Below are 288358 nucleotides of genomic sequence, written 5' to 3'. Positions count from 1 at the left end.
GTCACTGTTCATATATGGACAGTGATGTCAGTGGCTACTCCTTCAGCGGAATCCCAGTTGCCGACTATGGCCGGGGATTCCGCTCGAGGAGGAGCACCTGATGTCAATGTCTATATATGGACAGTGACCACAGGGGTCTCCCCTAGGAGCGGAATCCTCAACCAGACCATCAGCAACGGGGATTCCGATCAAGGAATAGCCACGGACGTCACTGTCCATATATGACATCAAGTGACGTTAAGGACTTCCCCGAGCACAGCGCATAAAGTAGCTGATGGTTCCCTGCTTCAGAATTGGGTTCAACTGTATCTACGTCCTGAGGACGCAGATACAGTTGACATTGGGACATACCCCCGGCCACCTGGGACACCGCCCATAATATGGGACTGTCCCACAGAATCAGGGACGGTTGGGAGGTATGCCTGTAACATGGTGTTTTTAGCCGGTTAACATCTCATTTCGAGGCTTAGGGCTTATACATATATGGCATTACGTTGGCACGATTCTGTACTGCGGCACAGGAGTCCCTGCAGGTCTGTATTACAAAATCATAGGCAATTCATATGCAGCTATACGGTATCCTCATGCTGTACCCTATTTTCCTCTAGATGTTATGCGACAATTTTTTTATCATGGATTCCATATGAAAACACATCTCCGTACCGAAGTTTAAAATTAGTAGCAAACCGAGATTCAGTAAGGGCATCTTGATGTTCATAATACAGCTGTGTGCATGAGCCAGAGGCTTAACTTGAAGTATTTTGGGCCCCAATATATAATCTTCGACAGGGCCCTTTAACTATTATAATCATAATTTAAAGGAACTGGTTTTATGTAAAAGTAAGACCTTTTGGGCACCGTCAGTCTCCTAGGGCTAGTTCGGACCATAACTTTTGCACCTGCTTTAGTTACTCTCCTGGCTTTACTTACTCCCCTGGCAGGAGCCTTAAAATTGTAGATCAAAGAAAGCTTCAACCCTGTGCTCACCGTAGAGTTCAGGACAGTCGTGATGTCATGTGTGCACAGAGCCTGTACGGCAGTGTAAGGAGGCCATACAACTCCCAAGTATATAGCGTATGGCCTTTGTGTTCTGCCATAAAGACGCTGTCAGGTATAGACGTTCTGAGAAAAGCTACATACAAGCGCCATCCAATGGAGAATGAGAAAAAAAAATCTGTCAAATTCATACACAAACAGATGATTCGACAGAAATAAATGTGTTTATGCCTCAGGATATGGGGGCTCAGTAAAGGCCCTATACACTACATTGGGAGCCCTATTAAGGCTCTATACTTGCTCTTTAGCTTTGTCATTTGCCTCCTTTTCTTCTGTCTATGTTAATCTGTTGGGAATTTACTATTTTACTGTAAACTGGAGCAGCACTGGAAATGTATGAGTATCAATCACTTTAATTATAGATTTTCGCTTTTTTATATAACAAAAGTAAACAAAAATAAAACGAAGGTATTTAGAGCAAACTTGATGACAGGCATATCCATCGAATAGCAAAAATAGGCAATATCTTGGTTGGTTTGAGCCACACAGTAAATGTATGTAAAAAAAAGTTGGCCACGTCATTATCCCTGTATATTTCTCATTGAGAAGCAAAGATAAAGTATCAAATTCTAGATGGTAATAAGTCTAAAGAGTGCTGAGTAATATAGTATCCCTTTTACAAAGAAGTCAGAAATCAGTTACATGGATACAGTTTGAAAGCACAATGATACAAAGCAATGAAATTACAAAGGGATACCTGGATAGAGAGTCAGTACAGGCCGGACCCGGCAGAATGCCGTAGAGGGAGGCCACCATGATCAGGGATGTAGGCAGGGAAGGAGTTAGGAGGGGTGGTTAGGAGGTAGTGGGGGGCGGAGGTTAGTGGGGGCGAGGCTAGGATACTTAAGGGTGGCAGAGAGGAAGGACGCAGCCATTACACCTAGCAGCACAGGAAAGCTTGTCCTGTACTGCTTTAAAGCATGGATGCACTACTCACTCAGCTCCGGGCGGCAGTGGCAGAACGAGGCATGGCTTGGCTGGCGGAGGGGCTGGGGCTTTCCGGCCCGCTGTCGGCGGCTTCGAGATCGGCGGTGAGCGGACAAGGCGAGGAGCGAGTGGAGCCCTCTGGTCCGACGGCATGAACAGAGGAAGTGTCGGTGCTTGGATCCAGGGTGCAGGCGGTGACGTCATCTCCTCCCCGGCAGCGGTCCCCGGCGAGCCCGGAAGTCATGTCGCGAGCCAGGCGCAGGGTAAGGAGCTCCACGAGGTCTGAGAGGAATCCTGTAGGCCGGCCTGGCTTAGCGGAGGTGGGGGGGCAGGCGCACTTGCAGCGGGGACCACCCTCTGCCTCCGGACGACGGGATACAAGATTTGCGGTGGGCCGTGCTGGCAATGATCCAGTCGGGCGGCCCGCCTGTCCCCAAGATGATGCCACGGGTTCCAGGCGTGTGCCACGGTCGGTGGTGACACGGCGGGCAGGTGGGTGGCGACCTGCAGGCCGCAGGGTGGATGAGGCCCCCAAAAGACGGGCGGAAAGGCCCAGTCCATCTATGCTAGTCCGGAGCGCTTCCGTGGAGGGTCGTGGATGTCAGTCGTGTGGCGCTTGTCCTGGGCCGGCTGGTCAGGATGAAGTTGACGACTGGGAGTTCGGTGACCAAGAGGGAAATCTGGATGGATCCTTCACCCCGGCTGGTGGGGACACAGCACCTGCGAAGCCTGGTGAGTTGATGTCTCCTACGTTTTCATTGCCTGCTATATTTTGGTCCCCGGGGGTGGGGGGTGGGTGTTCACTTGTGCCTACGGGGTTGCCGGGGTGTAGCAGGGGGAGTCCAGGGAGTGCGGTTGGAGAGGGGGGGGAGAGATTCGCAAATTGTTGGGTTGTGTGCGTGAGCTTTTGGCGCGATGCAGAGGGGGGGGCATTGGGTTCCCCGTCCCCGGTTCCGGCATGGGTGGGGCCGTCAGTGGGGCCTGCAGTGGCGGATAGCATTCCATGTGGAGCTGGGGGGGGTGTCTAAGGAATCGGGTGTGGCAGTGTCGGTGCAGACGCAAAAGGATGGGGCGGTAGATGAGGTACGGTTGGATGATAAGGCGAAGGGCGAGGTCTATGTATGTTTTGAGGGCCCGTTGGGGGCGCATCTGAAGCCTGAAGTAAGGGAAAAAATATGGAGGGACGATTATGTTGACATTTTTTCGTTATTGCCGTTGGAGAAGTTTAATTTAGATAAAGGGAAATGGGTGGAAAGCAAAAAGGAGAAGGAAGAAAAACGTCGGTATCGCTTGATTCCTCAAACTTTTGTCAATTGGTTGCAGGCGTTTGCGATTTTAGCGAGCGTAATTGGACAGAAGACGCCTGAACATTGTTCCGGCCTCTTCTGTTATATGGATGCTATCTGGGAGGCTCATCGAGTTTACGGCGGGCAGACATGGCTGCGCTATGATGAGCAGTTCCGACAGCGGAAGGCTGTGCGACCCGACATTAGATGGGATAACAAAGATATTGGGTTATGGTTGCGGGTCATGGCTCCGGTGCGCTTTGACCAGTCCTTTCCTGGGGGTGGGGCCGGGTCAGCCGACCCCTCCTTGCCTTCTGGGGGGGGAGATCAGGTGGGGCGGGAGGAAAATCCGGGTTCTGCTGGAAGTTTAATGAGGGCCAGTGTAAGTTCGGACCGGGTTGCAAGTTTAAACATAGCTGTTCCTCCTGCGGTGGGATCTCTCAAGGGGCCGTTAAACGTTTTCGTAAAGGGAAAGGACGGGGGGCCGGGGGCGCTAGTCAAGGGCATGACGCCGGTGAAATGGGAAGAAATGGCGCCCTTTCTAAATAGATTCCCTGATAGGTCCAGGGCAGTTCTGTTATCAAATGGCGTATCCCTGCCCCTGCACATGAGGTGCCGTTTACCTTGCGTAATTTGCGTTCAGCGTTGCAGTATCCGGGTGTAGTTGGGGATAAGTTGTGGAAGGAGGTGGAATTGGGGCGTATGGCTGGTCCGTTTGAGTGTTGCCCATTACCGGATTTAGTGGTGTCGCCGCTGGGGGTGGTGCCCAAGAAGGAGCCGAATAAGTTTCAGCTCATACATCATTTATCTTACCCGCGGGGGCGATCGGTTAATGATGGGATTGCTCAGTTTGATGCGGCGGTTGCATGGGTGTGCCGTTATGGGGCGGGAGCTTTAATGGCGAAAACGGATATTGAGTCATCTTTTCGCCTCCTCCCTGTGCATCCTGATAACATACGGCTGTTAGGGTGTTATTGGGACGGGGCTTATTTTGTGGATCGCCGCCTCCCTATGGGGTGTTCGATTTCCTGTGCCTATTTTGAGGCTTTTAGTTCCTTCCTGGAGTGGGTGGTTTGCGATGTGGCGGGGGTCTCGTCGGTGATACATTACTTGGACGATTAACTGTGTTGGTCCGGCCGGTTCTTCGGTTTGTTCTACTTTGTTGAGCACGGAGTGGGTGGCAAAGAGGTTCGGTGTGCCTTTGGTCCAGGACAAAACAGAGGGGCCTAGCTCCTGCCTGGTCTTTTTAGGAATCACCATTGATTCTGTGAGGATGGAGTGTCAGCTCCCGGAGGATAAATTGGAGGGTTTGCGGGCGGAGGTGGATCGGGCCAGGCACTTGCGGAAGATCTCTTTGCGCGCATTGAAGTCCTTGTTGGGAAAGCTAAATTTTGCTTGTAGGATCATGCCCATGGATCGGATTTTTAGCAGGCGGCTGTCGGGAGCGACGGTCGGGGTGTCGGCCCTGCATCATTTTATTCGTCTGAATAAAGCGCTTAGGGCGGATTTGGCAGTTTGGTTTGAGTTTTTACATTGTTATAATGGGAAGTCATTGATCATGTCCCCAGTGGTGGATAGCGTAGAGGGGGAGTTGTTTACAGATGCTGCGGGGGGCGTGGGGTTTGGTGCTTACTGCAAGGGAAAGTGGTGCGTGGCTTGGTGGCCAGAGAAGTGGGTAGAGTTGGGTTTGGTGAAGAACCTTGCTTTCCTTGAGCTGTTTCCCATAGTGGTGGCGGTGGAAGTTTGGAGTGAGAGGTTTCGGGACAGCAAGGTCCGTCTCCATTGTGACAACTTGGGGGTGGTGGGGGCTATTAATAATGTGTCAGCTTCGTCCCCCCCGGTCGTTCGACACTTAGTTTTACGTTGCTTGTCGTTGAACACTTGGGTTGTGGTGGTTCATGTGCCGGGGGTCCAGAATGACATTGCAGGTTCTCTTTCCCGATTTCAGTGGGATCGTTTCCGGATGGTGGCTCCAGACGCGGAGGCAGAAGGGATCTCCTGCCCGGAGTGGCTGTGGGGGCTGGGTTATGAGCCGCAGGAGGATTGATTCAGGCCTCGCTTGCTTCGGGGACTTGGGCTGCTTATGATGCTACGTGGCGGGAGTGGGAAAGTTGTCTGGCGGTTCTGGATGGGGTAAGGACGGATAACGATCGGGTGGAGGCATTGTTGGTTTTTCTGAGACAGTTCTCTATTGCGGGCTGGTCGGCGTCCAAGGTTAATTGTTTTGTGGTAGCCCTGGCTTTTGATTTTAAGCTCCGGGGGTAAAAGGATGTTACGAAATGTTTTTTGGTCGGCTAGGCCCTGAAGGTGTAAAGGATCTGCCAGGCACAGATTCTTTATCAACGCCCATAGATAATCAGTCTGCACCTGCTTCTAGGTCTGTGAGACTGACTCCATCTTCCACCACTCAGGATGGCAGGCTTAGGAGTGGGAGAGCCTATCACAGCCTGGCCAGACGGAGCTAGCTCTCGCCCACTGTCTATTTATACCTGCCTTTCCTGTTCCTCCTTGCTTGTGAATCTTCTCTGTTGGCTTCCTGGCCCTGCTGCAGCTTCTTGTACTATTTGTCCCTGCTTCGTATTGACCGTGGCTTGTTCACTACTCCCCTGCTCTGCGTTTGGCACCTCGTACTCTCCTGGTTTGACTCGGCTCGTTTACTACTCTTGTTGCTCACGGTGTTGCCGTGGGCAACTGCCCCGTTTCCCTTAGGTTCTGTGTTCCCTTGTCTGTTTGTCTGTCGTGCACTTATTGAGTGTAGGTACCGTCGCCCAGTTATACCCCGTCGCCTAGGGCGGGTCGTTGCAAGTAGGCAGGGACTGAGTGGCGGGTAGATTAGGGCTCACTTGTCTGTTTCCCTACCCCCATATTTACATATTCACAAGCCAATATACCTAGTATACCCTGGTCCCTGACACTACTATGGACCCCCTTGAGACCCTGGCTCAGCAAATGCAGGGTCTCTCCCTACAGGTCCAGGCCCTGGCTCAGAGGGTCAACAGCCTGATGCTACCATTGAAGTGCCCCTCACCTCACCTCTTGAACCCCACCTCAAGTTGCCTGACCGGTTCTCAGGGGACCGGAAGAATTTTCTCTCCTTTTGGGAGAGTTGTAGGCTCTATTTTCGCTTAAAGCCCCACTCCTCAGGTTCTGAGAGCCAACGGGTGGGTATAATTATGTCCCGGCTCCTGGAGGGGCCCCAAGAATGGGCATTCTCCTTGGCTCCTGACGCCCCTGAACTTTCCTCCGTTGATCTTTTCTTTTCTGCTCTCGGACTCATTTATGACGAGACTCACAGGACTGCCTTTGCAGAGAGTCAGCTGGTGACCTTAAGTCAGGGTAAGAGACCTGTTGAGGAGTATTGTTCTGACTTTAGGAAGTGGTGCGTGCCAGTTTAGGTTGGGCCCGTCGAACGCCCTGAAAGACCTGCTAGTTAGCTACCCCTCTTCTGACTCCCTAGACCAGGTTATGGCTTTAGCGGTACGACTTGACCGACGTCTCAGGGAACGACGACTTGAACGTCTTGGTGTTTTCTCCTCTGACTCCCCCATGATGCCTCCTGAGGTTCCGTTGCTTCGTTCTTCCACGGAAGACTCGGAGGTACCTATGCAACGCGGGGCCTCCGTGTCCCCCCAACAACGTAGAGAGTTCTGCAGGAAGAATGGTCTCTGCTTATACTCTGGGGATGACAAGCATCAAGTGAACAACTGTCCTGGGCGTAAGAATAAGCAGCCGGAGGAACTTCCGCGCCTAAGTGATCATCGGGGAGGTCACTTGGGCGCACAGATATTTCCCGTAAATATGAAACTTAATAAAATCTTGCTTCTCTTTCAGGTCTCTTTTGGTGGTAGGTCTGCTACCGGCAGTGCCTTCATGGATTCAGGGTCTTCTGCTAATATCATGTCTGTGGAATTTGCTATGTCTCTAGCTATGCCTTTGATTGATTTGCCTAAACCTGTCCCGGTAGTGGGTATCGACTCCACTCCTCTTGCTAATGGTTATTTTACATAGCATACCCCTGTTTTTGAACTCCTTGTTGGCTCCATGCATTTGGAGCAGTGCTCTGTACTGTTAATGCAGGGATTATCGTCCGATTTGGTTTTAGGCCTTCCCTGGTTGCAGTTGCATAATCCCACGTTTGACTGGAATACTGGGGATTTTACCAAATGGGGTAATGAATGCTTGACGTCATGTTTTTCTCTTAATTCTATTTCTCCCCCTGAGGAGGTGAACACGCTACCTGAGTTTGTTCAGGACTTCGCTGATGTTTTCTCTAAGGAGGCCTCCGAAGTGTTACCCCCTCATAGAGAATACGATTGCGCTATCGAATTGGTACCAGGAGCTAAGCTCCCTAAGGGTAGGATATTTAATCTCTCTTGTACCGAACGTGAAGCCATGAGAGAATATATCCAGGAATGCCTGGCCAATGGTTACATTCGCCCCTCTACTTCTCCGGCAGGTGCTGGCTTCTTCTTCGTTGGGAAGAAGGATGGTGGTCTTAGGCCATGCATTGACTACCGAAACTTGAATAAGGTCACTGTGAGGAACCAGTATCCCCTTCCTTTGATTCCTGATCTCTTTAATCAGGTTCAGGGGGCCCAATGGTTCTCTAAGTTTGATCTACGAGGGGCTTATAACCTTATCCGCTTCAAAGAGGGGGATGAGTGGAAGACTGCGTTTAACACGCCCGAAGGTCATTTCGAATACCTCGTCATGCCCTTTGGGTTGTGCAATGCTCCCGCGGTCTTCCAAAATTTTATAAATGAGATCTTAAGAGACTACCTGGGGGTATTTCTTGTAGTGTACCTTGATGACATACTTGTGTTTTCCAAGGACTGGTCCTCCCACATTGAGCATGTCAGGAAGGTGCTCCAGGTCCTTCGGGAAAACAAACTGTTTGCGAAGACCGAAAAATGTGTGTTTGGGGTGCAGGAGATACCATTTTTGGGTCAAATCCTCACTCCTCATGAATTCCGCATGGACCCCGCCAAGGTCCAGGCTGTGGCGGAATGGGTCCAATCTGCCTCCCTGAAGGCGTTACAGTGCTTCCTGGGGTTCGCTAATTATTACAGGAGATTTATTGCTAACTTCTCGGTCATCGCTAAGCCTCTTACAGATCTCACTCTCAAAGGTGCTGATCTCCTCCACTGGTCTCCTGAGGCTGTCCAAGCTTTTGAGGTCCTTAAGAAGTGCTTTATCTCGGCCCCGGTGCTGGTTCAGCCCAACCAAATGGAGCCATTTATCGTGGAGGTTGATGCGTCCGAGGTGGGAGTGGGGGCTGTCTTGTCCCAGGGTACCAGGTCCCTCACCCATCTCCGTCCCTGTGCCTACTTCTCCAGGAAGTTTTCGCCCACTGAGAGTAACTATGATATTGGCAACCGCAAACTCTTAGCCATTAAATGGGCATTTGAAGAGTGGCGCCACTTCCTGGAGGGGGCTAGGCACCAGGTAACGGTCCTTACCGACCACAAGAATCTGGTTTTCCTAGAATCTGCCCAGAGGCTAAACCCGAGACAAGCTCGATGGGCGTTATTTTTTACTAGATTCAACTTTTTGGTTACCTATAGGGCTGGGTCTAAAAATATTAATGCTGATGCACTGTCGCGTAGCTTCATGGCCAGCCCTCCTTCGGAGGAAGATCCTGCTTGTATTTTGCCTCCAAGTATAATCATTTCCTCTATTGATTCTGATTTAGTCTCTGAGATTGCGGCTGATCAAGGTTCAGCTCCCGGGAACCTTCCTGAGAACAAGCTGTTTGTTCCCCTGCAATTCCGGCTAAGGTTACTTAGGGAAAATCATGACTCCGCACTATCTGGTCATCCAGGCATCCTGGGTACCAAGCACCTCATTGCCAGAAACTATTGGTGGCCTGGGTTGCCTAAAGACGTTAAGGCCTACGTCGCCGCTTGTGAAGTTTGTGCTAGGTCCAAGACTCCCAGTTCCCGACCAGCGGGCTTACTACGTTCTTTGCCCATTCCCCAGAGACCTTGGACCCATATCTCCATGGATTTCATCACCGATTTGCCTCCATCTCAAGGCAAGTCGGTGGTGTGGGTTGTAGTAGACCGCTTCAGTAAGATGTGCCACTTTGTGCCCCTCAAGAAACTACCCAATGCTAAGACGTTAGCTACCTTGTTTGTCAAACACATCCTCCGTCTCCATGGGGTCCCTGTCAATATTGTTTCTGACAGAGGGGTACAATTTGTTTCATTGTTTTGGAGAGCCTTCTGTAAAAAGTTGGAGATTGATCTGTCCTCCTCCTCTGCCTTCCATCCTGAAACTAATGGCCAAACTGAGAGGACTAATCAGTCTCTAGAACAATATTTAAGGTGTTTTATCTCTGACTGTCAATATGATTGGGTCTCATTCATTCCCCTCGCCGAATTTTCCCTTAATAACCGGGTCAGTAATACGTCAGGGGTCTCCCCCTTTTTCTGTAATTTTGGGTTTAATCCGCGGTTTTCCTCCGTTTCAATTGGTAGTTCCAACAATCCCGAGGTAGAAGTTGTTCATCGGGAACTGTGCACAGTCTGGGCCCAGGTTCAGAAGAACCTAGAGGCGTCCCAGAGCATACAAAAAACTCAGGCAGATAGAAGACGTTCTGCTAACCGCTTGTTTATGGTCGGGGATCTGGTGTGGCTATCATCAAAAAATTTGCGCCTGAAAGTCCTGTCCAAGAAGTTTGCTCCCCAATTTATAGGGCCGTACAAGGTCATTGAAGTCCTCAATCCTGTCTCCTTCCGACTAGAGTTGCCCCCATCTTTTCGAGTACACAACGTGTGTCATGCCTCCCTCCTTAAACTCTGCTCCCCGTCCTTGGCTCCCTCGAGGAAACCTCCTGTCCCCGTTCTCACCCCTGAGGGGGTAGAATTCGAGGTGGCTAAGATTGTGGACAGCAGGATGGTCCAAGGCTCCCTCCAGTACCTGGTCCATTGGAGAGGATACAGGCCTGAGGAGAGGACGTGGGTACCCGCCCGGGATGTTCACGCTGGGATATTGGTCAGGAGGTTCCACCTTCGTTTCCCCAATAAACCAGGTCCACTTAGAAAGGGTCCGGTGGCCCCTCATAAAAGGGGGGGTACTGTAAAGGATCTGCCAGGCACAGCTTCTTTATCAACGCCCATAGATAATCAGTCTGCACCTGCTTCTAGGTCTGTGAGACTGACTCCATCTTCCACCACTCAGGATGGCAGGCTTAGGAGTGGGAGAGCATATCACAGCCTGGCCAGACGGAGCTAGCTCCCGCCCTCTGTCTATTTATACCTGCCTTTCCTGTTCCTCCTTGCTTGTGAATCTTCTCTGTTGGTTTCCTGGCCCTGCTGCAGCTTCTTGTACTATTTGTCCCTGCTTCGTATTGACCCTGGCTTGCTGACTACTCTCCTGCTCTGCGTTTGGTACCTCGTGCTCTCCTGGTTTGACTCGGCTTGTTCACTACTCTCCTGCTCTGCGTTTGGCACCTCGTACTCTCCTGGTTTGACTCGGCTCGTTTACTACTCTTGTTGCTCAAGGTGTTGCCGTGGGCAACTGCCCCGTTTCCCTTAGGTTCTGTGTTCCCTTGTCTGTTTGTCTGTCGTGCACTTATTGAGTGTAGGGACCGTCGCCCAGTTGTACCCCATCCCCTAGGGCGGGTCGTTGCAAGTAGGCAGGGACTGAGTGGCGGGTAGATTAGGGCTCACTTGTCTGTTTCCCTACCCCCATCATTACAGAAGGGTTATAGGAAAGGGAGAATGTTGCCGGATCGTTGGTGCCCAGTGTCTTTTATGTTGTTGGAACAGTTGTGGGGGGTGTTGGGTGAAATTTATTTTTCTAGTTTCGAGGTGACCCTATATAGGGTGGCGTTCTCGTGGGCGTTTTTTGGGGCCCTGAGGGTCAGGGAGCTGGTGGCGCCCAGCACAAGGAGGCCTGGGGGGTCGAGGATGAAAGATGTGTTGTTGGCAGACAGCAGTGTGGAGTTCTGTATCCAGCGTTCTAAGACGGATCAAGGGGGTCGGGGTAAGAGAGTGGTGTTGGGGGTGGCCAAGGGGGCCAGGATGTGCCCGGTCGCATGCTTTGTGGGGTACAGAGAGGTTTCGCCGGTAATGAGGGGACAGTTGTTGTGTCACGAGGACGGGTCCTTTCTGTCCCGGTACCAGTTTACGTGGGTTTTTCGTAGGTGCCTGCGGCAGTTGGGATTAGAGGAGTCTTTGTTTTCCCCCATTCTTTTCGTATTGGGGCGGCGACGGAGGCAGTGTCATGGGGGTTGGGGGAGGAGTTGGTGAAGCGGATAGGTCGATGGGATTCCCGTTATTCCAATTGTACGTGCGCCCTCAGTTTTTATGATAATTTTGTGTAAAGTCTTAATCCCTCCTCCCTCCCTGTAGTTTCTTTTCCACCTCACTGTTCACTCACGTCCGTGCATAGCTTTGTTTTAATCGGTTTGGTTTTATTTTCCAGGTCCCACGGGCCGATTGGTGTGGATCGTCGGGCATTCGTACGTTCATTGGGGGGGCGGAGCGGGCTGATGTTCGTCCGGACGGGCGTCAGTTGGGTCTTCGGAGGGAGGAGGTAGTTGTGCGGTGGCTAGGGAGTAGAGGGATGGTGTGGAGTCGGATGTTGCCTGACGTGCATAGGTTTGCGCAGATGGACAGAGCCCCGGATGTCTTGGTTCTGCACGTCGGGGGTAATGATTTGGGTAGCCGTCCTTTCCGGGAATTGATTAGGGATATTAAATACGATTTACTCAGGTTGTGGTCAGGTTTCCCGGGGGTTAAGGTGGTGTGTTTAGCGATTGTCCCGCGTAAGGTTTGGCGGCACGGCAGGTCAGTGGCGCGTTAAAATAAAGCCCGGGTGAAGGTTAATCTTGCAGTTTCGGGTTTCGTGGTAAGGAACGAGGGGGGTCTTCGTGCGTCATTACGACTTCGAGGATGGTCTGGGTAATTATTGGCTAGGTGATGGTGTGCACCTGACGACCGTGGGGATTGACCTGTGGACTCTGCGCTTGCAGGAAGGAATCGAAAGGGCCCTCTTCTTGGGTGGGGGCTCGCATACTTAAAGGTGTCTAAGTATGTTTGTGTGGCGGATTGGGGGTCCTTGGAGTTGGTGGTAAATTACTGTGGGGGGGGGATTCATCGGGGGTATGGTCCCTCCCCAATTTATTATGGTTGGTAGTCTGGTCAATTTGGGCTGCTGCTGGGTGGTGTCCCGGGGAGTGGTTGAGGTTTAGGACAGCCAACTGCAGGTATAACGGTGCCCCTGAGCCAGTAGGGTGATGGCTGGGAGTAAAATACGATGCAGGTGGGCTGTTTGGTGACAGACTTTTGTAGCTCCTAGGACTCCTCTTCCATTGTTATCATTATTTGTAAATTGTTGTTCATTATGTTTGTTTGTAAATAAAATGGCTGCTGTGGCCAAATTTATCCAACCCAAGTGTCCGAGTTTTATTATAGGGATGGGGGGTTTGGTAAAGGATATTGCCAATAATGGGGGAAGGGGAGTGGGTGAAGTAACATGACCCCAGTAGGAGTGTACGCGCTCTACAGTTTCCTGATCAAGTACAGGCTGGACCCGGCAGAATGCCCTAATGGGAGGCCACCATGATCAGGGATGTAGGCAGGGAAGGAGTTAAGGGAGTTAGGAGAGGTGGTTAGGAGGTAGTGGGGGGGCGGAGGTTAGTGGGGGCGAGGCTAGGATACTTAAGGGTGGCAGAGAGGAAGGACGACGCCATTACACCCAGCAGCACAGGAAAGCTTGTCCCGCCCTCCCTCCCTAAATGTTTTTGTTCATCTGTGTATTGGCAATTTTGGTATTTCGCTTTGTTGCTCGTTGTTTTTGTTTTTTCCGCAGGTACCGGAGGATGCTGTTGAACGGTTTTGCAATGTCGCAACAGTTGGATGGCGGATTGGGGGTCCTTGGAGTTGGTGGTAAATTACTGTGTGGGGGGGATTCATCGGGGGTATGGTCCCTTCCCAATTTATTATGTTTGGTAGTCTGGTCAATTTGGGCTCCTGCTGGGTGGTGTCCCGGGGAGTGGTTGAGGTTTAGGACAGCCAACTGCAGGTATAACGGTGCCCCTGAGCCAGTAGGGTGACGGCTGGGAGTAAATTACGATGCAGGTGGGCTGTTTGGTGACGGACTTTTGTAGCTCCAAGAACTCCCCTTCCATTGTTATTATTATTTGTAAATGGTTGTTCATTATGTTTGTTTGTAAATAAAATGGCTGCTGTGGCCAAATTTATCCAACCCAAGTGTCCGAGTTTTATTATAGGGACGGGGGGGGTTGGTAAAGGGTATGGCCAATAATGGGGGAAGGGGAGTGGGTGAAGTAACATGACCCCGGTAGGAGTGTACGCACTCTACAGTCCCCTGATCATGAGTAAGAGTGAACCAGCCTCCTCGACGTGCGTTTCAGTGTGTATTCCTCAGGAGGAATACACTACTCACCAGCGCGTAGAGACTGTGCGCACACAACTATCGTGTATAGGCTAGGGTGGATTTACCTTGCTCCTACAAAAAATTGAACCAATACCGACTGAACCTTTAACGTGGGTTGACCTGGGGGTCGGCCACAGCTTTATTTACTATTTTGTTATCAATATTTTCACAATAAACAGATTACCGCTTATACCCATATGCCAGCCCGCCTAAGACAGGGCATATAGGTCCCTTCTTATATAACAAAATACCGCCTGCTGTGACATGAGCTTTAAAACGAATAAATTGCATCAAAACAACCACTTGACAAAATCCTTATTACAAACTTGGATACGATCAACAACATGACCAGTAAATGAGGTACGTTCCGTACAAATATATACACCGAGCCTCATGAACAACTTGTAAAATGTATACCCAAATTTATACTCTTCTTTTTTCTGTATTTAATTTTTTATTTTATTTTTTCTTATTCATTCTTTGTTTGTTCTCTTTTTTTCACATATCCGTACAAAACACATTTTTTTTTTTTACAACTTACACAGTAGGTTCAACAAACAACTAGGGAGGGCGGGTGGGACAAGTAACGGCCGGAAGAGGAAGATATCTGCCGGCCCCGGCTTATAAAGCCCCAGCAGGGGAGGGTGACCAAGACCGCCCACAATACCGCCCACAATACCGCCCGCTAACGCCCACTGGGGCGGGTGCATGTATCCATGTGAGGCCTAACCCCTCCCTACCTATCTCGGACGGGGGACGGGATCTGGCCCTAGCCCAAAATAGCCCTCTTTAACCCCTTCCCGTGCCACACAGTCATGGGCCCAGTGGCTAATAAGCCTGAGGGCCTCCAAGTTGTTCATTACTGTGTGTCTACCAGCTTATTGTTGTTTTCAGCTTTTCATATTTACCATTGTACTTTGTTTTAATTTTTAATAATAAAATTACATTTTCTCTCTCATTCATCCTAGTTCATAGTACTCAGTTTTGGTCGATTTCCAGTCTTGCATATTTATTTTGAGTATTGAACCATGTTATATATATATTAATCGTTTTCTAGCTTAGTTGCATTGAAAATAATGGTGTTCAGGATGAAGAGCATATTAATCAAGCACCCCAAAACTTTTACTGACACAATTTTTTCAGTAAGTGTAGGGAAAAGTCTGTGGCATGCAAGTTGCACACTGTATGACTAATTTACTAAAGATTTCTGACACTTTTCCCACAAACAATGAGCCCAATACCCTCATTCTGCGTGCTCCATGTTGAAGCATACAGCGCACACTACACTTTAATATCAGAGTGGCATACTTCTTGGGGATGCGGTAGTATTAGTACATATGCCTCATTGCTCAGAATGTGGGAGAATGGGAGGACATGCTACACAGTATTGCAGTCTATGCAGATTTTTCTTTCCTACGTGAAAAATTAAGTGTACGTAGATTGTAGGTCAATACTTTTCCAATTAGATAAGGGATGCATTGCGGTCATTTTATTAGTGTATCTTATATAGGGTCAGAAGGCTACTTAAAGTGGATGTCCACACTTTATCACTATTTTGTTTATCTATATAGGTAAAAAAAAAAAATCTATGCTGAATAATTTCTTAATATGCCTTTATAGTAGTAGAACCCCCATTTTTCTAATTCAAAACTCCAAATGCTCTGTGATCATGAGGTCAGACACTGATGTTGGAGGAGAGGGCCTGGCTCACAATCTACGTTCTAGTTCACCCCAAAGGTGTTGGGTGGGGTTGACGTCAGGGCTCTGTGCAGGCCAGTCAAGTTCTTCCACACTAAATTGACCCAAACATGTCTTTAACCCCTAGCGTCGAAGCCATTTTTTTTATTTTTCACTCCCCACCTTCTATAAGCCATAACTTTTTTATTTTTTAGTCAATGGAGTGGTGTGAAGGCTTGTTTTTTGTCAGAGGAGTTGTAGTTTCTATTGGCACCATTTAAAGTACCATATAATGTACTGGGAAACGAAAAACGAAAATCTAAATGGGGTGGAATTGGAAGAAAACTGTGATTCCCCCATTTTCCTTTGGGTTTCGATTTTACGTCTTTCACTGTGCACTGTGAAGTAAAAATGACAAATTTACTTTATTCTGCTGGTCAATACAATTATGGCAGTACCATATTTATATAGTTTTTTTTTATGTTTTACTCCTTTAACAAAAAAACTATTGGTTAGAAAAAAAAAAATTCCCCATATTCTGAAAGCCATAACGTTTAGAATTTTTCATCGATTGAACGGTGTGAGGGCTTATTTTTTGCAGCATGAGCTGTGGTTTTTATTGGTACCTACAACTTTTTGATTACTCTTTATTGATAATTTTTTTTAAATAAAAAGTTTCACTGGTAAGTTGACCAAAAACAGCGATTCTGGCCGTTTATATTATTTTCTGTTTACGGCTTTTACCGTGCACATTAAATAATGCTATATTGTAATAGTTCGGACTTTTACGGACGCAGAGATACCAATTTTGTTGTTTTTTTTTACATTACATAAAAGGCAAAATGGGAAGTTGTTTTTTTTTACTTTCAATTTTATTTATTTTTTTAAATGTTCACTACTAATATCTTTATTGAACTTTTTTATTTAACACATTCTATTAGTCCCCATATAGACAACCCCTGAAAAACAACCAATCGCAATATCCCTCCTCCACCAAAGTTTACAGTTGGCACAATATAGTCAGACAGGTAACGTTCTCATGGCATTCACCAAACCCAGTGTAATGGCCGGAAGGAGGTGAAGGGAAAGTGAGCCCTAATCTACCCACCGCCCTGTCCCTGCCTACTTGCAACGACTCGCCCTAGGCGACGAGGTACAACTGGGCGGCGGTCCCTACGCTGTCTAAGTGCACAGGAAAACAAACAGGGAACATGCAAGGGAAGGGGCAGTAGCCACGGAACGCCACGAGGAAACGGAGCGGCGAACGGACAGTCAGGACCAGGACGAAGTGAGTACACCCAAGCGGGCAAGGAGACAGAAGCAAGCCAGGGGCAAAGCAAAGCAGGTCAAGCAGAACTGCAGCAAGGCAGAAGCACGGCAGAAGCAGGCTGGAGCAAGCAGCAGTGGGGCCAGGAATCCAAAAGAATTACAAGCACTGAGGGAGAGAACAGGGCAGGTAATAAAGGACAGGGGGCGGAGCTAACTCCGACAGACCAGGCCGCGATAGGCTCTCCCACTCCTGAGCCTGCCACCCTGGTTGGTGGGAGATGGTGTCAGTCGAACAGGTCTGGCCTCAGGTGTGGATTGATTAATCCCAGGAGTATACCTAGATGAAGTACCTGGCAGATCCATAACACCCAGACTTGTCCATTAGACCGCCAGATAGAAAAGGGCAATTTGTCAGTCCACAGAACACTTTTCCACTCCCCCAGAGTCCAGTGGCGGTATGCTTTACACCACTCCATCCGACGCTTGGCATTGTGCTTGGTAATGTAAACTTGTGCGGATGTGAATGGCAGAGGAGGTTTGGAGCTCTGCAGTTATTTAGTGTCACAATCTGGGGATACGTGGACCCACTAGGCCGCACCGCCGGAGTGGATTAGCAGCTGGCCAAACAACAGTCTATAAAGTCTATGCAAAGTCCTTAGCACAAGAGTACCTGTAACAGTCCAGATAGCAACAGATGCTTTAGCAAAGGAACAAACACAGCACGGGATACAGGAAGCAGGATATGGGAATACTAGGAACAGGATACAACTAAGGGACCATTTGCTAAGACTAACATGGGAATACAACAACGCTCAGGCAAGGAGTGGAAGGGCAGGGCCCTTTTTATAATCCAGGGTGATCTGGGAATAATTGGTAACGGTTTGCATGTGTGTGGGAATGAGCGCGCAAACGCACCCTAGAGGACACTTCAGAGCATGAAGGCCAAGTGTGCTGGTGCCTCCGAGGAGGGAGACATTGGGAAGAAGACAGAGGTCTGCCGTGGGGACCTCCAGGAGGTGGGTGAAGGCGGCGGTCCGCGACTGTGGTCGTTACAAGTCAGCAGAGCGTTGGTGACTTTTAATAGACTATGCGCCTCAGCACTCGGCGACCCCGCTCTGTAACTTTACGTGGTCTGGCAACTCATGGCGGAGTAGCTATTGGTTCCTAAATGCTGCCACTTTACAATACGTTCACAAATGTTTGTAAAGGCAGACTTCCATCCGGTCATACTAGGCTACCAGCACTATCCAAAGCACCCCTGTTTTTGCAGCCGCTATGGCCTGAACTCGCTATGAAACAATAATGTGTTTCATGAGCTTCTCGGATAATTCTCAAATCCCCCCCAAGAAGTGACCCAGGCCATGATCGCCTCAACAAATTGGGTCATTTTTAAAGTTATACACACCAGGCCAATAGCTAACGAGTCTCTTATGAGCTTCAAGGGCAGTCTATCCTTTCGGCAATTTATCCCCTCCAAAAGAGCCCGATACGGTGTGAGACTTCATAAGGTGTGCGAAAGAACAAAGGGCTATACCTGTGTTTTTTTTTTCTATTTATGAGGGCAGGGACCGCCACCTTAATCCCCCAGGCTGCCCAGAGGATATTGGTATTAGTGGGAAAATCGTCTGGGAACTCATGGTGCCATTTCTACAGAAAGGGTACCATGTGTACACTTACAATTATTATACCAGTGTGCCCCTGTATAAGTCCCTCCATTCTGCAAGTAAAGGGGCCTGCGGAACGGTACATAGAAATAGAGCCGGCTTCCCTCAACAACTGTTGTCCAGGCGCTTAGAAAGGGGTACGTATCTCTCATTTGCAAGCATGGCCTCCATCAGGGCAGTACTGGCGGTACTGCTGTCAGGGGCCCAGCCATAAATTTGAAAAAAAGTGGGGCCCGCACTCCACTGCTGAAATTCATTTGCTCACAGCAGTGGGGCCCTTATGATTTCACTTTGGTGAAAGGAACAGGTCCCATCATGGAGCCGGGGCCCGTTCTTTACACCAAAGCAAAACCATAAGGGCCCGCTGTTCACATAGTGCCCGCCCCCCTTCTCCCCCTCCCCCTCACGAAGGCAGCGGGGGGTTTGAGTCCAGTGGAGGCGTCATGCAGCAGCAGCAGAAGACTTCTGACACAGTGGGTATGTAATGTCTGTGGTCTGTGTCAGGCTGCTGCTGCCCGGAGCCTCCTCACATGACATCCCCCCAATAAAAAGCAATGTCTTACCCATGTCTGTACTATACCCTCTCAGCAGTGCTTCATAGTCTTGTATCACTAGCAGCAGTTCTTACGTTGGCTCTTATCTCCTGTGCGGTGTAGCAGGTGGAGAAGAACGTTTATTGTCCCGTTACACAGCACAGGAGATGACAGCCGTGGTAGAGCTGCTGCTAATGATACAATGCGGTGCTTCAGTGTCAGGAGGATCATACAGACCTGGGTAAGACACTTGCTTTCTATGCGGGTGGGGTTTAGATGACAATGGGGGCATGGAGATGTTATTGGGTGGGGAAGGAAAAGATGGTGTAGTGGGAAGGAGGCATTATACTAGGGGAAAAGAGTGGATATCTGAAGGGAGGAGAGAAATTATACATGGGGAGGGGTAGAGGAAGGAGAGAGGATACCTGGGACGGGGGAGAGGTCTTAAAGGGGTTGTCCACTTTCTGAAAACCGATGACCTATGCACTGGATAGGTCATCAGTATATGATCGGTGCATGTCCAACATCTGGACCACGCATTGATCTGCAACTTCCTGTTTGGAACGGGATGCAGTAGTTGGAGCCGTTTGGTGGAACTGCAGCTCTGCTCCTATTCACTTGAATAGTGCAGCTCTGCTCCTATTCACTTGAATACTGCAGCTTGGCCACTATTCTTTGACTGGAGCCATCTGCTTCTGGCAACATCGTCTGTCGCCCGGAGGCAGCTGGAGTGCCAGATCGGTGTGGGGTCCAAGTGTCGGACACTTACCGATCATATACTGATGACCTATCAGGTGGATAGGTCATCAGTTTTAAAAAAGTGGAAAACCCCTTTAAAGGCTATGTACTAGGGATGTCACGATACCAGAATTTGGACTTCGATACCGATACTTCGTTTAGTATTGCGATTTCGATACCAATTTCGATACTTTGCCAACAGTAATAAAAAAAAAATTCTTCCGTTTTCTGATGTGAGGCGCGACGTGTGATGAATTTTGAACGCGCCTCACATTAATAGTAATTAATCCCATTATGTTTCTCAGTCATAATGGGTTAATGTGCGAGGTACATGATGGGGTTAATTACTATTAATGTGAGGCACATGGAGGTTAAATTCATCGCACCTCGCGCCTCACATTAATAAGTGAAAGAAAGCCGTGTTTATTTCATTTTTTTACAGCGTACACATCATAAATGATGCAAAAAAATTGTTGCGCGCGCCATTACTGAATGTGTATATTTTATGTATTGAGACTTATTTTAATGTTTATTGTAAAAAAGGTGAATGTGTATTTTTTTTTTCATTTTAACAATACTTTGTTTTTACTTTATTTTTAAACTTTAATGTACTGACATATATCAGATATGTGCAAGTACATTAACCTGTGGACGGATAGCACACAGGCAGTTGTTAGGACATACTTGGGTATGCCCTAACAGGAAATATGGTAAGACAGCCCTGGGGTCCGTCAATAGACCCTGGGCTGTCTGCCCATATATGGTATGGCCCTCGATCGCGTCACAGGAATTCCCTGTGACGCGATCCAGGGGCATCCCCCCTGCTCATTTTCTCCTGAATGCTGCAGTCAGCTGTGATCGCAGCATTCAGGGGAATAGCGGCGGAGATGAGAGGTTTCTCTGATCTCCGCCGTTATAGAGCGGGGCTGCGGCTGTGTAATACAGCCATTGCCCCGCTCCTGACAGGAAGTGCGCGCGCGGTCAGCATGAGGAGGTGCGGCCGGCGCTGCACTAATGAGCGGAGGTTCAGGCACTGGAGACAGAACATGGGGGTGTTTTGGAGTGCGCCCGCCATGTTCTGTCTCCAGTGCCGCAGATCATTAGTGCAGCGCTGGCCGCATCGCGTCATCCTGACCCCGCGAACTTATCATGACTCAGGAGCGGGGCTGTGGCTGAAGTACACAGCCGCAGCCGCGCTCCCATACATTCATGTATTACTATACTGAGCTGTGCGGCTGCGCAGCTCAGTATCGAAATACAGGAAATAGCGGTATCAAACCGTTTAGGGATGCACAGTATCGAAACAATATCGAAGTTTCGATGCACCGTGCATCCCTACTATGTACACCTCTGAGAAGGTTTTTCATTTTTTTTTTTATTAAATATGTTTAAGGGTATGTTCACACGGCCTTTCATCGGACGTTTTTCGGGGCTGTAAACGCCTGAAAAATCGGAAGCAGAACGCCTCCAAACATCTGCCCATTGATTTCAATGGGAAAACGGCGTTCTGTTCCGACGGAGTGGCGTTTTTTTATGCGTAAAAAAACGGCTGCGAAAACTAAGTCCAGGACACTCCTTGGGACGTTTTTGGAGCCGTTTTCCATAGACTATTGAAAAAAAGCTTCAAAAACGGCCGTAAAAACCGCCGTGAAAAAAAACGAAAATCGCGAGTGGCACAAAAAACTTCTGAAAATCAGGAGCTGTTTTCTCTTGAAAACAGCTCCGTATTTTGAGACGTTTTTTACTGTGCGTGTGAACATACCCTCAGTGTGTGTTATTCAACTTTGTAAATACTTTTTATTAAAAATTATTTTTACTTTTTGAGATTCAGCTGCTTTGTATCCTGTAGACAGAACAGATGTATCTTTTGCTAAGACCTGAATCCATCAGTCCCGCGGACCTGACTGGTTCATTGTCGGTGGGTCCTGCGTGTCTGACATCCAAATGTTATCAATCATATCTAAGTTATGAACAGAGACACACAAGACCTGCTGACACTGAACCCATCAGGTCCGCGGGACTGACGGATTCAGTTCTTAGAACAGCTGTATCTTTTGCTGTCTACAGGATACAAAGCAGCGGTATCTCAAAAAGTAAAAATTATTTTTAATAAAAAGTATTTACAAAGTAGAACCAAACAGACTGGTAAACTTTATTAAAAAGAACAAAAAACACATTCAAAGGTTTAAATAGCCTTCAAACATGAGGTGGGTAGTGGGATAATACCTAAGGGGGTGGAGAAGATATGATCCATATAATTTTTGTACTGTAAACTTATCTTTTATGACCCGGCCTCCCTCCCCACACAGCCGAGGCAAGTGTTTTTACCTTAACATAGCCCCTGTCAACTACTGTGTGCCACCTGCCCCCCCCCCCCAAAGCCCGTCAGCTACTGTGTGCCACCTGCCCCCCACAGAGCCGCTGTCGCCTACTATTTGCCACCTGCCCCCCACAAAGCCCCTGTCACCTACTGTGTGCCACCTGCCCCCCCCCCCACAAATCCCCTGTCAAGGTGTCTCCTCAATGCCCGCTCACCTACAGAGCCCCTTAATCCGTGTGCCCCCTGCTCATGCCACGTAGTGTCTACTCCCTGCTACTTGGCATCTCTCCCTTGCTACAGCCTTCTTCCCCTTACAGAGGCCATGTTACCACGCACCTCCCTGCCTCCACCACATAGCCACCTACTGTCACTCCTCGCTTACCATAGAGACCTAATCCCATGTAGTTATAAAGAGGCACCGATAGAATATTGGACATCTCCCCCACAGAGCCTCAGCAGATAATCCCCACCAATAAATGTTTTTTTTTATCAAATCCCATATCCACTAGATAGACCATAAAAGCCTGATTGCTAAACTGTGGCAGCAGGTAGGGGTCTGGTGGAAAGGTGTCAGACTTACTTAAGAGGTCTGAATTTTTTTTTGATTTGGGGGTCTGAAATTATTTAAAGGTCTGGTGTCTGAATTCATTTTGGCATGTGGTGTCTACACAGATGAGGTGTGTGCTGCGTGAGAAGAGAAGGCGAAAAACATCATCCAGGTATGCCGCAGCAGTGGGAGGTCTTAGGGACTGCAGCAGCCAGAACTACATCTTGTTGAGTGAATTTTTATGTATGTTGCCCCCCTGCCACCAGATTCTCTGCACACACACGGTTTCCATTTTTGCCCCCCCCCCCCACAGAGTCCTTGTCTCTTCCCTGTCCCCCACAGAGTCCCTGTCTCTTCCCTTTCCCACCACAGAGTCCCTGTCAGGTTGCCCCCCTGGCCACTTTCCCACTCATGCCACTTTCTGTTCTCCCAGAAATCCCCTCCTCCTTTCCCCACCGAGCCCGACACAGTCTCTACACCTTGCCCCCTGTTACTCACCAGCTGTCTCTGCCCTGCCCCTCCAAAGATACCCTACTAGTTTCACCGCTGCCCTCCCACCCCTTTACTTTGTGCCCGCCCCAATAGTGAGGGGTGGGGTCCAGACTCCTTGGCCCAGAAATTTTTGAAGGCGGCCCTGTTTGCAAGTAACCAGTTTCTTGCTGTCAAGTGGAGTGACAAAAAGGAGGTGTACATGCTCACCACTGTGCATGAGGACACCACAGTGGCAGTGAGAGAGGGGAGCTACCACTGGGAAATGGAAACCGGTCTGTATAGTTGACTATAATAAATTCATGGGAAGGGGGGGTGGTCGATTTATCTGACCAGGCCCTACAACTATACCTGGTCAAAAACGCAGAACTAGGGCCTGGTATAAAAAAGGCAGCAATCTACCTCATCCAGATGACTACATATAACAGCTATGTGCTCTACAAGACACAAGGAACGCTCAGTTTCCTGCAGTACCAGGAGAAAAATTTTGAGCACCTCCTGTTTGACTCTCCCACACCTGGAGAATCTTTTTAGAGTCAGAGGATGTCAAAAAGCTCACTGAGCGCCTCTTCCTTCACCCCGTCCTTGCCACTGAGAATAAATAATACCCCCAAAAGAGATGCCGGGTTTGCAGTAAAGATGGAAGGAAGAGGGATATCCGGTTTTACTGCCACATGTGCCCTTCAAATCCAGGCCTGTGAAACTTTCCTTAATTATTAATTTTATATATCATTTAGGGAACACCAAAAAGGGTGGGGTGGGGGGGGGGAATCCATATTAGCTTCAGCGGCTTGGTTTCAGATACGATCGGGTAGGGCAGAGGCAGTCCATTCACTGAGGCAACAGTCAAAGACGTCTCCAGAGGGACTGTGGGCAACTCGAGATGATCCACTAGGTCTTTTTGGATGAAGTTTGCCACGGACCCCGAGTCCAGTTAGGCAGAGAACCGGTGCGTCTTTTTGCCGGACACTATGGTCACGGGGATGGATAGTTTAGAAGAGAATTATTAAAGCGCAGTTCTGCCTAGGTTGTCTCCCAAACCAATCCTAGGCATTGGAGTTTTTTGGCTACTGGGGACACAAATGCACAACATGGCCTCCGAGGCCGCAATACAGACAAAGTCCCGAAGTACGTCTGCGTTGTTTCTCCTGGGCTGACAATTTGAGCCGGTCCACGTGCATAGGCTCCTCTGGTGGAACAACTGGTGAGGGCAACAGAGGTTGCTGGAAAGTAGGAGCCATCCTGGGGAATCTTCTCTCCCAATGAACCTCCTGGGATCGCTCCCGGATCCTCACGTCAATCCAGGTGGCAAGAAGAATGAGGTCATCCAGGTTAGGAGGCAGATCACAGGCTGCAAGCTCGTCTTTAATCTCGGAAGACAGTCCCTGCCAGAATATAGCCACCAAAGCCTCGTTGTTTTAGGACAACTCTGCCGCCAGGGTGCGGAACTGAATGTCGTACTCGCCCACGGAGGTGTCTCCCTGGCAAAGGGTCAGCAGAGATGCAGCTGCTGACGAGAATCGTCCAGGTTCCCCAAATACCATGCGAAAAGTCTGTAGGAAACACTGGAAGTCATGGGTCTCTGGTCCCTGACATTCCCAGATAGGATTAGCCCATGCTGGGGCCTTGCCAGTAAGGAGAGAGATGATGAAAGCGATCCTGGGGCCATCGGAATGGAATGCTCTGGCATGTAGACTAATGTGGATCTGGCAATGGTTCAGAAATCCCCTGAAGGTACTCGTGTCTCTGTTGTAGCGATGAGGTAGTGGCAGTGAGAATCGGGGGTCGGCACTGGTACTGACAGGAGGTGTAGCAGGAGGAACAGAAAGAGCAACAGGAACAGGTGCTGTGATGACAAAAGGTCTCGCAGGTCTGCCTGCATGGCTTGTGACGTTGTTATGGTCTTGAGTTGACCAGCGCGGTCCATGGCATGAGCGTACTGTCACAATCCGTGGGTATGTGGACCCACTAGGCCGCACCGCCGTAGCGGAGTAGCAGCTGGCCAAACAACACTCCTAGTACAAGAGTACCATAGATAGTCCAGACTGTATCGGAGGCTAGGCACAGATGAACCTGCAGGCAGATGACACCAGACGTGGTGTATAACAGCAGGCGTGACAGGTGGCACAACACGACTCCGACAATCTTAGGAACAAATATAGCACAGGATACAGGTAGCAGGGCACAACGGAAACAGGAACAGGATAACACTAAGGGACAATTTGCTAAGACTAACATGGGTAAACACAACAATGCTCAGGCAATGAGTGAAAGGGCAGAGCCCTTTTTATAGTCCAGGGTGATCATGGGCTAATTACAGATTTTACACGTGCGCATACTGGTCCTTTAATTCCGGGCGCGAGCGTGCACGCGTACCTTACAGGAACCAGCACAGTGATGCGTAAGTGAGAACCGGCGTCTCTCAGGAGGGAGATACCACCCAGCACTCACTCGCCAATGGCCGCGGACATAGCTAGGGGGGGGGACGGGACAGGCGAGGCATGTGCCCAGCGGCGCAACTATGAGGTAAGGTGGGGGGACACCAGGGCCGCATCGTCCATGCCTGCTGCCTCTCTGAAACCAGCCACCGCCACCCCCTCCTGCACTTTAATTGTACCTGCGTCCTTCAACGACGCGAGCGGCGTGATTACTTCTTTGTGCCACTTGCATCATTGAAAGACGCTGATTGACAGGGCAAATCATTCTGACCTGCCAATTAGAGCCTTTCATAGACGCAAGCGACGCGATGATATCATCGCAACACTTGCGTCGTTCAACCCCAGCAGACCTGCTCAGAAGAGAACAGGTCTGCATTGCCACTGGACGGTGCCTGAACGAGATTAAGTTGAGTATGTTAATAAAAAAACATTTTTTATCCTAATAAAAATGTGAGTGCCATTATCTAAAGGGGGGGGGCTATATGGGAAGCACTATAGGGGAGCTATATGTGAGCCACTATATACAGGGGTGGGCTATATGTGGAGCACTATCTACATTGGGAGCTATATGTGGGGCACTATATACAAGGGGAAATATATGTGGAGCACTATATGCAGGGGGCTATATTTGGGGTACTATCTACAGGGGTGGGCTATAAGTGGGGCACTATCTACAGGGGGCTATATGTAGGGCACTATCTACAGGGGGCTGATTGTGGGGCTCTATCTACCGGCGCTCTGTGGGGGTCACTATCTACAGGGAGATCTATGAGGGGCACTATCTACAGGGGGGATGGTGTGTGTGTGGGACACAGTGTATGGTGCTATTATATTTAGGAGCAAAGTGTCTGGCACCATGAGAACTTTATCTTTGTTTATAGGTGCAGAAATGTTTGAGAAGTGAGAAACTGAAGACATCTTAGCGGCAAACTGCAGAAATGGGCTGTAGACGGGAGAAGTTGACATAGAGGTCTGTACCGGATAGAGAATAAAAGAGAAAAAGAAAAACTAGAATCTAACATTACCTGCGAGTCACTTAATGTAAATGTTTATTCTGCCTCTAATCTATACTATAGCGAGATGATGGGTAGTATGATTTTTTTTTTGTGAAACAACATCTGCCAGCATATCCTTACCATTGTTCGGGCCATGCTGGGAGCTGTATACAATTTAGTGCAAACCTATATGGCAGGGGTTGCACTAAATTGAGCTGTATTTGTGCTGGTGTTGTATTTATGTATGGAGCTTTGTTCTGGTGTTGTATATATGTACTAGGCTTGGTTCTGGTATGGTGTGTGTGTGTGTGTGTGTGTGTGTGTGTGTGTGTGTGTGTGTGTGTGTGTGTGTGTGTGTGTGTGTGTATTGAGATTGGTTCTGGTGCTGTATATATTTATGGAGCTTTGTTCTGGTGCTATATTTATGTACTGAGCTTGGTTCTGGTGCCATATATGTAATGAGTGTGTCACGTTGCGTACATGGACCCACTGGGCCGTACCACCTTGACGGTATGGCAGCTGGCCAACAGGACACAGGTCACAGTCTATTGTTCGTATAGGTGTACCTGTGGTAGCTCAGACAATAGAAAGAAAGGCTCGGCTGGGGCTTAGGCAGCAGGCGGACAACAGGCGTGGTGAAGCAGGACAGGCGTAGTACTCCGTGCAGCACGACTCCATCTCAATACGGCACTTGACCAGGATAGCACAGGATACAGGAACGGGAAACACTGGGAACTGAAAAACACTTAGGAGACCATTTGCATAGGCAGACTAAGGTAACGACAACAAAGCTCAGGCAAGGCAGGAAGAGGCTGGACCCCTCTTATAGTCCAGGGGCTCATGGGCTAATTTTGTACTTTAATTCAGGTGCGCGCGCACCCTACGTGACCCTGGCAGGAGAAGCGGAAGTGAGTGCTGGCATCTCCTGAGGAGGAGATGGGGACCAGCACTCACAGATCCCTGGCTGCGCCCATCAGGAGGTGTGTGAGCCTGATGGCCCACAGCCATGGGCATGACAGTGTGTCACAATCCGTGGGTATGTGGACCCACTAGGCCACACCACCGCAGCGAAGCAGTAGCTGGCCAAACAGTACTAGTACAAGAGTACCTTTGATAGTACAGACAGCAATGGAGGCTTAGACACGGATGAACTTGAAGGCAGATGATGCCACACGTGGCAGATGATATCAGGCATGGCAGATGACACCAGACGTGGTTTGAGACAGCAGGTATAACAGATGGCACAACACGACTCCAACACTCTAAGGCTCAGGAACAAACACAGCACGAGACACAGGATACAGGTAGCAGGGCATGGGAACAGGATATGACTAAGGGACCATTTGCTAACACTAACATGGGTATACACAACAATGGTCAGTCAAGGAGTAAAAGGACAGAGCCTTTTTTATAGTGCAAGGTGATCATGGGCAAATTGGTGATTTTTTACATGTGCGCGCACTGGCCCTTTTAGGGCCGAGTGCGATCGCGCACACACCCTATGGGACACAGCAGAGCAGAAGTGAGAGCTTGCGTCTCATAGGAGAGAGATGTCGACTAGCACTCACAAGTCCATGGCCGCGGCCGTCGAGGGGTAAGTCAGAACGACGGTCCGAGGCTGTGGACGTTACAGTATCCCCCCTCTTACGCCCACTTTTCTTGGGACCAGAGCGAGAGAGGAATATCTCAATGAGGGTAGGAGCATTGAGGTTGTTTTCTGGCTCCCAGGACCTCTCCTCTTGACCACACCCACTCCAATCCACCAAATAAAAATTCATGGAGATGAAGTGGCCATGATTTGGTTAATCCTTTCGACTTGGCCATTAGACTGGGGATGGTAGGCTGAGGAAAAGTCCAATTTCACATCTAGGAGTTTACAGAGGGCTCTCCAGAATTTCGAGGTGAACTGAACCCCCCGATCAAACACGATATGAAGGGGCAAGCCATGCAAGCGGAAGAGGTGCTTGATGAAGAGATTAACCAGTCGAGAGGCAGAAGGTAGGCCGGTCAGCGGCATAAAATGTGCCATCTTCGAGAATCGGTCCACCACTACCCAGACCGTATTGCATCCTGCTGAGGAAGGAAGATCTGTGACAAAGTCCATTGCTATATGCTGCCTGGGAGCGTTGGGCACAGGCAGAGTTTGGAGTAGACCGGCAGGCTTGGAGTGAGCAACTTTGTTGGAAGCACACACAGTGCAGGAAGAGACAAAGTCCACAATATCTTTGGGCACCGTGGGCCACCAGAAATGACGACCAATCAGATCTTGAGTCTTACGAACACCCGCGTGCCCAGCCAACTTGGAGCTGTGTCCCCAGCGAAGGATTCTCTTCCTGTCTGCTAACCACACAACAGTCCTCCCCAGGGGGTTATCTCTCCAACCAATCCTAGGCACTGGAGTTTTTTGGCTTCTGGGGACACAAATGCACAACATGGCCTCCGAGGCCGCAATACAGACAAAGTCCGAAAGTGCATCTGCGTTGTTTCTCCTGGGCTGACAATTTGAGCCGGTCCACCTGCATAGGCTCCTCTGGTGGAACTGGTGAGGGCAGCAGGGATTGCTGGAAAGTAGGAGCCAGCCTAGGGAATCTTCTATCCCGATGAACCTCTTGGGATTGCTCCCGGATCCTCATGTCAATCCGGGTGGCTAGAAGAATGAGGTCTTCCAGGGTAGGTGGCAGATCACGAGCGGCAAGCTTGTCTTTAATTTTAGAAGACAGTCCCTGCCAGAATGTAGCCACCAAGGATTCATTGTTCCAGGACAGCTCTGCCACCAGGGTGCAGAACAGAATGGCGTACTCGCCCACGGAGGTGTCTCGCTGGCGAAGGGTCAGCAGAGATGCAGCTGCTGAAGGGACGAGGTCAGGTTCTTCAAATACCATGCGAAAAGTCTGTAGTAAACATTGGAAGTGACGGGTCCCTGGTCCCTTATGTTCCCAGATAGGGTTCGCACATGCTAGGACCTTGCCTGTAAGGAGAGAGACTATGAATGCGATCCTTGCGCCATCGGAAGGAAATTCTCAGGCATGTGCACTGGCTCAGAAATCCCCTGCAGGTCCTCCCGTCTCCATCGTAGCGAGGAAGTAGTGGCAGCGGGAATCGGGAGTCGGCCCTGAGAAAGCGTGTACGCACGTGAAACGGCCGTAGGCAATTCCACATCCTGACCGAGATCTTTTTGTAATAAATAAACTGTTTTGCCAGCTTCGGTGAGTGCCTCGATCATTCTTCTATAATATATTAAGCTGGTTGTGCTATACTTTCGATGAGCAACTCCATGGCAATTTACCTGCATTTATCCAAATAGAAAGAGAGACATTCTTCTACACTCCCATTCCGATTGTGCGGTTTTAGCAGTGCCAGCCTTTTTCCTTCTTCCCATTTCATTTCATTACCACATAAAGTGACACGTCCAATTTGAAAAATAAGGCTGTCAGGAAGGTCAAAACTGGCCGCAGCGGAAAGGGGTTAAATCAAAAGTGTGTTGGACTTTAAAAAGATGTGTACTTATCGTGGTACTGCTTTTGATACTTTCTTTAATTCAGGCAATCATCTTTGAGCTAGAGACAAAATAGAAGTCCCTTATTAGGATTAAAGAAAATGTAAAACACATTTGAAGCTTTTTTTATCAGGTTTATACAAACTTTGCAAATCATCTTGTAATGGCGGAAGGAGGTGAAGGGAACAAGTGAGCCCTAATCTACCCACCGCCCTGTCCCTGCCTACTTGCAACGACCCGCCCTAGGCGACGGGGTACAACTTGGCGGCGGTCCCTACGCTGACTAAGTGCAAGGGGATACAAACAGGGAACAAGCAAGGGAAGGGGCAGTAGCCCACGGAACACCGTGAGGGAACGGAGTGGTGAACGAGCAGTCAGGATCAGGATGTAATGAAGTATACAAATGCAGAGCACGGAGCAGGAAGCAAGCCGGGGGCAGAGCGAAGCAGGATAAGCGGGAACTGAAGCACGGCAGAAGCAGGCTGGAGCAAGGCAGCAGTGGGGCCAGGAAACCAGGAAGAATCACAAGCAATGAGGAAGAGAAAACGGCAGGTATAAATGGACAGGGGGCGGAGCTAACTCCGACTGACCAGGCCGCGATAGGCTCTCCCACTCCTGAGCCTGCCACCCTGTGGTGGAAGCAGGTGTCAGTCTAAGAGGTCTGGCCTCAGGTCTCGATTGATTAATCCTGGGAGTATCCACAGACGTAGTGCCTGGCAGATCCTTTACAGTACTCCCCCTTTTATGAGGGGCCACCGGACCCTTACTAAGAGGACCCGGTTTAGTGGGGAAGAGAAGGTGGAACCTCCTGACCAATACCCCAGCGTGAACATCTCGAGCAGGTACCCAAGTCCTCTCCTCCGGCCCGTATCCTCTCCAATGGACCAGGTACTGGAGGGAGCCCTGGATCATCCTACTGTCCACGATCTTGGCCACCTCGAATTCCACCCCCTCAGGGGTGAGAACGGGAACAGGAGGTTTCCTCGAGGGGGACCAGGACGGGGAGCAGCGTTTAAGGAGGGAGGCATGGAAGACGTCATGTATGCGAAAGGATGGGGGCAGCTCCAGACGGAAGGATACAGGGTTGAGGACTTCAATGACCTTATAAGGCCCAATAAATCGGGGAGCAAACTTCCTGGACGGGACCTTAAGGCGCAAGTTCCTAGACGACAACCACACCAGATCCCCGACGACAAACCGGGGGTTAGCAGAACGTCTTCTATGAGCCTGAATCTTTTGTACGCTCTGGGACGCCTCTAGGTTCTTCTGAACCTGGGCCCAGACTGTGCACAGTTCCCGATGAACGTCCTCTACCTCGGGATTATTGGAACAACCAGGAGAAACGGAGGAGAACCGTGGATTAAACCCGAAATTACAGAAAAACGGGGAGACCCCTGACGAGTTACTGACCCGGTTATTCAGGGAAAATTCGGCGAGGGGAAGGAATGAGACCCAATCAAATTGACAGTCAGAGATGAAACACCTTAAATATTGTTCCAGGGATTGATTAGTCCTTTCCGTTTGGCCATTAGTTTCGGGATGGAAGGCGGAGGAGAAGGACAGATCAATCTCCAACTTTTTACAAAAAGCTCTCCAAAATAAGGAAACAAATTGTACCCCTCTGTCAGAAACGATATTGACTGGGGCCCCATGGAGACGCAGAATGTGTTTAACAAACAAAGAAGCTAACGTCTTTGCGTTAGGTAGTTTCTTAAGGGGCACAAAGTGGCACATCTTGCTGAAGCGGTCTACTACCACCCACACCACCGACTTGCCCTGAGATGGAGGCAAATCGGTGATAAAATCCATGGAGATATGGGTCCAAGGTCTCTGGGGAATGGGCAAAGAACGTAGTAAGCCCGCAGGTCGGGACCTAGGGGTCTTGGACCTAGCACAAACCTCACAAGCGGCGACGTAAGCCCTAACGTCCTTAGGCAACCCAGGCCACCAATAGTTCCTGGTAATGAGGTGTTTGGTACCCAAGATGCCAGGATGACCAGATAGTGCGGAGTCATGGTTTTCCCTGAGTACCCTTAGCCGGTATTGCAGGGGGACAAACAGCTTGTCCCCAGGGAGGTAAAGAATAGCGCCCATCGAGCTTGTCTAGGATTAAGCCTCCGGGCAGATTCTAGGAAAACCAGATTCTTGTGGTCGGTAAGGACCGTTACCTGGTGTCTGGCCCCCTCCAGGAAGTGACGCCACTCTTCAAAAGCCCATTTAATGGCTAAAAGTTCGCGGTTGCCAATATCATAGTTACTCTCCGTGGGCGAAAACTTCCTAGAGAAGTAAGCACAGGGGCGGAGATGGGTGAGGGAGCTGGTACCCTGGGACAAGACGGCCCCCACTCCCACCTCGGACGCGTCAACCTCCACAATAAATGGCTCCCTTTGGTTGGGCTGAACCAGCACGGGGGCCGAGAAAAAGCACTTCTTGAGGGTCTCAAAAGCCTGGACGGCCTCAGGAGGCCAGTGGAGGACATCAGCACCCTTCGAGTGAGGTCCGTAAGAGGCTTAGCGACGACCGAGAAGTTGGCAATAAATCTCCTGTAATAGTTAGCGAACCCCAAAAAACACTGTAGCGCCTTCAGGGAGGCAGGTTGGACCCATTCCGCCACAGCCTGAACCTTGGCAGGGTCCATGCGGAATTCATGAGGAGTGAGGATTTGACCCAAAAATGGTATCTCCTGTACCCCAAACACACATTTTTCGGTTTTCGCAAACAGATTATTTTCCCGGAGGACCTGGAGGACCTTCCTGACATGCTACACGTGGGAGGACCAGTCCTTGGAAAACACCAGTATGTCATCAAGGTACACTACAAGGAAATTTCCCAGGTACTCTCTCAGAATTTCATTAATAAAATTCTGGAAGACAGCAGGGGCATTACACAACCCAAAGGGCATGACCAGGTATTCGAAATGACCTTCGGGCGTGTTGAACGCAGTCTTCCACTCATCCCCCTCTTTGATGCGGATAAGGTTATACGCCCCCCGTAGATCGAACTTAGAGAACCATTGGGCCCCCTGAACCTGATTAAAAAGATCCGGAATCAAAGGAAGGGGATACTGGTTCCTTACTGTGACCTTATTCAAGTTCCGATAGTCAATGCACGGCCTAAGACCACCATCCTTCTTCCCCACGAAGAAGAAGCCAGCACCTACAGGAGAAGTCGAGGGGCGAATGAAACCCTTGGCCAGGCATTCTTGGATATACTCCCTCATGGCTTCACGTTCAGGACATGAAAGATTAAATATCCTACCCTTAGGAAGCTTAGCACCTGGTACCAAATTGATGGCGCAATCGTAATCTCTATGAGGGGGCAACACCTCGGAGGCCTCCTTAGAAAAAACATCAGCGAAGTCCTCAACAAACTCAGGTAGCGTGTTTACCTCCTCACAGGGAGAAATAGAGTTAACCGAAAGACATGACGTCAGGCATTCACTACCCCATTTGGTGAGATCCCCAGTATTCCAATCAAATGTGGGATTATGCAGCTGCAACCAGGGAAGACCTAATACCAGATCGGACGATAATCCCTGCATCACCAGTACAGAGCACTGCTCCAAATGCATGGAGCCAACAAAGAGTTCAAAAACAGGAGTATGCTGCGTAAAATAACCATTAGCAAGAGGAGTGGAGTCGATACCCACTACCGGGACAGGATAAGGCAAATCAATAAAAGGCATTTTTAGAGACATAGCAAATTCCACAGACATGATATTAGCAGATGAGCCAGAATCCACGAAGGCACTGCCAGTGGCAGACCGGCCAGCAAACGAGACCTGAAAGGGAAGCAAAATTTTATTGCGTTTCATATTAACGGGAAATACCTGTGCGCCCAAGTGACCTCCCCGATGATCACTTAGGCGCGGAAGTTTTCCGGCTGCTTATTCTTGCGCCTGGGACAGGTGTTCAGTTGATGCTTGTCATCCCCACAATAGAAGCAGAGACCATTCTTCCTGCGGAACTCTCTACGTTGTCGAGGGGACATGGAGGCCCCGAGTTGCATAGGTACCTCCGAGTCTTCCGTGGAAGAGCGAGGAGACGGGACCTCGGGGGGGATCGCAGGGAAGTCAGAGGGGAAAACACTGAAACGTTCAAGCTAACGTTCCCTGAGACGTCGGTCAAGTCGTACTGCTAGGGCCATAACCTGGTCTAGGGAGTCAGACGAGGGGTAGCTAACAAGCAGATCCTTCAGGGCGTCAGATAATCCTAACCTAAACTGGCACCTTAGGGCCGGGTTGTTCCACCGAGAAGCTACGCACAACTTTCTAAAATCAGAACAGTATTCCTCAACAGGTCTCCTACCCTGACGTAAGGTCACCAGCTGACTCTCGGCTAAGGCAGTCCTGTCAGTCTCGTCGTAAATGAGTCCAAGGGCAGAGAATAAACGATCAACGGAGGAAAGTTCAGGGGCGTCAGGAGCCAAGGAGAAGGCCCACTCTTGGGGCCCTTCCTGGAGTCGGGATATAATGATTCCCACCCGCTGGTTCTCGGAACCTGAGGAGTGAGGTTTTAGACGGAAGTAAAGTCTGCAACTCTCCCGGAAGGAGAGAAAAGTCTTACGGTCCCCTGAGAACCGGTCAGGTAACTTGAGGTCAGGTTCTAGAGGTGAGGTGAGGGGTACTACTATGGCAGCGTCAGACTGGTTGACCCTCTGAGCCAGGGCCTGGACCAGTAGGGAGAGGCCCTGCATCTGCTGGGTCAGGGTCTCAAGGGGGTCCATGATAGCGTCAGCGTAGGAGAGATGGTAGACTAGGTATGGGCTTGTGATTATGTAATGGCGGAAGGAGGTGAAGGGAACAAGTGAGCCCTAATCTACCCACCGCCCTGTCCCTGCCTACTTGCAACGACCCGCCCTAATCGACGGGGTACAACTTGGCGGCGGTCCCTACGCTGACTAAGTGCAAGGGGATAAAAACAGGGAACAAGCAAGGGAAGGGGCAGTAGCCCACGGAACACCGTGAGGGAACGGAGTGGTGAACGAGCAGTCAGGATCAGAATGTAATGAAGTATACAAACGCAGAGCACGGAGCAGGAAGCAAGCCGGGGGCAGAGCGAAGCAGGATAAGCGGGAACTGAAGCACGGCAGAAGCAGGCTGGAGCAAGGCAGCAGTGGGGCCAGCAAACCAGGAAGAATCACAAGCAATGAGGAAGAGAAAACGGCAGGTATAAATGGACAGGGGGCGGAGCTAACTCCGACTGACCAGGCCGCGATAGGCTCTCCCACTCCTGAGCCTGCCACCCTGATTGGTGGGAGCAGGTGTCAGTCTAAGAGGTCTGGCCTCAGGTCTCGATTGATTAATCCTGGGAGTATCCACAGACGTAGTGCCTGGCAGATCCTTTACACATCTGCATACAATATATGTTAAAATTAAAAAAAAATCTATGCTTGCCTTTCAAATCCTCTATCGTTCCAAAACCAACGGTTCCCTGGTGTTTTCACATGTGAATGTAGTAGCCAATCGCTGGCCACAGCAGTGATGCATCAATATTACTGACATCACCATTGCAGCCAGTGGATTGGCTGCCTGGTGTCATATATTGAGACAACACGTCATCGAAGCAGCTTTGTAAACAGACCGGTGAGCAGGATTTTGGAGGATTTCTGAGATGAGTAAATCATATTTTTTTCTAACATATATCCAGCTGATGTGCATATTTTTAGAAGTCTTAACCCTTTCCCGACATTTGATGTAACTGTACATCATAGTCGCAAATTGCCGTTAGTATTTTACAGCTGGAACTCTACTGTAATTGTCGGGATCAGAGCTACTCTCTAGCTTCGATCCCAGCTGATTAAACCCTTCAATACCGTGGTCGATAACAACACCAACATCTAAATGGTTTGTAGCAAAAAAAAAAACAAAAAAAAAAACTGAGGAATTGCTGTTTATTCTCCTTGCCTCCGACCAAAAAAATTGAATAAAAAGTTAACAAGTCACATGTGCCCCAAAATTATACCAATAAAAACTACAGCTTGTCCCGCAAAAAACAACCCTCATACGGCTACATTTATTTAAAAAAAGTAATATATGGCTTAAGGCGGGATGAAAAAACATCCTGATGTGCATGCCAGAGGGGAACATTTCTTCTATTTCAAGAGGCTGTTGTCAAGGCCCTAATATTTGGTAACCAGGAACGGAAGGGCTTGGAACTTTTTCTTAAAAAGTATTTTACGTTTTTGAGATACAGCTGCTTTGTATCCTGTATACAGAGCAGCTGTATCCAGCGCTGAAACCTGTATCCGTCAGGTCCATGGGACTGACAGGTTCAGTGTCAGAGGGCAGGATCGAGCTGCAATCGATCACATCTAAGTTCATAACTTAGATGTGATCGATTACAGGTGGACTCGCAGGTCCCGCTGACAGTGACAGATTCAGGTCTCAGCGCAAAATACAGCTGCTCTGTATACAGGATACAAAAAAGCTGTATCTCAAAAAGTTAAAATTATTTTTAATAAAAAGTATTTTGAAAGTTGCACCAATCATACGGATTTTTAATATATAGGCCCCTCAAACCACTTCAGAACTGACTTTAGTCCAAAAGAATTCTATTTTGGAAATTACCTTGTACAGTAAAAAATAGTGTAGTACCGTGTTAGCCAGAGACAATATGAAATGTTAAATACTTTTGTGTCAAAAAAGACAAAAGTATAATAGGTATGATACCTTTATTGGCTAACCATAAAAGTTCTATATGCGGCTTTCAGAGCACAGAGGCCGCTTCTTCAGGCAGTTTACAAATGAATACTTCGAAAAATTGTAAACTGCCTGAAGAAGGGGCCTCTGTGCTCTGAAAGCCGCATATAGAACTTTTATGGTTAGCCAATAAAGGTATCATACCTATTATACTTTTGTCTTTTTTGACACAAAAGGAAATTACATTGAAAATTTGAAAAATTGCTGCTAAACTTATATGCCTTCTAACGTCCTAAAAAAATAAAAGGATGTTTGAAAACTGATAGCAATATAAGTAGACATATGGGAAATTCTAAATATTTCCAAACGAGTTTAAAGTCCATTACTATGCACCGTTCATTTACATCAACAAGTTAAGGCCTTATTTACACGAGCGTATTTCACGTCCGTGATACGTGCGTGAAAATCACGCACGTTGCACAGACCTATGCAAGTCAATGGGGCCATTCAGACAGTCCGTGTTTTTCACGCAGCGTGTGTCCGCTGCGTGAAACTCACTGCATGTCCTACACTTGAGCGTTTTTTGCGCATCAGGAACCCATTGAAATTATTGGGTGCGTGAAAATCACGGAAAGCACACGGACGCACATCCGTGTGCTGTGCGTGATTCGCGCAACAGTTGCTTAAGATATGATGGGAAAAAGAAAACCACCTCCTTCATTTCATTTTTTAAACTTCAAAACCGCGTGACATAAGGATGGCATACGCGTGAAAATAACGCAGACACGCACCAAACACTGATGGCACATGGACCTGCAATGCGCGCAAAACGCTGTGTTTTTTACGCGTGCAAAATGGACACGTTCGTGTGAATTAGGCCTAAGGGTTCGTTCACATCTGCGTCATGGTTTCCATTTGTCTCCGTTGTGCAAGGGTCCTGTCGTTTTGACAGACACAATACTGTAGTCGACTACGGTATTGCTTCAGTCAAAACGACGGAACCCTTGCACAACGGAGACAAATGGAAACTATTTGCACTAGATCCGTCACCATTGAAATCAATGTTGATGCAAACCTATAGTTTCCGTTTGTTTCAGTCCGGGTTTAGTTCTGACGGGAAGCTCAGACGGAACGCCTGAACGGAGAGCTGACGCAGATTTGAATGAAGCATAAGGTAACCATACACATTAGATCAATGTCTTATGTATAGGAGGGTAGCCCGACTGTCCTTCTATATATGCTCTCAGGAGACAGAAGGATCAGGTATGTTGGATTTGAAAATGCCCTATCGTTTGTTCAACCAGAAGATTAGCGCTGCCAGAGGGGTCCGACAAAGGCTAATCTACCACACCCTAGTGAAAAAAGTACACTCAGGCCCCATGCACACAAATGTAAAAACGCCCGTAGTCACGGGCCGTAATTGCGGCCCGTAATTACGGGCCCATAGACTTCTATTGGCCACAAGTACCTCCCCGTATGCTTACGGGAAGGTGCCCGGGCCGTTGAAAAATATAGAACATGTCCTATTTTAGGCCGTAATTACGGCACGGGCATGCCCATAGAAGTCTATGGGGCTCCCGTAATTACGGGTGACTACGTGTGTGCACCCGTAATTACGGGAGCATTGCTAGGCGACGTCAGTGGATAGTCACTGTCCAGGGTGCTAAGAGTTAACTGATCAACGTGTAAAAAAAAATAGAAGTTCATACTTACCTAGAACTCCCTGCTTCTTCCTCCAGTCCGACCTCCCGGGATGACGTTTCAGCCCATGTGACCGCTGCAGCCAATCACAGGCCAATCACAGGCTGCAGCGGTCACATGGACTGCCGCGTCATCCAGGGAGGTCGGGCTGGATGTCAAGAGGGGGACACGTCACCAAGGCAACGGCCGGGTAAGTATGAATTTGTTTTACTTTTACCTCGGAAACGGCTGCCCCTTCTCTCTATCCTGCACTGATAGAGAGAAGGGGCTGCCGATTAGTGCAGTGCAATTTTGCAGCGAAAACGTGCCCGTAAATACGGGTGGAATACTGGTGACACCGGACCCGTATTTACGGGCACGGGTCCGTAAATAGTGGTGCAATACGGGTCAAATACGTGTGACCAAGGACCCGTATTTACGCCAGTATTTACAGGAGGGAAAAAATACGTTTGTGTGCATGAGGCCTCAGGTGATCTGCACATGTGTGTTTATTGGGAGTCTGGAGAGATAGCTGCCCGACAAGTTCTCAGCTATTTTGTGTCTGAGGGTATGTTCATACATACGAAAAGAAGTGGCTGAAAATTATGGAGCTGTAAACAAGGGAAAACAGCCTTTGACTGCAAGGCGTTTTTGAAGCTGAAAATCAAGCGTTTTTTAATTTGAGACTTATTTTGAGGCTTTTTTTAGCTGTTTTTTTTAGGCATTTTTGAGGCATTTTTTTAGTGTCAGTGGGAAATCTGTTCTAAAACTGCAGCAAGAAATGACATGCTACTCTTTTTTTACAAGGCGTTTTTTTAATTAAGCAGCATAAAAGTACACCTTATGTAAACAGAACAGTGTATTTCCCATTAAAATCAATGGGAAACGGTTTGCAGGGTTATTTCAAGTGTAATATATTTGGAAGATAAAACGAGGCTTTTATGCTTCAAAATCAGCCTCAAAATAAGCAGTGTGAACATACCCTTAGAACTTGGCTTTGTAAACCTAATCCAGCTAACATATTTCCACACCTTTCATCCCTTCTGTTATTTCCTTTGATTATGTGATAGGGTAGGCCTGTGTTGGCTACTTCACTGTGGCTTTTAAAGCATACTGGGAGTAGTAGTTGCCAAACAGTTGGAGTTAATGGAAATGCATGCTTGTGAAATAGTGCAGTAATGGCTTTACAGGCTATTGAAACCTTTGGTTCTTTTATTATTTTTTGTAACGAAGTCTATGTCTTTGGGATACTATTCACTTTTGTAATATACTTTAATTAAATTAAAAATATGTATCCTCTGTAGATAGAAGCCGCAGAACGCAGATGTCAGCCAAATCTGTCAGTGAGCTCGTCTGACAGCGGCTCCTGTGCGCCTCTGACATTGCATTTAATCCTACGGGTATGTTCACACGGAGTGTTTTCAGGCGTATTTTGGGGAGTTTACGTCTCGAAAAATGGCAGAAAAAAAATCGAAGCAGTTTTTTTACGCCTCGTTTTCCAAAAACGGCACGTAGAAAGATTCCCACGAAAAAAGAAGTGCATGTCACTTCTTGAGCCGTTTTTGGAGCCGTATTTCTTAGACTCTATAGAAAAACAGCTCCAAAAACGGCTGTAAAAAAACGCAAGTTGCTAAAAAAAGTCTGAAAATCAGGAGCTGATTTCCCTTGAAGGGTGTGCACATACCCTAAGGCCGGATTCACACGAGCGTGTGCGTTTTGCGCACGCAAAAAATGCGGCATTTTGCGTGCGCAAAAGGCACTTAACAGCTCCGTGTGGCAGCCCCGTATGATGCGCGGCTGCGTGATTTTCGCGCAGGCGCCATCATTATGACACTCCGTTTGGATGTTTGTGGTGCTTTTCTGTTTACATTCATAGTTTGACAGCTGTTGCGCAAATCACGCTCGTCCCACGGAAGTGCTTCCATGTGGCATGCGTAATTTTCACGCACCCATTGACTTCAATGGGTGCGTGATGCGCGAAATATACACAAATAACGGACATGTCGTGAGTTTTTCGCAGCGGACTCACGCTGAGTAAAAATCACGCAACTGTCTGCACGGCCCACATAGACTAATATAGGTCCGTGCGACGAGCGTGAAAATCCCACGCGTTGCACGGACGTATATCCCGTTCATCTGAATAAGCTGGTAAAATCAAAGTTGATCAAATGAAACTGAACAAAATGTTTTAATTAAAGTTATTACAAAAGTGAATAGTATCCCAAAATACATACATTTTATAATTAAAAAAAAGGCACTAAAGATTTCCATTGCCTTTAAGCAAATATTACAGTGGAGCGCAGACATCCTTAAAGAGGCTCTGTCACCAGATTTTGCAACCCCTATCTGCTATTGCAGCAGATAGGCGCTGCAATGTAGATTACAGTAACGTTTTTATTTTAAAAAAACGAGCATTTTTGGCCAAGTTATGACCATTTTTGTAGTTATGCAAATGAGGCTTGCAAAAGTCCAAGTGGGTGTGTTTAAAAGTAAAAGTCCAAGTGGGTGTGTATTATGTGCGTACATCGGGGCGTTTTTAATACTTTCACTAGCTGGGCGCTCTGATGAGAAGTAACATCCTCTTCTCTTCAGAACGCCCAGCTTGTGACAGTGCAGATCTGTGACGTCACTCACAGGTCCTGCATCGTGACGGCCACATCGGCACCAGAGGCTACAGTTGATTCTGCAGCAGCATCAGCGTTTGCAGGTAAGAATCAACTGTAGCCTCTGCTGCCGATGTGGCCGTCACGATGCAGGACCTGTGAGTGACGTCACAGATCTGCACTGTCAGAAGCTGGGCGTTCTGAAGAGAAGAGGATGTTACTTCTCTTCACAGCGCCCAGCTAGTAAAAGTATTAAAAACGCCCCGATGTACGCACCTAATACACGCCCACTTGGACTTTTACTTTTAAACACACCCACTTGGACTTTTGCAAGCCTCATTTGCATAATTACAAAAATGGTCATAACTTGGCCAAAAATGCTCGTTTTTAAAAAATAAAAACGTTACTGTAATCTACATTGCAGCGCCTATCTGCTGCAATAGCAGATAGGGGTTGCAAAATCTGGTGACAGAGCCTCTTTAAAGAGGTCTTCCCATGAGGGACATTTATGACATATCCATAGGATATATTTTTCCGTAACTCCCGACCATGTAATCAGTAAGTGGCTGGGAGGCAGAGTGAGCACAAAAAGCTAGAACAGGGACCCTGTTCTAGAGATAGGTGCGGGTCACAGAAGTGGGATCCGCATCTATCTGACATTTATGACATATCCTGTGGATATGTCAAATGTGCCTCATGGGAAAACCCCTTTAAGTACACAGCAAGTCAAATATTTGCAGTAAGATTTGTGGAAAAAGCATATAAATTAGTTTAGATATGCAAGCACTTGAAGTGACCTGTGATGAAGTCCATATGAACAGTATTTATAAGATGACAACAAGTCACCAGCCAACATAATGGATACAATGTAATTTGTGGCATAGAATTTGTAAGAATTTAAAGAGGATCTGTCCCTAGTTTAGTAATTCCCTATCTCCTAACTAATCTAATATATGCTGTCACACTGATAATGCTATTGAAAATTGTGTACCAAAAAGTCATTATTTGAAAACTTATGAGCTTTTTTTCTAAATATGCAAATGAGGCTATACTAGACAAGTGGGTGTCAACAGCAGCTATTCTCCTGAGGTGGAGCCTCCTCACAGCCTCTGACCAGTGGCGTAACTACCGCGGTAGCAGCAGTAGCGGCTGCTACGGGGCCCGGGGCTTGAGGGGGCCCGGTGGCGCCGCTAGCAGCCGTTATGGCTACTACAGCGGTAGCGCCGCTACTGTGGGGCCCGCGCCAACGAGCCTTACACAGGCCCTCTCATGCCTGTAGGTGTCGCTAGCACCGGAGGGGGCCCCAGTGCTAGCGGCAGCCAAATACATGTATTAGCACTGAATGGCCGGGCATGTTCCGTGCCTGACCATCCAGTGCCTTACAATGACACTGATTGGCTAGTGGCGCGATGACATCATCGCGCCGCTTCCATGCTTGGAAGGTGCTGATTGGCGGGGCAAGTCATTCTGCCCCGCCAATCGGCGTCATTGGAGGACGCTCGTTCAGCTCCTGCAGACATGCTCAGAAGAGAGCATGTCTGCATCGCCAGTGAACAGCGTGGGAACCGGCGAATGTGAGTATGTCAAGTTTTTTTTTTTCCCCTCATAAAAATGTGAATGGCATTATCTATAGTGGGGGGGGGGTCATCTTTATGTGGGCTATTATATATAGGGGGTCTATATGTGGGGCAGTAGCTACAGGGGGGTCTATATGTGGGGCAGTAGCTACAGGGGGGTCTATATGTGGGGCAGTAGCTACAGGGGGGTCTATATGTGGGGTAGTAGCTACAGGGGGGTCTATATGTGGTTGTGTGGGCCATTATATACAGGGGGCTCTATATGTGGGCCATTATATACAGGGGGGTCTATATGTGGGGGTGGGGGCCACTATATACAGGGGGCTCTATATGTGGGCCATTATATACAGGGGGCTCTATATGTGGGCCACTATATACAGGTGGGGGTCTATATGTGGGCCACTATATACAGGGGGGTCTATATGTGGGCCACTATATACAGGGGGGTCTATATGTGGGACACTATATACAGGGGTGGGTTACCTGTGGGGCACTATATACAGGGGGGTCTATATGTGGGACACTATATACAGGGGTGGGTTACCTGTGGGGCACTAGCAACAGGGTGGCTATATGTAGTGCACAGTCTACAGGGGTGGGCTATATGTGGGACACTATATACAGGGGGAGCTATATGTGAGACACTATATACAGAGGTGGGCTATACGTGGAGCACTAACTATAGGGGAAGCTATATGTAGGGCAGCACGGTGGCTCAGTGGTTAGCACTATTGCCTTGCAGCTCTGGAGTCCATATGTGGGCACTATCTATAGGGGCTTCTATGTAGGTCACTATCTACAGGGGGCATGTTGTGTGTTTGTGACAGTTATATTTAGATGTGTTGAGAATTTTAACTTTGTTTATAGGAGCAGAAATGTTTTAAAAGTGAGAAGCTGAAGACATCTGAACGGAAAACTGCAGAAATGGGTCATGGCCGGGAGAAATCCATCATAGATGTCTGAACCGGAGGGAGAAGAAAAGAACTACAATCTGAGACGTCACCGGTGAGTCACTTAATGTAAATGTTTATTCTGCCTCTAATCAGTAATGTAGTCACTGTATGATCTGCAGCGAGATGATGGTGATAGGATTTTTTTTGTGAAACCGCATCTCCCAGCATATCCTTACCATTGTTCAGGCCATGCTGGGAGCTGTAGTTTTACGCCGTACAAACCTATACGCAGTGGCGTAACTACCGCTATAGCAGCCGTAGCGACTTCTACAGAGCCTGCAGCATGAGGGGGCCCGTGCCACCCGCCGGCACGGCCCCCTCCCATGGCCGCAGGCTCCGCTAGCAGCCGCTATAGCTGCTACAGCGCGACGCCACTGAAGGGGTTGTTCCTACATAAGACATGTATCCCCTATCCACAGGATAGGGGATACATGTGTGATCGCTGGCAGGGATGAGGAGAACAGGGGACCAAAAGTCCCCCCTAAGTTCTCCATGACAAACCTCAGACTTCCGGGGTCTGTGTCGGCAGCTCCGTAGAAATGAATGGAGCGCCGGTCGCGCTTGTGCGCATGCGTGACTAGCGCTCCTTTCATTTTTATTGAACTGCGCAGACGCCGGAAGTCCGAGGTTAGTCATGGAGAACTTCGGGGGACTTTCTGTCCCCCGTTCTCCTTATCGCTGCCAGCGATCACACATGTATCCCCTATCCTGTGGATAGGGGATGCATGTCTTTTGTAGGACAAACTATAGGCCGTTTTTTTTGGGGGGGGGGGGGCTATATGGCGTTATCTACAGAGGGGTTCTGTATGGCGTTATCTACAGGGGGGGCTGTATGGCGTTATCTACAGGGGGGGTCTGTATGGCGTTATCTACAGGGGGGCTGTATGGCGTTATCTGCAGGGGGCTGTGTATGGTGCTATCTATAGGGGGGCGCTGTGTGGTGGAATCTATAGGGAGGCACTATCTACAAGGGGGGGGGTTGTGTGATTCCCAGCAGAGGGGGGGCCCCAGTCAAAAGTTTGCTATGGGGCCCAGTCTTTCCTAGTTACGCCCCTGCCTCTGACGCTGTCCTATCAGCATGAAGCTGCTTCACACTGTGTGGGAGACTGAGGCTGGAAGGAAGGGAGATCACTTCAAACAGTCATATCTCAGGCTGTGGACCACCTACAACAGTGGTGATGAGATTCTAATCTTTACTATGGCTCCAGGATCGGAGTTCTAGCTGTGAAACAACCGGAGAGATCACCAGTTAAAAACAGTCGGGAATGGGAGCTGTGTATAGATCATGCTGTGTTGCTGGGCAGGGAAGGGAAGAGGGAGGAGCTGTATGATGATTGGACAGTGTCATACAGAAAACATTACACCGCCCAGAGTGAAAAGAAATTGTCACCTCCTATTTGGCAAGTATAGCCGAATTAGCATATTTAGAAAAATGCGCATAACTTTGCAAATAATAATCGTTTCTGAAGAAAAAAAAAACGCACTGTGGTTATCAGCATCATAGCACCTATTATATTAGTTAGGAGATAGGGAATTCATAAAAACTATTGACAGAGTCTCTTTAAGGGTATGTTCACACTGAGTTTTTTTGCAGGCATTTTGATCTGCCTGCACGCCGTTTGCCACGTATTTCACCTGCGGCCATTGAGCGCCGCAGGCAAAAAACACCACAAATACGCTTTCTCTGCCTCCCATTGATGTCAATAGGAGGTCAGACGTAAATGCCCGAAGATAGGGCATGTCGCTTCTTTTTCCTGCGAGATGGTTTTTCCACTCGCTGTAAAAAAAAGCCTCCTCGGACGTTTTTTGGCGCGTTTTCCGACGCGTCAAAAAAACTCTGTGTTATCTGGCCCTAACTAAAATCTATTTACAAAATAAAACTGTTCTTTTCTGTAGTAAATAAATACTGTGTACTTGTTATGTAAATATTATACACTTGCTATCATGGTTTTCTCATATTGGTCATTTATCACCTAGCCACAGGATAGGTGATAAATGTCTAATCGGTGGGGGTCCGACGGCTGGGACTCCACCTTTCCGAGAACGGGGATCCCGGAATGCTTTATGTGAATGGAGCAAGACTGCGCATGCTCGTCCACCACTCAATTCACTTTCTATGGGGCTGCCTGAGATAGCACTCGGCAAGAGAAGAAATTCCCTGCTACCTTTCCTGATATGATAACCCAGGAAACCATGTGTTTCCTCAGCCGCTAAGTTAAGGCTCTTTTACTCTCGTTGGTCATGTGGGAATCAAAAAGATCATACTAGTCTGTAGAACCTTTAGGTGGCCTCGTTTAGTCACCTACTGTAAATCACTCAGCGGTCCTGTTCAGTCTGTGCCCAGAACAAGTCTACCCATACCGGACCAGCTTCTCCAAACTCCACCAGTACCTTCAAAACCCATGGAGCACAGTTTCTATGGATTTTATCACGGATCTGCCAAATGTTCAAGGATTTACAGAGATTTTTGAAGTTGTTGATCGGTTCACGAAGATGGCTCATCTCATTTTTTTTTGAAGGGTCTCCAATCAGCTGTTTAAACTGCTGAGTTCCTCAACAGGGAAATTGTAAAATTATATTGTGTTCCTTTTAAGACCATCTTGGATCACGGAGTTCAGTTCAAGGCCCGATTCCAGAAAGCTTTTTGCTAAGCTCTGTGAATCAATCTATCCCTGTCCAAAGCATTTCATCCACAAACCAATGGACAGAATGAAAGAACAAACCAAACTCTGGAAAAATATCTCCGTAACCTGACTACACAGGTCTTGTTCAAATTATGCAAAATTACTGCCACTTGCTATTGTTGCTAAAAATTATCACTGGCAACAGCCTCCCAGTGTTATTATCGGTTAGGCTAGTGATTGACCAGCCCGGGGGTAACACTACATACACATAAACAACAACGCTATACCTTGTACATAAATAGTATTGCTGTAATGATAGGGGTAGGGAAACGGACAAGTGAGCCTTAATCTACCCGCCACTCTGTCCCTGCCTACTTGCAACGACCCACCCTAGGCGACGGGGTACAACTGGGCGGCGGTCCCTACGCTCAGTAAGTGCACGAGACAAACATACAAGGGAATATAAAGCAAAGGGAAAGGGGCAGTTGCCCACGGCAACACCGTGAGCAACAGAGTGGTGAACGAGCCAAGTCAAACCAGGAGAGCACGAGGTACCAAACGCAGAGCAGAAGAGTAGTCAGAAAGCCAGGGTCAGTATGGAGCAGGATCAAATAGTAGGAGCTGTAGCTGGGCCAGGAAACCACACGGAAAGAATCACAAACAAGGAGGAACAGGAAAGGCTGGTATAAATAGACAGGGCGGGAGCTAGCTGAGTCTGGCCAGGCTGCGATAGGCTCTCCTACTCCTAAGCCTGCCAGCCTGAGTGGTGGAAGCTGGAGTCAGTCTCAGAGAGATAGACTCAGGTGAAGCCTGATTACCTCTGGAAGTTAACCCCGAAGCTGTGCCTGGCAGATCCCTTACAGTACCCCCCCCCCGGACCCTTTCTAAGTGGACCTGGTTTACTGGGGAAACGAAGGTGGAACTTCCTGACCAATACCCCAGCGTGAACATCCCGGGCGGGTACCCAAGTCCTCTCCTCAGGCCCGTATCCTCTCCAATGGACCAGGTACTGGAGGGAGCCTTGGACCATCTTGCTGTCCACAATCTTGGCCACCTCGAATTCCACCCCCTCAGGGGTGAGAATGGGAACAGGAGGTTTCCTCGAGGGAGCCAAGGACGGGGAGCAGCGTTTAAGGAGGGAGGCATGAAACACGTCGTGTATACGAAAAGATGGGGGTAACTCCAGCCGGAAGGAGACAGGATTGAGGACTTCAATGACCTTATACGGCCCAATAAACCGGGGAGCAAACTTCTTGGACGGGACCTTAAGACGCAAGTTCCTAGACGATAACCACACCAGATCCCCGACCATAAACAAGGGGTTAGCAGAACGTTTTCTATCAGCCTGAGTTTTTTGTACGCTCTGGGACGCCTCTAGGTTCTTCTGAACCTGGGCCCAGACTGTGCACAGTTCCCGATGAACGACCTCTACCTCGGGATTGTTGGAACTACCAGGTGAAACGGAGGAGAACCGTGGATTAAACCCAAAATTACAGAAAAAGGGGGAGACCCCTGACGAGTTACTGACCCGGTTATTAAGGGAAAATTCAGCGAGGGGAATGAATGAGACCCAATCATATTGACAGTCAGAGATAAAACACCTTAAATATTGTTCTAGAGATTGATTAGTCTTCTCAGTTTGGCCATTGGTTTCAGGATGGAAAGCAGAGGAGAAGGACAGATCAATCTCGAACTTCTTACAGAAGGCTCTCCAAAACAAAGAAACAAATTGTACCCCTCTGTCCGAAACAATATTGACAGGGACCCCATGGAGACGGAGAATGTGTTTGACAAACAAGGTAGCTAACGTCTTGGCGTTGGGTAGTTTCTTGAGGGGCACAAAGTGGCACATCTTACTGAAGCGGTCTACTACCACCCACACCACCGACTTGCCTTGGGATGGAGGCAAATCGGTGCTAAAATCCATGGAGATATGTGTCCAAGGTCTCTGGGGAATGGGCAACGAACGTAGTAAGCCCGCTGGTCGGGACCTGGGAGTCTTGGACCTAGCACAAACCTCACAAGCGGCGACGTAGGCCTTAACGTCTTTAGGCAACCCAGGCCACCAATAGTTTCTGGCAATGAGGTGTTTGGTACCCAGGATGCCTGGATGACCAGATAGTGCGGAGTCATGATTTTCCCTAAGTACCCTTAGCCGGTATTGCAGGGGAACAAACAGCTTGTCCTCAGGAAGGTTCCCGGGAGCTGAACCTTGATCAGCTGCAATTTCAGAGACTAAATCAGAATCAATAGAAGAAATGATTATACCAGGAGGCAAAATACAAGCAGGATCTTCCTCCGAAGGAGGGCTGGCCATGAAGCTACGCGACAGTGCATCGGCCTTAATATTTTTAGACCCATCCCTATAGGTAACCAAAAAGTTGAATCTGGTAAAAAATAGCGCCCATCGAGCTTGTCTCGGGTTTAGCCTCCGGGCAGATTCTAGGAAAACCAGATTCTTGTGGTCGGTAAGGACCGTTACCTGGTGCCTAGCCCCCTCCAGGAAGTGGCGCCACTCTTCAAATGCCCATTTAATGGCTAAGAGTTCGCGGTTGCCAATATCATAGTTACTCTCAGTGGGCGAAAACTTCCTGGAGAAGTAGGCACATGGGCGGAGATGGGTGAGGGACCTGGTACCCTGGGACAAGACAGCCCCCACTCCCACCTCGGATGCGTCAACTTCCACGATAAATGGCTCCATTTGGTTGGGCTGAACCAGCACCGGGGCCGAGATAAAGCACTTCGTAAGGACCTCAAAAGCCTGGACAGCCTCTTGAGACCAGTGGAGGAGATCAGCACCTTTGCGAGTGAGGTCCGTAAGAGGCTTAGCGATGACAGAGAAGTTAGCAATGAATCTCCTGTAATAATTAGCGAACCCCAAAAAACACTGTAACGCCTTCAGGGAGGCAGGTTGGACCCATTCCGCCACAGCCTGAACCTTGGCGGGGTCCATGCGGAATTCATGAGGAGTGAGGATTTGACCCCAAAATGGTATCTCCTGTACCCCAAACACACATTTTTCGTTTTTTGCAAACAGTTTGTTTTCCCGAAGGACCTGGAGCACCTTCCTGACATGCTCAATGTGGGAGGGCCAGTCCTTGGAAAACACCAGTATGTCATCAAGGTACACTAAAAGAAATATCCCCAGGTAATCTCTCAAAATCTCATTTATGAAATTCTGGAAGATCGCCGGCGCATTACACAACCCAAAGGGCATGACGAGGTATTCGAAATGACCTTCGGGCGTGTTAAACGCAGTCTTCCACTCATCCCCCTCTTTGATTCGGATAAGGTTATACGCCCCCCGTAGATCAAACTTAGAGAACCATTGGGCCCCCTGAACCTTATTAAAGAGATCAGGAATCAAAGGAAGGGGATACTGGTTCCTTACAGTGACCTTATTCAGGTTACGGTAGTCAATGCATGGCCTAAGACCACCATCCTTCTTCCCTACGAAGAAGAAGCCAGCACCTACCGGAGAAGTAGAGGGGCGAATGTAACCCTTGTCCAGGCATTCCTGGATATACTCTCTCATGGCTTCACGTTCGGGACAAGAAAGATTAAATATCCTACCCTTAGGAAGCTTAGCTCCTGGTACCAATTCGATAGCGCAATCGTATTCTCTATGAGGAGGTAACACTTCGGAGGCCTCCTTAGAGAAAACATCAGCGAAGTCCCGAACAAACTCAGGTAGCGTGTTCACCTCCTCAGGGGGAGAAATAGAATTAACAGAAAAACATGGCGTCAAACATTCATTACCCCATTTGGTAAGCTCCCCAGTATTCCAGTCAAACGTGGGATTATGCAACTGCAACCAGGGAAGGCCTAAAACCAAATCGGACGATAATCCCTGCATCAACAGTACAGAGCACTGCTCCAAATGCATGGAGCCAACAAGGAGTTCAAAAACAGGGGTATGCTGTGTAAAATAACCATTAGCAAGAGGAGTGGAGTCGATACCCACTACCGGGACAGGTTTAGGCAAATCAATCAAAGGCATAGCAAGAGACATAGCAAATTCCACAGACATGATATTAGCAGAAGACCCTGAATCCACGAAGGCACTGCCGGTAGCAGACCTACCACCAAAAGAGACCTGAAAGGGAAGCAAGATCTTATTACGTTTCATATTTACGGGAAATACCTGTGCGCCCAAGTGACCTCCCCGTTGATCACTTAGGCGCGGAAGTTCTCCGGCTGTATTCTTACGCTTAGGACAGTTGTTCACTTGATGCTTGTCATCCCCACAGTAGAAGCAGAGACCATTCTTCCTGCGGAAATCTCTGCGTTGTTGGGGGGACACGAAGGCCCCGAGTTGCATAGGTATCTCTGAGTCTTCCGGGGAAGAACGAAGCAACGGAACCTCGGGAGGCATCATGGGGGAGTTGGAGGAGAAAACACATAAACGTTCGCGTTGTCGTTCCCTGAGACGTCGGTCAAGTCGTACCGCTAAAGCCATAACCTGGTCTAGGGAGTCAGAAGAGGGATAGCCAACTAGCAGGTCTTTCAGGGCATTCGACAGACCCAACCTAAACTGGCACTTTAAGGCAGGGTCATTCCACCGAGAAGCTACGCACCACTTCCTAAAGTCAGAACAATACTCCTCAACAGGTCTCTTACCCTGACGTAAGGTCAACAGCTGACTCTCGGCAAAGGCAGTCTTGTCAGTCTCGTCATAAATGAGTCCGAGAGCAGAAAAGAAAAGATCAACGGAGGAAAGTTCAGTGGCGTCAGGAGCCAAGGAGAAGGCCCATTCTTGGGGCCCGTCCTGGAGCCGGGACATAATTATACCCACTCGCTGGCTCTCAGAACCTGAGGAGTGGGGCTTTAAGCGAAAGTAAAGCCTGCAACTCTCCCGAAAGGAGAGAAAAGCCCTTCGGTCCCCTGAGAACCGGTCGGGCAACTTGAGGTGGGGTTCAGGAGTTGAGGTGAGGGGAACTACGAAGGTAGCATCAGGCTGGTTGACCTTCTGAGCCAGGGCCTGGACCTGTAGGGAGAGACCCTGCATTTGCTGAGCCAGGGTCTCAAGGGGGTCCATAGTAGTGTCAGGGACCAGGGTAGACTAGGTATATGGGCTTGTGATTATGTAATGATAGGGGTAGGGAAACGGACAAGTGAGCCCTAATCTACCCGCCACTCTGTCCCTGCCTACTTGCAACGACCCGCCCTAGGCGACGGGGTACAACTGGGCGGCGGTCCCTACGCTCAGTAAGTGCACGAGACAAACATACAAGGGAATATAAAGCAAAGGGAAAGGGGCAGTTGCCCACGGCAACACCGTGAGCAGCAGAGTGGTGAACGAGCCAAGTCAAACCAGGAGAGCACGAGGTACCAAACGCAGAGCAGAAGACTAGTCAGAAAGCCAGGGTCAGTATGGAGCAGGATCAAATAGTAGGAGCTGTAGCTGGGCCAGGAAACCACACGGAAAGAATCACAAACAAGGAGGAACAGGAAAGGCAGGTATAAATAGACAGAGGGCGGGAGCTAGCTGAGTCTGGACAGGCTGCGATAGGCTCTCCCACTCCTAAGCCTGCCAGCCTGAGTGGTGGAAGCTGGAGTCAGTCTTAGAGAGATAGACTCAGGTGAAGCCTGATTACCTCTGGAAGTTAACCCCGAAGCTGTGCCTGGCAGATCCTTTACAATTGCTGTACCGTACACATAAATAACACCGCTATACTGTATACGTAAATAACATCTCTATATCATACACATAAATAACAGCTCTATATCATACACATGAATAAGAGCACTATACCAAACTATACTATTTATATACATAAATGGTACTGCTATACTGTGAGCATAAATATCACTACTATACATACACAAAAAAACACCACAATACCATACACATAAATAATAACGGTATAACATACACATAAATAGTACTCCAAAAACACAGAAAAGGCCATACTTACTAAGTGGGTAGGTGAAAACTCGTTCCCAGCAGGACGCAGACAGGTCGAAAATGCTTCAGAAGGAGAATGCATTAAATAGTGATAGCCAATCCCACTAGTCTTGAGGGGAGTGGCAAACTAAGTGCTCAAACTAAGTACCAAACACTAGCACATCACTAGAACTGGGGACCCTTGACGTTGGGTTGTGAGCTTTGCGTATTTTGGCCAAAATAACAACTAATACCCCATGTTTCATGGATATTTTTACTATATATACTTTTTTTAGGACGCAGCCAGGTCTTATAATACTGAGAGAGCTTGACGTGCTAGTGTTTGGTTTGGCATGCAGAGCAGCCTGCCTTAGCTCACAGTATGGGCGTTACAAATAGGCTGTGATACGGCAAGATATAATATGCCTGTAGCGCCCATGGCCGCGGGCCGTCGGGTTTACTCACCTCCCGACGCCCGCAGCCATGGATCTGTGAGCGCTGGCCTCCGTCTCCCTCCTAGGAGATGCCAGCGCTCACATCCGCTCCGTTCGGCTGGGTCCCGTAGGGTGCGCGCGCACGCTCGCGCCCGGCCTTAAAGGGCCAGCACACGGAATTAGGAAGTCGTCATCACTATCAACTGCCTCGATTTCCTAGTCTATAAGAAGGCCCCTGGCCTTCTAATCCTTGCCTGAGCGTTGTTAGTCTTTCCCAGTCTGTCTCGCAAATGCTCCCTTAGTGTCTCCCGTTCCAGCTGTTACCCGTGCCCTGTTACCGTTCCCGTATTCCGTATTGTTCCTGTGCATACCAGCGTTCAAGTGTCATCCGCCACGACAAGTGTCATCTGCCACATCAAGTGCCATCTGCCACATCAAGTGCCATCTGCCACATCAAGTGCCATCTGCCACGTCAAGTGCCATCTGCCACACCAAGTGTCATCTGCCACGTCAAGTGTTTATCCCTTCATCGGATACTGCCCGCCACGTTTGGCGCCACTTGCCGCACCTGCCTCCATCCGTGCTGAAGCCACAGCCACCGCCCGGACTATTTCAGGTACCCAAGCATTACTGTCTGCCATTTACTTCCGCATAGACTGTGACCTGGTCAGCTGCCTCCCCGCTACGGCGGAGCGGCCTAGTGGGTCCACATACTCTGTGCCCGTGACAGTACGCTCAGGCCATGGAACCCGCTGGCCAGCCCAAGACCCCAGTACAGAAGATTCAGACAGAGATGCAGGACCTACGCACACGTCAGGATCAACTCCTTGAGGCGGTGAATTCTATCCTGGTCCGCCTGGATCTACTCGCTTTTCCACCCCCGGTTCTTCCTCCTGAAGCTGTCGCCGTGCCACTGCCTGTTGCTCCCCCTGTTTGTTCTGGATCCTCAGTTCCTCTGCCTCTTCCTCCTCGCTACAACGGTGATCCCAGAGCATGTAGAGGATTTCTCAATCAATGCACGGTGCATTTTAGGCTACGGCCTCATCTCTTCCCCTCCGAGGAGGCCAAAGTGGCATTTATTATCTCCCTCCTCGCTGGCAAGGCCCTCGCATGGGCGAACCCAATCTTGGAGCAACAAGGACCTGTATCCTCGGACCTAGCCTTGTTCCTGCAGTCCTTTCGTGCCGTGTTCGAGGAGCCGGGTCGAACATCCTCTGCCGCAGCCACTCTGTTGACCCTCAAGCAAGAAGGCTCCACAGTAGGGGAGTATTCGATCTCCTTCCGTACCCTAGCAGCCGAGCTGGCATGGAACAATGAGGCACTGGTGGCGACCTTCTGGCAGGGACTGTCCTCTCACATCAAGGACGAACTGGCAGCCCGCGACCTTCCTTCTACCTTGGATGCCCTCATCCTGTTAGCCACCCGGGTTGATATGAGAATCCAGGAGCGCTCTCAAGAGGTTCGTCAGGAGAGCCAGGCCCACAGACCAGCACCCTCTGCCCAGAGACCACTATTGTCCACTCCTAGTGCGCTACCTGAGGAACCCATGCAGGTAGACAGAGTCCGGTTATCTGAACAGGAGAAGCAGCGCAGACGCTCCTCTGGACTTTGTATGTATTGTGGCCTCAAGGGTCATTTTGTGCGCCAATGCCCACAGAAACCGGGAAACTCCAGTACCTAGGGTTGGTCAGAGAGGCAACTCTAGGTGGAACGTCTCCAAACATTAAAACCTCTTCCAAATTATCGATACCTGTGGCCATCGTCACCGGAGAAACATCACATCCTTCCTCCACCTATCTTGACTCTGGAGCGGATGCTAATTTTATCCACAAGGATCTAGTGGATCCGTTTCAACTACCCACAGTCAGTCTGGAGAAACCCCTGGCAGTTGCCTCTGTGAATGGTCTACCGTTGCCTGATCCGATCATGCTCATCACAGAGCCGTTGACATTACGGGTCGGAGCTCTTCACTCAGAACAGATCACCTTCCTGGTACTACCCAAGGCTATCAATCCTATCCTGCTGGGTCTGCCATGGCTCCGTCTACACGCCCCGACACTCGACTGGAGTACTGGAGAGGTTCTTCAATGGGGTTCCAGATGCCATAGCCATTGACTGTCACAAGTCTGTCATGTTGTGCCCCCTCTGCCTCAGTCACTCTCCGATCTACCTTCTCAGTATGCCAGTTTTGCGGATGTCTTCTGCAAACGAGAGGCTGAGACGTTGCCTCCACATCGTAATTATGACTGTCCCATTGAACTGGTTCCCAATGCTTCTCTTCCCCGTGGACGAGTATATCCTCTCTCCTTGCCAGAGACTTTATCGATGTCAGCCTATATCAAGGAGAACTTGGAGAGGGGTTTTATTCGAAACCTCCCGACGCCCGCAGCCATGGATCTGTGAGCGCTGGCCTCCGTCTCCCAACTAAGAGATGCCAGCGCTCACTTCTGCTCCGTTCGGCTGGGTCCCGTAGGGTGCGCGCGCACGCTCGCGCCCGGCCTTAAAGGGCCAGCGCGCGCAATTAGGAAGTCGTCATCACTATCAACTGCCACGATTTCCTGGTCTATAAGAAGGCCCCTGGCCTTCTAATCCTTGCCTGAGCGTTGTTAGTCTTTCCCAGTCTGTCTCGCAAATGGTCCCTTAGTGTCTCCCGTTCCAGCTATTACCCGTGCCCTGTTACCGTTCCCGTATTCCGTATTGTTCCTGTGCCTACCAGCGTTCAAGTGTCATCCGCCACGACAAGTGTCATCTGCCACGTCAAGTGTCATCTGCCACATCAAGTGCCATCTGCCACGTCAAGTGCCATCTGCCACGTCAAGTGTCTTCTGCCACGTCAAGTGTCATCTGCCACGTCAAGTGTCTACCGCTTCATCGGATACTGCCCGCCACGTTTGGCGCCACTTGCCGCACCTGCCTCCATCCGTGCTGAAGCCACAGCCACCGCCCGGACTATTTCAGGTACCCAAGCATTACTGTCTGCCATTTACTTCTGCATAGACTGTGACATGGTCAGCTGCCTTCCCGCTACGGCGGAGCGGCCTAGTGGGTCCACATACCCTGTGCCCGTGACAATGCCTGACGAATGGCACATTATCCCTCCATGTATTACATGTAGTACTGACACCCCATGTACTATTCACAGCACTGACCCCCATTCATCACATTTATTTATTTTTTATTACATTAACACACACAATTTTGACACTTCTATACCATACACATTTATTTTATACCATACATTCACACCCTTGCACTACACTAATACTGACACCCATTTATCGCACACTTGTGAGCACTTAGTTCGCCCCTCCCCTCAAGACTAGTGGGAGGGGCTATCACTATTTACTGCATTCTCCTTCGGAAGAATTTTTGACCTGTCTGCGTCCTGCTGGGAACGGGTTTTCACCCACCCACTTAGTAACTATGGCCTTTTCTGTGGTTTTGAAGTATGGCCCACTTAGTAAGGCCTTATTCACATGGGAACGTGTCTGTTTTGCGCGCATAAAAAACGCAGCGTTTTTCCTGTGTTGCAGTTCCGTGTGACTTCCGTGTACGGTGCGTGTCCGCGTTTTTAGGCACGTATGTCATCTGTATGTCACGCGTTTTTTACGTCAGCAAAAACAACTGAATGAGGTGTTTTTCTTTTTCTCATCATTTCTTTAGCAACTGTTGCGTGAAAAACACATGGCACACGGATAGACTTCAATGGGTGTGTGATACGCAAAAACTGCACAAGTACAGAGCATGCAGTGAGTTTCAAGCAGCGGACACATTCTGCGTGAAAAACACAGTGTCTGAATCGCCCCATTGAATTGCATAGGTCCGTGTGACATGCGTTTTTTCAACGCGCGTAACACGGATGTGAAATACGCTCGTGTAAATAAGGCCTAAGTATGGACTTTTCTGTATTTTTGAAGCTTATCTATGTCCCATTTTTTCTGCTGGTGTACATAAATAGTACTGCTATACTGTACACATAATTAAAACTGCTATAACATGCACATAAATAACACTGCTATACTGTACATACAAACAGTACCACTATACTGTGCACATAAATAACACCGCTATCATAACTAAAACTGCTATAACATATACACACTCATATATCACAACATGTACACACCTTTTCTGCAAATAGTTTGAACATCTGTCTTGCAGGCAGTTTGGTTAATTAGATGGGGCCATTATCTCCCTGCCCCAGCACAGCAGTGGAGGGCAAGCCATAACTGTCAGAAAAAAGGCATCTAGCAGGGGTGAGCAGAAAACAGGACTAAGGGTATGTTCACACTGCCTATTTTCGGCCATTTTTTTGGCCATAAACGCCCGAAAAATCGGAAGAACGCCTCCAAACATCTGCCCATTGATTTCAATGGGAAAAACTGTGTTCTGTTCCGACGGGCTGTTTTTTACCCGGCTGTTATGAAAAACGACCACGTAAAAAAACGGCTGCGAAAAAGAAGTGCATGTCACTTCTTGGGACGTTTTTGGAGCCGTTTTTAATTGACTATTGAAAACCGCCCCAAAAAAGGCCGTAAAAAACGCAGCGAAAATCGCGAGTGGCTTAAAAAACCTCTGAAAATCAGGAGCTGTTTCCCCTTGAAAACAGCTCCATATTTTCAGACGTTTTTAGTCTAGTGTGTGAACATACCCTTTGGCTGGGTTCACACGAGCAAGTTACATCCGTAAAGGACAGAACGTATTTCGGCCGCAAGTCCCGGACCGAACACACTGCAGGGAGCTGGGCTCCTAGCATCATACTTATGTACGACGCTAGGAGTCCCTGCCTCTCCGTGGAACTACTGTCCCGTACTGAAAACATGATTACAGTACGGGACAGTTGTCCTGCAGCGAGGCAGGGACTCCTAGCATCGTACATAACTATGATGCTAGGAGCCCGGCTCCCTGCAGTGTGTTCGGTCCGGGACTTGCGGCCGAAATACGTTCCGTCCATTACGGACGTAACATGGTTGTGTGAACCCAGCCTTAGAGTCTTCTGGATTCTTCCTGAATTATCTACCCATGGGTCTGCACAATCACTCCCCTTGTCCCTCCCAACTTCTATCTATAATCTGGATGTGGTCTTGCAGGTAAGGAGGATTTATGGAGCGAGTTTACCCATGTACACCTACGCAGCTGTCGGGGAGGAACCTAAGGGTATGTGCACACACACTAATTACGTCCGTAATTGACGGACGTATTTCGGCCGCAAGTACCGGACCGAACACAGTGCAGGGAGCCGGGCTCCTAGCATCATACTTATGTACGATGCTAGGAGTCCCTGCCTCGCTGCAGGACAACTGTCCCGTACTGTAATCATGTTTTCAGTACGGGACAGTTGTCCTGCAGCGAGGCAGGGATTCCTGGCATCGTACATAAGTATGATGCTAGGAGCCCGGCTCCCTGAACTGTGTTCCGTCCGGTACTTGTGGCCGAAATACGTCCGTCAATTACGGACGTAATTAGTGTGTGTGCACATACCCTAAGGCTTCATGCCCACTTCAGTCTTTTCCTTCAGGGTGCTATCCGTTTTTGTCACTGATTGCACCCTGAACCCATTCATTTCAATGGGCCCATGCACACTTCAGTTATTTAAACGGATCCGTTGTTCCGTTCCGTCAAAAGTAGAGCATGTCCTACTTTGGTCAGTGATTCAGTGACCGTGTGGCCCATAGAAGTTAATGGGTCAGTCAAAAAAACGGATGGCACACGGAAGGCTTCCGTGTGCCGTCCGTTTTTGACAGATCCGTTACCAAAGCAACGGCTGGGTGAGCCAAAGTTCACAGACTCACAGACTACAGTACACATTCATTCCTGAAGATGGATGTGGAGAGACTCATAGCATTGGTGCATGATCACCCAGAACTGTGGTATTCATAGGCAGAATGCTACCACGACCGCTATAAAAAGGACGCCACTTGGGAGGAACTTGCCAAGGAGATTTGGACGCACAGATGGCAGCAGGGAACTAGTGCCCAGCGTCACAAAATAAATAAATAAATGCATACATTTTACTCCAAAAATCCCCAAAAAAACAAAGCAAGCCAAGCAGAGTAATCTAAAACTGTTCTCTATGCTCTGAAAGCTACAGAAAACAGCACCAAAAACTTCTTCTAACCTTGAAAAATGGGTGTTTCCTGGGACATGTGACAAGTTCAAATGAAGTTTACCTTCCGTCTTATAAACGGAAAAACATAAGCCAAATGGAAGCACAACGTCCGTGTAAAACGGAAACACGGAACGGAAACGGAGTGCACACGGAAACCACACGGAAACAAAAACGGACGCACGGATTCGTCCAAAACGGCCGATAAAACGGTGATGGAAGTGTGCATGATGCCTAAGGAAAGGAAGCAGGGAAAAGAGCAGGAAGGACGCAGAGGAGGACAAGAGGGAAACCTGCTTAAAGTATCCACTACCCACACCTTACACCCCCCATTCCTACACAGCCCTCATAGAAACGCTCCTGACTGTGCCTTAAAGAGGCTCTGTCACCAGATTTTGCAACCCCTATCTGCTATTGCAGCAGATAGGCGCTGCAATGTAGATTACAGTAACGTTTTTATTTTTAAAAAACGAGCATTTTTGGCCAAGTTATGACCATTTTCGTATTTATGCAAATGAGGCTTGCAAAAGTACAACTGGGCGTGTTGAAAAGTAAAAGTACAACTGGGCGTGTATTATGTGCGTACATCGGGGCGTGTTCACTACTTTTACTAGCTGGGCGTTCTGATGAGAAGTATCATCCACTTCTCTTCAGAACGCCCAGCTTCTGGCAGTGCAGATCTGTGACGTCACTCACAGGTCCTGCATCGTGTCGGACACATCGGCACCAGAGGCTACAGTTGATTCTGCAGCAGCATCAGAATTTGCAGGTAAGTAGCTACATCGACTTACCTGCAAACGCCGATGCTGCTGCAGAATCATCTGTAGCCTCTGGTGCCGATGTGTCCTCGCTCGTCTGACACGATGCAGGACCTGTGAGTGACGTCACAGCGTGATCTCTGGAGAACACGGCTGTGTCTGCACTGCCAGAAGCTGGGCGTTGTGAAGAGAAGTGGATGACACTTCTATACACAACGCCCAGCTAGTAAAAGTAGTAAACACGCCCCGATGTACGCACATAATACACGCCCAGTTGTACTTTTACTTTTCAACACGCCCACTTGTACTTTTGCAAGCCTCATTTGCATAAATACGAAAATGGTCATAACTTGGCCAAAAATGCTAGTTTTTAAAAAATAAAAACGTTACTGTAATCTACATTGCAGCGCCTATCTGCTGCAATAGCAGATAGGGGTTGAAAAATCTGGTGACAGAGCCTCTTTAAGTGGCACCCTTCCCTGACAGCAAAAATTAAACAGATATGTCATATGGGATCGGTAACAGAGCACTCCTGCTGCACAGACATTTACCCTCTGTGCCAATCTCATGTGACAGAGAGCACTACAGGAATATACCTCCCAAAATTTTACTTCCCATAAATTTTTAAACCTTGGCCAAGTGTGCAGGAACACCACAGAACCTCCAAGAAATTTTGGGGCACATTTGCCTAAGCCTTGTCACCTTTAAGGACTGTTTTGTGAGACAATAATTTTACTGTGAGTGGCGGGCTGATGGTCATTTTACTGTGAGTGGCGGGCTGATGGTCATTTTACTGTGAGTGGCGGGCTGATGGTCATATTACTGTGAGTGGCGAGCTGATGGTCATTTTACTGTGAGTGGCGGGCTGATGGTCATTTTACTGTGAGTGGCGGGCTGATGGTCATATTACTGTGAGTGGCGAGCTGATGGTCATTTTACTGTGAGTGGCGAGCTGATGGTCATTTTACTGTGAGTGGCGAGCTGATGGTCATTTTGCTGTGAGTGGCGAGCTGATGGTCATTTTACTGTGAGTGGCGGGCTGATGGTCATTTTACTGTGAGTGGCGGGCTGATGGTCATTTTACTGTGAGTGGCGGGCTGATGGTCATTTTACTGTGAGTGGCGGGCTGATGGTCATTTTACTGTGAGTGGCGGGCTGATGGTCATTTTACTGTGAGTGGCGAGCTGATGGTCATTTTACTGTGAGTGGCGAGCTGATGGTCATTTTGATTGAGATTCAATAATGAAATAAGAGGCAGAAAATACCTGCGCCGCACGTTTGGAGCTTTTCTGCCTGTGTCTTTTGCATTAGCTTCAACGGCTTAAAAAAAAAAAACGCAAAAAAGAAAAGTCAAACAACGCTGTTAATTCCTGAAGGAATTTTGAGGCAGATTTTTTTTTGGCTTACAAAAAACGCTGTGTGAACATACCCTACGAGTGTAGTGCTTGTTTTTAGCCATTTTCTGTCTTTCTCAAAACAATTTTTGGTAGGGGTGCCCTGAGGAAATTTTATTTTTCCAGTGCTGCGTCGAGTCCGAAAAGGTTGGGAAACTCTGTACTAGGCTAGAGGATCACCCCAACCGACGCAAGGATCCTGTTGTGTAGCAGCCCAGTTTGTCATGGGAACGAGGCCTAGGCGAGTACAATTTTTGGTTTGGTTTGGGGGCACTGTCTACAAGGGGGAGGTGCGGGGGCTGTATGGCACGATCTACAAGGAGGAGGTGGGGGATTATGGCACTGTCTACAGGAAGGCTGTATGTCAAAATCTACAGGGGGGGGGCACAAGACTGTGTGGTTGGCCACTAAGCGGACATTATACTGTGTAGGGGTACTACAGGGCGCATAATATTGTGGGCACAATTAGAGATCAAAATACTGTGTCTTTGAAGGGGTTGTAATATATTATATTATTATTATACTGTATGGGGGCACTAAAGTGGCATTTTGGGTGGGGCGCCAAAAGATAATTTCGCACGGGGCGCCATCTATCCTAAGGCCGGCCCTGGGTGCAACTGTAGAAACAATGAAATGCAACCATTTGTGATCATTGCATCATGGTCACATTGAATTGACCGTTTACTTATACTCAATATACAGTGTGACATATGACAACGCCAGTGCTCTAGTAACAGTGCCATTAACAAGTTAACAATACTGGGAATCATCGAAAAATACATGAGAAATATTAGGAGGAAAATTTTCCTTAATAGAAATAAACTACAGCGCAAAACAATAGTAGTTAAAGGACAAGTGACTCCTTCCTGGTGGTTTAGTGTTCCAGAAACTGATGTTTTACACATAGAAGGTGAAATGCTCATGTATAATTTATCAGATGTGTAACCTCAGCAGCACTCCGACTGATCTCAAGCCAATTCAAAGAATGTCCCTTGTCTTAAATGACACCTGTAAGGCCGTCCTTTCACTTTTTCCATGTCATACTCTAAAAGAAGCTCCGTAAATGATTCTGAGAGAATGTATCCCATATATAATCCACTGCTACTACATTATGGAATAATAATACTAATACTCCTCTTCTGACTCAAAGCAAAGATTGATGTATACCGTGAAAAGACCACTTTGCTTCGAGAATGGTTAGGGTATGTTCACACGCTGAGAGGCAGTTACGTGTGAAAAGACAGACTGTTAACAGCTGCCTCGTTTCACACGTAAAAGCTCCTCCTCGTAATTTACGAGGCGTCTGAGACGCTCGTAAACCTTGAGCCGTGCTTCATTGTATTCAATGAAGAACGGCTCAAATTACGTGGCAAAGAAGTGCCCTGCACTTCTTTGCCGAGGCAGTAAATTTACGGGTCGTCGTTTGACAGCTGTCAAACGACGACTCGTAAATAACAGGTCGTCTGCACAGTACGTCGGCAAACCCATTCAAATGAATGGGCAGATGTTTGCCGACGTATTGTAGCCATATTTTCAGACGTAAAACGAGGCATAATACGCCTCGTATACGTCTGAAATTTGGCCGTGTGAACATACCCTTAGGGTATGTTCACACGGCGGGGGTCCGTAACGGCTGAAATTACGGGGATGTTTCAGCCTGAAAACATCCCCGTAATTTCAGCCGTACCGGCATGTGCAGGCGCTTGAACGCCGCGTCAATTACGGCCGTAATTAGCGCTGCTATTCATTGGAGTCAATGAATAGCGTCTCCAATTACGGCCAAAGAAGTGACAGGTCACTTCTTTGACGCGGGCGTCTATTTGCGCGCCGTCATTTGACAGCGGCGCGTAAATATACGCCTCGTGTGAACAGACAAACGTCTGCCCATTGCTTTCAATGGGCAGATGTTTGTCAGCGCTATTGAGGCGCTATTTTCAGACGTAATTCGGGGGAAAAACGCCATAATTACGTCCGTAAATAGGCCGTGTGAACATACCCTTACACTGCTAAAAAGAAATATGGGTACCCTGTTTTTGTTTTCTGACCTTTTGAAAACCCCCAGTATAAGGCTATTGGCAAGGCATCGCAGATTCCCCCACATTTGACAGATGGATCAGCACCAGACACCACGAGAGAACATGATGGACCCCATTACAAGTCAATGGTGTCTGTCGGCCACAGGTGGTATCCGTCGTACAACTGTGTCCGGATTTCCCCCATAATTGGAAATTAGGTTGCAGATGTGAACAGGGCCTAAGCTGTATATCGCTAAAAAGATAAAAAAAATGACATATCTTTGAAATCCCCTACCGCTCCAATACTGAAGTTTCTGTGGTCCCCGCTGGACTGTTTACTAGGCTGCAGCAATTATGTGCTGTACTCCATGCAGTCCTGTGGCAGCCAATCACTGGTGGTAGCGGTGAGGTCTGTATGGATGATAGCGGGGGAAATATACTAATATACTGAGGGTTTTGGAAAGGTATTTTATTATATATTAATTTTTGCACATACACTAGTATATGATTATTTTAAAGGGAAGCTGTCAAGTTGAACATGCAGGCTGATATGTGGGCAGCATATTATAGAGCTGGGGGAGCTGAGAAAATTGATATATAGTTTTGTGGGAAAAGTTTATTCCTAATTCATTTAAATCCCTGCCCATTCCGGGCTTAGGAGTCCAGTGGGTGGAGTCACTCACTGATTGACAGCTATTTTTGTATGCACTCTCATACAGGGAAGGTTGTCTATCACTGAGTAGGACCACCTGGGGGGGGGGGGGTGGTCCTCTGTTCAGGATCCTTATCCCTTGGCCAGAGTGGAGGGCATACACCAAAGAGGAGGAACACACTATGTAACTAATTTATTGTCAAGGTATAGGTCTGCCTCGCTGCCTTGGAACATACTCAGATACTAATAAATATATTTTTATATTCATATTTGTATTATGTAACAGTATTTTTGTTATTACTGTAGGTTTGGGCTACACCGCAACATCAGTTACTCATCGACATGTAAGATATATTGTTTCGCATGCTCTCTTGTAGGTTATTATATCAATAATACAACAGTTTGGCTTGAACATCTGGAATCAACTGGCGGCTTTTTCTGCAGCAGCACTGACAGCTACATTATCTATGTAGCTAAGACTTAGACTGCTTACTAAGTTTAAAACAAATTTTGCATAAATCAATAGTACAAGCTAATTTTAAGAAACTTTGTAATATATCTCATTAGGGAAAACTGTCTCTTTCTCCACTTATCAGTCTGTCACCCCCTCATAACTGTTTACTCACTCTGAATTTACTGCTTTTTCCGGAGCAGAGTAAGAGAGGGGCAGAGAGACACAGACTATTCTGCAGCTTTTGGTGAGAGTTCTCTCACCCCAGTGCTGGATTCTCAGCTACACTGCTCATTAATGCTGTTTGATCTCCTCCATGTTACTGAAGCATCTAGGCAAGAATATGGCTCCACATAAAGGAATCCTACGGCTTTGTACTACGATACTGTAGCGACTCTATGTGCCGCCAAACAGGCTCCGTTTATATGGCTTTGCAATGTGCATGATGCCTTAGGCCAGATGATGACTTTAGTTACTGATGTGGGGTGGTCTCCTCCCCAACCTATCAGAATCCAGCTTTCATTTTTCTAGTGCAGGTTAGAAGATGAAGTAAGTAATCTGATTGGCTGCTATGGTTCCTTCCAGTTTTTTGCCTAAACTAGTTTTCATAAATGAGGACCTGTATGGCAATAATGGTGCAACATTTCCATTGATTTCTCTACAGAAGTTGCTTGCGATAAATCACCGAAAAGTTGTGACATTTGATATTTTTTGCAAAAGTGACACTTTTTGTTTTGTTTTTTCAATTATTTTTTTTTAATCATTGCAGGCCAAAGAGCCGAGCATATTATATTAGCCGGTCCCAGAACATGTCACTGTCGTCTGTCGAGATGAAAAAGTGAGGCACAATAGACTAATAAATAATGCCTGTAAAGTCCGCACTCTGCCTGTCACTGGCGCTACCTCCGCTGTGTGACTGCTACTGACCGCGATTCAGAAACAGGGCGCCCCCAACCTCGACCAATACAGGGGTGACCTATCATGAGACAGCATTGCTTTATGGCTTTATTGCTTTATGGCTCACATCTACGTCTCACATGAAAAAAAATTATTATATTATGTCCATTATTCTTCCTTTATATCGCGACAGAGCGCCTCAACCCAGCTTCTTCATTCATTTCTTCACTGCCGGTGACGTCTCCTCCCCCTTTCTGTTGAATGGTACATTCCTAGCAGGGAGCGGGCGGCCAGACTGCTCTGTCTTCAGTAGTGCTCGGAGCAGCCGGGAGGAGGACGAGTTCCGTGGCGCTGTCTGGCGGAGCCGGGGTAGTAGGCTACGCCTGTAAATAAATAGGTAACGACATTTGTGACACGAAGAATCGCCCTGAGCGGGGCTGGAGGAGGTAAATACTGATGGACTGCGGAGGGTTCGCTGTGCCGGATGCCCTGGAGCCGTGAAGTGACAGTGGCCACATCCAGATCAACGGCCCTGCTCATCTGGTACTAAGACCCCCCCCCCATTTCCCATTTGAGATCATGTGTATTCATTCATACGGCGGTGCTCCTGTCTCCCATTCACACTTCCCCTGCACAGACATAACTATTTCCCACCCAATGTGACGGATTGCGATAATCATTGCGTCTCTGGTAACCCGTAGATCGGATACAGTCCATTCAAATCAATAGGAGGAATTATCTGGCTTTGCCTCCTTTGATTGATCGCTAATTATTTTCTTGACGTGATCGATAATTTACGTTGATCCTACAAGAATGTGATGGCGTGTCTGTGACATCGCTTTAGTCGTTATTACGCTTAATTGTTTATATTATCCCAAAAAATGTATTGCCATGGCTAGTCCATCGCCAAAATTCTTCACCCAATTCTCTATATACCAGATCATTTATAGTCGTGGTCAGATTTACTAATGGCCCATCTCAAATTGCAGACCTGCTCATTAACCCTATCATTGACCCCCCCCCCCAGCATTTCCTGATGTCCCACTCCAACCAGCCCTTTAAATCCCGCTCAGTCCAGTGTTCCTGTAGTCCCATTTCACCGGTGCCCCTCTCGCCATCACCTCACTCATCTTCACTTCTCCTTCAGTCACTTTCTGGTGTGACATTTCCTCCTCCCTTTTTATTGATACTCCTGTAATTATGTTGTTTTTCCATTGCATGTTTTTTTCTATCCTATTAAACTTCTCGTCCTTCCTATACTGACTCTTCTCCGTCCTTCCTATACTGACTCTTCTCCGTCCTTCCTATACTGACTCTTCTCCGTCCTTCCTATACTGACTCTTCTCCGTCCTTCCTATACTGACTCTTCTCCGTCCTTCCTATACTGACTCTTCTCCGTCCTTCCTATACTGACTCTTCTCCGTCCTTCCTATACTGACTCTTCTCCGTCCTTCCTATACTGACTCTTCTCCGTCCTTCCTATACTGACTCTTCTCCGTCCTTCCTATACTGACTCTTCTCGTCCTTCCTATACTGACTCTTCTCGTCTTCTGTGCTCAGCCCTTCTTTCTATTCATTCAGGTGTGATCCTTATTCTTCATACGACATCAGAAGATCTTGCTACATATTTATGTGATGTAGCCGTCTTGTTATAGTTACATAATTTGTTTTGGTGTTTTGTGTTTTTTTTCAGATAACATTTTGAGTGTCGCAAAGACTGAGGGGCATCATGTCCACTGTCCAGACCACCGTGGCTGACTTACGCTCTAGGGCGGGGGGTGAGTACTGTATGAAGGATTATCTTACTTGCTGTATACTTATTGCCTTTTACTGTTGGTCTAAATGACTACAACGTCACAGCTCAAAGCCTTTCATCCTGTAATCTACAAAACTAGATGTACAGATGACAAACACAGCTCAGTTGCACCATAAGGGCCTGTCCACACGTGGCGGGATTGCTGTGCATTTTCCGTCCGGTATGGAAAATACACAGCTGAATACAGTAGCAGCAAAGGGGGTGAGATTTAACAAATCTTACCCACACGCTGCGGAAAACTTCCGACCAGAAATTCACCTGCGATGCGGAAAGTGGACTGAACTGCTGCGTTTTTCAGAGGAGATGTCACCATCTCACATCATTGAGAAAAACGCAGCAAAATCGGCACCATTTTCTGCAGTAAAAAAACGCAGAAAATGGTGCGGTTTTTCCACAGCGGAATCTCCGCTACTTTCTGTGGAATTGCTGCAAAAATTTCCTGCAGCAATTCTGTTATGTGGACAAACCCTAAGTGAAACTACCAATATGTCATGTTGACTGTGCCAAGTGACAAACTCCACCTTGCTGCACCTGTGACCCCCCCCCCCCCCAAGAGCCCTGCTGCAACTGGTGTCATCAAATACAGCAGAGCTGAAAGTGTTAATTTGCACAGTGATACCACCATGATGTATTGGTGGTTTCCCATAAGATTGCAGGTAAACCTTATGCATGCGTCAGTTATCACAAAGCACTTCTATGACCAAATCAGCTCTGCTACATATGGGGATGTCTATTGAGAGTTACTTGAGCTGAATACTATTATGGGAAGATGTAATGTGACGTGCGTGCTCTGTTATGTCACTGCCGGAGACGGCTATAGGGTGATGTATTGATGGCTATTTGCTTCATTATACTAGACCCTGTATTCCAGTTGCTGTTCGTGTAGTGATCATGTGTATGTCGTTCGTAGGTCACTAGAAATTGCTTCCTATGGTGTTAATGATTTATTCCTATGACGCCTCAGATTCCTGTGTCATAGTGAATCCAGGGCTGGCGCTCCTTATCTCTCTGCCGGCTGACTCCACATCACTGATTGGTATTTGATACTGCAGTGTATCACGTCTTGGCTGCGCTTATAACACGGCTTGATATAATAAGGGGAGGGTTTTTTCTTAAGATCCTGTGAGGGTTTTCTGTAGGTATAAACAGCGCTACGATAACGCCACTTGTGGAGATTTATCAAAACTAGTGCAGGGAACAGCGGAGCAGTTGTCCGGAGCAACCAATCAGATTCCAGCTCTTATTTTTTAGGGCCTTCGCATAATAAAAGCTGTAATGGGATTGGCTGCTATGTGTAGCTGCTTCATTAGTTTTCATAAGTCTCCCCAATTGTTACAATTCTATACTGAAGAGCTGATCTCCAGTACAAAGGCGGAGAGGAGAGTTGTGCTTGTAGTTAAAGCGACGGGGTAGGGATTTCTCTAACCTCCCTCTCATGGAGCAGCCTCTATGGACGAGCCACTTGTAACAATTCACCAACCGGCAACAGCGTTCTCTCCACCAAAGTTTGAACAGCACCACTCTTGTTCATGGGCTGTGTCTGGTATTGCAGCTCATTTTTTTTAAGTGAATGAAGCTGAACTGCAGTGCTAGACCTGTGCAGGACATGTTGGGAAGTGTGAGCAGTACTTTACTTATTTATATCAAACCATAGACCCCCAGTAAGCCGCACGTGACACGAGGCTCTGCTGGTACAGGGACCTCTACAGGCCAAGAGTTTGTGGGTTTTTATTTCCACTTCTGTAGCACTATAAGAACTCTAGCCGATGCTTAATCACTGAGGCAGAGATACTCTCCCGCTGTGCCCCCAACTGGCACATTCATGTGGTACTTAGAAACATGGGGTCTGTATAGTGCGCGCCCTACTTAATCTTATAATGACCAGCCTCTTTTGGCCCTTAATGACCAAGCAATTTTTTTCAGTTTTTTCATTGTTTGATTCATAAAGTCATAACTTTTTTTATTTTTCAGTGGCACTATTTTGTTGAAACTTTAGTTTATTAACGTTTTTTTTGGTGGTGGGGGGGGGGCGAGGATGGGGTAGAAATTAAACAGCAATTTTGCCATTTATTTTGCGGTTTAAATTTACGCCGTTGACTGTATGGTGTAAATAATGTGTTCCTTTTATTCTATCGGTTCGTATAATTATGGCATTTCCACATGTATAGGTTTTTTTCGCGTTTTACTACTTTTACACAAAAAACAACTTTTTTTTATTTAAAAGAAAGTAATTCATTTTTGCAATGCAGCATTTCAAGAGTCATAACTTATATTTTTTTATTTTTCCGTCGCTGTAGCCATATGAGGGCTTGTCCTTTGCGAGACGAGATGTCGTTTTCATTGGTACCGATTTGGGGCACATGGGAGCTTTTTATAAACTTTTTTTTTTTTTTTTAAGTAAGAGATGGGGAAAGAAAAACAATTCCACAGTTTGTTTTTTGCGGTGTTCACCTTGTGCTTTAAATAACATGTTAACTTTATTGTTCGGGTTGTTATGATCGTGACGATAACGTATTTTTTTATTTTTTATACACACTCTGACAAAATATAACCACTTTTTATGGAAATGTTTTTTTTTCACTGCGCACTGTTTTTTTTTTTTTGTTTTTTTTTACAATTCTAATTCACATTAATTCTTTTTCTTAGTCCCACTAGTGGACTTCACTATGTGATCTTTTGATCGCTTATATGATGTCTGGCATGGCCTAATAGGCATATGGCCTAGGGGCCTTTACTAGGCGATCGCATTCGCAGGCCACCGATCAGTGACAGGGGGAGCCCCCTCCCTCTGTAAACCTCTTATATGCCATGGTCACTTGACCGCAGCATCTAAGGGGTTAAACGTCTCAAATGTCACGACTGTTAGATTAACCCCTAGGTCCCTGTACTTTCAATGGCTCATGTCTGAGTATTTGGAGTATAATGCAGAGCAAGGTCCAGTTCACTTACAAACACAAAGATGACAAATGTTATTGGAACTGTGATTCTAATTGTGAACATCTTTATTATCATGTGTTCTATACGGCCAGTCCATGCCAACCTGGAGCGTAGGCGTGAGTCTACCGAGGCCTCGGAAAATGGATGCAGGTGGTTTGGATCAGTGAGTGAACTACATTGGAGGGATAATATAGGAGACGGTGTGCTTCCTCTGGACTCAGGTCGCCACTGTCTCTTCCTCTGGACTCGGGTCGCCACTGTCTCTTCCTCTGGACTCGGGTCGCCACTGTCTCTTCCTCTGGACTCGGGTCGCCACTGTCGCTTCCTCTGGACTCGGGTCGCCACTGTCGCTTCCTCTGGACTCGGGTCGCCACTGTCGCTTCCTCTGGACTCGGGTCGCCACTGTCGCTTCCTCTGGACTCGGGTCGCCACTGTCGCTTCCTCTGGACTCGGGTCGCCACTGTCGCTTCCTCTGGACTCGGGTCGCCACTGTCGCTTCCTCTGGACTCGGGTCGCCACTGTCGCTTCCTCTGGACTCGGGTCGCCACTGTCGCTTCCTCTGGACTCGGGTCGCCACTGTCGCTTCCTCTGGACTCGGGTCGCCACTGTCGCTTCCTCTGGACTCGGGTCGCCACTGTCGCTTCCTCTGGACTCGGGTCGCCACTGTCGCTTCCTCTGGACTCGGGTCGCCACTGTCGCTTCCTCTGGACTCGGGTCGCCACTGTCGCTTCCTCTGGACTCGGGTCGCCACTGTCGCTTCCTCTGGACTCGGGTCGCCACTGTCGCTTCCTCTGGACTCGGGTCGCCACTGTCGCTTCCTCTGGACTCGGGTCGCCACTGTCGCTTCCTCTGGACTCGGGTCGCCACTGTCGCTTCCTCTGGACTCGGGTCGCCACTGTCGCTTCCTCTGGACTCGGGTCGCCACTGTCGCTTCCTCTGGACTCGGGTCGCCACTGTCGCTTCCTCTGGACTCGGGTCGCCACTGTCGCTTCCTCTGGACTCGGGTCGCCACTGTCGCTTCCTCTGGACTCGGGTCGCCACTGTCGCTTCCTCTGGACTCGGGTCGCCACTGTCGCTTCCTCTGGACTCGGGTCGCCACTGTCGCTTCCTCTGGACTCGGGTCGCCACTGTCGCTTCCTCTGGACTCGGGTCGCCACTGTCGCTTCCTCTGGACTCGGGTCGCCACTGTCGCTTCCTCTGGACTCGGGTCGCCACTGTCGCTTCCTCTGGACTCGGGTCGCCACTGTCGCTTCCTCTGGACTCGGGTCGCCACTGTCGCTTCCTCTGGACTCGGGTCGCCACTGTCGCTTCCTCTGGACTCGGGTCGCCACTGTCGCTTCCTCTGGACTCGGGTCGCCACTGTCGCTTCCTCTGGACTCGGGTCGCCACTGTCGCTTCCTCTGGACTCGGGTCGCCACTGTCGCTTCCTCTGGACTCGGGTCGCCACTGTCGCTTCCTCTGGACTCGGGTCGCCACTGTCGCTTCCTCTGGACTCGGGTCGCCACTGTCGCTTCCTCTGGACTCGGGTCGCCACTGTCGCTTCCTCTGGACTCGGGTCGCCACTGTCGCTTCCTCTGGACTCGGGTCGCCACTGTCGCTTCCTCTGGACTCGGGTCGCCACTGTCGCTTCCTCTGGACTCGGGTCGCCACTGTCGCTTCCTCTGGACTCGGGTCGCCACTGTCGCTTCCTCTGGACTCGGGTCGCCACTGTCGCTTCCTCTGGACTCGGGTCGCCACTGTCGCTTCCTCTGGACTCGGGTCGCCACTGTCGCTTCCTCTGGACTCGGGTCGCCACTGTCGCTTCCTCTGGACTCGGGTCGCCACTGTCGCTTCCTCTGGACTCGGGTCGCCACTGTCGCTTCCTCTGGACTCGGGTCGCCACTGTCGCTTCCTCTGGACTCGGGTCGCCACTGTCGCTTCCTCTGGACTCGGGTCGCCACTGTCGCTTCCTCTGGACTCGGGTCGCCACTGTCGCTTCCTCTGGACTCGGGTCGCCACTGTCGCTTCCTTTACACAGCTTGATGATTGCAGACTGGAAAATAATAGTATTATATAGATGCCGCGCTTTACATGAGGAGATGCTGCCGCCAGTGCTGTGGGAGTATTAAACCATGGTAGACAGATGCAGGAAAGGTTATGCCATCTACTCCATAATGTCCATACCCTGCAGCGTCGTATAATAATAATTTATCTCTGCTCATGCTGGATATTATGAAGAAAAAATAGTTCTAGGTGCTAAGTCGCACCAATTATATAAGTGCTCCAGTTACACGTTCTCTGGCACATGACAAGCTGAGGTGTTAAAGTGTTAAAAATAAAATTCTCAGCATGATTGGAAATTTAAAGGCGTATTTTGCTGAATGCAAATGAAAAGAGATTTAGAAGAGTGGTACATGTTCCCAGTGATAAGACTCTCTTTATTTCTTGGCATGATCCCTACATATTGCTTTATGTATATTTGTTACAGTATTCATCAGCATATTGGGCAGAACATTTTCATGGCATTTCGTTGTCCCTGTCTGACACTATACTTTCGCCTATTAGCAATGACTATTTAGCTTTTCCTTACTACCAATCAACTGCAGAAAAATATACACTTCCATCCGTAGGGATTATGGCAAAAGTGTAACTTTTCATATGGTGATAAACCCATTCTGCCAAGTGTATGGTCTGGTAAGGCCTAGCTGTGCCATGCAGTGTAACTGGCAGTCAATAGTTAGGCGGTAGTAGTCATTGTTGGGCATCTTGACTCCATAGCCTCTGGTCTTTACCTATTACTATTGCAGTTTCAGGTAAGGTGACACGACATCTCCCGCTAGTCATGGTAAAACCATGGGATGACCACTTTGCAACGTCCATAATTTCCTATGGAAAAAAGTGACCGTAATAGGAATTCCAACATGGCTCTTTTTTCCCTATAAGAAAACATCCAAATCATGGTGTGGTTGTAGTAATTTTGCACTTTTGTTGCGCTAAGACACCATGTCGCTGAGGTGCCACTGGGAGATTTTTGAGAAGTAGTTCTGTGGCAATCTAAGATCTTCTCTGTTCTCTAGAGACCTTGGTGTAGTGTCCTTATAATGAGGTTTATGTGGTATGGTGCTAACTCTGAGTTCAGACTTTTAGCCTGGAATGAGCAAACGCCTTTGTCCTTAAAAAGCCAGTGGGTAAAATAAGTTTCAAGATCTAACTTCTTTTCTACCCTAAGGAGAGGGATGTTACACTGTATGTTGTGCAAGCGATCCAAAGATCGCTAGTTCAAGTGCCCTAGGGGGCTAAAGAAAACCGTAAAATAAAGTTGTGTTTTTTTTTCAATATACAAGAAAATATTAAAAGTTAAAAAAAAACTTTTCCCCATTTTCTTTAAAAGTCATTGTAAAAAATAAAAAACAGACAGATAATTGGTATTGCCGTGTCCTTTAACCCCTTAACGCTCCTTGACGTACTATTACGTCATGGTAAGTGCCCTGTTCGCGCTCCATGACGGAATAGTACGTCTCGGGAGTAACGGCCGTTTCGGCCGTCCTCCCGACACATACAGGAGCTGTGACAGCTGCTGTCTCGTACAGCAGCTGTCACAGCTCCTACAGCGGGGACCGATCGCTGTGTCCCCGCTGATTAACCCCTGAAAAGCCGTGTTCAATAGCGATCACGGCTTTTTAGGGGTTAAGCTGCCATCGCCGGCCTGCTACACGATAGCGGCCGGCGATGGTGACTATGGCAACCGGACACCAAACAATGGCGTCCGGCTATGCCATAGACGGAAGCCTAGTGGGTCCTGACAATGAATTCCTCAAGGGGTCTAGTTTCCAAAATGGGGTCACTTTTGGGGGGTTTCCACTGTTTTGGCACCACAAGACCTCTTCAAACCGGACATGGTGCCTAATAAAAAGGAGGGCTCAAAATCCACTAGGTGCTCCTTTGCTTCGGAGGCCGGCGCTTCAGTCCATTACCGCACTAGGGCCACATGTGGGATATTTCTCTAAACTGCAGAATCTGGGCAATAAGTATTAAGTTGCGTTTCTCTGATAAAACCTTTTGTGTTATAAAAAAAAAATGGTATAAAAAGGATTTTCTGACAAAAAAAAAAGTAGATTTCACCTCTACTTTGCTCAAAATTCCTGTGAAACACCTAAAGGGTTCATAAACTTTCTAAATGCTGTTGTGAATACTTTGAGGGGTCTAGTTTCTAAAATGGGGTGTTTGATTGGGGTTTCTAATATATAGGCCCCTCAAAGCAACTTCAGAACTGAACTTGAACCTAAAAAAATAAATAAATGAGGCAATACTTCGCTCCTTACATTATACTGATAAAAAGCCGTGCCCATCCCGAGATGACCCCAGGTTTGACCGTTTGTATAAATGTAAACCCCTATTAGACCGTTTCAGTGCCCGGTTTTCCCAAGCATACACCCCCGAGACGTGTATTTCTATTGATGAGTCCCTGGTACATTTTAAAGGGAGGGTTCAATTCCGCCAGTACCTGCCGGGTAAGAGGGCAAGGTATGGCGTAAAGATGTATAAGCTGCGAGAGCATCAGGGTATACATACAAATTTAGGATATATGAAGGGAAGGACACCAGTATTCAGCCCCCAGAATGCCCCCCCCCCTTACTGGGAGTTAATGCAAAAATTGTGTGGGATTTGGTGCACCCACTGCTGGACCAGGGTTACCACCTCTACCTGGATAATTTTTATACCAGCGTCCCACTCTTCAACTGCCTCGCTTCCAGAAGTCCTGCGGCATGCGGCACTGCTAGAAGAAATCTGAGAGGCCTCCCTAAGACTCTGTAGGGCAAACGCTCAGAAGGGGTGAGAGCAGGGCACAATCCAGCAGCAACATATTGTGTGTCAAGTACAAGGACAAGAGAGATGTCACACCAGTACCCATGTACCTGTACGAGGTACCAGTACAGAGACCCCCAAACCAGACTGCATCCTGGACTACTATAGGTACATGAGAGGGGTGGACTTGTCAGATCAAGCCCTGAAGCCCTACAGCGCTATGCGGTGTGGTATAAGAAGCTGGCCGGGCACATCATACAGATGGCATTGTACAACGCGTACGTGCTACATCGATGTACAGGCCAGATGGGAATTTTCCTGGAATTTCAAGAGGTGGTTATCAAGAAACTAATTTTTATGGACCAAGAAGGGGGGGGGGCACCCAGTACTTCTGGAGGCGAGGCCACACGCATCGTACCAGAGCAACACTTTCCAGGAGAAGTTCCCCAAACTGGCAAGAAAGAAAAAAGTCAAAAGAGGTACAAAGTCTGCTATAAGAGGGGGATAAGGAAGGACACAATATATCAATGTGACACGTGTCCCGAAAAACTAAGGCTCCGTATGAAAGAGTGCTTCAAAATTTATCATACATCTCATGATTTTTAATCTACCCCAGTTTTACTTGCCCTGATGCACCCGGCACAGCTTATCCCCCCTCGTCTTTCCCCTCTGAGCCCTGCTGCGTGCCTAGGCAGCGGATTACAGCCACATGTAGGGTATTGACATACCCGTGAGAACCCACATTACAGTTTATGGGGTGTATGTCTCCGGTCAAAATGCTCACTACACCTCTAGATGAATGCCTCAAGGTTGTAGTTTTTAAAACGGGGTCACTTCTTGGGGGTTTCAACTGTACTGGTACCTCAGGGGCTACTGCATACATGACTTTGCACCAAAAAATCCCCAGTAGGCCAAATGGTGGTCCTTTCCTTCTGAGCCCTCTCATGGGCCCAAACGGCAGTTTATCAACACAAATGGGGTACTGCCGCACTCAGGACAAATTGGGCAACAGAATGGGGTATTTTATTTCTTGTGAAAATTAGCAATTTTGAGCTAAAACTACATATTATTGTGAAATTATTTTTTTTAAAATTCCCAGCCCAATTCAAATAAGTTCTGTGAAGAAACTATGGGGTCTAAATAGTCACATTACCCATAAATGAATTGTTTGAAGGGTGTAGTTTCCAAAATGGGGTTACTTCTGGTGGGTTTCCATTGCTTTGATACCTCTGGGACTCTGCAAATGCGACATGGCACCCGAAAACCAATCCAGCAAAATCTGGACTCCAACAAACACATAGCGCTCCTTTCCTTCTGAGCCCTCCCATGGGCCCAAACGGCAGTTTATCGCCACAAATGGGGTATTGCCGCACTCAGGACAAATTGGGCAACAAAATGGGGTATTTTGTTCCCTGTGAAAATAGAAAATTTTGATCATAAATTACATCTTATTGGAAAAAAATTCATTTTTTTAATTTCACAGCCCAATTAAAATAGGTGCTGTGAAAAATCTGTGTGGTCAAAATGATAACAGCCATAAATTAATTCCTTGAGGTGTGTAGTTTCCAAAATAGGGTCACTTTTGGGGGATTCCTACTGATTTGGCACCTCAACACCTCTTCAAACCTGGAATGCTGCCTAAAATATATTCTAATAAAAAAGGGGCCTCAAAATGCACTAGGTCCTTCTTTGCTTCTGGGGCTTGAGTTTTAGTCCACGAGCGCAGTAGGGCCACATGTGGGACATTTCTAAAAACTGCAGAATCTGGACAATACATATTTAGTAGTGTTTCTCTGGTAAAACCTTCCGTGTTACACAAAAAAAAAATTGAATAAAATTGAAATTCAGCAAGAAAAATGAAAATTGCAAATTTCACCTCCACTTTGCTTTAATTCCTGTGAAATGCCTGAAGGGTTAAAAAACTTTCTAAATGCTGTTTTGAATACTTTGAGGGGTCTAGTTTTTAAAATGGGGTGTTTTATCATGGTTTCTAATACATAGGCCCCTCAAAGCCACTTCAGAACTCAAGAGGTACCTTAAAAAAAAGGCTTTTGAAATTTTCTTAAAAAAAAGAGAAATTACTGTTTATGTTCTAAGCCTTGTAACGTCCAAGAAAAATAAAATAATGTTCAAAAAACGATGCCAATCTAAAGTAGACATATGGGAAATGTGAACTAGTAACTATTTTGGGTGGTATAACCGTCTGTTTTACAAGCAGATGCATTTAAATTCTGAAAAATGCTATTTTTTTTATAACTTTTCCCTAAATTTTGCAATATTTCAACAATAAACACTGAATATATCGTCCAAATTTTACCACTAACATAAAGCCCAATGTGTCACGAGAAAACAATCTCAGAATCGCTTGGATAGGTTTAAGCATTCCAACGTTATTACCACATAAAGTGAAATATGTCAGATTTGAAAAATGGGCTCTGAGCCTTAAGGCCAAAACAAGGCTGCGTCCTTAAGGGGTTAAAATTCTGAACTATTAGAAAATAACATTATTTAACTCGTTCGATGAACACCTTGAAAATAAAAGGGCCAGAACTGCTTTTTTTGGTCACTTCGTCTAACCCAAAAAACGGAATAAAAAGTGATCAAAAAGTCGTATGTGGCAAAATGGTTTCAATAAAAAACTATATCTCACCCCGCAAAAAATAAGCCCTCCTACCGCTCCATCAACTGAGAACTAAAAAAAAAGTTACGGCTCTCAGAATATGGCAACACAACAATTTTTTCTTAATAAAATATTTCTATTATGTAAAAGTAGTAAAACGTGAAAATAACGATATAAATTTGGTATTGCCATAATCGTAATGACCCACAGAATAAAGTTGAAGGTAAATAAGCACGATTCAGAGATAGATATTATTTTGAATGGAAATGAAAATATATTTGAATCCAAAGTCATGTGTTTAGCTGTGATGATACATTTATCTTTATGTGTTTGTTTTGTCTAGAGTCCATGGAGTATTCCGGTCAGGTTTCTTTTTCTGCTCAGGTAAGCCATGGGCTGAATAGCAGAGACCATCCGTGGAGGATTGGCGTCTGACGGCACCTGTGCGACATTTCGTTTGAGCGCCTCCTTTCTCAATCATTGCTTGACGCCAATCCTTCACGTGTGGTCTCTGCTATTCGGCCCAGGATTTATTGGAGCAGAAAAAGAAACCTGACCGGAATATTCTATGGACTCTAGCTGTGATGATACGTTTATCTACATATGTTCATTTTCACGTTTTGTCTAAACAACGTGACTTTGGAAACAAAAATATATTTGCTTCCATTCAAAAGAATATCTAAGGCTATGTTCACACTGAGTTTTTTTGCAGGCGGAATTTCTGCCTCAAAATTTCGTTTGGAAGTTTGAGGCAGATTTTCCTCTCCCTGCACGCCGATTTTCGCTGCATTTTTCGCCCGCGGCCATTGAGCGCCGCGGGCATAAAATGCAGCGAAATACGCTTTCTCTGCCTCCCATTGAAGTCAAAGGAAGGTCGGAGGCGTTAACGCCCGAAGATAGGACATGTCCCTTCTTTCTCCCGCGAGACGGTTTTACCGCTCGCGGGAGAAAACCGCCCCCGCCTCCCATTGAAATCAATGGGAGGTATTTTAGGGCCGTTTGTCACTATTTTTGTGCCGCAGTTTCCGCATCAAAACTCGTCAAAAAACTGTGTGAGAACATAGCCTAACTCTGATTCGTGCTTATTTACCTTCAATGCTATATCCAAGAGATTAAAAGCATCTCCTATCTGCACGAATACACCCACACGCTAGATAAAATTAAGGTCGACATTTTTTAAACCTGAACCGCAAAATAAAGTTAACGTCCTTTATACCGCAGGGTAAACGCTGTAAAAAAACAACCAAAAACAATGTGGACGTTGCTATTTTTTTTTTTTATTTCCCCTTCCGAAATAATTTTTCTATATTTCACCGTACATGGTATGCTATGTGGGGGGCAGTGTGCCTAGAAATTGATGATATATGGTAAATTAAAGGCTATGTAAGCCTTTTGAATGGAGTTTTTTTTTTTTTTTTTATTCTAAAAAGGACAGTTGGTGTGATGGGTGCAACTTTATAAATAGTCTTTATTAAATTATTTTTATTTTTTGAGATACAGCTGCTCTGTATTCTCTACACACACAGCAGCTGTAGCGTTCGCTATGACTTGAATCCGTCAGTCTTGCAGACCTGATTGGTTCAGTGTCGGTGGGTCTCTGACACGCAGGATCCACCTGTGATCGATCACATCTAAGTTATGATCTTAGATGTGATGGATAACACGTAGGACCCGCTATCACTGAAGCCGTCAGTCCATTGACCTGACGGGAGCATAATTTTGCGAACGATACAGCTGCTCTTTATACAGGATACAATAGAAGCTGTATATCAAAAAGTAAAAATTATTTTTAATAAAAACTATAAAGTTGCACCAATCACACTGACCTTTTTATAATTAAAAAAAAAAATACCATTCAAAGGTTTGCATAGCTTTATAAACGGTGCCATCCAAAAATTACAAAAAAAAGAAAAAAAAGTTATGGCTCCTGAAAAGTGAAAAGGGAAAAACAAAAATGAAAAAATGGCCTGGTCATTAAAGGGTTACAGAAAGATCTGTGCATGGAAAACTTTTCACACTGGATCTGTTGGGAATGAGCAGTGTGAATTTTGTTTTACGGGAAACTGTTTTATGATATGAAGGCTTTTTCTGCTGCTGCTGCCTCTATTATCTGTGGAAACATTGATGTCCCTTGATGGGTGCCGCACTGTGGGTGCTGATTAGTTTACCAGCTCCCTGGCAGAATACATGCTTTCAGTTGCAGGGTGCAGAGCCAGGTTAGTCAGTTGGCACCAATGAGTGGTTTCTTAATGTAACAGCCTTCGCTTTCCGAGCTAAAGACCGGTGTCGTAACTTTATCTCCCGGATTTCACTGAACGCAATTACTGCTGTGTCATAATAGATTTATTAGTTCTATTACAGGACTGTAATTACGAGGCCTAGCACTATTGACAAAGGTGAGCGATGTAACTCCAGTCCTGTAATGGCGTTCATTGACGGCAGGAGGGAGCTTTATGTTTTGTTCTTTTTGCTGTAGCTATAGTTTGATATCTGAAGGATGTTGTGGATGGTGCATGTCTGCTGTGTGTTTGTGTTTTCATATCTTAATGGTATTGACCGCTGATAGTTCGTACCAGGATACAGCTGCGATCATACCCCTGATGTAAACAAACACCCCCAATACCACGCTGTGCCGTTTCTATTTCGGGATGTTTTTCAGGAAGTGATCAGTCTATTTAAGGAAAAGGCTAATTCTGATGTCTGGTTACTGTCTGATGTTGAGATTCAGTGTGTGGGATGATGTTTGCTTTCATCTATCGCACAATTAGTTCTCTGTAACACATTCCTGTATAGTAGTCGATTTTGAACTCCTATGGTACCTTCTACTAGAACAGGCCCTTACGTGGGATCACGGCCGCCATCGAGCTCAACCAAACGAGAAACACAAATAACCACCATAGATAAAGGCCACAGTGTTTATTATGGTTTACAACTTTAATAAATGTATTCACCGATATAAATAAGAACAATAACCAACATATATATATATATATATATATATATATATATATATATATATATATATATATATATATACTCGTAAGCACAAGCATAGAAGTCCATATATAACGTGACCAACGATATAAATCAAACCTTGTCTGGAGACCACCCAAAAATGAACAAGGGATCAGAGGGTGGGGCTGCTCAGTGTAGGTGTCTGGCTGTCTTTAGACCACTGGACACCCGCTTTAGCCGACACAGGACACCCATAACAAGCTTATGTCAGAGCCCCGTGAAAAGCGTGTTGGCGGTCGTTAAGGTGTTACGGTGGGGGCCGCACTTTAGATGCATTACACAGACAAACCATTGATTTGAATGGGCACTGTGTTATGCTTAATTTCCCCTGTGGTGGTGCTGCAGGGAAATTGAACACTTAGGCCTCATGCACATGAACGTAAATACGCCCGTAATTATGGGCCCATAGACTTCTATTGGCCACGGGTGCCTTCCCGTATGCTTACGGGAAGATGCCCGTGCCATTGAAAAATATGGAACATGTCCTATTTCAGGCCGTAATTACGGCACGGGCAGGCCCATAGAAGTCCGTAAGTACGGGTGGAATACTGGTGACACCGGACCCGTATTTACGGGCATGGCTCCGTAAATACTGGTGGAATACGTGTGACAAAGGACCTGTATTTACGGGAGGAAAAAAATACGTTTGTGTGCATGAGGCCTTACTGCCAGGTTACCCACAGATAATCGCTGGGCGTACCAGCAGGGGGGCATTTGGTAACCAGCTATTTGTCAAGGGACCCTTCTAACAAGTAGTTATTGTCCAAAGCTGAGACCTCATTTTGAGAGAGCTTTGGTGATCGTAATCCGTCATGCAGTGGGTCTGGCGCTTCTGTTCTTCGTGTTGCACAAATGATTAAAATTATATTACTAACCCGACGCCTTGCACTTAAGCTGTGTTGCAGATTGTCATGTTTGCCGGGCAGAATAGCGCAGAATGCAGTGGTATTTTGTTTGCCAAAATGACGGAAACTTGACAGAACCCATTCTGCACTTCAGTGTTTCTGTCGTACAAATGAGCTAGAATTTAAATACTTCCCCACAACGTGTTTTGTTGGGCGCCATTGGTTTCCGCCATGTGACATAGTCAACAAATTTCCATTTTACTGTTGTACGAATTAATACGAATAAGACACTTCACCCATTGAGCGGCTGCACTCATGCTGTGTTGCAATGCTTGGGGCATGCAGGGATGGCTCCGTATGGACACTTATAGACGTGGCTCTACTATACTGTCTATTTCATATCCCTGCGGTTTCTGCTGAGTAGTGTGAAAAAGGGGAAGGGACAGAGTCAGCAATGTTCTGCATAGGGAAGTTTGCCCTTGTCAATGTGTTTTTAGAGTGATCCTAAAAAAGACAATCAAAACATTTGCCTTCTCATTAAGCCCATCATCTTTCAAAACCGTATTTGATGTGTAAAAGCTCCAGTCTAGTGTGAATGTCAGATCCACTTAAAGTACTTCTCACACATAATACATGTAAATCTATGCGAACTTGCATCAATTTGCAGCTGGAATGTAGGACACGATATGACACAAATTTAAATTAAACTATTGAACTTGTCATTGATATGGATCACGGCGAGGAATCCTTTGCTCCCGTTTTTACACTCCGTCGTCTTTTTCAATCTTGATATGTTTCAATAGTTTGATATATTCTAAAAAGTTCCTGTTTCTTGTTAGTGGGCGACCCCTTCCTCCGCCTCACCAGTATAACCAGTTTATTCTTGTTATGTTAGTTCTTTGTGTGTTTGGCATTGCTGAAAAGCGTCTCGACTCGAATTGGTTTCAGATTATGAAGGTGGAATGAAAAACCTTTTGGAAAGGTAAAACCAGTCCAAAATTCTGGAGTGAAGGTTTAAAGGACATTTCCTTCTATAATCCATGTATTTCTAGTCCATATATGTCCTTGCCTTATCTTCTGTCAACTTGTTAAAAATTTGATTTAGGTGTTAGGCTATCTGTTGGGTGACCGCCAACATGACCTAGCGGTTGTCCCTGCGTAACTAGACAGACCATGCTCTAAATAACAACCCTAGTGACCAGTTGGCTTCCAGCTTTCCCAGAACACGATATAACAACTCAAGGACGTTACAAGGGTCTTACTCAGAGCAGAAATGTTACATTTAGTCATGGATTTCGTGGTGGATTTCACCCTTGGCATTGCATTGGGTAAAATATGTGGCAAATCTGAAACAAACCTGCAACCAATAAGGCAGCATGCTCTGAAGTCAACACAGTTGTTTTTGCATGTTTGAATGGGTGATGTAAAAGTGACGTCATACTGTCACAGAATTTAGTGCGGAATACATATTGTCGAGGGCTCCAAGTGCCAAATAAAATGGTTGGAAGATCAACCCAAAATCATAATTTTGCTCCTTTTTTTTCTAATTTTTTAAAACTTTTGGGTTGATTTCACCGCTCTAGACACTTTTAAAAAAACTGCGTGTGCGTAGCAGAAGAGGGCGTGGCCACCCATGGCCCGACACATTTACTTTATTTTACACCAGAGACTGGCGGAAATCTATGCCAGCTCCTGGCTGGAGTAGATTTAATTCTGGAGAGCACAGACAGTCGACGATGCGACAAATGTATTATTAACAGTGTGCCTTGATCAAGCTTGATTCTTATTAACCCTTTCCGACCTATGACAAAAATGAACGTCCTGGTCGGGTGCTAGTTCCTGCACCAGGACGTTCATTTTCGTCAGTATTTCAAACTCACTCTGTGTAAACACAGAGTGACAGCTGACAGCTGTCCTAGACAGCTGATCAGTTTGGTCAGGCGTCGAGGGACCAATCATGACGGTCCCGGCCCCACGATCGCTATGATTGGTCAGTTACTGACCAATCCTAGTACTAAACGTAGTGGGGTAGGAGGAAAAGCCGGCTCTGATCAGTCCTGTCAGTGGTGTTGAGGAGATCAGAGCTGTGCTGCTTGATCCCCCTGTCATCGTCTAAAAGTTAAAAAAGCAGAGAAATTTAACCCCTTCACTGCCTCCCCAATGTCCATGACCCCACCATTCCCCTTATCCACCCCTGTTTTATATATTTTTTTGTTTGTCAAAAAATTATTTTATAATTGTTTAGTGTTATAGGTAGCGTTAGGGATCTGGTGTTTGCGTTAGATAAGTGTAGCATTAATAAGGTACGTAGTTCATGGTTTGTCGTTACACATTCCGTAGTGTGTGTTGAAATTATATATATATATATATATATATATATATATATATATATATATATATATATAATTTGGATCTAAAATAATGGCTCGCCGGACATTTACAGCAGTGTAGGCGTATGCGATGATGTGTTCTGATACAGACACTGCAAGCGAAAGTGAGGAGCGTTTTTTAATTGTCATCCTCATCATCTAGTAGCGACCGTGATGAGCCCCAAGTACAGCGGAGCAGGCCTAGTGCAAGTCAGCCCAGTACTAGTGCAGTACAAGTCAGTACAAGTGCTAGTGACCCTGATTTGCAGTCCGCCGCCACATTTATTCCCCAAATTCCTGATTTCATACATGCCACAGGAATTAACCTCAACACCAAAGGATATAGCGAGGGAGATTTTTTTAAAAAAAATCTTCTTTACAGAAGATTTAATTCATCGAATACTAATTCAAACAAATTTATATGCCAACAACTTTATTTCAACTCACCCCAATTAATTTCATGCCAGGGAAAACAACTGGAACCCAGTTGACAAAGCAGAAATGCTTAAATATTGGGGACTAGTATTGAACATGGGCCTTGTAAAAAAGCCAACTATAAGATCGTACTGGTCGACGGATGTCCTGTACAATATGCCCCTGTATTGTGCAGTGATGACGCGCAAGCGTTTTGAGGCCATAATGAGATTTATCCATTAGTGACAATACACAATCCCCCCCCCCCCCCCCCAGCAAGTGACCCCAGCCATGATCGGCTATTTAAAATTAGGACTCTCTTAGTGCATTTCAAGTTTAAATTTGTAGAGGCATATACCCCTGATAAAAATGTTGCTGTGGATGAATCCCTGGTTTTATTTAAAGGGAGGCTAAAATATCGGCTGTATATACCCACTAAGAGGGCTAAACATGGCATGAAGGTATATAAAATTTGTGAGAGCAGCACTGGTTTTACCCATCGTTTTAGGGTATACGAGGGAAAGGACACCCAGCTCAACCGCCCAGAATGCCCACCCATGCTTAATACAAGTGGCAGACTTGTTTGGGACCTAATTCACCCACTGTTGGACAAGGGTCATCACTTGTATATAGATAATTTTTTATACGAGTGTGCCCTTGTTCCAATGTCTATTGGCCAGAAAAACTGTAGCCTGTGGCACAATTAGATGGACCCAAAAAACCCTTTGTAAGAAAAACGTAATGGTTGTTAAATACCCGGTCAAAAAAGACGTCTTTATGTTCACATCGATCCATGCAGATGAAAGCAGCCCTGCTCCTGTGCGTGGGAGGAATGCCACCATTTCTAAACCCCTCTGCATACAGCAGTATAATAAGAACATGGGAGGGGTGGACAATGCCGAACAAATGCTGCAGCCCTATAGCGCAGTAAGGAAGTCAAGGGTCTGGTACAAGAAATTGGCAAAACATCTGGTACAAACGGCACTTTATAATTCTTTTATTATTTTTCGGAAGGCAGGCAACAACGGACCTTACCTGAACTAACAGGAAAAAGTCATAAAAAAACTTTTCGGAAACCAGGGTGGGGATGCCAGGGCTACAACTTCAAGTGAGGCCAGCAGGGTGATTCCGGGACACCATTTCCCTTCCCAAGTGCCCCCAACCGCTAAAAAGACACGTCCCCAAAAGAGGTGCCGTGTGTGTTTTTAAAAATGGTATTAGGAAAGACACGGGCTACTCATGTGAGTCCTGCCCAGACAAACCAGGGCGGTGCATACGCGAGTGTTTCCGGATATATTATTCCTCATTAGATTACTAATTTTTTTTGCAGATTTTATTTGCACTCCTGTTTTGTCCCTTCAGACGTTTCCATTATTTGATTTTCTGAACCTTTTCTGTGTGATCAAAATACTCACTACACCCCTAGTTTTCTAAATGGGGTCGTTTATGGGGAGTTTCTATAGTTCTGGTAGCTCAAATCCTCTCCAAATGTACAGTGGGGCCTAAAACATTTTCAGGCAAAATATGTGTCCTGAAAGTCTCCTGTGGCTCACTTCCTTTCGGGCCCTGCCGTGTGTCCAGGCAACGCATAATGGGCCACAATGGGGGTATTTTTGAAAACCGGAGAAACAGGGTGATAGATTTTGGGGAGTGTTTCTTTTATTCTCATGTTCGCTTTAAAAGAAATGTCTTTTAAAATGACACATTTGTGGAAAAATTTTAATTTATATATTTTTTTACGCCTGCTTTGCATGAATTCTTACAAAAAAGCTGTGCAGTCAAAATACTTACAACACCCCTTAATAAATACCTTAAGGGGTGTAGTTTTCAAAATGGGGTCACTTGTGGGGGTTTTTATCATTCGAACATCTATTAGCCTCTGAAAACCTGGCTTGGTGCAGGAAAACAAAATGTACTTACAAATGTAATAATAATTTTATAAATTTTGAAGTCTAAATTGCGCAAAAATTATTTTTTTTTTTCAAAAGTGCGGCCAAAATAGAGTAAAGAGATGGAAATAAATATTTAATAAAAAAAATGTACATATGTGACATACTGCAGTTAAAAATAGGAAAAAAAAATTATTTCTACAAAATTTCTTCAATTTTTCTATTTTTTAATTTACGCAGATCGTATCAGTCTACTTTTACCACTAAAATAAAGTACAACATGTGACGAAAAAACAATGTCAGAATTACTTGGATATTCAAAACTTTCGCAGTTATTCTCTGATAAATTCTGACATGCCAGATTTGACAAATATATCTCCCTCTTAGATTTAAAACATAATATCCTGGCTGCCGCCAGTCAGTCCACAGCCTAGTGTGGACGCTGCCGCCAGTCAGTCCACAGCCTAGTGTGGACGCTGCCGCCAGTCAGTCCACAGCCTAGTGTGGACGCTGCCGCCAGTCAGTCCACAGCCTAGTGTGGACGCTGCCGCCAGTCAGTCCACAGCCTAGTGTGGACGCTGCCGCCAGTCAGTCCACAGTCTAGTATTTGCCACGTAATATGAATTGTGATTTGGCGACCGAATTTATCATTTGACTCCTAAATTTGTAAACTGGACACCAGAGGCTGACGTGTGAATGTGGCTTTAGGTTCTGTTCACAATTGCGTCCATTCTTCTTCTTCTTCAGGTTTCCCTTGATTTTTTTATTTTTTTTTGTTCCTGTAAAAAAAAACAAAAAAAAACAGGATCATAACTGGTCATATAAGATCTTCTGATGAATTATAAATGATCCATCTAATCTGCCTTGGATCCTATAAAAACAGAACACATGATATCATCTGTTTCTGCAGGAGCCGTGACAGGTTCATTATGAAGAGTTATGTAATTTATCTCATTAACTTTTAATGGGTGTCTCATTTTTCCTTTTTTTTTGTCCTGGATAGAATAGCGCTGCATGGTGTGAACAGAGTCTAACATTCAAACATGTCCAGAGGATACCACGCTTGCATGATTATGTGATAACTACTCCACATTGTTCTAATTGGACAATAGGACTTTAGTGTGCTAGCGGGCAGTGCCGTCATCAGAGGTGTTTATATAGCATGGTCCCAGAATCAATGTACTGATTAAACTGTCAGAAAAGATGTTCACGTGCCGCACCAGATTCCGCCATAGTATAATGGAGGTCTTTGTCTTATTGTAAAGCATTACAAGCGCCCCATTGTATTCACCCTCTAACAGTTTTTTCTGATTGCATATGTCAAGGTATATTCACACGTGGCAGACTTGTTGCAGAGATTTCTGTCACTGTCCCATACGTCTGAATGTTATTGGGAGAAATCCATTCACATGCTGAAAAAACGACCCCGTTCACATGTATGATATACGTTTAAACGCGTAAACCTAGCCTTCCTGTTTAACTCTTCTCACTGCATCCCCAATAAGTCACGGTACTGCAGAGGAAGAGGCCACGTTTGTAGCCACTGACAGATGAGGGTCCTGAAAGAGGGACCCCCTTCTATTAATGCTTAAAGCGTAACTAAACGTTCAATCAACTTTTTATTTTCTAGCAGCATGTGTAATATAAATATGTTTTGTAATATACTTTATTAATGAATTTGGGCTCCTTTTTGTGTTTTATATGTGATTTTAAATGGCCACACTGACACTTTTCTACCACATTTTATTTCTTGTATTTCTCCTGTTGCTAGCAGAAATCCGTACACTGTTTGAATGTATCGGTGTACGGACTCTGGTGCCTGTGAGTACAGGTGGGTGGTGGCCCCATCCTGACGTCAGGAAGGTTTCTCTGCCTCTATGTACTATACAGTTCTCTATAGAGTAACTGGCAGCAGCAGAGCGCAGGGAGGGGAATGACCGCTCTGCTGCTGTCCGGACTATAGTATGTGTGAGAGGCGCTTCTGTAGCAGAAGCGCAGGTCTGGCTCCCTGTCCCCTCTTCCCCCTGTCCACTGTACTGTAACTGGCAGGGAGGAGAATGACCGCTCTGCTGCTGTCCGGTCTATTGTATTTTATGAGAGGCGCTTCCATAGCAGAAGCGCTGCGCAGGTCTGGCGCCCCCACCCTGTCCACTGTACTGTAACTGGCAGGGAGGAGAATGACAGCTCTGCTGCTGTCCGGTCTATGGTATGTGTGAGTGGCGCTTCTCTAGCAGAAGCGCAGGTCTAGCGGCGGCTCCCTCGCTAGACCTGCACTTCTGCTACAGAAGCGACTCTTACATATGCCATAGACCGGACAGCAGCAGAGCTGTCATTCTCCTCCCTGCCGGTTACAGTACAGTGGACAGGGTGGGGGCGCCAGACCTGCGCAGCGCTTCTGCTATGGAATCGCCTCTCATAAAATACTATAGTCCGGACAGCAGCAGAGCTATCATTCTCCTCCCAGCTCTCTGCTGCTGCCGGTTATAGTACTGTGGACAGGGGGAAGAGGGGACAGGGGAGCCGCCGCTAGACCTTGCGCTTCTGCTATTGAAGCGCCTCTCACACATACAATAGTCCGGACAGCAGCAGATCTGTCATTCTCCTCCCTGCACTCTGCTGCTGCCGGTTATAGTACTGTGGACAGGGGGAAGAGGGGACAGGTAGGCGGCGCCTGACCTGCGCTTCTTCTCAAAGACCAGTGCGCGCCTTTACAGCTCGTGCGCCTGCGGTAAAGAACCTGCACACCTATGAGGTTACAATATTTCAAATTGCACTGCTATACTCCTTCCAAATAGCCACAGTTCAAAGTATACAATTGGTTTATTCAGACAACTTCAAAACGGTGCAACGTTTCAATCCCACATTTCTCGAGAAAGATCCCAATGTGGGATTGAAACGTTGCACCTTTTTGCAGTTGTGAACATGTCCTATCTTTTCCAAGGATCATGGACGGGACTCATGCAGCACACAATGTTGTGTGCATTAGGGCTAAGGCTACCTCCACACATAGTGTATTTAGATGTGGAGAATCCATAGGTATACACACTGAAATCTGTGCATAAAATCTGCATGTGTCAATAGCCCCATTGATTTGCATGGGTCAGTGTGCTGTCTGTTATTTAAACGGACAGCACACGCACTTAAAATATGCTCGCCCGAATAAGGCCTAAGCGGAGATTTACATGTGCTACATACTGCGTCCCATAGTGGAACATTCGGTTGCAGCTGCTTTGGACAGCGGTTGTGGATAAATCTAGTCTTTAAGAGAAGAAACAGCTGCTGTGGCTCTTTTGACGTGAGCTCTATCCATCATTCCTGTATAAACGCCTAGTTAGAACTCCATTATATCATTTGTGTGTTTACATTTTATCATCGTCCTTTCTGATCCATCTACTGATGACTAACGACGCGTCTGCAGCACTTAATGTCAATAAGAGCATATTCACATGCGGTAGATTTGTTGCAGAAATTTCTGCCACTGTCCCATTCATCTGAACGGGGCTCTCAGAAATCCATACTCGAGCTGCATAAAAAAAAACAACAAAAAAACTGTTTTATTGAACCTGAGTTTCAGTCCAGAAATTTCTTCAACAAATCTGCCACGTGTAAATTTACCTTCCAGATCGAGGTACATATGTTCCAATTGCAGCCTGCGTTTATTGCACTGCTGGTTTTCAGTCGCAGTTCATAAAATGACGGTAGGGCCAGGATCACACACGCAGTATTGATGCATTTTTTTTAGATCCGTTTTACAAGCCGAAGTTAGAAGTGGATCTAAAAGGAAGAAAAAGGCATAAAAGGAAGACGGAGGCATCTCCTTTCTTTTGTCTCCACTCCTGAGTTTGGCTTAAGCAACGGAGTCAAAAACTGCATCAAAACTGTGTGTGTAATCACGGCCTAAGTAGAAATTTAGACTTGGTAAGAATCAATGGAAACTTGGATAAGGATACCGCATGGAAAAGAGTAAATGGAGATCTGGATACGCAAACGGCCGAAAAATCAGAAGCAGACCGCCTCTAAACATCTGCCCATTCATTTCATTTGGAAAAACGGAGTTCTGTCCTGTAAAAAAAAACGCCTGCGAAAAAGAACTGCATGTCACTTCTTGATCTATTTTTGGAGCAGGTTTTCATTGACTCTATAGAAAAAACGTTCCAAAACAGCCGTGGAAAAACGCGAGTGGTTTAAAAAAACGTCTGAAAATCAGGAGGTGTTTTCAGACTTTTTGTGTGTGCACATACCCTAAAATGTGCATGTCTAACTGCTCTCAATATGTGCATATCTCTCGAGTCGTTGCCTGCTTCACCTCTAATGCACTGATGACATGGGCCCACATGATCAAATAAGGCCTTGATCACACAGTGCAGTTTTAGCTTGCATTTTTTGATCTGAAACCAGAAAAGCTTCATTTACACGACAGTGAAAAACGACCGTGTGACGAACGTTTTTTGAATGGCCGTCATACGGGCGTTTTCAGAACAATGGGTGTACTCATGTGGCTGTTTTTTTTTTTTTTTTTAACAGCCCGTGAATATTGGCCGTCAAAAAATAGTACATGTCCTATTGCCAGATGGACCCCATTGAAATCAATGGATCAGTTTTTAACGGCCGTCAATACATGTAACAACCATTAAAAACGGATCGGTGACATTAGGATTCAAGAGGCAAGGGAGCTATTGGTTCCCTTGCTGGCTATCGGCTGCGGCACGATAACGCTGAATGCCCTACACGCTCACCGATGCAGCGCTGTCCTCTTCAAGTGTGGTCTCTAGTCTTCACGGGTTCTGCAAAGGCGACGTGATGACATCATCGCACCGCCTTTGCAGATCCCGTGAAGACGAAACCACACCTGAAGAAGACTGCGCTGCATCGGTGAATGTGTAGGGCTGTGTGGCATCATTTACAATGGGGTCTGTGCGCGCCATCCTCTACAGGGGGGTGGGGGGGCTGTGCGCGCCATCCTCTACAGGGGGGGTGGGGGGGGCTGTGCGCGCCATCCTCTACAGGGGGGTGGGGGGGCTGTGCGCGCCATCCTCTACAGGGGGGGTGGGGGGGGCTGTGCGCGCCATCCTCTACAGGGGGGTGGGCTGTGCGTGCCATCCTCTACAGGGGGGTGGGTGTGGGCTGTGCGCGCCATCCTCTACAGGGGGGTGGGGGGGGGGGCTGTGCGCCCCATCCTCTACAGGGAGGTGGGGGGGGGCTGTGCGCCCCATCCTCTACAGGGGGGGGGCTGTGCGCCCCATCCTCTACAGGGAGGTGGGGGGGGGGCTGTGCGCGCCATCCTCTACAGGGGGGCGGGGGGTGGGCTGTGCGCGCCATCCTCTACAGGGAGGTGGGGGGGGGGCTGTGCGCGCCATCCTCTACAGGGGGGCGGGGGTGGGCTGTGCGCGCCATCCTCTACAGGGGGGCGGGGGGGGGCTGTGCGCGCCATCCTCTACAGGGGGGTGGGGGGGGGCTGTGCGCGCCATCCTCTACAAGGGGGGCTGAAAATAGTGTCTAGGTGAACATGGCCGTTGAAAAAAAAAAATGTAAATTACATTTTTTTGCCCCACCGTTAAAAACGGACAGACGGACTGGAAATGGATGGAGACACTGATGCAAAACGGCCATGAAAAACTGACAGTTGATCCGTTTTTAATGGCCATTTTTTCCCACTGTCGTGTGAATGTAGCCGAAGTCCTTCCTTTCTATATTTCTTCTGTTTAGGTTCCATTCTTGGTTTTGGCTTTAAAAAAATAGCTTCAAAATCTGCAGCAAATCTGCACTGTATGAACAGGGCCATATAGGAATGGAGATGTTGCAGCTTTTAATGCACTGCACTATGTCCTTGTTCACATATGGGCCAGCATGGGCATTCACACCTTTCTATTCTCTCTTAGCAAATAATGGATGCGGTACCGTTAGAGGAACAGTAGCATTTGCCTGCTGCTGGATCCTGCTTAGATGATATCCTGATTCCTCATTCATGCTTTTTATTGAGCTTTATGTGTTATATGTGTTTATGAATCATTTGCAGAAGGTCAGGTGACTTTTTCGGAGGAGACGACCTGGCCTGTTGCGTTTTCTATTTAGACAGAGCAATTGCGTGGGTTGTTGTCAGCAAGACATGAACGGCTGTTTGCTTCTCCGCCTGCGTTCATTTAGATTGAGTAATGCAAACACAAGCTGTGTGCCTACAGACCAAAACGCGTAAAGCCAAACAAATGCAGCCTATTAAACCCACCTTAAAGGTAACATTCTGAGATTGTGTTCACAGCTTTAATCGATAAGCAAATACACAGTAAAGCAGGCACCTGCTTGACTTGCTGGGTAACAACAATAGTAATAATAATAACCATCGCATATAACGGATAATACTCTGGTAACACATTGGGGCAGTTTTGTGGCACACCTCAAACGTCAATGATTGAGGCATAGGACATAGAGCATTGCAGCGGTAACATACAAGTCTATCAGGTGTGAACATTTCAATCCCATGTACCTAATGGCTTATTCAGACGAACGGGATATACGTCCGTGCAACGCGCGTGATTTTCACACGCGTTGCATGGACCTATATTAGTCTATGGGGCCGTGCGGACATGTGCGTGATTTTTCCTCAGCGTGAGTCCGCTGAAAAAAAGTCACGACATGTCCGTTCTTTGGGCGTATTTCGCGCATCACGCACCCAATGAAGTCAATGGGTGCGTGAAAACCACGCATGCCACACGGAAGCACTTCCGTGCGACCAGCGTGACTCGCGCAACAGCTGTGAAAAGGATGAATGAAAACAGAAAAGCACCACGTGCTTTTCTGTTTACAAACATCCAAACGGAGTGTCATAATGATGGCGGCCGCGCGAAAAGCACGCAGCCGCGCATCATACGGGGCTGTCACACGGAGCTGTCAAGTGCCTTTTTGAGCGCGCAAAACGCCGCGTGTTTTGCGCGTGAAAAACGCACACGCTCGTGTGAATCCGGCCTTCGAAAGTGAAATGCACTTACTACACATTTTACAATGCCATTTGTGCGCTGTTTCGCCATGTAGAAAAAATGTTCTAAGACCGTTTATGTACGGGAACAAGTCTATGCCTCTGTAAGCCACACCCACAAACAGAGCAGTCTGGCAAGGAAAAAAAAGTGCTGTCCATATGTTATTTGTTATACATCTTCTACCTAGGAATAGTGTCTGCAACCAGACACTAATGTATGATTAACCCCAGAGCTCCTGGTAGATAAATGATGCATCATTTCAGGTTTGCAGATCACGTATGCAGGTCTTCATTTTGCATAGTTTAAGCCGGCTATAGGCCTTTGTTTAATACCGGACAAGAGGTATGATTTTACATAGAAGATTCTTTACTGGAAGAGCACTATAGAATTCTCTGCCAATTCATGTTACGATGGTTAAAGGTGTTGTACGAGATCGTGTGAGTGTGTGTGTCGCCTAAAAAAAAAATCATCCAACTGATTTTAATACAAGGAAAACACAACACGAGTAAACACAAAATGCAGCTTTTAAGTGATAATTCCATTCATTAACACCTTTAGGACGCAGCCTGTTTTGGCCTTCAGGACGCAGCCAATTTTTTCAAATCTGACATGTTTCACTTTATGTGGTAATAACTTCGGAATGCTTTTACCTATCCAAGCGATTCTGAGATTTTCTCGTGACACATTGGACTTTATGTTACTGGCAAAATATGCTCGATACATTAAAGAGGCTCTGTCACCAGATTTTGCAACCCCTATCTGCTGTTGCAGCAGATAGGCGCTGCAATGTAGATTACAGTAACTTTTTTATTTTTAAAAAACAAGCATTTTTGGCCAAGTTATGACCATTTTTGTATTTATGCAAATGAGGCTTGCAAAAGTCCAACTGGGCGTGTTGAAAAGTAAAAGTACAACTGGGCGTGTATTGTGTTCGTTACATCGGGGCGTGTTTACTACTTTTACTAGCTGGGCGTTGTGTATAGAAGTATCATCCACTTCTCTTCACAACGCCCAGCTTCTGGCAGTGCAGACACAGCCGTGTTCTCAAGAGATCACGCTGTGATGTCACTCACAGGTCCTGCATCGTGTCAGACGAGCGAGGACACATCGGCACCAGAGGCTACAGTTGATTCTGCAGCAGCATCCACGTTTGCAGGTAAGTCGATGTAGCTACTTACCTGCAAACGCTGATGCTGCTGCAGAATCAACTGTAGCCTCTGGTGCCGATGTGTCCTCGCTCGTCCGACACGATGCAGGACCTGTGAGTGACGTCACAGATCTGCTCTGCCAGAAGCTGGGCGTTCTGAAGAGAAGTGGATGATACTTCTATACACAACGCCCAGCTAGTAAAAGTAGTAAACACGCCCCGATGTACGCACATAATACACGCCCAGTTGTACTTTTACTTTTCAACACGCCCAGTTGTACTTTTGCAAGCCTCATTTGCATAAATACAAAAATGGCCATAACTTGGCCAAAAATGCTCGTTTTTTAAATATAAAAACGTTACTGTAATCTACATTGCAGCGCCTATCTGCTGCAATAGCAGATAGGGGTTGCAAAATCTGGTGACAGAGCCTCTTTAAGTATTTAATTGTGAAAAACACCAAACTTTAGGGAAAAATGTGCATTTTTCCAAATTTATATGTATATGCTTGTAAGACAGGCAGTTTATACCACACAAAATTGTTGCTAATTAACATCCCCCATATGTCTACTTTAGATTGACATAGTTTCCTAAACTTCCTTTTATTTTTCTATGACGTCACAAGGCTTAGAACTTTAGCAGCAATTTCTCACATTTTCAAGAAAATTTCAAAAGGCTATTTTTACAGGGGCCAGTTCAGTTGTGAAGCGGATTTTAGGGCCTTATATATTAGAAACCCCCGATAAGTCACCCTATTTTAAAAACTTTACCCCTCAAAGTATTCAAAACAGCATTTAGAAAGTTTCTTAACCCTTTAGACGTTTCACAGGAATTAAGGCAAAGTGGATGTAAAATTTTCACATTTCTTCTTTTTTTTTTGTTGCAGAAATTCATTTTTCATCAATTTTTTTTGTAACACAAAGTTTTACCAGAGAAACGCAACTCAATATCTGTTGCCCAGATTCCGCAGTTTTTAGAAATACCCCACATGTGGCCCTAGTGCACTTATTGACTGAAGCACCGGCCTCAGAAACAAAGGAGCACCTAGAGGATTTTGGGGCCTCCTTTTTATTAGAAAATACTTTCCCAGAAAGCCGATGTATGGGCTCATAGACTTTCTATTGAGCCTGTACACCACTATATTGATTTCCGGAAAGAGTCAAACAGAAACCAAGCGGCTCAGCGCTCGCACGAGCACTTTTGCCGCTTCATTTTAGCGATTGGTTGGGGTCTCAGTGCTCGGACTGTTGAATGTTTAGTTACCCTTTAAGTCAGGACTTTGCCTCGGCCACTCCAAAAACCCTAATTTTGTGGGTTTTTTTTGAGCCGTTCAGGGGTGGACTTGCTTGTGTTCTTCAGATCATTGTCCTGCTGCATAACTCAACTGTGTTTTGAGCTTTAGGTCATGAACTGACGGGCCGACATTATGGACTTTCTGATAGATAACAGAATTCATGGTTCCATAAATTATGACAAGTAGTCCAAGCCCTCCAGAAACAAAGCTGCCCCAGACCATCATACCACATATTTGACTGTTGGTATGATGTTTTTATGGTGGAATGCAGCGTTGGCTTTACCCCAGATGTAACGAGATCATGTCTTCAAAAACGTTCAATCTTTGACTCCTCAGTCCACAGAATGTTATCCCTAAAGTCTTCGAGGTCATCTAGATGTATTTTGGCATATGTGAGATGAGCCTTTTTAGTTATTTTTGGTCAGCAATGGTTTGCTCCTTACAACTCTCCCATGGATACCATTATTGCCCAGTGTTTTTCTTATTGTGAAATCATGTACATTGACCTTAAAGAGGCTCTGTCACCAGATTTTGCAACCCCTATCTGCTATTGCAGCAGATAGGCGCTGCAATGTAGATTACAGTAACGTTTTTATTTTTAAAAAACGAGCATTTTTGGCCAAGTTATGACCATTTTTGTATTTATGCAAATGAGGCTTGCAAAAGTACAACTTGGCGTGTTGAAAAGTAAAAGTCCAAGTGGGCGTGTATTATGTGCGTACATCGGGGCGTGTTTACTACTTTTACTAGCTGGGCGTTGTGTATAGAAGTATCATCCACTTCTCTTCGTTAACACCCAGCTTCTGGCAGTGCAGACACAGCCGTGTTCTCGAGAGATCACGCTGTGACGTCACTTCCCCAGGTCCTGCATCGTGTCAGACGAGCGAGGACACATCGGCACCAGAGGCTACAGATGATTCTGCAGCAGCATCGGCGTTTGCAGGTAAGTCGATGTAGCTACTTACCTGCAAACGCTGATGCTGCTGCAGAATCAACTGTAGCCTCTGGTGGCGATGTGTCCTCGCTCGTCTGACACGATGCAGGACCTGGGGAAGTGACGTCACAGCGTGATCTGCCAGAAGCTGGGCGTTCTGAAGAGAAGTGGATGATACTTCTCGTCAGAGCGCCCAGCTAGTAAAAGAAGTCAAAACGCCCCGATGTACGCACATAATACACGCCCACTTGTACTTTTACTTTTCAACACGACCAGTTGTACATTTGCAAGCCTCATTTGCATAAATACAAAAATGGTCATAACTTGGCCAAAAATGCTCGTTTTTTTAAAAATAAAAACGTTACTGTAATCTACATTGCAGCGCCGATCTGCTGCAATAGCAGATAGGGGTTGCAAAATCTGGTGACAGAGCCCCTTTAAGTGAGGGCTGCAGTTCTTTAGATGTTTGACTTGGTTCTTTTGTGACCACTTGGATGAGTCGTCTATGCGCTCTTCGTGAAGTTTTGGTAGGCCGGCCGCTACTGGGAAGGTTAACCACTGTTCCATGTTTTCCTCATTATTTTATTTTTATTTTTATTAGTACTGGTTCTTAGACTCCTTCCACATCACGTTTACTGCACCATGTTTGATGAATGTGCCGGAAAAAGCAACCGACGTACACTTTCAACGCAGGCTGTGACGGATTCCCAAACTGTGGCATCAGTCATTATTGCCTATAATGGTCTTCGTTAAATAAATATGTAGTGAACTGGGGTCATGGGAGTTCATGACGTATCTGTTAAACGTATACCATAATAGTCAATGTGTGACTGGTGTCCCTATTAGGCATTCGTTTAACGCATCCCTCACCCATAGAATAAAATGTTATCAGTTTAACTTATACGTCATGAAAATGTATTAAAAATCCCATGATGTACACGTTAAATTGATAACTGTATGGCATACGTCACCTATAGGTTCCCTTGTTTAACAACCCCATATATTTTGCAGCATACATTTTACAGGATTACGTTGTATGGAATAGCATAGTCTACCATTCTTTTCCATAGTTAAAAAAAATGTGTGTATATATGTGTGTGTGTGTGTGTGTGTGTGTGTGTGTGTATGTGTGTATATATATATATATATATATATATATATACACACATTATTCAGTACAACGAGGCTAAAAGGACACTCTTTTTGTCCCTGCCGAACTAATGGAGCCCTATGTACACGTTTAGCATGTGTGGCCAGAGCTTTCCTGACGTACCTGCTAAACGTGAATGAACGTGATGTGAAGGGGGTTTTATACTCCTGTATACAAAAAGTCTCCATACATCTCCTTTAGGAAAGCAGAGTTTGTCATTTGTCACAACCTATGAGAATATATTTTATTACCTGTAGCTAAATCTATGATTATGTAGGTTCTTGGGGAAGTGTTATACAGTGAAGGAAATAAGTATTTGATCCCTTGCTGATTTTGTAAGTTTGCCCACTGTCAAAGACATGAACAGTCTAGAATTTTTAGGATAGGTTAATTTTACCAGTGAGAGATAGATAGATTATATTTAAAAAAAAAACTGAAAATCACATTGTCAAAATTATATATATTTATTTGCATTGTGCACAGAGAAATAAGTATTTGATCCCTTTGGCAAACAAGACTTAATACTTGGTGGCAAAACCCTTGTTGGCAAGCACAGCAGTCAGACGTTTTTTGTAGTTGATGATGAGGTTTGCACACATGTTAGATGGAATTTTGGCCCACTCCTCTTTGCAGATCATCTGTAAATCATTAAGATTTCGAGGCTGTCGCTTGGCAACTCGGATCTTCAGCTCCCTCCATAAGTTGTCGATGGGATTAAGGTCTGGAGACTGGCTAGCCACTCCATGACCTTAATGTGCTTCTTTTTGAGCCACTCCTTTGTTGCCTTGGCTGCATGTTTCGGGTCATTGTCGTGCTGGAAGACCCAGCCATGAGCCATATTTAATGTCCTGGTGGAGGGAAGAAGGTTGTCACTCAGGATTTGACGGTACATGGCTACATCCATTCTCCCATTGATGCGGTGAAGTAGTCCTGTGCCCTTAGCAGAGAAACACCCCCAAAACATAATGTTTCCACTTCCATGCTTGACAGTGGGGACGGTGTTCTTTGGGTCATAGGCAGCATTTCTCTTCCTCCAAACACAGCGAGTTGAGTTAATGCCAAAGAGCACAATTTTAGTCTCATCTGACCACAGCACCTTCTCCCAATCACTCTCAGAATCATCCAGATGTTCATTTGCAAACTTCAGACGGGCCTGTACATGTGCCTTCTTGAGCAGGGGGACCTTGCGGGCACTGCAGGATTTTAATCCATTACGGCGTATGTGTTACCAATGGTTTTCTTGGTGACTGTTGTCCCAGCTGCCTTGAGATCATTAACAAGTTCCCCCCGTGTAGTTTTCGGCTGAGCTCTCACCTTCCTCAGGATCAAGGATACCCCACGAGGTGAGATTTTGCATGGAGCCCCAGATCGATGTCGATTGACAGTCATTTTGTATGTCTTCCATTTTCTTACTATTGCACCAACAGTTGTCTCCTTCTCACCCAGCGTCTTACTTATGGTTTTATAGCCCATTCCAGCCTTGTGCAGGTCTATGATCTTGTCCCTGATATCCTTAGAAAGCTCTTTGGTCTTGCCCATGTTGTAGAGGTTAGAGTCAGACTGATTAATTGAGTCTGTGGACAGGAGTCTTTTATACAGGTGACCATGTAAGACAGCTGTCTATAATGCAGGCACCAAGTTGATTTGGAGCGTGTAACTGGTCTGGAGGAGGCTGAACTCTTAATGGTTGGTAGGGGATCAAATACTTATTTCTCTGTGCACAATGCAAATAAATATATATAATTTTGACAATGTGATTTTCAGTTTTTTTTTAAATATAATCTATCTCTCACTGGTAAAATTAACCTAGCCTAAAAATTCTAGACTGTTCATGACTTTGACAGTGGGCAAACGTACAAAATCAGCAAGGGATCAAATACTTATTTCCTTCACTGTATATGGAAAATGACAGACCGAAACGCTGCGTGAATGGTTGGGTGATATCTATTTTATGTTTTGCCATGAATGGGAACATCTTGTCAATTATTTTTTTCTGGAAAAGGGTAATACGAGCAGACCTGGACACTTTTTGTGGTGACTGTGAAAAGCGCTGTAACGATGTCACTTTCCCTTCTACTAGGCTATGAAAAGACAGACGACGCTTCTGAAAAGACCTCACTCGCTGATCAAGAAGAAACCAGAACTATTTTTATCAACCAGCCTCAGCTTATAAAATTCTGCAACAACCGTGTCAGGTAAAGAGCCCTGTGCTTCGTTATAAGACCTGCGGTAAAGAGCCATGTGCTTCGTTATAAGACCTGCGGTAAAGAGCCGTGTGCTTCGTTATAAGACCTGCGGTAAAGAGCCGTGTGCTTCATTATAAGACCTGCTGTAAAGAGCCGTGTGCTTCATTATAAGACCTGCGGTAAAGAGCCGTGTGCTTCATTATAAGACCTGCGGTAAAGAGCCGTGTGCTTCATTATAAGACCTGCTGTAAAGAGCCGTGTGCTTCATTATAAGACCTGCGGTAAAGAGCCGTGTGCTTCATTATAAGACCTGCGGTAAAGAGCCCTGTGCTTCATTATAAGACCTGCGGTAAAGAGCCCTGTGCTTCATTATAAGACCTGCGGTAAAGAGCCGTGTGCTTCATTATAAGACCTGCGGTAAAGAGCCGTGTGCTTCATTATAAGACCTGCGGTAAAGAGCCGTGTGCTTCATTATAAGACCTGCGGTAAAGAGCCGTGTGCTTCATTATAAGACCTGCGGTAAAGAGCCCTGTGCTTCATTATAAGACCTGCGGTAAAGAGCCCTGTGCTTCATTATAAGACCTGCTGTAAAGAGCCGTGTGCTTCATTATAAGACCTGCGGTAAAGAGCCGTGTGCTTCATTATAAGACCTGCTAATATGCACTGGGGTGGCTCATCTCAAGCACCTCCGCTTTCTCCGGGTAGTCTTTGTGGGAAGGACTAGCTTTGTAAGGGTATGTTAACACGTACAAAAAGAGGTGGCTGAGGGGCAACCGCTTCTGATTTCAAGGCGTTTTTGAAGCTAAAAATAAAGTTTCTTTTAATTCGACGCTTATGTAGTTTTTTGAAGTGTCAATGGAAAATCCACTCCAAAACCGCCTCAAGAAGTGACATGCTACTTCTTTTTACAGGTGTTTTTTTTTTTTTTTTTTTAAATTCAACAGTGTAAAAATACACCTTATGTGAACAGCACCGTATACTTCCCATTGAATTCAATTGGAAGCTGTTTGCAGGCTTATTTCAATTTTATTTTGCTGCGTAAAACAGGCTTTTCTGCTCCAAGCAATCTGAAAATAAGCTGTATAAAAGAAATACATTTAGTGTTTGCAACTTCTGGATGGTTTCCAAAAATGTTCCCACTCTCTCTGACTACAATGAAAATGGTGAGGGATCGAAATACAAAGTATGTTGAAGTGCAGAACTATTCTTTAAATAAGACTTAAAGGGGTTGTCGGACTATAAGAATAGAAACGAACGGCAGGAAATGTGATAAAATAACAAACCAAACATTACCCACCTGTTAACTTCCCTGCCGCTTCAGCGTCGATGCGCCAAGGTCCACGCTGGTCTTTGTTTACGTTTCGTTCAGCCGTGACGTACATCCATGTGACCGCTGCAGCCAATCACTGGCCTCAGCGGTGATGCTAGCATGTACAGCATATGATACCAATAATTGGCTTCCGCAGTCATGTGGATGTACGGCCTGCTATCGCTGCAGGAAAATAAACCATGACCGGCAGGAACTACTGGAGCAGCGGGGGATTTAACAGGTAAGTAATCGGATACTTTTATTTATACTTTTGGACAGCTCCTTTAAGCTTTATTTACAAGAAACCCGGCAAGCCCCTTTTGAAGTCAAGATCACATGTGAGTTCTGCGTTTTTCATCTCTGGATTATAGTATCGTACTTTAAATATTAATTGTGAGATCGTGTTTAAGGGCCCAGATTGGAGTAATTCTCACTAAAATGAGTTTCTATATAATGTTCCATTAATTCCATGTATAATGCTTTGCGGTTTCCTCTTAAAAACACTTAATCTACAGCCTGGAAAGATATAATCTCCAATCCACTCCGTGAGGCAGTAAGGGGTTATTCACACCGGTTCGTTGCAGAAATTTCTGTGACTAATAATCTGTCCCACACATCTGAATGGGGTTGTTTCTGCAGCATTTGCATTGATTTTTTTAATTAACTCTCTATTTAGATGTATGGCAAATTTGCCTTGTGTGAACGTAGTCTAAGGGTATCGCCTAACTCCAATGTCCTACCCAAAATTCTGTGATCCACTGATGTGAAACATATGGAGATTTGTATCCAGTACTTAAAGGCTATGTATACCTTTCACCATTTGAAAACTATTTTTTAGATGAATGTGTCCATCAGTGTGATTGGTGCAACTTTGTAATTACATTTCATTAAAAATGATTTGTACTTTTTCAGATACTTCTGCTTTGTATTCTGTGTACAGAGCAGCTGTATCATGCACGAAGTCCTGAATCCTTTGGGACTGACTATTCCGTTCCAGTGGGTTCTACGTATCTCTGACACGTTATTGAGCTGTTATCGATCACATCTAAGTTCAGAACTTGGATGTGATCGATAACCGGTGGATCCTGCGTCGCGGTCACTGAACCAGTCAGTCCCGCTGACCTGACAGATACAGCTGCTCTGTATATAGGATACAAAGCAGTAGTATCCTTTAAGATACAGCTGCTTTGTATCCTGTATACAGACCAGCTATAGTTCGCTAAGAACTGAATCAGTCAGGTCTGCGGGACCGACGGGTTCAGTGAAAGCGGGATCCACCTTTTAATCTATCACATTTAAGTTATGCCCTTAGACGTGATCAATAACAGCTCAATCCTGCGTGTCAGAGACACGCAAGACCCACTGACCTGACTAATACAGGATTCAGTGCAAGATACAGCTGCTCTGTATACAGAATACAAAGCGGCTGTGTCTCCAAAAGTAAAAATAATTTAATAAAATATAATTACAAAGTTGCACCAAATACACTAATGCACATTTTTTATAAATTAAAAAAAATATATATTTTTCAAAGGTGTAGATAACCTTTAATTTAGGTGCCTGCTAGTCTACTTTCATTTACCTTATTGGATTATGGGTTTGACATGTTCTCTCCAATAGTGGCTTACAATATCGATACACCTGTTAAAGAAGGTTTGACATGAGTTGAATCAAATTACCGCTTTTATTGCTATTAATAAAGAAATATCATGTTCAGTCTAATCTTTCCCCCCCCCCCCTCCCTCATTGTTTGCATAGGTGACAAGGTCCCTGAGCATGGTACTGTGGTTTAGGCAGTGTGAGTGACAGAGCTGCCCCTCAAGTTACACTACTGTGCATGTGCTTAAGGCAGTTAGATCACTATGTTGGTTGCACCACTACTGAGGTGCCTGAAGTTTTCATATACTTAGGACTCATGCACACATCAGAGGCTGGGTTCACAGCTGCGTCGGTGCATTCCGTTGTTCTGCTCCGTCAGAGGAGTAGAACAAGGGAATGCCGGAAGCAATGGTTCTGTTGCACTACGGACACCATCAGGCGGCCGACGGAACCCATTGACTAAAAGCATGTTGCACTGTTGTCTCTGGTAATCTCGGTCAGATCTGCAACGGAGGCCCCTAACAGAGCCTCCAACGCAAATGTGAACAAGGCCAGAGCTGTGCTCATGGAGCCTGTATGGCAGTGCACAGAGGACGTACGGCTCCCTAGTACGTTGCCTCATGGTCTCCGCATGCTGCCATACAGGCGCCGTCGGGTTCCGTTTGGACAGAGATCTTTTCCTCTAGATGCAATGCTTCTACGGGAGAATACGTCAGTATATCTAGAATTCAGAATATATAGAGAATAGAGCATGCAATGATTTGTATGACTTTGGAAAAAACATCAGTTTGGTAGCAGAGGTAATGGGGGTACAGAGGCCCCCCTACACTTGTATGGGTCGCCGGATTATGACTCCATCCAACTTTGAGGGTGTACGGAGCCGTAATAAGACTGTGCATGAGTCCTAAAGTGTACCTCTAGTTAAGAATAAAAGAAGAAATATATAAATTAGATGTCTAATTCACCACTAAAGAGATTACAGCACGGATCTTCAGAATTTTCCAAGGGGAGGTCAATGCTGTAGAAAGAAGAATCGGATGATGACGTAAGCGTCAAAATTAACATGTATAACAAGTCCTGACTGCTTCCTTTTTTCCTCCACGAGTGGCAGAACATTTTAATTTAGTGATCTTCATGGTTGCTGTGTTATTACAGGGGTTAGCTCCTTGTAGACAGGCTGATAAATCACGTTCTAGAATCTGAGCGGTGTTTTTCTACTGTGCGCCCTGTGAAATGCCATTAATAATGGGAAGATAAAATATCTGCATTGACGCTGAAAATCTCCTGTTTTCTCCTGTGTTTTCCAGCACTGCAAAATACAACCCCTTCACATTTCTGCCAAGATTTCTCTACTCTCAGTTCAGAAGAGCAGCCAACTCGTTTTTCCTGTTCATTGCCTTGCTCCAGGTAACCTGCATGATGTTAACCTCTCAACTGAATGCATTTTACGTTCCTGTCTGCTGTATTGGCTCTTATGACTTTACTTTGATGCTGCACGTTGAAGACTGTTAAAATAAAAAGTCACCACTAAGTAAAAGTCATTGTGTTGTCCTCTTCTGTGCAGTTGTTTCGTGGGTATACCGCCACCACAGCGGTTGTTTGTATTGGAGCAGAACATTTTATATATATATATATATATATATATATATATATATATATATATATATATATATATATATATATATATATATAATATTTTTTTTTTTTTTTTTTTAATTTAGTCCTTTAATGACTGTCTACTGTCTTTTGATGGCGGGCGGAGCAGGTCCCGAGTCCTCAGCAACATCTTTCGGTGTCGCGGCAGAGGAGGCTTAGGGTATGTCCACACGCAAACTCAAAAACGTTTGAAAATATGGAGCCGTTTTCAAGGGAAAACAGCTCCTGATTTTCAGTCGTTTTTTAAAGCCACTTGCGTTTTTCACAAAAACGTCCCAAGAAGTGACCTGCACTTTTTCGCGGCGTTTTTTTACGCGGCCATTTTTCAAAATGGCCCGTCGGAACAGATCGGAACCGTGCTTCCGATTTTTCAGACATTTACGGCCCTAAAAATGGCCATTTGAACCCTAATACTGTGAGCGCTCCTTTTCCAAGGACGAGCTTTTACTAACCACTCCTGTTCTTAGAGAAGCCTTTTGAGTACGCCTGGGATAAGAGAAACCTCCGATCCTGGCTGTTAAACTCTACGATCGCTTCACCAGGTTTCCAGGTGATGCAATTGGAGACTAGTTTACCTCTCTGCAGTCAGCCTTGGGATCCAGGACCCCTGTTCTGTTTGCGTCTTGTACGGGTACACTTAGTGTTGCTCTAACAGCAGCCTGTGTCATAGTAACAGAAGATAATGTACTAGCATACAGGAGTATGCTAATAGATTTTAAGTATTAAAAAAATATATAAAATAGTTTTTCCCTTTTTATGGGATTAAAAAAAGAAATAATAAAAAAAAATTATTTAAAAAAAAGTAGGCAAAAAGAAATAAATTTTAAAAAAGTTTTTTTTATTTTAGTGTAAAATACATTTGTGTGAAAAACCTACACATATTAGGTATCGACGCAACTAATAACCTGAGGAATTAATTTACCAGGTTATTCAGTGTAAAACGTAAACCGTGTAAAAAATACACAAAATAAAAACAATGCCGAAAATACATATATATTTTTTTTCTCCGAACCAAACAAATATAGCAGCTTTGGCAGGGAAAAAGTATAGTCAGTGATCATGTAGTCAAAAAAGGAAATCACAGAGAAATCGGCTGATCAAAAAAATTACATAGTAAAACGTAGCCTTTAATAAATTGGGATAAAAAAGGGAAAATTATTTATCTCATAATAATAATAAGAGTGAGGGGGGAGTTTTTTTATTTTGTTCATTGAGTTGAGAGAACAAGAAAAACAACTGACCCTGGTATACCCTATCGGGTCACTTTTCCTTGTCAGAGTGACTCCCCTACCCAAGGGAGGACTCCAACCTACAAGCTGTACCCTAGATACCCCATTAATGGCCTAGCCAATTCTTTATAGTGGATATCCGGTACAGGGGGACCTAGAGAGGCAAGTGCACAACATTCACGTCGAAAAACAAATTATATAACTTACACAGTCATTTATATGTACCTCTAAACTAGGTTGAAAAAAATAGTTTCTCCTGCAAAAAACACAGCCTCATACAGCCACGTAAATGGAAAAAATTAAAAAGTTATAAATGCTGAAAAATCAAACCGATTAGATGGTAATTTGTGGCCCTTTCAAGACTGGTCAATAATGGGTTAAAAGAGCAATTACCTTCCAGGGTGCTGTATATGGGGGATACACAGGGTTTTAAATACTTTACATATGATCACATGGTAAAAACAAGCAAGTAAAGAAGGAGAGAGGGCGCTGCCCACAAAAGAGACTGAGGGTAGAAGCTGCTTAGGCCCCATGCACACGACCGTGCCCACAATCACGGCCCGCAAAATGCGAAAGAACGGACATGTTCCATAATTCCCGGAACATTTCCACGGCACTGACACCCTTCCGTAGTGCTACGGAAAGGTGTCAGTGTTCAATGAAAGTGAATGGCTGTTTTTGCGGACCGCAATTGCGGTCCGCAAAAACGGAGGTTTTTTACGGTCGTGTGCATGGGGCCTTATACAGTAGTTGTGTACTGGTGACCCGGTTATTGCAGGTTTTCTGAGGGGGGTTTTCAGGTTGATTTTGAATGGTGGGAGAAAGTCTGATGTGTTTGGGTAGAGAGGAGCAGAAGGTTTTTCGAGGACTGGAGATTAATGATCTATGGAGGGTTGTTGGCTCGTTGGGCAATGGGGAGCCGGTGAAGGGACGAGTAGAGAAACCAGGGGATAGGTGGATTAGGCAGGCAGCGGAGTGGAGGATGGATTAGAGGGGTGCAAGAATGGGGTTATCACTGCAAAATAAGGCAGATTCTCTATTCCGGATACCAGGAAAGCTCCATCATAACCCATGCAGTAGCTGTATTGATAATTATGTTGGTTGTTACTTGAGCAGAATGCACAGTCAGATGTGTCGCACCCATATTATCACTGCCTGGCTAGAATTCAGTAAGCTGTTGGGTCTGCATGTAGCATTCAGGCTGCTAAAGGAACATTAAACGTGAAGTCTACATTTAATGTTGAAACCTACTATCCTCTGTTATCAGGCATTTTAATGCTGGGGTGAGGCTGACTAGAGTTTTTACAAACCTCTACTGGACATATAGGTGTGTGCGATATTAGCAGATCTTTTAAAAAGTTTTACTTGTATAGCTCGTGTACTTTAGGTTTAGTGCTCATAAGACCGCCCCTTTTTAAAGTTGAACTGTCGATCAGGTGAACACCATGAGTCTAACCTCCGGCGATCAGTGGTTATCACAGGGGGAAAGCTGTGGCCGACTATACGTGAAATTGTAGTATTCAAGTAAATGGATGAATCGGGTCCGCCACTGCTGGAGCCACTGTTACATAGTGGCTCTCCATTCTCTCAGAGGGAGAGGGGGTCAGAAGTGTGAGCGAAGGACCCCCCCCCCCCCTATGACATCCATACAGGAAGGTGCTATCCTTATTAGATAACACCTTTTACACCAGGATCTCGCGCACACACACGCACACGCACACGCACACGCACACACACACACACACACCGTTTTGATGCAATTTTTGACTGGTTTTTGAGCCAAACACAGAAGTGGATACAAAAGAAAGATGTATTAGTCTTTTTTCTTTTATACCTTTCCTTTCTGTTGGAACCACTTCTGGCTTTGACACAAAAAAACTGAGCCAAAAACTGCACCAAAACTGTGTGTGATCCTGGCCTTAAAGGGGTTGTCCACCCACGGGCAACTGATCTATCCACAGGATAGCTCATCAGTATATGATCGGTGCGGGTCCGACACCCGGACCCCGTACTGATCAGCTGCTTCGGCTGCCTCCGGGCATCGGATGTCCATTCTGGAAGCAGATGGCTCCGGTCACTGAATCGAAGCAGAGTTGCAGTTCTGCAACACGGATGCTATGCAGTAGTCTGATCCATATGCTTCCGGCTCCAACTACTTCATACCCTTCATAACTTCTGGCAGCTGATCGGTGCGGGGTCCGGGTGTCGGACCCGCACCGATCATAGTATGTTGACCTGTGGATAGGTCATCGGTTGTCTGTGGGTGGACAACCCCTTTAAGAAAGTTTTATTGCTCTTTTGTGGTTTGTGTTTCTTTTATTTGAACCACAGAGGCTGATGATTAGTGTTTAATGTCAATAAATTATAGTCCAGCCATTGAAATCTAATGCAAAGCTTTCATTGTTTTCTTTCCATGATATCCTTGGCACGAGGTCCCAGTATTTGTTTTATTTCCTGTTGCACGGATGGCTGTGTTTCGCCAAATGAATGAACTAAACAGGTTTACCTGCACTGCTTCTATCCTGCTGTACCGTAGGTGGCACTAAAGAGGGTTTTTCTTCCTACTGTATGAGTGCTTTTTATCGCTGTTGCTAGTCCCGTAGACCTACAAATGACATTACTTCTCCACTCATTTAGTAAAAACTTCAGCTCCTGAATGTTCATATTCTTTTTAGTTCCACAGTATTTTAGACATTGCTGCTTGTAAGTTACAGTCATTGTCTGACATTTTGGAGGTTGAGAAATGCCATTGGTTATCCAGTCGCAATCTACATTCAAGTTTACCACAAGCGCCGCTCTTTCCCCTCACTCCATTGCTGTTCATGTTGCTCTTAAATCGTACCCTGTGACTTTTCTACATACTTGGATTAGAACACAAAGGTAAAATCCACATGACAGCCCACATACATCCAGGGAGAGCATCCAACCCATCTAGAACACCCCCCACCTTTCCATTATAATAAGAAAACACTGTTTTCTATCCTTGTGCAGAATTGTGAGTGTGTTAAATGTTCTGTGGTGGATAAAACCACATCTACATAGCAGAGGGCACAGGCAGGTAGCATTGAGCATTGCCATCTGACAGCCGTATTTTGATATTTTTGTTATGCTCTCCCTACACCGAAACTTTTTTTTGTTTTTATTTGTGTTCGATCCACAGAAAGCTAAAACAAATTAACTGAATGCTCTAAATCAGACTTGCCAACTTTTATAAACGACTTTCAGTGAAACTTGTACTTTATTCCTCTAAGCCACGCCCATTTATCCAAATCACGCCTCTTTTTTTCAAGCCACACCCCTTTACAAGGCATGCTATCCTGAGTTTCAGGCTGACACACTGTTCAACATTATAAATGTGCCCTGTATTTCCTTATTCCTATAAATAAGTCATTAGTCAGGTGCCTATAGCAGCCAATCAGATCACAGCTATAATTTTTTAGGGCAGTAATAGGTGAAATCTGCTTGTTATGGGCAACTGCTTCCCTTTCTATTACAGACATCAGACCAGGTCCCCTAAATCTAAATAAATACAGACCCCAGATTGGAACCTCTAAATAAAGACTGCATACCAGACTATCCCATATACAGACCCCAGACCATACTACCACCCATAATACAGATTCCCATATACAGATTCCAACCTCTCCCAGGCCAGGTCGTTGTTTACGGTGACACCCGGGAGTACATAGTGTTCTGTAAGGCCGGGTTCCCACGTAGCGTAAACGCAATGGAATTGTATGGAAATTCCGCAGCATTTACAGTAGCAGCAAAGTGGGTGAGATTTAGTAAATCTCATGCCCACGGAAAAAACAACGCAGCATAAACCTTAATAGAAAAATGCTGGTAAATCTGTCACAGAAATCCGCACTAAATAATGTGTTTTTTCTGCTCATATTTAGTGTTAAACATTAGTTATTGCAAAGTATATGTGCACCTGCAGATTTCCAGCAGTTTTTACTGCATTTCCGCCACGTAAAAACCGTAACGTCAATGGAGAGCAGAAATTCCGCAACAGATTTGTCTATTGGCAAAACACGCATCTCCGCACAGAACGTGCCGCATAAATTGACATGTTGCGAAATTGAAAAACACACCGCAGAACACTTTCTGCACGACTTTTGTGCTTTTTTTTTTTTTTTCCCGCAGCGTGGGCATGAGATCTTCTAAATCTCATTTCAGTTAGCTGCTACTGTAAATGGTGCGGAATTCCCGCACAGAATGCCATTGCGGTGGTTTCGCAGCGCTTACGCTACGTGGAAACCCAGCCTTAGTGGGGGAAAAGGAGGGGTAGCAGAGTGAGACACACGCACACGCTGCAGCTTCCTGGTAAGTGTTGTCTCACTGCTCAGTACTGCTGTATAATGTCCTCCATGCTGCAGCGTGTGTATGTGTGTGTGTGTGTGTGTGTGTGTGTGTGTGTGTATATATATATATATCAATGTGTGTGTGTAAAGGCCAAATGTAGTGGGGTTTTTTTCCCTCTTGTACACACACGTGACAGCTTTTTCTGAAGTTAGGTACGCTTTAAATGGTTTTCATTATAATGCCAGAATTTGTAGCACAGGGTATAGAAAGATGTGGTGCCAAGACTGGTGTGGAGGGAACCTATGGTATGAAAATGAGGTTATTAAAATGATCGCTCCCACTAGTGGAAAAGCATCTTGATTTTGGGATTTGGGATGGATTTGCTAGACTTCCGATACATATGGTTTCAAGAAGTCAGTGCTGCACTTGAGTCTTTTACTAGCTATACTGCTGGCTTGCTCCACTGCAGAGTCTTGGTTTCCATATGATGAGCGCCATGGCACAACTGTAAACGCTAATTGAAATAAACGTCTCTATAATTTCAGCTTTTATCTGTGCCATGAACCAGAAGCATTTGGGTGAAATGGAATGATTTGGGCTCTGGCCAATGCTGTACTTGATTTTCAGGGCCTAATGTACTTTAGCTTATTTGAACAAGCCCCCAGTATTATTTATTATTTTATTTTTCCTACTGTCTTTTTTGCATGTATTCGATTAATTATCTTGATACAGATTTGCTGAGTTTGGGCACTAATCCTGTATCTGCCAGAGACACTATGGGAACATTTTGCTGTGAGCTGTCCAGCTGCTGAATTTCCCTTTACTGTGAATAGTAAAACACCTAGTTTTGATCGACTTAATTCCGGATGACTCAATTTTTACATTCTTGAAATGGAATGCCGTATTCTATCTGGTTAATGAATGGGACGGTCCGTATGGTTTGTGCACCTTGTATGTTTGTTTAGGCTGCTCTGTCTGCACAGTAGAGATTATTTTTGGACATATTTCACATCCAGCCTGCATGGATAAACATATGGTAACAATCACAGCTCCACCAGACTGAATCCCCAAAAGCTATGCTTAAAGAAGCACTACCAGAATTTATTTTTTTCCCCCGCCCCTACCCCGTTTGTAATTGTGATGGCACAATCAATAATTCGGTTAACAAGCTTACGGAGTGCTTCATTCATGTGTTTTTATCCGTCATCGTATTTACTAAAACATACATGTCAGGAGAGGTGACTATAGAATATGCCATAATCTCTTGATGAACATCTAGAAAATTTCATGTTTAGACAGGGTAGCAATTCCTGAAGAGTGTCTGTCTCTTTAAAGAAGTTGTATGGGCATGGAATGTTTTTTCATACAGATGATCTATCCACAGGATAAGTCCTCAGTATATGATCGGTGGGGGTCCGACACCTAAACCCCGCATCGATCAGCTGTGCCGGCTGCTTCCGGGCACCGGATGTTTTGTATTGTTCAGTGCCGGAAGCAGATGTCTTCGTACACTGCATAGCGGCCGTGCTGCAGAACTGCAACCCTGCTTCTATTTACTAGCAGTACCTGCTATGCGGTGACTGGTGCCATCTGCTTCTAGAATGGACATCTGTTGCCCTGAGGCAACCAGAGCAGCTGATCGATGTGGTGTCTGGTTGTCGAACCCCCCCACGATCATATACTGATGTCCCGTGCCTGGACAAGCTATTTAAGACTTGTATCAGATGCCTTAAAGAAGCACTCCAGCTATTTATTTTATTTTTTTTTCCTTTCAACATCTCATTCTAACTCACCAGCAATATTCTAGCCGTGTCATTTGTTTCTTCCCCGCTCAGTTGCATGCAGTTTTTATCCCTTTCATTATGGGAAGCTGGGTCATGTGAACTTAGTCTGACCATCAAATTTCACCATACACTCGTGTGTAGACTGCAGGTAATTTCTCCTGTGTAGATGACTTCATGTGAACTAGAGGATTGCATAATCTCTTATCAAAACCTCCTGGCAGCTCTGAGAGCTGTTGTCCTACCTTCATCCTCCTTGTTTCTCTGTATGTCTAACCATACTGTTAGTGCTGCTGAAGAGAGCATTTCTGCCCTGTCTATGGGACCAGAAGTGCAGTGATATAATATGTGAGGCCGTACAACGATTAGCTGCAAAGTTCTAAAACTCCCTGAGTCACACTGCCTGTCTAGAATATCTGTGTACTGTGCACAGAATCCAGTGTATTTCGATGAGATGCTGCTCCTCCCGGTCTCCTGCTTGTTAGAGCTGACAGAAAAATCTACTAGCAGTAGGTGGAGGAGAACAGTGTGAAGCTGCATCACATGGATACACTGAGACTTCGCAGTTAGGATACATAAATTCTATGTCACTGATCACACTGCACGTAGGACTCAGTGTGATGAGACTCCGCCCCCTCTGTCACTGCAAAGCTCGAGGCATAATTGGGAAGGTTTCAAAATCGACATACGAACCAATAAACAGAGCGCCCAACAGATATATAAATTATATCTTTATTACGATGTACATCCAAATAACAATCGTATCAAACAGTTAAAAAGGTGAGAGAGCAAACGGGACAAGATGGAAAAATTATCCAAAGACACAAAAACAGTACACCTCCATATCCAGAACTATGACCAAATCCTAATTAATATATTTTCAGGTAGAAAAAAAAGCAGCACTTCGTAGTGAAATGGTGGGTGCTATGTGGTCCTGACCTCGATCCAAACGTCCCTATAGATATATGCAAAAATGATCGCAGCACTCCAAAGGTTGATTTCAAATAAAGATGTGGTTTATTATTCCATGTCCAATAGCTTACGCTTTAATCTTCTCACAGGACCTTTCTCAAGAGATATATATATATATATATCCGCAAAAAAGGCAGCAGCACTCACCCAGGCAAGGAGTCCTTTTATAAACGGGTGCCAGCAAGTAGTCCCGATCTTATCTTGATCATTGGAGTGCTGGAGGATTTATTTTTTGGATATATATGTATGTATGTATGTTTATGTATATGTATATATATATATATATATATATATGTGTGTATTAGGATTTGGTCGTATACATACATACATACATACATACATACATATAAATATGTCACTGATATCAGTTCTAACATATCTGGACAAAAGTAATATGGCAGCGAAATATGCATACAACAAATTGTTCATATACATCAGACAACAGTCACACCAATGACCTGGGATACCAGGCTGAGTGTATATAGAATGTTAGTTATATAATATAAAATGTATACATAAAATACACCAAAAATACAAGGTGCTAATGGATGCACATGACCATCCATAAAGGTATCATATCAATGTGCTAAAGTATAAGAAAAAATAAATGATGACCCAAGTACACTATCTAGAACCCATACTATCTATACACCATAAAAAAATGTGCACCCAGTCTGTGATACCAAGTCAAAGGTGTGCTGAGTTGAATGATAATAGGAACAAAGAGCACAGTGTAATCCCTAAGCACATTGTTCAGGTGTAGCTAGGGTAAAGCGAGAGATAAAGTACATATCAGAATCTCATAACTGTACTGGAAAGCTGAATGCATACTGTTAGGCATGGTGGAGAAGTCTAAGGAGGGAAAATGGAGGATGTACACAGATGTTGGCTGGTGGTCCCTGACGAGGCCACAGGCATAACGCGCGTCGACCGTGTTTCTGTGTATCAACCAAAACCGGTATACATAAAAAATTGCTGGAGTGCTTTTTTAATAACACTATGTACAGCCATAAGCCCCAACATCCTAAAGTCCTTATTGGGAGGCAGTATGTAAAACAATACATCCCTCTAATCTGATGGACCAGGAGACTGAGAGGTGTAACTTAAAGATTTTTAACTGGGGCCCTGGAGCTTCAACAGGGCCCTAAATCTAAATGTGCCATTTATAATACTGGTGTTTTCCCATGTGTCCCTTGGGCTCCCTCATGCAATAGTTGTGACTGCTACCCCTGCTCCCCTTACAGCTATGTCCCTGACCGGCTCCATTACTTCTTTTGTGAGAACCAGCCGGGTGATCCTTCACGTTCAGTCATCCAAGGGATGCGCTGTTTTATATACAGCGCACACTTCTTTATGCCTTCCGGATCAGGACTTCAGTTGTGCTTTTGCTCGCCTAGTGTTATTAGAGCATGTAATAAAGAGGTCTGTCTCCATGGCAGATTCTCTTTAATAAGTAGATAAAATCAGAAAGTCTACATGGACAGTGCCATTTGGCATTATTTTATTGATCAGTTGATGTCCAGTCCAGGCAGCACATGGTTATAACATAGACCATTTTCTTGTAAAATCTTGAAAATCACACTGCTTTAAAGGGGTTGTCCGGGAATAAATTTTATTTAAATTTTAACTTAATTAGTCATATTTAAAAACCTTTCTAATATAGTGTCCACTTACCTGTGCCAGCGTTCTCCTGTTCTGATCTGCCGTCATGTGACCGCACCAAGGGTTAATTTTTCATTTCCTGTGAGGTACCTGGCGGATGTTTCATGAGCTCTTCAGAGCTCCACCTCCTGTGGTCCCGCCGCCTGTAGATGTAGTTGATGACGCGCCGTGTCTTTACACAGCAGCAAGTGCTGGCTGAGCAAAGACACGGAGCGTCATCAATCTTAGTACACGCCCCTCCTATCTCGTCATCCACGCCTCCTCAGCCTTCTTCACACTCGTAGTTCCCGCACTGCCTGGCCGTCTTGTCTTTTCCTTAACACATCTTGTCCTCCACGCTCCCTCCTCCTCCTATGGACAATATCCTATCGCTTAGCCTAATTACTGTTTGCAACATCCTGTGAAGAATATAGGGGCGTGGCAGATGCAGTAGGGGATCATGGGTATGGTGGGTTACAAGACAGGAAACAGCCAGGACCGGAAGCAAAGGATGTAAATAAACAGAAACCGCAACAGTGACAATGGAGATCGAACAGAAACTGGTTAGAAGTTTAATAGGGGGTATTAGGGAAGGCAAACCAAGGCTGGGGGACACTTTTTAGAATTAATTTTTTTCCTGGACAACCCTTTTAAGTGATTATATCCTTTCTTGATTGCATAGTCCATTAAAATGCAATTACAGGATCTACTGCCACGGGAACTGTAAATGTTTTCCCTTCAGTCTTAGAAATGAATAAAATAGACATTCTTCAAGCTGCTTGCAAATAGCTTTTCATGCTGTTTTAAATGCTTCACACCACCGCTTATAGTATGACTTGCATTGACTAAACAGATATTTTGAGTGTCCAGATGCAAAACACAACAAAAACACTAAGTGACAAATCCAGCATTGTCTTGGAGTGGTCTAATAAGCATAGTCCAAACTAATCTGCACCACCTTGCAATAAGTAGGAAATCTCTTACCTCTTCTTTGTAGTAGTCCTTTTCTTCCGTATACTCCAATCCCAGAAAACGACACGGTCTCTGGGCTCCATAGCTATGGACACCTTTTTAACATTGAAAGAAATAATTTTTTTGTGTTTTAATAATTACCTGAAGTTGAAAAAAAAATAATTTTTCACGCTAAGATCACCATTCCTTCATTTATTTTCAGACTCCCTGATGTTCAGTTTGCAACCTGCCACTAGTTTCAGTCTTTTCTCATATCAACATATCACTCTGTTATAAAAGGTTCATGTGAGTGCTGTTTCCAGGATGATGCTGCATTCACTAGCTCTCATGTATAAGCACAGCTTTATTCCTGTTCTGCCTTCTTCTACAGCCCATGAAGGATCTCTTCTCCCTTGTGCCCACACACACTGAGAAGTGTGTGATTTATTTTTTTCCCCCTCCCTCCGACTGCAAAGTGTGAGTTTACACAGATACAGCCGGTGTGATTCACGCCCTACTTAGAGTGAAGGTAGGGAAGAGAGCACACAGTTACTGAAAGACTTAGTGATCTTCGATGCTCCCCTCCTTCTGCACACTCTGATCTTCCCTGTACAGCCTCCTTTCCCTCCCTGCTGCAATCTCTAACACTGCGAGAAGAGGGAGTGAAGAAATAGTAGATAAAATTCCGGAGCAGTGTGCTGTCGGATTTATGTCCGAAACCGCAGGACAACCAGTTAGCTGAAAGAGTTTCACAGACTCTACAGTAGAAAAATTGTAGGGAAATTTTAATAAACTTTTTAAAAAGTTAACTTTAATTTTGTAAATTACAAGCAAATAAACAATAACCCCCCCCCCCCCCAAAAAAAATGTACATAGCCTTTAGGGGGGGCCTTTCCTTTAGATAATGCAATGTTCTGTTGAGCCATCTTCTATGCTCAGTTGTGATAGAGACAGAGTTAATCAACTTTGACTTGATCAGAACTGAGCTTAGAAGATTGCTGGTCTTTGGCTAAGAACGGGATTCTACAGCTTCTATGTATTGTGATACATAGAAGCTGCAGAAGTGAAATGGTGAATTAATTTTTTTAATAAGCGTAAATTACAAAAGTTTTTTTCTCTCAAACAAAGCATTTTATAGAATAGAAAACAAAAGCTGTCAATAGCCTTTAAATGGGTTGTCCGGGATCACCAAAAAACGGGCAAAGGGGGAGAAATGACATCAAATAATAAAAGCATACCTTACCTGTTAATTTCCGCTCCATTGTTACTGTACTGCACCTGACCTCTGCAGCCACTTCTGAGGCCAGTGATTGCCTGCAGCGGTCAAGTGCTTCAACGTGACTTCATCGCTGCAGCTCAGTAAACAGAGGCTGATGGCAAACACCATAGTGGTAGCGCTGGAGCAATGATGGATTTAACAGGGAAGTTAAGCTTAATATTTGATGGCTTTTCAACCACTTTGTCCATTTTTTTGTCTATCCCAGACGAGCCATTTAAATATCTTAGAATACCAGAATTTTTGAAATTCGTATTGCCAGCTATGCAGGGTAATGTAAAAAAATCAGTTTCTCAAAATATACTAGGGTTTCCAATAATAAGCCTGGCAAATGCCATATCAGGAGGCTAAACTGGGCAGTGGCCACACAATGGTTGTCAATGGTAACCTAAATTTAACAAAGAATAAACCTGGCAGCCAGAGGGGGTAGGACACCTAGGTAATAGCTGAGGTTAAATAACCATATATTATAAAGAGTTAATATGCAGCAGCAGTGAATTAAATCAAATATGAATCCAGTGACTAGAATATTGCTTTAACTCATGTATTGTGTTTGTGTTTTTCAGCAAATTCCTGATGTTTCTCCAACTGGTCGATATACAACTTTGGTTCCACTGTTATTTATTTTAGCTGTTGCTGCTGTCAAGGAAATCATTGAAGATGTGGTAAGTATTAAATCATTTCTGTACTTGATGGCTGGAGTTGGAATGTATTCTTGTTATACTATCTTATGATGGTGGTTTTAACTTTTCTGGATTAACGCTACAGGATAATAGGGTGAACTAGATTGGTGTAAATATATTTTTTTTTTATTTTTTTTCTTCTGCCTTGCTAACTATATTACTCTACATTACAAAGGCACATTTTATACTCTTTTCCTTAATCTCATCTAAAGCAGTGTTCTCCATCTAGTGGTTCTCAAGCCTCTTGCTGAATGTGGAGATTAAAGGGATTGTCCAGACACTGGGCGATTATTCATACTGATGACCTATCCACAGGTCATAAGTGTATGATTGGTGGGGTTCCGACACCTAGACCCCGAACCGATCAGCTATTCCGGCTGCCTCCAGGTACTGGATTTTTTTGCAGTGTCCAGTGCTGGAAGCAGATGGCTTCATACGCTGCTTAACGGCCGTTCACTTGTATAGGAGCAGAGCTGCAGTACTGTAGCATCGCCACTGCACTGTGACTGGAGCCATCTGCTTTCTGGGCAGCTGATCGATGCAGCTGATCGATGCAGAGTCTGGGTGTTCACTCCCCACGATCATATACTGATGATCTATCCTGTAGATAGGTAATCCGTATGAAAAATCGTCCAGTGCCCTGACAACCCCTTTAATATAGCAGGGCTCTCCATAATGAGTTTGCTGCGGGACACTGAACACACAATGTATTTAAGCTCCAGGGACTGTTGTCCCTTCTCCCCCCCCCCCCCCCCCCCATATGCAGGAAATCCCAGGTCCTTATTGGCAAATACAGAAGGGGCACAGCTACATTTTACATAAAGCATTACCATCTCTGTGTTGGTCAATCAAGTGTGTGCCATGGGTTGGGTGAGCAACCTTTCTCTTCCTTTCCCCCACCCCATGGCTGGTATAAATGTACACCAATTTTGTGGGGAAAAAAATGGTGCACATACTTAGTAAACATAGTCCCTCAGTGGTCTCAGGAGAAACTGGGTAGAGCTCAACGATACATATCCTCTTCTACAAGGAGCCTTTTTTTCATAACGGTCAAAGTGTCTAAGACACAATACATTTGGCGCATGCCACATACTTCACCTTTTTGGAGCAATTTGTGACGGAGTTTGCTTAGTAAATATTCACTCAGAACAAACATTGAATCTCCCAATTACCGCTATTCTACCATGGTCTTCTCGACCAGATTCTACAAGTGACTCCCCCACAACATTACACGTAGTGTCCGTATATAAATAGGTTTGAGTTTCTGGCCTGAACCTGATTTTTAGGAGTCCCGTTGTTGTCTTATAGAGGATCTGTCCAGTTTTTATTCTGCCCTCAGACAGTGTGACAGATGTGCTGTTTTCGGCGGTCTGTTACTTAGTCAGTCATGTTCAGTCGTTCTGGAGAATTTACATGTTTCATTTGGGCCCTCGTCAGGTGCTGCATCACTTCAGTCCAATGATATTCATGCTCCTCCAGCCGCGGATTGACACATTTCTTCCTATTCACAGTAATCAGGAAATTGGCGGGGTAGTGTGCATATCATTAGACTCAAGTGCCGCAGAGCTAGACAAGCGCCACAGATATAACATGTAAATTCTCCAAAACTACTGAACATTACTAAGTGACAGGTTGCTGAAATAGCGTGTCTGTCACTATTTTATGCTGCCTTCAGACAGGGCAGCATAACAACCTGCCAGATGAATTCAGAGCAGTGTTCTCTCTGATTTTATTGTTAAAAATTGTACTTTATAACTTCACGTAATGAATTAAACTTGGGTAGCCGCAGCAGAAAAATAATTCTTTTGGGAATCACATCTTTTTCTGCCAGGTAGACGAGAACCTGCTTGGGCGTCCAGGAGGAGATCTTTGTCTTCTTGTGAATGTTCCCCTAAGACTGCTCTTGCACTGTCGTACTGATTTATTAATGTACTCTTTTGTCTTTTATTTGATTATTATACTGATAAATTTGCCAGACTAGGTAAATGGCAATACTACTTTAAAAAAAAAAAGGATTAAAATGAAAGGCCTGTGACCGTTTGTAAATTTCCTTATATCGTATGTTTATTGTCCTCCTCCTTGGTGGATGTTTTTATTATATATATATATATATATATATATATATATATATATAGTGCATATATAATATATTTTTTCTAATATTGCCTATACTGTTAAACACACCATTGCTATTGATTTTTAGCTGTGATGTCCTTTAAAAGAGGGGACCCAGTCCTGGTTGGCCCCATCTCATTTGCTGCTGGATAGCAAGAACCTGTGCAGGACTCCCGGTGGGCATTGACCCGGTTTGATCTTGGCTACTGGGTCTCGTATCACGCCCAGTTGGACATAACGAAAAAAAAAACGCCTAGTTGTCCATGTCAATGCTCATTTGCATATATATAAAATAGCTCATAACTTGGCCAAAAATTAACGTTTAAAAAAAAAAAAAAGTTACTGTTATCTACATTGCAGCGCCGATCACATTCAATAGGAGATAGGGGTTTGAGAATCTGGTGACAGAGCTTCTTTAATGTGCTTCTTTTTGAGCCACTCCTTTGTTGCCTTGGCTGTATGTTTCGGGTCATTGTCGTGCTGGAAGACCCAGCCACGAGCCATTTTTAATGTCCTGGTGGAGGGAAGGAGGTTGTCACTCAGGATTTGACGGTACATGGCTCCATCCATTCTCCCATTGATGCGGTGAAATAGTCCTGTGCCCTTAGCAGAGAAACACCCCCAAAACATAATGTTTCCACCTCCATGCTTGACAGTGTGGACGGTGTTCTTTGGGTCATAGGCAGCATTTCTCTTCCTCCAAACACGGCGAGTTGAGTTAATGCCAAAGAGCTCAATTTTAGTCTCATCTGACCACAGCACCTTCTCCCAATCACTCTCAGAATCATCCAGATGTTCATTTGCAAACTTCAGACGGGCCTGTACATGTGCCTTCTTGAGCAGGGGGACCTTGCGGGCACTGCAGGATTTTAATCCATTACGGCGTAATGTGTTACCAATGGTTTTCTTGGTGACTGTGGTCCCAGCTGCCTTGAGATCATTAACAAGTTCCCCCCGTGTAGTTTTCGGCTGAACTCTCACCTTCCTCAGGATCAAGGATATCCCACGAGGTGAGATTTTGCATGGAGCCCCAGATCGATGTCGATTGACAGTCATTTTGTATGTCTTCCATTTTCTTACTATTGCATCAACAGTTGTCTCCTTCTCACCCAGTGTCTTACTTATGGTTTTGTAGCCCATTCCAGCCTTGTGCAGGTCTATGATCTTGTCCCTGACATCCTTAGAAAGCTCTTTGGTCTTGCCCATGTTGTAGAGGTTGGAGTCAGACTGATTAATTGAGTCTGTGGACAGGAGTCTTTTATACAGGTGACCATGTAAGACAGCTGTCTTTAATGCAGGCACCAAGTTGATTTGGGGCGTGTAACTGGTCTGGAGGAGCCTGAACTCTTAATGGTTGGTAGGGGATCAAATACTTATTTCTCTGTGCCCAATGCAAATAAATATATATAATTTTGACTACGTGATTTTTTTTCTTTTTTTTTTTTTATATATAATCTCTCTCACTGGTAAAATTAACCTAGCCTAAAAATTCTAGACTGTTCATGTCTTTGACAGTGGGCAAATTTACAAAATCAGCAAGGGATCAAATACTTATTTCCTTCACTGTATAAGTTCTAACTAGTTTGCTGAGAACACCACTTGGGGACCATATCTTAACCACTTGAGTACCCAGCTCATTTTGGCCTTGAGGACCAGACCCATTTTTTCAGATCTGACGTGTCACTTTGTGGTAATAACTCTGGAATGCTTTTACCTATCCAATTGATTCTGAGATTGTTTTCTCGTGACATATTGTACTTTAGGTTAGTGCAAAAATGTGGTCGATAAATTCATTGCTTATTTGTGAAAAACACCAAAATTTAGAGAAAATATGAAGAAATTATGATTTTTCCAATTTTAAATGTATCTGCTTGTAAAACGGATAGTAATACCACACAAAATAGTTACTAGCTAACATTTCCCATATGTCTACTTTATGTTTGCATCGTTTTTTGAACATCCTTTTATTTTTCTAGGACGTTACAAGACTTAGAACTTTAGCAGAAATTTCTCATATTTTTAAGAAAATTTCAAAAAGCTATTTTTTCAGGGACGAGTTCAGTTCTGAAGTGGTTTTGAGTGCCCTATATATTAGAAACCCCCATAAAACACCCCATTTTGAAAACTGCACCCCTCAAAGTATCCAAAACAGCATTCAGAAAGTGTTTCAACCCTTTAGGCGTTTTAAAGGAATTGAAGGAAAGTAGAGCTGAAATTTTCAAATTTCATTTTTTTACAAAATTCATATGTAATAAAAAAAATTCTATACCACAGAAGGTTTTACCTGAGAAACGCAACTCAATATTTATTGCCCAGATTCTGCAGTTTTTAGAAATATCCCACATGTGGCCCTAGTGCGCTAATGGACTGAAACATAGGCCTCCGAAGCAAAGGAGCACCTCTTGGATTTTGGGGCCTCCTTTTTTCAGAATATATTTTAGGCACCATGTCAGGTTTGAAGAGGTCTTGTGGTGCCAAAACAGTGGAAACCCCCAAAAGTGACCCCCATTTTTTAAACTACACCCCTCAGGGAATTTATCTAGGGGTATAGTTAGCATTTTGACCCCACAGGTATTTTGCTACATTTTCTGGAATTAGTCTGTGAAAATGAAAATCTACTTTTTTTCTGGAAAAACTTAATTTCTAATTTTTGCAAGAAATAAAGGAGAGAAAGCACCCCAACATTTGTAAAGCAATTTCTCCCGATTACGGAAATACCCCATATGTGGTAATAAACTGCTGTTTGGACCCACAGCAGGGCTCAGAAGGGAAGGACCCCCATTTGGATTTTGGAGCTCTGATTTTACTGGAATGGTTTTCGGTGCCGTGTCACGTTTGCAACGCCCTGGAGGGACCTAAACAGTGGAATCCCCCCAAAAGTGACCCCATTTTGGAAACTATACCACTCAAGGAATTTTTCTAGTGGTATAGTTAGCATTTTGACCCCACAGGTTTTTTGCTGAATTTATTGGAATTGGTCTGTGAAGATGAAAAGAGACTTTTTTTTGGGAAAAAAACCCAGAATTTTCTAATTTTTATAAGGAATAAAGGAGAAAAAGCACCTCAACATTTGTAAAGCAATTTCTCCTGATTACGGTAATACCCCATATGTGGTAATAAACTGCTGTTTGGACCCACGGCAGGGCTCCGAGGGGGCGGAGCACCATTTGGATTTTGCAGCTCAGATTTTGCTGAATTGGTTTCTGGGGGCCATGTCGAATTTGCAGAGTCCCTGAAGTGCCAGTACAGTAGAAATTCCCCAGATGTGATCCCAGTTTGGAGACTATACCCCTGAAAGAATTAAATTAGAGGTGTAGTGAGCATTTTGAGCCCTCAGGTGTTTTATAGGTTTTATTAGAATTGGTCCGTGAAAATGAAAAAAAATTTTTTTTTCCAATAACCTGTAGATTTAGATCAGAATTTTTCATTTCCACAAGGAATACAGGAGAAAAGACACCCCAAAATGTGTTACACAATTTCTCCTGAGTACGGAAATACCCCATATGTGGTTGTAAACGGCTATTTGGACATACGGCAAGGGTCTAAACGGAAAAAGTGCAATTTCGTTTTTGGAGTGGAGATTTTACAAAATTTGTTTTTGACGCCATGTTGCATTGCGGTGAGGTACCAGTACAGTGAAAACTCCCGAGAAGTGACCCCATTTAGGAAACTACACCCCTCAAGGAATTAATCTAGAAGTGTAGTGAGCATTTTGACCACCAAAGGTTTTGCAGAAATTAGTGCACAGTGGATGTTGCAGATTGAAAATTGAAATTTTCCACAGATATTCTATTTCAGTGCCCAATGTGTTGTGCCCAGCTTGTACCACTGGAGACATACGCCCCATAAATTGTTAAGCGGTTCTCCAGAGTACGGTAATACCCCATATGTGGTCATAAACTTCTGTTTGGGCACACTGCCAGGCCCAGAAGGAGCGCCATTTGGCTTTTGGTGCGCAGATTTTGCTTGGTAGTAGTTTTGTTTAGTGTTTTACTGGTGTTTCAGTTTATAATGTGGGGGCATATGTAAGCTGGGCAGAGTACATCAGGGTATATGTAAGCTGGGCGGAGTGCATCAGGGTATATGTAAACTGGGCGGAGTACATCAGGGTATATGTAATATGTGAGGGGTACATCAGGGTGTATGTAAGCTATGTGGAGTACATCAGGGTATATGTAATATGTGCGGGTACATCAGGGTATATGTAAGCTGTGCGGAGTACATCAGGGTATAGGTAAGCTGGGCGGAGTGTAACAGGTAATAGGATGATGTAATAATGGGGAAAATGAATAATAAAATGATCCATGGATAGTGACGTACGCTTTGAACCAATCCTTCATGCACAGGCCGGATTATTGGGTGCAGGAGTCGCACTTCTAAAGGGCGTCCATGGTATTGTACAAAACATCCGCACTCCAGTATTGCCTAATCTTTGACTTCTTCACTAGCCCCATATGTAGCACAGACCCCAAAATGTCATAGTTTCCACTGCATTTACAGGGTCTACCAGTGGGGGCTGCAAATGATGACGTGGGGATTTAGGTGAAGAACTGCTGCACATATAAATTAGTCTGGGCCGTCGTTTTGCATTATTGCGTTCCAAGAGTCATAACTTTTTATTTTTCTGTTGACGAGCTATGTGAGTGCTTGATTTTCATGGGACGAGCTGTCATTTTTATTAGTATCATTTTGGGGTACATGCGATAATTTGATCAGTTTTTATTCCATTTGTCGACTGAGCTTTGTGAGGGCTTTTTTTTTGCGTGACACACTGTAGTTTTTATTGGTACCATGTTTGGCTACGCGCGACTTTGATCACTTTTTATTCCATTTTTTTGGAAACAACGTGACCAAAAAAGGAAATTCTGCCATTGTTTTTTATGGTATTTTTTTTTACGGTGTTCACCGTGCGGGATAAATAATATGATATTTTTTTAGGTCAGGCCAATACGAACGCGGCGATACCTATTATGTCTAGTTTTTGTCTTTTTTTTCATTTTTTTTCTAATTATAAAGGGCTTGATCAGGGAAACAAGGCGATTATTGTTTTTATTACGTAAAACTTTTATTTATTTATTTATCTAAAACTTTTTTTGTACTTTTTTTTTCACTTTTTATTTTACACATACTAGGGGACTGGCAGATCTGATCTTCTGATCCCCTGCACAATACACTGCACTACTTCTGTATGTACTGATGTAGTGCAGTGTATTGTAACGGTCACTTTACAACTGACAGTTGAGCCTATTACGTCCTGCCTTGGGCAGGACCTAATAGGCTCCTGTACCTGGCAACCAGGAAGCCGTTGCTAGGCTTCCTGGTTGCCATTGCAACCATCAGAACCCCACGATTTTTCACGGGGGGGGGGGCAATGGGGTGCAGAGGGAGCCCCCTCCCTCTGTATCAATCACTTAAATGCCGCTGTCGCTATTGACAGCGGCATTTAAGGGGTTAAACTACAGCGATCGGAGAGGACAGTGATCGCTGTAGTTGCAGTGAGATGTCGGCTGTATATTACAGCCGACATCCGATGAAGATGGAGCGAGCACAGCTCCTGTGCCCGCTTCATCCTCAGGGCGTTACTATACGCCCATTTTCGGGAAGGGGTTAATAAAAATAGTGGTTTTTTTTACACCGCTTTCTCTGATCTCCTCACGGATCTCACAGAAATGAGATCAGAGAAAGTGACAGGAGCTTTCTCCTGCAGACGACGTCACAGACGGCTGTGATTGGTCAGTCTTCAGAGACTGACCAATCACAGCAATCGCCGGCATTGGGGACTGCTAATTGGTCCCCAGGCCGGTAGCAGAGACGGTTAGCTGTCAATGACAGCTGCCACCGCTGTTATGTCACTATGTGATTTCACATAGTGACAGTTTATTCCTTCTCCGCAATAGTACGGCGAAGGTACGCTGCAATGAGCGGCCAGCGACGTACTATTGCGGCGAAGGTACGTATTAAGTAATCAGAGCACATCTAATGCTGTCACTTCAGCTTTATTTACTACAACGAATACAGTCCTCTTTAGGTAAAATGTATCATTTTTCCTTTCCATAGTGCAGAAATATTCTACAATTGCAGTGACGTTGAAGTGCGGCGTTCTCAAAATAATGCTTGCCAGGCTTTTGTTTTTTATATATGTTCTATGCCAATATTCTTTAATGCCTTTTATGTTAGTTGTATACTGTCTGCAACGATTAAACTCCATGTATATCTATTGTGTAAGTGGACTCTTTTTCTGTTTTTTGTTTTTTTTGTTTGCATACATGCCAGCTCTATAAACATTATTACAGTAGGTAGGAGAGGATGGAGCTATGTTATTCTAGTACTTTTCCTGAATGCTTACTCAAACCAAATTGCACAATTAACCAGTAACCTAATCTTGACTGCAAACGGTGACATCCGTATGCTGCAGCTTAACATCCGGTGCAATGCTGGCCTGCAGATTGTATTTTAAGGTTAAGATGACACGTAGCGGAATTTTTGCGTGATTTTTCCATTGAATTAATTGGAGAAGAATAAATCTGCAATCAAATCCTATCGTTGCAGATTTTGCCGCGAATCCTCAGCAAAATCTACAAGTGCAAATAAGTGTTATATATGTATATATTTTTTTTAACTTCTCTGCACTTGCAGATTTTGCTGAGGATTTGCATCATATATATGCAAATGAGCAGCACTCAATGTCCAGAATCCACCATGTGAATGGGTACAAGCGGGTAATCCTGATCCACGGATTATAAGTATAAAGAGAAGAAATCCCACAGCACACCAGAGTAATCCAAAAGAGTGGTTTATTCAGCCAACACGACCGCAACGTTTCTGTCCTGCTATGGGACCTTTTTCAAGCGCATATATAAGTTTCAAATAAAAACATTCTACTCCTCTCCCCTGTTGCAATGCTTCGCTAGTCCTCTGACGGTCATTGTACACCCGGCCTACAGCGATGTCGTGTACAGAGACCGGCTGCGGACCATGGAAGCGTTGCCATGAGTGTGCCAGGGCTGGTGGGTATATGTGTCCCAGGAGACCTCTGTTTGGTCTCCTCGCTGCAGTGCTGGTACATGTGAAATGGTGGAGGGGACTTGGGCTGCTCCGCTCCATTGCACAGTCTGACATCTGTACTCGGACTTAATGTTTTAGTATATTGATTACATTTTTCGCTCTTTCATTTCTTGATTGTTCCTTCAAGATACGTAGGCATCAGCAAGGCAGGCTGTGGTCCTATAGCGTCTGACATTTACAGTAATCGATATTACATACATCATTTTATTGATTTTCTCGCGCTGCATGGTACCCAATGTAATGCTGTGTTTGTCATTGCTGTACATTTCATGGACGTTTCTTTATTGCCGGATCAATACTTACATGTAAACGTATAATGTGCCTAGCACTGGTCATTATCAGCGGTTGGGTTTGTGAAGCTTCTATTCAGTCGTATTCCCCTACTGTGGTGTGAATACTGTTCTGAATTACTTAGATTCTTCCTACACGCTCCTCACATAATCGATATATGATGAGAGCGGCTGTGTTCTGCTGCCTGGCTTGTTCGTTTGTGCGTGTGCATAACACCGTTTATTTAGTAGATGACCTTTCGATTGATGTATGGATTTTTGTGCAACATCCCTTTGATCTTTTTTTTTTTAAACTTGTTTTTATTGAAAAGTGAGTTTGTTTTATCACATTATGAAGTATAAAAAAACAAATGTAAAGGACAACAGCGTCCCAATCAATACAACTAAGCACTCGCAGGTGCTGTACAAATCTCAACAATATTGCCATCCCGTTTACTTCACTACTCAAAAGAGGCATAATAAAAATTCACAGATAGTACATCCATTCACTTTACATTTTCACAACTGTATAATGTCCATACAATATGTTTATATGTAAGAGGTCCGGGAGATCCACTACGTTATCCGTCTCATCCCTACCTGCCTATCGTCTCCTCCCTCCCCTCCTCGCATCCACTGCCATCTCTAGTTCCCTCGGGGTGTACGTTGTCTCAGTGCTGTTGCACCATATGTCCCATATCTTATGGAAGTTGTCCGGCCGATCTCTATGTTTAAAAATGATACGTTCATATGATATCGTGGAATTAACCATCTGCTTCCATACTGCAACCTTAGGAGGTCGGCGATCCATCCATCTCATAGAAATGCCTTTGCGGGCCAAGAAAAGGGTCTCCTGCAGAAATATTTTGGTATGACGGGACCATATGTCTTCCTCCAGTATTCCAAATAGACACAATTCTGGAGTCCCTTCAACAGGAAAAGGTAGCATTAAGTTGAGGAAACCGATAATCTCTGACCAGTAAGAGCGGAGGTGTGGGCACATCCATACCATATGCCAGAAGTCAGCTGGGGCATGTGAACATTTTGGGCAAGCCGGTTCTGGTATGTATTTCATTTGAAATAGGCGCTGAGGCGTCAGATACGCCTGATGGATATAGTACAGCTGGATGAGCTTATTATTAGCAGCAGGTGACACATGTAAGTGTGATTGTAGTAGGTCTTCAATGGTGTCCTCTGTCAAAGAAGGGATTAGTTGAGACCACCTGGAAATAATCGGCAGCGGAGTCGCATTAGCCTTCTGTTCAATCAAGTGAGCGTAAATGGTAGAGATCAGACCTCTGGGGCCCTGTGACCGGACCACCCCGATGAGTGGGTAGGAGGAGATGGGTTGACGCTGTCTCGGAAACTGCTCAGCAAGGAGGTGACGCATCTGCAGATATCTGAAGAAATGTTGCCGAGGAAGCCAAAATTTTTCTTGCATTTGTTCGAAAGACAGAAGGATATTATTTTCATAGACGTCTCCGAGCACTGTGACACCTGCATCCATCCAGTATGCGGCATCTGGGAACTTTACGAAGGATTCCAACACCGTGTTATGCCACAGAGGAGTTTCCGCGGGGATGTCTGAAGAACTCGAGATAGTCATAGCCACTTTCCAGACTTCCCTTGCCACTCGACAGACAGGCAGTAAAGAGGATCTTGGCACTTCCTGATGGAACAGCACCGGCCACAATGACTTATGTGCAGAATAGTCCAGTAACATACCCTCAAGGCCCGGGGGGCGTTTGGCTTGCGTCCAGGTGCCTAGGTATTTGAGTTGGCCGGCCAGATAGTATAGATAAATGTCCGGGAGAGCAATACCAGCCATCTCCTTCGGTCTTTGTAACTTCTGTAAGGCCAGTTTTGACCTAGACCTTCCCCATATAAAGGAAATGATGAGAGACTCCAGTTGCCGGAAGAAGGACTTTGGTATAGGAGTGAATATATGTTGTAGAATATAAAGACTCTTAGGAAGTATCACCATTTTAATCAGATTAATTCGTCCCATGACCGACAATGGGAGGGCCGCCCATATCTTAAACTTTTCTCTGGCAATGGATAATAGAGGATACACATTGAGTTGTAGGGAGAGTGCCGCCTTTCTGGTAATGAGTATACCCAGGTATTTAAATTGGTCAACTACAGCAAGTCCTTCTCTCGTGGAGCCCGCCAACTGCGTTTCCCCAGGCTGTAAAAACAAGATGGTCGATTTGGACCAGTTAATGCGAAGTCAAGAGTAATCTCCAAAGGTGTTGATAAGATGCATCATTCTCGGGAGGGAAGACTGTATCTGCGAAACAAATAACCTAATATCATCTGCGTACAGTGCAATACGGTCCTCACCCGTCTTGTGTGGGACCCCTTTTACTTCCGGGTCTGATCTGATGAGTATTGCCAATGGTTCCATTGCCAGTGCAAAGAGCAGGGGTGACAGGGGGCAACCCTGCCTAGTTCCCCTACCTAGGTCAAAGGAGGTAGATGCGAGGCCATTCAGCGCTATATTAGCCCTGGGATACTTGTAAATTATCTGTATCCATGACAAAAATGCAGGGCCAAATCCAAAACTAAACAGAACACTAGCTAAGTAGGTCCATTCCACAGAGTCAAAAGCCTTAGCGGCATCCAAGGAGGCCAGGGCCCAGTCATTTTTGTTACGCTCGCCTATCTGCGCCACCGTCTGGACTCTCCTCAGGTTATCAGACGTACTCCTCCCAGGGATGAACCCAGATTGATCCGGGTGAATAATATCAGAGATGACGAAGTTTAGTCTAAGTGCCAGTACTTTAGTCAGCAGTTTGTAATCTGTGTTGAGTAGAGATATGGGCCTGTAAGATCCGCAATCCATTGGTGTTTTATCCGGCTTCAGAAGTAGAATTATAGTCGCATCATACATTGAGGCTGGCAGAGTTACTTTTCCAAAGGAGGCATTCAGTATTTCTAGTAATTGTGGTAGGAGTTGCTACTGATATTTAGTGTATACCTCCAGGGGGAGTCCATCAGGGCCCGAGGCTTTGCCCTTTGCCATGGTGGTCAAAGCTTCCGATAGTTCAGGTAGCGTAATAGGGGCTTCCATAAACTCCCTCTGCGACTCCGTTAATTGTGGAATATCCATGTCCAACAGGTAATCCCTGATGTTCTGTGGAGACACCTGTATTTTAGATTCGTAGAGTTCTTTGTAGAATTCAGCGAAACGAGACATAATCCGCTCATTGTCGTGTACCACTTCCCCTGTCACGGAGTGAATACGCAATATTGCTGGCGAGGTCGAATTACTATGAATCATGTGTGCCAGCAGACTGCTGGATTGATTACCTAGTTCACAGTATTTCTGGTTGGAGAAGAATATGCGACGCTTCGTTTTTTCCTGAAGGAGATGAACATATTCCCTGCCTCTCTGTAGCCACGTCTGTTGGTTTAACGGAGTGTGGTCCTCTATAAATGCGGCTTCCAAAGTTGTACATTCAGCTGCCAGCAGCTGTTCCACCCCAGAGGCCTGCCTTTTGTGGTAGGAGATCGAGGACTGCAAACACCCACGCAGGTATGCTTTCAGTGCATCCCATAAGGCTGAGTGGTTGTCAAAGGGAAGATTTTCTGCAAAGAACACTGTCAATTGATCCGGGATGCGGTCCTGATCCCCAAATACTTTAAGCCAGAATGGATGAACCTTCCTAGGCCCTCTATATAGGTGATGGGGTCGTAGATTGAGCTTTACTATTATAGGCGAGTGATCTGACATTGCTCTGGGTAAATGAGAGAGAACTTCTAGCATGCCGTAAGTTTTGGCGTTACTACACTCATAATCAATCCTGGATAGCGAGTTTCTCCCAGGTGTGAAGCATGTGTATTTGCGGCCATTGGGATAGCGCTGTCTCCACATATCTATCCAACCCATCTCCCCCAAGAATCCAGCCAGCGGAGTAGACCCGGGTAGATGCCCAGGGACAGGTCCAGGATAAAACTTGTCTGTGGAGGGATCTAGAAGAAGGTTGAAGTCTCCCATACATATCAATCACCCCAGCTGCCGGAAATTGGGATGCAAATTTAGCCGCCTCATATAACACATTCATGGAGGCCGGAGGAGGAAGATAAAGCCCAATCAGTACGAACTGCTGACCTTCAATCCATGCGTGCACGAAAATTGACCTGCCCTCCTTGTCCGTCTGCACCACACCCGGTTCCCATCTGAGTGATCTATGTATCAAAATGGAAACCCCTCTGGAATATGTACTGTGTGTAGAGTGTGCCGACCACTGAATCCATGTTCTATTTAAGCAGCTGGCGGTAGATTGTATAAGATGTGTTTCTTGAAGGCATATTATCTGCGGACCTTGCTGCCGGATAAATGAAAAAGTCATGTTCCTCTTATGGGAGTCTCCCAGACCCCTCACATTCACAGAAAGAATAGATAATGTCATAATACTTCAATTGCTAAGAATATACCAGTAAGAGAACAATGATAAATGCTTTCAGTTGAGATATGGAGCAAAACAGTCAGGTTATCAGCAATAACAAATATAGAACAACCAATGCTATGCACTGATTGCTACGCTTTTTTATTATCACAAAAGTGATAATTGAGGCAAAACGGGGGATCACCTATATATCAGATGACTAATACAGGTGAGCAAGAACAAAGGAAAAAGAAGAAAGCACAATTGAGATAAAAGGAACCGGCATTGTGATTCCCAATTTCGCGGGTAATTGTCCGCTAACTACAAACATTGCATACTGTTTTTCTAGAAAAGATAAGCCAGCTTCCACCCGCCCATTATGCAAATTATCAACTTAACTTGAGAGGTCATGTGTACAGAGAGTAATACCCTTTATAGTCATCTGCCTTACAGCGCCCATTACATCAATATAATAATAAACAACGGTATTACTACATGTTCTGCAATTCTTCTCTCAGAACTTTGCATATAAGAAATTACAAGAATGATATAAGGCAAAACTTGCATGAGAACACCATTTCAGGATAAGATAGACTAATACTCATCTGGACATCCAAAACGAGATCCCGTGCAGGAAGGCAGGTGTAACAAAGTGTTCACGGTGAACAGTTCCATATATTGTTGCAGTCTCCAGTTCTATCTTTGAGGAGAGCGTCCCAGGGAAGACAACCATTCATCCGCTTCCAACGGTGTGTTGAAGAAAACCGTCTTGTCTTGGTGTATAACTCGCAATCGCGCTGGAAACGCCATTGAATAAAGAATTTGATGATCTCGCAACCGTTTCTTGACTTGTACAAATGAAGCCCTCGTTTTCTGTAAAGCCGCAGAAAAATCCGGAAAGAGCAGGATAGTGGTATTCTGGAATCGGATTTCTCCATGCGTACGGGCAGCTTGCAGGATAGCGTCCTGGTCCCGACTGCTGAGCAAGCGTGCTAGCAGGGGTCTCGGTGGGGCGCCAGGCGGCGGTGGTCTGCCAGGTACACAATGCGCCCTTTCAATGGTATAAGACGGCGATAATACAGCATTCGGTAGAATTTCTTTAAACCAGGTTTCAATAAAGGAACTGGGGTCTCTGCCTTCACAGCGCTCTGGGAGCCCAAGGATCCGTATATTATTGCGTCTCAGGCGATTTTCCAAGTCGTCTGCTCGCTGTAGCCATTGAGTAGCCACTCTATCTAGCTGTGCCAGCTTCCCTGTCTGTGGCGCCACTTTATCTTCTAGCCCAGAAATGCGGTCCTCCGTCTCCCTCACCCGGTCCCTTAAGTTCTGCAGGTCCTGTCTGAGGAGACCCACATCCGACTTTACTTCAGCGATCTTTCCTGTCAGGGAAGAGGTGGAGAGCTGTATAGCGTCCAGGAGCCTGGTTGATACCTGTGCCAGCGTTCGTTTTGGCTCAGGGGCAGGCTGAGCCTCTGGTTGTGCGCTCTCTGGTGGGGGAGGCGGCAAGGAGGAAGAGGCGTCGGCGCCATCTTGAGGAGCAGCGCGGGCAAACTCCTTCAACTTCTCTGCAGCCATGGAATGCCGTGTACGATTCATGTTACACTCTCTATGTCGGCGAGGTCATCTTCTGGCTCTGTGAGGAATTGTAGCGGTATGTCAGCAGGATAAATGTAGGGAAATCGGGGCCGAAAGCGGAGCTCCTAAATCATGCGACCGGTCCTGTCGGCAGTTGTCCACGCCCCCATCCCTTTGATCTTTGAATGGCCAGAGATGCTTCGCATTTACGAGTGAAGAAATCCTCAGTTGCTTATTGATTATTTGGAGAATTGTGTGTATGTATTGTATGGCAGTTTGTAATGATCTGAAATAAACTTGGAAGGGGCTCTAAACCACACACCTTTTTTTTTTTTTTTTTTAATCCGATTTTTATCTATTGTCTTTCCAAAAGATAACGCACGGAACCATTTACTTCCCACTCCTCTTGATCTCCGGTGCCACTGCCCTGGTTCCTGAAGCTGGCCACCGTCAAGACTTGTGCAATGTTGCACACAACATACCAACGCTGGCCGGCATCAGGGCCCGGTGTGCAGTGGGGCCTGGAGGGGTAGAGGACCCAGAAGCGGTAAGTAAGCTCTGGGGTCTGAACTTAATTAGGGGTCTATTGAGTGGTCGCTGAGTGCTGAATCGTGTGGCATGTAAAAATCACCTATTATGTTGCATCATTTACTATAGAGCTCCAAACTGCCTCTGGATGTTCCATCCGCAAAGGAGTGGTGCATCAGCGGCTTCATGTAATGGTTTCCATGGTTGCAGCTGCACAAAAGCCTATGATCATTATGTGCAATTCAAAGTGTCGTGGGAGTGGTGTAAAGCATGCCACCAAACTCTAGGTTTGGTGGATGCCAGGAGAATGCTACCTACCAGAATCCATAGTGCCTACTGTACAATTTAATTGAGGTATAATATAATATAGGCATAATGGTCTGGTGCTGTTTTTCAGGGTTTTGGCCCCTTATTTCCAGTGAAGAGTAATGTTAATGCCACAGCATACCAAGACATAGTCGACAATTGTATGCTTCCATCTTTGTGGCAATGACTGTACCCCTGTGCACAGAGCGAGGTCCATAAATACATGGCTTGACAAATTTTGTGTGGAGGAACTTGAGTGGTACAGAGCCCTGACCTAAACCACATCCAACATCTTTGGGATCAATTGTAAGGCTATAATGGCTTCAACAGGGGGCACAACCCCATATTAACACCCATGGTTATGGAATGGAGAGTCCAACAAATTCATACGTGTGATGGGCAGATGACCACATATGCTATCCAGCTTAAAGTATGTGTATGTGATACTATTATCCATGCCTTGGTTGCAGCTCAAATAAAAGTAGTTACAGTATGCTTGTGTTTGCGTTACCACTGTTCAATTCACTATCCATGAGGTGGGGGGGGGCATTCTTGACTTTGTTTATAGGGTCCTATGGATTATAGTTATGCCGATTGTTGTGTTCTATGACATTTTAAATAATACAGTCCACAGCTCATTCCAGTTTTAATTACTGCTTCAGTTTGTTCAGGCGACAATATTGATACTTCACCCCCCATCTAATGTATAGATCATAACGTCATAAGGCAGCTTCTGCCATGCACCAATATGCTTCGAAGGTAGTCCTGTAGTTTACAGATTTATTGCCCGTACATATTGCATTACATGGCTGTAGTTGTAACCCTTGATGCAAAAAATAATGCTTTATTATCAGGTCTTTGCGTGCATCATTTTTACTAGTATCATCAATATTAATAATGTTTTTGTTTTGTTACAGAAACGGCACAAAGCTGACAATTTTGTGAACAAGAAAATTACACAAGGTAAAGTAACGGTTCTGTAGTATTTGCCTCCATTCAGTTGGATCAATTCTGCATAGTTACATAGTTTGTACGGTTGAAAAAAGACACATGTCCATCAAGTTCACCCAAGGGATGGGAAAAGGGAAGGTAAAAATTGTACCCGGGTTATGGGGCCGGTCTTGTGACCAGATCATGACGTACGTACTTTAGCTGGTTTCATTTTCAAGAGAAGAATTTCCTGGCATACAGCATGAGTATGTTTTTATGAAGACGCAATGTTCCCTGAAGCTTACTAAGGGTATCCTAATCCAACCTCATCCTCCCTGTACACAAACACAGCCGCTTCCTTCATAGAAATAGAGGAGTTGTTAATGAGATTTACAGAAAAACTGCTGTATTCTGGTGTCATTTACTACACGGTAATCTTTGGATTATCAGATAAATGTTTGCTCTAGTGTTTTACGGTCATATTGGCATGTTCACTTTAGGGGTACCTCCTTTCCTGCGATTCAGTTTTGCCAACGTTTCAGGACTTTTGGTCCGTTCCATACTTTCAATACACAGATGCTAGTATTGTTGGCGTAGCTGACATGCTAGGTGTCACTATAGTTTATATACTTTGTTGTTGCAGTACGTTGGTAACCATGGTAACTGACTACAAGCCAGCTCTGTGTAGTCTGATCCTGCAGTCATACTCCCTTCCGTTTGTCTTCTACTTCTTGCTAATATATTTTTTTATTAGGTTTGCAGGAAGTACGGAACAGATAGAGGGTACAAATGCAGGATCAGACTACACGGGGTTTGTTTATAGCCTGTTGCCATGAAGATACATAGGTCTGCATTTGAGCTGTATACCCTATGCTTAAATGCTATGTACACCTTGGTAACCATAGGAAAATGTAATTAAGACTATATGCAAAGTTGTTTCATTTCTTAATGTTAAAAAAAAAATAGCTTTATTGAGGAATGAAACATGTGAAAGTGTACCTCGCGTACAACTAAAAACCACAGTGCTCACAGGTTAATGACAAAAATTAAGTCCAAAATACAGATGAAGTCTTAATATATCCTGTTCCACCTAATATATGATAATGACTTAATAAAAACAAAACAAACCATAATATAAATTCTGGCATTGTGTTGGGATAAAGTCATAGTTCGCATTGAGCATAACAACTGCGAGCGGTGATGTACAGCATTTCCCCCATACTTTCCAGAACTTCTGAGGGCAACCGTGTTTTTTAAATACAATATTTTTGTATGTTATAACATTAGTCACGTTTTCCATTGGGGCACGGAGGGTGGTCTGTCTCCCATCAATTTCAACGCAACTGATTTCCTCCCCAGTGAAAGGGTGCCTCGTAAAAAAAAAATATATGAATGTGTAGGTGAACGTAGCTATTAACCCCTAGACATACAAAATACGTATATCTACGTTCCAGCTGCTGATGCCCCAATGGATTAGCCTATCCTCCTGTAGTGAGGGGAGCGGAAATAATTAGGTCCCTGTCACAAAAAATGGCTAAGCTCAAAGTAAGCGCTGTGTTTAGCACTTGGACCCAAATGCAGGGCCCCTTCCTTCCGTTGTTTTCATGGCCGTGATGTTGCAATGACTTAATGGGCCTCTAAACTGTCACATAGGGGAGAGTACGGTCTGTGTCCTCCCATCATTCCGCTGTATGCAAATCACTGCTATTGGTGGTCTAGTGACCAGCAGGCATTAGATCACTATTATCTGTGATCTGCATGCAGAGAAATGGTGGGATAACACACATCATCTTATCCCAGCTTCCTCCATCCCCAGTGGGAAAAAAGTTCAAAAAAAGCAATAAAAACTATTCTACAAACCATAAAAAAATAATCCTATGAAAAAAAGCATAAATCTAACTCCTCCCCCAACCCACCTAACCCACCAGGGACCATCCTCTGTGACATGGACGTATTTTGCATGGACGTCATAGACCCATTTAATAATGTGTCCATATTACATGATATATGAAAATCACAAAAATTACCTGTCCCTTCGTATTGTCTCCCTAGCCCCACCTATCTGCTCTTATAGCTACATTTCATCTCTTTGCACACGTGCTTTGCACCCATTATCTATCCTGCGTACTATCTAAAGGCTAAAAGCCTGCTAGAAAAAAATGGAAACCTTTATGCTCGGTCGTGATAGAAATGATATACTGTAGGTTAGGCAAAGCACACATTTGTATCGTTCTATACGAGAGAGTGGGGAATATTTTGTGGCATAAATTTGTCTGTTTTTAACTAATCTTAAATTACAAAAGAAATTATGTTTCATTTTTTAGTTGTGTTTCTGGTATTCTATTAATGACCCATCTGGTCCTCAAGAAAGAAGAAAAAAAAAAGTGTGTGTGTGTGTGTGTGTGTGTGTGTGTGTGTGTGTGTGTGTGTGTACTCTTTAAAATCTGTCATTACAAAATAATTCTTTTTTTGCTCTGGCCATTAAGGCCAAATGTTTATGGCTACTATGCCTATATGGAGAACACCAGAAGAGCAGAGCCAACCAACCTACAATCCCCAAAAATAGTAATAAATAGATAAATGTTAATAATATATCATGTCTGGAAGGGAAAATAGAAAGGAGGGGGGGGGGCAGGGCTTACAAGCCCATCATAAGCATGGTGGTAGCGGTGAAGATACCCTCTTAATGCAATATTAACCTAAGAGACGGCGTCTGACACACCGAAAGTTGATTAAAAGATGAAAATTTTATTGAAACAAATAACGAAAGACACATTAAAAGTTAGAGATGATTGCCACAGTGTGAGAAGATACCAGACAATGATGCGTGCAAATTTAGAGCACAGGAAATGAAAAAAAGATGACACTATATAAGTATTGGAAGGGCAAAAGTGGACCACAAATAAGTGACACATTTTGATCATAACTAAATGCAAGGGTTCAGGCACAGCAACCAAATACACCCATATAAAAAAAAGTACACTGATGGGTGTATATATTGAGACAACAAGGGAGGCAAATAAAGCCTAAATATAAATGGCTCAAAAATAGAGCACCTTACCCATGTCCGAGTCCACACTGTCTGGCATCAGCCCCAAATGTTTATGGCTGCATGATGGTCCGTGTAGCTAATGTGCATCCTATTTGGGATGTGCGATTGAGGCCACACTTTGATTTGACTTGGTTTAATACATAGACCGTTTACCCTGTAAAATTAAATGATATTCTTATATTGTCAAACTCACTTTTACTGATCTAAATTGTTGCTCATTTATATTTAGTAGTTACTTATTACCCATTATTTCTAAAACTTTAAAGTATTTTGCAGTACCGTATAGAGAATTGATTCACTTAATGCACATCAGTCCCGTTCACAAGTGGGGGTTCACAATCTGTATCCCAGACGATACTACATACTAGGGCCAATTTCAAGAAAGACAAATTAACCCATCAGTATCCTTTTGAAATGTGGGAAAACCTAGCTAAACATGGAGAAAACACAGACTCCATACAGGAGTTGACCTGAGTCAGATTTAAACTTCTAGCCCCAGTGCGAACTAGGACCAGCAATCTATTGGGCCACTGTACCATTCACTATTAGGGTATGTTCACACGTCTTAACAAATTACGTCTGAAATTACGGAGCTGTTTTCAGGCGAAAAAAACTCCTCAATTTCAGAACTTTTTGCAAGTACTCGCGTTTTTTGCGGCATCCGTTACGGACGTAATTTGAGCTGTTTTTCAATGGAGTCAATGAAAAACTGCTCCAAAAACGTCCAAAGAAGTGTCCTGCACTTCTTTGATGCGGGAGTCTTTTTACGCGCCATCTTTTGACATCGACGCGTAAAATTACACCTCGTGTGAACAGAACATCGTAAAACCCATGGCAAGCAATGGGCAGATGTTTGCAGGCGTAATGGAGCCGTCTTTTCAGGCGTAATTCGAGGCGTAAAACGTCCGAATTACGTCTGAAAATAGGCCGTGTGAACATACGCTTAAGTGTTTTTTTTGTTTTTTTTCCCTTAGATTGTGTAAAATGTGACAATTCCTGTTTGGATTATAAGGTGGGGTTTATTTCTGGGAGCTATTTTCTTATGTCATATACTTGTGCGCTGTAACTAAATACCTGGCATTAGCTCCGTATATACCGGTTGAGTTTTATTTCTCCTCACTGCTGTTTGTCCATTTTCTGAGGATTTTGGATTTATCTTTTCAGTATTACGGAATGGAGCCTGGGAAATTGTACACTGGCAAAAGGTTTGTTTCTATTATTTTGATTATTCTAATACTGTATGTGCTACCTATTTCTATAAGGGTTCAATGTCTTTTTATTGAGCGACTTAAAACTATGACTGAAGAACACAAGGAGAACATATTTGTAGCACTGGAAATGTATTGTATGAAGAATAGAAAATGTACTGTATTTTTATAGCCCTTTCAGAATGATAGCAAGGCAGTATAATCATTGTATAAGGGATTTTCACTTGCAAGCAGCTTTGCAATTAGGTTATTTTGGTACAGCAGCACTACAAAGCAAACTGCCTAACCCGACTGTACCTGACACTACATATTGCAGTAACACAGACAATAAATTGTGTTGCACTTTGTAGCTTAAAAAATGTAATGAGATGTGACTGCAAGAGTAGCCCGTCCACAACTTTGTGTGGAATAATCTGCGGCAGTGGCGGGCTTCCATTGTTGCTGCTCCATTCCTTGCGGTAATTGCTATTGCAGGAAGACTTCCAGTTTGGGATATACGCAACAGGTGACATCATGCAGAGCAAGCGAGTCCCGCGAGAAGAGCTGTGGTTTTTTTGTAGTATTATGCACTTAGATTTTCTTGAATAAATATCGGTTTTCTGATCGCTTTAAAAAGACGGCTCTCAAAGTGAATGTATTACCAAAGCTTAGTGGTGGATGGAACTTTTTCATGACATGATGACCACGTCTATAAAAAGTCCCACCAGATGCTGCTAAATATCGTATACTGGTATATTTTACTGTGATAACCTACAAGATGCAATGAACTATCAGTATAACCCTTTTTATTGATGCAGAGAAGCTGGCTTTATGAGGTCTTGTTCTTCTCGAATGTCATGTTAGCAATGTTTATGCTCTTGCGTAGTTGGAGAGCATACAATGCTATGTTTTTTTTTGGGGGTTTTTTTGTTTGTTTTTTTACCTGTGGTAAAAAAATATCACAACCTAAATAGACTACCAATCCTTTTTATCTAATTAACGCCAGTGTCTAACAGGAACGTACGTGTATGACTGTGAGAAGGTTTTGAAGAACACTTTATTAGGCCTCATGCACACGGCCGTGCACGTAAGCACGACCTACGATTGCGGGCATGGCCGACCGTTTCTGCCCGTACAAAGTATGGGAACACGGCCCGCGAAATACGAAAAAAAAGGACATGCTCCGTAATTCCCGGCACGGTACTACGGCAGATTTTTTTAGGGTTGTGTGTGTGCATGGGGCCTTTGTATCTCTACTTGATATCTAAGTCTATGCACTCTCATCTTAGTCCTGACATTGGTGTTCTTTTCATTAAAAGGACATATCTTCAGCTGCCTTAGATGAGAGCATACACCGAGAGCGGAGTACAAAAACATTTTAACAATATCATCTTGGTTTGCTCATGTGCTATAATGAATATATATGAAGCCATATATAACAAACTTCCCATGTATCTCCATGTTAATTTCCCCTAAACTTCATTGTTGGAGAATTGTTCACTGCTAAATTCTGTTGATGTGTGACCGATTTGCTTTTATTCCATTTTCCTTATAACCTTTCTACACTAAAAAAAAAGTTCTTTCTGGAGCCTTCACACCCTGTGTTATTCCGCTGTCTTTTTGATTAGAGAAAGTCAACCTAGTTCTGGAGACGGAGTTTGTTTTTTGCGGTGATCTTGGCACAATGTTTAATGCCTACTTCCAGAACTAAATTTTAGGGTGTTGCTTATTGTGTCCACATATGAATAGAGTTGCATTTTGAGGTTACCCTTTTTGCCCGTAGGTCTTGGTGATGCTGGTGCATTTAGAGCAATAGATAAAGCCTTCTTCATACTTCGATGTCCAACTGACTAATTCATTTGGTATGTAGAAGAATTGTGATGTCTCGATGCTCCGGTTTAGGGGCTGTATAGTGGACTCGCATAGCGCAGACTTGCTTAACTCTTTAGAGTCTTGCCGTTTTGATTCGTCCATTTATTTATGTAAAATGTGTGCCTATGCACTGATATGCATTTGGATCATTCATGGTGGAAAGCTGGAAACAATTTAACACATTTTACTTGTTTAAATGGAACCAGTTACAAATTCCATATTAGGAAAATGTATACAAACTATTGACATATATAGATCTGGGTGGCTACTAGTAAATTCTTTGCGGTGACCTGGCCTTGCTGTCCAACATTCGGAAGCCAGGGGTTCACGTTGTTTTTCAATGGCATCTGGGATGTATCCAAGACTGTGTGCCACAGTAGGATGGTAGGTCTGTATTTTGTCGGTGATTTGAGGCGCATTTCTGGAATCGATCCCATATTCCAGGAAATGCAGAGAATCTTGTAAATTAAAAGAATTCATTATGAGGGTGTGTTATAATGGTACAGTAACAGAGAGATTACTGTATGAATGGTTTGTTGTTCGTTTGCTATAATGGAAGTGCCAAGAGACACATTGAGCAAGAGGACGGATGGTAATGCAGTTATATTAATGGTAACATAGATAAATCTTTAATGTGTTCTTCTGAGTTCACTAACTGGAAATAATTGATATTCATTAAGACGGAGTATTGTAGCCTCTTACTTGCTTTCGCTGCTTCGTTTCACTTCTTTTTTTGTCTTTTTTTTAACAGAGAACAGCAGTGCTTATGAATAAATAACACTGAAAACGTCATTTGTTTCAGAGTTAATTAATACGTCTTGTATATTGACACTCTGATATATACACAACGCACACATCCTGCTCTCCCCGTATACTTGCTGGCATATGAATGGATTATCTATGTTTTAAAACCTTTTACAAGGATACTTTTTCATATAGTTAAATGTTTAGAGAGATTGAAGCAGAGAGATCATGACATCATTTCTCACTTAACGGAATAAAACAAATTGCAGTAGGAGGGAAGTAAAAAAAATAACAAAAACTAATAACATTTAGCCTTGAAACCAGAAAATTTCTGGCATGGAACAATCACTGTAAATTAGGGAAAATAGTAAACGGTATGCAGTTAAAGGAAATTAAGGGATGTTCTATAGGATTACCAGATTCCTCTTAAAGGGGTTGTCTGGTTTTAAAAACCCATTTTCATACAACCTATAAAGGAATTCTGAGTAAATAGAGGGTGTCCATCATTAGGGACCTCCATCGATTCACTGGGCTAGAGAGGACTCAAAGTGTTTCTCTCTGGAAGACCTGGCATATCCATTGATTTCAGTGGGCACCATGTAATACTACATTTGCCGTGTTGTGACTTTGCAGAGGAAATTCGACCTTCGCTCAATTACAAGACACCACCCATTCAAAAGGGGCTCAGTTTCTGATCTAATTCAACCCTAAGTGAAAATATTCCTGCATGTTGGTATCAGAGTGGTTCTAAAGCGAAGGTTATGTCCACATGGATTGGATTTGCTGCGCAAATTCTGCAGGAAAGGACTACACTTTCCTCCCCTGTTGCTCCCGTATCAACGCATCCCTGTTCTACCGTCTGGTCTCCGTACACCCAGCCGAACGCTAAAACCTGTGATTGGCTGCAGCCGTCATGTGACCAGCGGTCTAGTCTTTTAACCAAGAAAGAATGTTTCAAGAGTAACTAATGGCGGCTATTGCGTGCTGGTATGTCAAACTTTCCTTACAGAAGATTGTTAATTTTTCCCCGCATACCATTAGCTCATGATCATTCCGTACACTATATAAAAAAAAAAAAGTGTGGGGGGAGTTGTCCTCACCCTATTGCCCCCCCCCCTGTATATTCCAGGCCTCTCGTGATGTATTACGCTTCTTACCTCTACTCATAAGACACTAACCCTATGCTTTCTACTGCTTGCAGTTTCATACCATTGATTGATTCCTCTTTAAAGTGGACTTTTATTCATAAATAATGGATCAAGTTCTATAATAATATAACTTTACTGTTTGGAGTTTAGATTCCTTCTAGTCTGACAGCTGTTGCCTTGCATGATAACCAGTATCCTGAAGAGTTGGCAGAGGTCAAACTCTCTATTCTGCAGATGACATCGGTAGAACATGCTGCAGTGACCACTGTGAACTCAGTATGCACTGCAACACGTCCTTACAAAGAAAGATGGTCGCAAAGGACGTAAAGCTCCGCGCTCCCTTAAGGATCATACAGTATACTAGATGCTAATTTCATAGCCAAATGACCAGAACGAACTGTGTATTTATAGTCTTTGTCTCTTGTACTAAGACTGTTTATTAGCTGAACATTATTATTTTTGTACTGGCAACTTCTAAAAACAATTTCCTGCATTGCAAACTGATTGTTCTAATTACTTCTATTATAACATCTATTTCTGTATTGGATCTTTACTTACATCCGCTTAATCTGCCTGTCCTTGTCTGTACCTCCATAGGCAATATAGAGGTACCTTCCTTTATTGCCTCCGGAGTTTATCTACAATTGCCTGCTTTGACTATGTGACCTATATTATCACCTCCACGAGGCCTTTCAACTAGTTTTCCACTTTTACACCCCTTGTTCCTATATCTGTGCATAACAAGGCAGGTTTGCTGTTCAGGAGTCCGGTAAGACTGGGTGGGGACCTATTCGTAATGGCTTCCTTATCGGTCAAGACTTTCCCAGACCCAGAGATATAATAATGAAAGAAAAACTAATAAATCTGAATATAGATTTTAACATTGTTAGCTTAGAGGACCACTAAAATGGTTTCACTATTTTTCTTTGACTAGATTATGCCTTAAATCTAAAACAAAGTGCTCCTTCCGATGTCTGATACACGGTGAGAAGATCACATTTTTGGGGATGTGACCTCAGACCGTTACCTATTGTAGATGGGGTTTACTGCCTTAAAACTTTCTGAGTAAAAAATGTTGCGCATAGGCGCCGATAGAAACCTGACAGACACTTTTTTCTCTGTTTATACCAGAACCAATGACTGATGGATTTAAACGGATACTGACAGACTTTATTGACTTTAATGCGGCCCGGTGGGGTTCCACTATTTTTGTTGTAGGCTGTCCTTTTACTAGCTTTCAAAAATCCCAAAATTGCAGATGCAAACCCAAACAGAGGCTCCAAACGCGTGTGAGCGTGTCAATCTGTCATGATTGCTGTAAACAGAAGCCATGATTCTAGTGTGAACAGAGCCATTTATTGCATGGTAAATATTGAAGGAGAACAAAGGAAGAAAGTAGGACTGAGCGGCAGTACTGGACATCATTTATAGAGCGGTGCTGTTTCTGGGGACTTTTTTTAATTTGTTTATTAATCTCCTACAACCGTATTAATGGATGTAAAGCTGTTATTTGCATAGTTCATCGTTCATTTACTAATAGAAAAAGTGTACATGGGCATGCGTTTTGTTTGTCTTGGAGACCGTTTTGAAACATGAGGCCTAATGTGTATCACAAACTGGAAGCACATACACTGCTCTTTCAATCAACTTTATTAACATGAGCATGAATTTAAAGAGGCTCTGTCACCACATTATAAGTGCGCTATTTCCTACATAAGGAGATGGGCGCTATAATGTAGGTGACATTAATGCTTTTTATTTAAAAAAACAATCTATTTTCACAACGTTAGGAGCGATTTTGGTTTATGCTAATGAGTTGCTTAATGCCCAAGTGGGCGTATTTTTACTTTCGACCAAGTGGGCGTTGTACAGAGGAGTGTATGACGCTGACCAATCGGCATCATGCACTCCTCTCCATTCATTTAGACAGCAGAATCGCGTTCTTACTAGAACATGATCTGCAGCCACATACACAGCGATTCTGCTTGATTAACGTTACTGCAGTGTCCTGATAATGAATACACATGACCATCCAGCCTGGATGTCATGTGTATTCAGAATCCTGACACTTCTGAATCTTTTCTGTGAGATTTCCAGCACGGGAAACTAAATCTCGCGAGATTACGGAGATAAACGAGATTTAGTTTCCCGTGCTGGAAATCTCACAGAAAAGATTCAGACGTGTCAGGATTCTGAGTACACATGACGTCCAGGCTGGATTGTCATGTGTATTCATTATCAGGACACTGGATTAACGTTAATCAGGCAGAATCGCTGTGTATGTGGCGGCAGATCATGTTCTAGTAAGAACGCGATTCTGCTGTGTAAATGAATGGAGAGGAGTGCATGATGCCGATTGGTCAGCGTCATACACTCCTCTGTACAATGCCCACTTGGTCGAAAGTAAAAATACGCCCACTTGGGCATTAAGAAAGCTCATTAGCATAAACCAAAATCGCTCCTAACGTTGTGAAAATAGATTGTTTTTTTAAATAAAAAGCATTACTGTGACCTACATTACAGCGCCCATCTCCTTATGTAGGAGATAGGGCACTTATAATGTGGTGACAGACCCTCCTTAAGGTATTGGTTTTCAAGATTTTTTTTTCTCGCAAATAGATTCTGTAATCTCAGTGTGTTCATTGGTTTATATAAATGAGAGAATCTGACCAAGTTAAAGCCATTTTCCTGCACACTTTCTAGTCACTATGACTTTTCTATTCTTATAACACTGACTGACCTTTTTTCCTATATCCCCCCCCCCCCCCCCCCCATCAAGCAATCGGGATAAAAACTGCTCAGTCTTTGTAAAATGATCAGTTCTTTGCTGACAGAATCCCATCAAAAAGGCAACGCTGCTCTGCGACTGGAACAAGGCGATGGCGCTTAGTCACATTGAAAAAAATCCCTTCCTCAATAATGCATCAGTGTTCAGCCTTCCGCAGAACATCATAGCCTGAGGACAGGGGGACGTAATTGAGTTTTGTAACTTGAATAGATGCACAGTTTTCTCTCCTTTAAATAAAAAGCTTGCTGCTTTATTATTCTACTTGGGAGACTTGGTCTTGAAGCTTATGCTAGATAACGGTGGGGCGCTCATAAATGAGCTTTTCGAGACCTCTGCAATGTTTTAACTTTTTGTATAAAATTAGAATAAAACATCAACTAAAGTTCATATAAGTATATAGTAGCTTTTCCGTAAGCAATTCATTCAGCCCGATAGAAGAAATCCCATATCGTTTCAGATTTGTCACACGGAACAATAAAATATTACACAAAGTGAACCTGAATAAACCATTAACTGTGTTTGATTTATGACTTTCTTAGATTAAGGGTTTTAGTTTTTGCCAGAAACTGCGCTATGCCTGTGCGTGGTCTTTGTCTAGTATTGTATTTTAGCTCTCTTTATTTCATCGGGGATAAGCTGCAATACCAGGCATAACCCATGTACAGACGTGGCGCTGTTTCTGGGAAAAGAATATCAGACCCTTATTCCAAATCCTGGACATTGCATTTAAGAATTTTCAGGTGATTCGATATTCCATAGCTTAAAACTGGCCCATAGACCTCAGGTTTAAGCCGTCTGATCCGTTGGATCCACCTACAATATGAGGTATGTGGGAGCTGGTAGACCATTCCAGGATGCCTGATGAAATGTAACTGGGCAGATTTAACTTTTTTCTTTCCAATCCTATTGTCTTCCTAAAGCGCCATTGAGTCGATGTTCATTTCCACTGAAATGTCATGCATGATCAGCTCGACTAATAGAGGAATGCGAATCTTTTTGTCTAATAGGAAATGTTGTCATTATAGACTATGCATTTTGTATGACAAATTTGTAATAGTGGAGAAGGCGGAAAGGCTTTTTAATGGATTATAGAATTTTTCATGGTTTCAAAAAACTTTCATAGTTATATAGAGCATTTCCTCTAAAACATTATATACAAAAATAAATAATTTGAGTTTTCCTCTTCTGTAAAGATGTCCTACGTTTTGTAGGTGTACTGGGCTAAACAGCACATCTCAGTAGTTGAGTGATAAAGGCACATGGAATGTATCACTGAATAACTAAACGGGTTTGCCATTCGGAAACTGGAAAAGCTGGACATCAAACTATGTGGGAGCTGTAAGATTGAGTTCATACAGTAGCGGCAGCAGAAATAATCATCAAGACAACCCTTTCCGTATGCCCTTTTATGACGTCATGGAGGACCACTTGGGACCCCCCTAGTAGCAAGAGGGTGAAGCTGCTGTAAACAACGGCTGTCACTCTGGCGGACCACCGATGCACCGGTCCACTGATGTAATATATGGACAGCCATTCATTTGAATTTCAACTTCCCTGCCAATAACCGCAGATCGCCAGTGGGTTATAGAACCGGACCCGCTGTGATTAGCCGAAAGCCAGGCTGGCTTCAATATAACCAGTGGTTGTCCTGATGAAGACAACCCTTTTTGAGCTTTCCCATATGTGATCTTTTTAGAATCCAATCATGGTTTTGATATTAAAAAAACAAAAAACAAAATCCAGCCTAATGGTTGAACCATATTGGTAGACACTTAACTTTTTTTGAAACCGATATACCCAAGATATGTATGCCTGACTGGACTTGAGACAAGTTGAAGAGGTTGCCTGGTTTCAGCAAATTAATGTTATTGTTGGTACAATAAAAAATGTTGTAAGTTTTTACAATATGCTTTCTGTATTAACCCGTTAGTGACTGGCCCATCGTGTTTTTACGCCGGTCACTAACGGGCCTTATTCCGATGCCATAGACTTTTTACGTCGCGGCATCGGAATAAGTAAACAGAGCAGGGAGCTGTCAAATCTCCCTGCTCTCAGCTGCTAGAGGTAGCTGAGGGCTGGGAGCGTCCCTGCTCTGCCGTGTGAGATCGATATTAGTATCGATCTCACCTGTTTAACCCCTCAGATGCGGTGCTCAATAGCGAGCACCGCATCTGAGTGGTTTTGGAGAGAGGGAGGGAGCTCCCTCTCTCTCCCACCGACACCCGGCGATACGATCGCCGAGTGTCTGTGTCTCTAATGGCAGCCGGGGGCCTAATAAAGGCCCCCAAGTCTGCCTGTAATGAATGCCTGCTAGATCATGCCGGAGGCATGACCTAGCAGATGCCTTTCCGTTTTAAACGGACAGGCATAATACACTGCAATACAAAAGTATTGCAGTGTATTATAATAGCGATCGCAGAATCGCATATTAAAGTCCCCAAGTGGGACTAGTAAAAAAGTAAAAAAAAAAGTTTAATAAAGTTAATAAAAAAAAAAATGAAAAACCCACTTTTTCCCCTTACAAACTGCTTTACTATTAAAAAACCAAACTAAAGTAAAAAAGTTACACATATTTGGTATCGCCGCGGCCGTAACGACCCCGACTATAAAGCTATTACATTACTTAACCCGCACGGTGAACGCCGTAAAAAATGAAATGAAAAACGGCAGAAAAATTGCTGTTTTCTGTGAATCCTGACTTAAAAAAAATGTGATTAAAAAGTGATCAAAAAGTCGCATCTACTCCAAAATGGTACCAATAAAAACTACAAGTCTTCCCGCAAAAAAAAAAAGCCCTCATACAACTGCATCGGCGAAAAAATAAAAACGTTACGGCTCTTCAAATATGGAGACACAAAAACAAATAATTTTGAAAAAAAAGCGTTTTTACTGTCTAAAAGTAGTAAAACATACAAAAACTATACAAATTTGGTATCGTTGCAATCGTAACAACCCGCTGAATAAAGTTATTGTTATTTTTACTACACGGTAAACGGCGTCGATTTAGGACGCAAAAAAGTGGCGAAATTTCAGATTTTTTTCTATTCCCCCCCCCCCCAAAAAAAGTTAATAAAAGTTAATCAATAAATAATATGTATCTCAAAATGGTGCTATTAAAAAATACAACTTGTCCCGCAAAAAACAAGACCTTATACAGCTATGTCGACGCAAAAATAAAAGCGTTATAGGTCTTGGAATGCGACGATTGAAAAACGTAAAAAATAGCTTGGTCACTAAGGTCCAAAATAGGCTGGTCATTAAGGGGTTAATTCCTCATGGTTTTCAAGATCTCTGCTTATTCAGTAGGTATATTCATTCATTGTTTACTTCCAGTGGATAAAATTCTGTGCATGGTCATGTGGTGGACACACAGGTGCAGGGATCGTTACAGTAACAGTTTGTATATCAGAGCTTTGTCTTGTAACCAGCACTTGTGTGTCCATCACATGACCATGGACAGTATTTTATCCACTGGAAGTAAACAATGAATGTGCCTACTGAATAACAACAAGTAGAGATCTTGAAAATCTTAAGGAATAAATGCAGAAAGTATATTGGAAAATTGTATAACGTTTAATTATACAAAAAATAACTTTCAATTTCTGAAACCGGACAACCGCTTTAGGGATTGACATTTACAGATTGTTTTTCTTGGGGGGGGGGGGGGGGGTCTTTAAAAAAAAAAAAATATATGTAAAAAATTTTGATACAATGTCATATTATCCTGTTACATAAAACATATATAAACGTACAGCTGCACGTCAGATAGTTTATCTCTGAATTATTAGCACACAATGCATATTGCTTTATGGTTCAATGCAATAAACTCTGCTCGACCTGCTTATGCCAGTGCTTTTCACTGTTTATTAGGATGCATGTATTTTTTAGGAATATATAATGCTCTTGCTATTAACATGAATTTACAGGTTATTAACCGGTTGCCAGTTTCTTTCAGGTAAATGTTGGCGATATAATTAAAATAAATGGCACAGAGTATATACCCGCTGACATTATACTTCTCTCTTCAAGGTAGAGATGCCTACTGTTGCTAACCCTTTGAAGTCTGGTTTCTCTACTCGTAGTAATGGAGGCCAAAACAAAGGAAATAAGGATAAACTCAGTGTGGCGTGGACAAGTACTCATTAAAAAATACAATTCTAGAAGAAGAAAATAAAGATTAAATAAAAAGTTCTCCTATTGGTTTAATTCTTGCCACCGCACTGTTACAATGCCAGTTATCCAAGGTGTTTGTCATTATTTCCTTGTAATGGTAATTCCTCTCATAAACTGATGTGTTTTCAAAATCTGCTTCATAACTGGGTTAAGGTACGTGTATTCATTGTGGCCTGTTATCTGCGCACATGTAGCAGCCATATTAGCCAAATCAATATTCAGCTTATCATATAATCAAATTAACATCGAAATTCTGTAAGATTCTGACCATCTGGCACTTGTGTAACCACCAAAAATGCCTCTCCATTGGTAGTTGTTCAGCATGGATGTCAGACCCAAAACACAGGGTCTGAAGAGAACAGAATATGGGAAAGTATGTAAATAAAGAAATACTTAAAGGGATTGTCCAGGATTAGGACAGTCTTTTTTTTTTTTTTGTACCACGCCCGTCGTGCCACGCCTCTCCTGCCACGCCCCTCCTGCCACGCCCTCCTAGTGTTTCAGAACTTCACAAGTAAAGAAATTCCCTTTAAAAAAATATATCTATTTCTTCCTTTTGTCAGTGGCATCCATTGCACCTTTGCGTTTTATCATTGAGACCCAGTTAGAAACAGAAGATGGAAACATCAATTTTCATTTTATTAATATATAAATTTTATACCTAATCTTTCAATTCCTGTCTTTGTTGGTGTCTGTCTCCTTTATGTCTTCCATCGTCTCTCCATTCTGATTATGTCCATACTGGGACACATAGGTGGCTATAGGGGAGATAGTGAAAGTGACCAATGGGGAGCATCTCCCAGCTGATCTCATCAGTCTATCATCAAGGTCAGAGAACCGCCGGAGACAACCTTGTGCAAGGGGGTCCTCTTATATTTATCCATCCTGTAAACAAAAAAGATACATTACCGAGAACAATTTATATAATGTGTTCCCTGCTTCCTGTAATGAAAATTAGCAATTTATTGTCTATTAAAAAAAAAATTGCTATTTTTTCAAAATGGGGATGTTTTATTCCTCTGATATCATCTCCCAAACCAAGAATACCTACTTCTAATCCCAACTGAATATATATGCTCCTGTGCGACGATGATAATAAAAAAAATATTCAATATTTTTTTATTTTTACAAAAAAAAAAACAACAAACCCATTTATATGAAAACCAAACTGATGAATTCCAAAAATGTCAGTACAGAACCTAGAGGATCCCTTGCACAGATCCGATAACTGCATTATAACGTGTAGCATGTTCGCAGTTCAGCCTGGCACTTGGCACTGCATGTATGTAAGGCGTAGGGACTTGGCTTTCACTAATCCGCACCCGTGGGTATTTGCCGTTTTGTCTTTTTTTCCATTATGTCTTGCATTTGATGTGCTTGCACGTTTAACATTACTTTGCTAATTTGTATAATAAAAGAAAATTGGAGTTTTTTTTTGGGCATGAACCCTTATGTTTTAGGCGGCATGCAGCTAGCACACGTCATGCTCTTTTGGAATGCACGGTCAATACATGTTAGTTGTAATCTGCTTAGAATTCCCTACTACCTGCTTTATTTTAGGCTCCCTATGCACTATAGAATATGTTCACATGCGGCAAATTTGTTGAAGGGATTTCTGCAACTAAAAATCATCTCCCATTATCTGAATGGGGTTGTTTCTGTAGCATGTGCATTTATTTCTGCAAGCCCTATTCAGATAATGGGGACAGTTGCAGAAATATTTTAAACAAATCTGCCGTGTGTGAATATGCCCTTAGGATGAGTCACCCAAATATCTGTAATATGATGAAATAGTTAACCTTTTTAAGCTGCATTTAGGTGGCCGCTTTTACATGACGTATTGGTGCGATAAATTGTAGTAAGAATGAGACCATTTTGGAGCCACTTAAAATTTTATTTGGGGGAACTGCATTGTCAGCCATTCTGTATCTATTACTCGACCTGTTACGAGCTGAAGCAATATGGGAATGTCCCTGTGGCTGTCCTACAAGTGTAATAAACACATGTGTATGGTGACTATGGTAAGACCAGCTCCATAAAGCGCATTATGGCTCAGTGCAGGAGATGTATATTTAGTGCAAAGGGAGCGATCCAATCCTGTCCTTGGCTCTAAATATACGGCCTGTGCATGAAGCCATAATGAAGTTGTGGAAATCCGGCCGAATAGGTGCAAGAGAATTGCTGATGACACAATTGATTTATTTTTAAAGTGCCACGAAGGTGGATACCGATATCTCACCCAAGGAATTAGTGTTACCCACATTCATTTGTATATTGGGCACCTACCTTTTAGCTTGTCAACATTTATCTTTTTTTCCCCCTTTTATTAAATTTTTGTCAGTAATGCTGAAAACTCTTACAGAAATCCATTAAGGCAAATCTGTTTCAGCGCTTTCTGAAGTTTAGCTTATGGCCGTCTAAGCTTTTCTTTTGTCTTCTGATGCATTTTGTAAATTAGTGCTTTTTCATCTGCAATTTGCGGGAAGTGGGTTCTACTTTTAAGTAAAAAACAAAAAGGAAACTTTTTTTTAATTTTTTTTTAGCCGTGTTTTGCTCTTTATATATATTTTTATTCTATCCCAGTGAGCCACAAGCCATGTGCTACATTGAGACCTCGAACCTTGATGGGGAGACTAATCTAAAGATCCGCCAGGTATGTGATAATGATTGATAATTCTCTTTACAACAGATGAAAAATATCAAGTTAAACCTAGATTGAACACAAAATCTAAGGTTGAAAAATTATAAATCCAGATAGGGATGTCTTCCAGTTCACTGGTCTAAGTAGGTAGGGTGTGTTAAAATACACGGGGAACTATCATGATCTTGGACTTAATCGAATCAAGCTGGTATACGCAAAATACATTTTTATCAATGTGATTGAAGAAAAGCCAATTAAGGGTTATTTACTTGAACACACCATAACATTATGATTGATGGGTGTCCTACCACTGGAACCCCTACTGATTCTAATAAAATGAAGGGGAAGAAGCCATTTAGGCTTTTTTGATGCGAAATGGCGCTCCCAGCAACTCACTGTGTAGGAACTGCTACACTGCTCCATTCAAGTGAATGGGGCTGCGTTTAATTTCCTTCCATGGCGGTGCACCCAGACAACAAAAAGAGCTTTGATGGAGCATTATTACTAAACTAGCCCTGCGGCCCTTTATACTGAGGATCGTTGTAGGTGTCAGCAGTTTGATCAATTGTAATAGTGGGAATACCCCTTCAAGGGGTTTTCTGGTTGAGAAAATGAAAGCCCAAAATGTTCTAAAAAAAAATTCTCTATATACTTACCCGAAAAACACAACCGAGTGAATGGTGAGGGATTCTAAGACCAGTTCCCATGCACACAAATATTCGAGTACACCCCCCCTCCCCACCCCATTGATTCTGCTAATAATTGACAGGTCTTGCAAAGGACAGGACTTTGATTGTGGATCGCAGTGCCCCATAACTGTGGTCTGCACAATCTGGGGACTCTCGGGGACTGACGAAGAACATGTATTACAGAGTTTCTGCGCGTCGCATGCTCCTAGCTATGAACTTTATTAACACAAAATATAGAACTACTTTTAGAGGACATGTTTGTGGTCTCATACTTTTTTTTATAACACCCATATTTCCTTTTTATTGTTTCCAGGGTCTTTCCCTGACAGCAGACATGAAGGACATTGACACCTTGATGAGCTTATCTGGGAGAATCGAATGTGAAAGCCCCAACCGGCATCTGTATGATTTCAATGGAAACATCAGGCTTGATGGCCAAGGGTACGTATCCTGTCACTTGTGGTCATTATTAACTCTTTCTATATTGTTAAAATGTAAAGAGAATTGTAGAAGGCATTGTATTTAAAACAGTTTTTTATTAACCTTCTGCTGTTAACAAGTTAAAATGTATTATGAACCTCAAAACCACATTATGAATAAGGTTTGATTGGATTTTATTAGATATAGAAAACACTGTACATTAAGTGACTGTAATCTAAAAAGTCCTATAAATAAGTTCTATGTAACACAGTTCACTGTTTGCAGAGATCATATCTGTAAAGTAGTACAATAGTGTTTGATGGTGTACATTAGTTATGCAGTTAGGTTGCTGGTCAAATATCCTTATCCTATGAATACAATTTTTCCCTGGTCATGTGATGAACACACAGGCACTCTTACCTGGCCTCCCTGTGCCCGATATGAATGGAGTGGTACTGTGCATGTTCGACCACCGCGCCATTCATTTTCTATGGGGCTGCCGGAGATAGCCGAGCTTTATCTCTGGAGCCTCTGTTGAATGCTCTTGTAACCGGTGTGGAAACTAGAATATTTCAGGATTTTGTTCTATGTGGGTCGTCACAAAAAAACCCCCCAAACATTTAAAAATAAATAAAACCTGATCTTAATAATACCTAATTTTATACTGATACATTACCTAATATAGAAAACTTTCCTGGCTATTTTTGCTATGCCATGTAGATGGTAGGGTTATTTGCTGTAAACCACATGAATCCATGTATTTTATTGCCTTGTGTCAATAGTCTGCACCTATCCGGCCCCAACTGCCTAAAATGTCCTTCTGCTCGATCTAAACTAGCCACTAAGTTTGTGTGTATATATGTATGTGTATAGATATGGCAAATATAAATAATTTATTTTTCATGAGGATATAAGGGCTGTTTGCGTAAAACTATATAACTGCCCCCTTTATATTTTAATGGGGTTGGCATTGTTGTCTACACAGGTCATGACACAAAGCTTGTGCAGGTGATCCATTCTTATCCTGGGCTTCTTTATAGGTTAAGTCAAACATGCATGCTTACCGGTTTGTCAGTTATTTCCAAAGATTAATTTCAAATTAAAATGAAATGTTTTTCAGTCTGTGATGTCATGTTGGTGACATGAATAAGTCATTATTATTTAGACAAGATATAGGTCAGGGCTTCTCAACGTTTTTCTACTAACGACTCACCTTCCAGAATATGGTGATGCCTGGACCTCACCTAGGGATAAAGTCCATGTCCAAATTTTGATGGTAAGCTAGAAAACGCGGCTTATGTTCACCTCTGTGAAAACTGTCCCCCCCTTGCTTCGCCTCATCAACGTCTGGGGGGGGGGGGGGGGGAGGCGCCTCACCAGGAAGGCCCGCCTCACAGTTTGAGACGCACTGAAAAAGACTATGCTGAAGACTTACTAATGTCCAATGCTAGGAATAGACCATAAATGTGTGATCGTTGGGCGCACAACCCCCGGGACCCCAGCAATCAGACGAACAATCAAGTGAATGAGGCTACGCTGCAACAGTATTTACAGACGCACGTGTCTGGATAAACAGCGAATGGATCCTCTTCCTTATGCATTTTTTTGGGCAATCCTGTGGGTCGAACACCTACTGATCTTTGTTGGCGATCCTGTGTACCGGACACCCAATGATCTTATTAGTTGATCCGATGGGTTAGATGCTTACTGATCGTTATTGGTGATCCTGTGGGTCAGAAACACACTGATCTTTGACCCACAGAATCACCAACAAGGCCCCAACTGCCAGAAATGTCCTACTGTTCATTCTAAACTGGCCACTAAGTTTGTGTGTATGTATGTGTATAGATATGGCAAGTATACTGTAAAGGATTTGCCTGACACAGCTTCTGTGTTGACGCCCGTGGTTAATCAGTCTGCACCTGCTCCTAGGTCTGATAGTGTCTCTATCTGCTACCACTCAGGCTGGTAGGCTCAGGAGTGGGAGAACCTATCACAGCCTGGCCAGACGGTTCTAACTCCTGCCCTCGGTCTATGTATACCTTCATTTCCTGCTTGTCTTTGCCTGTGATTCTTTCCTGTTTCCTGGCTCTGCTGCTCCTGCTATTATTATTGACCTTGCTTCATTTTGACCATTTTCTGACTACGCTCCTGCTCTGCGTTTGGTACCTCGTACACTCCTGGTTTGACTCGGCTCGTTCACTACTCCTGTTGCTCGCGGTGTTGCCGTTGGAAACTGCTCACTTTCCCTTAGCTTCTGTGTACCCTGGTCTGTTTGTCTGTCGTACACATATTGAGCGTAGGGACCGTCACCCAGTTGTACGCCGTCGCCTATGACGGGCCGTGCAAGTAGGCAGGGACTGAGTGGCGGGTAGATTAGGGTTCACCTCTCTGTCTCCCTACCTCGTCATTCCATAATCACAGGCCCATATACCTTTTCTACCCTGGTCCCTGACACTACTATGGACCCCCTTGAGACCCTGGCTCAGCAAATGCAGGGCCTCTCCCTACAGGTCCAAGCCCTGGCTCAGAGGGGCAACCAGCGTGATGCTACCCTGGTAGTGCCCCCGACCTCACCTCTTGAACCCCACCTCAAGTTGCCTGACCGGTTCTCAGGGGACTGGAAGACTTTTTTTTCTCCTTTCGGGAGAGTTGTAGGCTCTATTTCCGACTAAGGCCCAACTCCTCAGGTTCTGAGGGCCAGCGAGTGGGTATAATTATGTCCCGGCTCCTGACGTCCCTGAACTTTCCTCTGTTGATCTTTTTTTTTTTTTCTGCTCTCGGGTACATATATGACAAGACTGACAAGACTGCCTTTGCCGAGTGTCAGCTGGTGACGTTACGTCAGGGTAAGAGACCCGTTGAGGAGTACTGTTCTGACTTTAGGAAGTGGTGTGTAGCTTCTCGGTGGAATGACCCTGCCTTGAGGTGCCAGCTTAGGTTGGGTCTGTCGAACGCTCTGAAAGACCTGTTCGTTAGCTATCCCTCTTCAGATTCTCTAGATCAGGTTATGGCTTTAGCGGTACGTCTTGACCAACGTCTCAGGGAACGACGACTTGAACGTTTTTGTGCTTTCTCCTCTGGCTCCCCCATGATGGCTCCCGAGGTTCCGTTGCTTCGTTCTTCCACGGAAAACTCTGCTGAACCAATGCAACTCGGGGCCTCCGTGTCTCCCCAACAACGTAGAGCGCTCCGCAGGAAGAATGGTCTCTGCTTCTACTGTGGGGATCACCAGCATCAAGTGAACAACTGTCCTAGGCGTAAGAATAAGCAGCCGGAAGAACTTCCGCGCCTAAGTGACCATCGGGGAGGTCACTTTGGCGCACAGGTATTTCCCATAAATATGAAACCTAATAAGATCTTGCTTCCCTTTCAGGTCTCTTTTGAGGGTACGTCTGCTACCGGCAGTGCCTTCGTGGATTCAGGGTCTTCTGCTAATATTATGTCTGTGGAATTTGCTATGTCTCTAGCTATGCCATTGATTGATTTGCCTAAACCTGTCCCGGTAGTGGGTATCGATTCCACTCCACTTGCTAACGGTTATTTTACGCAGCATACCCCTGTTTTTTAACTCCTTGTTGGCTCCATGCATTTGGAGCAGTGCCCTGTACTGGTGATGCAGGGATTATCGTCCGATTTGGTTTTAGGCCTTAACTGGTTGCAGATGCGTAATCCCACGTTTAACTGGAATACTGGGGATCTTACCAAATGGGGTAATGAATGCATGACGTCATGTTTTTCTGTTAATTCTATTTCTCTCCCTGAGGAGGTGAACACTCTACCTGAGTTTATTCAGGACTTCGCTGATGTTGTTTTTTCTAAAAAGGCCTCCAAAGTGTTAACCCCTCAGACAATACGATTGCGCTATCGATTTGGTACCAGGAGTTAAGCTTCCTAAGGGTAGGATATTTAATCTCTCTTGTCCCGAACGTGAAGCCATGAGAGAGTATATCCAGGATTGCCTGGCCAAGGGTTACATTCGCCCCTCTACTTCTCCTGTAGATGGTGGTCTTAGGCCGTGCATCGATTACCGAAACTTGAATAAGGTCACTGTGAGGAACCAGTATCCCCTTCCTTTGATTCCTGATCTCTTCAATCAGGTTCAGGGGGCCCAATGGTTCTCTAAGTTTGATCTTCGGGGGTCTTATAACCTTATCCGCATCAGAGAGGGGGATGAGTGGAAGACTGCGTTTAACACGCCCAAAGGTCATTTCGAATACCTCGTCATGCCCTTTGGTTTGTGTAATGCTCCCGCGGTCTTCCAGAATTTCATAAATGAGATTTTAAGAGACTACCTGGGGGTATTTCTTGTAGTGTACCTTGATGACATACTTGTGTTTTCCAAGGACTGGTCCTCCCACATTGAGCATGTCAGGAAGGTGCTCCAGGCCCTTCGGGAAAACAAACTCTTTGCTAAAACCGAAAAATGTGTGTTTGGTGTGCAGGAAATACCATTTTTGGGTCAAATCCTCACTCCTAATGAATTCCGCATGAACCCTGCCAAGGTTCAGGCTGTGGCTGAATGGGTCCAACCTGCCTCCCTGAAGGCGTTACAGTGCTTCCTGGGGTTTGCTAATTATTACAGGAGATTTATTGCTAACTTCTCGGTCATCGCTAAGCCTCTTACGGATCTTACTCGCAAAGGTGCTGATCTCCTCCACTGGCCTCCAGAGGCGGTCCAGGCTTTTGAGGTCCTTAAGAAGTGCTTTATCTCGGCCCCAGTGCTGATTCAGCCTAACCAAATGGAGCCATTCATCGTGGAGGTTGACGCCTCCGAGGTGGGAGTAGGGGGCTGTCTTGTCCTAGGGTACCAGGTCCCTCACCCATCTCCGTCCCTGTGCCTACTACTCCAGTAAGTTCTCGCCCACTGAGCGTAACTATGACATTGGCAACCGCAAACTCTTAGCCATTAAATGGGCATTTGAAGTGTGGCGCCACTTCCTGGAGGGGGCTAGGCACCAGGTAACGGTCCTTACCGACCACAAGAAACTGGTTTTCCTAGAATCTGCCCGGAGGCTAAACCCGAGACAAGCTCGATGGGCGTTATTTTTTACTAGATTCAACTTTTTGGTCACCTATAGGGCTGGGTCTAAAAATATTAAAGCTGATGCACTGTCTCGTAGCTTCATGGCCAGCCCTCCTTTGGAGGAAGATCCTGCTTGTGTTTTGCCCCCAGGTATAATCATTTCCTCTGATTCTGACTTAGTCTCCGAAATTGCGGCTGATCAAGGTTCAGCTCCCGGGAACCTTCCTGAGAACAAACTGTTTGTTCCCCTGCAATTCCGGCTAAGGGTACTCAGGGAAAATCATGACTCTGCACTATCTGGCCATCCAGGCATCCTGGGTACCAAGCAACTCATTGCCAGAAACTATTGGTGGCCTGAGTTGCCTAAAGACGTTCAGGCCTACGTCGCCGCTTGTAAAATTTGTGCTAGGTCCGAGACTCCCAGGTCCTGACCAGCGGGCTTACTATGTTCTTTGCCCATTCCTCAGAGACCTTGGACCCATATCTCCATGGATTTTATCACTGATCTGCCTCTATCCCAAGGCAAGACGGTGGTGTGGGTTGCAGTAGACCGCTTCAGTAAGATGTGCCACTTTGTGCCCCTCAAACTACCCAATGCTAAGACGTTAGCTACCTTGTTTGTCAAACACATCCTGCGTCTCCATGGGGTTCCTGTCAATATTGTTTCTGACAGAGGGGTACAATTTGTTTCATTGTTTTGGAGAGCTTTCTGTAAAAAGTTTGAGATTGATCTGTCCTTCTCCTTGGCCTTCCATCCTGAAATTAATGGCCAAACCGAGAGGACTAATCAGTCTCTAGAACAATATTTAAGGTGTTTTATCTCTGACTGTCAATATGATTAGGTCTCCTTCATTTTCCCTTGCCGAATTTTCCCTTTAATAACCGGGTCAGTAACTCGTCAGGGGTCTTCCCCTTTTTCTGTAATTTTGGGTTTAATCCACGGTTCTCTTCCGTTTCACCTGGTGGTTCCAACAATCCCGAGTTAGATGTCGTTCATCGGGAACTGTGCACAGTCTGGGCCCAGGTTCAGAAGAACCTATAGGCGTCCCAGAGCATACAAAAGACTCAGGCAGATAGAAGACGTTCTGCTAACCCCTTGTTTATGGTCGGGGATCTGGTGTGGCTGTCTTCAAAAAAATTTGCGCCTTAAAGTCCCGTCCAAAAAATTTGCTCCCCGGTATATAGGGCCGTACAAGGTTATTGAGGTCCTTAACCCTGTCTCCTTCCGACTGGAGTTACCCCCGTCTTTTCGAATACACGACGTGTTTCATGCCTCCCTCCTGAAACGCTGCTCCCCGTCCTTGGCTACCTCGAGGAAACCTCCGGTCCCTCTTCTCACCCCTGAAGGGGTAGAATTCGAGGTGGCCAAGATTGTGGACAGCAGGATGGTCCAAGGCTCCCTCCAGTACCTTTTCCATTGGAGAGGATACGGGCCTGAGGAGAGGACTTGGGTACCCGCCCGGGATGTTCACGCTGGGGTATTGCTCAGAAGGTTCCATCTTCGGTTTCCCAATAAGCCAGGTCTACCTAGAAAGTGTCCAGTGGCCCCTCATAAAAGGGGGGGTACTGTAATGGATTTGCCTGACACAGCTTCTGTGTCGACGCCCGTGGTTAATCAGTCTGCACCTACTCCTAGGTCTGATAGAGTGACTTGATCTGCTACCACTCAGGCTGGTAGGCTCAGGAGTGGGAGAACCTATCACAGCCTGGCCAGACGGTTCTAGCTCCCGCCCTCGGTCTGTGTATACCTTCATTTCCTGCTTGTCTTTGCCTGTGATTCTTTCCGGTTTCCTGGCTCTGCTGCTCCTGCTATTATTATTGACCTTGCTTCATTTTGACCCTGGCTTTTCTGACTACGCTCCTGCTCTGCGTTTGGTACCTCATACACTCCTGGTTTGACTCGGCTTGTTCACTACTCCTGTTGCTCACGGTGTTGCTGTGGGCAACTGCCCCATTTCCCTTAGCTTCTCTGTACCCTGGTCTGTTTGTCTGTCGTACACATATTGAGCGTAGGGACCGTCGCCCAGTTGTTCGCCGTCGCCTAGGACGGGCCGTGCAAGTAGGCAGGGACTGAGTGGCGGGTAGATTAGGGCTCACCGGTCTGTCTCCCCACCCCGTCATTACATATACATAACGTATTTCGCATGAGGATAGAAGGGCTGTTTGCATAGAACTATAGAACTGCAACCTTTATATTTTAAAGGGGTTGCGATGTGTTAGCGATATTGTTTCTTATATGATTGGAACAGTTGGTCGATCATCTGAAGAAATTAATTGTTCGTTTTTCAAAAGTGCAACATAATGAAGGGATTACTCATGTTTCGTTTTCCAAAGGTCAGGAGACTTCAGTACTTTCCAAGGTAGATATGGATGATCACTCATCCAACAATCTATTAATAATGTATTGACATTGTCTAATGAGGCTGTGTGTAGATCATGAGGCATTTGGGAAATAGAAAGCAAGCTCTGTTGACATATTGATTTGCAAGTCTTTGTTGGCACTGTTTTCTCCACATGACCTCTAGTGGTGTTACGGAGAAGAACATTCCTGATCCTTTAGTTGCTACGTCCTTGGAAGCTCACTTCGTGTAAATTTTTTTGTACAAAGTCCCTTAGAACGCTTAATTGCGGTTTGAAGATTCTATACAGAATTTGTCCAAGAATTAGATTTTATCATTGGCGTTGTTCCCATTAGCAGTTGAATCAATCCAAATGAAGAATATTTAGTTTCCACCATGGTTACCCTATGTGTTCTTCAACAAGCTTTAGCCTGCCATTTATATATAGTATAATTCCTGCTTATATGGGGTCTGTTTTCTGCATGCGCTATAAAAATATGGCGGTATTCATAGCACCATATGTACTACACTAGTGCAGAATTCGAATACACTCGTGTATATGAGCTCTCAATCATGTTCTTGAACGTCTTTCTTAATAATGAAATTCTCCTTTCCTTTTCCTTCCGGAGATACTCTTCCTGCAACCTACACACTGTGGAATTTTTCTGCACAGAAATTGACCTACGGTGCCGATTTTAAAATCTGCAGCATGTTGTTTTTTGTTTGCAAATTTTCTGTGAATATTACCCCTTTCAATGAGAGGGATGAAATTTGGAGCAGAATCCAGATTTGCGGCAGATTTCTGCACCTACCCTAAAGCCATATCGCCATCTCTCTTCTACTATACATTAAATTAATGATATTCTACTAGCTCAGCTGCACAGAACAAGTGAATGTAATGTGCTGTATAAGATCTGCAGTATACATAGTCTGTCTCTACAAGCCTCAGGCCCAGTCCTATTTGTGGCTCATTATTGTGAGAGAGTGTTAAAGGGGAGGCGTAATAGCGGGATTCACTGGTTAGTGGCACCCACTATTACTACCGCCTTTATAATTAGGGTCACTAGGGTTATGCCTAGTTCCCCTACCTTTTCCTTATACTAACGTCGATCTAATTGTTTTAGCGGCTACTCAAGGGAATAAGACCGTATAGTAAATAAAGGTAATATTTATTAACATACAGTAATCACTCTCATATGTATAATACAGTAACTAATCACCGTACAGTATAAACACGGTATCAAGATATTATACCGCCACCCACTTACATAAACATACACAGAATACAGTTACGTTACAACACAATAAACATAAGTTACTTGTGATTCTCACACGCTCTCTATCTCTATCCCACTCCCTCCTAATATAACTTTCCCTATACACTAAGGGTTAATACGGGATAAGGAGGAACAAGGGGAATGGGTTACTGTGTAAAACAGACAGCAAGGGTTAACTCAGGGACTCTGGGACAGCAAGGGTTAACTCAGGGACTTTGGGACAGCAGGGGTTAACTCAGGGACTCTGGGACAGCAAGGGTTAACTCAGGGACTCTGGGACAGCAAGGGTTAACTCAGGGACTCTGGGACAGCAAGGGTTAACTCAGGGACTCTGGGACAGCAAGGGTTAACTCAGGGACTCTGGGACAGCAAGGGTTAACTCAGGGACTCTGGGACAGCAAGGGTTAACTCAGGGACTCTGGGACAGCAAGGGTTAACTCAGGGACAGTAATCAGGGAGATCAAGGGGTTAACTCAGGGAAGCAAGGGTTAACTCTGGGACAGTAGGGAAGCAAGGGTTAACTCTGGGACAGTAGGGACTCAGGAAGAGCAAGGGGTTAACTCAGGGAAGCAAGGGTTAACTCAGGGACAGTACTCAGGGAGATCAAGGGGTTAACTCAGGGAAGCAAGGGTTACAGCAGGAGGAGACAGGGAGAGACAGGGTTAAGTGTAGCTGCTGCTACACTTGATACTTAGCGTGACTTTGTGGAGCAGCAGAGACAGCAGCAGGAACCCAGGTCTTTGGAGGAGAGAGAGAGGTGAGCCGTCGATGGTTGGTGAAGGCAGCTCACAGCTGATCTTCTTCAGCTTCGGCTCCTGAGCGTACCGATGCAGGGCTATTTAACCCTGTCGGTACGCTTGCAGCGGGGAGTGTGGCGCTTGCCCCAGGCTAGCATGGGTCGGCATGGTGATAATGTATCACCAGCCGACTCATGAGAGCCCGCACGAGACAGTCCGTGCGCGCGGGAGACTTGAAATGGAGACAGGGGATAACTATCCCTTGTCTCCATGGTTTCCTAACAAAGCAGGGACATGCTAATTGTCCTGCTTTGCTTCCAACCGTATTCATGACTAGGGCTGTTGTTACAGCCCTGGCTCATGATACATTATATGTACTATACATACACATATATATTATATATATATATATGTGTATGTATATATACACATATACACACACTGTATACATACATACTATATATATACATATATATATATATACACATATATATATATATATACACACACATATATGGACACTTCCCTTTACAATCCCCCTGTTTTCGGGGACTCGACAATGCAATTTGGGGAAGTGTTTGTGGGGTTCTATTCACCCCCTCAACCTCCCCGGTTACTGGCAATGGTCTGAGATGGAAGGAAGTATACTATTAGACCTAGATATTCGACATCAGCTATCTCCTCAAGGACACCTTCCCGCCAGTCCTCTGACTATGGAGTCTAGTGTCCAAAGAAACGAAACCTCAAAGTTCACAGAATGAAGATGAAATTAAATCTCCTAGTCCATAGAACGAAGTTGAGATAAAACTCATAGTCCATAGAACGAAGCCTCGAAGCTCATCAGACGAAGTTGAAATGAAACCTTCATAGTCCATAGAACGAAGAAACCTTCATAGTCCATAGAACGAAGAAACCTTCATAGTCCATAGAACGAAGCCTCGAAGCTCATCAGACGAAGTTGCCTCGAAGCTCATCAGACGAAGTTGAAATGAAACCTTCATAGTCCATAGAACGAAGCCTCGAAGCTCATCAGACGAAGTTGAAATGAAACCTTCATAGTCCATAGAACGAAGAAACCTTCATAGTCCATAGAACGAAGCCTCGAAGCTCATCAAACGAACAAAGCTCATTTGAAAATCTCAAAGTCCATGAACCGCAGATTTCTTGTTCTTTCTTGCTTGGAGTTTCTTCCTCTTAAGTGGCGTCAGCAGGTCTTTCCAGTGGCCGATCCAATTTTAGCATGCCGACCCGTGTAAGGCTACTTGTGCCCTCATATGGTCAGCCTTGGAATGGCTTAGTCCGCCTTTCAACAACCTTTTGTACGTGATCCATTACTTTTCCAACTTTTCCCAGCATCTTGATTGAAGACGAAACAATCTTTGTGGGCCGATATCCAGGTCTTCATCATGGCAGGTTATCATCCCCGAGGAGGAGGTGAGGTCTTGGTACCCAGGAATCTACTGTGGGGTGGAGCATCGCCTTCCATTTCCCCTCTGACATTCAATCCATCATCATATTGACCATACCAGTTCTCAGGTTGAGGTGGCAAATACCTACAAGGGTGTGTGAATACCTTACCTGTCCCTAAGGTTACCTACACACTACCCAATCATACAAACAAAGTGAAAAATAACCAAACATACAAAAATATTACCCCACCAACCATAGGTATATGTACATATAGAGATTCATGCTCAAACAGCATCTCATACTACTCCTTCATAAACACGTGCAAGGTACACATGCAAATGGGGTGACAACAGGCTGTAAATATATGCCCGCCTACACGTACACACACTCGCTGTGGGACGGGCACGTCCTCACTGAGTATGCCTATGTTGCGGACACATATCAACACCTAGAATGTCTATATGTACACCTTGAAAATTTTGTACGACCCATTGATTAAGATTTACACTTTACAAATATATATATACACATACAATAATAAACAATTCTGGGTCGCAGGACTGTATCACTATGTCCTTAGACCCCGTCTACGAATGTATTCGTGGCTTTCTGCTTGACCTCGTTGTATTTGCTCAACCAGTCCTTTCATTCTTCGGTACACGCAGAACAGTCCAACGTACATAATCGCCACAAGAGTGAGAAGGATTATCACTGGGTGGATGAGCAAGTTGAAGAAGGAAGTGGCCTTGAGACTATATCCGAACAAGCTCTCCCTCCAAGACACTTCCGCGTCCGCGTCAAGGTTGTTCACAATTCCTGTGATCTTTTTAGAGTCATGTTCCAACTGAATAGTGGCTTGGTGTTGGGAATCTTTCAGTTTCTCCACGATATCCTCTTCCTCATTGAAGTCTAGCAGGAGATTTCTTAGTTCGATGCCAAACCCAAGAGGAATCGTCTGGAGTCTCACAGGGGTGTCTGGACGGATGTCGAGCCTTTTTTCAGGTGTCACCGGAGTTCTTCCCTTTTGATCCGCCACATCAACGCCTAATACGGGATTAAGGGTACAGTATGCTCCGGGGAGGAGTATGCCTCTTCCAGAGCAGTTAGTCGCGTGGCATTCTGCATTAGATACCAGCACCAATATCCTTGACCCATGTCTTGAGGAGGGCATTGGAATAGCCTTCATATCACAGGACCCCTCGGTATCCCAACACGGGTGTAGGTCAGGATATCCGAGGGGAGCTGTGGATGAAGCACTGTTTTTGTGGTTCCTCACAATTCTGAGGTTTGTAGAACTATATCCCTGTCTTACCAAACCCATTATCTTAAAATCAAGATATGGGTGTAATGCCAGGGTTACCTCCCCCTGTCCAAAGTTTCCTAACTCCAGTTAAACACAGAAGAATCAGCCATACTGTTATTCGCTGTATTTAATTGCACTCGCATTAGGCCTCAGATGAAGTTGTGTTACCTGTCTGAACCCCCCCAGGTCTAGGTGCACAGAATAACATAAAACACTACACCGTGAACTTATGTTACCTGTTCGCACCGCCCAACCTGAGTTCACAGTATAATAACAACTTCAACGTTATCCTAATAGAGAGCAATTAAAACATTGGGCACAAATACACCACTATCCAATGGTTGATTCTCCAGTTGTTTTCCTGGAGTGGTTTTCTAATTATGCATTATAAATACAGGCAACACCCATATAGTATAAATACATATTACTGATAACCAGGGATATACCACAAAAGAATATGTGAAAGAACCACAAAATAAAAACACAAATGAAAACAAACGGACAACTGGGGACAAACACAACAGACCATAAACAACCATTACAGACGTAACACCAGACTGAACATGCAATTTATGGCCAACTTCCTAAACTCCTCCCTAGTTGTGGTTGGTCATTTAGACCCTTAAGTACGTGGCGGAGCACATAAGGCTGTAAGGAGGCTCTTGTGCAGCCATTTTGTCTAAATCCACGTTTTGTTCTGACGTGGCCATTTTCTATTGCCATTTCACTGGGCTTTCCATGGTTGCTTATGCCGTGGCAGTTCCTTGCAATATGTCCCATCTGACCACATTTAAAGCATTTAACAGGACCACATTTCTTAGTACTCAAAGACTCGCAGTACTTCGCAATGTGGCCTGATCTGGCACATGCAAAACATTTAACAGTACATGCTCTGCTGGACTTAGGGCAGTCAGCAGTGCATGATCTCTTAAAGTTCTGCATTGCCAGGGATGCACTTCTAAATATCGTACGCTTACATCTGCGTAACACTTTCGTAACAATGTTACCTTCAGGTTTCTGGATGGGATCATGATTTGTGACATCTGATCCATCACTCTTACTACTCCCCCCTTTTTGCCCTGTAGAGGGCAAACTTACAGCGGAATCAGGCCTTGAAAAAGACAAGGCCGGTAACATTTTTGAGAAATCTTTTATGATGTTTTGCATACTGGCAACCAATTGTGACCTAGCAGCAAGCTCATCATTCAACTTGGCAATGATCGCATCCGTAGATGCTGCCTTAACCTTAAACGCATTGATCACAGCATAAGACCCAGTCAGCCGTGCATCAATATCATCACCACGATTTCTCAAATCTATCACCTGCGATTCCAGCATGCAAATTTGCTGATCTCTACATTGGGCATTCTCTGCCAGTTGTGTCTGCAAATCACAAACCTGCTTCACATTGTTGACGCAACAATGGCAGTGAAGATTTGGGGAATCACTCTTCATTTCTGAGTGATCAGGTTTCCACGTCTCCTCATACACACAGATAAGTTTAGCGAGCATGTGGAGACGTTTGGAGGTTTTGTTAAGAACACTCCTCTTGCTAATACACAACTTATCATGTGTATAAGCCTCGTCCAGCAGAGTGGACCACAGCATTCCTGCTGACTTGTATGTCGTGGGTGTTACTGGATTAAATTTACTGTTTTTGGCGAGGTGTTTAAGTGTGGAGAAGTCCATACTCACTGTTCCAGAAGTCATCTCCGTCTGCGTTGTCCTCCTTGTCACCCGCTGTTTTGAAAAAGGTCCTTTTCTTCCGGAACGCCTTTTCCCGATCAGCTGGACTTCACCGGAAGAACACCGACGTTGATACTTCTGCAAACTCTTTTGTATAAGTTGCTCGCCCGACGATTCGTCGCCATAGAGCAGCACGCCGCAAAGTAAAATAAAAGACGTTAATACCTCAGAAAATAAAAACAAAAAAAAATAGGTTCGCTGATCAATTATATCCTGTATCAAGCCTTAAATAAAATTGTGTTACTCATCTGAACTTCAAAAAGGTCTAGGCGCACAGTATAACCCAACACTACACCGTGTATGTACGTTACCTGTCCACGCCTCGCCGCCTATCTGCAGTTCACGTTTTAACACAACTTTATTGTACAAAAGACAGAAATAAATTGAAAGCAGTATGGGCTGGCTCGCCAATGTTAAAGGGGCTATATATAAAATATATATACATATATATACATATACATATATATATACACATATAGCCTCCTACCTGGCTCGCCAATGTTAAAGGGGGTGGAGTAGCAGAGGCAGCAGCAGGAACCCAGGTCTCAGGAGCCGAGCTCAGGAGCCGAGCTCAGGAGCCGAAGCTGAAGAAGATCAGCTGAGAGCTGCCTGCCTGCCTCACACACACATCATCGACGGCTCAACTCTCTCTCTCTCTCTCCTCCAAAGACCTGTGTTCCTGCTGCTGCCTCTGCTGCTCCACAAAGTCACGCTAAGTATCAAGTGTAGCAGCAGCTACACTTAACCCTGTCTCTCCTGGCTGGCACGCCAATGTTAAAGGGGAGGCGTAATAGCGGGATTCACTGGTTAGTGGCACCCACTATTACTACCGCCTTTATAATTAGGGTCACTAGGGTTATGCCTAGTTCCCCTACCTTTTCCTTATACTAACGTCGATCTAATTGCTTTAGCGGCTACTCAAGGGAATAAGACCGTATAGTAAATAAAGGTAATATTTATTAACATACAGTAATCACTCTCATATGTATAATACAGTAACTAATCACCGTACAGTATAAACACGGTATCAAGATATTATACCGCCACCCACTTACATAAACATACACAGAATACAGTTACGTTACAACACAATAAACATAAGTTACTTGTGATTCTCACACGCTCTCTATCTCTATCCCACTCCCTCCTAATATAACTTTCCCTATACACTAAGGGTTAATACGGGATAAGGAGGAACAAGGGGAATGGGTTACTGTGTAAAACAGACAGCAAGGGTTAACTCAGGGACTCTGGGACAGCAAGGGTTAACTCAGGGACTTTGGGACAGCAGGGGTTAACTCAGGGACTCTGGGACAGCAAGGGTTAACTCAGGGACTCTGGGACAGCAAGGGTTAACTCAGGGACTCTGGGACAGCAAGGGTTAACTCAGGGACTCTGGGACAGCAAGGGTTAACTCAGGGACTCTGGGACAGCAAGTGTTAACTCAGGGACAGTAATCAGGGAGATCAAGGGGTTAACTCAGGGAAGCAAGGGTTAACTCTGGGATAGTAGGGAAGCAAGGGTTAACTCTGGGACAGTAGGGACTCAGGAAGAGCAAGGGGTTAACTCAGGGAAGCAAGGGTTAACTCAGGGACAGTACTCAGGGAGATCAAGGGGTTAACTCAGGGAAGCAAGGGTTACAGCAGGAGGAGACAGGGAGAGACAGGGTTAAGTGTAGCTGCTGCTACACTTGATACTTAGCGTGACTTTGTGGAGCAGCAGAGACAGCAGCAGGAACCCAGGTCTTTGGAGGAGAGAGAGAGGTGAGCCGTCGATGGTTGGTGAAGGCAGCTCACAGCTGATCTTCTTCAGCTTCGGCTCCTGAGCTCGGCTCCTGAGCGTACCGATGCAGGGCTATTTAACCCTGTCGGTACGCTTGCAGCGGGGAGTGTGGCGCTTGCCCCAGGCTAGCATGGGTCGGCATGGTGATAATGTATCACCAGCCGACTCATGAGAGCCCGCACGAGACAGTCCGTGCGCGCGGGAGACTTGAAATGGAGACAGGGGATAACTATCCCTTGTCTCCATGGTTTCCTAACAAAGCAGGGACATGCTAATTGTCCTGCTTTGCTTCCAACCGTATTCATGACTAGGGCTGTTGTTACAGCCCTGGCTCATGATACATTATATGTACTATACATACACATATATATTATATATATATGTGTATGTATATATACACATATACACACACTGTATACATACATACTATATATATACATATATATATATATATACATATATATATATATATATATATATATATATATATATACACATATATATATATATACACACACATATATGGACACTTCCCTTTACAGAGAGCATGTGCAATTGGGACAATACTGGTTTTAAAGTCTCATTTTCTGCTTTCCTCACTGATGACAGGTATGCATGTACACAGCGTCCTCCCTGGAAATACTGTTATCGGTGTAAAAGCAACATTTCTACAAGTTGACAGCACTTGATGTATGAGGACTTTGTTATAACCATGTTTGTCTTATGTCTTCTAGCACTGTCCCATTAGGTCCAGACCAAATTCTTCTGAGAGGAGCACAGCTGAGGAACACTCAGTGGGTTCATGGCATTGTTGTCTACACAGGTCATGACACAAAGCTTGTTCAGGTGATCCATTTTATCTTCGGCTTCGGTATAGGTTACAGGGCAACAATTTTGACTACCAACATTTGAACCAAGTCAAACATGCATTCTTACTGGATTGTCAGTTATTTCCAAAATGGAATTGAAAATTGAAAAAATAGATTGTCATGTATGTGGCTAGCTTTATAGTGACATAAACAATTCATTATTATTTAGACAAGATATAGTTCAGTGCTTCTCAACCTTTTTCTACTGGCGACTATCCTTTCAAAACATGGTGATGCCTTGGCCTCACCTAGGAATAAAATCCATGTCCAAATTTTGATGGTAAACTAGAAAAAGCAGCTTATGATCACCTCGGTGAGGCGAAGCAGGGAGAAAGATTGCACAAACTCCTGGGGGGTGCCTCACCAGGAAGGCCCACCTCAGTTTGAGAAGCACTGAAAAAGACCGTGCTGAAGACTTACTAATGTCTAATGCTAGGTTTAACCTCAGGATAGACCAAAAATGTGTGATAGTTTGGGCGCACAACCCCCGAGACCCCAGTAATTAGCCGAACAATAAAGTGAATATGGCTAAGCTGCAGCAGTATTTACAGACACACATCTCTGGATAAACAGCGAAGGGATCCTCTTCCTTATGTTTGTGCGCAATCCTGTGGGTCAAGCACCTGCCTATCTTTAACCCACAGGATCGCCAGCAAAGGTTGGTGGATGTCTGACCCAGAGGATCCCCAACAACGATCAGTAAGCGTCTAACCCATCAGATCACCTAATAAGATCATTGGATGTCTGACTCACAGGATCGCCAACAGACACCCAATGATCTTATTAGGTGATCCGATGGGTCAGATGCTTACTGAACTTTATTGGTGATCCTGTGGGTCAGACGCTCACTGATCTTTGATGGTGATTCTGTGGGTCACACACTTACTAATCTATGTTGGTGATCTTATAGGTCAGACACTCCCTGATCACGCATTGATCATACATTCCCAGAAAACCCCTTTAAATAATAATTGATATATCAGTAGTAGAGATTTATTAAAATTTTTGGCAACTGCTCTACTTTTGCTTTTGCTACTTGACTTTGACAAATTCCCCCAGTGTCTCTTGTGTGATATATAAGTTACCTATGTAATCCTGTAATATATAATGTATTTAAATACAGTATGGTAACTTACATCTGTTTGTATTTCATCTTTTTGCAACATAGTTTATAATTTATTTTACATTATTGTAGAATTCAACCAGGCCTCCGCTGAAGTTATCCAACGTGGAACGCATAACCAACATGCAGATTCTGCTTCTGTTTGGAACGCTTATCACAATCTCCTTAGTCTGCTCTATTGGGTCTTCAATATGGAACTCCAAGCATGGAGACAGAGACTGGTATCTCAATCTTAATTGTAAGAGCAAAAATAATAAAAACTCTGAATTTAAATTTAGCTGCAAATAAAAAGCTGCGGTCATGAGCAAACCTGTTGACTAGAGAACATGAGCTTCAATAGACCTAGTTACACCTTTAAGCATACCTACTAATTCTGCAGCCCAGTATTGTGCGTCAGTGGCTTCTGACGTCTGCAGCCACTATTTTACTATATGTAACAAGCAACGTGACTACTTGCTCAGACTACTGGGGGGTTACTACACCCCATCCCCACTTCAGGATCATCTCCTCCGCATATTTCATTCCCCTGCAGTCCAAGCAAGAGGCTGTGTGGATGTTTTTTTTAAGGCTATGTTTATATCACGATTTGTCCATCTTCTTTGGGTTCCCATGTTTTACTTTAACCAAATAAAGCTTATTGGATAATTACAAAATTGACATTGCAAATCAACACGAAAAGCATTGACGAGTGAAATGAAAGACCAGTATAAAAGATTTAAATAAGAAGGCAAACATTATTGCATGGTACATAGCATAATAGCAAATAGTCTTTCCAAAGCTTATAATAAAAACACCATGATAATATAAAGTGCAATGAAATCGCATGCATTAAACAAATGGTCATAAGAAAAGGTAAAAAAAATATTACGTAATATAATTCGACAATATGTTGTATAAAAAAAACTATAAAGTAGTAATAAGAAAAAAGAACTAAAGCTATTCAGCCTGGGACCAAAGCGATGATATCACTGGATGTTTTTTTATTTTTGAACAGTAAAAATCGGACACCAACAAAACGTGATGTAAACTGGGCCGAATATACCTTATTTAGAAGTGGCAACAGATTCTGGGCAATGATAAAATGGGCTCAGAATCCAAAGTAGAAATTTGTAGAGAATCCAAAGTGGGTTCAGTATGGGGGCTCTAGGAAGAGTTAACAACGTTCGCTGTAAGAACACTTCTGTGTACTGTTGGGCAGATTGTTTTGTATGAAAAGCATGACACTTGTCTGGAAGCAAAAGTAACATATTCCTTTATCTGTGATCACTGAACAGATGGTGGAGCCAGCAACTTCGGGCTGAATTTTTTAACATTTATCATTCTCTTCAACAATCTCATACCCATCAGTTTGCTGGTGACTTTGGAGGTGGTGAAATTTATACAAGCATACTTCATTAACTGGGTAAGTCCTATTACAGCGGTGGTGGATTTAGACCCGCATTACATACAAGAATAAAGAGGTAAAGCATTAATATAAGAATAAAAGCGAAAATAATTTATTACCGATCATCTTAGGTAGGTGGTAGAGAAAAATAGAAAATGAGGCAGCACAAACAATTCGGTGAAAAATAGTGATCCTGTTTATTCCACAACCTACGTTTCAACTCAGTATGAGCCTTTCTCAAGCATAACGCTCATGCTGAGTTGAAATGTTGCTTGTGGAATAAACAGGATCACTATTTTTCACTGACTTGGTTGTGCTGCCTCATTTTCTATTTTTCTCTACATTGAAGGGTCATTGGACTGTGACCCAAGAGGCGTGCACCCATCTGATCCGTCTGTCCAGTGCTGCTGCTTGTTCTTTTTCTATTGTGGGTAGGTGATAAATGTTAGATTGGTGGGAGTCCGATTGCTAAAACGACAGACCTGCTCCCCTTCTTCCCCTGGAATGCACGAACGCATCAAGCAGGAGATTGAGCATTGAGCATGCGTGCTGCTGCTCTATTGAAAGTCTATTAGAGTGACAGAAGAAGCGAATTGCAGTTTTAAAGTAATCAAAACCATAATGGCGGAGGCATTGCACATAATCATCCTAAGTGGGCATGTGCAAAAAGGAGCAATTTCTAAATTGTATTTCTTAACTCTAAATGACCATGTTGGATTATCACTTTTTCCTGCAGACATGTCTGCCCTTTTAGGCTATGTTCACATAGAGTATTTTGGGGGAGGAATATCTGCCTCAAAATTCCGTTTGGAACTTTGAGGCAGATTTTCCGCTCACTGCACGCCTATTTTCGTGGCGATTTTCGCGCCGTTTTTCGCCCGCGGCCATTGAGCGCCGCGGGCATAAAACAGCGAGAAGTACGCTTTCTCTGCCTCCCATTGAAGTCAATGGGAGGTCAGAGGCTGAAGCGCCCGAAGATTGGGCATGTCGCTTCTTTTTCCCGCGAGGCAGTTTTACTGCTCGCGGGAAAAAGACGCCGACGCCTCCCATTGAAATCAATGGGAGGCGTTCTCGGGCCGTTTTTGCCGAGTTTTGCAACGCGGTTTCCGCGTCAAAAAACTCGGCAAAATACTCCGTGTGAACATAGCGTTACACTGCAAACTTGTGACACCAATTTTAGAGCTTATTGTATATATATATTTTTTTCGTTTAATACTACAAATACTACGGAGTTTCCAGTGTTTTTACTTTTTTCTATTTATATTCTGCATAGCTATACAGAGATCAATTACTGTCTCCTATGGGGCTACACCACAACACATACATACATACATACATACATACATACATACATACATACATACATACATACATACATACATACATACACATACACACACCGCAATACACATAGGAAATCTGAGTACCCAGGGAAAACGCACGCAAACATGGGGAGAACACAAAAAACATGCAGATGTTGCCCGTAATCTGATTCGGAACCAATGCTGCAGGGCTACAGTCCTTCAATCTGAGCCATGACTTGATATAAGAGAATGTTAACCTTGCATATGCAACTCCAGTTCACGCGAGGTGATAAACTTATCTGTGTACACAGGATAAACGTAACCTTTCTGATACAGTTCAGATGTTGTGTGAGGGTCTTGCAGCTTTCATACTGTGACAAATATCTATTGTATGACCTTCATACCATTTTTCTTAATGTCTTCTTCTTTGTTTAGCCTTTGGTGGTTTTCTGCATTATGCAGTCAATGTTTCCTAACTTCATTACTCGATCTCCATTTTTCCCTCCAACAAGTGTAAACCCTGAATATTTTCTAAATTTGAATGTCATCTTTTTTTTTTTTCCTCTTGCTTTAGGATATGGACATGCACTATGAACCAACAGATACCTCAGCCATGGCCAGAACATCAAACCTGAATGAGGAATTAGGGCAGGTGCGTTTTTCCACTCTTCCACCTTCTGAGTGCGTGAAGTTGTCCTTTATTGCATATTATTTTTATTAATTTTTTACTTTTTTTTTTTTTCAGGTTAAATATATATTTTCAGACAAAACCGGGACTCTGACCTGCAATGTCATGCAATTCAAAAAGTGCAGTATAGCGGGAATTGCCTATGGGTAAGTCTAGGGAAACACCACATTGACAAGGGGAATGGTGACACCCAGCTGTCTATTTATTCATACATTTCCAGGAGGAATAACAGAGCAGCGGTGCAGAGCTCGAAGATGCTCCAGAAATGTTGTTCTATGTGGAATTCAAATATTTACTAAAACTGATTCGTCAGGGGATCTGACAAGTCTGCTTTAAACCGACAGTATACATTATTGGAAATACAGTAGGATTTTCTCATTGGTAACAACTTACTATAAATATTCAATACATTTATCATGGTCACTCCCATGTTAATATTTTAGCATTTTCTGACCATATTTATTTGAGCCTATACGGTACAGTCTGCAGTATGTATTGATATATTAATACAGTAACATGGATCCCGTCCAATGATATATCAACGGTTTAGGTTGTTTTTTACGCTCCATCTGTAGCCTAAGTGAGCAGCGAGCATGAAATTAAATGGTGGAATAGCAGTGTGTGTGTGTGTTCGTGTGTGTGTGTGTGTGTGTGTGTGTGTGTGTGACACTAGTGGCAGCTGTGCGATCTTATGGACTAACTCTCTTCATACTACTGCTCAGTCAGTTTAATTCCCCAGAACTCTGCTTTTTCTCTTTCCTTCTTGTGCAGTCACTGTCCAGAGCCAGAGGACAATAGGTATTGTGAAGATGACTGGTAAGCGGGACAGGTTTCCTTTTCCTCCTTTTGCATGCGCAGTGCATTGTGTTTGTTCTCGCATTTTGAATGAGTTTTATGAGTCTTTTATATAGTGAATGCTGTTCTTTGCTGCCAGATGCAATGCTGAAGCGCTATAATAATTGTAGTCAACAGGGAGGAACTTTATATTCATGTATATATTATATCGACCTAGATAGTAATACGTCTATAATCACTGTTTGAAACATTTGTGTGAATATTTTTTTATTTTGCACGTTTCTTAAAAACTCCTGAGCTTGCTGTGCAAATTAAAGATACAATGTAAGTGATTTTATAACATCTGGTCCTTGTGGGGTTCTTCAGAGTATAATTATCCCTGAGCCAACTTCAGGGACTCTCTAGTGTATGAGTCCAATCTGTTTCGTTACCTCCTCTGTGCTTTTCACAGCATATTTACATCACCGATGCATTTGTAGAAAACATTACATGGTATTGGTGATAGTAACATCTACAGTGTGAACCTACGGGCTGTAAAATCTACTAGTACTGTTAAAGAGAACCTTTCACCTGCCCATACATGTGCAGCCGAGTGCAACATGTAATGGGCAGGGCTGTACAAGTGCTGGGGCACTTTAAATTTTTTTTCCTATCCTCCTCTGTTATTTAGATATAAGTGCCGTTATGTTTGGCACCTGATATTTAAATAACCCCCTGAACTGTGGGGCTTGTAATTGGCAAGGGGGCATGTAACATCGCTGTGGCACAGTCCAATCAGCTACAGACTGTCATAACATGAGCTGGAGAGAGGAGAGCTCTTCTGTTCCATGGCGGCGGGAGTATCTTCGGCATTGGAGCTGTGCGTGCGCGCATGCACGCTCTCACTCTTCAGCTCTCGGCAGACAACAACCAGACTGATCTCTCGCGAGAGATCAGTCTTGTTCAGCATGTCTGCCAAGAGCTAAAGAGTGAGAGCGTGCACGCTGTCATAGCTCCGAGCTGCGCGTGCTCGCTCGCACACACTCCCACATTGCCAAGCTGCGCATGCGCGTGCACGCTCTCCTCTCTCTAGATCTTGCTGTGTAACGCTGTCCGTATCTGATTGGATAGTGTCACAGCGATGTTACACGCCCCATTGAACGTTCAGGGGGTTATTTTAAATATCGGGTGCTAAATATAACGGCACCGATCTCTAAATAACAGAGGAAGATCGGAAAAAAATGTAAAGTGCCCCAGCGTTTGTACAGCCCTCCCCATTACATGCTGCACTCAGTTGCACATGTATGGGCAGGTAAGTGGTTCTTTTTAAGGTTTAAGATATTTGATGCACTGAATAGGTTTTCTGAAGACTATACAGTCTCCTGTTAAATTATGTTAGTATTAATACAAAAGAGATTGATGCGTTTGAAAAGAAGTGTAACCATAACATCTATAAAATGGACTAATAAAGAAATTTCTCTTCCCCGTCTTATGTACGGGACGCAGCACTTTCTGAATATATAAACTACATCTCTCCACATGTCCTAAGAGCTGTTTAACCAAAGGCTAGAAAACACTGCGCTATGGTATATGGCTTTGACTAGAAGCTTGGCGGCTGACATACAGCTACACGATCACCCATGCAACCTCTTTTTATGGCATACCGGATTAAAGATTCGGACAGCCCAAAATCCATTTACGAGTGCGGTGATTGAGGGGTTCATTTTAGGAAAATAAACTACAGTGGTTCTCAAGAAGAAAAATGACAGATGATGATTCTTGTCATTCTTCAGTGGATGCAAGCTAGACCTATTTATTGTAAGGCTTCGTTCACATCTGCGTCAGGGCTCCGTTCAGGCGTTCCGTTGGAGCTTTCGGTCAGAACGGAACTTTGACTGAAACGAACAAACAAACAATAGGTTTTTGTTTGCATCACCGTTGATTTCAATGGTGATGGATCCAGTGCAAATGGTTTCTGTTTGTCTCCATTGTGCAAGGGTTCCGTCCTTTTGATGGAAGCAATACCGTAGCGTTTTCACAGGGAATATTTAGTATTACATAGAGCCATTGAGTTAAGTCTGCCAGAGCGATAGCCGCTAATTATTAGCGTCTCTCCGCTCTGACGTCCTTATGCCGTTATAGGGCAAGTAATTGGATGATCTTCAGGAGACCACACAATTAATAGCAGTTTCCCATAATGTTACCAGGATTGTCAGGGGAAAGTTCTGACAATACAGTAGAGGAATTTTTTATTAATTTTCTCCAGATTTCCTGCCAGCCCTACAAAAAAAACTACAGGCGGTTTTACTTTTAATTGGTTAGTGAGTGCTTTCTTGCATGTCTGTATATTGTATTGTGTAAAAGCAGCGGTTGCGACTAAGAGCTTCTTTAGAGGAATTTACTTAGGCCCCATGCACACGACCGTAAAAAATCTCCGTAATTGCGGATTGTAATACGGGCACGGCCGTGTGCATGAAGCCTTAGATTCCAAATTTCCCGTACTGGGTGGAGATGTATAAAAAACGAGTACAATGGAAACATTCAGGAGTTGTGAATAGCAACCAATCAGATTCCAGCTATGAGGCCCTTTAAAAATTAAAGTTGCAACCCAATTGGCAGCTTTGTGCAACTGCTTTAAATTCTCGTTGCACCAAGAGTACATTTTTAGAGACCCAGTTGCTTCTTTTAGAAATGTGATCTGTGTTTTCTTATTTTTCTTCAGGCATGAACCACCAAGTAGTGATGGGGAAGGCTTTCAAGACTCAACCTTATTGGAAAATCTTGAAAACAATCATGTAAGTTCCATTGGCCATAAATTGCTGTAATTAGGTCTTACTCTTCTCGATGTTCATTTACGAATAAGGCCGTGGTCAAACAACGGTGGCTGCGTCGAGATGCAGATTCAATGTATGCTTCTTTTTTGTGTTGGAGTCAATTCAGTTTGATTATCTATAGCTAACCATTACTCGTTATTGCGGTTTTTTTTTCGCCATTTGTCCTTTAGTGAAAGATCTTTACATTTATGCGTTTAACACAGACATAAAAGATGTTCATACAGTGTTGACTTAGTGAGCTGTGTGCCCGTTACACAGTCACCCAAACCAAGCTTCTGCTTTCCAGCTACTGAATTGGTCATGTAAGCATTCACATGCGGCAGATTTTGTTGCAGACCTTTTTGCTACTGAAAATTCCTTCCATACATGTGGGTTGGGTTGTTTCTGCAGCAGGTGCATGTTTTTCTCTAAGTTCCATTCAGATGAATGGAACTGGTTTTTACTATCAGAGATTTCTGCAATAAAATCTGCCAATTGTGAATCCAACCTAAAAGGTGAGAAGGTGATGGCCAAGAGCCTTGAGACGGGCAAGATTTCCCTCATACTGCACCGTCTACTGAACCAACTTATTGAGTGTACCCGTGTGCAGAAACCCAGCCTCCAGTTTTGGCTAGCTGCCTATTGGGAGCATTTGGACCTACTAGAATAACCCCAATCTAATCTCTGCATTTTAGGCTATGTTCACACGGAGTATTTTGGGGGAGGAATATCTGCCTCAAAATTCCGTTTGGAACTTTGAGGCAGATATTCCTCTCCCTGCACGCCGATTTTCGCGGCGATTATCGCGCCGTTTTTCGCCCGCGGCCATTGAGCGCCGCGGGCATAAAACAGCGAGAAGTACGCTTTCTCCTGCCTCCCATTGAAGTCAATGGGAGGTCAGAGGCGGAAGCGCCCGAAGATAGGGCATGTCGCTTCTTTTTCCCGCTAAGCAGTTTTACTGCTCGCGGGAAAAAGACGCCGACGCCTCCCATTGAAATCAATGGGAGGCGTTCTTGGGCCGTTTCTGCCGAGTTTTGCGACGCGGTTTCCGCGTCAAAAAACTCGGCAAAATACCCCGTGTGAACATAGCCTTAAAGGAAATGTTTGTAGTATGCCACTGACTTGAATGCAGCTGTTCTATATTTCCAAGCACAGTAGATGGCCGGGAACGCTATTGTGCAGAGAAAAACTTTGAAGGTACCGCAACGCTAAACCAGAGCTGCGACCCCCTTTATTCTAGGATTTGTGCATGTCCACAGTCGGACCCCCACTCATCAGAAAGTGTGATAGAAAGCCTATTTAAACGCTTTCTATGTCATTGAAAATAGATTATTTTTTTTCACAGAGGCGTTTTGATTTTTTTACATTACGTTTCAAATTATGGGATGCCTCATCTTACTCTCGTCTACTTTAGGTGTCCAAGGTAAAAGTGCACAGGGCAATGCTTTTACAGACAACCCTAGGATGTTGAATGCAAGCTGTATACATTTTAAAAGATAAATACATTTTCCAATTCCTAGTGGAATTTTTTATTTTTCCAATTTTTATGTTTGATTTCCCGTAATACTACCAACTTTCCTATTCCCAATTTTTCCCCACATTTATAATGCATTTATAATATTTGACTGATGGTCTCGTGCCCCAACAAGATAACCTGTTGTCCCTGTTTCATTATTAAGTGTCATTTTTGGGTTGTGACTGCTTTTGTGCATGTCCGGACTATGACTACATTTCAGCTTTGTATAGATGGTGCCAATTAAATTGGGCACAGAGGGACCTGGAGTGTGCGGCTGTGGGAATGTTCTAATGAATTGTTATAAAAGGCCGGTGTGACTACATCTGGGAACATCAGAACTGGCTGAGGAATATATTTTTGTTATAAGGATTATTTAATCTATATGTTAACTGATAATAATAAAGCTGAACGTGGGGAGGTAGAGAATGCTATAGACATATTGTAGGTTCAATAATAATACAATGGATTTTATGTGATATTGGATGTCCCATAAACATGTAAGGAGTTTCATATGTAAGCTGCAGGATAATCGCAATAAGGTGTATTCACATGCTGTGTTTTTGGTTTTTATTTTGCTGTTTTGTGATTTTTCAAAATCCAATTCACACGGTGCAGTAATCACCACACTTTTTTCTTTTTAAAAGCTTGTCTAAATGCTTCGGGCCAATCATTTAGAGTACCATACAGTAATAGTCAGTGTTGTTATTTTTACCCTTTTGGTGTAGGGCCGTGGTCGCCACACACACACAGCGTGGTCATGTGCTGTACACTGTTGCTTTGCATTTTGGGTTCTGTCAGTGGGCAAGACCGAGAAAGGGAGGAAAATGGAACAGATGACCTGTCAGTGGACCGTCTGCGTTTTACATGTGATGTAATCGCCATGTCACGCGATTCGGCTCCCGTGCTAGGAAATTTCAATGGTGTTCCCAAAAAGAAAAATCATACATCCCACGGGTTCACCACCCCCACCCCATAAATAGTTGTGATAGACCTCAGATCACCATCTACAGCCTTCGCAGCTTCAATAGTGATGTGTATATGTATGAACATTGATGTAATTTGTGGTCCACGCGAGGTCTCCATGACATCCGTGTGCCTGACAAATCAGTAAGGGAAATGTCCTAGCAGTAATGCAGCCTCAGGCTATTGGCCTGTAACTTGAAGCAATTGTATCTCCCCATAGAAGTAAGATGTTAAAACTCTTTTCTTCATTTTTAGTTCTCACTAAATGGCCTTTTATAGAATCTTATTCCTAATAGGACAAAGTATATTGGATTTGGAAATGTAAATTGGTGTTCAGTGGTTAACATACACTTTACATTGATGCCATGAGTTTGATTCCTTGCAGTTTCTATGAAGCGCTCGCAGTGCTCTTAAAACACATCAGGAGTAAAAATAAATAATAGTTTGTTGGTTCGGTTTTTATCACAAGGTATAAATGAAAACTCGGATTAATGGCGTTTTTGCGAGAAAAGCAATATCATTGTTTTAACCAGTATTCGCAATCCATATTCGCTCAAAGATGGCGAATAAGGTTTATAGTGTATGAGTAACAGTCGGGTGATTTTAATTTTCTTATCACATCTGTTTTTCAGCCCACTGCTCCTGTCATATGCGAGTTTCTCACAATGATGGCAATCTGTCATACCACCGTTCCAGAGCGTGACGGAGACCAGATCATATATCAGGCATCATCTCCCGGTAAGAAAAAGAAACACACTTGGCAGTTGTCGACTTCTTAAGCTGGCAGTTCTCTCTTTTCCAATCAACCCGCCCTTCAACATGATGTAAATGAAGCTACAGCCTTGTCATGTGTGTTTAATTTCTACGTGTTATGGAAAGCATAATATGCATATTCCTCATCTTGTACAAAGCGGATTTATGAGCTTCTAATTCTGATCTGAGGGGTCTGGCATGTCTAGCTGCTCATTGGCAACAAGTGCTCACATGACACCCGAAGACTTGAATAAAGCTTAAAGAGGCTCTGTCACCAGATTTTGCAACCCCTATCTGCTATTGCAGCAGATAGGCGCTGCAATGTAGATTACAGTAACGTTTTTATTTTTAAAAAACGAGCATTTTTGGCAAAGTTATGGCCATTTATGTATTTATGCAAATGAGGCTTGCAAAAGTCCAAGTGGGTGTGTTTAAAAGTAAAAGTCCAACTGGGCATGTATTATGTGCGTACATCGGGGCGTGTTTACTACTTTTACTAGCTGGGCTTTCTGATGAGAAGTATCATCCACTTCTCTTCAGAACGCCCAGCTTCTGGCAGTGCAGATCTGTGACGTCACTCACAGGTCCTGCATCGTGTCGGCACCAGAGGCTACATTTGATTCTGCAGCAGCATCGGCGTTTGCAGGTAAGTCGATGTAGCTACTTACCTGCAAATGCTGATGCTGCTGCAGAATCATCTGTAGCCTCTGGTGCCGACACGATGCAGGACCTGTGAGTGACGTCACAGATCTGCACTGCCAGAAGCTGGGCGTTCTGAAGAGAAGTGGATGATACTTCTCATCAGAAAGCCCAGCTAGTAAAAGTAGTAAACACGCCCCGATGTACGCACATAATACACGCCCACTTGGACTTTTACTTTTAAACACACCCACTTGGACTTTTGCAAGCCTCATTTGCATAAATACATAAATGGCCATAACTTTGCCAAAAATGCTCGTTTTTTAAAAATAAAAACGTTACTGTAATCTACATTGCAGCGCCTATCTGCTGCAATAGCAGATAGGGGCTGCAAAATCTGGTGACAGAGCCTCTTTAAGCTCTTTAGTGAAGGGAATAACAAGCACATTAGAGTTTCATTTACAGTGGCTTTAAGTTATTTTGCCTTTTTATAGATACCCTTATTTAAAGGGGGTTTCCAATGAAGGACATTTATGACATATCCACAGGATACTGGGACCCGCACCTATCTATAGAACGGGGCCCCCTAAACCCCGTTCTAGCTTTGTCGCTATCGCTGACTCCTGGCCATTTCCTGACTTTATGGTCAGGAATTACGAAAATAGCGTAGCTCACTGAGCTACGTGGTTTCCATAACTCCCATAGTAGTGAATAGCAGTTACGGAAGCAGCGTAGCATGCGAGCTACTCTGTTTCCGTAACTACCATTCAGTTATATGGGGTTTGCGAAAACAGCGTAGCTCAGTGAGCTATGCTGTTTTCACCTTCATGGTCGCAAATCAGCCGACACACACAGAGGTAGAACGGGGTTTAGGGGGCCCCCGTTCTAGAGATAGGTGCATGTCCCAGAGGTGGGACCCGCATCTATCTGACCTTTATGTCATCCTGTGGATATGTCATAAATGTCCCTCATGGGAAAACCCCTTTAAGGGAGTCTTCCTGTTAATGTGTTTCTTCAGTTGACAACTACTTGTCCTCCTAGAACCGTCACTTATTTTGTAGTGTCTTTCTTTTGCTTTCCTACCTGTGATCCACCGTGTCTTTCCGAACTACAACGAAGTATAGTTTCTGGGTACCTCGCAATTGACCCCCGGCAACATCTTTATGTAGAAGACAACCCATGCAAAAGAGGTGCTGAAGTTGCACAGGTGTTGCCTATATGTCATACTGTGAGCGCAGGAAGCAATACTGTGCCTCAATGAGGGACTGAGTTAGATCTGCATAGACTTAAGGTAAACAGTAGTTTCATCCATGAGCGAAATAAAGAGATAGGAGATGCAGAGAAATAAATAAGCTAATTTAACGTGGGACTACTTAACAGAGTTGTCCAGGAATCAAATACTGATGGCCTATTCTTCTGAATGGCCATCAGTTTTTGTGGGCTGCAACACCTACATTGTTTAAAGAGGCACAGCAGTACCAGGCCCTGCCATATTCATATGTACGGCGCCATGCCTGTGTAAACAAAGGGGACGTGGAGCGACGCGACCCTTTTGTTCTGCTTATCAGTGGGATTCTATGGGGTCGGACCCCCCGCAATTAACATTGCTTATCTCCTGGAAACCTTTTTAAAAGTGAATTCACATGCGTCAGATGTTGCGTAAATGTCTGCGACTTAACATCCATCCCATACATGTTAATGGAGTTGCTTTTGCAGCAAGTCCATTGTTTTCTGCAAGTCCTAATCAGATGAATGGAACAGTCGCATGAATTTCTGCAACAAATCTGCCACTTGTGAATTCACCCTAATAGAGTAGTTGCAGATATTCCGGTTTTGTTAGAATTCCCCTTTTAAATAAGACAAGTGCAAAGGAAAATTACATTACATTGCGTTTTATTTTATTTTTTATAGGGGTTGTCCACTACCGGACAACTGATGACCTATCCACCAAATAGGCCATCAGTATATCATCGGTGCGGGTCAGACACCTGAAACCCGCACCAATGCCCTGCGGGCACCGGATGTTATGGCACATTATGCAATGTGGAAGCAGTAGGCTCCGTACATTGCATAGCTGCCGAACTGCAGCTCTGCTCTTATTCACTTCGATGCAGCTTAATGATGTGGGGTGCGGGAGTCGGACCCCCACAGATAATGTACTGATGACCTATCTGGTGGTAGGTCATCAGTTGTCTGGTAGTGGACAACCCCTTTAATGCTAAAATTTACAATCACGCATCCACAGTTGTGCATTTACAGAAAACTTTTCTTCTTTGAAAATTCACATTAAAAGCTTTAGCTCAAACTTTATTAAGGGACGTTTAGTCACTGAGGCTGCTGGATGGAACAACAAAATAAACTATTAATTATTCATGAAACACCCCGCATCTAAGCTCCAGAAAGCTACTCTTCCTGCGTTACACTACATGTTTCCTTGAAGTTCTGGAGTATTTCTCGGACGGCTCATTTCTCATAGGGATGGTATGCAGACTACAAAAACCATCAACCAGGCTTGGGTAATGTTTGTTGGTATGGCAAAAGGAAAAAATTTAAGATTTTGAAGAGAGTTGAAGTAGAAAATTTGATTTAAAGTATGATCATCTAACCATTACTCCGGCAGTGCTGTGCGACAAAGTATAACTTTATAATGGGCTCCTTAGCTGCTGGGGTCTATGAAATTGGTCTAACTAATGACTTTTCTGTAATCTATTATTTTGTAGATGAGGGGGCTCTTGTAAGAGCAGCAAAGCAACTGCGGTTTGTGTTTACGGGAAGGACTCCTGATTCCGTCATAATAGAATCCGTAAGTAATATCTATCGGTCTAGTTTTCTGTCTATCTCTCTGTCTAATCTTACTCTGAAATCCCATAGTGACAATATCAGGTAAGGATTTATGTTCTCTACCCCAGAAACATATTGTTATTCACTATGTTTAACTCTATAATGGTGGTGGACACAAGGTCTTACCAGAGATCAAACTTTCCACTTGTGGGGAATAGAACTTGTGCTTCACTTGTATGCACGTTTCTGTTTATACTGTAGGCATTTTATATGCATAAAGATCATCCTACAAAGCACATTTTATATAGGCCGTTTTATCATTGTTTATGTATAGCACCAACCTGCAGTCACGGCACCCAGTTTGGGGGGGGGACACACCCTTGTAATCTTGTAAAACCACTTCAGCATACCATCTTTTATATCCCAATTTTCTAAGCTTCTCATGCAATTGCTTCTTTTGGACAGATTTATGGTATCAGTGTGTACTCCATACTACATACTCTGAGGTCTGTTAAAAAACAAAACCCTATATTCAATGCATAATGTAACTACAATTGCTTTTGGGATTGTTTGTCTTTCCACCTGTTTTCTCTGCTAACCGCTTGTTTAGGGGATATAACGCAGACAAACAATTTTTATGACCTCATAAAAGATTCAGTCAACTACAAATGAGCATTTTTTTTAGCTGATCGTGCAACCGCTGAACACGTTTAGACTAGTTAATGATTGCCAACTTTTACTCAATTTTATGATATTTTATGCAATTTTCGCTCCATGTAAAAGGGTCTTCAGGATGGGTCATAAAATATTTGATAGCCGTAAACCGGCAAGTCCTGATGTACAAGAAATGGTATTCATTGAGGAAGCCAGGGGTTGGTCTCCCAAGGTTGTCCATTGTGTTGCTGTAATTTGTATAAATGTTGGGCTTATACTTGAACATTCTGTTTGTCACCTTTGACTATATATATTTTATTTTTTATTATTTTCATACTATTACACTGTAACCGTCCATGCATGCTGCATATTGTCCTCTACCTTTAAGATTAGGAGTAGCACTTTCAGTTGGCTGTACACATACCATACACTATGTAGAACTAGTGCAGCTTCACAGGGGGCCTACAGGCAAGGGGCTAACTTCTGCATAATGGTTCACCCTACATGGTGCCCCCTACTGTCTATTAGATCACATATAAGGGACTATGCTCATTCCCATTCACGTATGACCATTACCGGTGGTTTGGCGCACTGATGGATTCTCTGGAGAGCCATGTACGAGGTGATCTGTGGCTTGCACTACTGGTGGCCCTTTGTTTTCTGTGTCCTCCCCTGATAATGTCATCAAAAAGTTATAAGATGATATTTCCTATTCTGCCTTCTTTTGAGTTAGACGCTATTCAGACCAGTATTACCCTAAGGCACATTTTTCGGAACTCAGCTGTTTTCACTGTACATTGGAGTAAATGTAAATAAATATAAATAATGGTGTTATACCATTAATCTGGCATCTGATAGTCCAGAAATTCTCATAGCAGAGCACTTCTATTTGGCTCTAAACTGACGCAAAAAAAATTCTGGGATCCTTAGAGGCAGAAGACTGAACAGAGAACTTTTAATAGCCTAGCGCCAATAAATATCAGATTAAAGGAATTTTAGTTTGTGTATAAAAAACATGTTTTGTCATGCAGAAATAATAGCAAAAGCATGCTATATGTTTTGCTAGAATAAAATCATTATTTTTTTTTATTTGTTTGTTTTATAGCTAAAGTAAAATTCCTTTAATAACATATAACAATATATAATAATATATAATGTTTTCATGTTAAATTTAATAGAGAGCTGACTAGATAACGAATGCAAAAAAAAATTGAAGTCCGTATAGCACTGCTGTGACCGAACGGCTTAAAGGAGTTGTCCAGGTTGGGGGCTGCTTTTTATACTGATGACCTATTCACAGGATAGATCATCAGTTTATGATCCGTGTGGGTCGGACACCTGGACCCCGCACCGATCAGTGGTTCCGGCTGCTTCCAGCACTAGAAGCTATGCAGTGGTCGGTGCCAAAAGCAGAAGGCTCCCTACACTGTATAGCAGCCGTGCTGGGTTACTGCAGCTCTGCCCCTATTCACTTAAATAGGAGCAGAGCTGCAATAACCCAGCACAGCCGCTATACTGTGACCGGAGCCGCCATCTTTTGGCACCAATCATCCGTATAAAAAACAGCCCCGAACCTGGACAACCCCGTTAATCTGTACATGGCGTTCCTCTTTGGTGGGTGTTGATTTAAAATGTTCATATATCTTTAATATTCTAACAATAACTCTATTTGAAATCTCTTGCAGCTTGGCCAGGAGGAAAGGTTTGAGTTGCTACATGTTCTAGAATTTACAAGGTAAACGTTTTATGTGTTGTCCCTCTTTTTTAAAAATCTGCAGACTGTATTGTGCTGAGCATTTTCTCTATTGAGCTCAATCAGAGCTGTATATAACTATATGCAAACTGTTCAATCAGTCATGACCGGGTGAGACTTGTAGGGGCACACCTTCTTGACAAGGGACATGGCAACACCCAGTTGTCATCTTATTCATAGATTTCCTGGAGGAGTAACAGAGGCACAGTATTATACAGAGTTATGAAAAATATTCTCTAGAATTGTTATATCATGGGAATACAATATGTCTTTAAAACAGACATGTCAAGAGGGCTGTGCAGGGAGGGGGTTATTTGGTGCTCCATAGTAAGGAAACTGAGCACCATAATCTAATTGTGTTGAGATAATGCTCATCTTCAGATTATCTACAGATTTCTGAAAAGTGAAGAAAACCTGTTGTATATTTCATTTCGGAGGATATATTATACAAGTCTAAGAGTAGGGGCCCCGACTATTTGGAGAATGGTCCTCTGCTGGGTAACTCCCATTGAACTGAACGTAGAGAGCCATGGCCACCTCTTTATTCATTTCCCACATGGATACGGCAGCCAACTCATCAGGCGGTCAGAGAACCCCCGTCGTTCTCATAGCGGTAGGTCACTGGCGTGGGCCCCCACCTATCAGACATTTATGGCTTATCCTGTCGATTTGCCTTTAATGTCTATTGTAGGAGTACCTCTTTCGTATCTAACTTTGTTTTTCATATGTGCAATGTAAATCAAATTATATCTAATATGTATGATTTAATCTTCGTGTCAGACAACACTTTGTAAACATTGTCGCATAACTCTTTTGTTACAGTAATCGAAAACGTATGTCTGTGATTGTCCGTAACTCATCGGGGAAACTGAGATTGTACTGCAAAGGGGCTGTAAGTAACAAACACCTCAATGCTACTCACTCCATCGTATACATTATCATCTATATTCTTGTATGTTTACCAGCGCATGCTTATCTGCTTGTTACCTGTCATTTACCATCAATAACTTGCTTACCACCGGCTTTTACAATCTTGTACAATCTTGACTTGGGATTTGTGTGCCCTCTTATCTACAAAAAAGACGATCTGACTGTTTTGGCCACATTAGTGGCTGCAAAGTTTTTAGTAATTTTGTTCCCGTCATTGATCTGTTGTAAGATGCAGCCTGGTGTTCCCCAGATTTTGCTGCTTATTATTTGCCCGACATCTCCACATATTTCCAAAAATAAATTTCGTCAAAGATTTATTGCATACAGTGCAAGCAATTCTTCTGTTTTTGTTTCCCCTGCCCTGGACATGTATACACATTAGGGACACCGTTTCATGGGTTGTTCAGATCCGGTCTTAATGCCCTTCAACACTAGGCTAGCTGATAATTGCTTTTACAATTCCATTATCGAAATCGCTCCTTTTATCAGTAGTAGCAATCTGATTATTGAACGGGGCAATTCCAGAGAATTAAGTTCCCCGTCATTGCTTTGCCGTTTTATGAGCCTGTGTGTGCTGACCAGCTGAAGTACAGCCATAGGGAATTTGATTTACCCTCCAGTACGTTAGTCGTTTCCACTCGTACATAAAGTGATCCTGATATAGAAGAGGACTATTGGGTAGTTACTTGTATGACATCATCGCTTTGACAGCACTGACTGTGGTCCGGTCCAAAAAGTCAATATATAAATAACCGATCACAGACTAAGAATACAGAGTTTGTACTTAGTCTGTATAGAAGTTAATGAAATCGTATCTAGTAAATGAGTGTTGACTGTGACTGACATACTTCTTGATGGTCACACTATAGGGAAAAAAAGGGAAGACAAAGCGCACATATTGCATGAACCAGTAGTCTCAAAGGAATGAGAAACGATGGTCCATTATGCTGACCTTGTGGTGTTCTGCTGTGAGCATAACATCCAATAGAGCGTATTCAAGGAACCACCTAGGTGAACGGTTGCAGCCCAAATTCCGGTCCGAAAGCCATAATAGCTTCGCTGTATATAATCAAGAGATAGGAGAGTGGGAAGCGGAATGACCGAGGGCGCAGCCGTGATAAAACTATTTTTTATTTGTACAGATAAAACAGCGACGTGTTTCAAGGCTGTACCAGCCCCTTCATCAGGTTAAGTACAAGTGATATAAAAGCTCATAATACATGCTGTTCTATAGCAAACTGAGGAGTCGGTAGTCACGACGACTGCCTGGTCAGGGGTATGGGTCAAATGTTCACTTGCATAAATGTAGTCTGGCGAGGAAACGTCAAAATATTCCTGATAAAAATAACAATAAAATACATAATAATATAGATATCCATCGTTATATTCTCATTAAAAATATGATTTGTACACCAAAATAAAATTCGTAAAATAGTAAACCTATGTCCGTAGTGCTCTCTGAAAAAAATTATTAATATAAAGAATAGAGTATATATATATATATCTTAGATCTTGTTGTGAATATGATTCTGTATTGGATACTATTACGTGAGTGCACGGTTGTCATGGTGATGTGACGCTAATGGTACTGAGTGAACTACGGAAGCCTGAAAAGCTCCGTTCAAAGCTGCACAGTACATCTCGTGGAAGAGGGAACTGGAAAGAATATTTCTGAAGGGAAGAACAAGGAAAGAACAATGGTAAAGAAAGAAGAAGATGTTCTAAGAGCCACACGGGTAAGTACCTGTTTATATATCAAATTTATTTGTTGGCAATATAGAATTTATTAGTTGTCGATTTATTTACTTCTTTCTCTAAAGGCAAACGGTCCATAGTATATCTCAACTGGATGAACAGCGGGACATTGGATCTTGATCTCCGTATAATAAAGTATATATGTACATGATGGAAGATGATTTATTTCTCTGAAAATTACGATAAATATCAGATAATATTTTATCTCATTTAAACCCATTGGCGTTAGTGTTTTTAGTTTAGAGATCCAGATAATTTCTCGTTTACATAGGGTATTGAGACGATCTGCTTGACTTTTCCATTTATATATTCAATAGGAGTGATAGTAAAACAATTAAAATAACTGTCGTGTACAAGGGTGCAGTGTTTGGAAACACTGTGGAGAAGCAATTTCTTTTTACAGTTGGACCTCTGCTTATTAAGTGGAAGAAACAGATGTTTATGCTGTCAAACTATTACTAATAAAACGGATACATTCCAATGTCCACAAACTGGAAAAACATTTAAAATTGAGAAAAGTTTGAATTGCCAGTCACAATTTGTGATTTATTTAATTAACTGTAAATGTGGACTTCAATACGTGGGAAGGACAATCCAACCCCTACATTGCCGACTTAATAAGCAGAGGTCCAACTGTAAAAAGAAATTCCTTCTCCACAGTGTTTCCAAACACTGCACCCTTGTACACGACAGTTATTTTAATTGTTTTACTATCACTCCTATTGACTATATAAATGAAAAAGTCAAGCGGATCGTCTCAATACCCTATGTAAACGAGAAATTTTCTGGATCTCTAAACTAAAAACACTAACGCCAATGGGTTTAAATGAGAGAACAGAAACTTATCTGATATTTATCGTAATTTTCAGAGAAATAAATCATCTTCCATCATGTACATATATACTTTATTATACGGAGATCAAGATCCAATGTCCCGCTGTTCATCCAGTTGAGATATACTATGGACCGTTTGCCTTTAGAGAAATAAGTAAATAAATCGACAACTAATAAATTCTATATTGCCAACAAATAAATTTGATATATAAACAGGTACTTACCCGTGTGGCTCTTAGAACATCTTCTTCTTTCTTTACCATTGTTCTTTCCTTGTTCTTCCCTTCAAAAATATTCTTTCCAGTTCCCTCTTCCACGAGATGTACTGTGCAGCTTTGAATGGAGCTTTTCAGGCTTCCGTAGTTCACTCAGTACCATTAGCGTCACATCACCATGACAACCGTGCACTCACATAATAGTATCCAATACATAATCGTTGAATCATATTCACAACAAGATCTAAGATATATATATATATATATTCTCTATTCTTTATATTAATTTTTTTGAGAGAGCACTACGGACATAGGTTTACTATTTTACTAATTTTATTTTTGAGAATATAACGATGGATATCTATATTATTATGTATTTTATTGTTATTTTTATCAAGAATATTTAGACGTGTCCTCGCCAGACTACATTTATGCAAGTGAACATTTGACCCATACCCCTGACCCGGCAGTTGTTGTGACTACCGACTCCTCAGTTTGCTATAGAACAGCATGTATTCTGAACTTTTATATCACTTGTACTCAACCTGATGAAGGGGCCGGTACAGCCTTGAAACACGTCGTTGTTGTTCTGTACAAATAAAAAATAGTTTTATCACGGCTGCGCCCTCGATCATTCCGCTTTCCACTCTCCTATCTCTCGAATACTTCTTGATGGCACATTGTTGCATGGACTGTTTATATTATAAAGGGTGAATAAAAAGTTAGGAATGACCCAAATTAGACACTTAGGCCCATATTTGCGAAGAGTGGTGTTTCCTAGAAACAAGCCTCCTGGCGGGAGATGCAGCATATTTATTAACCCCTTCCCGACATATGACATACAGTTACGTCATAGCCAGGTAGGGGGAAGTATGGAGCCGTCTCACGGAGTGAACTCGCTCCATACGATTCTGGTGTCGGCTGTATGTTACGTTGTTTACGATGGGAAGGGGTTGAAGGTGCACACCTTTAAATAAATTTGTCACATCTTGGGCTTTCTTAAATCTACGCCAACTACGAGCTGGCGGCAATTTCTGCCAATTTCTGGCAAAAATTATAGGACGTTTGCCCACCAACTTTTTAAGAATGTGTCGAGGGTCGATAAAAGTAACAAAATTTTTCACAAAACAACCTTGCACAAATTTTTTACTTTTTTACGCCACTTAAGTTCTTTAAAACCGTTGAGTTTGCCCTATATGTTAAGCTGATCTCGTCATTGCCATTACGTATTCGACCAACGTGTACTATTGATGTATGTTTTTTGTGTTTTTTTTAAATATAGCCAAATAAAGCTAAATGCTGAACTGCATCTTTTTTCCGTTCCGTAAATGTCATCAGCTGTAGTTATATTTTGTGCTATTATATTTTCTTTAATAATAGGATACAGTTATTTATGATCGACTGGCTGAAACCTCCAAGTACAAAGAAATTACATTAAAACATCTGGAACAGTTTGCTACAGAAGGTAAGATGAATAATTACACCGTCTTTATGTAACATCTCAACACTTGGCAAATCCACCTGCTTAGTGAATACTCAGTAGACCTTTTAATATCCGTTGGTCCCCCTGGATGCCACCGGGAAAGCTTGAACAGTAAATAGCAGCTTATTGTATGTTGGTATTGAATACGTTTAGGCTTTACACTGGCTTCTATTAACAACTGGATGTACTGTAATGTATTGCAATATTACTTTAAACTAACACGAATATCAGGGGGGCAATTCATGAGTGAAATCAACTTTCTTTAGCATCGTACAAATGCCCTTACGTGCATGGGCTACAATAGACATGGCATATGCCAAAAGAATACACACGGGAGGTTCGCTGCGGCATACCTTTATTTCAACTGTATTGAAAAGCGTAGTCAATATTTTTTACATAAAATGGAGTCAATGGACGACGTATGAAACTAAGGCATGTGTTTGGGTTATACGCAAAAAGTAGACTATAAATGCAGTGTGAACAGTCTGTGAGTCTTAGTAGATATTTAAATCTTAAAGGGAGTCTGTCAGCAGAAATTTGCATATCAAAGCAGCAGCAACTTCAGGGATGTACTGCGCATGCGCCGACTCAAAGCAGAGGTGCGAGCGCGCTAATGGAGAAGGGGCCAGGCGTGTTCATGGCTTCTACACTTCCTGGCCTCGTCAATCAAAGAAGGAAGGGAAGGATGGACTCGGGATAGAAGGTAGATCGGTTTGGAGCAATGGTGACCCCCTCGTTGCTCCAAAAAGCTTATTTTCATATAAGGAATAAAGTTATTATCGTTGCAACGGATCCACTCAGCTGAAAAATGAAAACCGCGTTGGATTCAGATGAGGCTACACTATATTACTGTGTTGCTGCTTTGATAGGCAAATGTCTGCTGACAGACTCCCTTTAAATTAATATTCTGGTTCATTAACCGCATTATGCCTCGTCTACAGGTTTAAGAACACTCTGTTTTGCTGTGGCCTCTATTCCGGACAGTGTGTATGAAGAATGGCTCGAGGTGTACCACAGAGCATCCACCTCCATACAGAACAAGTCTCTGAAAATGGAAGAGTGCTATGAATTAATAGAAACGGTAAATGACAGTGTTTATCCCCCCCCAGCTTTCTGTCTTTTATAGGTTTGAGTGTTCCTCTACTAACGTGTTCACTGACTAACATTTGGGGGCTGCCCTTTCTTTAGAAGTTCAGCTTTTTATTGGTATTTTTCATGAATGGAAACCTAATAAGTACTGCGGACATGGACTAAATCAAAAAGTTCATGGAACTACAACTAAAATAAATAGTTTGTGCTAAGACAGATCAAATGAACACCAGAACGCATTAATAAAGATAATGAGCGAGATTTACCCCAACTTACTGCTAGGGAAAAGTGGAGCAGTTGCCCATAGCAGATTCTCATCTTTCAGAGGCCTTATAAAGAACTTGCTCTGCTTTTTGTTTGCTCCAGTTTTGATCATTTTCCGCTAGTTTATATAACGGGGAAATCACATAATCAACGTGAAAATCAAATAAAGACTGCATGCACCGGCAAATACGCAATCATTGTGTCAGCCAAGGCTTTTGTTCTCCATCATATTAGTTTTATCTGTCTGCAACTTTTTCCCATTTTTATGCCACCTACCCCACTTTTCAAAAAGTGGGCGGGAAGAGGCGGGGACACCCGCAACCCGACAAATGTATTATTTATGCTAGAAATTGGCGTAATTATAGCGCAAATCTACACCAACTCGTAGATTCGACTTTCTGGCGCATGGGTTGCCAGATTTGGCCAATTTATTAAGACGCGTGCTACGCTTAATAAATTAAGCGCATCTTACTCAACGCTTTTTAGATCAAGACTGATGTATAAAACGCCAGTCTTAATAAATTCCCCCCATGATGATGTTAATGATGTTGTCATTCCTATGACCAGCTTTGTGTTTCTCTAGCATTGGTTTTATTTGATTCGCTCTGTTCTAAGAACACAGCCTATAAATATTGAAACGTATATTTAGAATATACAGTATTTTGAAATCACAGTAAAGCCTAGCATATAAGGTACACACAGCCACCGATTAACGTGTGCCGAGTAAATATGCATTTCGGAAAATTGTCATCACATACAATGCAGATATCACATATGATTGCGTATAAGTAATCACTCACAGAACATACAGCAGTCACTGAATGTAGGGAAATGAACATTATTTGTGTAACTTTATCTCGACGACTTTGTTTTTTTTCCCCAGTTCCATTTCTAGTTTTAAACAGAAAACGTTTGACAAACTTCCGACATTTCGTGGTGACATGTCAGAAGTTTTGGTTGGTGGCGTTCTGATCACTGAGACCCCCACCAATCGCTAAAACGAAGCGGCAGATGCGCTCGTGTGAGCACTCAGCCGCTTCATTTGTTTGGCTTTTTCTGGAAAGCCGATGTATCGGAGTACGGGCTCATAGACTTTCTATTGAGCCCGTACTCCGATAAATTGATTTCCGAAAAAAAGGCGAACAGACATGAAGCGGATAAGATCTCACACGAGCGCTTCTGCTGGTTAGTTTTAGCGATTGGTGGGGGTCTCAGTGCTCGTACCCCCACCAATCAAAACTCCTGACATGTCACTATGACCTGTCAGAAGTTTGTCAAATGTTTAGTAACCCTTTAACTTTTTTTCAGAAGTTCATACAGACCTCAGATCAGATTCTTTGACTGTCTTATCTGAGACTTGCAGACATCTTGCATGTAGATTGTTCCGAATTCTCTCCTAGCAGTAGCATATTCCATGAATAAAGCTGGCATTATTGAATGGTTTTACATATTCAGCACTGGAGTTGATGTCTTCATCTGTCAATTCTTGTCAATATGACATTAAAATAAGTCTAGATTTCAATACAATAAATTAATTTAAAAACAAACTGACTTCGAGCAATATTTACTGAACATTGACTTTTATGAAAGCCCCTCTTTTTTTTTTTTTTTTTTATAAAGTTTTTTTCTAAAATACAAGTACCGTGTGGGAGCTACTTTCGGCATGTCCTGTACAAGTACCGTGCCTGCCGGGGATTCGAGACATAGGTTGTCATATTAGGGAACGTGCTCTCAGAATAAAGTGGTTATATCTAAAAAGTAACCTTGATTGGTATGCATTATATGAATAAAAAATACACCAACCTAATAATGAAGCTTGGTGGAGCTTGAGGAGGCTATATCTAGTTGTTTGGACATTGTGTCGTGGAATAAATCACTTGGCCTTGAATTCTGGCTATTGCTAACTTGGTGTATATTGATTCTATACTAGGGATCCATGAAGACCCGAGGAGGGATTTCTGTAGCTGGTAACACCCCTTCTCTTAGTACCTCATGTATAAGGAGGGTATATAATGAGCACTGCGTAACACTTTTTTATATAAGTACTAGCTGTGCCCGCGACTTCGTACGCGCAGACCACTGAAAAATTTACCGATGCTGTTTGTTTTTTTAAGTCTATTCCTAGCCTTGGACCATACTCAAAACAAAGGGAAAAAAATCAGACAATAAACAAAGTTTAATTAAATATAGTTTTCTTTCCGTAGTCAGGTTCACTACGACAACGCTTCCCCGTAAACAATGTTAGCAGCAGAACCACCAAGGATGCGTGCATAAAGATTGGTAGAGTTTCTAACACGGGAGAGAGCCACATAGAACTGGCCGTGCGCAAAGCAGCTGACACTGAGGTCCACGCCTGCAACGCGCAGCGTTTGGCCCTGCGCTTTGTTGATGGTCATAGCGTAACATAAGCTGACGGGAAACTGAAGGAAAAATTATTTGGAATGAGTGGGATTCGGGGTATAAAAACGCGATCGCCTGCGTCTCATCCATTGTTTGTTAGATAAGGGAGAGGTTGCAATCAGTATAGATGAAATTTGGAGCAATTGCCCATAGCAACCTACTGGGGTCTATTTTTCCCAAGACAATACAAAATGAAGTAAAAATGTGATTGGTTGCAATGTAAATAAATTTTTGAAAACCATTAAAATTGCTTATCTTCTGATTGAGTGAACTGATTGCGATGAAATAAAAACGAAATGTTACTTCAAGTTGACCCCTATGTTTTTCTAAAACTCCATCCGAATTGGGTCAGTACAAACAGACAAAGATTACAAAAATGATCTTAATGCATTCTGTGACTTCTCCTTCACCCCCCCCCCCCCCATTTATTTTTTTCCACAAATATTTTCAGTGTACAGACACGCAAAGTTTACACTTTTATTATATTTAGAGATGTATACTGGCTACATAGCGAGGCTGCGGCAAAAAATCTCTGTGCTAGATTTTTAAGTGCAAGTACAACAGAAGTGTCGAATTGTCTAATAGCAGCAGAGTAAGGCCCCATGCACACGACCGTAAAAACGCCCGTAATTACGGGCCCATAGACTTCTATTGGCCACGGGTACCTTCCCATTTGCGTACGGGAAGTTGCCCGGGCCGTTGAGAAATATAGAACATGTCCTATTTCAGGCCGTAATTACGTCACCGGCAGGCCCATAGAAGTCTATGGGGCTCCCGTAATTACGGGTGGCTATGTGTGTGCACCTGTATTTGCGGGGAGCGTTGCTAGGCGACGTCGGGGGATTTCAATTTTTGAATAAATAGAAGCAGAGAAAATGGCGTCTGAGCGATCATCTGACCCTTTTAAGGGGTTTGGACATGATTGACATTTTCAGCCCCCGTATTTACGGGAAGGACAAAATACGGTCGTGTGCATGGGGCCTAAGGCTTTATTCAGATGAACGAATTTAAACTCTGATGTAAAAACGGCAGTTTTTCACATCCAAGTCACACTCGTGCGGGGCCAGTTTTCACGGATCCCTCATAGACTTGAGTATATTGAGGGATTGGATGAAAATAGGACATGTCCTATTTTTTCATGAGCCCTTCACACGGTCTATTAAAACAACGGCCTTGTGAACAGCCCCATTGAAATACATGCAGCCGTCTGACGGCTGATAAAAAAAACAGCATCCGTTTAAGTAAATATTTACATCCGTCTGAATAAGCCATAATAGTGATGTGCACCTTTGCAGTCAGCCTCACTGGTAGGGCAAACTCCTAAACAAGCGTATGATAGCCCTATAAGAATGTCGAGTTTTTGCCCTGAAAAGGATGGCCTGGCCCTGGAACCTAACCCTATCGTAGCCCTTTCCTGGCGCATTTCCTCCTGATTGAGGGTTCATTAGGGCATCTGTTTGGCGTGTGGCCATACTGCCGTATTTATATAGCCTTAGGATGTATCCATTTTATAGAGGGGCAGTAGTTGGCACTAGGCTAATGTGACAATAAATTGCAGAGAAACTTTGAAGTAATGTATTGAGGAGATTCACACCCAACACCCCAGACTTTATTAAAACTGGTCATACAATTCTGACTTTTATACACCATTGGTCTCATTTATCAAAACTGACTAAACCGGCCTTGTGCCAACAGCAACCAATCACAGTGCAGTTTTCATTTATCCAGAACAGTTTAAGAAATGAAATCTGTGCTCTGATTGGTTGAAATGTGCATGAAGGCCAGTTTTATGGTTACACAGGTTTGATATAGAAGGCCCTATATTTTTAGAGTGTATGACGACATTAACAAGCTGTTTCCAGAATGCCAATGATGAACTAGGGGCCATTTATTGCCTGGAATTAGCCTTCCTGGCCAGAAATACAATTTTCTTAGAGAAAAATTTGGTGATGATGTGGCAATAGGTCTTTATCGATATAGCCAAACTGGCACTGAGTTGGGGTTAAGGGAACTACTCCCTATTTGAGAGAGGGGATCTGCCACCTTGTTTCAATAAGTAGATATGAGAGTACATGACCATATGGGCGAAGTCTACATCAATCGTTCATTTTCTACAGTCAGAGTAGGCAGAGGTTACACTGGGGGGAAATATAAAGTTGAACCATTTTATTATTGTTGAATAAACATTCAAATGTGTTTTAACCCCTTAAGGACACAGCCTATTTTGGCCTTGTGGACACAGCCGATTTTTGCAAATCTGACGTGTCACTTTATGTGGAAATAACTCCGGAATGCTTTTGCCTATCCAAGCGATTCTGAGATTGTTTTCTCGTGACATGTTGTACTTTATGGTACTGAAAAAAAGTTCGTTGTTAAATTCAATATTTATTTGTAAAAAACACCAAAATTTAGAGAAAATTTGCAAAAATCTGCATTTTTCTAAATTGTAATTTATCTGCTTGTAAAACAGATCGTAATACCACACAAAATATTTACTAGTTAACATTTCCCATATGTCTACTTTATGTTTGCATCGTTTTTTGAACATCCTTTTATTTTTCTATGACCTCACAAGGCTTAGAACTTTAGCTGCAATTTCTCGCATTTTTAAGAACATTTCAAAAGGCTATTTTTTCAGGGACCAGTTCAGTTCTGAAGTGGCTTTGAGGGCCTTATATATTAGAAACCCCTATAAAACACCCCATTTTCAAAACTGCACCCCTCAAAGTATTCAAAACCAAATTCAGAAATTATTTTAACCCTTTAGGTATTTCACAGGAAATAAAGCAATGTAGAGGTGAAATTTACAAATTTCAATTTTTGTTTTACGAAATTCATTTGTAATACAGTTTTTTCTGTAACACAGAAGGTTTTACCAGAGAAATGCAACTCAATATTTATTGCCCAGATTCTACAATTTTTAGAAATATCCCACATGTGGCCCTAGTGTGGTAATGGACTGAAATACCGGTCTCAGAAGCAAAGGAGCACCTGGTGGATTTTGGGGCCTCTATTTTATTAGAATATATTTTAGGCACCATGTCAGGTTTGAAGAGGTCTTGTGGTGCCAAAACAGTGGAAACCGCCCAAAAGTGACCCCATTTTGGAAACTACACCCCTCAAGGAATTTTTCAAGAGGTATAGTTAGCATTTTTAGCCCACAGGTTTTTTGCTAAATTTATTGGAACTGGTCTCTGAAAATGAAAATCGACTTTTTTTCTGAAAAAACATACGATGTTTTAGTTTTTACAAGGAATAAAGGAGAAAAAGCACCCCAACATTTGTAAAGCAATGTCTCCCATTATGGCAATACCCCATATGTGGTAATAAACTGCTGTTTGGACCCACAGCAGGGCTCAGAAGGGAACGAGGGCCATTTGGATTTTGGAGCGCAGATTTTGCGGTGCCATGTTGTGTTTGCAAAGCCCTGGAGGGACCATAACAGTGGAAACTCCCCAAAAGTGACCCCATTTTGGAAACTACACCCCTCAAGGAATTTTTCTAGGGGTATAGTGTGCATTTTGACCCTACACGGTTTTTGCTGAATTTATGGGAATTATGCCGTGAAATTGAAAATCTAAATTTTTTCTAATAAAATGTCGTTTTAGCTCAGATTTTTTCATTTTTACAATAGATAAAGGAGAAAAAAAACCAATATTTGTAAAGCAAACTCTTCTGAGCACAGCGATACCCCATATGTGGTAATAAACTGCTGTTTGGACACATGGCGGAAGTTAGAAAGGACGGAGCGCCATTTGACTTTTGGAGCTCAAGTTTTGCTGGAATGGTTTGCGGCCCCATGTGACATTTGCAAAGCCACTGAGGGGCCAAAATAGTGCAAACCCGGCAAAAGTGACCCCATTTGGGAAACTATACCCCTCGTGGAATTTATCTAGCGGTATAGTGAGCATTTTGACCCCACAGTTTTTTTGCTGAATTGGGATTATGCAGTGAAAATGAAAATCTACATTCTTTCCACTAAAATGTTGAATTGTTTTCATTTTCACAAGGAATAAAGGAGAAAGCACCCCAACAATTGTAAAGCAATTTCTCCCGAGTACGGCAATACCCCATATGTGGTTATAAACTGCTGCTTGGATACACCGCAGGGCGCAGAATGGCAGGAGTGCTACTTGGCATGTAGATTTTGGTTGATTGTTTTTTTGGGCGCCATGTCGCATTTGCAGAGCCCCTGAGGTACCTGTACAGTAGAAACCCCTGAAAAGTGACTCCATTTTGGAAACTTTACCCCTCAGGGTAATCATCTAGGGGTGTACTGAGCATTTTGATCCCACAGGTGTTTCATAGATTGTATTAGAATGAGGCAGTGAAAATGAAAAATAATATTTTTTCCCAAAAATATGTAGTTTTGCACCCAATTTTTTTCCCACAAGTGGTAATAGGAGAAAAAAAAAACACATAATTTGTTACCCAATTTCTCCCGAGTACGGCAATACCCCATTTGTGGCCCTAAAGTGCTGTTTGGGCACATGGCAGAGCTCAAAATGGAAGGAGTGCCATGTGGCTTTTAGAGCACAGATTTTGCTGGACTGGTGTACGGACGCCATGTCGCATTTGCAGAGCTCCCTTAGGTACAAGAGTAGATTGTAAAACCCTGAGAAGTGACCCCATTTTGTAAACTACACCCCTCAAGGCATTTATCATTTGCCTGGACATATGACAGGGCTTAGGAGTGAAAGGCGCATGTGAGACCTATTTTGGTGATTTTCGCAGCATTAGCCCACAACGGCAGGGCTCTGAGGTCAAATAGTAAAACAAACCCCCAAGTAGTGACCCCCATTTTGGAAACTGCACCCCTCAAGGCATTTTGACCACACAGGTTTGTTTTTTTCTATTAGAAATGAATGCTCAGTGGATTGTGCAAAGTGAAAATTGCAAATTTCCACAGGTATGTGCCATTTTAGTGCACAATATTTTGTGCCCAGTTCGTGCCACTGAAGACAAATACCTCAAACTGTTAAGCGGGTTCTCCCGGGTATGGTGATGCCATATATGTGGACGTACACTGCTGCTTGAGCACGCTGCAGGGCGCGCCATTTGCCTTTTGGAGCGTGGATTTTGCTCGCTAGTTGTTTTTGTTTGGGGTTTTGCTGGTATTTCAGTTTATGATGTGGGGGCATATGTAAGCTGTGCGGAGAACATTAGGGGTATAATAAGAAAGTATAATAATGGGGTAAATAAATAATTATCCACAGATGTGTGGCCGGTGTCGCACTGATAAAGGGCGCCCGATCTTATCCGCTTTTGGACACTTTGCACATTTCGCCATATTCTGAGAGCCAGAACGTCTTTATTTTTTCTCCACCGGAGCTGTGTGAGGGCTTATTTGTTGCGGGACAATCTGTAGATTTCATTGGTACCATTTTGGGGTACATGCGATTTTTTTGATCACTTTGTATTTCATTTTTTTGGCAAGCAAGGTGACCAAAAACCTGCAATTCTGATGATTTTTATTATTTATTTTTTTCGGCGTTCGCCATGCGCTATGAATGACAATTTTACGTTATGCGGGTCGGTACGATTACGGTGATACCAGATGTATATAGTTTTTCTTATGCTTTGAAGCGTCTGCACGATAAAATCACTTTTGTTTCAAATAATTTATTTTTGGTGTCACCATATTCTGAGAGCCATAACTTTTTTATTTTTCCGTCAAAAAAGCGGTGGGAGGGCTTGTTTTTTGCGGGACGGGGTGCGTTTTTTAATGGTATAATTTTGGGGTACATGCAACTTTTAGATCCCTTTTTTTATTCTGTTTTGCAAGGGGTAGTGACTAACAAACAGCGATTCTGGAATCGTCTTTTATTTAATTTTTTTACCGTGTTCACCGTATGGGTAAAATAGCGTGATATTTTTATAGTTTGGGTCGTTACGGACGCGGGGATACCACATATATGTACTTTTTTTTTTATGTTTTTTGGTTTTTCCTATAATAAAAGACTTATTATAGGAAAAAAGGCTGTTATAGTGTTCTTTAACATGAAACTTATTTTTTTTTACTTTTTTCCAACTTGTTTTAACTTTTTTTTTTTTTGTCCCACTAGGGAACTTGAAGGCATGAAGCCCTGATCGCTATTCTAATTCACTGCACTACCTACATAGTGCAGTGTATTAGAGCTGTCAGCTATTCACTGACAGCAAGCCTATTAGGCTCCGCCTCCCGGCGGGGCCTAATGGGCTTCCGTACTAGGAAGCGATTGTTAGGCTATGGTTGCCATAGCAACCATCGGAACACCCGCGGGTGCCGATGGTTGTCATTCGCAACCATAGGGTACGATCTAATCACTTAGATGCAGCGATAACTGCATCTAAGGGGTTAATCGGCCGGATCGGAGCCTTGCTCCGGTACTGGCCGTTAGGGCACGATGTCAGCTGTGACAAACAGCTGACACCCGCGCCTGTGGCAACCATCGTGGTTGCCGACAGGCTACAAGCCACTTCGATGCATCGATCACGTTGATCGATGCATCGAAGGGGTTAATCGGCCGGATCGGAGCCTAGCTCCGGTCCTGGCCGTTGCAGAGGGGCGTAGGACAGCTGATTCCCGGCGGTGATAGCGCTGGCTCAGCTTCTCAGCCAGCGCCATCACATACACACGTCATGGAGCTGTGATTGGTCAGTCTGCTTTGACTGACCAATCACAGCGATCGCCGGCAGGAGACCGCTGTGAATGGTCCCCTGCCGTCTTACTGTGCCGGTCAACTGTCATAAACAGTTGACGGCACAGTTCTGTCAACTTGTCCTTTGACAGGGTGACAGTTTTTAGCCAGGACGCGCCGGTACGTCCTTGTGCCTTAAAGCACTTCAATGCAGGACGTACCAGTGCGTCCTGGTGCGCTAAGGAGTTAAAGCATACCAATTTGCAAGATTTTGTCTTTTGATCTGCAGAAAGCATAAACAATTTTTCATAACTATTTGCCACTGGAGGGCAGTATTATATTACCATTAAATTAAGATCCCAATTTATTCATGTTAAACGTGCAGAATATGCAGTACTTGGTGACAAAGATATGCTTTAAGAAATCTATTAGGTTGGGTTATCATTAATAAGCAATCAGTACACCATGATCTAGAGACGGCATGCAGCACATCAGCACTCTGACCCACAAAATTCACTGTCTCCTAAATTATTTAATCTGCAGAATAAATAAAACATTCTTTAGTCGGATGTTTTTCTCTGCGCTTCCCAGCGTAGATCCCTAATGTAAAATATTTATGCACTGGGTTATCACCAATGTTTTCATCCTCTGAGTTATGACTCTAAATTGAGTTTTGTGCATGATCACTTTTCTGGGCACAGTACCATATTGGGATTTCTGGGTGACGTATTTTTGCATGGAAATGCACCTGTTACTTTGCTCTTTAGTCCGCTGCAATGATGTCGACTTATGTTCGCAGCTGTTTGGGTTTTACTTTTATAGTCCGTACAGTAATACGTTACATACCTACATGCTTATTGGGAGCGCTGTTTTGGTGACTTCTTGTTTTCCGTGTCCTGAGACAACATTAGTGGAACAGTTAACTACTAAAACATGAAGTTTGTGGTGATGTCATTCACAGATTTACACTGCTGATGCTCAGAAACAGTACCTGATTTATTTTATGGTGTCTGTTGTGTGTCATGACTCTGAGCAGACAGATTTGTAATTGGTGTTTTATATGTAATTAATTTGTGGTTTTAAAAAAGGTTTTTAGCATTAATGCTGGACCTGCTCATTAGGTAGGGCCTAGTTATATTGGTTTTCATGTGTATTATTTGTACTGTCCAGCCATAACTTTAAAACTACCTACCTAATATTGTGTAGGTCCCCCTTGTGCCACCAAAACGGTATGACTTGTCGAGACATGGACTCCACGTGATCCTTGAAGGGGTCCTGTAGTTTCTGGCGCCAAGATGTTGGCAGCAGATCCTTTTAGTCCTGTAAGTTGCTAGGTGGGGCCTCCATGTATTGGACATCCTACAGATGCTTGATCAGATTGAAATATGGGGAATTTGGAGGCCAGGTCACCACCTTGAACTCTGTCCTGTTGCTCCAACCATTCCTGAGCAATTTTTGCAGTGTGGCAGGGCACAATATACTGCTGAATGAGTCCACTGCCATTAGGGAATACCGTTACCATGAAGGGTTGTACTTGGTCTGTAACAATATTTAGGTAGGTGGTTCGTGTCAAAGTAACATACACATAAATGGCAGGACTCAATGTTTCCCAGAACATCACATTTTCTCTGTCGGCTTGCATTCTTCCCATAGTGCATTGTGGTGCCATCTCTTCACCGGTTAAGTGACACGCACACACCCAGCCGTCCACATAACGTAAAAGAAAACCAGATTCATTAGACTAGGCCAGCTTCTTTCACTGTTCCATGGTTCAGTTCCGATGCTCACGTGCCCATTGTGGGCACTTTCGTCGGTGGACAGGGATTAGCATGGGCACTTTGATCAGTATCCTGCTACGGAGCCCTCAACACAGCAAGATGTGATGCACTGTGTGTTCTGACCTTTCTATCACAGCCAGCAGTAACTTTTTCAGCAATTTGAGCTTCAGTAGCTCTTCTGTAGGATTGGACCAGACAGGCTAGCCTTCGCTCCCCAAGTGCCTTAATGAGTCTTGGTCACCAATGACCCAGTCGCCAGTTTAGCAGTTGTCCTTCCTTGGACCAATTTTGGTAGGTACTAACCAGTGCACATGGGAGCACTCCCAAACATCTGCTGTTTTACAGATGCTCTGACCCAGTCAACTAGTAATCACAATTTGGCCTTTGTCAAAGTTGCTCAGCTCTTTACACTTGCCAATTTTTGCTTTCAACACTTTTAAATTCAGTAACTGACTGTTCACTTGCTGCCGAATACATCCCACCCTTTCACAGGCGCCATTGTAACAAGATGATCAATGTTTTTCACTTCACCTGTCAGTGGGTTTAATGTTATGGCTGAACGATATACATATTTATTATTAGACTACTACTACTGGGACACCCATTGGTCCTGATAACTGGGATCTACTGAGCTCCAATTTATAGTGGACAGGAGAGTTGGAAACAGTCACACTTTATTTATGTCCCATGCAACCTGCATGTCCTTCCACCTCACCGCTGCATATGGGACGCTGCTGGACATTTATTGTAGTGTGTGGCTTTTAAAGGGGTTTCGCATGACTTCCACATTGATGGTGTATCTCCCCTCCACCCTCCAGGAACCTTGATAAGCAGCTCTGCCTGTGTAAGCAAACAAACCATTGTGCTGGTTCCATTCACTTGAATGGGACTAGTTCCAGTACACGGCACAGCAGGCCGTGCAGATCAGTAGCTGTGTCTACTTGAACAATGAAGGGGATGCAGCGACACAGCCCCTTCATTGTGGTGTTCTGCGAGGCTGCGGGTGGTGGGACTCTAACCAATCAATGTTCAAGTGCCGGAGATCCCCTTTAGAATGAATTCAAAGTCAGTCGGCTTGTTGCTAAGTCTTGGGTTCTTAAATGCATACTGGTAGGGGATATATTTTTTGTTTGGGCCTGGCAAGATCAGTTTTTTTTTAAATCTGACTGAGGTTATTATTACCTTATTTGCTTGTAGCATTTATTAAAAAATAAAATATTGTATAATAATGTTTGTCATATTTAACTTTTGCACAGACCTTTGAAAGCATAAAAGAGCTGCATGAACTAGATCAGTACAACAATTATTACTCCATAAAAACACTCTTAGGCTATGTTCACACGGGGTCTTTTGCCGAGTTTATTGACGCGGAAACCGCGTCGCAAAACTCGGCAGAAACGGCCCGAGAACGCCTCCCATTGATTTCAATGGGAGGCGTCGGCGTCTTTTTCCCGCGAGCAGTAAAACTGCCTCGCGGGAAAAAGAAGCGACATGCCCTATCTTCGGGCGCTTCCGCGTCCGACCTCCCATTGACTTCAATGGGAGGCAGGAGAAAGCGTGTTTTATGCCCGCGGCGCTCAATGGCCGCGGGCGAAAAACGGCGCGATAATTGCTATTCACACGGAGTGTTTTGGGGGAGGAATATCTGCCTCAAAATTCCGTTTGGAGCTTTGAGGCAGATATTCCTCCCCCAAAATACTCCGTGTGAACATAGCCTAACAAAGAATCTGGGCACAGTGTCCGCTTTATTTCATGGGTTCATTTATGTCGGAGTGTGAACTCTGTCATGTCCTGAGCTTATGCCTTTACTCGTTTCCACGTTCCGCAGCAGAACTTGTGTTATTGTAAACCGTAATTTAATCACGGGTCTGGACTATGTAGCACATTTCATCAGCACAGAAAGTGCTAAGACCTGCCATTCTGAAATGGAAAAAATATATTTTATTCACTTTCATGTATTTGGCGGAGTTGACTATATATTTCCCTTGTGATGATTTGCAGTGCTAGCCCTTAAAACATTAACAGGAAAGTAGAGTATATTGAGATTTTTCTAACGCTATGTTGATACATTATCCCTCAAGCAAAAATCCAGGGGTACAGACCCCTACTTATCAGCTAATACCGACATCTTCGTATCTATTATAAAGGGAACCTGCCATTTATTTACTCACGGGAATTCTTACTTGTCAGTCGTTTGTATGATAAGAGATTGTCAAACAACTCCGCTTGTCAAGTGACTGGTTAATGCAATGAAGACTCCTACACTATGGTATACTTATTTTATAAGAGGCAAGCAGGTGGTAAGTCCTTATTTATGATGGAAAAGAAGATAGTCTGTTATTGCCATTGAACTGTTCGTACTTTTAAGGGCTGATTCAGACGAACGTTGCGTTTTTGCGCGCGAAAAAAACGCAGCTGAAAGAGTTAACTGATCGGCAGTAACTCTTTCAGCACCCTCGACAGTGAATGCCGATCACAATATCGAGAAACCTGTTAAAAAAAAAGAAAGTTCATACTTACCGAGAACTTCCCTCCCGGCCGTTGCCTTGGTGACGCGTCCTTGGTGACACGCCTCTCTTGACATCGGGCCCCACCTCCCTGGATGACACCGCAGTCCATGTGACCGCTGCAGCCTGTGATTGGCTGGAGCTGTCACTTGGACTGAATTGTCATCCCGGGAGGTCAGACTGGAGGAAGAAGCCGGGAGTTATCGGTAAGTCAGAACTTCTTTTTTTTTTTTTACACGTTCATGTATATTGGGATCGGAAGTCACTGTCCAGGGTGCTGAAACAGTTTAACTCTTTCAGCACCCTGGACAGTGACTATCTCCTGACGTCGCGTACCGGAATTTTTTTTGCCGGGTTCGGCCAAAACGAGTTCGGCCGAACCCGGTGAAGTTCGGTTGTCCGGGTTCGCTCATCTCAAAGACACTCCGTTTGGATGTTTGGAAACAGAAGCACGTGGTGCTTTTCTGTTTACATTCATCCTTTTGACAGCTGGTGCGCTGTTTGTCGGTTCGCACGGAAGTGCTTCCGTGCGACCTGCGTGGTTTTCACGCACCCATTGACTTCAATGGGTGCGTGATGCGCGAAATACGCTGAGATATTGAGCATGTCGCGCTTTTTGCGCAGCGGACAAACACTGCGCAAAAAGCACGGACTGTCTATACTGCCCCATAGACTTGTATTGGTCTGTGCGTGGCGCGTGAAAACCATGCGGCCCGCACTGACCCAATACACGTTCGTGTGAATCCCCCCTAAAGGCGAGTACAGTACAAAAAAGAGAAGGCGCCCCATAGCAAAGACTAAACTGGGCCTTCCATTATAGTGTAGCGTATTGCCACCGAGGACAGAAGATGTTTGTATTGTCTCCTTTCCTTTGACCCTTGGTCCAATTCATTACCCCCTTGTTTTCGAACCAGCAGTTCTTTTGGAGAGTGTTTTCCTGCACAAGTTTTCATATGGATGGGGACATACAAGAACATGCAGCTGCTATAGAGACTCACTAAAGTCCCTATAGCAGCTGCATGATCTGCCTCTATGGTACGTACGCCCAACTGTCACATCTGGCCAAAAACTTTAAGCTACGTTCACCAAATCATCCAAATCATAAAAAGCAGACCATGAATGGCCGCCTTTACCCTTCACACGACACAATGTATAGACTGTATATCGATACATATGCTAAATGGATCACGAAAGCTGAATAATATTCTAGCAAATGGCATTTTTCTTAAAAAAGCATATATAAACTTTATATTCTAAAGCTCAGGACATTATGAATAGTTATTGTATAATGGAGAATAATGCTGGCGTCCTAGTTTATACTATCGGCATGCACTAGAAAGCTTCCACTGGCAGGGACTATTGAGTCTACACTGATTCAGCGACGCACATGCACGTGATTTCCATCAAGTCTAAAGGAATTTATTGATGGTTTTCAATTATTTGCTGTATTCCCAGATGTAATTGGACTAATACAAAAAATAAAGTTAATTTGTTAATGTTGCAATGACTTCATTCTTAAATATTGGGCAAAAAATTACATGGTTTGAAGGTTTCTCTTTTTTTTTTTTTTTCCCCCTCCTGAACTGTGATATCCTTACATTACTGTTGACATCTATCATTCATCTTGAAGTTTAAGGTTTTTACCATGTTAACATTTGGATTTGGATTTTTCCTTAGAACCTCCATTTACTTGGGGCAACAGCTATTGAGGATAAGCTGCAAGACAATGTCCCAGAAACAATAGAGACCTTATTGAAAGCAGATATCAGAATTTGGATCCTAACCGGAGATAAACAGGAAACGGCTATTAACATTGGTACAGTTTTATATTTCCATTACACATTGTTTTGTGCAACATGTTTTTTTCAACCTTTCATTTATTTGGATGTTAATTTCTCAATTTCCTATTAGTCTCTGTGTGAAATAATGTGATTGAAGTTTGGCATTTGCAGAAAGAAAAACCGATGTAGAAGGTTTATTGCCGCATTTCAAAATGTGAGAGGTTATTAAATGTGAAAACCATTTTTAACACCACCTATACTTAAATGGTTGCTGTAAGTTACAGGTGCCATGCCTGAAGCTGAGCTACTGAGTGATTCTTAAAGGGGTTTTCCCACGATAGACATTTATGACATATCCATAGGTGTCATTAATGTCCGATAGATGCGGGTCTCACCTCTGGGACCCGCACCTATCTCTAGAATGGGGCCACTTAAACCCCGTTCCAGCTTTGTCTGCTATCACTGACTCCTGGCCACTTCCTGACTTTATGGTCGGGAGTTATGAAAACCGCGTAGCCCGCTGAGCTACGCGGTTTCCGTAACTCCCATAGTAGTGAATAACTGTTACGGAAGCAGCATAGCATGCGAGCAACGCTGTTTCCGTAGCAACCATTCAGTTCTATGGGGTTTTCACCTTCATGGTCGGAAATCAGCTGACCCACAAAGAGGTAGAACGGGGTTTAGGGGCCCCGTCCTAGAGATAGCTGCGACCCGCATCTATCTGACATTTATGATCTATCCTGTGGATATGTCCTAAAAGTCCCTCATGGGAAAACCCCTTTAAGAGAACATGCCTCTTCTGATCTGTCAGGTGCAGTGTTTTCTTTGCGACCTTGTGTGGATCCATATCAACAAACGCAACAATATCTACAGTACTCACTACCTGGCTTAAATAGTGGTGAGTACGTGTAGAATTATTGGTTGACGTCGATGGATCGGTGTCTATTTTCAGCCATGTGTGTGAGCATTGATTTGTAGGGTAATTTGGGTCCATCATGTCCATGACAACATTGCACCTGACAGAACTCTGAAACGGAAATGTTATTAGACTCTCACAGTAATGCAGCCTCAGGCTTCGGGCCTTTACCTTCATATTTAAGTCTGGAAATAAGATTTGTCTGTATACTTAAAGGACAACCCCTGTCCACTCCTGGGGGACTCGTTTGACTGACCACACTTCTCTTGCAGTGGCTGCTTGCAGTTTCTGGACCCATGGTGATCAGCTCATCTCCCATTGAGTACTTATTTAGCGATAGGGTTGTGGAGATTGAACAACTCCTTTAATCAGAATCTGGTGCTCTGTTTCTTAAATACAGAGCAATGATTCTCCCTCCCACCATACAGCTATTGTGTTTTTATTTCTGACAATAGGCCGCATGAAATATTGACAGGTGGCACTAACAACACTAAACTATGTTTTACTCTGAGGCACTGCCTCATTTCAGAGAAAACATTGTTTTAAACATGGTTTTAAGTGCTGGGGCTCGGGGAGAAGTGTCTAATGGGCGACTATCCTCCGGCCTCTCCCCGCCGGCACAGCTTGATTGAAAGGGCTCTCTATACACACATTTATTTACACATTTAGCTTTATTAAGAGAGCTGATGGTGGCCGATATATAGTGTAAGGGTCCTTTTACACACCAAAATAATTTCATAAAGACAAGCGCCGATCGAGGATATAGCAGGTTGTGAACATTCAAAAGACAAGCATTTATATGTAACAATAATCGTATGTTTTTTCATAACTTTGATCAATCGATGGTCTTTCCTCCTGTCTCGTCTGCTTACAACTTTCTGATGCCTGTTTACGCGAGAAGATAGAACACTGACAAACGATCATTTGTAGACCATCAAAAAAGATTTAATCAATGACCACCAAGCAATTTGGCTAGTATAAACCAGTTCAGTAATTGCACGATGAGCGACAATGATTGCAAACTTTTACTTGATCTTATGATATTTTTTTCATAAAAATCCCCCTGTGTGAAAGGCCATTGAGTTTATTGTCCATCTCTTCAGAGTAAAGCTAGAAGAAGCCAACAGGAGCCGAGGCTGCTGTACACTTTGACTCTGTTTACATTTGATTCTGAGGCTCAGTAGTATTTGCCAGACAAACGCATGGAGCACTATTTTGTCAGCCAAAATAACAGTAATCGTGACGAAAACCCACCAGAACCCAATAAAGTCAATGGGTTCCGTTGAGCGTAGATCTGGCACTTTGATTATTTTCATTCTTCTGCTCCTATGACTAAGCAGCAGAACGGAAATATCTATGCAAGTGTGAACCGAGCCATCAAGTGCTTCAACAGCTTGGTTCTTGCGAACCGTGGGGTATTCAACAACTGGAGCTAAACTGAGGAATACTTATGATATGTCTCAAAAGTTTCTTGTAACTAGAGGTACGCTTTAATAATGTTACTAAATTTTCAGTTTGGATTACCTTAAAAGGTAGTGCATGTAACCCAATAAATGCAGCGTTAAAGAGGAAACCCATTGAAAAATGTATTTACAATTTATTAACCCATTTCTAAGTGGGCAAACAATCACTAACTTTTTGTGGGTTTACAATCTTATACACGTTTAAAGAGGCTTTCTGGTTTCAGCAAATTAATGTAGCCTTTGTACAATTAAAATTTTTACAACTTTGTGAAAATTTGTTTCTGTATTCCTCACAGTTGTCAAGATTTCTTCTTGTTCAGTAGGAACATTCATTGTTGACTTCCAGTGGATAATATTCTGTCCATGGTCATGTGATGGATACAAAGGTGCACGGATCCTTAGAAAACATGACTCTAAGGGCAGATTCAGACGAACGTTGCGTTTTTGCGCGTGCAAAAAACGCGGCGTTTTGCGCGCGCAAAAACCACTTGACAGCTGCGTGTGTCATCCATGTATAATGCGCGGCTGCGTGATTTTCGCGCAGCCGCCATCATAGAGATGAGGCTAGTCGACGCCCGTCACTGTCCAAGGTGCTGAAAGAGCTAACTGATCGGCAGTAACTCTTTCGGCACCCTCGACAGTGAATGCCGAACACAACATCGAGAAACCTGTTAAAAAAAAAAAGAAAAAGTTCGTACTTACCGAGAACTTCCCTGCCGGCCGTTGCCTTGGAGACGCGTCCTTGGTGACGCGCCTCTCGACATCGGGCCCCACCTCCCTGGATGACGCGGCAGTCCATGTGACCGCTGCAGCCTGTGCTTGGCCTGTGATTGGCTGGAGCTGTCACTTGGACTGAATTGTCATCCCGGGAGGTCAGACTGGAGGAAGAAGCCGGGAGTTATTGGTAAGTCAGAACTTGGTTTTTTTTTTTTTTACAGGTTCATGTATATTTGGATCGGAAGTCACTGTCCATGGTGCTGAAACAGTTTAACTCTTTCAGCACCCTGGACAGTGACTATCTCCTGACGTCGCGTACCGGAAATTTTTTTGCCGGGTTCGTCCAAAACGAGTTCGGCCGAACCCGGTGAAGTTCGGTTCGGTTGTCCGGGTTCGCTCATCTCAAAGACACTCTGTTTGGAAACAGAAAAGCACGTGGTGCTTTTCTGTTTACATTCATCCTTTTGACAGCTGGTGCGCTGTTTCAGTCGGTTCGCACGGAAGTGCGACCTGCGTGGTTTTCACGCACCCATTGACTTCAATGGGTGCGTGATGCGCAAAATACGCGGAGATATTGAGCATGTCGCGCTTTTTGCGCAGCTGACAAACGCTGCGCAAAAAGCACGGACTGTCTGTACTGCCCCATAGACTTGTATTGGTCTGTGCGTGGCGCGTGAAAACCACGCGGCCCGCACGGACCTAATACACGCTCGTGTGAATCCCCCCTAATACATATACAGAACCTGTGTGTCCATCACGTGACCATGGGCAGAATTTTATCCACTGGAGTAAGCAATGAATGTTCCTACAGAATGTCAACAAGCAGAGACCTTGAAAGCTGCAGAATTAATACAAAAAGTATATTGAATAACTTTTAATTTTAAAAAAAAAATAACATTAATTTGATACCGGACAACTCCTCTAAGGTGAAATGACAAAGCTTTGTGTCATCAGACTGTCTTTATAGTTGGCAGCATAGGGACGACTGAGCCTTCCAATCTAAGGATTTATTCAGCGTTGTAAAATAAGAATAATCATGGTCTGTGAAGGCTGTATGTAAAGTTCATCATCCTCATCAGAATGCAAGTCACATTTTTTTAAAATCATCATGTGTAAGTCCACGGAAAGTTTTTGAATTCTCTGCTTTAGTAGCATTACAATTATTGTTCAGTATAACAGAACATGTAAAACACCAGAAGCAGTAGCCCACATTTATTATTAGTGGCGTATTTTGCACCAATGAAATGGAGAGGGTAGTTGGCATCCATAAATATGTGCCACTAGTTTGTGCCTTTTTTAACCTTTGCCTTTGATATACGAGTCTAAAAGTAGTCTTTTAGCTTGACCATGCTAACATTTCTATCCAGGTTTTTTTTTTTGGCAGTGGGAAAACAAATATTGCAAATGTTGATGCAAATTTGGCCCAATTTTAGATTTGAATATTTAACAAGTGCAATTTCCACCAGAATCAGGATTAAAGTAATTAATAAATATGAGCCAGTGTGTTGTACATTCGCTTTCGATCTACTTTTCTACTATATTGGGATCCGAACGCTCTTGCTAATAATGTCACTTGGCATTAGTGGAAACTTCACGAGATGATTCTGGTGGTGCGTTATATCTCTTCTCTTAATTGCCCTCAGTTAATATTTTTATTTCCACAGAGCAAGCATTTATTTTAATGCCAGACTAACTAGAACGGAAAAAAATAAAATCTCTAGGGCAGTGTTTCTCAGCTGGGGTTGAGTATCCAGACCTATCACTTTTACAGAAGCAATGGCTAACTGATTTTTAGCATTCTTAAAGATACTTGGGAGTGCAGTCATTAAATCTCAGCAAAAATATAGTGCGGGAGAGGTTTATAAAGTATTTATATTTTACAGCAAGCTTAATTGTATAATTGAATTGAATAGGGGTTCCCTAAGGCTACGTTCACACGCTGAGTCAAAAACGTCTGAAAATACAGAGCTGCTTTCAAGGGAAAACAGCTCCTCAGATTTTCGCAGTGTTTTTCGCTGTTTTTTACGGACGTTTTTGGAGCTGTTTTCTATAGTCTATGAAAAATGGCTCCAAAAACATCCCAAGAAGCGACCTGCACTTCTTTTTTGAGCGGCCGTTTTTCAAAATTGGCAGATGTTTGGAGGTGTTCTGCCTCAAATTTTTCAGGCGTTTACGGCCCAAAAAACGGACAAAAATAGGCCATGTGAACATACCCTAAAGGTGCAAACGTTTTTGCCCCCATGGTATTAAAATTAGTAATCACATTTCCAGGGAACACGTCAAGTCTTATATCAATCATGTAGTACCCTTCCATTTCTGAGTAGATGTCATGTATTCCCCCTCCACACTAGACTAGATGACTTTACCATTTCTCACGTTCTCTAGAATCTACCGTAGATCATGGTGGTTTTTATTCTCATCAGTTTCGTTCATCCTATAAAGTTAACAAATCATCATCTAGTTATGCATAGTACTAGTTTATCTTCTCCAGTGTTTATCTGAAATATAATTCAAAAAGCACTAGGTGGCACTGCTGCTGTAGACTAGATGATGGGCCTGCTATAAACCTTCTGTATCGTAAATGGCGGTGTAAATCAATTCTATCAATACTAAACTGTTAGAACCGTGATTAGACATGTTTATTACTTACTTCGGGTCTCTAAACTGGATAAATAACATTAGTTGTTCCGAGTGTTTGATGTGCTGCACACTCTCCCTAATATATTCTGTGGTGATGTAGCCCCCGTGACTGTCCAGCAGGACATGTATGAATGATTCTGCGTGGAATACACATATTTGGTGTATGTATTGTAGCCACGATCCTTCATATCTCTGCTCATGGGCCAAATTACTGCACGGGGTGGAATGGATTACAAATTGTCTTTTTGGAGAAACCCTTTAATCTTAAAGAGGCTCTGTCACCAGATTTTGCAACCCCTATCTCCTATTGCAGCAGATCGGCGCTGCAATGTAGATTACAGTAACGTTTTTATTTTTAAAAAACGAGCATTTTTGCCCAAGTTATGACCATTTTTGTTTTTATACAAATGAGGCTTGCAAAAGTCCAAGTGGGCGTGTATTATGTGCGTACATCTGGGCGTGTTTACTACTTTTACTAGCTGGGCGTTCTGACGAGAAGTATCATCCACTTCTCTTCAGAACGCCCAGCTTCTGGCAGTGCAGATCTGTGACGTCACTCACAGGTCCTGCATCGTGTCGGCCACATCGGCACCAGAGGCTACAGTTGATTCTGCAGCAGCATCAGCGTTTGCAGGTAAGTAGCTACATCGACTTACCTGCAAACGCCGATGCTGCTGCAGAATCAACTGTAGCCTCTGGTGCCGATGTGGCCGACACGATGCAGGACCTGTGAGTGACGTCACAGATCTGCACTGTCAGAAGCTGGGCGTTCTGAAGAGAAGTGGATGATACTTCTATACACAACGCCCAGCTAGTAAAAGTAGTAAAAACGCCCCGATGTACGCACATAATACACGCCCACTTGGACTTTTACTTTAAACACGCCCACTTGGACTTTTGCAAGCCTCATTTTTCATAAATACAAAAATGGTCATAACTTGGCCAAAAATGCTCGTTTTTTAAAAATAAAAACGTTACTGTTATCTACATTGCAGCGCCGATCTGCTGCAATAGCAGATAGGGGTTGCAAAATCTAGTGACAGAGCCTCCTTAAAGTAGTTTAGTATTAAATATAGTATATCTGTAATAATATCTATTATATAGCGGTTCTACATTTCTGTATACAGAGGGTCCAATTTTTCCTTTGTCTGGAACATAAGCAATTTCGAAGGATTTTAGGCAATGTTCACACTAAGTTTTTTGCAGGCAGAAATTCTGCCTCAAACTTCCGTCTGGAATTTTGAGGCCGTTTGCTGCGTCGTTCGACCCGGCCATTGAGCGCCGCGGGCAAAAAAACGCTTTCTCTGCCTCCCATTGATGTCAATAGGAGGTCAGAGACGTAAATGTCCGTAAATAGGGCATATCGCTTCTTTATCCCGCGAGACGGTTTTTCCGCTCGCAGGAAAAAAAACGCCTCTGCCTCCCATTGAAATCAATGGAAAGCATTTTTGGCGCATTTTCCGACAAAGTCCATGTGAACTGGTCCTTAGAAAGTTTTAGTATGTTTTTAAAATATTAGAGGAGACTAACAAAAACCTCATTTGTATTCCTGGCCCTGTGTGACCAGGTAAATGTTTTCTTCTATTACTATTAACTCTTTAAAAGTAACCTACCAGAAGAAAATTAAAAAAGGTGTACATTAGGCTCTGTTCACATCTCCGTCTGAGCCTTTGTTGCAGATTTGACAGGGAAGAATAATGCTGCAGACAGCGATATTTTTCCTGTCAAAGCAACGGAAACCTCTACGGAACCCGATGGACCCCTTTATAAGCTAATGTGGTCCGTCAGGAACCATTGGTATTGGTTATGTAATGGATCCAGCACTGCGTCCTAGTTATAAATGGAAATCAGAATGCAGGAAAAGTGGTTTCTTACTGCGTTACATGGATATGGCTGAAGTTACAGGACTGAAACCTGAGGCTGCACTAGTGAGGGATTATGACAATATGTCCCCTGTCGGGTTCAGTTTTGTCGTGTGGATTCAAATCCTTTAAATACGTTGTTGTCCCGACATAAACACTTATAACTGCTGCTTTTCAAGGTAGGATAGGATCTAGCAATTGTTGGATCCACTCAAGGTCGCTAGAACGATACTACACCGGACAATAATAGAAAGGGGCAAGTTGTCGTCAGAATCTCACTTTAGTGCATTACAGGCATTCAATGTTTGCCGTCTAATAATTATTTCAGCATAGAAGTAAAATATTAAAAACTTTTTAAACATTTTTTTAATTTACTTAAGTGCCTTTTATTCTGGCAGGACGAGTTCTCGTTTTATGTTAAATCTTAATCTGGTCTCGCACGCATTAAAATTGTCTCTGATTCTTGTCCATTTTGGGGGGGTCTGACACTAGAAGCTGCCATACAGTCCCCCTTGTCTGCCATTGAGGGAATTAAGGAATGGATTATTTGGGATTTTACTTGCCCAATCCTGTTGTATCCCAAAGATAGGTTGCCCTCTATTAAAGGGGTTTTCCCTAGGATATTCCATCACTTTCTTATAAGTGGTGCACACAAAAAGAATTAGAGTGCTCCCGCTGTACTCGGCCTGAAAAGCAAACACGTTTATATGTAAATTGTGGAACACGCCACTTACTTTCTATGAGGGGTAGCATTCTACCCTTTACACAACAAATACTGCATTATTCCTTCTTCCTTCCAACTTTTCCAACAATTCTCTCTAGACCTCCATGCGTCTGGACACCATATCAATATTGCAAAAAGGAAAACATTTAAAACTTTGGAGGGCTAGTTGACGGGATGCTGCAACACTGCTCCATTTAAGTGAACGGTTCCCTGCACAGCCGGTGGCTGGGAGCGCCGCTGTGCAGGGAGAAGCTTTGATGTATTGCTAAACCAGAGCCGTGGGCCCTTCCTTCTCATGATTGTGAGTCCCGGCAGTGATGGGAAAACCCCTTTAAAATAACATGGCCAACATCTATCTAATGTCTATAGCCAGCTTTAGATGTATTTAATATTGTCAGAACACTTTTTTTTTCAACATAAAGTAAAATATTTTTCTGACCTCTCCAAGGTACATGTTAGGTCAGCATTGGTCACGACCATTGGCCATGACCGCCCCTGATTTCCAGCTCTTATGGATTATGGTGCTCTGTACAGCTCTTTAGCCCCTTAGGACCAAGGGATTTCATTCAATGGCCGTCTCTGACATGACTTTCTAAACAAAACATCTAGGTTTTTAATGACCTTTTCTTTTAGAATGGCCTCGTGCCAAATTTGATGGAGCGCTGCCAAATAAATATATATATACACATATATATCTATATATATTTAATTCTTTGCAATATACACCATATACAAGTGTATCCCTTACTGCTGCATACATGCGGGCTATACATTTGTCAGATATGTCAGGAGATTTTTTTTTTACGAGGACGTGCTCCACAAACATGGTGTGAACAGACAGTGTTTTTTTTCTAATTATGTAAGATATAATCTTCGTTGCCTCTTCATTGAATGCTTGACTCTCTTCAGGGTGAATTAAATCCATAAGTAGCGTTCCAATTTCTTATCTACTGCCGGTGACGGCTTGGATACGTTGTGCATGCTCGCATGACGAGCGCAGTAAAGGGATTCTCTACTGTTACCATTTCTGAATTCGCTTCACCGTGAATAGAGCAGTGATGTGGAAACGTGCTTTTACCATCTTCACAGTTGTCGTTTTATCTGTATAGTGTGTATCCTAAGGAGACCTGATTGTATACATCAATCATGAGCCCAGAAACCATCATAGTAAAGCATCCCTATAACATGGCTGCTCAGCTTGACCCCGCTTATGTGCTGCCATGTCTTCTTCATGTGCCCCGCTTCAGCCATCACATGGAACTCCCTGAGGTGTACAGGCCACCATTGCTCTATATTCTGCAGCATTGTGGATCAGTACATTCGCTTATACTGGGAAATGTTGAGAACTTCAGCTGTAAGACGTCTTCATTATCATTCTGTTGACATTTATGTTCTTCTGAATATGTTGTATTGCTGGGTCTAGGATATATGTGTATGATGTGTGAGGGAAAATAGTGGAGCCACACAGACTTTACTAATGTATCATGGTGGACAGCTTTGATGGGAATTCTTTCTTTCAGCCTAGGATACATGAAGGGTATATCAGTTTTCTGTTTTGCCTTTAATGTAATGCCTGGAAAGCAAGGCTAGGGAAGAGTAAGAAATCATCAGATTTTCCTGTCAGACTTTTCATTCCATTTTTTCTCTGGTAACTTTCATAGAATTGAACCTAAGTGGTTGCTGGAATGCTATAAACATGATATATTCAGCCGAATGTTCTTTCTTTTTGGACACAAAAGTTGACTTTCAGCCCAGTTTGTAGTGTCATGTCTTAATCTGAATGGCAGCATCGGTGTTATCTTTATAAAGTCCATCCTGCCTGCATACATATAGGCCAATAATGTTGTGTTCGGCACTCGGTAAAAAAAAGATTAAGTTCCAGCGGATAACTTGTTAGGACCTGCTTGCATCACATTTTTTGTTTTTTGAGTGTGTCTAGTGAAATCTCCCGAAGAACAACCTAAACTTGTCCAAAGGGCTCCATTGTCAGACGGGGAAAAAAAAGTGTCCTTTTGGCTTCTGACTTGCTGGTATTGATCAGTACACCACAAAAAAAAAATCTGGAATAGTATACTCTGCTATTCCATCCTGCGGAGTCCAGTAAAATAAATTATATGTTAATTATATAAGTTTTTTGTTAACATGGCAGCCTATGGGTGATGGATGCCACTGTACACCATCCATCACAGGCTATATTGGCACCCATTTAACAGATACCGAAGTGTGACTGATGCGTTAAACAGATTCCTAATAGTGGCATCCGTCACCCATAGCCCTTGTCGGGCATGCTTTCACAGTCTCCATTTCATGTATACAGTGCGTCGGGACATTTTCCCAGCAAATACGTAAAACAGACAAAAAAGCAAGATGTGAACATAGCCTTAGGGCATGTTCAGATGTGGCGGAATTCTGCAGACACTGCCGCATCAATGCTGCACATAATCTGCGTTGCAGATTCCGTTGCGGATTTGGCTAAAATGTTAAGTAAAATGCTGCGTATTTGTCGTTGCGGATTCAGGTGCAGATCACATCCTGCTCGCTTTCAAACATTCCATCTCAGTCTGGGTATAGACCTCGACACACATAGGTCCAGCCAGAATGATGAAATATCCTGTTCCTGAAAGCAATCCATAATGCAACACACATAACATCTGCGGATTTCATTGCGTAATTTTCAAACTCCATTGAAGTTAATGGAGAAATTCCGCAACAAGTACGCATCAAGTCCGGAACAGACAGTGTAAGCTGCAGACAGAAAATTCCGCACTGCAGCCTATGGTCCGCAGCGGAGTTTTCCGCAACGTCTGCACGAAGATAACTAAAAAGGTGTGGAAACCAATGGACAAACTGTGCTGCCGATTTCCACTGCGGACTGTCCGCAGCGGAATTCCACAACAATTCCGCCACGTCTGAACGTGCCCTTACAGTCCCATGGAACTTCAAAAAATTCCACAGCACTCCAGATCGATGCAATTCAGCAAATGTTTGTCATCACACAATGAGAAAATTCATGAGGAAGACTTCCAATTAATGGTTCGTTACATTCATGGGTAGTCTATTAGAAAGTTAAAGATGCCACATGGCAGAGGTTTCAGTCCTCACCCAGCGGGTCTCGCTATGTAATATTCTAAAAAATAATTTACAAAATTGAATTGCGCCAAATTTTATTTAGGTTGTTCCGTACAAATAGTGTCTGTCTTACAATGCAATAATGCTACAATGTTTATGAGCTGAAACCCAAAACTGAGAGGATCGGCAATTTTCAAGCTGGGTGTTGACCATTTTGAAGTCGGCCATTTTGTATCCAACTTTAGTTTTTTCAATGGGAAGAGGGTCATGTGACACATCAAACTTATCGAGAATTTCACACACTGATAGCAACACCGCAGAAGAAATGCTAGCACAGGCTTCCAGTATCCGTAGTTTCAGTTGCTGCACATCTCGTATCTTCACAGCATAGACAATTGCCTTCAGATGACCCCAAAGATAAAAGTCTAAGGGGGTCAGATCGGGAGGCATTTCTTCTGTGGTGTTGCTATCCATGTGTGAAGAGTGGGAGAAGAGGGTTGCATTGACAATCCAACACAATGGGCAACACTTTGAACACATTTTATAAGTGGTCAGAAACTTGTAAATAACTCATGAAAGAATAAAGTAACGTTAAAACCAAGCACACCATGGTTTTTCTTTGTGAAATTCTCTAAGTTTGATGTGTCACATGACCTTCCCATTGAAAAAACTAAAGTTGGATACAAAATGGCCGACTTCAAAATGGCTGCCATGGTCAACACCCAGCTTGAAAAGTTTCCCCCCTCCCATATACTAATGTGCCACAAACAGGAAGTAAATATCACCAACCATTCCCATTTTATTTAGGTGTATCCATATAAATGACCCACCCTGTATATTGGATGGATATGATTTTAGTTGTCAGTATTACTGTATTCAGAAATGTCTTATTTTCCTTGCAACATTTGGAAAAAATAACTATAGTGTAATATCACACTACAGGCTGCAGTAAAGAGCAATCCGCTAATAGGAAGCGTTCCAATTGTAATAATATCATGTTAGAGAATTGCCATGTAGAGTGAAAATCTGTCTCGTTAAATAAAAGTAAAGCAGTAGGTTGGAGGATTTTCCCTCTTAATAGCCATTCCCTAAACCAGAAAGCGTGAGGGAACCCCAACAGACTCCATTACACTAGTGAATAGGGCGTTGAAGTGATCCTGGGAATAATATTTCATTAGGAAGTTACTATTTAATCTGTTCCCTGATGTGTTTTATACTTTCACACACATCCTGTAGACTGCTGTCCATATTGCTGTACAGTTTATTACACCTCTGCAGTGTTCAAGCAAAATTTTAAATGTTCTACAAAAAGACACAAATTCCACATCTTAAATTACAGCTTTTTTATGCCCTTATTAATATGGAATCTTAAAAAAAAATCTTTGCAACCCAAAAAATATTGCAGATAATTTTTATTACTTGCATTTTTATGTTGAGAACTGCAGAAATGTGATGGTTGCTGATATTTGATGTGATTATCATAGACCAGTAAAATGCATTGATTCCTACTTATTACCCCGAAGCCAGGGGCCTCAAGCACGCGGCCCGCGGGACACAGAGCCGGAGTCCCGTGCAGACCGCTAGTATCGGCTCTCCTGCGGGACTCTGTGGAATTCCCTGACATCGCTGTCCATATATGGACAGTGTGTCAGGGTCTTCCCCAGAGCGGAGTCCCGAGCAGAGCGCTAGTACAGGCTCTGCTCCGGGACTCTGTGGAATTCCCTGACATCGCTGTCCATATATGGACAGTGTGTCAGGGTCTTCCCCAGAGAGGAGTCCCGAGCAGAGCGCTAGTACAGGCTCTGCTCCGAGACTCTGTGGAATTCCCCAGAGCAGGAGTCCCAGTGATGTCAGGATCACAGCTGGAGTCCCAGGAAGAGCCTACTAGCGCTCTGCCCGGGACTCCAGCTCTCAGGACTCAGGGCACTGTGGCAGCATCTGCGGAGGGCACTGTGGCAGCATCTGCGGAGGGCACTGTGGCAGCATCTGCGGAGGGCACTGTGGCAGCATCTGCGGCAGCATCCACAGAGGGCACTATGGCACTATCTAAAAAGGGGCTGCCCAATCTTGACGTATGTCTACCAAACGCTGCCAACTGAGCCGCCGGATTGCATTTAGCGACACTTAAACTGGAAAACTGGATTGTTGAAATAAGCACGTGGAGAAATATCTCAAATTTTAAACCTAGCGCTATTATTATAGTAATGTAGTATTATTATTATAGTAATGTTGTGTTATAGTAGTTCAAATAACTAATTTATTAACAATAATTTTGTGTTGTATCAAATTTGAAAGTAATCCGGCCCGTCAACTTGCCATTTTTTCTATATGCGGCCCACATACCCTGCTGAATTTGAGACCCCTGCTCTAAGCCATCTTTAATGGATTGTAGAAAATGTATGTAAAGCCGTTCTAGTAGTTATTGGTGCTGCTTCAAAAACTAAATTTGTTTTTCTTTTAATAGGACATTCGTGCCGACTGCTGACCAAGAACATGGGCCTGATTGTTATAAATGAAGGATCGCTTGATGTAAGTATATTTTGCTGCATTTCGACAGCGTACTTTTGTTCTGTGTTGTTTTTCTTCTGTTATTTATCAGGAGCTAGTTTGGCTGTTTGAGATGAAATAAGCGATGAAACATCATTACGTTGAAATTGGCTTCGCGTTGTGTGATCTATAGCTACGATATGTGGTTAAACACAAGGCACACATCCAGTATACTCAGTATTTGCCGGATCCCTCTGGAGCTGGTTGACTGTGCTCTGCTCCAATTTTTATTTTTTGATGAAATGTTAAAATGGATTATACTGAGACATTAAGACCGCGTTACTAGGCTACTGAATGGTAACCTAATCTTAAAGTGGTTGTCTGGTTTAGAAAACCCTTTATCAAATACTCTCTTAGGGAATTCCGAATTAATGGAGGGGTGTCCCCTGTTCAGGACCATCATCTATCATACATAGCGGAGAGTGGCTACAAAGAGTGTCTCTCAATCTGTAAGGCCTGGCATGTCTGAGCAATACAGCAGACCCTTATTTTAATTGTCTCTGTGTAAGGCCCCATGCACACGACCGTATTTTCATCTATCCGTAAATACGGTCTGTGAATACGGATCCGTAGACATCTGTAACTTATCCGTGTATATATACGGAAGGGTGTCCGTAAATACGGTCCATATTGCATTTGATCAGTATATATGGATCCGTAAATAAAGAGGGAGGCTGCAAATCATTTCACCAACATGTTACATAGCAACGCTTCCGTAAATACGGACGGTTTACGGATGCACAAACTTAGCCGTTCGTATTTACGGAAGTGCCCCTAGGCTTCTATGGGAGAGTCTGTGCTGTAATTACGGACCAGAATAGGACAGGTTCTATAATTTTTTTTCCGCACGGACACCCATGAGTAAAAATACTGAAAGGTGTCCGTGGCCAATAGAAATGAATTGGTCCGTAATTACGGATGAATTATACGGTCGTGCGCATGGGGCCTAATGCTTAATTTTCCCTCTGTGGCGCTGCAGGGAAATTAAACACTTCCTGTTAGGTTCCTCCGCAGATTACAGTTGAACTCTGGGGTCCCCTGGAGCACAACTTGTGAAAAATGTATTGTCGGTAAGCCCTTCCCACAAAAGACAATGTCCAAAGCGAACAGTTTTTTGTTTTTTTTTAAAGTATAGGTTAATATCAATTTTGTGTATCTATCTATACAAGAGCAAATTCGAAAATGTTTTGCATTAATCGGGTACTGATCCTAAGATGCATTAACAATACTCCATCCTACTGAGCTGAAATCGTTTATCATTCCTTGTTTTGTCGGTGTCTGTACAGAGCTTGCTTTGGTGATTTGAACCTTGTACTCTCCGTAAATCTTATGTAGGAAAAACGAACTCCCAGAAGGTGAAGCATAGATATATGTGATGCAGCTCCGTACCAATGCTATATTATTAATGCAGAGTGCAAAGTTACAAAACTATATTTAGAATCCTGTGTGTGTGTGTGTGTGTGTGTGTGTGTGTGTAATTTATTTATTTTTTATTTTAAATCATGTTTATAGTTGGACATACTGTATCTTTGTAACATGGTTACATACATATAGTGTGTGTGTAATATATATATATATATATATATATATATATGTGTATATACTAGTCCATCTCAATGAATTAGAATATCAATAAGTTAATTTATTTCAGAAACTCAATTCAAAAAGTGAAACTCGTATATTATATAGGTTCATTACAGAGATTGATCTATTTCCAGCATTTTTATCTTTTAATGTTGATGATTATGGTAACCGTTAATAAAAACCCAAAATTTAGTGTCTCAGAAAATGAGAATATTAAATAAGCCCAATTTCAAAACGGATTTTTTTTCTTTATCAAAGACTTTTATTTTGAAAATATAACACAGTATATAAAACATTTCACATTTTTGCAAAAAAAAAAATTTGCACGCAGTGCAATATATTAACTTTCACATCATAATAACAGTATATAAATATATGAACATCATTAGGAGGTAGCCTCCTAACCATCAAGTTTGAGTAGTAATAGAAATGTAATGGTAATAACTGTACCATGTTCACATCAAAACAGTGCAATAGTCAGGGAACCAGTCCCCCAGTGAAATAAGAGTTGGCACGTATAAGTGCACATCTAAATGTAGAGTCGCACAAACACAAGACACCAGACGACAAAGGGAAACACATCAGACAAAGCGCACTCAGTTAGGCTATATAAGGCTATATAAGTTTGTTCAGAATATTCCATCCAACCAGAGAGGTAGATCAGCACCACCCCGGAATCCAGACCACACCGCCCAAGTTTGGACAAAGGGCACAGATTTGCCCCTATCAGCGGATAGCAACTCCTCCATCCTCATAATCCCGTTACCCATTCCTGCAAAGAAGGTACAGTATGAGACTTCCAATGACGAGGTATCACCGTTCTTGCCACGGTCAGAAAATGCCTAAAGACACCCTTTTTGAGGTGTGGGAGTGATCCAGGAACCATGGAAAGTAGTCCAATGGAAGCCGAGGTCGGGACCTCAGTGTGAAAAAGCTTGTTACCTAGATCAAAAATTTTCCCCCAAAAGGGACGTAGCTTGGGACAGTCCCACCAAATGTGCAACATAGTTCCAGGAGCCTCCCCACACCTCCAACAATCAGCAGACACATTAGGAAATATCCTATGCAACAAGGCAGGACAATGGTACCACCTGGTAAGTATCTTATAGTTCTTCTCCTGAGCAAAACAAGACGTTGGTAACTTGTGAGCAAGAAGGAAGGAAGTACCCCATTCCTCTTCAGAATGTCGAACCCCCATTTCCTCATCCCATGCAGTAGTGAAGGACAATTGAGAAAAAGAATACTTAGGCAAAAGGACCCCATGTAAAAAGGACAACACATGAGAAGGAGCAGTAGTCAAGGACAAATAATGTTCCAGAGGGGTCTTATCCTTTAGCAACACAAGACAGTCACCCAGGGAAGAAAGATAGGAACGCAACTGCAAATAGGACCACCAGATTGCAAAACTGATTTTTAATACCGAATTGTTGTCCTACTGAAAAGTATGCACAGTATATGCCCTCAATACTTGGTTGGGGCTCCTTTTGCATGAATTACTGCATCATTGTGGCGTGGCATGGAGGTGATCAGCCTGTGGCACTGCTGAGGTGCTATGGAAGCCCAGGTTGCTTTGATAGCGGCCTTCAGATCGTCTGCATTGTTGGGTCTGGGGTGTCTCATTTTCTTCTTGACAATTCTCATAGATTCTCGAAGGGGTTTAGGTCAGGCGAGTTTGCCGGCCAATCAAGCACAGTGATACTGTGGTTAGTAAACCAGGTATTGGTACCTTTGGCAGTGTGGGCAGGTGCCAAGTCCTGCTGGAAAATGAAATCCGCATCTCCATAAAGCTTGTCAGCAGAGGGAAGCATGAAGTGCTATAAAATTCCCTGCTAGACGCTGCTCTGACTCTGGAATTGATATAACACAGTGGACCAACACCAGCAGATGACATGGCCCTCAAACCATCACTGACTGTGGAAACTTCACACTGGACCGCAAGACACTTGGATTGATGCCTCTCCACTCTTACTCCAGACTCTGGGACCGAGATTTCCCAATGAAATGCAAAATTTACTTTCATCTGAAAACAGGACTGTGGACCACTGAGCAACAGTGTTGGTCCTCTGTGTTATTTCAAGTCCAGGAGTTTCACTTTTCGAATTGTTACTGAAATAAACTTTTTGATGATATTCTAATTCATTGAGATGGACTAGTGTGTGTGTGTGTGTGTGTGTGTGTGTATATATATATATATATATATGTATGTATATATATATATGTATGTATATATATATATATATATATATATATATATATATATATATATATAATGAGAAAAAGAATAAAGCAGCACAGAGACAGCAGTGGGTGCACTCCTCCTAGGTTGAGGCTAGGCACCCTTGTTAATGAAATCCCAAAAAAATGAAGAGGCAGCACTCCAAGGAAATTGGTGAAAAAAGTGGTGTGTTTATGCCTGCCTGGGGTGAATAAACACACCACTTTTTTTTTACCAATTTCCTTGGAGTGCTGCTTCATTTTTTAATTTTTTTGGGGCTTTTATATATATATATATATATATATATATATCTCTACCAGTCAACGCCCAAAAAAACACACCCCCACCCCCTAGAAATCTTAAATGGAACGGGGGATCGATTGGGGGCTCATTTGAAAGCTCTTTCCAATACGAAAACAATGCTGCAATCGACTTTGAGATATTTGAGATTATTTTTTTTGCTGAGATATTTAACTTTAAAGTTATCTTCATTATCGGCTACCGCCGGGTAAAATCCTAAATGTGTGTTTGTGAGCTTGAGAATGTCACATCAAGGTGACTTTAAATTACGTATTATTACAATCTGCCTCGGTGATACAAAATGGACCTTGTGTACACATTTCCGTAGTCGCTTGTGAATTTCAGAGAGCGCTAATTCGGAGATCAAATTTCTATTGTCAGATCACAAAATGCATTTGACCGTAACGGAAAGGATCATTTTGTTGATGATGAGATGGTATGGCGAAGACAAAATAAGATCCTATCGAGAAGTAGCGGCTTTATTCAATGCCACTTATCCTATTCGTGATCCAATTTCATTGTCAACTGTTAAAAAGAACTGTTCATCGCTTCAAAATAACCGGTTCAATTAAAGACGCACAAAGATCCGGAAGACCCAAACATGCTGGTAATGATGAAAAAGCTCTAGATGTTCTGGTTACTGTACATGATAATCCTCATACATCTGTCTCGAGTGGAGCACAACAAAATGATATCAGCGCCACATCAGTCCGTCGAATTTTGAAGAGGCATCATTATCATCCTTATAAAATACGTCTAGTTCAGGAGCTATCCGAAGATGATTGACAGAAGAGTGGAATTTTGCGATACAATGATAACACGATTTGATGATAATCATCAGATGTTCAACTGGACCTGTTTTTCGGATGAAGCTACATTTGAACTAAACTGTTCTGTAAAAATCCACATTGGATGAGACAGTCATACCCAGTATCCTCAGAAGGTTAACGTTTGGGCCGGCATATTGCTCAATCATATTGAAGTACCGTTTAAAATTGAAAGAAACATAAATGCAGAAAATTACTGCAATTTGCTAAGAAACCAAGTGATACCGGCTCTTCAAAATATTGCTGGAGAAGCTTTCCGCAATGTTTGGTATCAGCAGGATGGAGCTCCGGCTCATTTTTCTCTGCAAGCTCGAAATCTTCTGAACGATAATTTTCCTGATCAATGAATTGGTAGAAGAGGCCCGATAGAATGGCCATTGAGATCACCAGATCTGACCCCATTAGGCTACTTTTTAAATACCCCCAGTAAAAAAAAAAAAGTCTGAGACTAGGATGGCACACTTAGATTCAATCACACCAGATGTTCTAAATAAAGTTATCGACACATTTTACGTTCGTTAGGACACTGTCAAGTTGTTGAAGGACATCAGTTCGAACATTTAATTTAAAACAGTAATTGTTATGTTTGTACTAATACACATAATACATGTCCACGGTCTTGCTTTGGTACGTGTCGTTAAATACCGGGGAAATGACGAACCCCGGGGTCCTTATCTCGGGCTGTGTACGCACGCGCACACACAAGTGAGAGGCAAGGGGACTCGCATTAATCTAGCACCCCGATGAGATCTAAATGCGAACTACGTGCGGTACATTTTGGGTAATACGAACACCGGCGGTAGCCAATAATGAAGATAACTTTAAAACATTAAATATCTCAGCAAAAAAAAAATCCTTTCTCAAAATAGTTTGCAACGTCGTTTTTGTATTAAAAGAGCTTTCAAATGAGCCCCCAGTTAACTGGTAGATTTTAGGACTCCATTAAATCCCACCAAATTTTAACCCTCTATCTCGAGCCGTTCAAAAGTTATGCGGGTCTTCCGGAACTTTTGGTGGGCAGTGTGTGTGTGTGTGTGTGTGTATGTGTATATATATATATATATATATATGTGTGTGTGTGTGTGTGTGTGTGTGTGTATATATATATATATATGTGTGTATATGTGCATATATATATATATATATATATACACAAACATACACACACATTATATATATATGTGTGTGTATATATTTATATATATATATGTGTGTGTGTGTGTGTGTGTGTGTGTGTATATATATATATATATATATATATATATATATACATACATCACATACAACACACATATATATTTTTATATATATATATATATATATGCACATATATATACACACACACATATCCCACATTGTTAGAAGGGTCCCTTGACAATAAGCTTAGAGCGAAGTATCCCCCTGCTGGGAATCCCAGCGATCTGTTGTAATGTGTAAGGGAACCTGGCAGTGTTTTAATTTCTCTTCAGTGCCACCACCGGGAAAATTAAGCATTATGCAGTGCCAGGGTCGTCAACCTAATTTATTAGTTTTTTTTCTGAATAATTTATCTTAAAATAAGACAGCCAACGTTTTTTACAGACACATTGGAAAACCATGAGTCAGTTAAAAACACACTACCAGCATGTGCTGTGACTTCTAAAATTATGTTAATTACAATCCCAATAATTGAAAAAAGCCCCTTATTTTTGTGGACTGTCTAGGATTTTATGTTGGTAACTTTGCACAGTGCTTATTCATATCAAAGTCTGCGTAATGCAGGACAAGACTTCCTCCAGAGCAGGAGACCTTTTTCATAACCACTCTCCACTCCAAGAAATTAGGATGCTGCTCTATTTATGCAAAATTCCCTATTCGGGCATATGGGTTTTCTAAACTGGACAACCCCTTTTGGATTTTTTTTATTGCAGTTACCAGCTGTAACATTTGGTTGGTAGTGGCTCTGAATTTAATATTATAGTATGCATAGAATATGAGATTTATCCAGCGCTTCGACTCCTATAGTGGTTCCTTTTCCATTACCACCTGTCAAGTACAATGTTTGTTTTGTGGTTTCATAGAACAAATATTCCAGAGATTGGCTGGTGCGTTTTCAAGGATAACAGAGTCAGAATTCATTACGTTACAGGCACGTTACCCAACATACACATCTTTCTTTCTCATAACATTTTTAAGGATAACACTACACAGAGTTCCTCTTTTGTAGAGAAATTAGAAAGCAATGTGTATGGTATTTTTCCCACACTATAAACCTCAAAATTGTGTAGGTAGTCTTAAAAGTGCTGATAACGATGTGGAGGTAGCTGAGGGCTGGGGCGTCCCTGCTCGAACTTGTGAGATCGATATAAGTATCGATCTCACCCGTTTAACCCTTCAGATGCGGCGCTCAATATCTTGCGCCGCCTCTGAGTGGTTTTGGAAAGAGGGAGGGAGCTCCCTCTCATCCCACTGACTCTCGGCGATAAAATCACTGAGTGTCTGTGTCTCCGATGGCAGCCGGGGGCCTAATAAAAAATGTGAAAAAGAATAAAAAAAACACTTTTTCCCCTTACAAACGGCTTCAAAATAAAGTAAAAAAGTTACACATATTTGGTATCGCCGCGCCCATAACGACCCAGACTATAAAGCTATTACATTATTTAAGCTGCACGGTAAACGCTGTAAAAATTTAAATACAAAAACTATGGAAAAATTGCTGTTTTCTGTGAATCCTGACTTTAAAAAAAGTGATCGAAAAGTCGCATCTACTCCAAAATGGTACCAATAAAAACTACAAGTCGTCCCGCAAAAAAAAAGCCCTCCTACAACTGCATCGGCGGAACAATAAAAAAGTTATGGCTCCTCAAATATGAAGACACTAAAACAAATAATTTTGAAAAAAAACACTGTGTAAAAGTAGTAAAACATCGTAACAACCCGCTGAATAACATTATTGTGTTATTTATACCACACAGTAAACGGCGTAGATTTAGGACGTGTAAAAGTGTGGCGAAATTTCTGGGTTTTTTTCTATCTCCCCCCCCCAAAAAAAGTTCATAAAAGTTCATCAATAAATAATATGTACTTCAAAATGGTTCTATTAAGAAATACAACTTGTCTCGCAAAAGACAAGACCTTATACAGCTATGTCGACGCAAAAATAAAAAAGTTATAGCTTTTGGAATGAGACGATGGAAAAACGTAAAAAAATACCTTGGTCATTAAGGTTTAAAATAGGCCGGTCATTAAGGGGTTAAGTAGCACCATATAACAAATTGCACAGCACTTTACTATTGGGGAAATAATAAAAGGACAAGTAATTAACATTTACAAATGTTTTCCTCCCATAGACCACTCGTGAAGTTTTAAGTCATCACTGTAGTAATCTCGGAGACTTGCTCAGGAAGGAGAACGATTTTGCTTTAATCATCGATGGCAAATCCCTGAAGTACGCTTTGACGTTCGGAGTAAGACAATATTTCCTCGACCTTGCTTTGTCCTGTAAAGCCGTGATTTGTTGCAGGTAACAACACTAAGCTGCTTCTTCCATTTGGTCAAAGTAATCTTTTATTCTTGTAATCGTTAAAGTACAAATGAATTTTTCTTCTCCTTGATTCCTTGATTATACCAGCTCTCACCTTAGTAGACCGGCAGGCTGCTAAGTGAATTTCTCCTACAATACAGTACACAAAAAGTTGCCATGAACCTCCGTCACAGTTTTGCCACTTTGTTCAGACTCCGCTACAAGTCAGTCTTTTGTAAAACATATTCTGACATTTGCTTTTATTTTGCCTTGTCTGTTTCCTCCATCTTTTTGTGGTTTATACACTCCACTACTACGAAAAAGCATACGAGTTGCGCAAAAAAAAATTGTGCGATTTGGTCTGGGACTTGCTTTTACTTTGAAGTTGCACAGCTGTTTTAGGGTGCGATTTGGTTGCCACTCGCATGTGACTTAGGATTTGCGACAGCCAAACGACAAAAGATGATAAAAATTGCTGACATGACGTAAATGAGTTGCATTTAACTTGACTTTCATCACTATACTGGAAAAATCGCTTGCCATTGTGCTACCAAAAATACAACAGATTTTTCTCAACCGTTGTTTCACGTTCGCGACCACATTCACAAGCATCGCTTGCAATGTCGCAATTCTACCTTGCAATATTCGTATCTTTCGTCCTGTAGCCTTGTCCTTAGTGGAATGCTCTATTAGCAGCCAATCAAACGTAGAGCAGACAACACCTATTGAGGCATATAGATATCTCAATGGGGGGGGGGGGTGAATTGTTCTGTGACACCAGGCAGTTATTCACATTTATGGGTAAGACGCTATGATGCATTATGTTATACATGTATCCTTGTACTTGTTTTATTGGACACTAGTACTCTGGTGACAATCGGGATTGTACTGCCATTACCACTAACTGTAAGCTGTATAGAGATTGGGACTGCACTATTCCCCTGTCTCTCCCTACTCCAAACATTGTTGAGAATATTTATGCTGTGACGTGACTTGTTCAGCATTTATGTCCGTTTAGCTTGCTGCTGCCTGGTATCCATCATCCACACTGTGGTAATCATCTCTGAATTATATATATATATATATATATATATGTGTGTTTTGTGCTTCTGTATTCAATAAAATGTATACCTTTTTATATTGCATTGGTGTTTCATAGACACTATTCTTTAGGTTGTGATCTCCATGTAGTGAGTTTTCACCGCTTACACCATGTGTATATTGGGTATACATGCCCTCCCCCCATATAGGATGTATGCTATATTTATGAGATAATCTCTGTGATGTGAAGGGGGATTTTGGTTGTTCTCCGTATTGGTACAGTTTATTATTTAAAGCTAAATAAATCCTGACAGGACTCCTAAGAGAGTGCAAGAACTTGACAACCGCATCAATTGGCGAAGAAATATTGGTATTAACACATGCCAGTTACAGTAACGTTTCAACTCGCACAGCTTGAAAAAGACTTGTAGAACTCTATGGGGCCGTGTAAAACACAGCCGTCACTTGGAAGACTAAGTGCATGTGAGGAGAAGTAGATTCTTTTGCCAGTAGCATCAGACTACGATGTATTGCAGGGGTTGGTAAGGGGGCTGTGTGGCGCTATATACATACACACTCCTAGAGGGACCCCCTATCTAGGAGCGGAATCCCCTCCATAGTGTTGCCGGCACTCTGGCCAGGGATTTCGCTCCAGGAGAAGTCCATATATGGACTGTGACATCAGGGGCTCCACCTGAAGCAGAATCCTCGGCAACGCTCTGGCCGGGGGTTTCCGCTCCTGGAGGAGCCCCTGGCGTCACTATTCATATATGGACAGTGAGGTCAGGGGTGGCTCCTGGGTTTTCCGCTACTGCAGGAGCCCATGGCGTCACTATCCACATATGGAGTGTGACCTCAGGCAACGCTCTGTCCAGGGATTTCTCTCCAGGAGGAGCCTTTGGCGTCACTATCCATATATGGACAGTGACGTCAGGGGCTCCTCCAGGAGAGGAATCACAGGCCAGAGCGTTGGCAATGCTCTGGCTGGGTATTCCACTGCTAGAGGGAGCCCCAATGGTGCTGTCTACAGGGAGGGGGTGTAGCGCTATCTACAAGAGGGTGGTGTGTGGCACTACCTATAAGGGGGCTGTGTGACACTACCTACAGAGGGCATCAATATCTGTGATTTGCTGTCTGAATTCTTGAGAAATCAGCCAACGCTGCAGTACACAGTTCAATGGTTGTGAGGACATAGTAGCAAGTAAAATAAACAGCAGAGAAAAAGCCAGAAACCAATGCAAACTCTGAAAGCAAGAGAAAATGGTGACTGTGTGACCTTCCTGTGGGTGTTTTTAGTAGGTTGGGAGCAAAAAAATAGACAAATGAAATTTGTCCGTTTTTAAAACGGACCGTGAAAAACAGATGCAAAATGGGTCACAGTCGGCCGTTAGAAACTAAAACATGGTCCGGACCTGAAACGGAATGAATGCAAAACGGCTGAGAACCTACCAAATGTCAGTTTTTATCGGCCGACACTCAGACCCTGTCGTATGAATAGAGTCCTGCTTAATATTCCCATACCAAGTGACTGACCGATTTCCCTGTGTCAGTGTGTGAACAGAGGCTTTCCATCACTGTGTGTGGGTGGAGTTATCAGGACTCTCAAGTCTCTGTTAGGAGTCCTGTCAGGATTTGTTTTGCTTTTTACGCAGAAATAATTCACCAAATCACACAAACCTAAATATATATCATGGAGTTTAGCTTTTCTCTTTCTATTATATGTGGCTCACAGTGCAGCAGACGTCACCTGACAGGTTCTCATTATACTTGTATTTATATGTACACATTTATACATACCTATGCAAAAAGACAGAAAATGTATTCTATACATTGTCGGTTGTATTCAAAAAAACAGAAAACAATGTAAAATAGAAACCAGATTTATATTACAAAACTATGTCTGCAAGTGGGCCTTTGTTGATTGTGAACCCCAACATTGTGATCATAAGTTTAGTTTATATTCAGGAAGCCTGGCACCTTTGAAAGCACTGTCCTGAAATATGCCAGAACTTGGGAAAAAATATAATTTGGATTAAAAAAAAATGAAATTATTAAAAAATATCTATAAAATAAATGTAAAAAAAATGTAACAAAAAAACGTTCTTGAATAAATGGAAATTTTTGATTAGGGTAGAGTAATACGGCAACATAAATGATTGTGCAACTGGATTTTAATTTTGGAGTTGTTTTTGTTTTTTTTCTAAATATCTTTTATGATTTCTATAAAGGGTGTCTCCTCTTCAGAAATCTGAGGTGGTAGATATGGTGAAAAAACAAGTTAAAGTCATCACTCTGGCTATTGGTGATGGAGCAAATGATGTTAGCATGATCCAGACTGCCCATGTTGGTGTTGGGATAAGTGGCAATGAAGGACTTCAAGCTGCAAACTCCTCCGACTACTCCATAGCCCAGGTAGGTTCATAGACCAGTTTCTCATTTGTTGCCTTGTCATTAGTGCTGTATTTTTGCGTTTTAGATATTTATTGCTTTCCTTTATCTTCTTCAAGTTAAAACCATGTTTCTGGAATTTTGTTTTAAGCCACCAAAGAGTTCTTGCCCATGAGTCACACAATGGGCCCAATCTATTCACTTCCACTAGTCTAACCCATTGGCAAATATTCCAGTGATGTAGAACGTGTCCTGCTATTTCTGCTGAGCCATTAACTTTAAAAAGTAGCATTTGGGTGCAAACGTTAGCGGTTCAACAGACCTAGTACACAAATAAAAACATTATTATTATCAGATAACTTGTCCTCCATGAAGCCATTCATTATCCCATAATTTGAAATAATTTTATGTTTTTCTTGCAGTTTAAATACCTGAAAAACTTACTACTGGTCCATGGTGCTTGGAATTACAACAGAGTTTCCAAGTGCATTTTGTACTGTTTCTATAAGAATATTGTGCTTTATATTATTGAGGTGAGTGGAAATCTACGCCATTCAGTGTTAGTGGTCATCAATGCCATCTACTGTTTAGAACCAAAAGCGTGATTCATGTAAAGTGCCATGTGAAAAAGGTTTGTCTCACCCTTCTAAGGGGCTCATGTATTCGCAAATTTGCAGCCAGTCTTGAGTAACCGTCTAATATTATATTGGTATTACTTCCATTATGTTAACAGAATGTTTGTGATAATTCCCAAAGTACGACAGCAGGCTATTGTGCTTGCACTATCCAGTTGTTCTACCTCGTTTATAATGACCTGTTTAAGGATTGGGCAGTATTTCTGTGCCCCCGTGGCGTGGGGCATCTACTCTGTTCCCCCATGGCTCCTCTTCCACCTCCCGGTTTCAGAAGGGAGCATGTAGACATTGGTAAGTGAAGTCACCAGCTGTGCCAGTCTTCTCCGTTCACTTACACTGTTCTGACATCTAATAAAGACCTCTGCACGGATTAGGGAGAAAATTCAGAAGATCACTTTCTCCATATTGCTAACGTGGGGAAGCTGTCATGGCAACATCGGTCACCATGGCTACATCTGGGACCACTGTAGCAGCTAAAAGCCACTACCATGATCCTATGAAGGAAAGTTGTCCTCGGGACTGAATAAGGCAAACCAGCCCTGGCTATATAAAGTGACTGTCACACCGGAGAGTCGCTTTCATTCACTGCATGAGTTTCATGACTATCTTTGTGTATAACACAATCCGTCAAAACCTTTTAATCTACCTTGTGTAGCCAGCTTCAAATACAAATAGAGATTTTAAAAGGTTGTGCCATGATAGACATTTATCACCTATCCACAGGGTAGCTGATAAATGTCTGATAACAGGTGATCCCCACCAATCATTAGAACGGTCGGGCATGACGCTCTATTTAAAGTCTTTGAGACTGGCGGAGATAGCGGAGTACAGTACTTTGGCTTTTCCATCAGCCCCATAGACCTTGAATGCTCAGCCACTGCTCTATTCAAGCTCCTCTTCACTGTGAGGGAAGGGGGTGCAATCAGGAGCAGCAGGGGTCTCAGGACTCCCGTTATCGGTGGTGGTCCCAGTGGTGGGTATATTATTAATAGCTGATTATTCATAAACATCCAGATTTCTATGAATGTACTGCTTGACGCATTATCAGGTACATGTACGTGATCAGCATCATAGGGAAGTATGGCGCGCGTGTTTTACAGCCGACACCTGGGACTAGCGGCCAGGAACAGCGATTGCGCTGTTCCTGGCCGTTTAACCCCTCAAATTCTGTGGTCAATCGCAAACTCCACGTCTGAGGTGTTGAAAAGAGGGGGAGGCCCCCTCCGACATCTTAACGGCTCCCCCCAACGGCGATTGGGATGTGCCGATGTTTGTCATGGCAGCCCAGAGGTCCTCTGTTAAGCCGTGCCTCCTATTGAGCTAATGGGGCTAATAAAATGTGTCAAAAAATAAGTTTAAAAAGTTATTACTAGTGAAAAAAATATATATTTCCCATTTTGTATAACTTAATATAGAACATAACCAAAATGGGTATCGCTGCATCCGTAAAAGTCCAAACTATTCTAATATACAATTATTTAACTCGCATGGTGCATGCCGTAATAAAAAAAATAAAAAAAAGTTGTATGTACCAAAAAATGCTATCAATAAAAATTACAGCTTGTTCCACTCAATCCACGGAAAAATAAAGTTATGGCTCTCAGAATGTGGTGAAACAAAAAAGGTTATTTTTTTTAACAAAGTTTGTCGTAAAATATAAAAAAAACTATATAAATTTGGTATCACCGTAATCCTATTGAGCTGCAGAATAAAGGTATGTTGTCATTTTTACCGCACGATGAAAGCCGTAAAAAATAAAACCAAAGAACGATGTAGGCATCTGTTTTTTGTTTTTTTAAATTTCATCCTGCAAATATATATATTTTTTTTCATATTCCCTGTACATTATATGGTACTTTTAAATGGTGGCATTAGAAAATGAAACTCTTGCCGCAAAAAAAATAAGCCCTCACACCACTTTCTTGATGGAAAAATAAAAACCTTATGGCTTTTGGAAGGCAGGGAGTGAAAAACAAAAATGAAAAATAAAAAAATGGCTCAGCCCCTAAGGGGATAAAGAAGACAGATGTTCCTAGGTGCCCATAAATGTCACACATTACCACGTATGCTGCTCCTCTGATGCTTCACAGGCAAAATTAATCTTCCAAGGAATCGGACCGGGGTTCACTTTTTCTGGCACCCTGATTTCCAGTTGATACCGCTACATCGGCTTTGATTGGGCATCATACTAATACCTATCTTTAGGCAGTATATCTTTTTATGATTTAATATCCAGGTGATCCATACTAAATTGTTTGTTTGTTTACAACAATAATAATTGAGAATAGAAAAATAGCGCGTGTGTGTTTTGTCCTGGAATTCTGCTCTCACTCTGTAGGTCATTACAGTTCTTCATCCTTTAGGCTATTTAACAAATTATCCTTTTGGCTGTCAGATGTTAATGATTTCTCACTGTCTTTTTTAGGGTCATAATCTAAACAGATTTAATGTAATTCCGAGGCATTTTGATGCTTTCCCGATTAGCCATATTCTGCCAAGTAAAACAAGAGCTCTGCAGATGTTGACAGGGCCAGTGCTAGGAGTGAGGAGGCAGAGAGCCCGTCCAGGAATTCGCTCAGCAGAGACAACTGCTTGTTCTACGTCTTGCCTTTGACTTGTTTTTTTTTTGTGCTGAGCAGGCGTGGGAGCAGCAAGTTACTGACTGTTTGTAAGCTGCTATTTAATATGCAGAAATGCTGCATCAGGAAAGTGGCTCTGGGGGGTTGAACTGCTACACCCCTTTTGTGCCTTGCAAATAAAAAAAAAAAAATACCATCTGAAGAGACTGTTTGTGCTCATATTGACTGGTAGTTTGCAGAAACCTAAAACCTGGATGACAAAAAAGATATGACATGTAGTTGAGTAGAGCTGGGCAATTAATTGAGAAAAAAAAACAAAACTGAAATTCAGCGCAATTAACAGACGTCATCTTGCGCATTTCAATTTTTTTCACTGTTTAAACGGTTATCTGCATCTTCAGGACGCAGATACAGGAAATCAATGGTAGAGCTGGGTGTCGTAAGGTCCCTGCTCTACCATTCACTATGTATCGCCGGACTCGAGGCAGTGACGTCATCGCACCTGTCTGCACCAAGCCGCACAGACAAGAGGAGCAGAGGGATCTCATCTACTCGTCGTTTGATTAGGTGAGTATGTATTTTATTTTTATTAGGCACTATTGGGGCTGTGTGGGGTAGCTATGGGTGCAGCTCTCATTGGACTGTGTGGAGGAAAGTTATGGGGGCATTATACGGTGTGGGGGCATTATATCGTGTGGAGGGCAGTTATGGGGGGCATTATACTGTGTGCGGGCATTGTCAGGGGGTAAATTTTATACAGCAGGCTCGGGATAAATATTAATTTAATTCCGTAACCGGCAAATAGGGGGTGTGGCATAAATCGTTCATTAATCGTAATCGAGATTACTTGTTCAGTTAATCGGGAGTTTGATTTAGGTCCTAATCGCCCAGCCCTATAGTTGAGTTTCACCGTAAAGATGTTTACAAAGTAATTTTTTTAATGTGATCACTAAGGGCCCAACGTGAATCTCGTCCGTGTGCTGTGCGTGGAAATCACGCACCACACACGGACCCATTGATTTCAATGGGGCCGTTCACACATGCGTGTGAGTTTCCATGCAACGAGAGTCCGCTGCATGAAACTCACTGCATGTCCTATATTGGTGCATTTTCACGCACCTACGTGCCCATTGAAGTCAATGGGTGCATGAAAATCACACGCTTCACATGGATGCTCATCCGTGTGTGGCGCGTGATTTGCGCATCAATTCCATTAAAAAAAGTGCTTTGCGAGTGAGTGAAAAACGCATGCCACTCACGAAGTACACTGATGCATAACACAACACACACACCGAAAATATTTACGTGCGTTTTTAACGTTCATGAATCTGACACGCTCGTGTGAATGTAGCCTAATAGCTTATTTAACAGTTGTACTCTCCCGACTGAAACGGACATCGGCGCAGGGACGCTCCTGTATGCTGGGCTGTACAGTTACTGTTGCAAACGTTCGTCATCTGGAGAGTATCATGCACGGGTCCTATTAATTAGAATTGAACCCGTGCGCGATAATAACCGGGTGTTGTACATTTGCCACATCAACTGTACCGCCCAGCGTGCAAGAGCATCTGTCCACATCAGTTTGGACGGGAGAGTACTACTGGAGGTACACTTTACGGCCTTAGGTCCTCTGTAAGGACGCAACCTAGATCCTATCGCCAAGGTTCCTCTGTCTGTTTAATTTGAAAAATCATTAAATTAAAATACTTTTCTAAATACAACTTATAATTATTTTTTTTTCAAAAGAGTTTAAAAAACAAAATTAAAAACGACAAGAGGTTGTGTTCTGACTACTGCGGCGAGCCAGGTCATTTACTTACTAGGTGTGCGACCTATATAGTATTTATTTTATGTGCGTATTTTATTTATTTTTTTATGTGTAAGCTATGAATGGAAGCTTTCACATTAGTGTGAACAGAGCCTAAACGATTTCTCCACTAATACTAGTATCATTTGCAGAAAAGTACCACAGTGAAGTACAGTATGTGTGCACCTATAGATCTCTGGCTACCTCTAAATGAAGATTCCTAGCTATAAATATTATCTCAGGATTATGGATTAATGTGTATTTTGTTTTTTGTAATGGCTATGTCTACTTGACAAATAGTCTTGATTAAAAATCGACGGTCTTGTGTCTACAGCTCCTATACAGACCTACAGTTAGGTCCAGAATTATTTGGACAGTGACACAATCTTCATGATTTGGGCTCTGCTGCCACCACATTGGATTTTAAATGAAACAACTGCGATGCAATTGAAGTGTAGACTTTCAGGTTTAATTCAAGGAGTTGAACAAAAATATCCTGTGAAACGTTTAGGAATTGCAGCCATTTTTCTACACAGCCTCCTCATTTCAGGGGCTCAAAAGTAATTGGACAAATTAACATTACCATAAATAAAAAAAAAATTTAATACTTTGTAGAGAATCCTTTGCAGGCAATGACTGCCTGAAGTCTGGAACCCATGGACATCACCAAACGCTGGGTTTCCCCCTTTGTGATGCTTTGCCAGGCCTTTACTGCAGCGTCTTCAGTTGTTGCTTGTTGTGGGTCTTTCTGCCTTAAGTTTTGTCTTAAGCAAGTGAAATGCAGCTTGATCGGGTTGAGATCTGGTGATGGACTCGGCCATTGCAGAATATTCCACTTCTTTTGCTTGAAAGAAATTCCTGGGTTGCTTTCGCAGTATGTTTTGGGTCGTTGTCCATCTGTACTGTGAAACGACGTCCAATCAACCTTGCTGCATTTGGTTGAATCTGAGCAGAAAGTAAATCCCTGAACACTTCAGAATTCATCCGGCTGCTTCTGTCTTCAGTCACATCATCAATAAACACTAGTGACCCAGTGCCTCTGGCAGCCATGCATGCCCATGCCATCACACTGCCTCCACCATGTTTTACAGAGGATGTGGTGTGCTTTGGATCATGAGCCGTTCCAAGCCTTCTCCACACTTTCTTCCTCCCATGATTCTGGTACAGGTTGATCTTAGTTTCATGCTGTTCCAGAACTGGGCGGCTACTTTAGATGCTGTTCGGCAAAGTCTCATCTGGCCTTACTATATTTGAGGCTGATTAATGGTTTGCACCTTGTGGTGAACCCTCTAGATTTGCTCTCATAAGGTCTTCTCTTCATGGTAGACTTAGATACTGATACACCTACTTCCAGGAGAGTGTTCTTCACTTGGGTAGATGTTGTGAAGGGGTTTTTCTTCACCATGGAAAGGATTCTGCGATCATCCATCACTGTTGTCTTCTATGAACGTCCAGGCTTTTTGGAGTTCACGAGATCACCAGTGAGCACTTGTTTTTTTTCAAGAATGTACCAAACTGTTGACTTGGCCACTCCTAACATTTGTGCTCTCTCTCTGATGGATTTCTTCATTTTTTTGCTGCCTAATAATGGTCTGTTTCACTTGCTTTGAGAGTTCCTTTGACCTCATGTTGTGGGTTCACAGCAACAGCTTGCAAATGCCACACCTGGAATCAACTCCAGACCTTTTACCTGCTTAATTGATGATGGATAATGAGGGAATAGCCCATGCAGCCCATTAAATAGCTTTTGAGTTAATTGTCCAATTACCTTCTGGTAACTTGAAAAAGAGGCAGCTACATATTAAAGATGTCATTCCTAAACCCTTCCTCAAATAAGGATGTGAATACCCTCAAATTAAAGCTGAAAGTCTACACTTTAAGCCCATATTGATTACAGATGTAGCCATTTTTAACTTGATTGTGATAACTTGCTGCAGCGTGATATCACACAACAAAAGCCATTGAAAAGTCATTGAAAAAGTTGAGAAGAGATCTAGCCACTGTTTATTTAATGCATTAAAAGTCAAGGTAAAGACCGCTACATCTGTATATTTAATGTTTTGGTAAACCTCTAAAATGCCAAAACTTGTGTCACTGTCCAAATAATTCTGGACCTAACTGTAGGTATCTACGTGGTTCGACTACAAACAAACCATCTGAAGTCTCATAGTCAGATTGCGTTTGATTATAGGATTTGTTTTCAATATGTAACCATAGAGAAACATAGGTCTTTATCGGAGCTGTAGACACGAAGTGTACAATATATAAAATTAAGACTATTTTCAAAGTTCTTACATTTATTTTTATTTTTTTAGTATAGAGGCATTGGAGCTGTAAAAAAGTTGGTCACAAACATGGACTACCCTTTCAGTTTAAGCCTATGTGTGGACATAAGCCCATTGCTAGAGGGTTTTATATATATTATCCGTCCAAATGCAGGAGATAGTTTTGTTATTTGTTTTATTTTTGCTTTTGCTTTGTTTTTTGTTTTCTATGTAACCCTCAGCAACAATTTTATTCTGGTTGTGTGATGTGTACATTTTTTTTCCTCGATCACATGCTCTGATCTAGCAATTTGTTTTCTTTTTTTTTTTAAAAACAAAAAAACTGGTGTTGGTAAGGGTGAAAGAACTGTTTTGTCCTAAGCAACTATTCTTCAGGAAGCCAGCTTGGGTATATATTGATAAATGGTGAATTTGTATCTATTCATGCTTCCATAATGTGGCTTAATGAAGCGTTCACTGTGACAAAGCCCAGGACATTGTTTCTAAAATTCATTTGTACGGCATGTCATGCACTTTTTGTATCACCAGTGGGGAAGTGCTCCCCCCCCCCCCCCCACTCATTTCTTTAATCCTTTCCTTGCTGGCCAAGATCTGACTGGCTGGGTCAGTTGCGTATTGTGAATTATTACAACAATTTGCCAAATACTGATTTAGATCTGTTTTAAGAATGTGAAATCTGTACCACAGGAGCTGTTCACAGCAGGGACAGTAGATGGCTTTAAAAAAGGCTAGAATAAAAAAATGGGGCAGGACCTGGAGGCCACAATGAGCTCGGTCCTGAAAATGTTAAAAAAGGCTTAGATAATTTCCTAAAACAAAAAAATATTAGCTCCTATGTGTAGAAATTTTTCCTTCCCTTTTCCCATCCCTTGGTTGAACTTCATGGACATGTGTCTTTTTTCAACCGTACTAACTATGTATCCATATATTGATGGATATGTTGTTGTAATCTGGAATTATTTAGCAATTAAAAATAGTAATCAACCAGATACTTTTCTTCCTTTTTCATCTACAGTACAGCTGCTGTTTGGTTAACCCCTTAATACCACACCAATTTTAGGCCCTAATTGCAAGACTGTTTTTAACAGATTTTTATTGCTTTTGCTTGGTTTAAGTTTTTTTTTATATGCTATTAAAGTGACTTTTTGCATCTTTTTCTTTTCATAACCAAGCTTTATTTTTTTTTTACACACGCATAGTATTTGGGTTTTGTGCTTTGTTTGGTTTTGTTGTTTTTTTTTAAATAATTATTGGATTTTTAGTATGCTGCAAAGATCAAGTTTAAAAGTTGTTGTTTTTTTTATAATAACATGGAGGAAATCTAAAATGTAATCTGTATTTGTGTTGGCTATTGTCTAAAATGTGTTTATTTTGACACAGTGGAATTGCGTCGGGCGTTAGTTTTTTTTATTTAGGTTTATTATTTTAATTCAGAGATATATCAGCTATAACATTAGCACCACTGACAGATGTAGTGAATAACATTGATTATCTTGTTACAATGGAACCTATGAAGGGTGGGATTACTTAGGCAGCAAGTGAACAAACAGTTCTTGAAGCTGATGTATTGGAAGCAGGACAAATTGGTAAGCGTAAAGGCCAGGGCTATACTGAGACGTTTTGTAGTGATATTTTGTGATTTTAACTATTGAGCTACAGCTGCCGTCCAAATAAATGTATTGCGTTGCATGGCATTTTTTGGACCGCATCTGTCACTCAATAGTTAAAATCAATCGGTAGTACCACAAAAAGTCAGTGTAGCCCTGGCTTAAGGATCCAAGTGACTTTGAAAAGGGAAGAATTGTGATGGCTTGACGATTGGGTCAGAGCATCTCCAAATCGGCAGCCTGTCTGGTCTGATACCACAGAGGAACCACTGTATCACTAATTGTGTGTTTAAGAGCCAGCATACAGTTATTCAGCAGTGTATCGCAGCTTCCTGCATTTGTGATTTCGTAGGCACCCATGCCACCTTATGTCCACCGCCGAAAGCACCAACAATGGGCATGTGAACATCAGAACTGGACCATAGAGCAATGGAAGAAGGTGGCCTGGTCTGATAATTCATGTTTTCTTTTACATCACACAGACATCTGTTTGCGTTGCTTTTCTGGCCGAGAGATGGCACCCGGGTGCACTATGGGAAGAAGGCAGTGTGATGATCTAAGCAATATTTTTCAAGCAAACCTTGGGTTCCGGCATTCATGTGGATGTTACTTTGACATGTACCATTTACCTTAACATTCTTGCATTCCAAGTACACCCCTTCATGGCAATGGCCTCTTTCAGCAGGATAATGCGCCCTGCCACACTGCAATGATTGCTCAAGAATGGTTTGAGAACATGACAAAAAGTTCAAAATGTCAACTTGGACTGCAAATTCCCCTATTCTCAATCTGAACTTCACAGGTCTTCAAGAGGGAAGATTTTGATGGGTCAGAGTTGTTTTAGCGGGGCAAGGGGAATCTACACAATATTAGGGCTGGTAGTTTTAATGTTATGGCTGATTGGAGTGTATACGTACAGTATATAAATAAAAATCCTCAAAATATACTTTTTCATGTGTGTACTTCAACCTGTCTCCCAGAAGATTAGAAAAGATCCTAAAACTTGTCACAAATAGGGCTGTGCTGGGTTTAGGTAGACCCAGCAGCCCTTTTACCTGACAGTTCTTCCAGCGGTCACGTGATTCCCAGAACCAGTAGAAAGCAGTAGCACTCATTGAGAGCTGTGTATACAAAGATAAAGCGGTCAGAAAGGGCAAATTTTTTTTTTAAAAAAAGGCCCATAGATACGGTAATATAGATGTGCATGTGCAAGCTGCAGTTGTCCGATTACAGCTCGAAAGCCAAGTTTCAACAACATGTTAGGCCCTATTCACATCTGCGATGGAGGCTCCGTTAGGGGCCTCCGTTGCAGATTGTGCCAAATTTATCCAGAAACAATTGCGTAGCATACTGTGCTATTGTTTCTGGTAAATCCACAGACACCCTGATGGAACCCATTAAAGTCAATGGGTTCTGTAGGGCGCTGCTTGTTTCCATTGTTCAACGGAGCCTGTGCTTCCGACGTTATTGTTGTTCTGCTTCTCTGACCGAGCAGAACAACGGAATGCCAAAAGCTGATGTGAACAGGGCCTAAATGAAAGCATTTTTGCAACTCTTAACAGAGATGAATGAACACAATTTATTAATACCAAAGAGCACCTATTAAATATTAATAACACACTGATAATATGGGGGTGCCGGAGTGTTAATAAAGGTACATAAGAATCGGCGTATGTATATTTCTTGCCCATGGACAAGATGAATGTATTGCATTTTTTATTTTTTTTTCCAGATCTGGTTTGCCTTTATGAATGGATTCTCTGGACAAATCCTCTTTGAGCGATGGTGCATTGGTCTTTATAATGTGGTAGGTTTCAAACCTTGTGTATTAAAGATTGTTGAATGGCAACAACTGGCCAAAACTCTTAAGTATACTTCTTTCACTTTTTTAGATGTTCACAGCACTTCCTCCACTGACCCTTGGAATATTTGAAAGATCCTGTCGTAAAGAGAATATGTTAAAGTACCCGGAATTGTACAAGACGTCACAGAAGGCCCTAGACTTTAATACTAAAGTAAGTTCAATTGTGTTGAGCCTTATAACCAGTATCCTCTCCTTTATTAACTAGTTTTGGGTATTTGTCATAAGCAAAATGTCTTAATAATGAACCACAGTATTGCAGAAATTCTATCTAAGTTTGTATGTATGATAAAAGTAACAAATCTGTATTAATATGTCCCTAACACCATCAGAAGAGCAGCTACAGCATTCAGTCGCTTTCTGGTTTCTTTATCGCGATCCTATACATCTGACCTCCACTTCTGATATTCCCTCTCTTAGGCTATGTTCTTTTCTGTGTTGTGACTTCCGTTCAAAGCGACTTTTTTCCGGATTGAACGCCTGATGAACACTATTGAATTATAATGAGGTTCACTCTTAGTTTCCATTGTTTAAACATCGATAATGGTGCCGCATGCAGCACTATACTTGCTGTCAAATTTAACGGCATAACCCATGGAGGCTCAAACCAATTTGTGATCAGAGCCTTAGTTAACGTGCTTGTCTGCTTTGAACAGTCCCTTTCCATTAGAAGTGTCACCCAAAAATAATATGATAAATTGTCCCACAGCTGGAGCTTTTAGGGATTAGCTGAAATCTGGGTAGGAACCTGGCACCAAGTGTTTAATTCCCCTGTAGCACCTCCACAGGGTAAATAAAGCATTACATAGTTCCTATTAAAATCAATAATTCCAGATCCTCCAGAGAAGGAAGCTCTTTATAGCCACTTTCTGGCTCATTGATGAAGGTGTTCAATAAGGAATCATCCACACATTACAGATATGATCAGTATTTCGCATCAGTGTTTTGAAGTAAAAATCAGGAGCGGAAAGAAGTATACATCATGCCATTATTTTTTTTCCTGTGCTTAGGATACAGTCCTGGTTTTGGCTAAAAACTGCAGTACTGATGCAAAATTGTGATAATCTGCAATGTGTGATCGAGTTCTAAGGAACTTCCCTCTATTAACTCAGAATTCCTTTTTGGTATATTTAAAAAAAATACACTTTCTAATCCAGACAACCCCTTTTAAGTGGTAATAAGTAGTATAGGGACATCGAAAATGATATACTGGCATTTGGCAGGTAAAGAATCTATATGTTTACACTTGCACACTATTTTGCCGTTTAGATACAGACAAAATCTACATTAAATTTGTAATACATTACTTTTATTTATCTTGCACTGGTTAAGTTACAGGCAAGCAATTCGATTTCGGCTGGTGGCTTCTGGAATCGGTCAAAACTTGCATTATATTCTATAAGAGTCTTTTTGTTCAAGACTTCCTAGAATGCAACAATGAGCAAGAACTTCGCAGACCCTGAACAAACAGGGAATGCTGGTCAATTTTAGCTCAGAAGCTAGCAGAATTGTGAATGCAGCTGTGGAGATCCATCTCCTCAGTTTAAGAATGTACTAGAATCCAGGCTATAACTCATAATCCGTATTCAACTTATCTATATTTAGATAAAATGTGTGTGTAAACTGTAAAATGGTGTTTAAAGGGAACGTACGCTATAATATGGTGAGAAACGCAGATTCTACACACAAGTAATGTAAAAGTTTTCTTTTTTAAATTCTATGGCATCAGATATAATGTGCATGTTTATATTCCTCTTACTTTGTTCATCTGTACAGTGTTTTTTATTGAATAATTGTTCATAAGTTTATAGGATATCTGAGAAGTCCCATTAATATCCTGTAACACACTAAAACAAAAATGTGTATTATATGATGCATTGGTGTTCTCTTTCCCTGGATGGTTCCTTTTAATAATGTAATAAGGAGACCGTTGTCAGACAGCAGGAGAAGTGTGTGATCGGATGAATCCCGTGACTTTAAGACCTATCATGTGGGAGGCGAGTGAAACCATTTGTGATTCATGCAGAAGGCAGTGATGATTTATCTTTCCCTTTAGTTGGTTTTACATGTCTTCTGCTCAGCCTACTAAAAGCCCCAGACTATAGGGCCCATATATCTGAAATAAAAACCTGAAAAGTACGGCAACATGATTCTTTTTTAAGCTATTTCCATCTCATTGCTTATCACTTGGAAGTAGATCACAATAAATTTAAATATGGGATAATGTAGCCCCTACTGTAAATTATATCAATACTAGAAGTAACCAAGGAGTTCCATGACCTAAAAGCATGAAGACGCAGGTCAAACGACTGAGATGGCTTCTAAAATTCTTCAGAATTATAATACGTACCTCAGCTTTATTCGATCACCAACTGAATAACATGAACTTTATCCTCAAAATGAGTGTGCAGCAGCTGAGGAGTGTATTACAGTGCAAGCTACTTTGTCATACCCACATACAATGTGAGCCATAGTGTGCTCGCTTTACAGTGCCAAGGACCTGGTGTCAACAGCAGCCCCCTCCCCTTAACCCAGGGGTATCAAACTCGGCCGGGTAAGTGGGCCACATATAGAAAAAATTAGAAGTTGACGGGCCGCATTTCAACAATCCAGTTTGTGTCACTAAATGCACACTGCCACAGAGCCCTCTGTAGATACTGCCACAGAGCCCTCTGTAGATACTGCCACAGAGCCCTCTGTAGATACTGCCACAGAGCTCTCTGTAGATACTGCCACAGAGCCCTCTGTAGATACTGCCACAGAGCCCTCTGTAGATACTGCCACAGAGCCCTCTGTAGATACTGCCACAGAGCCCTCTGTAGATACTGCCACAGAGTCCTCTGTAGATACTGCCACAGAGTCCTCTGTAGATACTGCCACAGAGTCCTCTGTAGATACTGCCACAGAGCTCTCTGTAGATACTGCCACAGAGCCCTCTGTAGATACTGCCACCCCCAGAGCCCTCTGTAGATACTGCCACCCCCAGAGCCCTCTGTAGATACTGCCACCCGCAGAGCCCTCTGTAGATACTGCCACCCGCAGAGCCCTCTGTAGATACTGCCACCCACAGAGCCCTCTGTAGATACTGCCACCCACAGAGCCCTCTGTAGATACTGCCACCCACAGAGCCCTCTGTAGATACTGCCACCCACAGAGCCCTCTGTAGATACTGCCACCCACAGAGCCCTCTGTAGATACTGCCACCCACAGAGCCCTCTGTAGATACTGCCACCCACAGAGCCCTCTGTAGATACTGCCACCCACAGAGCCCTCTGTAGATACTGCCACCCACAGAGCCCTCTGTAGATACTGCCACCCACAGAGCCCTCTGTAGATACTGCCACCCACAGAGCCCTCTGTAGATACTGCCACCCACAGAGCCCTCTGTAGATACTGCCACCCACAGAGCCCTCTGTAGATACTGCCACCCACAGAGCCCTCTGTAGATACTGCCACCCACAGAGCCCTCTGTAGATACTGCCACCCACAGAGCCCTCTGTAGATACTGCCACCCACAGAGCCCTCTGTAGATACTGCCACCCACAGAGCCCTCTGTAGATACTGCCACCCACAGAGCCCTCTGTAGATACTGCCACCCACAGAGCCCTCTGTAGATACTGCCACCCACAGAGCCCTCTGTAGATACTGCCACCCACAGAGCCCTCTGTAGATACTGCCACCCACAGAGCCCTCTGTAGATACTGCCACCCACAGAGCCCTCTGTAGATACTGCCACCCACAGAGCCCTCTGTAGATACTGCCACCCACAGAGCCCTCTGTAGATACTGCCACCCACAGAGCCCTCTGTAGATACTGCCACCCACAGAGCCCTCTGTAGATACTGCCACCCACAGAGCCCTCTGTAGATACTGCCACCCACAGTGCCCTCTGTAGATACTGCCACAGTGCCCTCGATGGACAGTGATGTTAGGGGCTTGCCCAGAGCTGGAGTCCCGGAGCAGAGCTGCTTCTAGCACTCTGCCTAGGACTCCAGCTGTGCTCCTGACATCACTGTCCAGCTCTGGGGAAGCCTAAGACATCGCTGTCCATATGTGGATAGCAATGTCAGGGGATTCCACAGAGTAACGGAGCAAAGCCTATACTAGCGCTCTGCCCGGGACTTTGCTCTGGGGAAGACTCTGACAACACTGTCCATGTATGGACAGCGATGTCAGGGAATTCCACAGAGTCCCGGAGCAGAGCCGATACTAGCGGCTCTGTGTCCCGCAGGCCGCAGATGACAGCCTCAGGGGCCGCATGCTTGAGACCCCTGCCTTAACCACTATAAATACCTCCAAACCTTGGTATTGTATCTCCTGTATTCCCATTAAAAATGTCTCATATATCTCTTGTATCTTGTGTGAAAATATGTATTTTAAAGTTCAAATGAATTTGCTGACATCCTTCAGTTCTTGTGATTCTCTCGTTGCCCTCAAGCTGAGATGTATACTTAAGAAAGGATGTACAGTGCTGTGAAAAAGTATTTGCCCCTTCTCAACTACTTCTATTTTTGCATATTTATCACACTTGAATAGATCATTCAACTAATTTTAATATTAGACAGAGATAACCCAAGAAACACAAAATGCTGTTTTTAAATGATGATTTAATTTATTGAAGGCAAACTGCAGTTCAGCCATAACCGGCCCTATGTGGAAAAGTAATTGTCCCCTTGGCTACTAAATCAACCGGTTAACCGGATTCAATTGACAATCGGGTTCAATTTCACTAGCCGCAACCAGGGATGATTACTGCCAGACCTGTTAAATCTAAATATCACTTAAATAGTACCTGTATGGCAATGTGAAGCAGATGAGAAGGTCACATTCTAAAGAAATTCAAATACAGATGCCAATTAGTCATTGAAGTCTACCAGTCTGGAAAGGGTTACAAAGCCATTACTAAGGCTCTGGGACTTCAATGAACCACAGTGAAAACTATTATCCACAAATGGAGAAAACTTGGAACAGTGGTGAACCTTCCCAGGAGTGGCCGCCCTACCAAAATTTCACCAAGATCGCACGATGACTCATCCAGGAGGTCACAAAAGAACATGGACGACCATCTAAATAATTGCAGGCCTCACCTCAGTTAAGGTCAATGTACATGATTCCGCAATAAGACAGACCTAGGTCACCAAGGTTATCCATGGGAGAGTTGCATGGCGCAAACCACTGACCAAAAAGAACACCAGGGCTCCTCTTGCATTTGCCTAAACACCGCTACATCACTCCAAAGAATTTTGGAATAATCCTGAAGTAGAATGTTCGCTGCCTTTTCATGACTCTCAGCTCGAGTACAGTTGGGTTATGCAGCAGGAAAATGATGCGAAGCACACAAGCAAGTCCACTATTTCATACTCAAACCCTCCAATGTAATTTAAACAATTCTGCAAAGAGTAGTGGCCCATAATTTCTCCACAGACATGTAAAAGACTCATCACAAGTTATCACAAACCTTTGAATGGTTGTGCCACTCTTGGTAGTAACAACTTCAGTTATTAGGGGGACAATTACTTATTGGCAGGCAGTCATGAGACACTCCCCTACTTTCTGAAGTCCGTCTCCTCTGCTCTGTAACTAGGGATGGATTTTGCTTGACAACGAGGTGGACTGCAAATTACAGGAAGGGAGACACCTAGTCGCAGAAACTTCACACAAAATTTGCATGCCTAAAACAACTACATTTTAACAGTAAGTAAATTACAAAGATGATATATATCAGATATACTATCAGATCAGCATAAGTTGTTTGAAAAGTTAGTGTCCATTTAAATGTGGAAAATTAGCAAAAAAATAGAAGAAATTGTATATTACAATATTTCTAGCACTTAACTTTTAAACTTGGGACAACCCCTTTATCTCCTAAGCACAGGATAGGTGATAACATGATGGTCGGTCACTGATCTCGAGACTTGGTTTCCTGTTCTCAAGATCTGCTGCTTCATACCTTCTAAGGAACGGGATCCCCGTTCTCGTGATAAGTGGGGGTCCCAGCGGTCGCACGACCAATGATCAGCACGTTATCACCTATCCTGTGGTTAGGAGATAATTCTTAATTTTGGGACGAACCCCAGAAACTCCAGCAGACACCACCCTTTTACCCAGACTCCTATTATTACCGTGTTGTTCTATTTTCCCCATTCCACAAAGAGAATTATTCAGTTTTTGTCCTCCATTTTGACTCTCTTCAGGTAGCAGCTTAGAGAACTACTTGTTCCATGATGCCTTGCCCAAGTTTTACAGAATAGGGATGGTAAGATCGCGTCTATACAGACCATTGTAAAGTGTGAGCAGAATGCTGGAGAGTCATAGATACAGATCTAAAAGCACAGGACAGGCTGCATTCACATCGCAGGCAGTGTGTTCACTCTATCCTCATGCATTTTGGATTGTTGCTATGCAATGACCCAGGCACATTTAGCCTTATAGTCTATAAATCAAAGTATGAGACAGCAGTGGAATTAGACATTCTGACAACGGTTAGAATTTGCATTGGTAACTTTCCATTTTACAAAAAACAAACTCTTAACACTTTAGAACTGCTTTAAAGAGGTTTCCCCACGAAAGGGACTAATAAAATACTAATGGCCACTGCTTCCTACCATGGAAAATATAATAATTAGCCACTTACATAAATTTTCATGCCCTTTTTGCGTTTGTTTGGTCTCTGAACTGCTGCAGTGTCTTCTCCCGGCAAATTACTGCTCTGTGGTTTGGGTATTCAAACAGCAGTCACATGATCGCAGCAGCGGGGAACAGACTACATCTCCCATGAATACTGTATTTGCAGCATGCTCCAAAGTCGTATCTTTTGAAAATTCATAACACTCCACCTGGGCAGCATTGCCGACTGGCTGCAGCAGGGCAGAAACTCAGCGGTTGGACAGGCAAAGCGCATTCACAATAGGAGGAAACCAATTATAGATTCTTTCTGTTCATCTATATGTGCGCTACCATAGATTGAAGAATGTATTATGGTCGGAACCATGGGCAACAAAAAGGATAAATAGAAGGGTATTTATGCATTTAAAAAACTGCATTTTTTTAAGTTATGTATACTTGACAAATTTAGGTGACTCTGGATTGGCTATACATTGACTTCGGATTTAGTTCCTGGGCAATCCCTTTTAAGCTAAACTGTTAAAGAAAATTCCTGTCCTCTGTAGCTGGTAACTCCGTAATTAATCTTAAAGTAAATGTCTACTTCTGAATACTATTTAAGTGTGTTTTTTCATCTTCAATGGGTTCAAAATTCTGTGATTAATTTCTTGGTATATATATTTATAGCGCTCGGAGCCCCATTTTTCTGATACAGAACTCCAAATCCCCTGCAGACATAGTTTTAAAAAAGGATATGCTAACTGCAGCCACCACTAGAGAGTGCTTAGGAGCCTAAAGGGCAATACATACTTGTCAGAAGGGTCCCTTGGCAATAAGTAGATCGCAAAGTATTCTGTAATCTGTGGGAAACCTGGCAGTAAGTGTTCAATTTCTCTGCAGCGCCACCACAGGGAAAATTGAGCATTACACAGTGCCCATTCAAATCAATGGGTTGACTGTGTAATACAGGACAGGTCCTCCAGAACAACAGACTCCCTTTATAACTTCTCTCCACTCTGGCCAAGAGATGAGAATGCTGAACCCCCCCCGGAATCCGGAGTCGAGTATATGAAAATGTTTCTCAAAAATTGACAACCACTTTAATGCATACTGTTTATTATTACGTTAAAATTAACATAGTATTCAGCGAGCTCATTAACTCCCTTTAGTGGCGGCTGCAGTCATAGATTTCATAACTACCTTTGCACCAAAAAAATTGTATTCTCCCAATGCATCGATAATGAAAATGAAAGCAGCTTCGATGTAGGTCTTAATGACAAATTTCCTTTCTTAATTAAACATTTCCTCCTATAAAAAATACCCCCTATGGTACCCAACCACAAAAAACCCTGTATAGTCTGATCCGGCCGTCTCAGCAGAGGACCGATGGGAGTATGAGTGCAGGATCAGACTACACAAAGTTTTGTCGTCCGTTACCACAGAGACACATAGCTCTGCATAGAATCTGTAGAAACCACGCGAGAGGAAATTTTTAATTAAGACTTATTCCAAAGTTTAGATGCAATGGGACAATAAAACAAAATTGGTTGCCATTGTGATCATAGCCTTTAAAAAAAAAATATCTCAATTTATGCCAGGGATCTGGAACTCTATTAAGAAATTCATTACACGCAGAATGTTGGACCTAAACTGACAAGATAAAGTTTAAAGGTTTAGAGTCACTTTAAAGGCTAGAAATTTTTTGGTTAAAGAGGCTCTGTCGCCACATTATAAGTGCCCTGTCTCCTACATAAGGAGATCGGCGCTATAATGTAGGTGACAGTAATGCTTTTTATTTAAAAAAACGATCCATTTTCACAACGTTAGGAGCGATTTTGGTTTATGCTAATGAGTTGCTTCTGTGAGATTTACAGCAACGGAAACAAAATCTCGTTTACCTCCGTAATCTCGCGAGATTTCGTTTCCGTTGCTGAAATCTCAGAGAAAAGATTCAGACGTGTCAGGATTCTGAATACACATGACGTCCAGGCTGGATGGTCATGTGTATTCATTATCAGGACACTTGATTAACGTTAATCAAGCAGAATCGCTGTGTATGTGGCTGCAGATCATGTTCTAGTAAGAACGCGATTCTGCTGTGTAAATGAATGGAGAGGAGTGCATGATGCCGATTGGTCAGCGTCATACACTCCTATGTACAACGCCCACTTGGTCGAAAGTAAAAATACGCCCACTTGGGCATAAAGCAACTCATTAGCATAAACCAAAATCGCTCCTAACGTTGTGAAAATAGATCGTTTTTTTTAAATAAAAAACATTACTGTCACCTACATTACAGCGCCCATCTCCTTATGTAGGAGACAGGGCACTTAGAATTTAAAGAGTCTCTGTCACCACATTCTATGTTACTATAGATTAGTTGCTGTACACATTGCTTATATGGCCTGTACAATAGCTCTACTCCTGAGGCAAATGAAGCTGTCTCAATAGGCAAATGTATTTGTCGTCATGTGTGCTAATGGATTACCGGCCACTCTGGAGAATTGTCTGAAAGGATAAAGAGAAGATGAGGAGATGTGTGTTAGGCATATATATATAATTTTTTTATTTTTTTTATTTTTTTTTTCCTATTTGAGATCTAAGAAAGGAATTCTCTTCAATTTAATCATATACAGACTGGGGATTTCATGGTCGGCATTTAGAAAGTGAAATAATTAATGTAGAACAATTTACCGTGAACTCAAATCCTGTATATTCTGATTGAAAAGAAAAAAAAATATCAAACACAAAAACAACCCTCAGTTTTTACATTGACATTATTTAGCTCACTAAATAATTTCTAATCAAATGTTGAAGTATCAACAATTTTAATGTTAGAATATTTAATTTTTTTTAATTCTTTTTTCGTTTGATTGACAAGCCAGAATTAGTCTTGTGTCATCATAAAAACAAATATTTGATATTGCAATTTGTTTCAGGACAGAATTTTCTGCTTTGACGCTATGCTGAAAAAATTAAAGTATTATGTTGCTTATCTTGGCATTTGTAACTTAGAATTTTCCAGGGTCACACGCTTGCTATGGCTGGGGGGGGGGGGGTGAGAATAAGGAGAAAAAGTATTTTATTTGAATGTGATTTGAGACTCTCAACCTGACAAATGGGGAATAATGCAATTAATCAAAAATACAGCAAACCACCCGATGATACTCAAACTGTTTTTCCTGGATGAGGTCTTGAAATTCCATATTCCACCTCCTTTTTTCACAATCATTATTTGTATTTAATGTTATCCTGAATGAATAGTTTGGGGAATATATGCATTTCATTTATGGTGTGAGGTATTTGAGATGCTTGTTATGGAAAGAAGGGTGAAAGGTTAAAAAGGCCCCAAAGGGGTTACAGGATTAGTATGTGACTAGTGTGGCCAAGAGAATGGGAGCAAAGAAACTAATTTATCTTGCACCCACCTGTGCTGCCTGTCACAGAAAATTTGGAGGTAACGATGCAGTAACCGAGGTGCAGGGAAAGTTTACGGCCCCTCGGCCATCTGCCAGTTATGGGGTTAATAGGTGGCGAGCATTAAATGAGATGAACATTAATGCACACGCACAGAATAAAGAAGAGCTTGCTCATTCTCTAATGAATGGAAGAAGAGCAGAGTGGATTTTTTTTTTGATTTTTTTTTTCACTTAAATATTGATGAAAACCCTATGTGGGTGTTTTCTCAGCAGGACACTGACCTGCGACATGGTGACTCTATTGTGTCATAATCTACAGCGGCTAAATACTCCTCAGCTGTAGTAGATTATTTTATTGTATCTAATGTATTAATTATAAAAATTGAAACTAATTTATTTATAATTTTAAAAAAAAGCATCCAATAAAATTCATAACGGAAGAAATCTATTAGCTGTGCACCATAACACTGGTGCGCCATTCTCTACCCCAGTGCATCATTCTCCAGATTCATCAACAGGCCAAGCACCTTGTTTATAAATTTGCCATAGCCCTTGAAGGGGATCTCAGACTAATTCAAAAAAGGGGCCGAGGAAAAAGGAATGAAAACAAAAGAAGCATTACTCACCTTACCGCTGTTTATTGACATGGCTGCAGCGATGACGTGATCACTGCAGACAATCACTGGCCTTAGCGGTGTGCTGCATGCTAATACATAAAGAGTGATCTAATGAAGGGCTCTTCTAGGACTCGTACCATGCAGCACATGGCCTGTTTGCGGGCTTATAGCGAGGGAATTCAAGTGAGTTGAAATACAAAAATTACAGATTCGGAATCAGTGTCTTTTAAGCTATTAAATGATTATTGTAATTTAGGGGGGGTTTTCAGAAGGAACTCCCATTTTAAAGGCTATATACACATTTTTGAAATTATTATTATTTTTTTTATAAAATTGTTCCGTGTAATTGGTGCAACTTTCAAAATACTTATTAATTATTTTAACTTTTTGAGATACAGCTGCTTTGTATCCTGTTAACAGAGCAGCTATATCTAGCACTGAAACCTGTATTTATCCGGTCCGCAAGACGGACGGGTTCAGTGTCAGCGGGTCCTGCGTGTTCCTGACACACAGGATCGAGCTGCTACCGATCACATCTAAGTTCATAACTTACATGTGATCGATTACAGGTGGATCCTGCGTGTCCGAGACACGCAAGACCTGCTGACACTAAACCCATTAGTCCCGCGGACCTGACGGATTCAGGTCTTAGCGCACGATACAGCTGCTCTGTATACAGAATACAAAGCAGCTGTATCTGAAAAAGTAATTTTTATAAAAAATAAAAAAAAACGCTATTATGAAAGTGTACATGGCTTTTAAACAACTCTAGGTTGAACCTGGTTTTGGTTTCTGATACTTTTCTAATTAGAGACATGTAGGAAATCTTTGATAAATGAGTCATGTGGAGCTTGACTGAAGCCCTGCCCACGGTCTTCATCATATTTGTATAAGTCCAAAAAGGGGGTTCACTAATACAGTGTAAATTTTCTCTCCTGTCTGTCGCCCTCTAGAATCTAGTTACACATTAGTTTATTGATTTATGCTATGTGATATTTAACTACTAATGCAAATTTACTAAGAACTACTAGGGCTACACTATGACAAAACCGCAATGTTCCTGGTGAATTTCTCCATCAGAGGTCGCTTTGCAGTTGTAATGCAGCAATTGTACTACAACATTCAGTCAGCTATAAGTCGCCTTGTAGACCGATCTTAAATGGGCAGATAGAATTGTTTACATCTAAATGTAACTTATTCTTAAATTCGCATTTTCTTTATGATTTATAAACACTTTTTAGTAATGTAGTAAATGTTGTTTTTATTTTATCTTTTTACACGTCTGCTGCTGACTTTAGCAAAGTGTCACTTATTTGCCCGCCATATGATAAAGCTTTGGGCTGGTGTCCTGACAGTCACACTTCTTGCACGTAGATAAAGAGAGGTCATGGTTCACCAGCTTCTATCCTTACAAATGAATCTCTCCACATTCTGTATTCTTCTAGGTTTTTTGGGTTCATTGCCTGAATGGTCTTCTCCATAGTATTATCCTGTTTTGGTTCCCACTGAAAGCTATGCAGCATGGTAAGACACATTCTCTTACATGACACATCAGTTACAAATTGGGTACGGAACATTCAGTAGTCTGGTTGGATAATTTATTTGAGGAATATTTCCTTAAAATATTTCCGTTATTGTTATGTAACTTAAATTAGACAATATGTCTAAAACGTACCTATAAAGTAAAAGATTGACTATACTGTATAATAGAGACTAGCAAGATGCCGTGCTATTAGATTTTCCAGGTTGACACAAGTACCTGCGAGCATGTTTCTGCTTCTGAACAAATAATTCCTTGTTTTGCTGATAATTCGGCACTTCAAATCTCGAAAGCCAGACCATTGGCTTAGTTTTTCTGTACGCACTAACTGTTGAGGGTCATGCACGAGGCCATGTTATGGCTCTGTATGTCCTCTGAGCTTTACAGAGCCATAGTATGGCACCTATTGACTTCTATGGGGCTCTACTGTACCTCCGTATTTCTGATTTTCTACAAAGGCATACAAAGTTTTTTTTCTGTCGTATTCTGCATTCTAACAGAAAAAAAACACACTCTAGTCTTCGTGGGAAGCATTGCTTAGTTGAGCGAATAAATCTTTAAGATGCAGCCAAACCATATGGTGGCACACAGAGTACTTTCAGCTCCACAGAACGGAGATGCAGGCACTGTATGTGCCTCCGTACAGACTTCTGCTCATGGGACTCCCGTGCAGAGTCAAAGCCAGGCTTTCCTAAACCCCGGGCAAAAATTCAGTATGCTTCCTTAGCCCTCTATCTAAATACCCTGTTCAAGAAAAGTCAGAACCCACTATGCTTGCTGTCAGCGAGTAGCTGACTGCACTACGCATAGTATTAGTGCACATAGCGTAGTGCAGTGTATTAGAATTGCGATCAGGGCCTCCTGCCCTCAAGTCCCCTAATGGGACAAAGTAAAAAAGTTAAAAAAAAAAAAAGTTTTAAAAGTGATAAAAAGTAAAAATCCCCCTTTTTCACTTATCAGTCCTTTATTATTAATAAAAATAAACTATACATAATTGGTATCGCCGCGTCCGTAACGACATGAACTACAAAACTATTTCGTTATCTATCCCGGGCAGTGAATGCCATTAAAAGAAAAATAATAACAAACCATACAAGAATCATTTTTGAGTCGCTTCACCTTCCAAAAATGGAATAAAAAAAAATCAAAAAGTCGCATGTACCTAAAAATGGTCCTGATCGAAACTACAATTCATTACACAAAAAACAAGTTCTCACACGGCTTTCATGATGGAAAAATAAAAACTTTATGGCTCTTAGAATAAGGCAACACAAAAAGTAAATTACTTTTTATGAAAATAATTTTAATGTGCAAACGCCATAAGACATTAAAAAAAACTATAAATATATGGTATAGCCGTAATCGTATCACCCCGCAGAATAAAGTGAATGCAATTTATAGCGCACGGTGAGCGCTGTAAAAGAAAAAAAAAAGGTAATATAGAACCATAGTAGAATTGCTGTTTTTTTTTTAGTCACCACGCCTTTAAAAATAGAATAAAAACTGATCAAAAAGTCACATGCACCCCATGAAAACAACATTGAATTCCTCAAGGGGTCTAGTTTCCAAAATGTGGTCACTTTTAAGGGGTTTCCCCTGTACTGGTACCACAGAAACTCTGAAAATGCGACATGGCGCCCTGAAACCAATCCATCACAATCGACATGCCAAATAGCAATCTGCCTTTCTGAGCTCTGCCGTTTGTCCAACCAGCAGTTTGTGAGCACATATGGGGTATTGCCGTAATCGGGAGATATTGCTTTACAAATGTTCGGGTGCTTTTTCTCCTTTATTCCTTGTCAAAATTAAACATTTGTACCTTTTATCGGAAAAATTTGATATTCAATTGCACAATCTAATTCCACAAAATGCAGCCAAAAATCTGTGGGATCTAAATGCCCACCATACCCCTCGATAAGTTCCTTGAGGGGTGTAGTTTGCCAAATAGGGTCACTTTTGGGGGGTTTCCACTGTTTTGGCATCACAAGACCTCTTCAAACCGGACATGGTGCAAAATAAAAAGGTCTCAAAATCCTCTAGATGCTCCTTTGCTTCGGAGGCCGGTGCTTCAGTCCATTACCGCACTAGGGCCACATGTGGGATATTTCTCAAAACTGAAGAATCTGGGCAATAAATATGGAGTTGCGTTTCTCTGGTAAAAACCTTCTGTTTTATAGAAAAAAAATGGAATAAAAAGGATTTTCTGACAAAAAAATTAAATTTGTAAATTTCACCTCTACTTTTCTTTCAATTTCCGTAAAACACGTAAAGGGTTAATAAACTTTCTAAATGCTGTTTTGAATACTTTGAGGGGTCTAGTTTCTAAAATGGGGTGTTTTATGGGGGTTTCTAATATATAGGCCACTCAAACCCACTTCAGAACTGAACTGGTACCTAAAAGAAAAAGGCCTTTGAAATTGTATTCCAAATATGAGAAATTGCTGCTTATGTTCTAAGCCGTGTAACGTCCTAGAAAAAAAAAGAATGTTCAAAAAATGATGCCAACATATAGTAGACATATGGGAAATGTGAACTTATAACTATTTTATAACCCCCTGTCTTACAAGCAGATTCATTTAAATTCAGAAAAATTTAATTTTTTTACATTTTCTCTAAATTTTGCTATTTTTCACAAATAAACACTGAATATATATCGAACAAATTTTTCCACTAACATAAAGCCCAATGTCTCATGAGAAAACAATCTCAGAATCGCTTGGATAGGTTTAATCATTCAGAAGTTATTACCACATAAAGTGAAATATGTCAGATTTTGGAAAATGGGCTCTGAGCCTTAAAGAGACTCTGTCACCACATTATAAGTGCCCTGTCTCCTACATAAGGAGATGGGTGCTGTAATGTAGGTGACAGTAATGCTTTTTATTTAAAAAAACCGATCTTTTTTCACAAAGTTAGGAGCGATTTAAGTTTATGCTAATGAGCTTTCTTAATGCCCAAGTGGGCGTACTTTTACTTTCGACCAAGTGGGGCGTTGTACAGAGGAGTGCATGACGCTGACCAATCGGCATCATGCACTCCTCTCCATTCATTTACACTGCACTAGCGATATAGATGTATCGCTATGTGCAGCCTCATACACAAACCCTAACATTACTACAGTGTCCTGATAATGAATACACATGAAATCCAGCCTGGACGTCATGTGTACTCAGAATCCTGACACTTCTGACTCTTTTTTGTGAGATTCCAGCAACGGATACGAAATCTCGCGAGATCACGGAGCTAAACGAGATTTGGTTTCACTTGCCGGAATCTCACAAAAAAATATTCAGAAGTGTCAGGATTCTGAGTACACATGACATCCAGGCTGGATTTCATGTGTATTCATTATCAGGACACTAGTAATGTTAGGGCTTGTGTATGAGGCTGCACATAGTGATATATCTATATCGCTAGTGCAGTGTAAATGAATGGAGAGGAGTGCATGATGCTGATTGGTCAGCGTCATGCACTCCTCAGTACAACGCCCACTTGGTCGAAAGTAAAAGTACGCCCACTTGAGCATTCAGAAAGCTCATTAGCATAAACTTAAATCGCTCCTAACTTTGTGAAAAATATCGTTTTTTTTAAATAAAAAGCACTGCTGTCACCTACATTACAGCGCCGATCTCCTTATGTAGGAGATAGGGCACTTATAATGTGGTGACACAGCTGTGTCCTTAAGGGGTTAAGGTAGAAGCAGGTAATTCATCTTTTGAAGTTTGTCTAGAAACCAATGTTTTGGCTGCAGATCAATCCACAAATCAAATATGGCTTATATTTTCTTAAGAAATCCTTATGCAAGGTTTCCTGCAGTGCTTACATATTTTATTCAACCCTTCCTATTACCTGATGGAAGAACATCTGACAGCTGCATTCAACGTTATCTGCCAAAAATCTATCGATCATCCGCTGTCGTTCTTTTTAGAACTTTAAGACATGTAGCTTATTTTGAATGTTCATTTCAAAATTCAGTATCTCAATATCTAGTGAGGTTAAAGTAGAGCCTATAGATGGGACATGTTGCCCTACTTGTTAGCCGCATGTTATTAAGGGAGTGCCACTGAGCACGTCATTATTTATTTATTTAATTCTTCCTTCTACCAGTGACAGCTACCAATGTACAGATGTAGCGATCTTTAACTTGACTTTTACCATATTAAATACACAGTGGCAAGAAACGTTAACGGTTTCAATGTTGTCCTGCTGCAAGTTAACCACCAATATAAAGATCACACAAATTCTCATATTCGTCAAAAAAGTAACAATGCTTTATTAGGGATATACAGATATAAAATACATAAAAGGGAACCACGTTACCCATACAAAATGGATTCCCTCATTGAGCCTCACACAAGTGCAAGCATAGTGCAGCAAAGGAGAGCCAATACATTATTGACTAGGTAAAACATGAGCACAAAACGTGCATGGTACAAGAAAGGCTATACATTGAAACTCCAGTAAAGAGAGGGATACAGATCAGGACTAGGGGGGAACCAACACAAGTTAGCAGCGTCAATGAGGTTTGCTACATCTGTATTGGTGTACATATGATCCGTGGCCAGCGTGTTCCATCTGACCGCTCCATTTTAAGTTTTAGCTTGGACAAATTATTGAATTGTTAACAAAAGTGTATAAAAAAAAAGTGGAAAAACTGAGGTTGCATCATCCGTCTGTGTGAGTGTGGACTTTCTGCGCTAGATGTGGTGAACATGTTGGCGTGGTACTCGGGGGCAGTACAGCATCTTTACATCCTAGTTATAGATATGAGTTAGATATAAGAGAGAGATATAACGATGGTCTGTAGTCTTAAATTCAGAACTTTTCACATTTTGATGAATTTTGTGTTTGGTTTGTAGGTATTTGATTATTCGCTAATGTTGTTTTCTCATGTATTTCTATAGATAATGTGTTTGCAAATGGAAAAACATCAGATTACCTTTTATTGGGCAACATTGTTTACACTGTAAGTTTGAAACCTTTTCTTAAAGGATACATTGTTATTGTTAGTTACATTGTGGGGGGAAAAAGAGTAAACTTCAGTTTATTCCTCTAGTTCTAATCCTTTCCCACCACATTTCCCTCCACCAAAACCTTGGATGTTCCTGGCATGATTACTGAGACAATGGTCTTCTGTATTACAAACACTCTCTCTAATATTCTATGTTACCCAGCAGAGTTCTGGTCACTAGTTGGCAGCGCTTCTCCCCTTGTAAACAGGAAGATGTGGTGCCGATATTATACAAATGAATGTGGACGAACATTCGTCCCCATACATTACCGAAAATGTAGTATTTCTTTCGCAGAGGCCTGGGTGTCAAGACCATTCTATTTAGTAGTCATGTCCCGGAGAGGGTAGGTAGACAGATTCCAGGATAAAGCTGCAGATAAGCAAGGCTTTCAATGGTGGAAGAGCATGTTGACTGGGGAAAATTTGTTTCTTCCCAGAGTTACACATTAAAACCGATTTTGTACAGCGTGCTCATTTTCTTTAAAACATTAGTCTCCAAGATGTGGTTCTTCAGCTGTTGTGAAACTTCTGTACAACTGCCTGTATGCCCATGCTAGGAGTTGTAGTTTTGCAAAAGACGGAGTCCACTGCCTTAGTGGATACATTTTCCCTTATACTTTACAAAACAAAACTACCAAACATGGCCATTGACTATTATATAACATCATTTTTGTAATTTTTGATGCATATTACAGGATTACATGAAGTGAGATATTAAAGGTGTATTCCCAAGATAAACATTTATCACCTATTTGATGGATAGGTGATAAATGTCTGATCGCTCGGAGCCCCACCGCTTGAACCCCCACCAATCACTAAAACGGGGATCCCGAGCCTGTACCCGTTCCCCACAGTAAAGAGGAGCTTGAATGGAGCAGCAGTCGAGCATGCGCCTGCCGCTCTATTCAATGTCTTAGGGCTGACTCGGCTCTCTCCTTTTAGTCTCATAGACTTTGAATGGAGCAGCAGCACGCATGCTCGACCGCCGCTCCATTCAAACGCCTACTCACTGCAGTTTTGCAGTGAGACGGAAAGACTGTTTTGGGACCCCAATTCTAGTGATTGGTGGGGGGTTAATCGGTGGGGCTCCCAGCTATCAGACATTTATCTATCCTATGGATGGGTTATAAATGTTAATCTTGGGAAAACCCCTTTAAGACTAAGCACAGTACTGAATTTTTAAAGGGAACCTTTCACCTCCCCATACATGTGCAGCATGCAATGGGGAGGGCTGCACAAACCCTGGGGCACTTTATATTTTTTTTTACCTCCCTCCATTATTTAGATATCGGTGCCGTTCTATTTGGCGCCCGATATTTAAATAACCCCCTGAACAGTCAACGGGGCGTGTACTGGCAAGGGGGCGTGTTACTCTGGCTGTGACACTGTCTCTGCTACGGACAGTGTAAGAGCTGGGGAGCGCTTACACTGTCCGTAGCAGAGACACGCCACCTTGCTAGTTCGGGTGAAAAGACTGATCTTCAAAGCTGAAGAGAGAGAGCGTGCACTTTCTCTGCTCGCTCTTGCTGTGGCACTCTACATATCTGATTGGACAGTGTCACCGCCATAGTAACACGCCCCCTTGCCAGTACACGCCCCGTTGACTGTTCAGGGGGTTATTTAAATATCGAGCGCCAAATCTAACGGCACCGATATCTAAATAACGGAGGGAGGTAGAAAGAAAATGTAAAGTGCCCCAGGGTTTCTGCAGCCCTCCCCATTGCATGCTGCACATGTATGGGGAGATTAAAGGTTCTCTTTAATAATGTATTCTAGATTATTTTTTCCGTTCATTTGCTTTGCAGTCAGGTACTTTATTCCTACTCGAAAATCTTCACTAGGGTTTGCACCATGCAGTGTTTGGTCATATATGTTCACTGAGCAAGTTCGCCATGGATTTTCTGGATAACCTGTGGCACAAATCTGCAGCTGAAACGGTTACAGTATTTCTGCAAGAGATTTGCATGTAGGTTTACACATGGATGAGCTCTGTTGAGGTTTAATGGAGCTAATCCACTGCTTTTCAGTCCTGCAGATTGCACCACAGATTTTATAATCTGCAGCATAGTCATTATTTTGCATAGATTTTTTCCCGGAGCATACGAATAGGGCATAAAATACCCCACTCACTTGCATTGCCAACGGAATTGCTACAGATTCTGCCCAAATTTACATGTGGGATCCACATGCAAAATGTAAATCTGCACTGAATCCACAATATGTGAACATGGCCTAAGCATTAAGTTACATAGTCCTGCTGCTTCAAAACTTGGTTTTTAACTTCACCTAAAAGGAAAACCTGTGAAAGGCATCTATTCATAAGTTGAGCGCTGCAAGGAGCTAGATGTGTATTTAGGGGCCGATATTTACCAGTCATTATATTTTGTCACATTTGAAAGAGATTCTCACTATTTTAGGACACTACATAGATGTTCTCTGCTCCACTGATACGTTTATGAACCTAAGAAAGTTTACAATACATCTTCACTGTCTCTTTATAATACTGCTGTCCTTGTGTTTAGCAGAGGGTCTGTGGGGCACCAGGCCACATGTACAACTACAACAGCCTAGAACATACCACTATCCATGATTGATGTTAAATGTTAGCGAAAAACACGAACGCCCAGTCCTCGAGACTTTGTCGTACACCTGTTTTACCTTTCAAAAAACATTTCACTAATACTGATGTAATAACATTTTATATTTTCTTCTAGTTTGTGGTGATAACCGTGTGCTTGAAAGCCGGCTTAGAAACCTCACATTGGACCATGGTAAGAAAAGAGAAAATTCAGAGAATATTTTAACAGAATATTAATGCAGTAAATGTTGTTTTTATAATTCTAGAAATGTTATATCACCGTTGACTATTATATTCCATCATAAAGTCTTATGTAAGTGTATGGAATCCTTTTTGTCCTCAGGTTGGATCATACCTTGTGGGTTTTTTTGCCTACTGATGGATCATTAGGGAGAAACAAACTTCTCAGATCCCCCTCCCCTTCTTCCTTTTATCCCCATTCTCTTCTCTGGTTTAACCATAATATGTAAACTTACTATATCCAAAGTTTGTGAATCCAAAAATTGATTAGTAATCTCCAAATAGTCCATTTCACCTTCATTTCTAAGTACATATGGATTACCGCTTCTGCAAATGTTTCTTTATTGAGATTTGTGCAGTATATTTAAAGGCTATGTAAACCTTTTGAAAGTGATAATTTTTTATTTATTTATTTTTTAATAAAAAATTCCAATCAGTGTGTTTGGTTCAACTTTCAGATTAGTTTTTTATTAAAAATTATTCTTACTTTTTGAGATACAGCTGCTCTGTATCCCGTATACAGAGCAGCTGTATCTTCCGCTGAATCCTGTACCCATCAGGTCAGCGGGACTGACTGGCTCAGTGTCAGCGGGTCCTGCGTGTCTCTGACGTGCAGTATCAAGCTGTTACCGATCACATCTAAATTCATAACTTAGATGTGATAATTACAGGTGGATCGGACACGCAGGACTGATGGATTCAGGTCTTCGCGAAAGATACAGTTGCTATGTATACAGAATACTGAGCAGCTGTATGTCAAAAACTAATTTGAAAGTTGCACCAAACACACTGACTGGCATTTTTATTTAATAAAATAAAAACTTTTTCAAAACTTTACATAGCCTTAAATGTAAGGGATCGGCCCTTGCACAGCTTAAAGGGAAATTTACGCTTTTGAATGACCTTTTACAATATTCCACATTTTAAGTCTACATAAAAAATGTAGTAAGATTAACTTTAACAGATAAGTTAAATAAATTATCTACAAAGGGTAACTAAATGTTCAACAAACTTTTGGATTGGTGGGGGTCAGAGCACTAAGACCCCACTCAATCGCTAAAACAAAGCAGCCAAAGTGCTCGTGTGAGCGCTCAGCCGCTTCATTTCTGTTCGTCTTTTTCCGGAAAGCCAATGTTGCGGAGTACGGGCTCTTGGACTCTCTATTGAGCCCGTAAACCGCTACATTGATTTCCGGAAAAAGCCGAACAGAAACGAAGCAGCTGAGTGCTCACATGAGCACTTCTGCTGCTTCGTTTTAGCGATTGTTGGGGGTCTCCGTTCTTGGACCCCCACCAATCAGAACTTCTGACATGTCAGAAGTTTGAACGTTTAGTTACCCTTTAAGACAGATAAGTAAATTTGTAATTCTGCTGGACTCCTATTACCAGAGAGAAGTGCATTATGGGAACACAGATGACAGATAAGCAGGTAGAGCTGAGTAGTTGGGTCACGTCAGACAGCAGAACAGAGCTAAACTGCAGTCTGGTCTAAACAAAACCTGCAGAACATTAAGGGTAGGTTCACACAGTTTTTTGCAGGCAGAATATCTGCCTCAAAATTCAGTTTGGAATTTTGAGGCAGATTTTGCTCTACCTGCACTGTGTTTTTCGCCCGCGGCCATTGAGCGCCCTGGGAAAAAAACGCCGCGAAATATGCTTTCTCTGCCTCCCATTGATGTTAATAGGAGGTCAGAGATGTAAATGCCTGAAGATAGGGCATGTCGCTTCTTTTTCCCGTGAGACGGTTTTTCCGCTCGCGGGAAAAAAACTCCCCCGCCTCCCATTGAAATCAATGTGAGGCGTTTTCGGACATTTTTTGGCGTGTTTTCCGAAGCAGTCTCCATGTCAAAAAAACTCAGTGTGAACATACCCTTAAAGCAGCTCCTGATATGAATTGCGATCACAACATAAAAAAACTTAAAATCAATATAAAAGCCGTAAAGCAAAGTCTGTACAAAGTTATTCCACTGTTTATTTACATTTCAACTTTGAATAAAAGGTGTCATTTAGTTTCACGTTAATTTTTACACCAAAACAATATACCATGTATTGAAAACATAAAAGCCATATCTCGTACAGGGTCACAGCTAAGAAAGAGTAAGGTCATTGTTTTCCTTGTATTCGCTTATCCACAGGGACACTTCAGCACTTTCACGTTGCAATGAAATGGACTATACAAGGAAGGACTACACTTTTACAGTCACTTTCAGTAGTAAATGACCATGTATTAGTTGGAACATATCCAGTATGTGATTTTGACAGGTTTAAAGGCAATGTACAACTTGTTCAAGCATTTTTTTTTTTCTTTCATTTATTACTCCAATGCCTTTAAAATGAAAAATGAAACAACTTTGCAATAAGTCTTGATAAGTAAAATAAAAATTCCTATCTTTTTTTGTCTATAGCTCCTATGCAGACTGTCTCCATGGTAACCGACAACAAACAAACTATATAATCCGATCCAGCAGTCATTCTACCGTTTATCTTTCCCCTACTTCTCGCAAACCTACCGAATGTACTGTATATAGGGGACAGTTGTGGACAAACAGAAGGGAATATGACTGCAGGATTAGACTAAACAGTGTTTGTTGTTTGTTACCATGGAGACGTATAGGAGCTGTAGAAACAAAACAACAAGAAGTTTTTAATCAAGATCAATTGCAAACTTGTTATACTTTTCCTTGGATACATTGGAACAATTAATACAATTGTTTGCAAAGGCGAACATAGCCTTCAAGGCTAAAAGGGACTTCCAGTCTTATTTAAAGAAACCGTAAACATTTCTTACCTGTCCTGAGAGTTTCTATCGATTTCTATCGCATTTTAAGTCATAGGATTGCCTATACCATATAAATTGTAGAAAACCCTCAACTGTGATGAGAATTAGGTTTTCAGACCATGAATATACACTAAAATTTGCCCATGCTTTGAAAAATAGCAGTTTTTGAAAATGGGAATGAACTTCCTTTAAAATGGACAATCCCTGTAATTTCAATTCTAATCCTATTATTCAAAACTAGAAGCCTCCCTCAGCACCTTATGTGATCTCAAGTTTCCACGATCTCCTGGAAAATCACTGTCCACTAAGAATTTCCACTCCACCAGATCTTCCAAAAAAATATATTCGCTTTATCCCATCACAGATTGCATAAACAGTGACGGCGGCATTTTGGCCATACAATGGGCTTGACAGAATATATATTTTTTGAAAGCTCTGCTACAGTGGAAATTCTTGGTGGACAATTGTAAACGCACTGCAACAATTATTATTTTTATTGTGATTATGGTGTTTATTTGTATTATGCAAATTAATATTGTTCTGATTAGTTTATAGTCTTATTAAAAAAAATATATATATTTTTTAAATATCTGGAGTTACACTTGATTTTGTTGAATAACAGGGTTTTAACGGTTTAGTGGCTACAGATTTAAGATGGATCAAATGACAGTGACTTCGGTGCTATTTTTGTTGGGTTTCGTACATAGCCAACAGAAAAACAATTATGGTATATTCCAACAGAGATAGCACCTATAGAGAAAATATATGCTCAACCCTTTAGAATAAAAATTAAAACAGATTTGATTGGCATTCATTAAAAGAGCAAATACAAGTAGTATAAAAAAGACACCGTACAAATCACATTGTCACTCATGTTCCAACAGGTGCCATATGTATGAAAATGTTCTCCCCTAGAAGCATTGCCTCTTACAGGCTCCATACTCCCTACTCCCTATGTATGGGGCCTTAGTTGTTTCCTCGTGTTAGGTTTTTGGTTTTGTTTTTTTTCAAAATGTATGTAAGTTATTGTATCATTCTTTTTGTCAATAGTTCAGTCATGTGGCTATATGGGGGAGTATTCTGCTATGGATTGTGTTCTTCGGGGTCTACTCTTCATTGTGGCCAGCAATTCCTCTAGCACCTGACATGTCTGGAGAGGTATGATGCTTTCAGTTTACGTTACTTTTTTATTAAATATTGTATCTATTCTTGGTTATACTTTTTAATGTGTTTTATAAATAAATCCTATTTTCTGTTTGCATGCCTGGTTTATAATGTAGTATCTTAACGTTATGTCTCTAAAACTTCATGTGGGCAGGAGTGAAATAAATATTTGGACAGTGCCTGGGGGCTCATGGCCTATTAGCCTTTAGGTAAATGCACCACTTCTTCAAGTTTAGGTATAGCGCCCGCTATAACGCAATGTTAACTCAATCCCCAGTGCATCATGGGTAGCTAAAGTGGTTGCTAAGGGGCCCATGACTTTTATTGCTGTTAAACATGGCTGCCATAAGTACTTTGTAGACCTAGCTACAAGAGAAAGAAAAGGTTAGGAACTGGCTGACTTAGAAAGAAAAAGCTCAGTACACAGTAATAACATAAGAAGATCTCTCGGCCTGGCTAAATTTTCATTATTGTGGAAATATTGACTTTGTAATCAGTCATTTTAAAGTTTAGGTTCAGTCGCGGAGGTTAATCAGTCAATCTTGGTCTGGGCTGTATTTTATTCTGGAATTCCACCTCAAAGGCACAAGTACAATATCCTTTATTATAGACTTCTGAATAGTGTTTGTAAGTTTGAAGTCCTTTGCTAAGGATGAACAATGATAGACAGCCTCTCAAAAATTTGCTTTCACATTCTAACATTTTGTTGTTCAAATCTGAATGGGTCCAAAAATGTGTATGTATTAGATTTAAACCCATTTCCGCTGCAGCCATTTTTAGGTTTTTTTTTTTCCTTCCATTTCCAAAAGTTACAACTTTTTTTTTTTTTTTTTACGCCGATGGTGCAGTGTGATGGCTTGTTCTTGCAGGGGAAGTTTTGTTTTTCTTTGCACAATTTTTAGGTGACTTGTGGATCACTTTTTATTCCATTTTTTTCTGCGCTTAGGAGACCAAAAGACAGCAATTTTGGCGTTAAACAATGTATTCTTTAAGGGTAATATGGGAAAGGGTTATTTTTTTACTTTTTAATATTGAGTTTTTTTTGCACTAGAAACTAACTTTTTTTTTTTACTTTTTTTTGTCTTCCTAGGGGACTTGAACAAGTGATCGTTTGATCGCTGGTATAATACACTGCCATACGCTGCTGCTATTAAGCCCTTTAATAGGAGCAGAAATATGGCAGACGTGGGGGCCTTCAGCCGATATCCACCGAGTATGGAATGGGCTTAGCTCCTAAGCCCGCTCTATTCCTCTCCTCCTACCGATTATGAAGAACTGTTACGTCAAATGTCGGTAAGGGGTTAATGTATCTTTACAGTGGTTGGAGCTCCGTTTTTCTCATACATAGCTCCAATCAAAGTGAGCTTTACAATTTTTTAGGGCAGTATTCTAGGCTGAGTCTATCTACTTCTCTTTCAAAACTAGAATTTACATTGGACAACATTTGGACTAAATTTTGAAACCTCATGAGATGACTTTTCAAATTTGCAATGAAAAGTGCTTTTCTAAAAGATGATGTCCAGTATGCATAATTGAAAATCTGTCACATGAACTCTGGTCTGGATAAGGGGGTGATATTCTCAGAGGGGGTCTATTGGAGAGGTTTCACTTTACATGGGTGTTGAATTTTATTTTTTCAAATTGACATTTGAATGCAAATAAACCTTGCTTTTAACAAAATGTAGTGTCAGAAATGGTATTATAATTGCAATGTACTTTATGCCATTTTTTTTACTCCATGTGTACCAATATATTAAGCTAACCAATTTATACACAACCCCCACTGTCTTATGACTATTGTTGTATACGGCTGTAAAATTCTCCACCTGACCAAACAGTGAATGTGTGAAGCAGTGAGTCTGGTGTTCCAGAGTAATGATTTATGCTCTTACATATATACATTGCCTAGCCTGAAAATTGAGTTCTGTCTATGTACACATTCCACTGTAATAGTAAAACAGAAATTTTTATTAACATTTTATGTCTCTATACTCGGTAAATTTGTCTTTGTACACACCCAATGGGATCAGTTCATTTTTGTCATATATTCGATACGGTTTGCAAGATAAAATGGTTTACACAGACAGGCTATCATCAAGAATTTTAGGTTCACCACCCACAGAATACTGTGGCTGATTCCTAAAACTGTGGGATGAAAGTGTCCACGAGCACCACTTAGCTTGCCCCCTGTCCTCTCTGTTCTCAGATAACAGGAGTTCAAAAGGTGATTATATTCTGGTGGCAGCCGCAGGGAATTTTAAATCACTTCTGCAGCTCTTCTCTAATATACGAGCTTCCACTCGTAAAATGAGCAATTTGGGTAATTAATAAGAAATTGCTGATAATTCCAGTTTATGTAAATAATGCTCAATAATTGCATAAATTAAAATTCTGACATTTTCTGATATGTTGTTGCAATTCCTAAAAAAAATAAAATTATTATCTTTCATTCCTGTCTGTGAAGTCAACTATTCTTGTTTACATCCAGAGGCAGCAAACCTGACATATCTGCAGTCCTGGCCAAAAGTTTTGAGACTGAGACAAATTTTGGTTTTCACAAAGTTTGCTTCTTCAGGTTTTTATAGTGGCAATTTGCATTCATTCTTGTTTATTAACCCATTCCCGTTGCGACCAGTTTTGACGTTCCTGACCGCCATATTTTTCAAATCTTACATGTCACTTTATGTGGCAATAACTTTGGAATGCTTTTACCTATCCAAGCGATTCTGGGAGTGTTTTCTAGTGGCACATTGGACTTTATGGTCGTGGTAAAATTTGGTCATTACAATCCGGATTTAATTGTGAAAAACACCAAAATGTTCTAAAAAATTTGCATAAAATACCACACAAAATAGTTACTAGTTCAAATATCCCATATGTCTACTTTATGTTGGCATCGTTTTTTGAACATCCTTTTATTTTTGTAGGACGTTACAAGGCTTAGAACTTTAGCAGCAATTTCTCACATTTTCAAGAATATTTCAAAAGGATGTTTTTTCAGGGACCAGTTCAGTTCTGAAGTGGCTTTGTGGGGTCCATACGTTACAAACCCCCATAAATCACCCCATTTTAAAAACTGCACCCCTCCGTGTTCAAAACAACATTTAGAAAGTTTCTTAACCCTTTAGGCATTTCACAGGAATTAAAGCAAAGTGGAGGTGAAACGTACAAATTTCATTTTTTTATTTTTTTGCATAAATTCATTTTTAATTCATTTTTTCTCATTAACACAGAAGGTTTTACCAGAGAGATACAACTAAAAATGTATTACCCAGATTCTGCAGTTTTTAGAAATATCCCACATGTGGCCCTAGTGTGCTAATGTACTGAAACACAGGCCTCAGGAGCAAAGGAACACCTAGGGGATTTTGGGGCCTTCTTTTTATTGGATTATATTTTAGGCACCATGTCAGGTTTGAAGAGGTCTTGTGGTACCAAAACATTTTGAAAACTACACCCCAAAAGAAATTTATCCAGCTGTGTAGTACGCATTTTGAGCCCACAGGTATTATTAGAATTGGGCTGTGAAAATAAAAATAAAAAATTTCCCAATGAAACATAGAATTTTTTAATTTCCACAAGGGCTAATGGAGAAAAATGCACCCCTACATTTGTAAAACAATTTCTCCAAAGTACAGCAATACCCCATATGTGGTCATAAACTACTGTTTGGACACACAACAGGACTCCGAAGGGAAGGAGCGTGATTTGACTTTTGGAGTGCAAATCTAGCTGGAATGGCTTTCGTAGGCCATATCGCATTTGCAAAGCCCCTGAGGGGCGAAAACACTAGAAACACCCCCCCCCCCCACACAAGTGACCTCATTTGGGAAACTCCACCCCTCGAGAAAATTATTGAGGGGTATAGTCAGCATTTTGACCCCACAGGTTTTTTGCAGAAATTATTGGAAGTAGGCTGTGAAAATGAAAATCTACATTTTTCCCAATAAGTTTAACAACTTACGGAGTACGGCAATATGCGGTCATAAACTGCTGTTTGGACACGCGATATTTTAATTACCTGATAACATCATTTCTGTGATCTTCTCGTAAGCTATGGGGAAAGTGTTAATGAGCACAAGGCAGCTGATCTAATCCAATCAGCATGACCCTGTGATCAGAGCGGACTGGTTGCTTTAAAAGGGGGATGGTGCTTGAAATCATGGTCTTCTTCTGTTAACCATGGTTACCTCCAAGGAAACACGTGCGGTCATCATTATTTTACATCAAAAGGGCTTTACAGGCAAGGACATTACTGCTTGTAAGATTGCCCCTAAATGAACCATTTATCGGATATCAAGAACTTCAAGGATAGCGGTTCTATTGCTGTGAGGACAGCTTCAGGGCGCCCAGGAAAGTCCAGCAGGTGCCAGGACCGTCTCCTAAAGAGGATTCGGCTACGGGGTCACACTGTATTATAGTGGATTGCCTAGAATGGATAAAATTGTAGCAAATTGCCATCTGTAAACAGGATTAGGTCTGTAAAGATTTTCAACACTAAACACTTTGTATATTAGAGATTTGCAGAATGTTTCATTATACGTTGAGTAATCATTTATTTGCATAAAACCAGAGAACTTTTACAGTTGCTTTACATGTGGATCTTCACTAGCAGCTACCTAATAAAACAAATCTTTCTACTATAGAAAATACTCTTGTATGGGAAGCCTAACATATCCAGCAGACTGTAACATGGATTACTGATGATTACTGTGCACTCCCATTTATTGTATCAGACTAATTTGTACAGAGGGTCCTGCTGCTGTATAGTCTCTAGGTTTTACCTTACAACCTTGAAAGGTACTGATTCTCCTTGCGGACATCCAACTGGTAGGGAGTCTTGGGGTATGGCCACACGCAGCGGTACGGATAAGGCCAACAACTGTGCCAGCACCATGTTTGGCGTGGATGTTAATGGCTGCATGTTGTTGCGGGTAAAACTTCCCTTCAGCTGCAAAATTATGCGTCCATAAAGGGTGTTATTAATTATGCTGTGCTGAACATGGTGCCTGCGCTGTTGTTGGTTGCGGCAGGGTCCATGCCACTCTGTGTGGCCTTACCTTGAAGGGCAATGCCCCCTGTGGAAAAAAAGTATGCAAAATCACCAGTCTTCCTTTTGGAGGAGAGCTATTTTACATACCTTACACATAAATTGAATATTTAGGTATGTACTAAGATGTCAAGAAATTGCTGGTGAACGTTTAAGGTGACTATTCCACATACATGATTTCTCTGGGAGGTGCCAAAACATCGGTGCCATGTTTGGTTGATATAAAACTAAATACAATGTGTGATTGATTCTCTTCCATTTAGCCGAAAACCTGTTAGTCCTTAATTATTTCAGGCTTTTCAAGTCTAATTTCTGAGCTCCTTATGAATTCCCACAAGAGCCACTTTTGTGGCAGATTCCATTTGGTCTCATAAGAGAGGAAACTTGGCATGGACTGCAAATCTCACACATTAGGAACAATTTGTAAACCACAGACCCAGCCTGACACAGCCCATCCTTAGAACAGGCTGCCCCTGTTTCTGCCATTGTCTAAAAGGCAGGAGTTTGCCATTTCCCAGCTTGACCAGCCAGTGTGTAGAGATGTGAAAAGTTACAAACAAAAATCGTTTCTACAGAACGAGGGGTAGATTTTTTTTTATTTTTTTTTCTCCAACAGAAAGAAGAAAATTCTTTGGGATTTTACTTTTCCCCCCTACTTGATCTAAAATATACAAAGAAGCCTTCTTTCTTAAATGCTGATGTCAGCTTTAAATCTTTTAAGTTTGGATTAACTCGGCAATTGAACAATAAAAAATCTGACAGGCTTTCAGATATGACGCAGAAAAAAAAAAATCTTCCCACCTCCCCCAACTCATGTTCATTTGCAAAGCCAAAGACTGGTGGACTGAATAGTAACTCCGGTTGCCCGTCCATTCATAGTTAGCATTACAATGATCCGTATTAACATCTTAAGGCCTACATTATTGCTTCTGCTCCATTATACTTGTTGGAATTAGAAACAATGTAGCTCAAATCTAGGAAAGTGTTTCTGGAAACTGAGGCACATGAGTCGGATTTCTGTAAAGGTAAATACATTGTTGCCAGTAGTTATTCTATCATTCGTTATCCCTGATACAGATTATTCGGATGTCTTGTTTTTTTATGGAGAAATCAAAAAATTGAACTGCTTTATAAAATGCATTATGTTTATTCTTTACTGAATTGTGGCAAATTTTATGTTTTTAATGATCTGTAATGTATCTAACTATCCTGAAACCATTTACAAAGAAGTTAAGAATAGTCTGTAAATTATTCACATAAAAAATGGAAGTAAAAATGTTTTAAAAATATTGACTATTTGCAGAAATTAATTGACTAGGTTCAGAAACAAGGATGTTGTGATGTTTTATACATAAACAGAAAAAATGGGACATAAAGATCATCAAAACCACAAAAAAGGCCATACTCACTAGGTAGGTGGGTGGGTGAAAACCCGTTCCCATCAGGACGCAGACGGGTCAAAGAATGCTGCAGAAGGAGTGTGCATTAAGTAGTGATAGCCACTCCCACTAGTCTTGAGGGGAGTGGCGGACTAAGTGCTCAAAGGTGTGCGATAAATGAGTGTCAGTGTAGTGCTAGGGTGTGAATGGATGGTAAAAAATAAATATGTATGTATGAAAGTGTGTAATAATGTAATAAAAATAAATAAATAAATAAATGTGATGAATAGGGGTCAGTGCTGTGAATAGTACATGGGGTGTCAGTACTATGTGTAATACGTGGAGGGATAATGTGCTGGTCGTCAGGCATGGCGTATCTTGCCGAATAACAGCCTATTTGTAACGCCGCTAGTGTTAGCTAAAGCGGGCTGCTCTGCATTCCAAACCAAACGCCAGCACATCATGCCCTCCCAGCATATAAGACCCGGCTGCGTCCTGAAAAAAAGTGTAGTATACGTAGTAAGAAATATCCATGAAACATGGGGTATTAGTTGTTATTTTGGCCAAAATACGCAAAGCTCGCAACCCAACGTCAAGGGTCCCCAGTGCCTTGCGAGTCCCTAACCAGAACTTTTCGTTCCTAATTTAAAAACACAAACAGAAAAAATGGGACATAAAGATCATCAAAACCACAAAAAAGGCCATACTCACTAGGTAGGTGGGTGGGTGAAAACCCGTTCCCATCAGGACGCAGACGGGTCAAAGAATGCTGCAGAAGGAGTGTGCATTAAGTAGTGATAGCCACTCCCACTAGTCTTGAGGGGAGTGGCGGACTAAGTGCTCAAAGGTGTGCGATAAATGAGTGTCAGTGTAGTGCTAGGGTGTGAATGGATGGTAAAAAATAAATATGTATGTATGAAAGTGTGTAATAATGTAATAAAAATAAATAAATAAATAAATGTGATGAATAGGGGTCAGTGCTGTGAATAGTACATGGGGTGTCAGTACTATGTGTAATACGTGGAGGGATAATGTGCTGGTCGTCAGGCATGGCGTATCTTGCCGAATAACAGCCTATTTGTAACGCCGCTAGTGTTAGCTAAAGCGGGCTGCTCTGCATTCCAAACCAAACGCCAGCACATCATGCCCTCCCAGCATATAAGACCCGGCTGCGTCCTGAAAAAAAGTGTAGTATACGTAGTAAGAAATATCCATGAAACATGGGGTATTAGTTGTTATTTTGGCCAAAATACGCAAAGCTCGCAACCCAACGTCAAGGGTCCCCAGTGCCTTGCGAGTCCCTAACCAGAACTTTTCGTTCCTAATTTAAAAACACAAACAGAAAAAATGGGACATAAAGATCATCAAAACCACAAAAAAGGCCATACTCACTAGGTAGGTGGGTGGGTGAAAACCCGTTCCCATCAGGACGCAGACGGGTCAAAGAATGCTGCAGAAGGAGTGTGCATTAAGTAGTGATAGCCACTCCCACTAGTCTTGAGGGGAGTGGCGGACTAAGTGCTCAAAGGTGTGCGATAAATGAGTGTCAGTGTAGTGCTAGGGTGTGAATGGATGGTAAAAAATAAATATGTATGTATGAAAGTGTGTAATAATGTAATAAAAATAAATAAATAAATAAATGTGATGAATAGGGGTCAGTGCTGTGAATAGTACATGGGGTGTCAGTACTATGTGTAATACGTGGAGGGATAATGTGCTGGTCGTCAGGCATGGCGTATCTTGCCGAATAACAGCCTATTTGTAACGCCGCTAGTGTTAGCTAAAGCGGGCTGCTCTGCATTCCAAACCAAACGCCAGCACATCATGCCCTCCCAGCATATAAGACCCGGCTGCGTCCTGAAAAAAAGTGTAGTATACGTAGTAAGAAATATCCATGAAACATGGGGTATTAGTTGTTATTTTGGCCAAAATACGCAAAGCTCGCAACCCAACGTCAAGGGTCCCCAGTGCCTTGCGAGTCCCTAACCAGAACTTTTCGTTCCTAATTTAAAAACACAAACAGAAAAAATGGGACATAAAGATCATCAAAACCACAAAAAAGGCCATACTCACTAGGTAGGTGGGTGGGTGAAAACCCGTTCCCATCAGGACGCAGACGGGTCAAAGAATGCTGCAGAAGGAGTGTGCATTAAGTAGTGATAGCCACTCCCACTAGTCTTGAGGGGAGTGGCGGACTAAGTGCTCAAAGGTGTGCGATAAATGAGTGTCAGTGTAGTGCTAGGGTGTGAATGGATGGTAAAAAATAAATATGTATGTATGAAAGTGTGTAATAATGTAATAAAAATAAATAAATAAATAAATGTGATGAATAGGGGTCAGTGCTGTGAATAGTACATGGGGTGTCAGTACTATGTGTAATACGTGGAGGGATAATGTGCTGGTCGTCAGGCATGGCGTATCTTGCCGAATAACAGCCTATTTGTAACGCCGCTAGTGTTAGCTAAAGCGGGCTGCTCTGCATTCCAAACCAAACGCCAGCACATCATGCCCTCCCAGCATATAAGACCCGGCTGCGTCCTGAAAAAAAGTGTAGTATACGTAGTAAGAAATATCCATGAAACATGGGGTATTAGTTGTTATTTTGGCCAAAATACGCAAAGCTCGCAACCCAACGTCAAGGGTCCCCAGTGCCTTGCGAGTCCCTAACCAGAACTTTTCGTTCCTAATTTAAAAACACAAACAGAAAAAATGGGACATAAAGATCATCAAAACCACAAAAAAGGCCATACTCACTAGGTAGGTGGGTGGGTGAAAACCCGTTCCCATCAGGACGCAGACGGGTCAAAGAATGCTGCAGAAGGAGTGTGCATTAAGTAGTGATAGCCACTCCCACTAGTCTTGAGGGGAGTGGCGGACTAAGTGCTCAAAGGTGTGCGATAAATGAGTGTCAGTGTAGTGCTAGGGTGTGAATGGATGGTAAAAAATAAATATGTATGTATGAAAGTGTGTAATAATGTAATAAAAATAAATAAATAAATAAATGTGATGAATAGGGGTCAGTGCTGTGAATAGTACATGGGGTGTCAGTACTATGTGTAATACGTGGAGGGATAATGTGCTGGTCGTCAGGCATGGCGTATCTTGCCGAATAACAGCCTATTTGTAACGCCGCTAGTGTTAGCTAAAGCGGGCTGCTCTGCATTCCAAACCAAACGCCAGCACATCATGCCCTCCCAGCATATAAGACCCGGCTGCGTCCTGAAAAAAAGTGTAGTATACGTAGTAAGAAATATCCATGAAACATGGGGTATTAGTTGTTATTTTGGCCAAAATACGCAAAGCTCGCAACCCAACGTCAAGGGTCCCCAGTGCCTTGCGAGTCCCTAACCAGAACTTTTCGTTCCTAATTTAAAAACACAAACAGAAAAAATGGGACATAAAGATCATCAAAACCACAAAAAAGGCCATACTCACTAGGTAGGTGGGTGGGTGAAAACCCGTTCCCATCAGGACGCAGACGGGTCAAAGAATGCTGCAGAAGGAGTGTGCATTAAGTAGTGATAGCCACTCCCACTAGTCTTGAGGGGAGTGGCGGACTAAGTGCTCAAAGGTGTGCGATAAATGAGTGTCAGTGTAGTGCTAGGGTGTGAATGGATGGTAAAAAATAAATATGTATGTATGAAAGTGTGTAATAATGTAATAAAAATAAATAAATAAATAAATGTGATGAATAGGGGTCAGTGCTGTGAATAGTACATGGGGTGTCAGTACTATGTGTAATACGTGGAGGGATAATGTGCTGGTCGTCAGGCATGGCGTATCTTGCCGAATAACAGCCTATTTGTAACGCCGCTAGTGTTAGCTAAAGCGGGCTGCTCTGCATTCCAAACCAAACGCCAGCACATCATGCCCTCCCAGCATATAAGACCCGGCTGCGTCCTGAAAAAAAGTGTAGTATACGTAGTAAGAAATATCCATGAAACATGGGGTATTAGTTGTTATTTTGGCCAAAATACGCAAAGCTCGCAACCCAACGTCAAGGGTCCCCAGTGCCTTGCGAGTCCCTAACCAGAACTTTTCGTTCCTAATTTAAAAACACAAACAGAAAAAATGGGACATAAAGATCATCAAAACCACAAAAAAGGCCATACTTGAGTATGGCCTTTTTTGTGGTTTTGATGTTTTATACATCTGTCATAGTAAAGATGTAATGGGCTGTCGAATAATCACAGAATTATATATCAAGTGTTCTGAGACCCGTTCCAATACAGATCGGTGCAGAAGTGATTGAAGTCCATGCTTATCTGTTCTGTATTTGGTATTCCGTATATCTTTCTATGAAGAACGATGCTGAACAGTAACACAGATCAACAAACATAATACGTGTATATATTTATTGCAGGCAGACATGATGTTCAGCTCTGGTGTATTCTGGATGGGTCTCTTATTCATTCCTGTAACATCCTTGCTTTTTGATGTGTTTTATAAAGCGTAAGTATTGTTCTATTTCTGTGGGTCTTGGAGGTTTTTTCGGGATTTAAGTTGTTTTTTTTTTTTTGTTTTTTTTTTTTAAATATATTTTTTTATAAATAACTAGGTAGAAATCTTGACAACCTAGTAACAGCCAATTGTCATCTATACAAGGATTAGTTTATAATATAATCTGCACATCAGATAAGCAGTGGACGAACGCCTCATGTACTTTATTATTATACACATGTAATGTATCAGTGATGACTTTTTTAACAAAAATGTTATCTATATTTTTTTCTAAACTAAAGATTTATAATAAGATGTGATTATTTATCGTTCCATTTTTATTGAAATAAAGCATCAAAAGAACCGGCTTTAAAAACTTGGTTGATGAAGTTCAGGAGCTTGAAGCCAAGTCCCAAGACCCGGGGGCTGTTGTGCATGGGAAAAGGTAAGATTAGTTTTCAATAAATGCTGTATGTGTGTAACACTGGTCAGTGCAAGACTTGTTTCATTTATTCATTGTTTTAAAGTAGAGCTGTATATAGACGTTTTGTGGTAATCTAACAACTACTTATTACACAAATCTGAACACTATGCAATAGTAATAAAAAAAAATAAGAATATAAATTTCTTGTGAGACTTTTCTGTGCTTCACAATATGTACAACTTTAATTAGGAGTGATAATGTATATAGAACCATTTTTATGTTTTTTGTGAAATAAGTATTATTCATTTAAGAAAAGAAATGAGAGATTTAGGGCAATTTAAGGAAATTGTGAACACATGAGGTTGCCATGTTTTTCTAAATTAATTTAAGCTTTAATGTAAGTAATATTGGACATACCTGAATGGCAATAGTTTGGTTCATTGTATTGAAATTAACATCTATTCATAACCGTTTGATTGGTAGAAAACCTGTGCTTGAATTCTTTTAAAGAATGTATGTGATTAAATTTTTAAAAAAAATAACGGTACTGTGATCTGTATTAACTCATTGTGTACAGATGTAGCCAAGTTTATATGGACTGATAACTTGCTGCAAGGTGTGATCACACAACAAAAGTCATTGAAAAAGTCAAGTACAATTTTCTTGCCACTTTATTTAATTCGTTAAGTCAAGATAAAGACTGCTACATCTGTACTTGAGCCCCATTTGTTTGTCACCATAAAGATTTAACATATATACATACGTGTCCATTGCGATGTCACTCGTTTTACAGTAATAACCATTCAAAAGCCTGACTCAAAATTCTAAATTGTTACAATTATAGAAGTATAGATAGATAGATAGATAGATAAATTCTGTCCTTAAATGCAGCTTCTTAGTTATATCTGTTTGGGAAAGCTAGATGGCAACCAATGTCTCTTATTACAGTTTTCACAACAGCTGCCAAAGTGATGGGGGATCTATAGTACTAGGCAAATTTACTATTCAAAAACTTCTGTTGTGGGATATTTATTTTATAATAGGATGTATAAGGCCCTGTACACCATGTTTACTTGCCTACATTTGATGTATATGCCAGTAAAAGCTCCCGAGGTGTGCATATATACACGTTAAACATAGGGTGTGACGGGTGCCCTAACGGTGGCATCTGTCACCATAGACTATAATGGTGTCCATTAAACGAATGTCATGAGAATTCATTATCTGTTAAACGGATACCGTTATAGTCTATGGGTGATAGACGCTACTGTTAGGCATCTGTTTAACGTATCTGTCAACCATAGAGTATAATGGCAACTGTGTACCGTATACATCACGGAAAACTATTAAAAAGCCCACGACATATGTGTTAAACAGATGCCTGTGATGTATGCCATACAGTGGGATATGTCACCCCTAGGCTCCCATGTTAAAATAGTTTTTAAAAAAATGTTTTCCATACAATGTAATGTCGTAAAAAACCCAGAACTGATGTATACTAGCACGATGGAGGCCAAAAGGACACTTTTGGCCTTCGTCAGGCTCTGAGAGCCCTATGTACACATGTAGTGTGTATGCCTGGAGCTTTTCTGAGGTACACTTTAAATATAGTTCAATAACAAGATGTGAATTAGGCCTAAGAGTTCCCTTAACAGTAATTAATCCATAACTATCTTAAAGAAAAACTGGCCTTTGTTGCTTATATCAACCAATCATGGTGCAGCTTTTCTTATTTCCAAAGCAGATTAAGAAATGAAATCTACACTGTGATTGGTTGCCATAGTTAATAAGGCCGATTTTTGTATTAGACTTTTAATAAAAGTCGGCCTTTGTATGGTTTTTCCCAAAACGCATCGTAGACCACTATGAATTGGAACCAAGCAAATCAAATACTGGTTTTCTCATGGTTTTTAACACCACAGAGACACTTGTGTAGCGATGCTGATTAATACAGGGCTGATGACATCACATATTGCAGTACCAAATGTCCATCTTGATTCATCCGTAGTAATCGGGAGTAAGGTTGTCACCCTGTTCACCAATCTTTATCACGGCTCTAATGTTAGCAACCTGAAGACCTATATTGGATGATGCAATGAGAGTGCGCCTCGCTCTACTTAACCAGCCTTTGGGGTATAATTTACGATATAATTTATTCAGTGAGCATCGCTGTCCCTTCATTGTTTTAAACAGTCACATTGACTCGTCTGTACCTGAGGCTCTGCCTGGTACTGCAGCTCAGTCCCATTCTAGTGGTTGTGTTGAAGCTGCAGTACCAGCTAGAGCCACACTTGTATGGATGGCGCTGTGTCTGTGTAAACATGGAACATGGTGCTTGCTACTGATAAAATCTCATAGTACAATCTTGATCTCAGATGTGTATTGTAATCATCGCGCAGACTCTAGTTTTTCCAGTAACTGTGAAGGAATTAAGTTTTCTGCAATGCAAAAAAAATGTTTTTGTCACTTGGTATTTGTCGTTATTACAAGTTTTTTTTGTATGCGCAAAGTTTAACAGAGAGAGCTCAACTGTTGAAAAATGTTTTTAAGAAGAATACAGTCAACATGTATCGTTCGGAGTCTGTTCAACAAAACCTGCTTCGTAAGTACCTGTCTATTATATGAAAATATATAAAAAGATTTTTTTTTCTCTATTTCTGGATAACACTTTAATAGAATTAAATCATATAATTGATCACATTTTTAAGCAGAATTTTCCGTTCTACATCGCACCACCTAAAAGAGTAGTTGTAAATGTGTGACCACCCGCAGGTTCCCTAGGAGAGATCAGCAGGGTTTTCAGTTTCAGCTAATCTCTGGGACAGCTCATTTAAGGGGGGCCCAACAACACAACGCCACTCTGTGCACATACCCCAAATCTATAGCCTCTACATGCTAAACCGCAGTTATGGCATACTTTACTACCTTTACAATTAGTACATTTGCCCAAGTCTGCACCATGAAATCTGAAAATGAATAAAGCTGGCCATAGACGTGAGTTATTTCTCTGCAGATTTTTTGCAGACACCCAACGAAGTTTGGTGAGCTCTGCTGACAATCTGATGTCTTTGGTGGTCGTACACCAGACATCTGATTAACAGCAGATGGTACTAAAATAAGCATAATCCGCCAATGATCTGCAGCTAAATATGTAGTTCTAGATATTCATGTGCTGTGGCTAGCGCCGCCCACCGGCCGCTGATTGGCAGCTTTCTCCCTATGTGCAGTATGGGGTGAAAGCTGTCAATCATTGCCTAGTGGGTGGGGCTAGCCGCAGCTCATGAACATTAGCTGCTTGAGAAAAAGTAATTTTTACAAAAACTTCTGATCGCAAATAAGTAAGTACTACAGTACTGGAGCCAGGGCCGCTGGCACTATTCAGACAGGTCAGCATTATCCTGGTGACAGATTCCCTTTAAGACTCCCGTCACATGTCCAATCTGTTTTTTTCCATGCGGTTTGCACTGCTCATTGATGGCCACAATAGCATACCATGATTCATTTATTTTATACTGTAAGGAGAGGGGATATCTTACATAAGCATTATAAGTCAGTAAAATCCAAATCTGAAGCCATAACGACAGTGTGAACTGTGCCTGTGTTTTACAATCCCTTAAATGTTCCTCCTTTTTTTTTTTTCCACAGATGGATACGCTTTCTCCCAGGATGAGAATGGAATTGTCTCACAGTCTGAAGTAATCCGAGCTTATGACACCACAAAGCAAAAACCAGACGAATGGTGAAATTAAACGCGTCCATCATCTCTCTCGAGATATAACCATGAAAAATCAAAGCTTCTATTCAGTTTTCAAGAAGATATGTGGTCAAAACTGTCTCCCAACTACTGAAGAAGACATCGAACAAATTGTTTCTAACCATTAAAATTGCAATTCTTACTTTAAGCTTGTCAGTAAGAAGACTAACACAACTGTGATAAGAAATGTTGTAGCTGGAAAAGTGTTTCGGTATTAAGAAGAAAGGAACGCCTTGCTGCCTTAGTAACCAGCAAGTTACTTCTAGTCACCATCAAACAACGTCATGAGTCTACAAGATTGATGACGGCTCTCGAATTCAATCAGAAGTGAAGGCCTGAGGTCCTCCCGCCTCACGGAACCGGGCGCCGCTCTAGAGGGTTAAGTGTCAAACTATTTGAATAAATATGTTTGCCAAAGACATAATGGGTTTTTATTTTTCCTGCGCCCCGGCTTCATTGTAATTTTGGAGATATAAGAAGTCAAAGGCATTTTGCTCAATAAGGGAAATTGTGATCCAGTCCATTAAGCTCCGTCTGTTTGCCGTGACGGCCCTTGGTTTTATTACCTGTGATATGTTACACCTTCCATCTTCTTCATGCTTTTCTGTTTATCTTGTAGAAAATGTGTCTGCTGTACTGCGCTTGCCTGTGAGTTAAGACACAAGAGTTGATGCGTTTTGCTGAGGCCCATGACTGTCATGACTTTTACTGCTGTGTCTCGTGATTACTTTGTTACTTTCTAACGTCTCCATGTTGCCCTGGCAGATCTATTTAATTCTGTAGTCCTTTTGTTCAGGTTGCATTTCCACTATGATTATACGGTTTATTAGATTTATAAAAAGTCAGTACATTTCTGGCAACATTTTTTGTTGTGAACAATTAGAAGAATTTTAAGTTGCAGAAAAGGAAAAAGTTTTATCGCTCATACAAAAAAATAATTTTTGGGGGTTTTTTTTTTCTGTTTTTTTTTTTCTTTTACATAAAGCATTTCTTATTTATCAACCAGACACAAGACAAATTATCAAATTTCAAAGTCAATGTATTCAAGCTTTTTTTCCATGACACATTGGCAAACATCAGACTCCTCAGATATTTAAAATGACTTATTTTTATAATAATATAAGAAACCCCAGTAAAGAGAAAATATAAATTACTTTTATGGTTTATTTTTATTATACATTTTTGTCGTCCATCAAATGGTTGAATGGAATTTTTTTTATTAATTTTTTTTAAGCCCAGCGAGAGCCGGGCATTAAAAATTTGTTAGAAACTCAGTATTTTTGATATCACCATTTTTTATTTTCTCTCCCTACAAATGATAACTTTATCTCAGATCAGTGATATTTTTTTTTCTTCGCACATTGAGGCACATATTGCTGTTATCACTATAGACAAATTACCTAAGATATTACAGAACTATCAATTAATAGCGATTATGAAAATTTTCTCGCAATTTACACATGTTGACTACTCTTCTTGCAAATCAGACTTCAGTGTTTGGATACATTTTATCTGCATGTGTCTATATATGTGTGTGTATGAATATATATATATATATATATATATATATATATATATATATATATATATATATATATATATATATTTTATGGGTAATTCGCACGTAATGCATATACAGTAACTTTACCGACCACATCAAGATGTTTGAACGGTTGTGAACCCAAACATAAAAATTGCAATGAAAATCTTACATTGTAATCATGGTTTATATTTTTTATTCTCCATTTAGGTGCATAGGAGATTAAATAAAATATAAGTGGACCTACTGTGAGATAAATGCCTATATTCTGTAATATGCAGTCAATCAATCTCATTAAGTGCCTCCACGACCGGTTTTAATAAATTCAAGAGAAAATGTCTTTATAAAGATAATTTTTATAATCTATATCCCAATCATTTTACATAATCTAGAAGAATTGAGCAGAACGAAAGCATTAATATAATTTTCTTGTTTTATGCCAGAATAATAGATGTAGGCCATATATCCAGGGCCACCAACAGGGTCCCTGCCAAATAAGAAGCCCACTGCTGCCTACCCTGCATTATAAAAGTGAGTTATAAGATTAGTTCTGCTTGCCCAAGCTAGTATACTTAGGGGGAAGGCCTGGAACATTTAACTATATAGGGCCCAACAATTTGTAATGGCAGCCCTGTATACTGTATCTTAAAGGCATGGAAGCTTACAGTAGCCACTGGAAAATTTTTGATTTTGAGCGCATAGATAATGATAAAATTGAACAGGCATTTTAAAAAGATTGTTTTGAATAAAAAATAAATAATTATACACAGCCAATTCTTAATGAGGACCCGTCGGGTCTCCTGGTATGTCTGTTTTAGTAAATACTTGTTTTCCCAATGAAAAAAAATATTGAAGCATGTTTTCTCGGAACTCTGTATTGTACGGTCAATCTGTTACACCTCCTGGAAATGTATGAATAAATTAACACCTGGGTGTGTCTCTACACAGTCTCGCACTGTCAGGACTGATTGGTCTGATCAGGATGGGACTGATTGGTCAGTGTGAACTAGTTTTTAAAGCCTTATCTATTAAACTGCTTTCCAATGTCTGACATTAATGCTCCTCTGAATATAATAGGTGCCAATTCAATATGTGCTGAATATGTTTTTCATTTTAATAGACGTCGATACACTGTATATTTTGCGCTCCACTTGGAGCTAAATCAGCACTTTTACGGAGATCTAAAATGAGATTTTTAGAATGTTTTAAGTTGTTGCATTATTTATTTCATAGTTTTTTCGTTGAAGGTCAGGAAAGGTGATCGTGCTACTGAATATTGATGTGAAATATTTAGCCGTGTTATTGGAAGCCGCATTGCTAATTTGCCGGCTTGATCCTCATTTGAATAAGTAAACAGCACCTATGACTGGACTGATTTTACTTTGTTTCAGATCATTCCTCTCTGTTCTGCTTCTGGATGTATGAGCGTCCTTCACCTTATTATGAGGTTCATTTACTTTCTGTGACTTAGACACTTGTGGTTGAGATGAGTGTACCTGTTGTGTCTGCATGAGTTAATATTTTCAAGTACAATATTTTCATAATGTTTGACTAATGTAAACCCGGTTTCTTCAAGGTTTTGTTGACTTTCAGGCTTGCACTATGCTTTAGTACTGTATCTGTTGGGGAAAAAATGTAATATTAATTTTTAAAAGAATTGATTTAGATTAAACTAATTGAAATAAGACTTTCTGTATGTTTTGCATTGCCACTTAACGGTCTTAACACCAAATTTTTGTAAACTAGGCATTAGGTACTGGAATGTTGAATACATGTAACATTTCCCTTAGAGAGTCACTAGAATTAAGAGTGTGGAGAGACGCTGGGTGGTATAGTTGCCAAGTCAACCGTATGCGCCTGAAGACTCATGCATGGATCTTATTAAGGCCTTGTTCACACATCGCAACCTGTTGCAGAGTTTTGAACCAAAGCCAGAAGTGGTTTCAAAAGGAATGGGAAATATAAAGGAAGAACTTAAACTTTTCCTTCCTCCTGGATCCACTTCTGGCTTTGACTCAAAAATCTGCATCAAAGTCGCGATATGTGAACATATGCTAATTAGATAGGACTTGCGCATGAGACTTGTGAAGCACCGTACCTTTTTCTTAACTGTACCACCGAGCGGGCTCCTTGCGTTTCTCTACGCCCGTGTGTCCCCCAGGCAGGAGAACAAAATTTGAATGACTTTAAAATAAGCCATGATGGAATGTTTTTTTGGTTTTTTTTTCCCCTCTTCCTGTCATTTCTTATACAGTTTTTTTGTTTTTGTACTGTACATTTAGTGTATACAGGTATTTTTTGTTAATGTATGCGGTTTGCTATGGATGTCTAATGGGTTGTATGGAATTTATTATTACCATTTGATTCTTGCTGCTGTAACAAAGTTTTGGTGCTGCATGACTGATGTCTCTTCTGAATGTTTTGTTCATAACTCAGGTTTTGTTATTTTGTTTCTGAAGTAAGGCCTACATCATATTTTTAGTCTTTAAGGCAAGCTTGGATACAACTTGAAGATGGCACTGATCTTTTTTTTTTTTTCTCTTTAGGAATGTGCATGAATAACACCGTATTTTTCAATGTTTTGTCTCGGTTGTTTCACTTTAATAAAAGGTCTAGTTTGAACATTAAAGGGTTTTCGTTTTTTTTAACTTTTGTGTTAAAAATAAATAAATAAAAATCAGCCTACTTTAAACTTGATTTATACCAAACCGAAGAATAGAAAAAATGTCTGATCAAGAAAAACACTAAAAAATGCCCCCAAGTAGCAGATGTAATTTAAATCGCATACAACTTCCACCAACACTTTTCAAAAAAGCATTGAATAATAATCTTTTTGCTTTATATGTTCATAGTGTTTGAACACTGTTTCGACACCGACACTCATAGCTATATAAAAATATATGTACCATGGTACATATATGTGGATCCATTAGAATTTTATGACCACCTGTTTACAATTGTACATTGAATAACACACACCGTTATCCTTTATCATTAATTTATTGATCACATGATCCCTCATTAAACGTCTGTAGAGAAAGTATGTAAACCTATGCATCCAATAACTGGTGTCACCCCATCTATGACTTGCGATACCGGTCGATTAGTCCTGCACAGTAGCATAAAGAAAATTTGTAGAACTCATAGATGTTAGGTGACTTTTTTTTGCATGAAAATCTTTGCAATAACACTTTAATTTTGATTGCCTTTTCAACAATAGAATAAAAACATCTTCTACTTCAACCTTCATTCTTTAGTAGCCTGCCCTGGTTTTTAGGGTTCTTGTCTTGATATAAAACCCTCATCCAGTTGAGTTCCAGCAGATGGATGGATATCTTGGCATTCTCTTTTTTGTTTTTGCTGGTAAAATCCAGATTACTTTGTGATCATGGAAAGTTAATTTGTTTTGTTGCCATGTCCGTATTTGACTACAATTCCAATTTTAGAACTGACCAAAAATCCTGGATGATTAACACATTTTACATTATTAAATATAGAAGATGGTAAATTGCTAGTAAATTTTATTAAAAGCATCCTCCCATTCCGTGGTACTGTACAATGTGATACAAAAATGTGTAAATTCAGAATCCAGCTCCATTTAGAACAAGTAATTGTTATTCTTTTCAATTTTTAATTATGATAACCTTTCCCATATAATTTTGGAGAATGAACTGTTTAAAATCTTTATCCCTTTGTATGATATTAAATCACAACTATTTATTTGATATTTTTGTCTATTATGTGCAGTATTTATAGTAGTTAGATTATAAAGGTTAGATCTCT

The 288358-nt window shown here is 42.9% G+C and overlaps 1 protein-coding gene across 8 annotated transcripts; it reads left to right on the top strand.

Moving 5' to 3' along the window:
- Positions 1 to 64775: 64775 nt before the first annotated feature.
- On the top strand, positions 64776 to 284605 carry ATP8A1 (ATPase phospholipid transporting 8A1). Of its 8 annotated transcripts, none has more exons than XM_075859460.1 (38): positions 64776 to 64910; positions 66207 to 66291; positions 98780 to 98894; positions 103101 to 103200; positions 116171 to 116269; positions 133454 to 133499; positions 137683 to 137723; positions 149185 to 149258; positions 151014 to 151083; positions 152074 to 152201; positions 168535 to 168646; positions 169865 to 170030; positions 171067 to 171194; positions 173055 to 173132; positions 173226 to 173314; positions 173940 to 173984; positions 176665 to 176737; positions 179867 to 179972; positions 183347 to 183429; positions 185747 to 185796; positions 186637 to 186706; positions 190929 to 191013; positions 191973 to 192112; positions 207367 to 207505; positions 221326 to 221390; positions 229664 to 229836; positions 233106 to 233289; positions 233688 to 233798; positions 243911 to 243985; positions 244071 to 244193; positions 256123 to 256201; positions 261122 to 261183; positions 263943 to 263999; positions 267875 to 267982; positions 278781 to 278869; positions 279210 to 279302; positions 281792 to 281883; positions 282927 to 284605. In XM_075859460.1, the coding sequence occupies exons 2-38, from the start codon at positions 66243 to 66245 to the stop codon at positions 283022 to 283024; spliced, it is 3495 nt and encodes a 1164-aa protein (XP_075715575.1). In that variant the 5' UTR covers positions 64776 to 64910; positions 66207 to 66242; the 3' UTR covers positions 283025 to 284605. The 8 variants fall into 8 exon arrangements, with proteins under 8 accessions (XP_075715575.1, XP_075715564.1, XP_075715570.1 ...); XM_075859449.1 differs by having other exon boundaries at positions 64777 to 65056; XM_075859455.1 differs by lacking the exon at positions 149185 to 149258 and adding an exon at positions 148213 to 148286 and having other exon boundaries at positions 64777 to 65056.
- Positions 284606 to 288358: the final 3753 nt, after the last annotated feature.

Source organism: Rhinoderma darwinii, chromosome 1, assembly GCF_050947455.1.
Source record: "Rhinoderma darwinii isolate aRhiDar2 chromosome 1, aRhiDar2.hap1, whole genome shotgun sequence".
Classification (NCBI taxonomy): Eukaryota; Metazoa; Chordata; class Amphibia; order Anura; family Rhinodermatidae; genus Rhinoderma; species Rhinoderma darwinii.
The sequence above is the reverse complement of the archived record's forward strand: the minus strand, read 5'-3'. Positions and strand labels throughout refer to the sequence as shown.

Bases quoted from the DNA above. Each gene is read 5' to 3' on its own strand.
- ATP8A1 (XM_075859460.1), top strand. From the start codon at position 66,243: ATGTCCACTGTCCAGACCACCGTGGCTGACTTACGCTCTAGGGCGGGG. The intron at 173,315-173,939 runs GTAAGTCTAGGG...CTTCTTGTGCAG, and splicing joins ATAGCGGGAATTGCCTATGG to TCACTGTCCAGAGCCAGAGG. The intron at 185,797-186,636 runs GTAAACGTTTTA...CTTTTGTTACAG, and splicing joins CATGTTCTAGAATTTACAAG to TAATCGAAAACGTATGTCTG.